The following is a 274463-nucleotide window of genomic DNA, read 5'->3' as shown; positions in this document are numbered from 1 at the left end:
TTCCCTTGTTGTATGTCATGGTAATTATAGGATGAACTTGTGAAGGCTGCCGTCTGGGCAGGAAGTCCTGGGTCCATTTGGGACCGCGAGGCTAAGGCTGCCGTCTGGGCAGGAAGTCCTGGGTCCGTTTGGGACTGCGAGGCTGAGGCTGCCGTCTGGGTAGGAAGTCCTGGGTCCGTTTGGGACCGCGAGGCTAAGGCTGCCGTCTGGGCAGGAAGTCCTGGGTCCGTTTGGGACCGCGAGGCTGAGGCTGCCGTCTGGGCAGGAAGTCCTGGGTCCGTTTGGGACCGCGAGGCTGAGGCTGCCGTCTGGGTAGGAAGTCCTGGGTCCGTTTGGGACCGCGAGGCTAAGGCTGCCGTCTGGGTAGGAAGTCCTGGGTCCGTTTGGGACCGCGAGGCTAAGGCTGCCGTCTGGGCAGGAAGTCCTGGGTCCGTTTGGGACCGCGAGGCTGAGGCTGCCGTCTGGGCAGGAAGTCCTGGGTCCGTTTGGGACCGCGAGGCTGAGGCTGCCGTCTGGGTAGGAAGTCCTGGGTCCGTTTGGGACCGCGAGGCCGCCATTTGTATTATAAGAGGTCTTGGTATATATAGTAGGAATTCCCTGTCCTTAGGTGGTATATATATGTGGTTTTAGGTGTGAATAGGCCCTAGGGAGGGGGGGGTAACGTTCTGGCTGGGTTAGAGAGGCTCTGTTGAGCGGGTTCTATCTGATCCGAAAACCCAAGCAGAACATTTGGCGTCACGAACCGTTTACGAAACCTGTGTGCGTTGTGGTTGTCTTGTGTTTGCTTTCGGCGCGTGCGTGGTTTTGTTTGCATTTTATTTTTGTATACTTGTGTGTATAGTTTTTATTTTTCTTCTTTCTTCTTTTTCTTCTTTTTCTTTTCCACGATGTTTTCTAGAAGATCTAAATCTACTTTTAAGTTGCCCGTTGATATTCCCGGATGGGATTCAACGCCTTATGAAGCCTTGGCCCGTGAGTGGGCTGATTCTACTGGTTTGAGTGAGAATTGGAATTCTTCTTTGGAGCTGGCGGAGCCGGCTAATGTGATTACTTGTTTGCAGAAGGCACCCGTATCGAAGGGTGAAGAGATTCCTATTTTGGGGCGCAGAGGTTGGATTGTTCTGTCTGCGTATCGGATTCTACATGAGAGATTGTTGAAATTACAGATCTCTCTTAAAGATGTGGAAGCGCACTTTGTTGAGATTCAGAATTCTCATACTTTGTTGCGGTGTCAAAATAAGTTGCTTGCTGATAAGCTGGAGACTTACCAAACTATTGCCAAAAGGGCGGCTGTGCGAATTGCTCGTTATAAATACAAGAACAGGCGCGGTCGGGTTTCGACGCGAAAGGTGCGTCTGGTCGTGGCGAAAGCCGGACTGGATTGGAATCCTGATGAATGGGATGGTAATATCTGGAACTCGAGTGATTCTTGTTCCTCGGGTGAGGAGTCTGCCTAGCGCGAGTCTTCTCGTTCCCGTCATGATTGTAAGTCTGCTTCTTGCACCTCTGATGGTGCACCCCATGATTACGCTCGTTCTTCGGGTGGGATCGATACCTCTTACACTAATTATCCCTCTACGAGTACTGATCGGGCTCCTTGTGATGCTCGTCCCGCGGTCTCTGCGCATCCAGTTTTTCGTCGGAAGTTGCAGCAGTCTCCCGCTGCTCCGCAGGGTATTTCTTTAGACTCTTTAGAGGACTTTACTCAACAAGAAATTAGTGATATTTTGCAGCGATTTCGGCAGCGAGCTGGTGAGACCTTGCTCACATGGATGGTGCGCCTTTATGAACTGGGCGCTGCTGGCATTATGTTAGATAATGGCGATTGTTTGAAGTTTTGTTCCTTGAGTTCGGATTCTACTGTACAAGATCATTTTCGTAACTATAATGGTGGTGGTCAAATTTCTTTACTTCAATTGGCGACTGAGGGTTGTAATCAAATGTATCCTACTGAGTCTGATTGGCCTGTGAATGACAAACCGTGGTATACTTTGCGCGACGCTGCACAACGTCTCAAAGAGGAGGTGATGAAAACGGCAATTTTTTTGGGTACTGCTGACAGGTTGCTTGATGGTTTGTTGACATCTTCTGTGCGGAATCGCATTATTCGGTCTTCCCCTGTTGCCTATAAGCAGGTCACGATGACTTTATTGATTAATCAGACTGGTAATGTGTTATCTACGGTACTGGAGTCGGTACGCCAACTCGGTGAGTTGTATGAGTGGTTTAAACCTGAACGTCAGTCCCGGCCTGACACCCGTACTCCTGGTGAAAATAAACTTACTAGGCGTGATATCTTTTCTGGTCTTCTGGCCGATGGTGTGCGTAGGGAGGACATTGACGGTGAGACTACCGCTCGTTTGTGGGAGTTGTTTCGCAAACGTGGCTTGGATCGGAAGGAGGGTGCCCGGCGTGTTCGGACCACTGAGTGTGATCGTGGCGGTTCTGACGGAAGCGGTGATGACGACCGCCGTGGGCGCTCTGTTCGTCGTGATGATCGACGTTATGTACGTGATATGTCCCCCCGTCGAGAGAGAGACAGGGAGAGAGAGGGGGAAAGAGAAAGGGGGAGAAATGATTATGTTTACAGCAGACGTAGAGATGATAGGGATCAATCCCCTGACTTGAGGAGGAGAGAGGATCGTCACAGTTTGGTCGATCGTAACCCGCAGTACAATGCTGAAGACTCGAGTCCGTTCCGTACGGGGAATGGATATGAACAGGAGGTACCGATACCTAAGAAACGTGAGAGCCTTTATCCTGATTTGTCCTGGTACACAGAATGCAGTAAGAATGACTAGGAAATAGGTCAAGCTCCGGTACACAGATGGGCTCACAGAGATAATAGACCCTATGTAGATATTGATATTTATTGGAGACATCGTAATATCCAAAGGGCCCGAGCATTGGTAGATACAGGAGCGGAGGCCACTCTTATTCATGGAAAATCAAAGAAGTTTACAGGTCAGCCTTTTACTATTACCGGATTAGGTGGAAAAGAAACCCCTGCAGTTCAAACTTTGCTTGAAATGAGAATAGGTAGAATCCCTAGAAAAGAATATTCTGTACTAGTGGTGCCAATCTTAGAATTCATAATTGGAATTGATATCTTGAAAGGAATGACGTTGCATCTAGATGATGGGTGTTACCAATTTGGAACCACGCATTATATATCGTCTAGGCCTATACGGGTTGGTCGTTTAAGAATGCCTCCCATACAAGTTCCCCAGGCGACAAAAGTGGTTTGTCAGAAGCAGTATCGTATTCCAGGTGGCCATGAGGAGATTGGTACCACTATTCAGGAGTTGGTGGATGCAGGTGTTATAACCCCGGTTACTTCTGCTTGGAATAATCCTGTTTGGCCTGTACGTAAGAGTGATAATTCTTGGCGCATGACTGTTGATTATCAAGAATTGAACAAACACACGCCCTCTTTGACTGTTGCAGTGCCGGATGTTATTACCCTAATTGAAAGAATCCAAAAGCATCCAGGTACATGGTATGCATCCATTGATATTGCTAATGCTTTCTTTTCTATTCCAATTGCCCCTGAGTGTCAGGAACAGTTCAGTTTTACGTGGAACGGGCGTCAGATGACGTTTAGGAGTCTTCCTCAGGGCTATGTGCATAGTCCTACAATATGTCACCGGCTGGTGGCAGAGCATTTGGCTGAGGTACCGGTTCATTCCCAAATTCAGATATGTCATTATATTGATGATGTTTTGATCCAAGGCGATACACAGGAGGAAGTTCAGACCCAATTGGACAGGATCATTGAGTGCCTGCGTGGGAAAGGTTGGGAAATCAACCCAGATAAATTGCAAGGTCCGTCCCAGTCTGTAAAATTTTTGGGTATTAATTGGCATGAAGGGCACCGTGAAGTGATCCCTCAGGTTAAACAGAAGATTCTTGATTTTGCAGTTCCGAGGAATAGGAAAGAAGCCCAGAGCTTCATTGGCCTGTTTGGTTTTTGGCGCCAGCATATTCCTCATTTGAGTCAAATATTGGCCCCCTTGTACCGGGTCACGCGTAAAAAGAATGCATTTGAATGGGATAAACCACAGCAAGATGCGTTTAGTCTGGCAAAAGAAGCAATTCAACATGCTCTGGATTTATGGCCTGTACGTGATGGTGACGTGGATTTGAATGTGTCTGTACAGGGCCCTTATGCAAATTGGAGTTTGTGGCAGAAACAAGGCAGGAGTAGAGTACCGTTAGGTTTTTGGACCAAAAAGTTACCTGATGCTGGTGAGCGTTATACACCCTTTGAGAAACAGTTACTTGCTTGTTATTGGGCTCTGGTGGATACCGAGCAATTGACTTTGGGACATGATATAGTTTTGCGCCCTGAAATTCCTATCAAGCAGTGGGTTCTGAGTTCGCCGAAAACTCACCGAATTGGACATGCTCAAGAGGCGAGTGTGATTAAATGGAAATGGTATATACAAGATAGGGCACGTGTGGGCCCGAAAGGAGTTGCTTCTTTACATGAGCAGGTGGCGCGAGCGCCGTCGACTGAGACTGAGAGTGAATGTTCCGTACCTTTAGCACAGGAGTCTCCTGTCAAGTGGGGTAAGCCTTTTGATGATTTGTCCGCAGCGGACAGAAACCATGTTTGGTTCACGGATGGTTCAGCGAGGTTTATAGGGATGACACGGCACTGGAAGGCGGTGTCCTATAATCCGGTCACACAGAAATTGCTGAGCACAACTGGTGAAGGTAAAAGCAGCCAATTTGCCGAGCTGTACGCTGTTTATCAAGTTTTGAAACAAGAATTACCTGGTACATGTCATATTTTCACTGATTCTTGGTCTACTGCCAATGGACTGGCTGTTTGGTTGCCGACTTGGCATTCCCATAATTGGAAGTTACATTCCAAAGAATTGTGGGGAAAAGAGTTATGGCAAGAGATTTGGGAGATGCTCCCACAGAGTACTGTTACAATCTTCCATGTGGATGCTCACACCCCGATAGATTCTCTTGACAAATTTTTTCATAACATTGCAGATGAGAAATCTAAAATTGCTGAGGCAGTGGTGGACAGGCAAGATTCTGACATTGCGGGATTGGCGAAATGGGCACACCAGAAGGCAGGACATTTTGGAGAGAAGGCCACTAGCAGGTGGGCTGCTGATCGAGGAATTTATATTCCCCTAGATTTAATTAAAAATGTTATCTTACACTGTCCCGTTTGTCAACATATCAGACAGCGTAAAGTGCCCCAAATTGTTAAAGGTCATTTACATCGCGGAAAACTGCCCGCTCAAATCTGGCAGATTGATTACATTGGTCCACTTCCTATGAGTAGGAATTGTCAATATGTTTGCACTATTGTTGATACATACAGTGGCCTGCTGGTAGCCCTTCCTTGTAAGCAAGCTACCCAATTGAATACCATTAAAACATTAGAATTGATTATGATGTATTATGGTGTGCCATTCCAAATTCAATCTGATAATGCATCCCATTTTCGTGGAAGATTGGTACAGGAATTCTGTGCGGAAAACAATATTGAATGGATATTCCACATACCCTACTATCCACAGGCCTCGGGCCTGGTGGAGAGATTGAATGGCCTGCTAAAGGACCAGCTGCGTAAGTTAACAAATGACAAGTATAAGAATTGGCGAGACTTTTTGCCTCAAGCGTTATTGATTTTGAATAACCGTCCTTTCCTAAATGCTGAATGCCCACTTATGCGTTTGTTTCCTCCGAATGTTGATGCTAAGCCCAATGAAATAAGAGAGACTGTGATGTACTGGGAAATTACTCCTGGAGCTTTGGCTCCATGTAGAGCAATCCCAGGGTCGGCAGGTTTAGACTTGCATGCCATGGATGACACCGTTTTAAAAAGTAAGGAACGGGTCATCATCGTCGCTACTGGTGTTGGTATTCATATACCACCTGGGAATTTCGGATTAATCGCCCCTAGATCGGGGCTGGCTGTAAAAGGCATTCAGGTGCTTGGAGGAATTATTGACAGTGATTATCAGGGAGAGATTAAGGTGCTCCTGCTGAATAGCAGTGAGGTTGACTTACTGATACACCGCACTGACCGAGTGGCTCAATTACTCATTATGCCTGTTTTCAGCGGTACATTAATGAAAGGCACTGCCCCAATTTTGCTAACTGTACGAGGCCAGAAAGGTTTTGGCTCTACGGATAACCCTGGGGCTAGGGTTTGGGTGCAGTCGCCTAAAAATCCCCCTGAACAAGCAGAGGTTATTGCACTGGTCAGGACAATACCATTTTGGTTATGAGACCAGGGAAAGATAGCTGGGAGGCGGTCCCGGCTGACAAATGTTATTTACGAGAATGATTAATGCCTGTATTTGATTCTCTTTCAGATCATTCTTTGGACTGTTGCTGCAGGATGTGTCAGTACTGGACTCCTTTTGGGATGGTACGACGAGAAAGGAGGGATCCCGTCAACCCGGGATGAACTGAGAACCCGAGTGTTGCGTTCCTTCGCTGCGTGGGATTCATCATCGAACTTTTGGACAGCATTGGCCAAGAGGGTGACTGATGCCCCTCACTTCTGTTTGACACCGATGAGATCTGTACACGATATTCTGGCGACCTGTCTGGTTGCTGTCCCTGCCTCGTTGGAAACCCTAATTCACATTTTTAATGTTTCAAAGGCTCATCCCAATGTTCTCCTGGGTGATTTTGCTACCCATGTATATTGCCCTTTATGTACTGAACTGCCGAACGAGCCACCCCCCATCCAGTCCCAAATAGTTACCTATAATATCACACAAGGTGATTTATGCTTCTTTCTTACGTGTAATCCTAGTGCGATCTCTGAATGTCTACGCCTCAAACTAAAAGGCGCCACTTCATTTACCGCTCATGAACGGACTTTGTGCTTTCAAAGGACACCGACCACATGTGTTTCAGTTCAGAACAATATGACTTGCAATAGTTTGGTAGTTACCCCCAGTCATTATCGCACGATGTTACTACCTGCCGGATGGCTTTTCTCATGTGGTAATACTTCCTGGCCATATGTCCCTGCAAACATTTCCGGAGGCCCTTGTGCTATTACGAGACTCAGTTTGTTAATGTTTTCATCACATCCGAATGCCAACTCTCGTGTGATTCGAGATACTGTGATGTTACAGGAGGATTGTGACTCATCTTTGCATTTATATTCCAAGTCTGAATACCTTAGCCTAGCTATTTCAATTATTGGTGTTCCTGCTCTGGCAGTTTATAATGCCAAATCCATTGGGAAAATGGCCTGCTGGATGGTGAAATCCATTAATCATACTTCTACAGTCCTGTCCGACATGTTACTAGATGCCCAGGGTGAACGTAGGGCCATTCTGCAAAACAGAGCGGCCATTGATTATCTTTTGCTTAAACACGGACATGACTGCTCCGATTTCGAAGGTCTCTGTTGTTTTAACTTGTCCGATCATACACAATCCATTCGTGCACACATTGACAAGTTGCGTGATTTAACGGAAGAAGTTAGAAAACACGTTGACCAGGGCTGGTTTGACTGGCTCTTTAATTGGTTGCCTGACGTACACATGCTACGTCAAACATTAGGTGGTATTCTGATTGCTGTTGCTGTTTTGATTTCTATCTGTTGCTTTATTCAGTGTATTCCTTCACTGCTTCAATTCTGTACACTCGGTACTAGACATAGATCAGTTAGCTTTGTTTCATATTATTCTTCCACAGATGTTAGCTCCATTTAATGAATGTATAATAGACTGAAGTCAAGGGTGAAATGTACTGCTCGATTTTCCCGGCTCTCTGGTGATTAAGGGGACTAATGTGACTTCAGTCTCTTTCCATCCAAGTCTAAGGGTTAGAGTAGTGTATAGAGCCTATTTATTAGGCACTTCGACATGATCCTGTGTTCTTCCCCATAGATTAGGGTTTGCACATATATCCTAGAGGATAGATCCGTTAAGTATTAGGGGTAATCTGTTCTATAGTGAGGGTATTTCATGGAGTCGTGCTGAATCCAGGCCTGGTAGGCCTTAAACGGGAGAGACTCCATCTTTCTTTCCTCTCCGGCAGCTTGGAAAGTTTCTAGGTCGAGGGTGATGTTTTAGTTATGAGGTGTTATTCGCTTGGAGAGAACCGGTTCAGGCCGGCCCTTATCGAAGGATTGTATTTTTCTTCATGCCGAAGACACTACATCAGGCCGGCCGGCTGGGAACGTGTCCTTGGTACGGGGAGGTACAAGAATTTGGTGGGCGGCAGGTTATGGGCTGGAATTTTCCATGAGAAAATGCACCTCTATATTAGTGAAAGTCTGAGGCAGATACTGGCACTTGCTTTTTAGTCCGTAGGCGGCACCTGGCCGTTAAGCAGTAAAGCTACTACTTATTCCAGGGAAGACAGATGACAAGCTCGAAGGTGGAGAAAAACCGAGAGATAGATATTCTTCTAACAGAATAGCCAAAGAAAAGAGAGTAGCCAATGAGGAAGAGGTCCCAGTGACTCGGAGAAGGAGAAGGGAATAGATCCGTGACTGCGGAGGTGTGACTTCCAGGCGAAGCCGAGGCACAGACGAGAAGGGAACCTAGATGACCATTGAGTGCAGGCTACATACGACCAAGGTGATGTCAACCCCTTTATTATTAGAGTGTACAACTTAATCTATCGCTTTTCTTTGCAGGTCATATGTAATATGTATTATGTTCTGTGAGTGTGTATGTAGTGACTAAATAAAGTATCCAGTTTGTAGTGAATCAACATGTACTGCGTGTTCTTGTATAAGAGGGTAGCCTATTCTTCTAGTCAGTTGTGACTTGATATGAACAGATGTTAATCCTGATCAGGTAAGTGATAACTGAATAAGGGAGAAAGGAGCCCCTCGAACTGGGGAACAGGTTGTGCTCAACTAGCAGTCTTTGTGTGATCTGATACATAGTAACACTGGTTCCCTTGTTGTATGTCATGGTAATTATAGGATGAACTTGTGAAGGCTGCCGTCTGGGCAGGAAGTCCTGGGTCCATTTGGGACCGCGAGGCTAAGGCTGCCGTCTGGGCAGGAAGTCCTGGGTCCGTTTGGGACCGCGAGGCTGAGGCTGCCGTCTGGGTAGGAAGTCCTGGGTCCGTTTGGGACCGCGAGGCTAAGGCTGCCGTCTGGGCAGGAAGTCCTGGGTCCGTTTGGGACCGCGAGGCTGAGGCTGCCGTCTGGGCAGGAAGTCCTGGGTCCGTTTGGGACCGCGAGGCTGAGGCTGCCGTCTGGGTAGGAAGTCCTGGGTCCGTTTGGGACCGCGAGGCTAAGGCTGCCGTCTGGGTAGGAAGTCCTGGGTCCGTTTGGGACCGCGAGGCTAAGGCTGCCGTCTGGGCAGGAAGTCCTGGGTCCGTTTGGGACCGCGAGGCTGAGGCTGCCGTCTGGGCAGGAAGTCCTGGGTCCGTTTGGGACCACGAGGCTGAGGCTGCCGTCTGGGTAGGAAGTCCTGGGTCCGTTTGGGACCGCGAGGCTGCCATTTGTATTATAAGAGGTCTTGGTATATATAGTAGGAATTCCCTGTCCTTAGGTGGTATATATATGTGGTTTTAGGTGTGAATAGGCCCTAGGGAGGGGGGGGGTAACGTTCTGGCTGGGTTAGAGAGGCTCTGTTGAGCGGGTTCTATCTGATCCGAAAACCCAAGCAGAACAGCCAGGTATTGCAGAGACGAGGTGGGTTCCAAGCATAGGAGAATAAAGGAGAAGTTAATGCTGATTCAAATGCGAAATGCACAGAAGGGAGAGCAGGTACCGGCAACTGGAGGAACAGTACGTTGTAATCAAGGGAATGTTTTAGGAGGAGTTCAAGTTACATCAGTTACAGGACAGACAGGACGAGGAAGATGAAGAGGTGTCCCTATGGACCCTAAAACTGGGATAGACATTGCGACTCTGAAAAGGACCAATGCTTCTCATTTTTGTCACAAGATTGGGCATTGGAATCGTGAGTGCCGCTTAAAGCTAGTGAATCAGGTGCAGGAGGTCAGAATTTGTGCAAGTGGGAGATGTGGTAAATCATTTACCAACAGTGACTAGGCCAATATCTTTAAATGCAGGGGGGAATCAGGACCAGTTAGTGCAAGTGCCACAACCTCCAAGAGTCTCATAGGGCAGTCGATCTTACCATCAGATGCCCCTATTGGAAGCACTGGATGGATTTGATCAGGGCCCGTCCTTATGACAGTGCCTGAGGAAGACTGTACGCTTCACGCAGTCTTAGAGGTAGACTAGAGTGGACCATATGTAGAGGCAGACGTAGATGGTCATCCCATCCCCTTCTTGATTGAGACTGGTGCTACGCATTATACTTTGAGATCTGCAGTAGTCCCAAACCTACTCCTCTCGGGAAAATCAACCCACGTTGTAGGGGTTGATAACAAAAGAATGACAAACCCTATGACAGAAGAGGTGCCGGTTCGTGGTGTGTGATACGAGTCAAGTCTGTTTACTATGGCATGCCCTATTGTGCAAATTGACTTGTACCATCTATTTTACGCCAAAGGGAATTGAATTGCTCACTAATGATGAAGACATTGCATTCAAGTTGGCAAATTAAAATCATTATGTAGCCATTTTTCCTTTACTGACAGTTGAGGACATTCTGCTGGACTTGAGAGACATTGTCTCTCCAGTGGTATGGGACTTCACAGGAGAGGAATTGAGCCAGTCCGCACACAGATTAAGCCTAATGCAGAATTCCTGAGAACTCCTCAAAACAACCTGACCCCGGAAACGGTGGCAGGGATTACAACCGTAATTGAGTTTATGATTGCGCAAGGCATTCTGAAGGAGATCATAGGAAGTCCATGCAATTTGCCCATTATGGGATTGCAGAAACCGAGCAGAAAAAAATCGCACTGTTCAAGACCATAGACAGGTGAATAACATTGTGATTCCATGTTGTCCTTGGGTACCAAATCCATCTGCAATTCAATTTCATATTCCATGTGAGGCTGAATGGTTCACAGTGATTGACCTCTGTTAAGCATTTTTCTCCATCCTCTTGCATGAGGAAAGCCAATTTGTATTTGCTTTCCATCTGGAGAATACATGGTGTCGTATCCCCGAGGGCATACTGAATGTCCATCCATATTCAATCAGGGCTTGAAGAAGAACCTTCAGAGCTTAATTCTGGCCCGAACTCAGTGCTAGTTCAGTACATTGATGACCTCATTATTTCCTCTGAAACACTGGAGGCTTGTAGGGGTCATTCTATTGCCTTACTTAACCACCAGGCTGACCATGGGCATAAGGTGTCTCCAAGCAAACATCAGTACTGTCTGACTGAAGTTCAGTACTTGGGTCATTGAATTGAGAGAGGCAAGAGGAAGGTGTCACCAGAGCGAGTGGAGCCGATCATGAAAATGAATCCGCCTACTACTCAAAAAGAGGTCAGGATGTTTTTGGGAATGGTCGATATAGGAGAGTAGGATCTGCTTCACATGGGTACCCCCACTTTTTGCTGGTGTTTCACAGTTTTTCGACCTTAGTCTGGCTGTGGCCCTGCCAATCAGGACCACAGCCTAGCTGCTTCCTCTCTAAAATGGTTTGCATGAACATTAGGTACATATCTAATTGGATTCTTGAGTGCCTTATAAGCCCCTAGTATATGATATACTATGTACCTAGGGCATAGGTACCTCAGAGGCCTACCAGGGGCTGAAGCATGTATTATGCCACCCCTGAGAAGCACTCCAAAATGGCACCACAGGTCTGCTATTGCAGCCTGGGTAAGGGTGTGCTTGCAACCATTACCGTGGTATAGGCTACCTATATCCACATATTTATACAGACACATATAAACCTATAAGCCACTCCTATGGCAGGCCTTGACAATCCTGAAGGCAGAGTGCTTGGTTTTGTGTGAGAGGGTGCCCAAGCATGAGCTGAGCCCCTCTGCAGCTTTCAGAAATCCTTCCTTATAGCTATTCTGTGATACAGCCATACCATATCCTCTTAAGTGCATTATAACCTCACGGTAAATTCTAACTTTGGAATGGCTGCATCAAAACATGTCATGTTTGGTGTCAAACGCTTTGGAATACTACCCCCCCCGCCAGTTCTGGCGGCGGGGGTAGCATTCCACCCTTCTAGAGGGAGAGACATGTTCACACTGGTCAAACCCGTTAGGACTTTCCTGAGCCCTGGCATCACAAAATGGATGCCTCTGCCACAGACACGGGTCTGGTCTCCTGCTGTTGACCGAAACTCCAGCAGGGGAGGCCTGGACAATAGGTTTCCTGTCGAAGGGAGGTGTAACCACCTCCCCAGACAGGCAGATGTGTATTGGGGCTGGGAGGGAGCACTCTCTGGTCCTTAGAAGTCCTGCACTGGGGGCACATTTGGTGTCCCTGTGCAGCATATATCCTGGACCTTCAACTTTCAATCACGACTAGAAGATGGAAGAAATCTCCCTTGGGGTCAAGGAGTGACTCCCCTGCTTGGCAGGCACCAAAGAAGCAACTGACCGGTCTGCATCGCTGAAGCTCCCGCCGGACGCCAAAGTCTTTGCATCACCAGGGGTGGATTTCCAGACTTCCCTGAGGCTACCCCGAGTCCAGAGCAAAGCTGAGGCCCGTGGCTATCGTGGGTGATGTGGAACCGTGACCCCTGGATACCGTGAACTTCTGCAGCAGCACTATCTTCCTGGACCTCCTCGAAGTTGTGCTTTGGGCTCCGAGTAGCCCCAGCCTTGAGCACCTTCTGCACTGAAGATTGTTGGCCTCCACTCCACGAGTGATCCGTGGGCCAGCTTCAAGTGCGACCGCTCGAGGCTCCTTCGCGATCACTAGCCCGTTGGCTAGCAGGTCCCCACGAAGGCAACTCCTTTTCTAATTGGGCTTTCCTGGTTGCTCCAGACGTGCCCTGACTTACCCTTGCTGGGTGAGTCCCACAGACCTTGCTGGTCTGCACCGCAGTCCTTTCTCTGAATTCCTGTGACTTGCCGCTGCCAAGGCCTGTTTCTGGTCGCCCACACTGTAGTACTCGACAGCCTTCGTGGGACAGCTCGAATCCGGCTCGTGGACTTCGTAGACACCTCCTGGACCTCGTGGCTGAAGAGTCAAAACACCATCAACTCACCTGAAGCACCCGACATCTGTGGGCATTGGTCCATCCTGCCCTTGGTCACTGGCTAGTGACCCAGACTCTGTCCCCTCTGCTTTCAGGTTCCTTCCATCCTAGATCCAGGCTTGGATCTCTTCGGACACTTCTCCTCTTCACGGCAGCAGCAGTTCTTTGCACGTTTCCATTTAATTTGACGACGCAACCCAACACCAAAAGACACCTATGCACCCAGCTTCCCTGGGTGAGGTAACTCGAGTACTCCAGTGCTGCCGTGGGTGCTGGCCCTAGAACTTCTTAAGTCCAAAAGGGTTTGGTCCTGACTTGATCCTAAGTGCCCCTAATCTATAAATTTCCAATCGCGACATTGTCCATAGAAGCTGACGGGAACCCGCGTTTGTGTTTACACACTGAATACAGTCCCCGTGGGTCCCCTGTGTCACTACCTTGGGTGGTTCCTTGGGGTCCCAGTGATTCTACAGGCTCTAGGCCTTGTGTCTATTTCAGTCGTGGTTCTTATACCACTTTTTTGGTATATGGTTTGGTACGCCCCTAGGGCCCAAACGTGTATTTGTGCTATTACTGATAATTGCTAACTTGTAAACAAAGTACTTCAAACTCCAGTCTCATAAAGAGACTAGAGGGGTGTGTTCTATCTTAAATACATATATTTTGAATATATACCTGGTGTGGTTGTCCTTTCATTTGATCATTCAAGAGATTATAGACTGGTAAAACAAGCTGCTTTACATTCCTTCAAGACTTAGCCTGAAGGCTGCTCTCCATTGCTACCACTAGGATAGCTTTCAATAAAGGTTGTCTTTAACCATTCACCATAAGGGGTTGTTTGGACTGATACAAGGTGCCCACTAGAACTAGTGGACAGCATATATAAGGCCACCTTCTCACAGTCGACTACTGCCGACAATGGATCCCGAATTTCCCCCTGCTGGAAAAGCCTTTACAGATGTTGACCCACAAGAATGTATGTGATCCGGTACCTTGGGATAACGACTGTCTGCTTGCCTTCTTGGAGCTGAGAGAGTGCCTGTGTCATGCTCCAGCTTTAGGAATGCCTGATTACAACAATGCGTTTTTGCTTTTGTGCTCTTTTTGCACTTACCCAGCCACATGGAGTTGCCCGTAGACCAGTGGCCTATTTTTAAACTACATTACATCCTGTAGCTTCAGCGTTGCCCTGATGTCTCAAACCTGTTGCTGTAACAGGTGTCAGTATTGAACGATGTGAGAGCATTGTGATACATCATCCACATACTGTGAATGTCCCGCACTCACTAGAGCTTCTGACGACGAGGACCAAAACACAGCATTTGACTAATAACAGGTTGACAAGATATGAACAGGTGTTGCTTGCCTCAGAAAATGTCACTCTGAAGCACTGTTTTGTTCTAAATCCTGATTACCTTGTTACCTGTTCCAAATGCTGATGGGGAAGTTTGTGAATACCATAGCTGTCTAGACGTCATTGAACTTTGTACCAAGCTGAGACCTGACATTGTCAATAAACCATTGCCAGACACCAATCAGGTCCTATTTGTTGATGGTTCATGTCTAAGAGACAATGAAGGTAATCGGAGAGCAGCAATTGCTGTCTGGACCATTTCTGGAGTGGTGGAAGCCGCTTGTTTACAGGCAATACACTCAGCACAAGTAGCCAAAAGGGTTTCTAACATCACCAGGCTCTCCCATTAGGAACAGGGAATATGTGAGACAACTGTTGGAAGAATAGAATTGCTGTTACCAAAGGAAGTGGCTGTTGTTAAGTGGACAGCCCATGGGAAGGGAGACGACTTTGTCACAATGAGAAACCTCAATGCGGATTCAGTTACTTGTTTTTGTGCTACACATGCATGTATTTTCAATGGGGATTATGTTGGCAAGAGTGCCGAGAAGACCGAACTCAGCATGCTGCTTGCTGTCACAGACACATGGAATGAAGTCAGGTATTTGCAGATGGAAGCTACAGATCAGGAACAAGTGGGTTGGACCAGAGCAGGTTGTGAGAAAGGAGAAGATGACATATGGGTTTCAACCAATGGTAAGGTGGTGTCACCTGGTTGTCTGTTAAACCCAATGGCAAGGCAGATTCATTGAGCAGCTCATATAGGAAGGGATGAAATGGTGAACGCCTTAGACATTCATCAGTCTCTTGTAGATAACAACTGGGACCTCATGTTCCTGACTCAGACATGGCTTCGGGAAGATTTGAATCCAGCTATAGCATTAGCTATCCCCCAGGACTATGGCATAGTCTGCGCTAACAGACAAGACAATAGACCAGGTGGAGGGCTAGCGTTTATCCATAAAGACACTTGGTAGATCGCGACTTCCAAATTTGACCGGATAGGCAGTATTGAAGGCCTCCCCTTCTATATTAAATTGTCCACCTCGATCCTCTACTCGGGGTTCCTCCTCTATAGATCCCCGATTTGCTGTCATAGCTCTTCCCTCACCCTAGTGGATCATATTGGCCAGGCTAGCATGCGCTATTCTAATTTCACCATCCTGGGCGATCTTAACCTTCATGTGGACGATCCATCCTGCTCTCATAACAAATTTTATTTCAGCACTCGCAGGCTGCAATTTGATCCAACTAGTCTCCTCCCCTACTCATAAAGCTGGTCATATATTAGACCTTATTTATTCGAATATACCAGACATCTCTGTTCATACCCCTGAGCCGGTCATTTGGTCGGACCATTTCCTGAGCACTTTTCAGGTACACCTGATTGGTGAGCTAAGGGTCACGTCCCGGCCGAATGACGTAAGAAGGAATAGAGTAAGGTCTCCTTAGAGTCCCTTACCCCATTCCTGAAAGATTCTGAGCTTTCCTTATCGAATAATCTCGATAACAGCATCACAAACCTTAACGCTTGGGTCAGTGACGCCCTCGATATAATTGCGCTCCAGAGGCCTGTTACCTCCGCAAGAACCTCCCCTTCCGCTCCCTGGTTCTCAGCGAATATCAGAGCCAAAAAAAGTGAATGTAAAAGACTGGAGAGCAAATGGAGATTATTGTATTCTCAGGAGGACAAAATTGGTTATCAAGCAGCACTTAAAGAGTATCGTAAACTTCTCATCGGAGCAAAAAGAGATTGTTTTACTGAAGCATTGCCAGCGCTAAGAACTCTTCCAGAGAGGTTTTTAAGGTTGTAATGTCCTTCACTAACCCGACAGCACTCATGCACTCTATCACCCCTTCACAGGAGTTTTGTAATAAGATTTCGCATCTTTCCCAGTAGCACACCCTCACCCTGGAGAGGGCACTTTTAGTAGCCCTTGTGACACCCAGTCAGTGTACTCGGAATTTGCAACTATCTCGTTAGAGGCTTCCTTGGGGGAACTCCAGAAATGTAAATTCAGGTCACCTGGCGATCCCTAGCCAGCGAAACAATATCGTGCCTTGACTGAGTTGCTCAACCCCCCCCCCCCCGAACGCCATCTGGAATTCCTCACTTAGACAGGGGATCTTTCCATCGGCCTGGAAACATGCGTTTCTCCTTCCAATTCTAAAGAAAGTCAATACTGACCCTGCAGTCACCTGTAATTATAGGCCCATTTCCCTGTTGACTGCCCCAGCTAAAGTACTAGAGAAGCTAGCTCACCTTCAGCTGGCAGCTTTCATTGAGTCTAATGGCGTACTGCATGAATCCCAGTCCGGCTTCCGCCCTGGCTTCAGTACAGAAACAGCGCTGATTGAGATGGCAGATGCCATTCGATGGGTGGTGAATGGTGGCTCTGCGGTCATGCTGGTGCTTCTCGACCTGTCAGCAGCGTGTGATACGGTGTCCCATTCCATTTTACTGGATCACCTTAAGCGGACTGGCATCCATGGGACAGTGCTTGACTGGATCGCGTCTTACCTACATGGCCGAGAACAACAGGTCTCGATCCAACCTTTCACCTCCCCTGCGAAACCATTAAAGTGGGGAGTACCACAGGGATCGGCCTTGAGCCCGCTACTTTTCAACATCTATCTGACTCCGCTTGCAGAGCTCATCGCTGACACTGGCATCAAGGTGATATCTTACGCCGACGACACTCAACTGATGTTTACCTTCAGTGGAGTGTCGGCATCTTCCTTTGACTCTCTGAAAGTGTGCATAAAAAGTATTTCTGCCTGGATGAGCACTAATTTCCTAAAACGTAATGCTAACAAGACGGAGGTCCTGTTTTTTAATCAAGCTGTAGTACCATCTTCAACATTATGGTGTCCAGCTGATTTAGGATCCCCCCTACACCTAAGGATTCAGTTAAGAATCTAGGAGTCAGGTGGGACAAAGACCTGTCCCTTGCTACCCATGTCCAACAGGTATCCGCGGCCTGCTTTGGCAGGATAAAAATCATTAGAAAAGTTATTGACTTCTTGCCTGAGTCAGCACGCAAAACCGTGGTTCATGCCCTAATCACCTCCCATCTTGATTATGCTAACGGTCTCTACATGGGTCTGCCAATTGGACTGATCAGTAGTCTCCAGATAGTGCAGAATTCAGCAGCCAGACTGGTCTGCAAGGTCCCTCTTTGCAAACGTATTTCCCCTTACCTGAGACAGCTGCATTGGCTACCTGTGGCCAAGCACATCGAATTTAAGGCCCTTACGTTTGCCTTTCGGGCGCATCAAGGTAGGGGGCCCAACTACTTGAGGAAGAGACTTCGTCCTTACCAGCAGAACAGATCTCTTAGGTCTAACCACAAACAATACCTTACCACCCACCGGTTCGCAAAGGCCAGAATGGGGGGAAGGATATTCGAGGTGGGGACCTCTAAATGCTGGAATAACCTACCTTCTCAATTGCACGCATTGCAGTCCAAACAGGAATTTAGAAAGGCCTTGAAAACCTGGCTCTTTAGTCGCAATGACAAAGGGGCATATGTATCAACATCTCCATTTGCGATTCTCAAATAGCGATTTTTTGAGAATCGCTATTTGAGAATTGCAAAACGGGATGTATTTAAAAAATTGCAAAACTCTTGCGATTTCTTAAAATTCCTTAATTGCGATTAGCAAATTGCGAAATCGCAATTAAGGAATACCTTCCCATTCATTCCTATGGGCCAGGAGGCCCATAGCAATGAATGGGAACTCCTTCTCAATTTGCGATTCGCTATTTGCTAATCGCAAATTGAGAATAATTTCAAAGGTGCAAGGGTGTCATGATGACACCCTGATGCACCCCTGACATCAGCATCTGTGCACATATAGCGCACATACATGCCCTAAGGGCATATATGTGCACCACATGGCACTTTGAAATACGCAAAAAAGTGCATATTTAAAAGAAATCGCAATTTACCACCAACTTGAAGTTGGTGGTAATTTGCAATTTCTTAAGCAGAAATCGCACAACTTGGGTGCGTGTTACATTGCATTTAAGAAATCGCAATTTGCGATTTCTTAAATGCTTACGCAAACTTAAGAAATCGCAAATTTAGCGATTCCTTAAGATTGCGAGGCTGAAATGCCTCATACATCTCCTTTTGCGATTTTGTATTCGCAAACGCTGTTTTTTTGCGATTCGCAGCATTTGCGAATACAAAATCGGTTGATACATATGCCCCCAAATGTATACTGACCACTATCGCTACTTCTGTCCGTACAATCGCCGGGACACCCCATCTGGGGTAGCTGTGCGCTATACAAATATCCTTATTATTATTAACCGATTTTAATTATTGTTATCCTTGTGTACAATGCTTTTGCTAATCCATACTATACGCTTTTTGGTAAATATGAATTATTGGAGTGATTGCAATTATTATTTATTTTATCTTATTTTCTCTTCTCTCCTCTTTTCTTTTAATATTCTTTCTTTAAAACTCTTAATACAAAACATAAAATGCAGTATTTAAATGTTACTATTTTTATTGGTCTTTTTTTCTTCGGTTTGCAGTTTTTTTAAAGCAGTTTTTCTTTTTTAACATTTACTTTATTCGTATTGTATTTCTCTGCATTATATTGTTATTAATATCCTCTTTCTCAGTTATCAGACTTGTCTTTCTAAGATGTACCTTTCTGATAAAATTCTTTCAGTAAAGCTTTCTTAAACTTAAATTTTTTGTATCGTTAGCGGCTAAATGGGACAGATGTATGATCACAGCAAAATAGACATAGATTGCAAACCAGGGTGAATAAAGACAAAAGGCTAGACCACTCCATGGTACAAACCAACCTCAATAAATAAACGGAGGCCAGACAGGATGGCAAAGAGCAAGAATAAAACAAAGCCCCTGAAACGTCTAAATAGCAGTCAAAATATCTATGGGTCAGAAGGATTGTAAGCTCGGTTTTGAAAGTTGCAAGACAAGGGCTGGTACGAGATCTAGTGGAAGTGAACTCCAGATTCTGCTGGAGCTGGTAAAGGACTGCGAATTGCATTATTCTTGTTTAAACGTGGGAGACTGGTAGAAGGGATCGCATTATTGATTGATGACACTTCTCATAACCCCTGCTGGCCACCCGAGAGTTTCAATTTCTCTGACAAACAGTGGAAAGGTAGACACTTGATAAGTGGTATAACAATAGCTCCCGTGGTGTGGGTGGTGGGGAGAGCTCCAGTGGGCCCCCTCCGGCACTGTGCACGGGGCCCTGGCCTGAGAGCCCCTGACTGGGTCCATAGCGTGGGGGGGGGGGATTGGGTTAAGTTCCCTCACGTCACTGCACTCGATGAGACAGCCTAGGTGGCTCCAAGCTTCTTACTCGATCCAGGATTTTAAAGCGATGAACTGAAGAGAGAAGACATGAAATAAGAAGGGGAGACTGAGGTGAAAGTGCCAAGCTGAGGGGAAAGTGAGCAAGCCGGGGAGAAGTGTGCAGACTCCGGGAGAGGATAGGCGGGCTGAGGAACAGTTGGCAGATGCAGAAGAGAAGGGACCAACAGCAGGGGAAGAGGCCAGGACTGTGTACGTGATGTGGGTTCTTTGACATTGTGCTCTTGATGCAAGGGGAAGCCAGAGTATTGATGCCAGAACCGCACTGATGTGATCAAATGTTTTGAATCCAGAGAGACAGCGAGCAGCAGCATGTAGCACCACTTTCAAGGGGCTAGATGAATATTTGGTAGGCCACTGAGAAAGTAATAGCTGTAAATCCAGGTAGTCAAGTCTCTGTAAGGTGACTGAAATAAAGTCTTTGAATCCTGGTGAATATTTCCTTTAAGAAGTACCCCAGCTGCCGAATAAACAACAAGCTCTTCACACCATTCAGCCAGATGTGGATACATTCCATGACCAGCATATCTTGAGACAAGCTGGGTGTACCTCTCCTCCTGACCACCTTAGTGAATCCTAGGTTTAAAGCTGATAAACTGAAGGGAGAGAAGAGGAAAGTGAGCAGGCATGAGAAAATAAGGGGCAGCCTGGGGTTAAAGTGGCAGGGTGAGAGGAAAGTGGGGTAGACGAAGGGAAAGTGTGCATATTTCGAGGAGAGAATGGACAGGCCAGGGAAAAGAGGGCACCTAGGATAAGTGGAAACTGGGCAGGCTGGCAGGAGAATGCAGAAGGGGCAGACGGGGCTTGAAGCGTGCTTCTTGAAGAAAAGCTGAGGGGAAAGTGGGCAGACTGGTGAGAGTGGGGAAACGGGGGGGGGGGGGCTTGCAGACTGCAGAAAATCAGGCAGTATGCAAGGAAAATGGACATATTCTTGAACAACATACAGACTGGGGGAACTAGCCAGGCTGAATGAAAAATGAGCAGGCTCACGGTGCAAAGTGAGCAGACTCGAGGGCAGCCTGAGGGGAAAGAGGATAGACTCTTGGGTGAGCAAAATGGGAGAAAAGTCGGCAGACTAGTGTGAATCCAATCTGAGGTCTGAGTTTGTCGTAGGGAATATAAGATAGCCCTGGCCAAACGTAAGGGAGCCCTGAAAGAAGACGCCTGGAAGGAGCTGATTGACTCTAGTACTCTGAGGAATAGCTCACGGTTTTGGAGTGCTGTAAATGGGCCTTTGTTTCTCATGGAAGGGGGGGAGGGCCTTGAGGCTCATATCACAGAGGAAGAGTGGGTGACTCATTTTAAAACCATGTTTGACTGCCCGCTCGAGCCTACTCGTAGTGAACCGCTGAACAGGAAGGAAGCTGTGATATGTTTTGACAGGAGTGAGATCTTGGCAGGGATTCTAGGTTTAACTATCAACAAAGCTCCGGGCCCAGATGGGATCCCCCGGACCTATTTAAGTCAGACCCCGTGTTCTGGGCCCCGATTCTAGAGTCCCTATTTAATGCGGCGGCCAACAAGGGGTGTCCTCAGTACTGGGCTTCGTCAACCATAGTCCCAGTTTTTAAAAAGGGCAATAGGAATAGTACTCACTGCTATAGACCAATCTCGCTTATTGATTCAGTGGTCAAAGTGGTGGGCCGTGTCCTTTTACAGAGATTAACAACTTGGGCAGAATTTTGTCAGAAGTCCAGTATGGCTTTCGGCCGGGGCACTCTACCATTGCGCAGTGTCTTAATTTATTTATGATATTGAATAAATACACTGTTGCACACCCTGGAACCATCCACCTTGCCTTCATGGATCTGTCATCTGCTTTTGACTGTGTAAATAGGGCAAAGCTATGGCAGTCCATGAGGGCTAGGGGGGTGGATAACAGTATTGTTAATTTTCTTGAGGACCTGCACTTATTGACCAAAGCTAACGTCAGGTTCGCGCAGAACCTGCAGGTATCCAGGGACTTTGAGATTAAGAAGGGTGTCCGGCAAGGTTGCATCTTGGCGCCATTTTTATTTAATTTAATGAATTAGACAGTGTGTTGAGGGCAACTGGCGCTGATTTCCCCTATGTAGGACGGCGGGGCATCCCAGTTCTGCTTTACGCGGATGACGCCGTTCTAATATCCAGAACCGAACTGGGCTTACAAACCCTTTTAACTGCATTACCTGGATTCATGACAGATCGGGATTTAGCCATGAATAATTCAAAGTCCTATGTCATGAAAGTAGGGAAAGATACGAAAAAGAGTTTCCAGTTTAGATCTGGCCAGGACAAGATTCCCCGCACAAAGGTATTTTCTTATTTAGGGATCTTATTTGATGATCAACTTGGGTGGCATGCCTTAATCAAAAGAAAAAAAGGGGAACTGGTGCGGGTCAATGGTGCAATTTTTAATTTTGCCTCTAAAGTGGGAAAGAAACCGACAGGAGCTATGCTTCAAGTCTATCAAGCAAAAAGCTTAGCTATAGCAACTTATGGCAGTGAGATCTGGGGCTATACGACAACGGAGCCCCTCCAGGTAGTGGAAAATGGGTTTTTAAAAAGGTTATTATGTGTCCCGAGAGGAACTGCAAACATGGCGGTACATAAGGAATTGGGGGTCTCCTACCCAAGTGATACACTTGCTCTGCATCCCTTGATTGAAGAGCTATTCCTCACTCAATTGATCCTAAGAGAGTGTTTGTCTTTAGATAATATGGCTCGTATCCCCTGGTTTAACTATATTAAAAGAGGAGATTTGAATTGATTGGGCGGGGAGTTTTATTTTTTAAACCAGATGTTATTGTACAAGAGGATGTGGAATTAACCAAGACAGCCTTCTTGAGCAGGAGGCAAGCAGATCGGGATGCAGAAGAGGTACGGAAACCGAGTGTTGTTCGGGCATATTTATTGCTTAAATCGACGCCACTGTCTGAACCATACCTTATGGGGTCCTTGACGTCACATGAAAAATTTATTTTAACCAGGTTCCGGATGAATCTTTTCCATTTCCTGTTAGCAAGACCCAAGGGGGCTTCTAGAGGTCAAGTGCTAGCTCCCTGTGGCTGCGACGGAAAGTCTCCTCAGGATTTGCTGCACTTTATGTTCTTTTGCAAATTGTATGAAGTCCCCAGGAGGCATTTTTTAGTTCCTATTTTAAAGAAATTGAATGTTAAACAGGTTAGACCTGCATTAATGCATCTCCAACTGTTGAAGGATGATTGTATTATTTTTATTGTAGGGTTTTTAAAGGCAATTTTGAAATCTAGGCACTCTATGGACATGTAGAGTCTTTTTATCCAGACTTGTTTTCAGATGAATCCTTGTGTGGCAATGGAGCCTGTTTTTAGAATATGTCATAATTTATTGTTTGTATTGTATCTGAGTAACTTTCATGGTTTTAATAACAAAAACCGAATAAAGTTTATTGACTGACTGAATGCAGAAGGGGCAGACGGGGCTTGAAGCGCGCTTCTTGAAGAAAAGCTGAGGGGAAAGTGGGCAGACTGGTGAGAGTGGGGAAACGGGGGGGGGGACTGCAGAAAATCAGGCAGTCTGAAAGGAAAATGGACTTATTCTTGAACAACACACAGACTGGGGGAACTAGCCAGGCTGAATGAAAAATGAGCAGGCTCATGGTGCAAAGTGAGCAGACTCGAGGGCAGGCTGAGGGGAAAGAGGATAGACTCTTGGGTGAGCAAAATGGGAGAAAAGTCGGCAGACTAGTGTGAAACCAGACAGGCTAATGGAAAGAGTTCAGAAATGGGTGAAGAATACGCAGAGTGATGAAAATTGGCAGACTCGAGAGAAGAACGGAAAGACAAGTGGAAAGAACTGAGCTAAGCTAAGAACAAACTGGGCAGACTTAATGGAGGACCAAGAACCAACATAATGAATTAAAGCAGGCATGCTGAGGGGAAAGGAGGCAGGCTGAGAGGAAAGTGGACACACTTAGTAGAATGCAAATGTAAGCAAAAGGGCAAGCTAAGAGGAAACTAGGCATACTCTGGAGAGAAAGGGCAAACTGGGGTACAGGAGCAGGCTAAAGGGAAAGTGGACAGGCTGGGTGAAAACAGGAGACTCTGGAAAAGCAGGCAGACTCGGGACGCAAGCAGGCTAACGGTAAAGTGGTAAGACTGGGTGAAAACAGGAGACTGGAAAAGCAGGCAGACTCAGGGGAAGCAAAGCAGGCTAAGGGGAAAGTGGTAAGACTGGGTGAAAACAGGAGACTGGGAAAGCAGGCAGACTCAGGGGAAGCAAAGCAGGCTAAGGGGAAAGTGAGAAGACTGGGTTAAAACAGGAGACTGGGAAAGCAGGCAGACTCAGGGGAAGCAAAGCAGGCTAAGGGGAAAGAAGGCAGACTCAGGGGAAGCAAGCAGGCTAAGGGTTAAGTGGGATGACTGGGTGAAAACAGGAGACTCTGGGAAAGCAGGCAGACTCAGGGGAAGCAAAACAGGCTAAGGGGAAAGCAGGCAGATTCAGGGGAAGCAAGCAGGCTAAGGGGAAAGTGGGATGACTGGGTGAAAACAGGAGACTCTGGGAAAGCAGGCAGACTCAGGGGAAGCAAAACAGGCTAAGGGGAAAGCAGGCAGATTCAGGGGAAGCAAGCAGGCTAAGGGGAAAGTGGTCAGGCTTGGTGAAAACAGGAGACTGGAAAAGCAGGCAGACTCAGGGGAAGCAAAGCAGGCTAAGGGGAAAGTGGTAAGACTGGGTGAAAACAGGAGACTGGGAAAGCAGGCAGACTCAGGGGAAGCAAAGCAGGCTAAGGGGAAAGTGAGAAGACTGGGTTAAAACAGGAGACTGGGAAAGCAGGCAGACTCAGGGGAAGCAAAGCAGACTAAGGGGAAAGAAGGCAGACTCAGGGGAAGCAAGCAGGCTAAGGGTTAAGTGGGATGACTGGGTGAAAACAGGAGACTCTGGGAAAGCAGGCAGACTCAGGGGAAGCAAAACAGGCTAAGGGGAAAGCAGGCAGATTCAGGGGAAGCAAGCAGGCTAAGGGGAAAGTGGGATGACTGGGTGAAAACAGGAGACTCTGGGAAAGCAGGCAGACTCAGGGGAAGCAAAACAGGCTAAGGGGAAAGCAGGCAGATTCAGGGGAAGCAAGCAGGCTAAGGGGAAAGTGGTCAGGCTTGGTGAAAACAGGAGACTGGGAAAGTAGTAAGACTCGGGACGCAAGCAGGCTAAGGGGAAAGTGGGCACACTGGGTGAAAACAGGAGACTCTGGGAAAGCAGGCAGACTCAGGGGAAAGCATGCGGGCTAAGGGGGAAGCAGGCTGACTCAGGGGAAGCAAGCAGGCTAAGGGAAAAGCAGGCAGACTCATGGGAAACACGCAGGCTAAGGGGAAAGCAGGCAGACTCGGGGGAAGCACGTAGGCTAAGGGGAAAGCAGGCAGACTCAGGGGGCGGAAGCAGGCTTAGGGGAAAGTAGGCAGACTGGGTGAAAACAGGAGACTGGGAAAAAAGACAGACTCAAGGGAAGCAATAAGGCTAAGGGGAAAGTGGGAAGACTCGGGGAGAAAACCTATGGAGGGCTTGAAAGGAGTCAGCCTGTGAGGAAGTGGACAGATTTGGGAAGAGCACGAAGACAGAAAGGAAAGAGGAGAATAGACAGACTGGGGGAAGCAGGCACTCTGAGAGGAAAAAGGCAGAATCGGGAAGAATGACCAGACTGGGTAAAAATGTGCAGACTGTGGAACAGGTAGGCAGTCAGTAAAAAAACAGCAGACTCAAGAGGAAACAGGTAAACTGGCAGAAAGTGAGCAGGCTCAAGTGAAAGTGGCAGTGTTCCGGAGTAGACTGGGCAGACTGCTGAAAGTTGGCAGGCTCAGGGCCAACAAGTGCATTGAGGGAAAGCAGGAAGCGCTGGAGACGAACAGATGAGGACAGTGGGTAGGCTGGAAGTTTGGCAGCCAGACTCGATGGAAGCTGGGAGACTGGGGGGAAGCAGGCAGGCTCAGGGGAAAGTGGGCAGACTTGGAGAAGTGCTGGTGGACTGTGTGAAAGCTTGCAAACTCTGGGAGAAGGGGCAGATTGGGAAAGAGGGGAGACGGGTGGTAACGGGCAGAGACAAAGCATAAGGGCAAAAGAGGACAGACTGTCGACTGGAGGGGAGAATGGACAGACTTTGGCAAAGTGGACAGAATAGGGGTAAGGATGGGCTGATGGGGGAAAGTAGGCAAATGGAGATAACTAGCAAACTGAAAGGAAAGTGGCCAGACTTGGGCATAGCGGGCAAGCTAGGGGGAAATAGCCAGACTCAAGAAACCAGGAGGCAAAGGACAAAGATGGCAGAAACAAGGAGAATGGGCAGACTAGGGGAGTTTAGGGAGACTCCAGGGGAGAATGGGAAGACTAGGGGAGTTTAGGGAGACACCAGGGAGACATCAGGGAGAATGGGCAGACTAGGGGAGTTTAGGGAGACTCCAAGGGAGAATGGGCAGACTAGGGGAGTTTAGGGAGACTCCAAGGGAGAATGGACAGACTAGGGGAGTTTAGGGAGACACCAGGGGAGAATGGGCAGACTAGGGGAGATTAGGGAGACTCCAGGGGAGAATGAGCAGGCTAGGGGAGTTTAGGGAGCCTCCAGGGGAGAATGGACAGACTAGGGGAGTTTAGGGAGACTCCAGGGGAGACTGGGCAGACTAGGGGAGTTTAGGGAGACTCCAGGGGAGAATCGGCAGACTAGGGGAGTTTGGGGAGACACCAGGGAGACATCAGGGAGACAGGGCAGACTAGGGGAGTTTAGGGAGACTCCAAGGGAGAATGGACAGACTAGGGGAGTTTAGGGAGACTCCAGGGGAGAATGGGCAGACTAGGGGAGTTTAGGGAGACTCCAGGGTAGAATGGGCAGACTAGGGGAGTTTAGGGAGACTCCATGGGAGAATGGGCAGACTAGAGGAGTTTAGGGAAACTCCACGCGAGAATGGGCAGACTAGCGGAGTTTAGGGAGACTACACAGGAGAATGGGAAGACTAGGGGAGTTTAGGGAGACTCCAGGAGAGAATGAGCAGACTATGGGACTTTAGGGAGACACCACGGGAGAATGGGCAGACTGGGGGAGTTTAGGGAGACTCCAGGGGAAAATGAGCAGACTAGGGGAGTTGAGGGGGACTCCAGTGGAGAATGGGCAGACCAGGGTAGTTTAGGGAGATTCCAGGGGAGAATGAGCAGACTGGGGGAGAATGAGCAGACTAGGGTAGTTTAGGGAGACTCCAGGGGAGAATGAGCAGACTAGGGGAGTTTAGGGAAACTCCAGGGGAGAACGAGCAGACTAGGGGAGTTTAGGGAGAATCCAGGGGAGATTGGACAAACTGGGGGGAAGCAGACAGTCTGAGTGGAAATCAGACAAACGGGAGGGGAAATGGGTGGAAGCCATAAGGCACAGAGCAAGGCGGGCAGAATTGGTGGGATTGGGCAGATTGGGGGAGGGGGTTGAACATGCAGACTGAGGGGTAAGCAGGGAGACTGAGGGAAGCATGCAGACCTGGGGACGGAACAGACAGATGGGGAAATGCTTGCAGGCAGAGGGGTAACCAGTCTTACCACAAGGATACCAGACAGACTGCAGGCAGAGCGGGCAGACTCAAGGGATAAAGGATGAAGTAGGGGAAGTGGACAAGCAAAGGGGAAAGCACACAAAATTGGGGAGCAGAGTGGGCAGATGGGGGAAAGCGGGCAGACGCAAGGACAGAATTAATCGACTCCAGAAAGTATGCAGGCTGAGGGTTAAGAGGCTTGAGGAGGATGGACAGATGAGGGAAAGGAGGGCAGATTGACAAGAAAGTGGGCAGATTCAAGGGACAGCAACCAGACCGGAACTTATATGAGCGCACATACACCAACAGGTCTCTTGGCGCTAGTGAATCTAAGCAGAAAAAAGAAGGAACAAAGAAAAAGAGAAACCTAATTAAAAGCTGAAGAGAACAGCCAGGTTTTCAAAACCTTCCTGAACCGCATATAGTCTGTCTCCTGTCTGATGTAGTTAGGCAATGAATTCCAAAACTGCGGGCCCAGATAAGAAAGCCGGGTCGCACCCATTCTTTTCCGTTTAATTCTGGGCATCTCCAAAAGATTAAGATACCTAGGTCGCAAATTGCGCTGAGGCCGATGTTTCCAATACAAGAAGTAATAAACCTAGGACCAATTTCTAGGATAGCTTTGAAAGTTTTGAACAGCATCCGCTGCTCAACTCGAAGCCAATGAAGATCTTTAAGGAGCGGGGTGATATGACATCTCCTATCCTTAAGACAGATGATTCTAGCTGCCTGATTTTGAATCATCTGGAGCCGATGTCTAAGGTATAAAGGGATGTCAAGATAAAGGGCATTTCCATAATCTAACTTGGAAAGGACAAGAGCAATCACGATTTGAATGCAGGCCTCTCTGCTGAAAAAACGTCTAATCTTACACAATTTTCGAAGCTGGCATTCACAGGGGACAGAACTAGCAAACCATGGGAAGATGGGCTACCTTGGGGGCTTTGGGCTTTACTAGAGGGGGTACAGGGTTGGGTTGCAAATCTCAGATAGCTGCAGTGACGCTTTGGTGGCAGATGTGGTCTCGTTGTTCACAGACTGTAATCCATGAGCAGCAAAAGCAGAGGAGCTCTTGCCCTGCAGCTGTATCTGCTCTGCGGAGTGCGACAGTCCTCAGCTTTTCAGCTTCGAACGAACAAATGATAGGACCAGTTTTAGACAAGAGGTGCAGTGCACAGTAGATAAGCGCCTGTCCAAGCAGTGAGTGCGGTGCCTTAGGGCCTCAATTAGATTCAGGTGTGATGGCAGAAAATGGGTACAGAAGGCCAGCAGAGGTTCCTATGGTGACTGAGGGGCTATAAGGGCCAGTGAATGTAGTGCATTGGAATTTAATAATGAGATTCAGCTATGAAGACAGACAGGGGATCTTAAGGCAAGCAAAGGGCTACAGAGATGAGTGAGGGGCTTTGATTGCATGGAGAGTGAGACTGGGGGTAATACAGCAGACCTAACATCTGAGGGATGGGATGAGTTGCAGGACTGCTAAACAGGGTTGGTTGGACTCTTGAGGGCCTAGCTTGGTAGAAGTCATATTCACATATTCAATAGAGGGTTTGGAGGAATGCCCTAGTTAATGCGTTAATGAGACTACAGTTGACCCCTTTTCCACTAAAAATGAAAAAAGAGTACTTTGTGGTCACCCCATGCTGGTTTAGGGCCACTCCTCTGCTTTTTCAGGACCTATTTACTGCAGTTCATGTTTCTTATTAGCATTTCTAAAAGGGAAAATGTCTCTATATAACAGATCTTAGGGGAACACCTGGGCTGCAGTCCCTGCTTCAAAGTCAACTGGTGAACAAACTTAGGTCCCTTCAAAGGCATCTCTGAACAGGGTTGTGAGTGGCATCAAGAAGTCCCTATGTCCTTTAGCTAACTTGAGTTGAAAGGAGGGTTAGGCAGTATAACCAAATGGAAGAAGAAAGGAGAGCAGCATGTAGACCTATTAAAAAAGAAGACCCGATTGAAAACCAGAGAACAGGGAGGGCCACCATGGATGCAAATACCATGATGAGCACCATGATGGTCAGGCCATCCATGAGGGCCATCATCACCAAGAACTGTATGTGGACCAGGAAAACCGTAATTAAGACCACGAGGAGGAATATGAATAAAAGGACCACACAGAAGACCCAGCCAACCAGGTGTAAGAGAATCAGCAAGAGTAGGAGGACCAGGACACTGATCAGGAAGATCAGAATAATGAGGACCGGGAAGAACACCAGGACAGGAACCCGAATGAGAAGGAGGTGGAGGGAGACAGAATCAAGGAGGTGTACACTGCCAAAAAAAACAGGGCATACAGGAAAATAGTGGAGAATCAGGCCCAGCAAGACCAAGAACAGCTGAACAATTAGTATGAAGAACTAGGAAAAGCAAGAGGGGAACCAGGTTGAAGATGCGGTACAGAAAGAGGGGACCAGCAGAAACAACCAGATGACCAGGAGTAGGAGGAACGTTAGGTGCAGTGGGAGGACCAGAAAGACAGTGAGGAGAAGAGGGTCCAGGAGTAACACCAAGACTGGGATTACCTGGCGGAGGAGGAAGATGAGCAGCACCAGGGCCAGGAGGAGCACAACTACCAGGAACTCCAATCTAGACTATAGGAGGATGACAAAGACCAAACCCTGGATTCGCAAGGAGGTCTGGAGCACTGGACTAGGAGTAAGAAGGGGAATATCAGAGGGAGGAGGGACAGAAAAAGGTCAGAAACACAAGAAGATAGGGGCAAGGAGGACCAGGGCAGAGAAAAACCTGAAGGAGAGTCATAAGAAGGACCAGGAACCAGGGTGACTAAGAGGATCAAGAGAAGGACTATGAAGTGAGTGATCATGATGATGAGGACCACCAGGAGGAACAGGGGACCAGAAACAAGAGCACAATGACAATGAGGAACCAGGAGGGGAGGGAGCGAAAGATAAGGGCTAATAAAAGGACTGCGATGAGGAAAACCGAGGTACCTGGATGAGGAGGCCCACATGGATGTCATGATATGATATGAAAAGGGCACCATGGGCAACCAGGACAATCAGGAAGAGCAGGTGCACCAGAAAGAGCAGGAAAACCAGGACCAAGATAATGAGGGTGTGTCTTGGCAAAGATGAAAGAGTCTAATAAAGAGGGGGGCCTTAGGAGGACCAACACATGTATTAGGTCATGCCCTTAGTTAAAGAGACCAAGCCCCTTACAAGCTGTTCTTAATTGATGTGTAATTGGCTATTCTTCCTTTAGAAATGCCTCACCTTTTTCAGGCCATTAAAGCACTGATCTAAGTGAAGACATATAGCATTTGAGGTTCAGTTAAGATGGTTAAGGGTTTCTTTGTGCTACATGGAAGTCTCAGAGTATCAGCAGTTTCTGACATAGTTGACATGGAGCCACTCGGCAACAATGCAAAGGGCCACCAAGGAGGTCCTGAGGGCTAGCACAGATAAGAGATTCGTGCACAGCACAGGAGGTCTGAGGAACAGCAGTGGTTGTCTGAGGTTGGTCAGATGGTCTAAGTTGAGTCTATGCTTGGAGGTACTATCAAATTTGCCACTGATAAGCTGGTGGAGTATGGAGCATTGGTAAAAAGGGTTGCGGTTGTCTGTTTGGCAGAAAGAGCACAGAGTTGCTCTGAGGCCTGATGTTGACAGAGATGGTCAAAGGTCATCTAGAGGACTAAAGGAACCAGTTATAGGGGGGTAAGAACCAAAAGAGAGGACATGATGTCTGAATGGAGAGCTTTGCATGCGTACTTATAGACTTGTTTGCACAAAATGGTTCACACCAATGGTTTTTCCGGTCAGTATCTTCTCCCAGAAATAGGCCCAAGTACAACACCTACCAAATTTCAAGACTTGCTCTGAAATATGAATCCTTTTTTTTGTGATCATGCAGTCTTTATTTAGCTCCATTTGTTCAAGTGTTCTTGTGTTTGTATGTGTGATTGTGATAGTGATAATGACAAAAAAAAATACATATTTTGAAAAGAGTTGGTTACTATTGTTCCAGGTAATCAGTTCCAGATCTGGTAATGTTGTTGGATATAAGCATGTCACCTCAGCTATTCTGTGCAAAGAAACTTCACTGTCCATTCAGCTGTTTGCAAAATAGCAGCGACAATGCACTATTTCTCAGCAGTAAGGTAAATGGAAAGGTTCACTTCTGCCTGACAAATAGCATCAATACCCCAGGTTTAACCATCCACCGCAATAATGACTGCATGTGTATTATTCGCCACAAGTTAAATAGTGACATTTCTCTGCTATTTGCTTGGATGTCGACTTATTAGTACTGAAATTTTGTTGTGTACTTGCTGTTGGCCGGGTAGCACAGAATATCTGCTTTCTACGCAGCTGATGGATGAATAGCTCCAAATGCCTGTGGGCTAGCACAGGCCAACATACAAGTAAAGAGTAGAGATTCTGTACAGTGACTAGAGACTAAAGTCCGCCTTGGCAAAATGTTCAAACCAACCCTGCTCTGCACGAGACTGAGTGGGTTCAGAGGAGCATTGTTGAGCCACTACAGTCCCTTTTGCTCTGAAAGCATCCTGAACCTTCTGAGTAAATGCCAAAGTGGTAGAATTGCCTGTCTAGCCGTGATTCTGTATATTTAGCTTACAGTCAGGTAGTGGTGGCTGCAACTTAATGGGGATGGCAAGGCGCAGATGGGAGGGGTGAGGGTAATGAAAGAAAATACTTCAAAAAAAAAATACCTGCAGGACGGCCGCCATCTCCCGGTCCTCTTCGGCTCTTCGTTTGACTCCAGGAGCAGGAACCAGGAAGCACACAGGCTCTCACACTCCCCTAGCCAATCGCAACCCAGCGTTACAGCAGCATTGTGATTGGTCTGAGCGCAGTGGTTCGGCGCTCAGTGAGTGACTAGCAGGCTGTGCATGTTCTCCACCCAGGACGCGTAAATACAGTGGGTGGAGAACATGCAAAGAGCGAATTACTGTTTGGCCGGCCCAAGATGGCCAGCCAAACAGTCATTCGCACTTAAGAGAGTACTCACCACTCCTCCCCCTGTTCCTGTGACAGCCAGCCCCGTCCCGCACCAGCTGAGCAACGATGGAAAAATAAAAATGATAATAGCGTTACATTATTATCATTTTATTTTTCCTTTTTCAACTGCTCACAGAGCAGTGGAGCGACGCTCCTCCGCCTTAGCGGAGGATCCGCCCCTGCAGGTACCTAACAGAGATGCTGCACTATTACACGGCAACCAGGTATAAAGCAGAAATCATGTATTACCTCGCCAATACCTGGGCTCATAGCAGAGAAATATTATTATTTATCTAGCAACAAAGTAAACAAGATATAAACTGTTTTGTTTACCTGTTAAGAGATAAATATGAGAGAGTTTCTTTGCATGGGCATGAGCCCTGTTATTTCGCCAGTGGCTGTGCTATGTGCATGACCACCAGCTAAAGTGTAAATAATCTCTGATAATTAGCCAGCAGCAACTAAACACTGAAGATTCTTTGCTGTTTGCCCGACCACTGGCCAAAAATTGCCTAATCAATGCTGTTTCGTCTGGAAAAATGTGAAGTTCTTTGCTATTTGCACCCCCCCCAGTCAAACCGTGCATTACCTCTGTTATCTAATCAGTGGATAAGTAAACCATAACATTTCTCTGCTATTTGCATGGTTCCCGACAAAACAATGCATAATATCTCCTTTTTAACCAGTGGCCATCTAAAAGTGATTTTTTTTTTGGTAGTTAATCACAGATAGGCAAATAGTATTTAGCCGGCGGCTGGGTAAATAGCAAAGAAAGTTCACTAGTTACGCACTGGTGGGTAAATAGCAACTACCTTTTTTTAATCCAAAAAACACATTTTAGGGTAAATTAAACAACCAGGTACTCACATCTTTGCATACTTTACAATGTTAGGGACACAATGGATGGTAGCTCTCACAATTTTATCCCAGGGAAGAACTGCTTGAGAAGACTTTCAACGAATAATGAGGCGCAAGGGTGACATTTCAGCAAATGGAAAAAACTCGTGGCTTTTAAACAAACAGAATGAGGACCATGAATGGTAAAATAAATATCAGAAACTACTTTTTAAAAACAGTATTTAATAGACATGAGATTATCCAGAGGAGGTGCAGTCAAGAAATAAAAACCACAAATGAATATTTCACGGTATAATTTTTTGCTGCCAAAGACAACCTGCTCCAAATTTTCATGTGCTCCAAACAGCTGAGAAAATAAAATAAGTTATCCACAGAGGGGGGGAGGGGGGACAGGGGGAGAGCCTTGAAGTTTGGCAGCGTCATCCACCTCCAGGCTTTTAGACTTAAGTTCTCGTTTCATCAATTTGTATTTCTGGCCTGAAAACTATCAGGGGTGGAGAGACGTGACCAATTCCTCATGTACCTTTCCTTACATCCCAACAAGTCTTATGCGCGAATGGGTGGCCAATAACAAGTTTATAATGTCGCACCTTCTGGGCTGTTAAACAAAAATGCATAATCATTACATCTGGAGAAAATATTGCCCATGGTAGACACTTACAGGGCCTGATGAAAGAGATGGCTGAAGAAGGGTCTATCCAATTTAGTAGCAAACTAATTGCTCTACTTTCTTAAAATTATCAGGAGGACAAGAGGGCAATCTTGTTCATTTGTACTGTAATGTACTTTGGCATTTATATAGCTCTTCATACCTCTGATGAGGCCACAAGGCGCTCCTATTAAAACCGGAATTCTGGCACCCATTCTGAGCACATAGTTGGCAGCTTGGCCTATATAAAGGTACTGGCTTAGATGAGTGAGGTTCAAAGACGTGCTTCAAACTGGTAGCTGGACAATGCAAATTATTTTTCAGATGTCTGGCATGAGCCACCCACTCCACTGTCCTCACCATAGTATACTTTTGTTTACTCTCAAATAAGATATTTATAAGAGAAAAGAGCTTTTAGGTTCCTTTCTTAATGTCGAATGCCCTTGTGACAGATAAAGCAGTGGTGTTCTTATTGTTAGGTTGTCAACTGGTTGCTTTAATGTCAACCAGCCAATGGTAGTCAGCCAACAGCATCGGGCATGCTGGGAGTTTTAGGAACATACTTATAACGCAAACGGTGAAACTACAAGCCTCAGCATGCCTGCTGTGGGTGGTTGAAAGACACCTCATGGCATGTGGTCACATAACTTCCAAGTGCTGTAGAGATATCTGAAAACAACACTACCTGCTGATGGGTAAGGCTAACTGTTAATAATATGCTTGTTTCTTGCCAGTTAAGTTGTTTGCTGATGCTATGGCAGGTGACTGATTGTACAAGTGTCTGCTGATGGCTCAGCCACTTACTGATGGTACTGGTGGTTACTCATGTTGCGCCATCTGATGATGCTACAGTTTATCAACAGTGGTAAAGTCTTCTTCTGATGGTTGGGCTAATAGTTAATACAACTGTCTGTAAAGCTACAGGTGCCCAGATGTTGATGCTCTGTACTGCTGTGATTACAGATGGGGGAGCTGTGGCTGAGCCCGGTGATTTATAGTTGGTGGTGCAGTCAATTTTTAATTGGGTCTTGTGGGCAACATTAGGTGGACATCGCCATCTTTCTTGTTCGGTCTATCTGACGGAATCATGGCAAAGTTCCAGTCTTTGGTTTAAACACAAACACCACGGTGCTGGCTCCAGCCTTCAGGAGCTCGGCCTTTTCCTGCTGTGGAAAGCGGTCACTGTCAAGCTGCTGTACCTCGTTGTTCCCTATGAGGAAGAGTCCATAGTCCTCTCTGTCGTGGATTTGGAACTTCTGTCGGCACACTGCACAAACTGATGCTGTGGTAATATCAGTAGGCTCCGTCAGGACCTTCTGATTGTTGAAGGGCTCTCACAAAGAAACGTATAGTCCTGATAGGGAAAAGCAGGAAATAGATGCAAAAAAGAAAATCAGAGGCGAAAAGGTGAGATGTAGTGCTTGCATAATGAAATTACACATGTAGTAAACTGCAATAACATTATTATGAATCTAGTAGACACATAACAGTATATGTCAAGTGCTAGTCAGAGGGAGGACGAGAGGTCATTGGAAGGTCTAGTGGATGATATCAGTGACTACTGGAGCAGACCAAGGGCTGGGTGCTGGCAGTCACTGTGTGGGTTCACTGAGTACATTGTAATATTTTTTTTAGCTCCTCTTGTAAAGGAGTACATAAAATGCTTGTCACAAGATACTGCTAGCCTGTTGGACACTTTTTTGTAACAGGTTATTTACTATATTTCTTTAAAGAAGAACCAATTATATTAATAAAGAAGGCGTAGTTAAAATCCAAGGTTAAAAGTGATCTATAGGTTTGGTTCCACATTACCTTTTTTTAGCCAAGATTACTGAGTCCAGTTACAGCAATTTCAAGAAACAATATGTCTTGTTCTGATTTTCAATCTGGGTTATGAGAGAGGGGTTAGAATAGCAGTTTTGGACATCAGGGAGCAATCACTAGAGTGACCTGACAGTATACATTCGGAAGCTTTGATTTTATTAAACCTGTCCGCTGCGTTTGAAACTGTGAGTCATGGGTGGCTCTGTACACGTTTGGAGCTGGAACTGGGTGTGAGAGGCAGGACACTAAACTGGATCACCACCTTCCTATTGGATTGAGTCCAATATGTTTAACTGTGCTGGTTCAGATGAGCTCCACGCACTCTAAATTGTGGAATTTCCTTTAGTGCTCCCCTCGAATCCCTATTGTAACTTGATTGCCCTTGCTTATATGATCATGATTGCCCTTACCTATGTGATCGTGGCACATGGTCTGCATTTTCAAACGTGTGCAAATGACGCTCTGATCATACTTGGTTAAATGATAAGTCAATCAATGCCATTCCTGCTGGTATATATATATATATATTTTTTTCACTGAAAAAAACATAGGTTTCAGGCCTGATATAGTTAGGAATTTGCATTTAAAAAACTTTTGAAATTCATTGAAAAAAACTTTGGTTTCAGGCCTGATATATTTAGGAATTAGCATTTAAAAAACCTTAGAAATTCACTGAAACAACAATAGGTTTTAGGGGTGTTATAGCTAGCTGGACATTTCACTCGAACAAAACCATTGAAATTCCTCCGATATAGTTAGTTGTACTAACTACATCTCGCGCGCCCGCAATCCACTGCTGATGATGTCACATATTACATCATTCATGACATGGTAAGTGACATCAGTGATGACATCTCAAATGACATCACTGATGACATCACCGATGACATCATCCAGTGAATGTGGTTTGCTTCGTTATTTAAATATGTATTATATATCTAGCAATTTGCATTGAAGAATGAGTGGATATATAAATATAAATATCTGGATGGAGGATTTAGTAGCAGTGTAATTGACTGTTTACTTGACTAATTTATGGTGTCTCACTAAATATATGGATACTGACTAAACTGTGTGAATATCTGTATCACTTTGTCAGTTTTTGTGTAAACTGCTGCACTAGTTGGTTACTAGCTTCGTGAAAGTCTATATTATTTATTGATTCGTTAACTGAGTATTTGTATGGGAGAGTGAATGTGTGTGTAGTTCGGTGGGGGGTGTGTGACTGCCCAAAGATGTGTGAATATTTGATTCAGTAGGTATATGAAGTTAAAACTACATGTTATAACAGTTGTTTGGGTGAGTGAATATCTTTATGGGTGTGGCGATGAGCAAATATATGTCTCAATGGTACATGTCCAACAAACTAGAAAAATAAAAGCCAGTGTATGTGTCAGTTGTTGTATATAAATAAGTATACATAAGACTCAGTGATTGTATGAGTGACTGTATGGATAACTGTATACTTGTAATAGTGTTTTTATAACACACTAAGTATGAGTTATTATCTATATGAATAGATGAAGTGGTGTTTTTATAAGTGTATAGCTAAGCAAAAGTAAGTATGATCCATTGTTTGCATAAGTGAGCAGGATGACTTCATAAGTGATTAGGATGTGTGCTGGTGTGTAATGTCGATGTAGGTGTATTAGTATATTTGATAGTGTTCTATTGATCATTGACAGCATGCATGAGTGAATCTATAGGTAAGTGATTACATGTGTGTATAGATCTAGGAATCACTGAGTGGGTGTTTCGAATTTTGTATTGGTGTGTCAATGGTTTTAAATCTGGCACTCTGTATTTTACAGTGAGTGATGAAAGGTTATACTAGTGTATGATGAGGTGTATCTGATTGTCACGTGGATGATGTCATCAGTGATGTCATCAGTGATGCCATTTGAGATGTCATCAGTGATGTGACTGACCATGTCATGAATGATGTGTAATATGTGACATCATCAGCAGTGGATTGCGGGCGCGCGAGATGTAGTTAGTACAACTAACTATATCGGAGGAATTTCAATGGTTTTGTTCGAGTGAAATGTCCAGCTTGCTATAACACCCCTAAAACCTATTGTTTTTTGAGTAAATTTCTAAGGTTTTTTAAATGCTAATTCCTAACTACATCAGGCCATAAACCTATGGTTTTTTCAGTGAATTTCAAAGGTTTTGTAAATGACAATTTTTAATGTATTAATTGTTATACTGATTATTTTGATACTGATTTACTACATTTTGTAAACTGTTTATTTTTAGATATTTTATTTTTTTAATTATATTATACATTACAATACAAAATATACTTTCTCAGAATGAATTACTTTAGTTTAAATACTTTGCAAATAGGCAATAGACTTTTAAGTACAGTAGTTACAGTTGTTGCAATGGGGAACACAATTTCAAACACAATGCAACATTGAGCTCAATGTGAATTTCTAGTCAAACGCAAATAGTTACTTTATGGATTACTTTTCTAACCAGAGGACTGGATCCTAGATTCAGTCCTTGGACAACTCCTGTAAACAGTTGAGTAAAATCCTTTTGGTTACAGTAGTGATTTTTAAGGAATAGTCTCGTATTTTAAAAGTTGACACTTGGAAACATTTTCACATAGAATCACCAATGTCATCCTATGGCAGAAAATTCACATAGCACGTAAGTAGTGTTATCGTTACTTTTTCTAACTCAGTGGTGGATCCTGGATCCAGCACTGGCTAATCTCCTGTAAACAGTTGAAAGAATGTGTTTAAGTCATACAGACGATTTTTTAGGAATATTTTTAGTTTGTGAAAATAGATACTTAGAAACTTTTCTGGTGAAAACCACACAATGGATTCCTATGGAAGGAAATACAAGTTACTGGTAAGTACGCTTAGAATTACTTTTCAGAGTCAGCGCTGGTCTGAAAGATGCAGCACTGGGTTCTCTCCTGATAACAGGTGAGTAAAGCGGAATTCGTAGTTCAACTGATTTTAGAAGAATATTTGTAAGTTTCAAAATGGACACTTAGAAATTTTTCTGGTGAAAACCACACAATGGATTCCTATGCAAGGAAATACAAGTTACTGATAAGTACGCTTAGAAATACTTTTCAGGGTCAGTGCTGGTCTAAAAGATGCAGCACTGAGTTCTCTCCTGATAACAGGTGAGTAAATTGGAATTCGTAGTTCGGCTGATTTTAGAGGAATATTTGTAAGTTTCAAAAATGGACACTTAGAAACTTTTCTGGTGAAAACCACACAATGGATTCCTATGGAAGGAAATACAAGTTACTAGTAAGTACGCTTACAATTACTTTTGAGGGTCAGTGCTGGGCTAAAGGATGCAGCCCTGGGTTCTCTCCTGATAACAGGTGAGTAAATCAGAATTCGTAGTTCGGCTGATTTTAGAGGAATATTTGTACGTTTCAAAATTGGACACAGAAACCCTTCTGGTGAAAACCACACAATGGATTCCTATGAAAGGAAATACAAGTTACTGGTAAGTATGCTTAGAATTACTTTTCAGGGTCAGTGCTGGGCTAAAAGATGAAGCCCTGGGTTCTCTCCTGATAACAGGTGAGTAAATCGGAATTCGTAGTTCGGCTGATTTTAGAGGAATATTTGTAAGTTTCAAAAATGGACACTTAGAAACTTTTCTGGTGAAAACCACGCAATGGATTCCTATGGGAGGAAATACAAGTTACTGGTAAGTACGCTTGGAATTACTTTTCAGGGTCAGTGCTCGTCTAAAAGATGCAGCCCTGGGTTCTCTCCTGTTAAAAGGTGAGTAAATTGGAATTCGTAGTTCAGCTGATTTTAGAGGAATATTTGTACGTTTCAAAAATGGACACTTAGAAACTTTTCTGGTGAAAACCACACAATGGATTCCTATGGAAGGAAATACAAGTTACTGGTAAATACGCTTAGAATTACTTTTCATGGTCAGCGCTGGGCTAAAAGATGCAGCACTGGGTTCTCTTCTGATAACAGGTGAGTAAATCGGAATTCGTAGTTCGGCTGATTTTAGAGGAATATTTGTACGTTTCAAAATTGGACACAGAAACTTTTCTGGTGAAAACCACACAATGGATTCCTATGGAAGGAAATACAAGATACTGGTAAGTATGCTTGGAATTACTTTTCAGGGTCAGTGCTGGTCTAAAAGATGCAGCCCTGGGTTCTCTCCTGATAAAAGGTGAGTAAATTGGAATTCGTAGTTCGTCTGATTTTAGAGGAATATTTGTACGTTTCAAAAATGGACACTTAGAAACTTTTCTGGTGAAAACCACACAATGGATTCCTATTGAAGGAAAAACAAGTTACTGGTAAGTACGCTTAGAATTACTTTTCAGGGTCAGCGCTGGGCTAAAAGATGCAGCACTGGGTTCTCTCCTGATAACTGGTGAGTAAATCGGAATTCGTAGTTCAACTGATTTTAGAGGAATATTTGTAAGTTTTTAAAATGGACACTTAGAAACTTTTCTGGTGAAAACCACACAATGGATTCCTATGGAAGGAAATACAAGTTACTGGTAAGTACGCTTAGAATTACTTTTCAGGGTCAGTGCTGGGCTAACAGATGCAGGCCTGGGTTCTCTCCTGATAACAGGTGAGTAAATTGGAATTCGTAGTTCGGCTGATTTTAGGGGAATATTTGTACGTTTCAAAAATGGACACTTAGAAACATTTCTGGTGAAAACCACACAATGGATTCCTATGGAAGGAAATACAAGTTACTGGTAAGTACGCTTAGAATTACTTTTCAGAGTCAGTGCTGGTCTAAAAGATGCAGCACTGGGTTCTCTCCTGATAAGAGGTGAGTAAAACGGAATTCGAAGTTCAACTGATTTTAGAGGAATATTTGTAAGTTTCAAAATGGACACTTAGAACCTTTTCTGGTGAAAACCACACAATGGATTCCTATGGAAGGAAATACAAGTTACTGGTAAGTACGCTTAGAAATACTTTTCAGGGTCAGTGCTGGTCTAAAAGATGCAGCACTGGGTTGTCTCCTGAAAACAAGTGAGTAAATTGGAATTCGTAGTTCGGCTGATTTTAGAGCGATATTTGTAAGTTTTTAAAAATGGACACTTAGAAACTTTTCTGGTGAAAACCACACAATGGATTCCTATGGAAGGAAATACAAGTTACTGGTAAGTACGCTTAGAATTACTTTTCAGTGTCAGTGCTGGGCTAAAAGATGCTGCCCTGGGTTCTCTCCTGATAACAGGTGAGTAAATCGGAATTCGTAGTTCGGCTGATTTTAGAGGAATATTTGTACGTTTCAAAATTGGACACAGAAACTTTTCTGGTGAAAACCACACAATGGATTGCTATGGAAGGAAATACAAGTTACTGGTAAGTACGCTTAGAATTACTTTTCAGGGTCAGTGCTGGGCTAAAAGATGCAGCCCTGGGTTCTCTCCTGATAACAGGTGAGTAAATCGGAATTCGTAGTTCGGCTGATTTTAGAGGAATATTTGTACAATGGTAAAGGAAGGGGGCAGGGCCTGAGGTGACGTGTGCAAACACGCCCTGTGGCGCATTTTAAGTTGGGGGATGAATTCCTCTTCAATCCAGAGGTCACCTGGGGGCCAACTAGCCCACCAGGTACCTCCAGTATGCGCCAGGGAGCTGCGTTGCAGAGAGGTGTTCAGAGGCCCGCCCCTTTTTACAACACTCTGCAACACAGCTCCGTGGCGCTTACTGGAGGTACCTGGTGGGCTAGTTGGCCCCTAGGAGACCTCTGGATTGAAGAGGAATTAATTCCCCAACTTAAAACGCGCCACAGGGCGTGTTTGCACACATATCACCTCAGGCCCCGCCCCCTACCTTCACCACTGTGCAAACGCGCCCCGTGGCGTGTTTTAAGTTGGGGGATTAAGTCCCCTTGAATCCTGAGGTCCCCTGGCGGCCAACTAGCCCACTAGGTACCTCCAGTATGCGCCAGGGAGCTGCATTGCAGAGAGGTGTTCAGAGGCCACGCCCCTTTTTACAACACTCTGCAAAGCAGCTCCGTGGCGCTTACTGGAGGTACCTGGTGGGCTAGTTGGCCCCTAGGGGACCTCTGGTTTGAAGAGGGATGAATTCCCCACCTGAAAACGCGCCACAGGGCGTGTTTGCACAGTATCACCTCAGGCCCCGCCCCCTACCTTCACCACTGTGCAAACGCGCCTCGTGGCGCGTTTTAAGTTGGGGAATTAAGTCCCCTTGAATCCTGAGGTCCCCTGGCGGCCAACTAGGCCACCAGGTACCTCCAGTAAGCGCCACGGAGCTGCGTTGGAGAGAGGTAGAAAAAGGGGCGTGGCCTCATTACACCTCTCTGCAACGCAGCCCCCCCTGGCACATACTGGAGGTTCCTGGTGGGCTAGTTGGCCCCCAGGGACCCCCAGTATTAAAGGGGAATTAGTTCCCCCTCTGCAAACGCGCTAGGGGGCGTGTTTGCAGAGTGGTGTAGGAGGGGGCATGGCCTCCGGCCCGATCCCGGTCATTTTTTTTTCTTCTTTGTTTTTAGAAGGGGGGCTGTGTAGCCCCCCTTCTTTTTCCATTTTTTTTGGCCCTGGGGACCCCATCCCCCAGGGCCTGCCTCCAATTTTTGTTTATTAAAAAAAAAAATCGTGAAGGGGGCCGCGTGGCCCCCCTCCCGAGGCCATAATTTGCCCCGGGGACCCCATCCCCCGGGCATGGCCCTTTTTTTTTTTTTTTTTAAATTGTTTATGGAGGGGGGCTGCATAGCCCCCCTCCTCTGGCCACTTTAATGCCCCGGGGACCCCATCCCCCAGGGCCGGCCATTTTTTTTTTTTTAACTTTCGCCAGTAGGTAGTTATAGTTAGAACCTATTTTCCATAGGAAATCCGCAACATTCTATTTGGAATAACGTTGGCGCCGATTGACAAATCTTCGCGAAATTTTCCAAACTTTTGGCCAGCTCCGGTCCGCTCCTATCCTGAAAATTTCACGGTGATTCGTCAAGTGGGGGCCGAGAAAAAGGGGTGTCCCAAAACTCGTTATCCCCATGCAATTTCGCCTAAGGACCTTTTGACGCAGCTACAGCCCGAACTGCTGAACGGAATTACACCAAATTTGGAAAAGAGGTAGTCCTCAGTTCAGACTCGTGCCTTTTGCTTAAATGGTGTAAATCCGTTCAGTAGTTCCTGAGAAAATTACAGTTAAAAAGATAGATATATCTGGGCGGAGCCTAACCACACATCTCGTGAGATCTGATTGGCTGTCAGTACTTCATCCAAGAAGTGTTGGCAGCCATCTTGGGACCAATATACATGATAGCACCTCATTAAAAAGCATTTCAGTTAATAGAAGGTTTTAAGACTTTAGTTACATTATAAATCATTTGTTGATAGTACCATACTCATTTTAGGAATTGTGGTGTGTTCTAAGGTGATTTTACCATTTGAAAAAGCCTTCTGCTGTGATATCATGAATCATGTTTGAGAGAAAACTATTTTCTCATGCTTTTCCCACAGAGGTTTGGAAGGTGATCTATAAGCTAAACTGAGAGCATATTTTCTGTAAATTCACATTATCTTTCTCAGTCATGTGAGAATGAAGTCTGACATTCTCAGTAAAACATGTACATCCAACAAGGGCAGAGACTGTCAGTTGATTCCTTTGTGTTCTACTGCTGCTTCCCAGAGTATTCTAAAGAACAACTAGAGCGCTAACAGTCCTACTTATGACAAACATATTGCACACCTGAAGCCATCTTGATTGGAATAAAGTGGTAACACTTAAAACATTTAATTTACAAAGGAACAAAATGAGGGGGTTCATTTTGCCATAGAAATTATGATTAGTGCTGCAGAAAGAAAAATGAGGGCACATTTTGACTTCTCAAATCCTCTTCTATTTCATAAACAAATTCTGACATGCAGACTGACACATGCACTTTGAATACCAGCAGCAGAATTCCCTGGTGAGCAGTAGCTTTACTACAGTGATCTAATGAGCAACTAGAGGGCTAACATTCAGAATTTATGGCAAATGTGTGACACATCTGAATGTCTTCTTGAGGGAACCAAAATAAAAAACTAAAAGTATTTCCTGCTGAGGAGACTGCAGTAAATGAGGAAATTAGGAAACTTCATAACAAATAAATCTCCCAAGATGGCCACCAGAGACAAAAGGGCCGAAATGCAGCAGAAATATCACCCAGATGTAGCCCACATGTAGCCCAATGACAGAAGTGTGCAAAACACTTATTTTTTGTGTATTTACAGTTTTATATAGTGCAGACTTGTCAGGTATTGGAGTGCTTTACATGAGCATTGGTTACATCACACAAGATCAAATTCATTTTGGTTGTAGACATGGGGAGATTAAGTGATTTGACCAGAATCACAGAATGTTGAGCTGAAGCAGAAACTCCAACCTGGTTCCCCAGTTGCAAAGTCTGCAGCTCTGGAGGTAACACCACAGCCTCTTCCCTAGGTGCAACATTTAATCAAGTGGTCAACTGGATAAAAAAACATAAAGATTACAAATAATTTAAAAGTTCTTTGTCGCTATTTGAAAACTCAGAAAATACGTCCTCATTTTAGTTTTTTAGAGCACTAACCATAATTTTGATGCAAATAAGACCCTCTCATATATGTAATTTCTAAAGGAAATGCTCTAGGTATTACAGTTTTGATTATATCAAGATGACATCAGGCGTTCCACACTTTTGTAATAAATATAGAATGTTAGCAATCTAGTTGTTCATTGGGATACTGTTGAGAGGCAGAGGCCAGGGGCACGGACTCTGGAAATTGAAGGCAGGTAGGAGAGTGCAGAGGCAACAATTTGACCACACTGGGCAGGCAGGAAGGGCAGTGGCAACACAACAGACTATGGAGGGCAGTGGAAAGGGGGGCAGGGGCAACAAACCAACAATACAGGACTGGCAAGAGAGGCTGTGGCAATATAATAGACCATTGTGGGCAGAAGGAAGAGGCAGTGGTAGTACAACCATACATGCCAACAGACCCGTTTCAGCCAGAAAATGCCCAATGTTTTTATGTTCAAATGGGCTTTATTTGATCTGTCTCCTGTCTACAATCTCCTCTTTTTCAATGTAACTCAAAGGGGAAAATCAATACCCCAGTTTTTTTTCAAAATCTCCCTATTACCAAGTTCAAAATGTTCGCAAGTATGGTACATTGGATCATGGTAGGCAGGAGGAATTGGGGTAGGGACATGGACTCGGATAACAGAGGACAGGAGGGACATGGAGAGGTGCACCAAACTGACCCTACAGGGCAGGCATCAGGGTTTGCAGAAGCACAATACACCACACAGGGCATGCGGGTCGGGAGTGCAGCACAACAATCCATAGAAAGCAATAGGGAGGGAACAGGACCATGCACATGGACAACAGAGAACAGAGGGGAAAGAGGCAATGGCAGATAGCTGACCATATTGGACAGACAGGAGAGAAAGCTGCAGCATAACAGACCATAAAGGGCAGGAGGGACGGATCAGGGGCATTACAATGGAACAGACAAGCCAGGAGGGAGGGAATAGGGGTCTGCACATGGAAACAGAGGGCTGGGGGCAAGGGGGTAGGGCAGGAGCAGCAAGATGACCATTGAGGTCAGGCAGGATGGGCACTAGCAACAAGACACACCATGGAGAGCAACAATGAGACTATGATGGCATACACACAGACCATGGAGGGAAGGTGGGAGGGGGTCAGGGGCAGCTAGTTGACCACACAGGGAAAGTGGGAGGGGCCATGGCAGCACAGAAGACCATGCATGGCAAGCAGGAGGGTTAGTGGCAGCACAATGGCTATGATGGGCAAGAAGGAGGTTGCAGGGGCATGCACAAAGGGCCATGGAGGATAGAAGGGAGGGTCAGGACCTGGGCACAGACAAGAGAGTTCAGGGGAAGGGGCCTCACAACAGACCGCGCGGGGCAGGCAGGAGGAGCAGTTGCAGCACAACAGACCAGGGAGGGCAGAAGGGTGTGACAGTAAAATGGACCAAGGAGGAAGGGGATAGGGGCATGGCATGTGGACAGGCAGGGTGGAGGTGGCAGGGACAGGTTACAGTCATCTGACAATGCTAGGCAGGTGGGAGGGGAGTGGCAGCTCAACAGAACACTCAGAGTAGATAGGAGTGGCAGGGCCATGGAACATGGTGGGCAAAAAGGATGGAGCAGGGGCATGCACAAAGACATCGGAGGGCAGGGGGAAGGAGAATAGGGGCAGCAAGCTAAGCACAGAGGCTAAGCAGGAGGTCAATGATGGGCCGAAGAATTGGGCAATGGAGGGCAGGAGGAGTGGACTGGTACATCATGCTAAATGGAGGGCAGTGGCAGCACATCAGACCATGCATGGCAGGAGGGAGGAGGCTAGTCCATGGATTCAGACAACAGAGGATAGGGAGGAGGTGGATGGGGTAGCAAGCTAACTGTTCAGAGAAGGTGGGTATTAGGAACTTTATTGTTTTTAAAATGTGTGTCTGTGCGAACTATTTAAAATATGAACAAGTATGCAGCATAATCTCACTTTTATTCAGGAAGAAGAGGACGTTTGTGACTGTGACTCCGGGCTCACTTGGCAGAAACACCCCCTGACCCTCCACCCCCCACGCAAAATGTAATGCCCGTGAAAAGGGTAGGTGGACGCAGTGTTATATGGAACATAGTCCTGAGAGCACGATTGAAAATGAAAACTAGACATAGTATATGGTATAAACTATGCACCAAAAAGTGTGATATAAGATGAACCGGGGTGTGAAATATAATATGCAATACATTGTGCGCAATGACAGATTCATTGTAGAGCGCGAGATAGCAGAGGCACTAGCGCGTGCTATGCGATATGCGCCTTGGAGTGTAATATGCACAGGGCAGTGTTGTGTAACCTAACTAGTCTCTAAAGTTGTAATATAAAATATGTGCTGGGGAGTGTAACATTGCATATGCACTGTGACAAAGATATGGATCCCAGATTGTAATATGTATGACATAGCGCTGTGCGTTATAACATAGGCATCGAGGAAGGCACGTTAGATGGGGCAATATAACCCGTGCGAAGGCAAGTGTGGCATGACATATTCACGGGGTGGTGTTACAGTGCACATGGGCTAAAGAGTGTCATAGCATACGCACTAGCTGGTGGAATACAACACAGGGGCGTGTGGCACTCGGCGGGCACTGGTGGGTGTAACACAGCATTGGGCTCAGCCAGGAGCACGCTGTGACTCTCAAGTGAGGTTTGTCTCCTTTCCAGAGAGTAAAATAAAAAGTATTACACATCCGGCGGTGGATGTGTGTTTTATTAACCGTGAGGGGGGTTTCTTGCATAGTTTGGTCGAATTTTTGTCGAATGCCCTTTGAATGGCTTGGTGTGCGTGTGTATTAAATGTGCCGTCAATAGCTACCCATGTTTGTATAAATAAACGACAAGGGTGTCTACTTGGAGAGTACCCACCGGCGGGGGTGCCGGGATTAGGCACGGTAGGGCGTCAGACACGTCAGAGCTTCACTAGTGGTGTAAATACATTCCACGTGGATTCATTGTATGCATAGTCGCCTTTTAATGAATATCGCGCAAATCGTCATGGTGATAGGTACATACGGTTTGTCCAGCATGTCCTAGGTGTTTCTATAAATATATATATTTTTTAAATAATACAAAACAAAGGCCGGCCCGATGCCATAAGTGGCCTGAGGAGGGGGGCAACACAGCCCCCCTCCTAAAGAATGAGAAAAAAAAAAAGGCCATGACCCGGGGGTTGGGGTCCCCGGGGCCGATTAAGGCCTTGGGAGGGCCAAATGTATTTTTTTCAACAAAAAAAATTAAGGTGCAGGCCCAGGGGGATGGGGTCCCCAGGGCCAATAAATTAGAAAAAGAAGGGGGGTCACACAGCCCTCCTTCTTAAAAAAATAAAATAAATAAAAGACCGGTATCGCGCCATAGGCCACGCCCCCTCCTTGCAGCACTCTTCAAGCGCGCCCCCTGGCTAGTTGTAAGTTGCGGAATTAATTCCCCTTCAATACTGAGGGTCCCTGAGGGCCAACTAGCCCAACAGGTATCTCCAGTATGCGCCAGGGAGCTGCGTTGCTGACAGGTGTTCTGAGGTCACGCCCCTTTTTACACCTCTATGCAACGCAGCTCTGTGGCTCTTAGGTACCTAGTGGGCTAGTTTGACCCTAGGGATCCTTAGGATTCAAGGGGATTTAATCTCTCAACTTAGAACGGCCACAGGGCGCGTTTACACAGTGGTGAAGGGAGGGGACGGGGCCTGAGGTGACATGTGCAAACACGCCCAGTGGTGCGTTTTAAGTGGGTGAAATAATTCCCTTTCAATCCTGAGGGACCCTGGGGGCCAACTTGCCCACCAGGTGCCTCCAGTAAGCGCCACAGCTCTGCATTGCAGAGAGGTGGTGCAGGCCGTGCCCCTTTTTACACCTCTCTGCAATGGCGCTTACTGGACGTACCTAGTGGGCTATTTTGCCCCTAGGGACCCTCAGGATTCAAGGGGACTTGATCTCCCAACTTAAAAAATGGCCACAGGGTGTGTTTACACAGTGGGGAAGGGAGGGGACGGAGCCTGAGGTGACGTGTGCAAACACGCCCTGTGGCGCGTTTTAAGTTGGGGAAATAATTCCCCTTCAATCCTGAGGGCCCATGGGGGCTAACTAGCCCACCAGGTGCTTCCAGTAAGCGCCACTGAGCTGTGTTGCAGAGAGGTGGTCCAGGCCGTTCCACTTTTTACTCCACTCACATACATCACTCATGACATCACTGATGACAGCTCAAACGACATCACTGATGACATCACTGATGACATCGGATGTATGACGTTACAACGCACACTTTTACAACGCATGCACTTACAACGCATTTTTTACAACGCATAATCCATTACAACGCATGACATTACAACGCATGACACTACAACGCATTTTTAAAAAATACCTTTACAACGCATTACCATTACAACGCATACTACCTTTACAACGCATACCATTACAACGCATAATATTAAATTACATTTAAGGTAAGTATTAGATAGTATAGGGGTAAAAATTACTATTCTAACTCCAGGGGATGCAACAGTAGGGTAAGTGTTGGATAGTGTAGGGGTAAAAATTACTATTCTAACTCCAGGGGGTGCAACAGTAGGGTAAGTGTTGGATAGTGTAGGGGTAAAAATTACTATTCTAACTCCAGGGGGTGCAACAGTAGGGTAAGTGTTGGATAGTATAGGGGTAAAAATTACTATTCTAACTCCAGGGGGTGCAACAGTAGGGTAAGTGTTGGATAGTATAGGGGTAAAAATTACTATTCTAACTCCAGGGGGTGCATCAGTAGGGTAAGTGTTGGATAGTATAGGGGTAAAAATTACTATTCTAACTCCAGGGGGTGCATCAGTAGGGTAAGTGTTGGATAGTATAGGGGTAAAAATTACTATTCTAACTCCAGGGGGTGCATCAGTAGGGTAAGTGTTGGATAGTATAGGGGTAAAAATTACTATTCTAACTCCAGGGGGTGCATCAGTAGGGTAAGTGTTGGATAGTATAGGGGTAAAAATTACTATTCTAACTCCAGGGGGTGCATCAGTAGGGTAAGTGTTGGATAGTATAGGGGTAAAAATTACTATTCTAACTCCAGGGGGTGCATCAGTAGGGTAAGTGTTGGATAGTATAGGGGTAAAAATTACTATTCTAACTCCAGGGGGTGCACAAGTAGGGTAAGTGTTGGATAGTATAGGGGTAACAATTACTATTCTAACTCCAGGGGGTGCATCAGTAGGGTAAGTGTTGGATAGTATAGGGGTAAAAATTACTATTCTAACTCCAGGGGGTGCATCAGTAGGGTAAGTGTTGGATAGTATAGGGGTAAAAATTACTATTCTAACTCCAGGGGGTGCATCAGTAGGGTAAGTGTTGGATAGTATAGTGTAATATTATGCGTTGTAATGGTATGCGTTGTAATGGTAGTATGCGTTGTAATGGAATGCGTTGTAAAGGTAGTTTTTAAAAATGCGTTGTAGTGTCATGCATTGTAATGTCATGCGTTGTAATGGATTATGCGTTGTAAAAAATGCGTTGTAATGGTAGTGCGTTGTAAAAGTTGCGTTGTAAAGGTTGTTCCCCATGACATCATCCTTGTGATAGAGTGGCAGACCTCCTCTCCCCCTAATATAACCTTTGATACACACATTCAAAAATAGAAACAAAAATTTTCAAAACAATGGACATACCAATACCAGTTACAACAACCTATTCAGTAATTCTAAGATCCACATACACATCCACTCATTCACCAACAGTCCTATACAGTCACTCATACATGTACTCACTCATCATATGTACTCATACACCTATACATCCTGTAACACAACGCCACTCATCCATAGTTACTCACACACATAGTCACTCATGCTAATAAAGAATCATACATCCATTTACTTGCATATACAGTTACACACACACCACCACACTTACTTCTACAGAAACTTACACATACTTAGTCTTTTAAACAATCACGTATAGAAACACATACTTATTCATACAGGAACTCTTTCAATCTCTCACTCTCACATTTACTCACTTATATACACCAATAGTCACATATACTAGTTTAAAACATATGTAGTTACTCACAAAGACACTATTGAGGCAGTCATTCACTCACTAACACACCCATGCACACACTCTTCCACCCATACAGTCCTGCACACATGCTGTCTTCAACACATACAAACGGTGAGTCACTCATTCATGCACCTATGCACTACGTAATACCCCGCACCGAACAATACAGACACTCAGACACTCATACTGATACTCAAAAAACCAACTAATAACCTATATAGACACTCATGTAGCTACTCACCAACCCATGCAGCCACTTATACACAAAGTGAGAGACTGATACAGATATTTACATATTTAAACATTACTCACTAAGCCATGTATTTACTAAGATACACTTAGTCAGTTATACAATCAATTTTTCAAAAACAAATCATCCATTTAGACACTTATATACCCATTTATTCTTCCATCGACCTTGAGATATACATATATAAAACATATGTAATGTTCTGAAAAACACACATTCACTGGATGATGTCATCAGTGATGTCATTTGAGATGTCATTAGTGATGTCATGAGTGATGTCACTGACCATGTCATGAGTGATGTAATATGTGACGTCATCAGCAGTGCATTGCGGGCGCACGAGTTATAGTTAGCTGAACTAACTATAACAGGGGAATTTCAATGGTTTTGTACGAGTGAAAAGTCCAGCTAACTATAACGCCCCTGAAACCTATGGTTTTTTCAGTGAATATATACACACATATATATGTGTATATATATATATATATATATATATATATATATATATATATATATATATATATATTCACTGAATATATATACATATATATATATATATATTCACTGAAAAAAATAAATGTTCAGGTATCATTACAGTAAGGTGAAATGTTCAGTAACAACGTAACATTTTAAGCTAAAAAGAACACATAAATTCCCCAGTTATAGTTATCTCAAGTAGCTGTAACTCATGCCCTAAGGTAACTATAGCTCGCACCCCTGCCTTGCACAGTTTTCTCATCAATATCTTAATTGCAAATGTTGCAGCGATATTATCAATGATGTCATAGAAGATGTAATTAGTGATGTGCATTAATTAGCAGTGCTCGGCGAGTGCCAGGGGCCTAGTCATGTGGTTTGTACAAAGGTATGCAGGCATGTTTTATATAGCTCAACAGAACGGCAAACAAATGCAGGCTAGGATTCGGTCTAACAAATTATAATGTTTGATATTTTTAATCTATTTACTCAGATTTTATTTCTCCTTGCTAGTGCTTGGAATATATTGTAGACAACTCTGATTCCTATCTTTATGTAGTGTATGATAAATCTTCATTATTATAATTTCTTGCTGTGAGTGTACGCATCTGGGGGGCCTGTGACAGGGAATGCTCCTCTTATTCGCTGAATATTCTCCGGTAAGTCTGTGGTTATCCAGACACCTTTATTCCACTGAGCATAGGCCAATAGCCAGGTTGTGTGAGATACCTTTCCATTTTCCCTATCTCCTCAGAGTCACTGCTATTCCACATCACTAGGAGTTGGGAAGTCTAACCAGGTGTGGCACCAAGAGTAGGGAGATAGGCAACAAAGTCAAGAGTAACGATCCCATTGGATCTTAGTAATGAAGCAAAGACCTATTTAATTTATGGGAAGTTGATGCAGTTGTGGGCACTGGACTGGCGCTGGCTTAGTTTACCACCCCCCCCCCCCCCCCCATCATGCTGGTTTGCTTCTGCTGCATTTGTACTGGTTATACAATGCAAAGCATGTGATGCTGTGGCAGCTGAATAGGTGATGCTGGTGATGTTTTTGCACTTCCTTGTAGAGTTCTATCTTGTGCAGCCCAGCTTCAGCAGCCTCAGTAGCACAAGTTATCGCTAGTAATAGAGTTTTCTGCTACTGTGTCACTGTGCCCCTCCCATCTTTACATCCAGGGAGTTTTTATTTTGGAGCAAGAAGGATTCCTGTTGCTGCTTGGATCACATGGTCCACATGATTAATGACCAGCTGCTGAACCTTTGGAGTTTGTGTTATCGGTGCTCTGTTTCTCAGTGTTGCCCGTGGATGGGCGGTAACATCTGTGATGGCTGTTTTGCTAGAAGTTCTCTTTCATACTGAGCTACCACTTGAAGATGAAGATCTACTCTGGATCTTAGTCATTAAAACATTGAGATCTCATCTGCTGGAAGAGAAACTTTGAACCATCTGTTGGCTGGCTATAACTGCATGTATCTCAATTTTTCATTTTGAGGATTGGGACATTTGATTGAACCTGTAGCTTTTCATTGTGTCAAGAACATTATTTAATAGGCTTCATATTTTAAAAATCTTAATTTTTTTCTTTCTTGAATCCATTGCTTTTCTGCTGGACGTATTTTCTTTTCTTCCTTCTTTTCTTGTCATTTTCAATTTGTTACATATTTATTGCACTCTCATGAAAAAATTGTAAGCTACTTTATTGTAGGTAATTTAGAAATTTCATAAAATATGTAAAGAATGCACGGTCTATTGTGACATTTTTTGTTTCAGTCTGTTAAGTTGGTTTTGATCTAATTAGGAAGGTTTCCCGGCCATCCCGTCCACTCTTCCAGGGAGCAAATAGATTATGATTACAGCTGTCAAATGACCTTTGTTAATGACAATGAGGATATTTTCATAAATACCCATCAGTACAGATCCTGTTTGTTGCATGGATTGGAAGCTCAAGTGGCCACTGGGCAAAATGTTATGAAGTTCTAGGTATTTTTGTACTCCCATTCAGTGGTCTTGCTTGGGAAAAGTTACATGAATATCACAAAGGAGCTGGACAGGCATTTTCTGTCACAGCAGGGTTTATTTAAGGATAGGGCAACAACTATGTTTCAAAGGGTCTGTGACCCTGCCTTGAGAAAAGGGGGTGCTGAACACTGCACAGAGGTCTGGGGCTTGAATAACTTTAAATTCCTTGATCCAAATAACGAAAGGGTTCAAATGGATGACAGATGTTTTCATTTTAATAGTTTCCTCTGCTCAGGGTGGGCTCCACAGTTTGAAGGCTGAGGTACTGGAATTAAGTATGGCTGATACTGTGGTGAAACAAGGAAGGTGTGGGCGGCAGATCTTGTTTTATCAAATATTTTCAATTTTATTTCCAAAGAATTTCAAGACACCGTAGCAGTGTGGATCTGATAATGATGGCAGATACTTGAGGAACTCTGTCTCTGCTATTCCTCAGCTCTGAAGAGCTCATTTGAGGGTTGCTGACTCTTATTGCACCTGGCTATCCTCCCAGGCAAATCTCACAGCAAGGTTTGACAGTTTTGGAGCTCGATTTTCAATGTAATGGCTGCAATTTCATCCTGCTCTACTCATCTTGGCTTCCGCACATGTATACAATTTCGCGACACCCTTTGCTCACAATGTTTACCTCTTCTCGCCTACTAATGCATGTATGTGCTGGGAAGGTGATATATCTCTATACAGAAATGTCAGGAGCTGATCTGGGGAAGCACAGACCTTTGGAAGTTTAATGTTGAAAGTTATGCACAGGTTATGGATTTCTCTCCCAAAAAGAGGAGCGCACCATAAATTTGACCTGTGCAGCGATTTAATTATGATCTGGCCCGGACAGCGTGTTTTCTAGGTCATGGACATCGTTTGTCAGTCATTGTAGAAACAGAATGTGGAAAAACTGGTTAGGGACACACACTAGACAATGTGGTGCAGTCACAGTAGGGATACTCTGGATGTGATCCCTCTGCAGGCCAATCCATGGGAGGGAAGCATGTTCAATGTGAAGAACAGCCTGGACAGGGTGACTCAAGTACTGTTGGGTAACACTTTGGGTGGAGAGATATTGTCACTGTGGGATAAGCACTCTGGGGCAGGGTTGTACTGGTCACTGACAGAGGTACAGTTCAGGGAGGATGGTATGGTTTGAGGGCACCCTCTCATTAGGATGGTGCTGCTTTTTTGGGCATACTTTTGTAAACGTCACTGTAGGGCACACCAGGAACAGGGAGTGTGGCTAAACCTGCATGGGATTTATAGGGGTCAATGCATGTAAAGAGCCTTCTCATCGCTCTACAAAAATGGCAAGGATTAGGGCAAGGACCTATCAAGCTAAATGTTCCATACCTGGCTTATATGATTTGTTGAATTACCATGGTGGATCGTCCGTCGGCGCTGCCATTGGTGAAGCGACCGCTGAGCATCCAGGCTGATCTGCCTTGTCACTGTAGAGTGTTGAGTGTTACCGATGTGGAATAGAGCCCCAAAGACCGTGGTGAGGTAGTACCCACCTGTAAGACAAAAACGAAACACCCATGATTACACCTCATTTGCCATCTACAAATCTGCCTAATCCCCCCACAAAATGCATTGAGTGCAGCTTACAAGCAGCTTGTTGTAAGCACAATGTAAAGCTCTACCCTGGATCACATCATATTTCTGTGAAACATAAGTGTTCTCTGTGGATTTGCTTTCTTACCTTCTCCCTGCAGCTGGGAAGGATCCAGAAGCTCCATCATGTACTCTACATCCAGCATCAAGAAATTGATATCACATCCAAGCAGCACATAGGTCAGCACAGGCAGGAAATCATCAGCGCCGTAGACCTCTGTGTGAAAAAGAAGTGCTCTCCAGGTTAGGGAAAAAAGGCTACGGCACCTCATTCGTGCGACATAGAGAACTGAAGATTAGATAAGAGATGCCAATTAGAAGCTCCCTTCCTCCAATCACTGATACCCCTAATGGCACCAGCCATTACTAGAGAGAGAATCTTGATAGAAGGGCCGCCAGACACGTCTTTGTTTGTGTTGGACTTCAATACTTCTAACTGAGTGCTGCATTCTTCAGGTCTCACTGCTCCCTCCTATAGAGTAAGGAAACCGCTAAAGAGTGACCCAGACATTTACAGATTATGAACAGAGCTTAGACTATCTAATGAACATCTGGCACCACAAATCATCTATCAAAAAGTTGTAGAATAGCACAACACTCCCCAACCAATACCGTTGAAGTAAACAGTCGTCCAAAATATGCTGAATAAAAACCTTGCATGGCCACATCAGCCATTTTACAATAAAATCAACAAATGAGTGGCCTAGGGAAACCCAATTATGGATCCTTCATGGATATAGTGGAGTACTCAGTTTCTCTGGTGAGGGAACAAGTAAGACGTCCCAATATTCATATTCTGAGAGCGAAAGGCAGGATTACTTATTAAAGGGTCCATAGCATGTATGCATGTTTGTGTTAGGGTGACAGGTGTTGTATTACTTTTTGTGGAAATTGGGCATATTTTGCTGTGAAAGTGGTTTATTCTGTGTGTGTTTTTGTGTGTGTGAAACTGAGTGCATGAGAGTTCAGGAACTTGGATGGAGTTATCATACCTCTTTTGACAGCGAACCTATCAGTGAGTCAAAATGGAGTGATTATGTGTCTCTTTCCTATGTCCTATAACAGCGACCAGTGCATTGCATTACCCCTATGAGACCTGCGACATTGACCAGCATTGGGTATGTTGATCCGCTTTCGCTTCCAGGTGCAATAAGAGATGTTTGTCTTATATTTCAGTCTCTATTATAGCTTATACGAATGATCAGAGTTGATGGTCATATACGTAACTCCCCAATGTGTCTCATGAAATATAACCATCTTGTAGGGTCTCGTACCTTTTTTCCCCGGAACTCGATTCATGGCTTCATAGATGAGTTTGCAAACTTTGAGCAGCTGGATGACCTTCTCCTTCGGGGTGTAGAGTGAGTGCATCAACTGTAGCTTCAGGAGAATTTTTTCCATCACTACCTCATCGGGCACCCCTGCTGTGACTCCCAGCTGTGGCAGGCTCTGCGCCTTCATCTTCTTCTGGTTCTCCCGAAGCTTCTTCAGGCTTCCATCCCTAGTGTGGAACTCCAGGAGCTGGGAGTAGATGGCACCCTTCAGGGGTTTCAAGAGGCACTTGGCTAAAGCATTCTCAATGATGCTGTCTGTAGAAGAGAGGTGATGGGTGGTGAGACACAGGTAACACATCAACACAGGAATTAATTGTTTTTATTCTCTCTGTTAAGGCCAGATAGGGAAGGGCGATCGAAATTTAGGAAACAGATCTGAAATATCTGAATGAAAATCAGTACAACTTTTTATACTTTATATGTAGGTGTTCATTTTGCCATTTCGGGGTACATTTCGTAGCTTAATCATATTTCCTGCAGCTTAATCATACATTTGCAACTAAGTTAGCAAAATGCAAAAGGAAAATTGCCAAAATGTCTAATACTCCTTGAGGGCTTATTTAGCAGACCTGGGCTTCTCCGAGACTGTACATTTGCTCCCTTGCCGCTCAGGCTGTTAGGACCAGCTAGTGCTTCATGATCTCAAAGCAATTAAATAACATTGTGTTCTCCACATCAAAAAACGTTCACATTATTCATCATCTTACAAGGAGTTGGGCTCCAATAACCAGTCTCAGGCATTCTATTGACTGCTTGTTTTCCTGATGTACAGTAGAGTTAAATTCAAGGTGCGACATTGAAAATACTTACCTGATAATTAACACACTACAGCTGGGTTCTCTTCTTAAGAAACACTTCTACAAAATAATTAAAACTGAAAACAAAATCTAAAAGGGGAGGCCAAAAAGAATGTAATTCAAGTTTTTGAACAAAGATTTCTAATTTTCTTGTGAAGTTATAGAACAGGCACTGCTATTGTAACCACTGGTTATGTAATAAGAAGTATGTAGGTTAATTGTATGTACGTGCCATATTTGGATAGGATAAAAGCTGCCTAAGAATAATGTATTCTAGGGCTGCACCTAAAACCCATTCAGCACTGTCCATTTTTTAAATTGTCTTCTGGGCCCATAGCTAGTCTTGGGAGATCAAAAGGCAAATTTGACGCCCTGCCAGAACCCTTTTACGAGCTCCCCATTCTAAGCTTAAACTCCATCTCTATCAGGCAAGTGCAGACTTCACTCAAATTCTTCTCAGTCAAGAGTATTGCACCCCATATGAGCTTTCTTAGCTGTCCCAGGCATGGGTGTACGGACTACTTTATGTCATTTAAAATTGGATTCTTCTAATAAACCAACAATAGTGAAATAAGCCAGAAAAAGGCCCCAAACATGAAGGGTAAACCTATGCAAGTCCTCCATGACAGTCATACAGCAGGCCAATGCACAACCACAAAATCTGTCTCTAGTGAAAATTCTTTGTGTATGAAGATGCTCTCTGGTCCACGCTCTCTCCAAGTGGAAGCAGAGTTGGGCTTTGTATTTTTTTTATCATCATATCACCAAAAAAGCATCTGCAATTCTTATAAGGCCGCCCTTCTGAACCTGTGCACCCCACGGCCACTGCATTAGCTTTGATCTGCAAACCAGTCCAGACCCACATCTTTGGTGGTGCCTTGGTGTAATCATTGGACCATGGGGGGGTATTTGAGTCCCAAGTCTCTACACCCCGATGTAAAGTCCAGCCAGATATTAGAGCAATTCTCCTTCACTCCTCCCAGATCCAATTGGGCCATTTTGGTAGCTGATTTTACCCAATCTTCCAACCTTGGGGGAAGGGGATCTCCCCATATTTACAAATTTCACTCTGGGCTACCAGAACAAGATCTATGTGAGAGCTTCAGCTTCTTGCTGATCGTGCCATCTTCGCCAAATAAAACATGCGCCACATTCAGGGTGACTTCCATGCCAAAAATCCCACAGAGGGCGTTCTCGATTCCACTCCAGTAAACTCTCAGCTTTGGGCATTCATAAAAGATGCGGAGATCGTTGGCTCATATAAAGTCACATCTTGGACACTTGGGGCGGGGGGAATGGGGCAAATTTTGCTATCTTGGCAGGAGTCCATAACAACTGATTGATAGTGAAGAAATTATTCTTTTTCAAATTAGCTGGCTTTACAAATTTATATAGGAGCTTCAACGAGCGTTCACACACCACTTCAGTATCACACTCAACGAGAACCTCATTCCATACTGAGTGTTGCGGCAAACACTCCTTCTCGTCTGCCTCCAAAAGCTTCTCTTACCATTTAGAAATTTCCTTACTCTTGAAATTTACATCTTGAAGAAATTGCTCCAGCTCCCAATCACCACAGGTTTCTTTCTTCTCAGACATAAACCATGATACTAGTTGCATATATTTAAATCTAGAGAGGTCACTTCCAATATTTGCTCTTAAAACTTCCCAGGGAAGGACCCCCCCGATGTTATCAGGTCTGATCATTTTTTAATTCTCCGCCTTTCTGATTGGTATGCTTAGGCTATCTTTAAGGCATAACGGGGTCCCAGGAGATTCCCAAATTGGGGAAAAGTCAGAGTAATAACCTAACCCCCATCTACTCCTCACCCTATACCATAAGCAAAGGGCGGACATCAGTACTTTTAGACGTACTTTTTGGAAGTATCTAGGTGCCCCAAATTTACACAAAAAACCATCTCCACCATCCTGCCTTGTCATTTCACCCAAAAGTCTTCCCCAAGTTGAATCATCTGGCTTCCCAAGCAACATCCGAATGTTCTTGAATTGGAAGGCTGCACAGTACCAATTAATATCAGGGAGGGCCAATCCTCCTTTGACAAGCCTTCGCCTAAGTTTCTTCCAGGTCAACCTTGCACCCTTGTATGCCCAGATAAAACTTACAATCTTCCCCTGAATTTCACTAATGTCCAACTTTGGAAAATCAAGGGGGATAGCATTAAACAGGTAAGTTAATTTGGGGAGTATAACCATTTTGACTAGGTTAACCCTTCCGTAGATTGTTAAAGGGAGGTTTTTTCACCTTGCAAATAATTGATCTATTTCTTTTATAACCCTATTTAGATTAATCTGTGGGATCTTCTCACTGTCTATAACGATTATAATTCCCAAATATTTAAAATCTTGACTTGTTCTACCCTCCCAGTTTTGAATGTTCCAACACATCACCTCGGTTTTAGAGGTGTTGGCTAAATAGCCTAAGAAGGAACCAAACTCTTCTAACAGAGTTTCAACCCTTGGTATTGCCACAGCTGGGTTAGCAGTATATAGCAGCAAATCGTCTGCATTTAAGGCAACCTTGCTGCTATAATGGTGGGAGTTAAAGGGAGTTATTGAGGTGTCTGCTCTTATTGCCTGCGCTAAGGGTTCTATGTAGATATTGAACAACAGGGGCGAGAGGGGGCAGCCCTGTCTCGTGCCTCTCAGTATGTTGAAACCAGATGTTAAAATCCCGTTCAGCAGTATCTTGGCGGAAGCCCCCGATAGCATTTTTCTAAAGACTGAATAAAGATAGAACTGAAGCCCATTATTCTGAACATTTCCCACAGGAATACACAGCACACTCTATCAAACGCCTTGGCAGCATCAAGTGCCACCACAGCCAAGGGTTCGGATCAAGCTATTGCCAGATCTATATTGCCAATGAGTTGCTGTGTCTGTTCTTGGATATACCTCTTAGGGTTAAACCCTTTCTGGTCTGAGATTTTACCTTCCAACGTTTTTAGAGCTCGTGTTTCTTCTCTATTTTTGGTACATATAAGAATATGCAGAAAACCCCTCAAATATGCCTTAAAGGCATCCCAAACATAATCGGGAGCCGTAGATCCGATATTTATAGTAAAATAGTCAAGGGATGCATGTTTGAGCCCTACAACTATCTCTGGATCCACCAACATGAATCTTTTGAGTGTCCATCTTGGTCTTGATATGTACCTACTCCCCGCTAAGGAAAAATGCAACAGGAGAATGGTCTGATATATGACTTGGCTGAACGCTGATTGACGTCATATCATCTATAATAGATCTATCTGTCAGGACATAGTCTATTCTTGAGAAATGTCCATGTTTCTTGCTATGGAAGGTGAAACCCTGTGTGTTACCCTCCATACATCAGAAAGCTCCAGATCGTGCATCATATTATTTAGAGCCTGACGGACCAGTGGCGCCCCTACAAAACAACTCTGATTCGATCTATCCAACAGGGGGTCAAGCAACACATTAAAGTCCCCCCCGATTATTATAGGAATAGCAACTTCCATCAGATACCATTGTAGTTTACATAGATGTGTGGGGTCGTCGATGTTCGGACCATAGAAGGATATGTATGCTAACTCTGTTCCGCCAAAATCTAGTTTAGCTATAATCCATCTCCCGGTTTGGTCTGTCTTAAAAGATTTTATCGCACAATCCGCCCCCTATTTGATCAAATAGCGACCCCTTTACAATGGACAGTCTGCTCTGATGTGCAAAAGTATTTTAACCAGGGATACCGCGGAAAGATGGTGCGGCTCTCTAGGAGATTCAAATGAGTCTCCTGGATAAGACATGTCTGAGCTGAACTCTGCTCTAGGTATGTCATGGCTAGCCTCTGTCTATGCAGACATCTTAGACCATTAACATTCAACGAGATAAATTTTAGATCTCTAGCTCCCATTAGAAAAGATCATCCATCAAAGGGCCCATCTAATTATAGCTATAGCTAACGAAAACGACACAGAGCTGGCTAGCTGATATAAAAAATGTGATTGAGGATTATTGTTTGATTTTCTTCCACTGCTCCTTACCCCGTGTTCCCCCACCACTCCCCCCCTCCTCCCCACCCACGTGCCCCTATAGTCTCCCCAACCCTCCGGGGAGCCCTCCCTACTATACTAGGCTTAAAGCCTAAGGGGCTTCAATCCCCCGGGCAAGGATAACTTGTTTCCTTCAACGTTTTCCTTTCCCTGGACTCTCCAACCTCCCTCGCTCCCACCTCACCCCGCCCCTATACACCCGCTTTCTTCTTAATATCAGTTAGTAAATCATCTACCTCCTCTACTGAATGGTGAACATACATGTGGTTATTCCACATAATGTGAAGTGACGCTGGAAACTTCATTGCCCCAAGCTTGTTCAGCTCCTCCATCCGTTTGCCTATCTCCCATTGTTTCTGAGCAGTAGCATGGCACACTTCTGATCTAATAGAAAAAGTGAAAGAGCCTGACGTTAGGGTGCCTTCCTTAAGTGCCGTTGATAGAATTATCTCTTTTGCAGTGTAGGTGAGAAAATTTATCAGGATTTTCCTGGGCTTCTGTTTTGCAGGGTGTCTTTTGTAGGGGTCCAATGGACCCGTTGTATCTCTGTGGATAAATCTATATTTGGAGAATTTTTTAGGACTGTGTCTTTTAATAACGAGATCACAAACCCCCTGATGTCGGTGCCTTCAAGAGCTTCAGCAACATTGATCAATCTCAGATTATTCCTCCTGGAATGGTTCTCGAGACGCTCAAGATCATCTCTCATTTCTCTGTTTTGTCTCGTTAGTCTAGCCATTTCTACCGCAGATGTATCGAGTGCCTCTTTAATCTTCGGGATCTCCTGCTCCAGAGTATCTGTTCTTAAAGATACTTCCTCCAGTTTCTGGGCTAACACTGCGCAGGAGGCCTGAATTCCCACTTGGTTGGTTTCGGTGACTGTAAATCTATTCCCCATCTCCACCTTGAGAGCTAGAAGAATATCTGCCAGAGAATCTGAGCTTGCCTTGGGGGTATGATGCGGAGACTATGCAAGTTGTGCTATTTCTGGGTGGGCGTCTGGCTGAGCATCTTGTGACTCCAGCACACTGAAGCGATTTGAAACAGAGATTGCGGAATGGACGAGTATTTGAGGGCTACTAGAATCCTCAAGCGGCGTCTCAGACAAGTGAGTAGGGACCGGGTAGGAAGAGAAGGATTGTGAATCTTCCACCGGCATAGTCTGAGGCTGGCTCAACTCCATCTTGCTTGTAGCTGGGAGAGGGCTCCTTCTATAGTAAGAGCTGTAGTTGAAGCTGGAGTGGCGAGAACTTTATAGTAAGACTTTAAGGAGGGTGTGATCTTCACTCTTGATACCGATACTTTTTCCCCCCTACCTCTCCCTCTGGATCTAGGGCTCTTGGCACTTGCAGATAGCTCTATTCTTGCTACTTTTTCCTTCACCTTCTCCTTCTCCTCGCCTCTTCTGTTTTAGTGCCTCGAGTGATCTGAGTCTTTTCCGGCAATTAATGCTGTTTAAAGAGGGAGGGCCTTGAGTAGTAGTATCAGTAAGAGGTAACAATTGTGTGGCCCTTGTACGAAGTGTGTATCTGTCAAATCTTATCTGCTGGCCCTCACTCCTCTCCATAAGATGAAAACCTCCCCCTCCTCCTAACTTTCCCGCGCACAGAATTCCTCCTAAGCCTTTTCCATCAGCCACAGGAGTCACACTCTGCCGAATATGGCCTGGACCAAGCAGGGGAAGGGTCCCGGAGTGCGCAATATTATTAGCCCTACTTTCCTCTTGGGCAGCCTTACCTCCGTTTTGCCATAGCAAAGTCGAGTCTTAGCTCTCGGCTTCCCACCTTGAGGTCTTCCCCACCTTCATGTTCCACAAAGCGTGTCCCGGCACCTCCGTAGCGCAATCACCAGTGCTGACTCTGCGTCTCAGAGCCCAGGCCTGGAAACACATAGCTCGGCTGAGACGCCACTCCCAAGCTGCGCCCTCCCATCGCGGGGCTCAGAGTGTTAAGATAGCTTCCTGGGGCTCTGGGGCCATCCGCCTGTCAATTCCGATTTTCGGAGGTTAGAAGCAGCAGGAACAGAAGCAGGAAAGCGAGGTACGAAGGTATTGCTGGGGGAAAGAGGGGATGGGGGGCCAGGGATACAAAGTAGTCAGCTAGCACATGAGATGCGGGAGGCCCCTTAGAAAGACCAGGGATCACATCGCCCGACTGGGACTGTTGACCAGCAGCCGCTTAGCTGACAGCCGCCATGTTCCCCAGAGTTGGGCTTTGTAAACCTAAATGCCCCTTGCACCTGTTCTGACATGTCAGGTGGCAACATACACTCAATATTACATGTGGTGCTTTGGTATTCTCCAATTACTCTCTGCTGCATTGCACTTTGTTTTTTTACTCACTGTGCCACTACAGACAACGGCCAACAGGGCTTTAGGGGGGCTGGTCTCTTGGGTCTCAGACGCGGTACTAACTAAAAGCTAATATTGAAACAGATCCTTATTGGGCCCTATAAATATGTCCTTATCTTTACAGTCAAAAACACTGCCACATTTCGGGACAATGAACGTAAAACTTGTTAAGGTAATCAAAGTTAACGATTTAGTTCCTGTTTATATTTCACATGTTTTACTTCATCTTTTGCGCCCTAAGTGTGTTTGATGTTTCTTGGATGTAATGTTTCTGTAGGTTTTTTTTAAGCATATTACTCTCCTATAGTACATACTTTGAACTGGGTCGCATCCATGTGTTTATAATGGGCCAAGAGTGGGACTTGGAGCCGGAGGCAATGCAAGTCTTATACAGTAGCTGTCACTGGGACTAAAGGTGTTCAGAATACATGGTCACTCAGACCTGGGCCTACCTGCAGAGCTCAGGGAGCAATGGCCATGTATGTCAGTTGCAACTGTGATTCTATGCACAAGTGTGTGAATGAGATATACCGCTGTCAAAATACTGACTTGTATATAAAAGTAAATGCTTTGCTTAAAGGTGAGAGGGTGCTTTGTGTGTTTGGGGGTGGTGAAGTGATGGAGATGTGAGGATGTACATGTGAGGGTCTAACAGACACTATAGAGGTATGTGATGTGAAGGGAATAACAGGAGTGACAGAGACACTCTGGAGACCACTACCAGTTCCACAGACCTTAGTAATGTCTAATCCACTGCCTGATAATGTTAGAACTGGAACTCACATTCAGTATACAGTGCTGTGGTTCCAAGAGGGAGGTATTTATCCTATAACAGGGATGTTAGCTCAGTTAGTAAAACCATGGACTTTACTGGCATTACCCCCCGTTCCTTGCAAGAAGCAAACAGCTTTGCCTTTACAGTTTAAGACCCTGTTAGATATATGGTAATAGGCAACTAAAAGAGATGGGGATGAGTTAATTTTTATGTAGCAGCTGATTGCCTGGCGCTCTGGGATTAGCCCAACGATACCATACTTTTTGTGGTTCAAAATATTTTATTGAATTTATGATAAAACATAGACCACACAAAAAAAGAGCACTGATAGGGTACATAGCAATTTACAATATTTCATAAATATAATGCATTGTACCTATATATCGATAACTACAATGTAATCGAAATTAAAATTAAAAATAAAAGGTGGGGGGGCAACAGCTAGTTTTATCAAGTATATTATAACAGAGCTACATAATAAAATCTAAGAAACTTTACTTATTATATAATGTAAAATATTAATGATATGGCGCTATATAATTGTCAATTGGTTTCCAAAACAACTAATAAGATGTGTTGTGAACTTGTGAACAACACCCAACATATTCAAATCAGCTCCTTTTCTGGTGATATGATATGATATGACCACCACATATGAAGTGACAATAATGAAGCGTTTTCCCAATTGGCAGTAACTGATTTTAGAGCAGCAGATAGAAAGAGCTTGTTGTTAGAATATGACAGTTTAGTGGAAAGTAAAATCGATTTACAAATCAACATATTATATGAGAGTTTACCCGATAAATGAAATTGTTTTATAGTAACATCCCAAACCTCATTCCAAAACACAGTATTACATTCGAAAAGCATAACCTGGAACCAATTTACAGTGCCAACAATGAGGTGAATTTAATAGTTTTGCATTATACATTTTTAACGGAGTCCATAAACAAATAAACGACTTGAGAAATTCCATAAAGAAGAAATAAAATTAATGTTATTTTTGACAAAATTATTAAATTTTTTATAATACAATGAAACAGCATGAGAGGAAGTAGCTATTGTTTGAATATACTTCTCTAAATCCGATACGTTTTCCATTGGAAAATTGCTGAGAAATTAATCAAGAATAGAATTACATAAAAATTTGTATTTAGAAATATCCGATTGAGGTAAGATACATTTTTGTTGCAGTTCTTCAAAAGATTAAAAAAAAAGTATTATTACGATATATATCTTTTAAATAAAAAATACCTGCTTTTAGGCAAGATTGCCAATATTTCGATTAAGTTTAATAACAGGACTATAGCATAAGGATATATTTAGGGTATAAGAAATAGGTGTTTGAAAAATACAATCTAAATCTTGCAATATTAATTTTGTAGATTTTAGTATTGCAGATCTTCGTATTAAAAAGTTAGATGAGGACATGGTTATTAAAATAGACAACGATACGATAAATACTTTGTTTATTTAGACCTTGGTCTTTAAACAGTGATGACCAGTTAAAATGACAGTTAAAAATGACAATTCAACAGTACAGATTTATACCTTCTCAACGTTAAAAGTTAATAAAATTTTCAGAGTGGAGTACAAAAGTAATTTTTCTATACAAATCAACTGCAGCATTTATGGACATTATACATAATTTAAAAAAAACTCAATTTAAAATAGTACGCAATTCATCCATTTTTAAGAAGGTTTATATTAACCTTGTTTAAAATTTAAGACAGTTTAAAATTTCTGGAAATTACAGCTAATTCTCTTTTAGATAACTTTTAATTCCCTTCATATAGTTGCCTAATGCAATCGCGATTTCGAGGTTAGGCATTTCTGTAATTAACTCCACCGCCTGTGTCCGTAACTTTATGCCATATTTTAGAAACATTGGACGGAGACATAATTTACGCTGCTCTAATAAAGTTGCACAATCTAACACAATATGTAATATATCGCCTTTTGTTCCCAAAGTACATTTACAATGACCTTCATGACCTAACATTTTTCTTTTTGATTCTTCATTTATCAACCAGGGATTTATACCGGTTCTCAGTCTTAAGATTTCCTGTCTATACCAATGATTTGGTAATAAATCCAAGTAAGGGAACCAATTTTTATTTAACCATGAATCTCTCATAAATTGCACAGATTTTTTCTTTGCCAGATACTCCATATCTGCACTTCTAGAGACTTCTTGTCCGTACTTACTAAGATCACTTTTAGTGAATTCTACATCCAAGGAATCTTGACCAATTTTCACCTTTAAATTCTTACAGGCTAATCGTATTTTCTTCCTATTCTCTTTAGCCCATTTTAGATTACTGTTTTGAATTTCTTTTCTACACCATTGGGATACTTTCTGGCCTCTCTCTATATCCAGGCGTTTCCAGAATCTGATTAAGGCCGTTTGTGCCTGTACCCTCCAAGCAATTGTACCTAACTCAATTCTTATTGCTTGGATCATCGCCGAATGTGGTAATGACATTAATGTTTTTAGGCATTTCCCTTCCTCTAGATCCCAATCACATTTGCCACTCAAGTGGAGAACTTCCGCTCCATAGAGTACTTGTGGGGGTATCATTGCGCTGAAGGCCTTTAACAGCGGTCTGTGCGACATGTTTCCATAATCTCAATTAAATTTTTCAGGCCACAGATCGATGTAAAGGCCTTCGCCTTCTGGGCCTCTATATGGGTGTACCACTTCAGAGACCTGTCAAACCACATCCCAAGGTAGCGATATTCATTCACTGTTTCTAGTTTCAGGTCTCCTAAAAACCAATTAAATCGAATTTCTTTTTTCCCAAAGCTTCAAATTTTTGTCTTTTCCATATTTACTGTTAAAAATTTCCTTTTACAGTATTCATTAAAGGCACTTAACTTTCTTTGAAGACCTATTTCAGTCTGGTCTAATATTACCAGATCATCTGCATATAGTAGACAGGACACTTTATTTCTATTCATTCTCGGGCTTGCGCTTCCTTCGACCTCTAGGGTTGCTGGTAAATCTGCTAGAAATATGGAAAATAGCAAAGGGGCCAACACACAGCCCTGTCTAAGGCCATTCTCAATTGCTATTTTTTGTGTCAATGCCCCTTCTATGTCTCTAATTACTTGTGCCCAGTTTCCACTATGCAGCTCTTTTATTATCACAAGTAAACTTTTAGGGATCTTTTTGTTTACAAGGGTTTCCCAGAGGCATTCTCTGTCAACTGAGTCAAATGCTGCTCGAAAATCAACAAAACAGCAGCACAGCTTACCATTTTGTTCTATTGACTTGCGTGCTACTGCCCACAGTGCAAAGCAGTGATCAACCGTAGAGTGGCCTTCTTTGAAGCCACCCTGTTCAACTGGTACAATTGAAAACTCCTCTACCCAGTCCTTTAGTCTATTTAAAATTATTTTTGAAAAGACTTTTTCTCCTATATCTAGCAGGTTGATCAGCCTATAGTTTTGTGGTGCATTCATATTGCCTTTTTTATGGACTGGCCTTATTACCGCTCCCTTCCAATTCTTTGGTATTTTCCCTACCGTTAAAATTTCCAGAAATATACGAGAAAAGAATCTCGCCCACCACTTCATCTGTGACTTTATTATTATTGCTGGAAGGTTGTCTGGACCTGCTGCTCTTGTTAATTTTAATTTCATTATTGTATTTTCTACATTCTGTTCTGTAAAATCTGTTTTTAATTCTTCCATTATGTTGTGCCATAACTGGGGCACTTCCGCTTCTAGGCCTCTGCGAGGGCCATACAATTCTTTCAGGTACTTCTCCCATACAGCCTCGGCTATCAAGCAGTTCATTGCCCCCACTGGGTGATCGGCAGCTGCCTTCACCAGCTTCCAAAATTGTCTTATATTTTTCGATTCAATAGATTCCAGTAAATGTTCCCAACATTTATCTTTATACACCCTTTTTGCATTTGTCATTAGCTTTTTATATTCACTTTTTAATGTGTTGACATGACTTTGTCTCTTCCGGTCATACTTTTTCCTAAGGCTTCTTTTTACTTTCCTTATCTCTCTTTTTTTCTTTAGGCAATCTGCAGTAAACCATTTTGGTTGTCTAACAGGGATTTGCTGCTGATTTATTTTAACTTTTGCTAATTCAGTTCGAAGGCATTGCACCACTTGATCTATTTTTCCCTCATACCAATCCAAATTTTGACCCCCTATATCTCCCAAGATTACCTTTTGTTGAAATGATCTTAATTTTTCTATATACTCTTCCGTTAATCTAGTTGTTACTCTCTTGGGATATTCAACTTGTTGTGAGATTACTTTATCTCGAACTTTCGGGGCTCCTCCTTGGATCTTCATCTGCAGGGGATTGTGATCGCTGCCTTCTTTCTGTAATATCTTAAATTCCCTTATAAGAGAGAAGTTCCAAGCAAACATAAAGACATAGTCTATTGGGCAATTTCGTGAGCCTATTTTGAATGTTTTCTCTGCTGGGCAATCTGATTCAAATCGGCCATTCAGGCAGAAAAGGCCCTTCGCCCCAAAATAATTTCCCAGCTCTTTATCCTGTCTTAATATTTCACAGGTTGGAAAGGTTGCTTGTTTTACTTCATATGCGTCCAGTATATCCCTATGCCAGAGGTCTGCCTCCTTTGGGTACAATTTATGGTTAAAATCCCCCAAAATAAAAAATATGTCAGAGTCATACTTTTCACATAAAGAATCTATATCATCTTTAAAATATACCAACTCAGTAGCATTCTTCCATTGCATATACACATTTATAATAATTATATTTTCATATTTTATGTCTACAGTCAACAGAGATAATCTACAGGCCAGGAGCCATTTACATTTTGCTTTTAGCGGGGTCACGTTATTTGTTACTTTTGTAGACAATAGGGTCATGATCCCCCCTGCAGGACGGCCGAATCTTTTTTACTTTGCCGGTCGATGGAGTTGGAGGAAACCATCGAAGGTTGGGGTTTCGTCGCATAGCCAAGTTTCTTGCAGGCAAACAATTTCCACTTTATTTGTTAGCTTAGTTATATGTTCCTGTTTTATTATATCTCCAAGGCCATTTATGTTCCATGATACGATATTAAGGCTATGCGACCCCCCTTCATCCTATTCCACCTCACTTAACCCTCCATCTTCATCCATTATATCCTTATATCTCCGAGACGGTCCTGCAGGGCTACATCTTTGGCTCCAAATATCCCAGGAGTTATCATTTACTGAATTATTAACTACTACATTCAGAGTACATCCCCCGGCCTCATTTCCCTCTAGTAACCTCACCTGTCGCTTTCCTAGACCTGCATGACAGTTTAGAAAGCTACTTCCTAGTTGGCCATTTCCCTTTAGTTCCTTCTCTGGGATTAGCCGTGTACCTTCCTGGTTTATCTCACTCGCCGCTTTCCAAATTGCCATTTTTACTAGGTCGGAGTAGACCAGTACTCTTGTAATCTCTTTTCCACTTATGTTTTCTATAAAACCCACCTGTCTCAAATCTTGTGTTCCTATTCCCCTCAGGCTAGGGCATTTAGAGAATGAGAATAGGATTGGAGACCTATTTAGAGGTTTATTCTTCCTAATTTTCTTTCCCTTGTTTTGATTTTGCTCAGGTTCAAAGTACAACCATTTGTCGCTTCCCCCCTCTGCTCCTAACTTTGGAGCTTCTATACCTACCTGCTCAATGTTTTCCCCCATTTTACCTTTTGCTTCTAATTTACCTCGTTGTGGGACAACTTTCTCTTGATTTTGATTCTTCTGATAGTTTATATTATGTCCCACATTGTTTGGATTTACTATGGGTTTTATTTTTATGGGATTAGTTTTTAGTTGAACATTTCTAAGGCTTTTACTACTCTGTTTCTTTACATGATTACTGTGACCCTTCCTCTTACTCTCCACCTTTGGGGTCATGGCAGTTATCACTTCCAGTGTGGGTATATTTGATTTTACCTCTTTCACTTTTTCCTTTATTTTTCCCATTATTGCGACATTTGTTTCTCTCTTTCTACGTAGCTTTCTTTTATAATGACCCCTAAAGTTCGTGCAGCGGTGTCTTGGGATTTCCCATCTTCTTTTTATCAGCATCGGGCGCTTAGATATATATACGTTGTTTGGTGTTCCTACTGTTTCTATGCCTTCTTTCTGTTCTTTAGGCTGGGCATCTACTACTGGTCTCATCATATGTGGCATTTGACCTCTAATTACTTGCAGCTCCTCCTCAACCTTTTCAAATAAAGCTTTTGCGTTTTCAGAACTCCATTATTCAACATTGTAACTTCCAACAGCCCCTGCATGGTTTTTTGAAGCATCAGTAGTAAGTCCATCATTGAAGAGGGAGGGGTCGTGGAAATGTCTAGGTCTTGTAGGCTAGTTCTCTCGGGATCAATTGTTCTTTCAGTTCTCGGTGTTTCTTGCTGAATTTGGTTTCTTAACTCCTTTGATTGTGAGTCAAGCAGACCGCTTATGAACTTTGTCATTAATATGGTTAAGAATATATTCACAATTCAATGTAATCGATTGTTTTATAGTATGAGAGAATAAAATACCACGATATTTAAGTTTGTCCTTTTGCCATATTCTATCATTATTGGGGAGCACATGATGGGTACAAAACACATTTTGGGGAAAAAATTCAGTCTTGTTAGTATTTAGAGTATAACCGGAAATTTGGGAATAAGTTTGAATTAGATTTAATAGGGGAAGAATGGAAGAATCAGGATTACTAATATATAATGATACATCATCGGCGTAAACTGAGGTTTTTACAGTAACATCAATGATAGTAAAATCTTTTATTTCTATGCAATATCTGACGGCAATGAGTAAAGGATCAATCGCAATGAGAAAGAGTTAAGGTCACAAGGGACAACCTTGACGAGTGCCTCTAAAAAGGAAAACCTTTTTAGACGGTTGACCATTAATGAAAAGTTTAGCAGATGGACCAGAATAAAGAGCAGAAATCATACAAATAAAGGGATGGCCAAAATTAAATGCAAATAAAGTATGAAAAAGATACTGAAAATGTACTTTGTCAAAAGCTTTTTCAGCATCTAATGCAAGGACATCAGCGGGAAGATGCAAAGATGACATCTTCAATAAAATGAAATAATAATCTACTGTTATTTACAGAATGTCTATATTTCATGAAACTGGTTTTTATCAATGTGAATAATAGTATCAAGCACAGAAGCCAATCTGATTGCAAGAATGTTTGCATAAAGCTTACAATCTTGTTTATTAAAGAAATAGGGTGGTAATTTGAAACAACAGAGGGGTCTTTATTAGGTTTTGGAAGTACCACAATCAAAGCAGCAGTAAAGGATCCTGAAGTAGATCCTGAATTACTAAAGTGAGAAAATAATTTAAGTGAATGAGGTAGTAGGTAAGGAGAACATTCTTTATACAATTCAGCTTCATATATACTCAAGAAATACAAAATAACGGCCCACACAAGTGTAATAAAACTGCTGTGTATCACCCTTAAACATCAACAACATTATATTCTATTTCTTGCATGATTTACTAGTCTCACAAAACATCAGCAAGAGCTTTAAGTACCATTATGCTCTCAGCTGCCATTTTTTGGACTGGGAATATATACAAGAATCGCCGCATCAGCAGTGGTGAGTGGTGACCTTCAAAACTGGAGGGTGGTTGAGAGGACTGAGAGCCGAACCAAGGGGGGGCAAAAAGATTTTTTTTTTATTTACAAATTTACTTACCTGTGTTTTGCTCTCCTATGTCTTTTTCTTCTTTCTTCTTGGATGCCATCAGTGCGACTGAACATCTTGGAGCCTCAGGAAACCCGCTTCTGCAAATCCCAACGATGCTTTCATGCTGTAGATGAGCAGCATGAGAGCAATGCCAGGATTGGCTGTAGCAGACTGCCTCGATGCTCGAGAAGGCACAGGAGGCTGGTGCCTGCTCCCCACCTGCTGTCTGAGACAGCTAAAGGAAGAGGTTCACACTGCACATGTCAGGCTGGTCAATCGTAAGACAGACGGCCAAAGTGACATGCGCAGTGTAAATTGGTGGAGTGAGCACCACTCCCCTGATGTCAATCAGCAGCAGTTGTCACAACCCCACTCACCTGAACACCAAGAACCGCAGGAACAGAGAGCCTCCCCACTCACCTCCAGACCAATCTTCCACACAGATTATTACAGTATGGGCAATTGGTCCAAAGGGGAAAGGGGAGATATACACACCACCCTGGTGGTAAGGGAAGGAATGAAGGTACTGGACGTGAAGTCAAATCGGGGTGTGATCAGGTGGAAGGGACACAGACAGCATCAGTAGGGTGGTCTCAGACAAGGTAAGGACAGTCCTAGGTCTGCAAGACAGAAGAGATAGATGGACTTTAAATGGGGAAAACAAAGTTGTGGGACATACACTCGAATCACGAGTACTATAACAAAAGGACGAAGAAGAGGAACACACTCACCATGGGTGTCATAAGAATGCCGCGTAGAACACAATGCAGGGGGACAGAGAGGAAGTCGGTCCAGAGGACTTAAGCGTTCTGGATAGAAACTGCGTAGAAGGGATGGGGGTGTAGTTGGGAAGGAAAAAGTACTCCAATTCACACAGTGATGCGGAACAAAGTAATGGCAACTCCTTGAGGTGCTCTTTCCGACCCACGGGAATAAAACACATAAGAACATCCCGAATTTGCATTGGAGGCGGTGCTGCCGGCTCCTGCCGTGCGCCTCAGTGAACATGGGAGTTGATCGTCGAAAGTCTTTACTGTTGCGGTAAAAGAAAACAAATTGTGGCTCCTACCGAGTTAACTAAAAGTTTTAGACGGCTCCTGGAAACTGATTATCGTCTCTGCCGCGTTAAGGAATAGTTCGAGCGGCTCCTGCCGCTGAAAGAATAGTCAAGTGGCTCCTGCCGCTTTCTAACAAAGATACTGGCGACCTCGGTCATTTTAGGGAAATGTTTTGGCAGCTCCTGCCACGATCGTTATTGAATTGCGGCTTCTATCGCGTTCAGGAAAATATAATTGCGGCTCTGGCCGTGTTTTGAAACAACACTTGCGGTACCTGCCGCGACAATGCTCGCGGCTCCTGCTGCGATAGAGAATACTCGTGGTTCCAGCCACGCTGAGGAAGGCTTGCGGCTCCTGCAGCGCTGGGGAATGCTCGCGGCACCAGCCGTGCTGGGGAAGGCTCGCGGCTCCTGCAGCGCTGGGAATGCTCGCGGCCCCAGCCGCGCTGGGGAAGGTTTGCGCCTCCTGCCGCGCTTGGGGAATGCTCGCGGTTCCAGCCACGCTGGGGAAGGCTCGCTGCTTAGATAGAGGGGCAATCTCCAGCGCCCTCTACGGAAAGAAATGCTGGGAACTCGGGAAAGAGAGGCACTCACCTGCGCCCTCTCGGGGAATGACGAGCTGGATCAGTAAAGCCAAGCACCTTTGACCGGTAGGGGAGGCTCTATTATAGCCACCCCCCCACCGTATGACATGCTGTGTCCAATACTGGTGGACAGGAAAGGAAGAAAGTTAAAAAGATAATAGATAGCCAAAAGAGTCGTACATGAGAAAACGGAGAAGTGGTAACAGCAATGCACTGCCCCCAAACACTGCTCAGGCTGGGAGCGGTGAAAAAAAAACTATTACTATTTATTTTTCACTTTTGCTATACTGGCAGCAGGGAGGGACTCTCCTCTGCCCTAATTGGGGGGGGGGGGCTGCCGCTGCACATCAGGTCAATTGAAGGACAATGCTGTGACCTGAGGAAAGGCCAGGACGCTTTCTGAATCACAACAACCTTTCAAATGGACAGAGTCCAACATTAGACAGGAAACCTTTCTTCAAAGAATAAGGCTAAAAACTGGTATTGTTTTAAACATACAATAGGCATATGTTTATTGACAAATCATAGTTTGTGCAAGTCTATGTACTAAAAATTGTAACCATACAAATGTTATCTTTAGGGAAAAAAACAAGAACTATTTGAGCAAAAAACTGCAATCTTTCTTTGTGCCAATCAATATTACCTTTCCATCCCTACTTCCCATGGACGTAATATTAATTTTCACTTGCAACTGTAAAGTCACTGTACTTATGGTAGGAATTTTAATGCTGTACTACACCTGTGGGATACATAGGCCTTTGACAAAAATGGCTTGTCTTTATGATAATTACCAGTTCCACTGATTTAGGCAGGAGTAGAGGCTGGTATCAGGGCAGAGTAAGGGGCGGGCAGGGGCGGACAAGAAAATACAAAAAAAAATAATAATAACTTGCCTGCAGCCCGCCGCTTCACAGCTCTTCTGCTCCTCTCTGGCTCTACTGCAGCACAGGCTCCAAGACTCCCTTGTGACTAATCCAAATGCTGTTCTCATGCTGCTGGCAGCATAAGAACAGCATCAGAATTAGCCTGAGCACCCTGGATTTTAATTCCCAGGGAGACTGGGAGCCTGTACCTGCTGTCTCCAACCTACAAAGCAAATCGGGTTGGAGACATCTCAGTTTGCATGTCGGTTTGGCCGTCTTAAGACGGACAGCCAAACCCACATGCACACTGACATCAGGGCCCACCACTTCCCCTCTGTGACTGACCCCACGAAGACCCCGCTACCAAGACTTGGCCCTTAGAACTTGAAAAATTAACCAATAATAAACCTGTTTTATTATCTTTTTATTTTTCTTGTTTTGAGGCTGCAGGCAGGGGGGTGCGAAGCTCCTCTATCATAGGAGAGCAGCAGCTGCTGTATATAGGCAGGAATCTGCTGCAGTCCTGGCAACACAACAGACAATTAATTAATGTTAGCACATGGTCCTGCTTTTGGAGAAGTTGCAGATAGAACCTGTTAAGATGTCAAATCCACTGGCCTGAGCAGGAAGAGAATAGCCAATAAGCAACTGACAGTTGAGCAGTGTTATGAAATGTGTGCCTTCCAGGTGCTGCTGTAGTTATTGTTGATACAGGAGTGTCCCTTGTATGGTTTTGCAAGCGTGCACACTGCCATGACCAGTTGCTCTACTGACAGAAATTAATTAATACATCTACGAATTAATTATTCATTGAGTGCAACAGATGCCCTAAAAATAGGGCATTCTGGGGTTAACGCCCACAGAGGCCGAGGTAATACGCTAGCTGTTTGAATGGAAAAAGTCAGGTTTTCAGTCGAAGCACTTCGAATGTAAAATCGGAGAGGAGAGAATTCCAGAGTTTGGCTTTCAAGAAAGAGTAGAGTCTTCTTCCAGTTCTTATTTGATTGCTAGGTGAACCTCTCAGCAGGAGCGCGTTTTTAGGTCTTGCCTGAGCCAGCACATGCGCTGCTCTGCGAGACATTTAGTAAGTGGATTTTCAAAGTGCTACCCACAAGCTTTTTCTGGCCTCAAGCGTGCGGTTACGCGTGCGTGAACGTGCACAGCTGCCATCTGGCTTTCTGTAATGGCTCTTTAAGCCTTACAGCATATGAATCATGCACCTCTGCTCGCACTACCCTCTCCCTTCTCCCCCTCCCTCCTCATCAGCTTCATTTGTCTCTTCTATTACTGTGACTCATGCTCCTCTGCTCGCACTACCCCTCCCTTCTCCCCCTCCCTCCTCGTCAGCTTCATTTGTCTCTTCTATCACTGTGAATCATGCTCCTCTGCTCGCACTACCCCCTCCCTTCTCCCCCTCCCTCCTCGTCAGCTTCATTTGCCTCTTCTATCACTGTGTTGCAGTGCCATGACGTACTCATTTCATAATTATTACTCCCTTCTCCCCCTCCCTCCTCGTCAGCTTCATTTGCCTCTTCTATCGTGGTGTTGCAGTGCCATGACGTACTCGTTTCATAATTATTAATGTTTTGTGCTTAAACATTTCCGTTTTGTTAGTATTAAAGAAATAGACTGCGCGCATTTTGAATTTTGAAAATATGTGCTATTTCTCTGTGCGATTACTCTCACTTTTGCCGCTGCTGCGCACGCACCACTCGCGTGTATTTTTTTTATTTCCCGTGCTTCCTTGCAAGTACAAGCATATTCATATTTGATAGCCCCCTTCCTGCTGGTAAATCTAATGTTATAGTTCCGGATGTGTTCCTGAGAATGCATGTTTCTAGTCTCCTATTCCCTATATGCGGGGGTGTTATTGTATGCCTGTGTTGTATGTGGTCATATATACACTTGATGTTCACACCCGTTTGTAAGCTGTATTCTTCTGAGGATAACAAAACGATGCAGTTGTTGGAAAGCAGAAGCGGCCTGGTCCATGACATTAACCACAGACAGGTAGCTGTGTATAAACCCTTTTCATATGTAAAATGGCTGCCCGACTCATAATCGTGGGCGGGGCTTGCATCGCTGTGAATTATTCAAGCCACCGATATGAAATACGAATTTCTGGCGTGACCTAGATTTTCCTGCCATCCTTTTGCACAGGGTGCACAATCACTCACATTTACATCAGCGATTGCTGATAAAACAGTACCACGACTCCTGTTTTTTCCTCGAGTGGTGCATGTGTAAGTTCCGGTGGGAGGCAATTGGTTTGATGCATTTGCAAAGACAGCTTGGACATTTTCCTTATGTCACTGATACCATGGAGCAAACACAACTCGTGGTCACTAGGCATACACAGAGCTTTGGCCTCCAGCCATCATTTACGATTTATTCGAAAGTGGGCACACAGGGCATTACAATAGCAGAGCTTGACGATGTACGCGTTGTATTTCAGGACAGAGCCAATACGGGGAGGTGAAACACACAGCCGCACTACGACTACCTGGCTGCTGATTTCTTTCATATCAGAAAGGAAGGAAGGAGGCGCCCCTTGCACCTCATTTCTAACAGCATTCAATATATGCAGCTCTACTGACAGAGAGGATGAGCACACGTGCCGAAAGGCAGGCCTGATCTCAACCCAAGTAATCAAAACATCCCATAAAAGCCGTCCCTGGGCATTCAATGTGAGATCCGTGTGCTTTCACAGTCATGCTATGCCTGACTAAAACAATGTGAATGCTGTTGATACTGCTACATGGCATACGTGGCAGTCACTCTCTGCAATGTCAACATGGATGGCCCCCTTCACTCTCTCTGATAAGGTTCGACCCAACCCATTTGGAGCGTTAGTATGGAGTGCAAGATATGCTTACAGCAAACACAAGTCGACAATATAATTCAAATATGTTCATTACACCTAGAATGCATGTGCAAGTCCACTTAGGCGTTTGTGCCTTTAAATGCCAAGAACATGGCAACCATTTTGTGAAACGCCATGACATGGCCAGTTAACGCAATGCTAACGTTTGCTCCTAATAGGCCGATAATGCATCGCCCAACCATATGTAGATACAGCCACGTGTTCCCTCAAGCGGAGTCACCCTCCCCACCTCCATATCGGTTCTAAGCAATTCCAGGGCCACCACTCTAGGGCCCCCAATGGTCAGTTGTGGTCGGCATCAGGGCCAATTCTTTATACAGGGTCGCTGCAACCATGCACCCTGTGTGTTCTACAGTACTGCAAGCAATAATCTGTGGTGCCAGTATAATAAAAAACACATACACTTGTGTTAATTTACATATTAGTCAATACAGCTGGGAACCGCCACTTTTATACTAAGGAACATGGACTCCTGGTAGGTGGCTCTGCCTCTACCATTATTGTATATCTTAAAGTTCAGGTAGTGTGGTTTGCTATAAAACTGGCTCCTGTGTTGCGAATGCCAAAAAGGATGTAATTGTATTTATATACCGCTTACTACCCCCGACGTGACGTTGAAAGTACACAGCAACAAACATTTTTGTCTAGCAATCACTTTCACTTTTTTCACTCGCGTCCTTTTTTCTTTTTTTAGGTCTCGGCTAGCGAAGGCTGCGCTTGCGCAGTCTCGCTCGCGAGATTTAATGACTTGGAGAAGAGGGGCTTGAACCCGCCCCTCTTCTTCCCTGTTCTCCATTGGCTGGCCTCCTGAATGCTGGCCAGCCATTGGAGAGGAGGTCAGTCATTACGATCAGGCCCCGTCCTTTTCGGATCGGGGGCGTGTTTTTTGCAAGAAGTCTAATTATCTCCTCCAGCCAATGGCTGGAGGAGAGAAAAGACAAACACGCCCCCGAATCCGAAAATGCCGCTGCCTTTCTCCGAGGCATTTCTCCTTCGCCTCGGAGAAAGGCAGTGGTGTGCTCCTCCTCTCCCCTGCTCTCGGGCAATCCATGTGCTGCCACACGTAAATCCAGTATAGGACACGAAAAAAAACACCGAGCTATCTGGGAAACCGAGGTCAGCAAGCACGGAGCCGGTGTTTAGGTGGGGTGCTACTGCTGTGTTCACAATCTGACGTGTGTTCACAATCTGACGTGCATGATGAGACCTCGGCAGTTCTGGCCTCGGTGTCGAAGCTGTTGCGTGCGTCAGATTCCGCAGTCCGTTCCCAGGACAGTCTTCACGGTTCGCCGAATGTCGAGCGCTGTAGCCCTGTTCATGTGCTGCGATGCGGGCAGGCAGGGTGCCTGCCGTGGGGTGCCACTGCTCTGTTCATCAGCTCTGTTGCTCGGGGCAGCCTGAGCAGGACTGCTGCTTCGTTCATCAGCTGCCACACATCCTGCCCCGGGCGCTTTCGGAAGGACCCCGTCATTTGGTGCTACAGAGCTGTTCACAAGTTTATTTTCGTATGGGGGGGTGTCTCCCCTCAGATAATGCTCTCCCATCATGCTGGAAGCTGTACCTGGTCGGGGGTTGCAGCAAAATCAGCAACCCTCTCCAAATTATCTGTCGACCCCTTTCTGTCTAGCCTCCCCAGGCATCGCCCCTCCCCCAGTGGAGAGCATCTTTAGTGTGAGGGCTTTCCCCGGTGGGTTTCCATCCCGAGGTAAAGGCCAGGTTCCGCCCTCTCGCCAGGTGTGGCCCCCGCCCCTCACCAGGTATGGTGCTCCCCAGTGATTCCCGGTCCCGAGCTCCTTTTGCAGGACCCCCTCCTTGCCAAGGTCTCGTCTGTTGATGCCATCTGAGGTGTATGTGAGCCCCGCGTGTGCATCCTTTCAGCCCGAGTGTGCATATTTTAAGCCCCGTCGGTGTGCATTGTTGCAGTCCCTGTCTATGTGTTTCATTTCAGCACCTGTCTTGGTGCGTATAATTTCAGCCCCTTTGTGTGTATATTGTCAGCACCTTTGTGTATATCCTTTCAGCCTCTCTGCGCGCATCATTTCAGACCCGGTTTGCTTTATCCTTTTAGTCCTAGAGTGTTTAACCTTTCAGCCCCCGTGTCTGTTTTTACCTCCAGTCACCGAGTGTGCAGCCTTTCAGCCCTTGTGTGTATCCTTTCTTCTGGGAGCCCCCGTGTGTATCCTTTCAGCTCCTGTCCGTGTATCCTTTTAGACCCTGTGAGTGTATTCTCCCAGCCCTTGTGTGTGTATTCTTTCTACCATTATTCCCGAGTGTGTATCTTTTCGGACCCGTGTGTTCTTTCAGCTCCAGTCTCTATCCTGTCAGCCCATCACCGTGTATCCTGACGCCCCCTGTGAGAGTATATTTTTAGCCCTTGTGTGTTTATCCTTCCAACCCCTGTGTGTTTCTAATTTCAGCCCCTGCGTGTATTCCTTTAAGTCGCCATGTGTGTCTCCTCACAGTGCTTCTATGTGTCTTTTTAGGTCTCGGCTAGCTTGCGCAGTCTCGCTCGCGAGATTTAACAAGCATTTACAATGCAATGGTCTCGGCATTGGTAAAGTTAGAGCTATTGGCATTGCTCATGACATTATTTTTGTTTATGATTTTGTTTTTAAAACATTTAAAGAAACGGCATTGTCATGAGCAATGCCAATAGCTCTAACTTTAACAATGCCGAGACCGTTGCATTGTAAATGATTGTTTTCTTTTAGCGCGCGCGCGCACACACAACTCGAGCTTGTTGGCACTGGCAGTGGTTACCAAGTTGATCTGTACACTCTTGTTTCTTTTAATGACGGAGGCAAGTCTTGTTGCATCACACATACTTCACTGACTAACCAGGACAGTGGAAATTCCATCTACCACTTACAAACGATTTTTATTACATCGAGTTGGCTTTTAAAAGCATTTCATTTGTGTCAATGGAAAACTGGAAAAAGTGCAGCGTAGAACCCTATACAGCTTCGCCTCGGAAGTAAAATCCCGCAAAGTATGAAACTCCGTCAGTCATCTCTAAGCTCTCTTCAGGTAAGTCTCTGGTGTCAAAGCGCTAGAACCCTTGGGCGACTGCCACGTGCACTTCCCTCAGTCCCTCTCTCAATTGAGCTGTGTGTATTTTAAATAAGGTGCTTTATTTACGTTTCGATTCTTCAAGGTTGGGAGTCTCACATGCGTACAGTATATTCTAGCTTGATCAACAATTCAATAACTGGTCTACTGTAAATCCTGTGTTTCTCTTATTAACATTTCCTTCTGAAATTATCCAGATTAATTGCCGTATTATTTTCTGATTTTATTGCTTACTTTTTAAAACACTACCGCAACGTAGTGTGCTGCTATTTTTGTAATCGTAGGGTGTGATGTTCTTTATTTAGACCCCCACTAATCAAATTCTTACATGTGATCAGCATTTCCTTTAACTCCCGAGCGTGGCGCAGTAAGATTTCATTTAATACTATGTGCACTTATTAATGTATTGCTTTCAGATGTCATTTCATTGGACACAACCGTAATCAATAAGTCCGTAGGGAGTTAGATATTCTTCTTCGTGGCAGCGATATGCATCGGTGCTTTGTACTTCGATTTCACAATTTCCTCTCGCTTTTCAGCAGACGTTCAATGTTTTTGGTTATTGTCTCGTGAGGTAACTTCTAACTCGTTCCCTTTCGTGTAATACCGTCCTGTGGGACGTGTGTTCTGCATCGCGACTCCCCTCTCTCGCCTCCTGAGTGCAGCTGGGTGTTCCCCAAGAGTCTGCGTGTTCCTGGAGACCATAGCCCCGTTGGTTTGTACGTCAAGCAGGCTTTTCGCGATTTTGAGACTGGCAAGCTTCCCGGGAAATCTAAAGAAGCACGCAACGAGCGTTATATATTTTTTTTTACTCACCTGTGAAGAGAAGCAGCCCCCCTCTCGCCTCTTCTTCAGGCTGCAGTGCTTGTAAGCGAGGCCTCCTGTGTGTCTCTAAGAGTCTGGACTCCAGGCCTGTCCTATGTGTCCAGCATATGAGCTGTTCAGCTAAAACAAACATCCTTTGCTCCGATTTTATGCCACAAATTAATGTCAAAGTATTAACCTTTGATGTGAAATGGAGGAATACCCTTCTAGTTGGTGAATTGCATAAATAAACCGGAACATTTGGGATCAATCCCTGCTTCCCACTCTTGACAAAATTGTGTGATCCTAGGCAAATATTTATTTTAAGCAAGCTCCATTTACTTCATTACTACAAATGACCGCGAGTTTAAATGCATGAGCACGGGATGTGCTCTGCACAAAAACCTCTTGTAATAGACGACGTACTTTTCATAGGTAATAATGTTGCTCCATATTTTAAAATAATCTAGGTCATGTGCAGGGTACATATGACCACTAACTTGTCTCTTAGTTCACGCGTGGCATTGTCACCAGGATGGGAAAGTGGGGACAAGGATGTCAAGCATTGGCATAGCCAATAGGGCTCGCCTTTGGGACCTTATAAGTGTTCAGCCATGCAACATTTGATGTTGTTGCACCAAGGATATTGTGCAGCATAACTAAATACTTATAAGGTCCCAAAAGCGAGACATATTTACTATGCTAATGCTTGTTGATCTAAGTGCCCTGGTGGAGTGTATCAGTGATCCAGCTTCTGGAGACACATGGGGATAGACTTGGTTAGGGCCCGACAGACGAGCTAAAGATATTTTTTCTGCTGTAGACAGGGCACCCGTGAGGAGATTTAGAATGTGAAAAGAGTGATAGATGTCTAGGAAGTTTAAGGACGAGTCTAGAGGCAGCATTTTGAACTATCTGTAGTTAGGCTGCTGTGTATCTGGGACGGTCCAAGTTGAAGGCGTTCCAATAGTCTAATTGAGATGTGATAAGGGAGTGCACACTCGTCTTTTTTACACTAAAGGGAAGGAAGTTCAGGACTTAATTCAGAGATTTAAGAAGTCCCCGGACCGTGAAAATCTGAGATTTGAAAGACAGATCCTGAGTGAGTTTTATGCAGGGGTGGCTCCTCCACTGAGGCGGAGGAGCGTCGCCCCAATGAGCAGGTCAAAAAGGAAAAAATAAAATGACAATAACTCATTGTCATTAACATTTGATTTTTTCATTGTTGCTCAGCGGGGTAGGGGCGTGGCGGGGATGGCTCTGACAGAGGAGCTGGAGGAGGAGTGGTTTGCACTCTCTTAAGTGCACATGATTTTTTTTTTCTTTTGGTTGCATATTTATATAGCGCGAACTCGACCCGAAGGTATTGGAGCGCTTTACATTAGCACCGTATTTACATTACACATTCAGACACAGGGAGATTAAGTGATTTGCCCAGAATCACAGGATGAGGACGCAACCTCGAGGCTCGAACTCTGGTTCCCAGCACCAAAGTCGGCAGTTTAAGCCGACGGACCACATCCTCTTCCCTGGCCTTGGCTGGCCGTCTTGTGCCGATCAAACCATCATGAGCACTTTGCATGTTCTCCACCCAGGCTGCATTACAGCCTGGGTGGAGAACATGCCCAGGCTCCCACTACCTGTCTGAGTGCCAAACCACGGCAGTCAGACCAATCACAGAGCAGCATTGCAGCCATGTAATTGGCTATGGGGAGCCCGGGTGATTCATGTTCCTGCCCTGAAAGCGGGCTTAGATGACCAAGAGGCGGCAGCACACAAGTAAGTGTTTAATTTTCTTTCATTCACTGCGACCCAACCCCACCAACCACTTAGATAGCAGCCACCACTGGTTTCATACCTAGTTCTTGACTGCCAGATTCAGAAGTCTGCTAAGATGACTTTGATAAATATAATAGTTTCGTTTTGTCATAATTAATTTTTAAGCAGCTGTCATGCATCCACAAAGCAACTGCTAACAGGCAGGCGTTGAAGAGTTTTTTATGGTTCAAGTATTTTTATTAGGTTTTATATAAAGATAAACCAGCTTATACATAATCTCAAGTGCGCAGTAGACAGTACAAAGTTTATAAACATTAACAACATGAGATATATGCAACTCATCCTTGAAGAACATTTGTGGAAAACGACAGAGAAAAAGAGGTGAGAGAAACCTAAACAATACTACGGATGCAAAGCTACCTGGATATATTAAGTGTCAGTGCACTTGCAATGACAGATGTATACAGAACATATGCTTATGGAATGACTTTACATGGTCCCGTGGATCATCTACCCCCCCCCCCGCCAATAAGGGGCAAGCAGGGCGGCAATCCTATAGGAAACAGAGAGAGATGCCAACGGTAATTGGTTGACAGAATCACACATTCATTGGTCTGCAATTGAACATGGGTCCCATACTAAACATATTAATCGCTTCTTCAGGGGTCGACTGTCGTCCTTCGCGACCATGGACAGGAACAAACCCCAGCTTGTACTGCAAGACATTATGCTCCCCTCTCTCTGCAGGTCAGTTAACACTGGTGCTTCTGCACCCATCCATTTCCCTAGGTCTGGCCACCACCCGGCTAATGCTGGGCCTCCCCCTCCTTTCCACTGCATTGCAATCTGTCAGCCAGTATTAGCGCCAGGTCCAAAAATCTGGTTGCATCACTGTTTTTCTTAGATCGTGGCATTATACCAAGCGGACAAGTTTCAGGAGTGCTTGGTACATGGAACTCAAATATTCAACTGATTTGTTGGAAAACACAGCACCACTAAGCGTCAGGGTCAGGCATACCCAGAACATGTGCAGGAAGCCTGCACCAGTGGTGTGCGTCTCCGTGGGGAATATTCTATGAAGCTTACTCAGTGTAAGATAAGACAGATGCAGTTGTGGAATTTAATTTTTTGGGACAAGGTCATTTCTGGATGCCGCCTACGGAAAACACACCGCCCACTTCCACTCACTATCAGGAATGTCACAATACACACCAAGTTCACAGAACACCCTAAGCGTGTTTAAAGGTGCCTTTGTTTGTACTGTTTGCTAAAAAGGTAGGTTTTGAAGTTAATCTGGGTGGTGGCAAAACCACTGCCAATTGTGATAATGAGTTGAGTGTCATCAGCATAGGAAAGAATAGGGAATGCATAGGGGAGCACCATTTGAGCAGTGTGGCCCAACGGACATTTAACAATGAGGGGATAATAGAAGGGCTAATTTCAAGCCACCAAATTTAAGCCAATAGATGGCAAAGAGAAGAACCGATTGGATTCTGTCTTCAAGAAAAAAGGCTAGCCAGTTTAGGGCTAAAATAAGGCAGTCTGGGTTGTGGAGGTGATGAAGTAAGATGAAATGGCAGATTGTATCAAAGGCCGCCGAAAGGTCAAGTAGGATAAGACAACCCACCCCTCTGTGTCCAGTGTGGCCAAATGTGCCATGCGTTCTCTAGAAATGCTGATTGTGTGTCATACCGAGGTCTGAAATCTGACAGGAACTGGCTTGTAGAAAGTTAGGAATTCACCAATCTTTCCAGAGCTTCAGCTGCAAGTGGCAGGAGTGCATGAGAGAGCAAGGCCCTTTTCTGAAGAAGGGGATAACCTTGGTGTGCTTCTATTTGGTGGGGAACTAAGCTGGGGTATGAAACAGGTTGAACAATTCACATAAATGCGGGGCCATGCTATTATTACCCAGCCCAAGGATGTAGGGAGGGCAGGAATCATCGGGGAATCCAGAGTGACAGGCGACAAGGGCAGATGAAATCATTGCAATTGTGATCAAAGACAACTGGGAGAGTGTAGGTTTTAGAAATTGGACAGTGGAGAAACTGTGAGGTTAAAAGGGATCTGCCAAAGGTTGCTGCAGGAAGTTGGAGTAGATACCCCCTACTTTGTTGTGAACATTTTTTGTGAGACTGTCACAGAAATTTAGGGAGACTCATGGGTATCCAGGTAAAAGACAGAAAGATCACGAGACAAGCAAGAAGCTGGATAGGAAGTATATCAAGGGACCAGACTAGTCCTTTGTTTTGGCACAACTTGGTGCATGACTAGACCATATTTGCCAAACCACTAAACAATATCTTGGATTTTACAAAGAACCACTGAAGGAATCGTCATGATCTAGAAATGTGGTGAAATTTAGAGACATCTAAGATAACTCTAGCTGCAGCATCCTCGTTCTTCTGTTCTCTTCCAACCAGATTTGTTATGGTGACATTAAACAGACTAATATGATAATCAATAATATAGACTATACATGACCCAGCAAATGCATAAGAACACTTTGGTCATATTTCAAGGAATGGGCAGAATTTCCTCATGTGATAAATCTAATACCAACAGTTCTCAAAATATTTATTTGCTCCCCTAAAGTAGATGTCCAACTTTAAACCCAAGGTGTTCTCCGTATTTACCAGAAGAACAGAACCATCTCTAATTTACGGTCAACAAGCAGTTCCAATCTATTTTTGGTTTTGCCTACAGCGCGCATGCGCTGTCAGCAAAAGCTGTTGTAAAACAAAATGCTTAAAAACGGACTGAGAGCCCTCCCATTATTTACCGATACTTACCATTGGTTGGCTTCCACTTCCCTCTGGTTTCCATGATTCTTACTGGTCACACCTCCTGCTTCCTGCTGGCTGCTGGCTGCTCACCTCCTCCTGCAGTCTTGTCTGGGCTTCTGTCCATAATGTGGAGCTTGGACCCAGCACAACGTCCTGTCCGCGGACAGTGTCCTTCCATGTACTTTTTAACAAAAAACCTTTGTCCATGCACTCTTATAGAGTGCATGGCACTATCCGATGTCACCCTACCACCCTGCCGGCTGTTTACCCACCACCACCCCAGCTGTCTGTTTCTGGCTCGCCATCTTTTCCCCCGTTCCTGTCTGTTTAATCTCACCAACCCATCAGTTTTGCCACACCCCCTCTGCTGTCTATTTTGCCCCCACCTGCCCCTGCTGTCCATTTTGTCCTCCACTTTTCTCCCTCATATTGCTTAAACCCCGCCTGACACCCGCTCAGAGCTTTCGTTACACAGATTGCAGAGGAGAATGAGGTCCTGTTTAACATGACTTAAATGGGGGAAAAAATCCTTTGACAAGGTCAACATTGGCCACGTCATAACTTCTTTTTTTTTTACTTTAGGTCATTTGCACAGCAGCTCACACTGCTGTGCAAATTGTATAAAAAACATTGACAAAACCAATAGATCTCCTGTGATTCCGCAAACATCAATGGTGTTTTTGAAGTATTAATGGTTAACCAATTATTTTGAATCCAATTCTGGATAATGTCTGTCGAGCAAGTGAGTTCCCTGTAGTCCTTCCCAACTTTGCCAGTAAAGTGAAAAAACAAATGGTCATTATCTACATATATGTGGAATTCACCCCATTCTCACTGGGCAGCTAGCAAAGTAATTAAAGGTTGTACTTAGACATTGAGAATGACTGAGGATAATGGAGAGCGCTGGGAAACACCACAGACGATCAGGAAACATGGAGCCAAAAACTTCCCACAAATCTAGATCCATGTCTTAACACCTTTCTCTAGATCTGCATATTTTGCCTAATGCTTCATAAAATTACTTGGTAAGGATGTTACTCAACACAGTACAGACATTCTTCGTCAAACCACTAGTTATTTTTCCCCTTAGTGAGAAGCATGTGTCACAGTATTGCTTTCAGGTCAGTTTCCTGTATGATTTGCTCACCGAAATTTATACCAAGAACATATTTCCTAATACGTACGCTTCTCCATCGAAGCCTCAGTTGAGCAAGTCTTCCTTATTCTTAAGAATTGCCCTTCCTAAAGAACCCGGCAGAGTTCATCTGAGCTTTTAAGGAGGAATTAGAAGCTTTACAGAGTGTTAGGGTTTAGAATCAATTACAACCAACCCAGAATGGGAAACAATATTTGCAAAATGAAGGCTTCACAGAGACAGAAGGGCCCTTGCACGACTTAGGAGGCTGGATACTGGAAAATTGAAATGCCCTGTACATTAGCAATGTGCCGGTTTTGTTAAACATCCTTTTGAAGGTGCTCTATCATGGGATTCATTGGATCTGTCCTGGAGAAGCTGAATTACTAGTATCAAGATGAAATTCCGCATACCCCTTAAATTCCCTAGACAATTATTTAAGGAGATATAGACTTGTTTGCTGCATTTCGTATGACAGGGTAAATATCCTTGAATCTTGAAGGCAACTCTCACTAGGAGACAGACAAAAGGGGTCCTTGGCCTTACAGACACGATATATAAAAGCAGGCCAGATATTGCTGAATTTGAAAAAAAACGGGCTAGCGAGACAGGACCCTGTTGTGAAAACTAAAGATCGCAAGGGAGGATATCAATTGCAATACTCCTGATAAAGTGAGGAAAACTATAAAGGCTCCCCTCAGAATTATACTTTAAAGAAAGAAGAAATGAATACGTTTTCACTACATTATTGATAAATGAGGTGGACAAAGCAAGATATTAGATGTAATATAATCCACATGAGGAATGAATGGAGTCTAAAATACGAAATACGAAAAGAGTGGTCAAATAAAGAAAATCTGTAATCATATAAAGGAATAAATAAAGAAAAAAACAGAAGGAGAAAACCCTTTCCCCCAATTGATAGATAAATCTGTGTTTTTATCATAATTGTTTGTCTTGAAGAAGGTGGATAAAACAAATAAAACTACAGAAACGCCTGGTCGACAACTTTAGTTATAGTCTCATTTTCATGAGATTTGCCTTTGAATATTTGAGGTTTTTTAATTTGTTTTTTATTATCTGTGAATGTCTAATGTTGCTGCTTAGATTTATTATAAGAAGTTATTTGATTGAAATGAAATTGGTGTATTCTGATATTTAGATACAGGGATTTTAATACGTATATAATAATAATTTCTTTTTAACTCAGTAGGATTCATTATTGTATATGTTATATTATAATTTAAAATATAAATGAACGTGTAATAAATTCGACTTTTTTACATAATACGGGACCTAGTTATAGTATTTACAGCTTAATTGGAAAAAATTGGTTTAATCCTTCTATCAGAAGCTATATTGAATGTATGGTATGTGACAATGAATGTGTGTTTAAAAAAAGGGAGTTTTGTTTATTAGTGAATTCAGTTTAGAATCAATTACATCCAACCCAGAATGGGAGACAATATTTGCAAAATAAAGGCTTCACAGATACAGAAGGGCCCTTGCGCTACTTGGAAGGCTGGATACTGGAAAACTGAAATGCCCTGCACGCTAGCAACGTGCCAGTTTTGTTAAACATCCTTTTCAAGGAGCTCTATCATGGAGTAGATTGGATCTGTACTAGAGCAGCTGAATTGAGAGTATCAAGAAGATTTTCTCCATAGCTTAAGTAACACAAGCTCTACCCCTTAAATTCCCTGGACAATTACTGAAGGAGATATAGACTTGTTTGCTGCATTTCGTATGATCGGGTAAATATCCTAGGGTCTCGAAGGCAACTCTGTCTAGGAGTCAGATAGAAGGGGTCCTTGTGCCTTTAAGACATTCCACGATACATAGAAGTAGACCAGATATTGCAGGCACTCAAATGGATGAGACCAGACAGGCTGACACCCTGGGTAATGGTAAAAGAAACACTTCTATTACCCCACTACAACATCGTCTATGGCTCCTTAGTCATTACAGGCCCCCAAAAAATACACTCCTGCACTCTGTAAACACATTATTAGATAACTGATTGTTTCTGATCAGTTGCAAAAAAAATCACAACTTCCCCGTCCCTTCTATCCCCCCAACATGTAATCTAAAATTTCTACCTTGGAAGAATGACTCATATTTCCTAGAAGTGGGTGGGTTGGTCGGGTCCACAAAGACTTAAAAACAATGTGATAATGAAAACTTAAAAACTAAAGAAGAAATGGAGTGTGTGACTAGCATCCAAGCATGACAGCTACCTGAGCCAAGGGCTACGCACCTGATCCACTCACATCACCAGTCCAACAGGACCAAAATGAGCGAGAAGGAGGCTTCTGGGGTCTGAGTGCCTGGAAAATCTCAAATAGCATTCCCACTGCCAGTCAGCGCTTCATCGAGTCAGTGAATCTGGTGGATTATTCTTGCTCACCTCTACCAGGCTGACCCAAGATGACAGCCACTATCGAAGCCCCTGTGTGGGAGTAACTTATCAGGCAAGGAGGGCCCACCGGGCTGACCGAGTGACTACCTAAGTAGGTTTGCAGGTCTAGTGGGAGATCATCGGCACTGCAATGGAGGTACCCACACCGTGCAATTAGTTATCGGAGAGCGGCCACAGCAGCGTGGATAGCTGATCGAGCTGCTCTCTCTTTGCTGACTCTCAGCATTCCAACCTGCAGAACAGCACACAAAGGCCTCAGACGCCCGACGGACACGCTTTTGGTATCCAGTAGAGCATGGAGGCTGCACGTCTTTAGCGATCCTTTCCAAGTTGAACTCTTGATACACTGTAAGTTCCAAGAGCACTACGCCATATCAACCTTATCTGCGTCTTTGTAAAGAGCTTATGCAAGCTTGTCACTGTCAAGAGAAACTCCATAGCCTGATATTACCCTAGTACTGCTGGGACCCTATCAACAGACCTTTGCTCCTCCCTGCATAGTACGCCAGAGAGCTGAACAGACTGTGCGCCCATTGTAGACTCACATTATAACTAAAACCTTCTCTCACTGACAATTGCGATGCCCTACAAGCAAAGAGAAGCAAAGAGACCAAGGGCACTAAAGAAATCAAATCTAGCTTGAAAAGCACCAAGGTGGGGCTGCCATTACCAGACTCCCCGGTCAAATCTAAATCAAAGACAGCATTGAATATAGATATCATTATGCGACTGGATGCACTCCACAACCTGGCTCAAGAAACTAAAGTCAATACCAACGCTATGCACCACAACTTTCAAGCCCTCCACAATTATTTCAAGGGGCTAGAGGCGGAGTCCAGAATTAGGGGTCTATTGCGATGGCAACGGCTAAAGGGACCGCCTGTCATAGATGCGGCGGTCCTGCCATCGGCATTAGGATGCACCCGCCACACTGGTGGGCGCATCCCGTATTTTTTACATTGCGGCAGGCGGTGCTGCAAGCAGAACCCGCCACAGGGAAAAAAATGCATGTTGTGCATTTGCATGCACAACATGACAGGCACCGTGTGGTGCCTGCCACCATGTGCATGCAAGTGTTGGGGGGTACCATAGGTACCCCTCATGTGCACCCCCCAACACCCTGGGGGCCCGCAACGGGCCCCCAAATGCAGGATCCTCAAGAATTTCCATGGTGGCGTTGCCGCCATGGAAAGGCTGATCTCTGCAGTCATAGTAATATGGGTGGCGGTGTCTTGTAGACACCGCCAACATATTAAACACTTTTTCTGCCTGGTGGACGAGTCGACCGGGGGAAAACCGGTGGGCGGTCTTTCCATCCGCCGGGGTCCTCCCCGCCATTGTAATGTGGTGGGGGGAAATGGGAGGCGGGCGGTGAATGATGGCGATCCGCCCGCCAACATAATCTACCCCTTAGTTCTCTGGAGGACTAAAACATGTGTGGGAAAATACAAACAGACATGACAGTCCATAGAATGAAGGTGCAAGTGAGTGAGCTCTTGGAGCTTCAAGACTGCAACAACAGAGGTAACCTGCAAATCTTTGGCCTACCTGAGAATGCGGCACGTGATGCAAACTCCAGTGCTGACTTTCGAGAATCTTGGATACCACGGGCTCAAGGGCTCAAAATAGAGAAAGCGCACACAATCTCTGTGAGTAATCTCCTGGCTACTTCTAATAACTCCTCGACATTCCTGACATGATCTTCAGGCCACTGCACAATAGGCACGGTGAGCTGATCCTGTCACATATGAGGAAAATTCAGAACATACAGTGGAACAGAGCCAAGATAACTATTGCAAAGGATTATTCTAAAGAAACAGTCTCCACACAGAAAGGTTTCCTCCTTGGGGATAGAGTTTTCAGGGCAAAAGTTATCTAAACAATTCCTATACCCATTACTTGGCTATATATTCTACTGAATTGGAGGATCCTGTGGTTGTCTGTTCGCCAACTCGTGGCTTACCCCATCCCAATATAAAGAAGGGTGGGGAAATTCCAACCAAATCATGGGTGGGTTATGCTCTTGGGGATATTTTTTTCTCATTTATTCTATTTTTATGTTGGTACTCCTCCCTCTATTTGCTCTCCCCGTCCTAATCATCTTTTTGCCTGTCTCCCAATATCATGTTCATGGCTGGTCTGCCTTACCCCACAACCCCTATATACTGTTCTCTGCACTTTGCAGTTGCGATTTAGTTCCACTGCGATTACTTGGACACCTTGCACCACTCCGGTCACCCACTGTACACATAATGCACATTCATTTACATTTTTACAGGCTCACACAGGTGCGACTGGTGGGTACAGCATACACACTCTTTTTCTGTTCCTGGCTGACTATAGAGCACACTAACTCCAATGTCCAAATAACATGATGACCTCATCAATTCGGATTCTCTCAATGAACACCAGAGACCTAAAAGATCCTGTCAAACATAAAACGATTGCAGACTACTGCAATAGCTTAAGAAAGGATTTCATCATGCTGTAAAAAACACGTCTTAAGTCCCTCAAAGACGCTAAATTTACTGCTATTGGATTACGGAGATCATACTATCCCCAGCAACACACAAGTAAACTAGGGTAATTACTATCATATCGAAAAAATCTGAAATTAATGTGTTATCATTCAACCATGACTATCAAGGTAGATGGCTTATAACTGGAGCTAAGAAAAAGGAAAGAGCATTTTTAATCGTGAATATGCTCTGACTGAAAACTTGGTGGAATTTTAGAAAGACCTTGACAAGCCACTATGAGAATTGCCCAACAATTATGTGATTTTAGTAGGTGATTTCAATCTCCCGATGGATGGCGCCTTAGACAGAATATCAAAAAATAAATTTTTGGGTAGCAGACCATATTCCCAAATAAAAATATGTTGCAAGAATAATAACCTGGTTGATGTTTGGAGATAATAAAAACTGTCAGGTAGCGATACATCACTCTAGAATTTTCTATATTATTGTTAGTAAACCACTACTCTCTATGTCCCTCAGTCCTACAATAGAACCAATAGCAATTTCGGACAATGCCTGCGTGTCTTTAGACCTTGCCTTAGGCAACCCTTCCCCGCGCCCTAAGCAACTGTCCCTTACAGATGGTATACTTGAAAACAATGCCATTAGAGATAAAATGACAGTAGCGATTAGCCAGTTTAAGAAAACAAAACGCAGTTGAGGACACCTCTGCTATAATTAGATGGGACATGCTGAAAGCCACAATTAGGGGGCTCCTGATAAACTTAATGTCTATCAAAAATAAGACATTTTCCAAACAATTAACATGCTTAGAATCTGAAATTAAATTTTTAGGCAAAAAACACTAGACATACAAAGGGCTCGGAAGATCTAACAAAATTATGTGACTTGCAATATGGGTACAACAAAATACTCAGTAAAAGGGCCCAAGTGGTTCGATGTCTCTTTAGCAGGGAAAATGTTTACCAAGAACAGAGCTGGGAAATTGCATGCAAATTACTTGAAAAACACTAAAAATAAACCCTTCATAGCCACCATCCGGAAAGCCACGGGGGACATTGTCACTTCGACCCAGATCATTCTAGACGCCTTTAGAGTCTTCTACTCTACAATTCTAATAAACCAGTCTCCTCAATAGTATGTACTGAATAGATTAATGTGTTTTCCCGCACATAAGTCATGAAGACCAAATAAGTTTTAATGCACCCATCGAAAAGAGGAAATTCTGAAAGCCATTCACAGCCTTAGGTTTGGAAGCGCCCCAGGAACTGAGGATTACTCAAGTAAATTCTACAAATCCTTTGCAAATCTAGTAGTAGACCCCACTGAAGGCTGTCTTTCATCAATATGCAGACTCCGGGTCTATCTCAGGCTCAGCTTCTAAAGCCACAACAGTGATCATTTCAAAGAAGGGGAAGGACCACCTAGATGTAAAGAACTTTAGACCCATATCCCTAATTCAATCAATCAATCAATCACAAAATTTGTAAAGCGCACTACATACCCGAGAGGGATTCAAGGCGCTGTGGGGAGGGGTGGGGGTGCTGCTGCTATTGGTCGAAGAGCCAGGTCTTGAGTTGTCTCCTGAAGGTCAGCAGGTCTTCGGTCTGTTGCAGGTAGAGGGTTAGGGTGTTCCAGGTCTTGGCCGTGCGATGGGAGAAGGATCTGCCTCTGGAAGTAGTTCTCCGGATGCGAGGGATCGTGGCCAGGGCGTGGTCGGCGGAGCGGAGTTTCCTGTTGGGTACGTAGAAGGAGAGTCGACTGTTGAGATAGGCTGGGCCGGTGTTGAGGAGAGCTTTGTGTGCGTGGGTCAGGAGCTTGAAGGAGATTCTTTTGTCGACGGAGAGCCAGTGCAGGTTCCTTAGTTGGGGGGTGATGTGGTCGCGGCGCGGGACGTCGAGGATCAGGCGTGCAGAGGCATTCTGGATCCTCTGTAGTCTGCTGATGAGCTTGGACGAGGCTCCGACGTAGAGGGCGTTTCCGTAGTCGAGTCTGCTGCTGACTAGGGCCAGGGTGACTGTTTTCCTCATGTTTGTCGGGATCCATCTGTAGATCTTGCAGAGCATGCGGAGGGTGTTGAAACAGGTGGAGGAGACTGCGTTGACTTGTTTGGTCATGGAGAGTTTCGAGTCGAGGATGACTCCCAGGTTGCGTGCGTGGTCGGTGGGGGTCGGGGTGGGGACCCCAGTGACGTGGGCCACCAAGAGTCGTCCCATGCGGAGGGGTTGGACCCGAGGATGAGGATTTCAGTCTTGTCTGTGTTCAGTTTGAGGCGGCTGTCCTCCATCCAGTCGGCGACGGCCTTCATTCCCTGGTGGAGGTTGGATTTGGCGGTGAGGGGGTCCTTGGTGAGGGAGAGGATCAGCTGAGTGTCGTCGGCATAGGAGATTATGTTGAGGTCGTGCTGTTGGGCGATGCGTGCTAGTGGTGCCATGTAGACGTTGAACAGTGTCGGGTTGAGGGAGGATCCTTGAGGGACGCCGCAGTGATCTCGGAGGCATCGGATCGGAACGGAGGGAGGCAGACTCTCTGAGTTCTGCCGGAGAGGAAGGAGGTGGTCCAGTCCAGGGCCTTGTCTCGGATCCCTGCGTCATGGAGGCGCGTGCGTAGTGTGCGGTGGCAGACGGTGTCGAAGGCGGCGGAGAGGTCCAAGAGGATGAGGGCCGCCATCTCGCCGTTGTCCAGCAGGATCCTGATGTCGTCTGTGGCGGCGATGAGGGCGGTCTCGGTGCTATGGTTGCTGCGGAATCCTGACTGGGACGGATCCAGGATGTTGTTGTCATCGAGGTGCCAGGTGAGCTGGGTGTTTACTATCTTTTCGATGACCTTTGCTGGGAACGGAAGCAAAGAGATGGGGCGGAAGTTCTTGAGGTCGCTCGGGTCGCTTTGGGTTTCTTCAGCAGGGCGTTGATCTCTGCGTGCTTCCAGTTCTCAGGGAAGGTGGCGGTGTCGAAGGAGAGGTTGATGATTTTGTGCAGGTGGGGTGCGATGGAATTGCCGGCTTTGTTGAAGATGTGGTGTGGGAGAGGGTCAGATGGGGAACCGGAGTGGATTGTTCCCATGGTCTTGATTGTGTCCTCGATGCTCACGTTGGTCCAGGTTGTCAGCGTGTCGTGGGCGGTGGGGTGCGGTGGGTTTCGGTGCGGTGTGGTCGGCAGGGGTAATCTGGGGCCTGAAGCTGTCATGGATGTCAGTGATTTTCCGGTGGAAGAAGGTGGCGAGGGAGTCGCACAGGGCTTGCGATGGTGGGATGTCGTTGGCGTTAGAGCTGGGGTTGGAGAGTTCCTTCACGATGGTGAAGAGCTCCTTGCTGTTGTGTGCGTTGTTGTCAAGGCGGTCTGTGAAGGAGGTTCTTTTGGCAGTCCTGATGAGGTGGTGGTAGTTGCAGATGGCGTCTTTGTGGGCAGTGCGGCTGTCTGGCGTCTTATCGCTGTGCCATATGTTTTCCAGTTTCCGGCAGGTGCGTTTGGAGTCGAGGAGTTCCGGGGTGAACCAGCTTACTCATCTGCTGGTGTCTCTGCTGGCGGGGTTTTTCAGCGGGGCGACGGTGTTGGCGCAGTTGTTCATCCAGCGTTTGAGGGCGAGTGCACCTTCATCTGGGTTGGTGGGGTTCATCGGAGGGTTGAGTGCGAGGCTTGTCTGTAGTTGTTCTTCAGTGACTTTGCCCCAGCAGCGGCGGGGGGTCTGTAGGGTGCGGTGGTGTGTGAGGGGTTTTCGGAAGGAGAAGTGGATGTAGTGGTGGTCTGTCCAGGTGAGTTCGGAGGCGTGGCTGAAGGTGACGTGTGGGCTGGAGGAGAAGATGGTGTCTAGCGTGTGGCCGGCGATGTGGGTCAGCATCGTGACGAGCTGTTTTAGTCCGAGGTTGGCGAGATTGTCGACCAGGGTGGAGGAGTTGCTATCGTTGTTGTTCTCCAGGTGATAGTTCAGGTCTCCGAGGAGGATGTAGTCGGTGGAGGTCAGCGCGTTTGTGCTGATGAGGTCGGCGATGGACTCGCAGAATTGAGGCCGGGGTGCTGGCGGTCTGTAGACAAGGGGGCCTCTTAGGGTGGTCTTTGGGTCCGTGTGGATCTGGAAGTGCATGTGTTCGGCGGTGCTGAGGGTGTCGCTGGTGTTTGTTGAGATCCTGATGGTGTTTTTGTGGACGATGGCGATTCCGCCTCCGGCCCTGTTGGTGCGGTCTCTGCGGGTGATCTTGTACCCGTCTGGGATGGCTATGGCGATGTCTGGCGCGGAGGCTTCGTTCATCCAGGTCTCGGTCAGGAAGGCGATGTACGGTGATGTGGTGTTGAGTAGGTCCCAGAGTTCGACGGCGTGTTTGTGTGCGGAGAGGGTGTTTATCAGGATGCATCTAAGCTGGTTGGCTTCCGTTGTGGTGGGTGCTTTGGCGCTTTCGTGGCAGGAGAAGCTGCAGTTCCGGCAGGTGAAAGGGCCGTGGGTGCGCCTCGGGGCGGCCTTGCAGCAGATGTGGATCCTTCCTGGGTTGAGAGCGATAAGGGTTTTGGCGTCGTAGCGGAGGCGGTCCTCGTGGCTGTTGCGGGGGCCAGGGGTTCTGGCGCTGGGCGTGGTCCAGGCGCGGACGGGAACAAACGGGCTTGCCTTAGGCGCGCCAGCGGCACGCCAGCTGCGCGGCCGCGCACTGACTACAAAATACATGCTAACATTATGGCATTCAGACTGGAGAAAGTTACACAAAAACATAATCCACCCTCCCAGACTGCATTCCTAAAGGATAGACTGACTGAAGATAACATCAGACTTTTCTGCCATATACTTGACAAGGCTATACTATCCAGTTCCCTACAGCTGCATTGACCCTCGATGTGGCAAAGGTCTTTAATAATGTGTTCTAGACCTTTCTACACTCAGAATTGCACAAATACCAATCGGGGGAGGACTTTATATGAATGGTTATGGTGCTCTACTCAAGGACAATAGCTATGGTGTTAATGGTGATTCGCCAGTTTTCCAGTGATAGCTTCTGCAAAAAACACCGCCACGGATGAGAGTGACAACTAACGCTAATGATATGCAGAGTAGGCGTTCCCATACAAAATCACACGAAAACACCACTTCGCGATAGTCTCAACGATCAGCCAGATCTGCGAAGCGATCCAAAAACAGTCAATAAGGTGTATTAGCAGCAGGGAATGAACACCTGCCTTTTACCTGTGTTAAGCAGAACAACAACCTGCAGTATAAAAGGGAGCTGAGCCCAGAGCCACATCTGCAGACCAACACATGTCATGGAGCTACTGATCATGCAGCTCAGAGACCCAAGAGCCCCACAATACCCACCGCCACCACCCCCAGGTCTCCCCCCGGACTACCGCCGAGGCAGTGCAGAATAAGACAGCAGTCCTTCCGAAAACACACCAGCCTCACAGACTTAATGCCAGAGGAAGTCATTGCCCACTACAGTCTCAAAAGGACAACCATTCTCCGCATCCTGACCCACATTGCCCACAGGCTGACGGTACCAACACAGCAGACAACCAACATCCCTCCGCAGACAAAGCTGCTGGCTGTGCTGCACCTGTTGGCCTCTGGTACCTTCCAACCAACAACCACCAGAGTCGGAGGAGTCTCACAGCCAGCCCTATCAAGGTTCATCACAACTGTCTTGGATGCCATCATCAGCTTGGTACCCCAGCACCTTCACTTCCCCCACACTGCGCAGGAACAGCTGGAGACCAAGCAAGGCTTCTACGCCATAGCTGGCTTCATGCACGTGTTGGGGGCAATTGACTGCACAAATGTCCTACTTGTGCCCCCTGCCGACACTGCACACAATGACCGCAACAGAAAGAACACGCATTCCATCAATGTGCAGGCAATAGTGGACCACCGGGGACACTTCACCAACGTGGTAGCCAACTACACAGGCAGTGTGCATGATCCCTACATCTTCCGACAGTCCATCATCAAACAGCGCTGTGAGGATGGCACCTACAGAAATGCACTGCTCGTTGGTAAGTACCAAATTAACACACCACACACCTCAACTCCACAACCATGCAACTCACAACTGTAGGAATGCACACGTTACAACATCACAAACAACATACCAAACAACATGCCCACCTGCCAGTCACGACAACACAAGGAACTGTGGTAACAGGGGCCAGCCATGTAGACAAACCATCCACGTCATGGCACCTCTGCCACACAATAGCAGGATGTGGTGAGAGGTAGGATCCAAGTATGTGCGAAGGAGGCAAGTGACCCATGAATCAGAATTAACACAATGCCAAGTGAGGCGGTGATGTGCTGGACAGACTCAAGTATGCAGAGCACAGACATGTCCACGTGGACATATACTGCTGGTGTAAGTAGTGTCGTAGACAGTGGAGGCAACCATGATACCTCAGGCAGTGGGGTAGACCTTGGACATGTAGCTATGTAGTCGCCCCCTGTAAGCGTAAGCGGAGTGGGCTGGGCCAGCGTAGGAGTGGAAATTAATAGCCCGGGGCTCAGGGCGTGGTTCACTTCCGGGATGGCCACCAGAGCAACTACTGAGTGTGTCTCTGTGCCCACCATATCCTCACCATAGGCCTACACACACGTGGCCGATGGCCTTCAATGGCCAATATCACAGTGTCATTGTCAGGCCTGTGGACATGCGCAGACATTCATGACAATGGTGTGTCTTAGGAGTGCAAGTGATGCAACCGCGCAGCGCACACAAGTAAATAGGCTCAGTGAGGTGCAGCTGTGAGGCAGCGTAATACACATGGATGCCGCTCATTTGCCACATGCAAGACATGTCAAACATGAATCCCAAAGTCCCATACATCACACACCACTATACTAATAAGCCTGCCAACACAGAATGCAGAACCACCGATTGACACATCTCTCTCCCCTGTCACAGGTGATCAAGGATATGCACTCTGCCCGTGGATGATGACACCCCTCCGAGCCCCAAACACCCAGTCCCAGAGGCAGTACAATGAAGCCCAAAAACGCACCAGGGGCATTGTGAAGCGCTCATTTGGCGGGTTGAAGTCACGTTTCAGATGCCTGGACATCACAGGAGGAAGACTCCTGTACAGCCCGCAAATAGTGTGCAAGATGATCATTGCATGTTGTGTGTTGCACAACATATGTGTATGCCCCAATACCCCATGGATTTGTGTGCCAGATGCACTGGACGATAAAGATGAGGATGAGGCAGATGGACCACACCCCAGTGCAGCAGCAGCAGGAATAGCCCGAAGGGACACTATCATAAACAATTTCTTCACATGAGCACGTCACATTGGGACTGTCCTTAGCAATCATGGAACAGGAAAAAATGACCACAGGCATAGCATGTGCAAATTAATTCATTCCCTGTGTGCATGTCACTCCTCTGCATTAGCACATCACTCTGACAAGTGTAAGTGCAACATTTAGTGCTGACAATTTCACCAATGGCAATTAGATGGTGGCAGTGTCACCTCCGTTGTCGGGATCCTGTTTTCCTGCGGACTGAACCGCGTCTTCCTCTTCTTCTTCTCCTTGCCCTTCCCTGATCCCGGGGTCCCAGGCTGGTCCTCCGTGGGGTTTGTGGGGTTCTGGTTGTCCTCTGTACTTGCTCCGGCTACCTCCATGGTGCTTCGCAGTTGTTTGTGTTCGGTTTGTGTTTTTTTTTGCCGCTTTTATACTGATTTTTGCAGCCTGACTTGTGGGACTTGCAGGCCTGGCACTGCTTATCGCTGACCTTTTTAACGCAGTTTGGCCCAACGCCACTATTTTCGCGTTCGGGTTTGGATTTGTATCGCCGTCCCGGTAATGTTATCGCGGACATTTGACGCGTTATGGGGACACTATCCCATGTTACTGCCGTGTTGAGAATGTGACGTTGACACGGAGTTATTTTCCAGCGATATGTGAAATTGCGTTAACCTATTTTGGCAATGATTATCGCACGTTCTTGAGAATATACCCCATAGAATTCTATAACTTTCTGAAATTGAAAAGTGTAATTAGGAATCTGGCCCATTCCTATACTCCTGATCTTCCAGGGCTGCTTGGTAACTTCAGGAAGATTGGCCTTTTGGCGTCACAAAAAAATATTTAGTGAAAGGTCTGAAAAAGAAATGGTCCATATACACCTAATTTACACATACTACTTCCTTTAAGGATGCAACATAGGGAAATATATGGCAGTCACCTTTTATGGTTTTACCACAAACCAGGTTCTAGTCCAACCTTTTTGGAGCAGAATACAGTCATTGATCCAAGTTGTTTTTGAAAAACCTTTCAAGACTGACTTTTTGACAATTGCCCTGGAAATCTCCGCAAATCCAAGCTCAATGTCCCAATCTACGCTAGACTCAATACTTCCGGACCTTCTTCTAAACAGTTGGTGCCAAAGTGTTTTTGATGGAGTGGAAATCAACTTTCACGATCTCCTTCAAAAAGTGGTGGAACATACTTTGTACCCCTAGAAGTGCGGACAATATAATGTACACAAAGTTACACACTGCTTCCAGAGTCAGACAGTTATGGGACTCATTTGAGGCGTAATTACAGGAATTCGAACCACCATAGGTGATGCTATGCTACACACGCTGTAAGTCTATGGTGGCTGCTTTTTGTTTAAAACCACTAAATCGCGTTCACTATTTGACCGATAAGGGAACGTGTAGAAATCGCCCAGCCATAGGATTCTGACTGACTTGTTCATCATCACATAATCTAATCACCTCCCTTTTCCTCGCTTCCCTTACTCTTACGCTTGTTTTTAATTGCTCTTCTTGCTTTTTCTTGGTGTTTTGCATTTATGTTTGAGATATCAGGTTAGTATACTCATTGGGGAGGAACACTCTTGCTTTCTATCGGATATGTAATGTACTGTGCTGCACCTTATTATCTTTAAACAATCTGCATCTCAATACTGTACTATATACTTATATGGATGAGGAATTCAGTATGACGAGACTATAGTTGTTTACCCCAAACATCATAATCCTCATGGCTTGTTTTCCTTTCAGAAATGTATTGTACATTTCTTTTTTGACATAAAGCTCAATCAAACTAGTTGAAATACAAAACAAATAGAGAAGAAATTCAGAGATTTACACTAGATCCATCCTGGGAATAGGCTTCAGGTATTACAGGCATTACACTGGTCTGGATCAGGGAATAAATGGGTCCAAAGTGTAGAGGCCTTCTGGTTAAGAGCAGCGAACGCCTCTTTTTGTACAAAATACTACAAGAACATGTATAAGGTACTACCAGCTAGCACCTGACTCCTACCAGACTCAAGGTGATGTCTGGAGGCTGTGATGCATGTTGGAGGTACTGTCATGTTAGGGGCATGATGGCACAAGTCTGCTGGTCTTGTCCTCTGATTCGGCCACATTGTATGTCTTTATTAAGCTTGAAAAGGATATAACAGGGATTGATATACCATTTGATCCAGTCGTAATATTGCTGGGCCATCCAGGAGAGGGCCAGATATACCCCCATTCATGCACATATGGGGAAATTAATCAAACAAGTACTGTTAGTTGATCGAATGACCCTGGCCCATTATTGGAAGCTAAATACCCCACCCCCATTAGGTATAGGGTGGGCAAATATTTGGCATATTTACTCAGTGGAGAAATTGATGGAGATACTAGCTAATACCATAATTAGAATTCGAAGAACTTGGAAACCGTTTAAGACATATATTAAAAACCAGATGGTGGTTTGAAGAATACCAAGACATGTCCCGATCTGATGAGGAAGGGTTGGCTCCACAGAATGTCCAAATCTTCCGAAGATAATGATTCAGAAACGGAATTGGCCTGGGGATTTGGAGGGGATGGTAAGGGTCACAATCCATGTTCCCTGTCCCAAAATTGAACATATGGAACAACTGTTTAAGTGAATGATCGAATACAACTGTTGTCTCCCCCCTTTGATAAAGGAAACTCTGTGCCCCTTTTGCTTTCTCTCTCTCTTTCTTTCTTCATCTCTCTTCTTCTAATAACTTTCCCCTGAATATCCGAGCCTCAAGGGTTGGTAAACATGCAAAGCCTTGACTGATTTACTTTTGCTTGGTTCTCTTCTGTGACGGTGCAGCCATGGCAATGGTAAAGATTTGGAAACTCTAGAAACTGTGATCCACCAGGCACAGGAAACATCATCACAAAATACGCCCAACTTCAGATGACAAAGATCTATGCTAGGAACCCAATCGGGATACACCCAAATATGCATAAATGTTTGAAAAGACACCTTCACCCCTAAAGTCTGTAGGACAATAGTGCTGATCAGGAAAGAAGATACCTTGTCCCTTTACTGGAAATTGGCAGTCTAAGAAAGGACCAAGCTATGTTGTTATGCTATGTTATGTCAAGTAAATTTGTAATGCATGCTAATCACCTGTGAGGGTATGCTGAGAAGTTGGTAAGCGACTGTCCCCTTGGTGGGATTAATGGAAGATCAACACAACCAAACCAGGATTCTAAGGTGCTTTTTATTAACCTTCCAACTTTCATCAACGTGTGTGAATTACTGCCATTTGCTCAGTTGTACTACTCTAGTTTATATATTTTTATAGTAGTCACACTCCGTGTAGTCGCCTTTTTTATTAAAAAAAAATAATAATTTTTTACAGAAGGCAGTCCTCCAATAACAGGGTTTCTTCAAACTAGCCTGATGTAAACCACGCAATCACAAACTGTGAGAAATAATACAAAAAATGTGGAAAGACAAAATGTGGAAAGACAAAATGACCCCTCACGTGCGCACCACCAATGGCATAGCTGGTTGGTACTCACCAGTTGTGCCCACTTTTATCATCATTGGCGGTCATTTTGTTAAAAAGGAAACGAAAAAGTGTCCAAACAAAAGATTATAAAAATCAAGTGCAGTGAAGTGAAATAGGTCACATCTCTCGATGTAACCAAGTGTGATATTAAAATTGAGAAAACACTCACAAAGCAGTCCTTTATTATTTACTGAGTGTTTTTATCAAATTAAAATGAATAGGTTGCCATTCATGCATACCTTTTCAAATGCCAACATGTTTCTTTGCCGCAATAATTTAGGCAAATTCATCAGGGCCAAAAGCACTTCGTCAAAGCACCCGTATTGGACACAGCGTTATGGAAGACTGTCAAATACAAAAAAAGAGAAACACACAATAAAATACTACGTCATTAACCCCTCAACCAGCCCGGAAATATTTCAACCTGTGTGCCTGGCAATATTTACCCTCAGATAGCCAACGTTTTGTATACCAGCTTCACTTTTAAGGTTACCTACAGAACTCCTTTTATGAGTCCTCCTTGCGAAATGACCATATAGTTATTATGTCAATCTAAAGTAAAATCAGGAAAGAAGTTTAAAAAGCCTTATTTAGCCACATAAGGGACAAAGAACAAAAACAAAACAGAGGGCATGCAATCTGAAGGACAAATTAGTCCACACCCGTCTACCACTGACACTAAAAAACATTGAAACCACGATTCCAAATGGTCATTATCCCTGTGGGTCCTGTACGGTGTGTCCAATACGGGTGCTTTGACGAAGTGCTTTTGGCCCTGATGAATTTGCCTAAATTATTGCGGCAAAGACACATTTTGGCATTTGAAAAGGTATGCATGAATGGCAACCTATTCCTTTTAATTTGATAAAAACACTCAGTAAATAATAAAGGACTGCTTTGTGGATGCTCCTCAATCGCAATAATATACACCGGGGCCACCATCAATATTATGTCACAGGATGTGTATGAAAAGATGCCATCCTCACCGCCATTGGTCCTCGCAAAAATCAAAGTTTTTAGGTATGGTCAGACAAAACCTTTGGCCATCAGAGGCAAGTTTAAGACCACCATTGCATATGACCACCAGGAGGTTGAAGCATTGGTGTACGTGACAAAGGAGGGGCATGGAATGCTACTCAGATGTAAGTCGGACGAAAAACTGGGAATGGTTACATTCGACTTCCAGATACATCGAGAAGGAATAAGTCAGATACGGATGAGTTTCCGAAGGTGTTCACCGGCATTGGATGCCTAAAAGACAAGCAAATACATCTGCACACTGATCCATCTGTGCAACCAGTCGCCCTTCGTCACAGGCGAGTCTCTTTTCATCTGAGACCACTGGTAGAAAAGGACCTGACCAAGCTACAAGAGGCAGGAATTATCGAAAAGGTGCAAAGTCCAACCCCCTGGGCATTATAGATAGTTGTTGCAAGAAAATCTAAGCAGCCCAGGGAGGTAAGAATCTGTGTCGACATGAGACTCCCCAATACTGCGATCAAGAGGGAAAGACTTCTAACCCCGACCATTGACGACCTGATTGGCGAATTAAGTGGAGCCAGATGGTTCTCGAAGCTCGATCTTCGGGCTGGGTACCATCAACTGGTCCTAGACGAACCATCCCGGTACATCGCGAAATTCTCTATGCATGTTGGATTGATAAGGTACCAGAGGCTGAGCTTCGGAATATCCAGCGCCGCTGAGGTGTTCCAGAACACCATTAAGGTGCTCCTCGCTGACCTCCCAGGGGTGGTCAACGTCAGTGACAATATTCTTGTCCATGCAAAGTCTATCCCGGAAGCACAACACGAGGCTGATACAAGTGCTACAAAGGATACAGGAGTCAGGGCTCACGTTACATAGGGACATAGGGACAAAAGCAGATCATTGACTGCCACAGAGCAGAGGTACTCACAAATAAAAAAGGAGGCAATCGCAGTGCACTGGGGGCGTCACAATTTTCACTTGTATGTATATGGGAAACCATTTCTGGTCTCCATTGTCCACAAACCCCTGATTCCGCTTTTCACAGGAACAACGTCGAAACCTCCACCTCGCATTGAAAAATGGATGCTGCAGTTGGAAGAGTACAACGGTACAATTAAATATCAACCTGGAACGAGTAATCCGGCAGACTACCTGTCCCGCCATCCCCGGGCTCCTACGCTCAGTGAGGTGAAAGATGCAGAGGAGACCGAGGAATATGTTCGGTACATGGCCGACAGATCTCGCCCATTACCCATCTCTCTGGGAGAGCTGTGACATGCAACAAGCCAAGACGAATACTTGCAGAAAACAATCGAAGCAGGAAAAAACAACAAGTGGCACCTCCTCTGGAACCAAGGGGTGATTCTTACTCCCAAAGCCCGGACAGTGATTGAGAGCCTGTTCCAAGTGAGACAGGAGCTAAGCACTGATCCCCATGGCTGTCTTCTTCGAGGGCATCGGCTGGTCATCCCAAAAACTATGGTGGATTGCATGGTCCAGTTAGTGCATGCAGGGCATCAGGGCATGGTAAACACCAAGAGTCATCTCAGGACAAAAGACTGGTTCCCCTGATGGACGAGAAAGTTGAGGAGGCAGTGATATTGTGTCCTTGGTGTTAGGTGACGGGAGAAGAGAGTCATCCTGCACTGAAATAACAGAACAGCGACCTAACGGCCCTTGGGAAAGCGTTAGCATGGACTTCTGGAGTCTCCCAGATGAGAGACACTCTTCAGTAGTGATAGATGACTACTCCAAATACCCTGAGGTAGAAGTGCTATCCTCCCTGAGCGTAAGGGAAGTAATCCCAAAGTTGGAGAAGGTAATGGCTACTCATGAGCTCATCAAGGAACTCAGGACAGACAATGGTCCCCCTTCCAGGGGCAAGAATTTGCATCATATCTGGCATCATTGGGAATTGATCACAAAAAAGTCACGCCTAAATGGCCCCAAGTTATTGGGGAAGCTGAACGCTTTATGAGAACTCTGAACAAGGTTCTAAGGCTAGCCATGGCTACTGGAGACTCTGTAGAACAGTCTATTTATTAGTTTCTATGGGACTATCGACAAACTCCTCATGTCACCACTGGTCATGCCCCTATTTATCTGTCAATGGGATGGGTGGTGAGTGACTCAATTCCCAATCATCCACGATGGGCTCCGGAAAGTGTGAATGAACTTGCTGTGGACAGCAGGAGAAAGGAGTTGAATGACCGAGTCAGCCGGCAACGCCGAGCGTAAAAGTCACATCTCAAAGTAGGAGACGTAGTTCTGGTTCAAGACAGGCACCCCGGCAGTAAATTCAGGTTGCCTTTCGAAAAAGATCCGTGACGCATCACTCATATCTGTGGCACAAAGGTCATGGCGTGGAAAGACCTGGAGTTGGTCACGAGAAATATATCGGCTTTTGAAAAAGTTCTATCCTTGCCTTGGACTTCCTCAGGACAGCGCTGGCAGCGACAATACCTTGAGAGATCGTGAAGACTGTTTCAAAGAGGATTTTGAAACTGATAGTGCAACTGTCTCGCCCCAAAGTCAGGAGATCGGTATATGTTCCAGCACGTCGCCTACGAGCTCTAGTGAGGAATGCCCAGGAAGCAGGGAAAGTCAAACCCAGTATGCACTGCACTCAGGAAGAACCCAGAGCCATCCAGTCGACTGAGGGACTATCATTGCAAGATAAGTAAATGCATGTACTGAAGCCCGGTAGGCAGTTTGGGTACTAGGTGCCTATTACGGACATGATTGTTGTATTACTGTGTCATATGATTCTGTTTACCATTTTGGTTTGTTGTTTTCTTTATTTATTTTGGGGAGGAATGTTTTATCGATCATCGCAATACTTGTTGCGAGTCGGTCGCATTGTTTGTTCAGTGCCAGGGGTGTCGAGAGGCTCACTCTGGCAATGTGTTAACTCAGTAGTTGAGCCCACGCCAGGTGGGTGGTGGCAAATAAATAGACGTGGCCGCGAGGCGAGAGTTAGTTCCCAGCCGGACGAGTGTGCACCAACAAGGTTCCATGTGTACGTGTCTGTTATTTGTGGCCTACACCACGTGGCATTCCTGAACACATATGCAGCAGTTACTGGTGGCAGCATCTCATGTCGGGACACTGTCTGGCAATCGTCCCGACATAAGACCCCCTGCCCCCCACTCTCTCACCGCTGCGGGCGGCAAAGGCTGGGACCGCCACAAGCGGCATAAGGCCAAGCTACGCCACTGAGGTACACAATGGGAGATGAGATGCTTCTGAAGACTGCGAATAGCTGCCGCTAGATTGGATTTGACATGTTATAAAATTATGCAACTGATTTGAATAAGTCTCACAGGGCGATTTCCTGGTTGTATGCCCTTCTTATCTAAGATTTAAGTCTGGCCGGTGTCTGAGTAAGCTGAACGCTAGCTGTTGACATCTGCTGTGACGTTCCAGTCACTAGCGCAGATGCTGTCAGGGTCGATAAAGATAAAATGTATAACTGAGCACCGTAAATATGGTAATAGTAACACCTGTTACTTTCAGCCCCTAAATCTGTCTTAAGTCTGTCCTAAGTCTGTCCTAAGTCTGTCCTAAGTCTGTCCTAAGTCTGTCTTAAGTCTGTCTTAAGTCTGTCTTACTACTTTTGGTATTCACAGAAGGCATTTAGTAGTAGTAAAGTTAGGATTTTGTCTTAAGTTTGACTTAAGACAGACTTAAGACAATCTTAAGACAAACTTAAGAGAAACTTAGGACAGACTTAAGACAGACTTAAGACAGATTTAAAACAAACTTAGGACAGACTTAAGACAGACTTAAGACAGATTTAAGACAGACTTAAGACAGATTAAGACAACATCCTAACTGTACTACTACTAAATGCCTTCTGTGAACACCAAAAGTAGTAAGTTTAGGATTTTGTCTTAAGTTAGTTCTGTGAATCGGGCCCTGGGACTCTCGTAGGATGCCATGTGGGTGAGAATTTGGGGCTAATTTTCTTTGCTCATCTAATTCATCAATTGCATACTGAAGCCATTTTGGCGGACTTTCCAGAGATGTTTAATGAACTCTGATGTTTGAAAGAAGTAAAAGTTAAGCTGCAGATCGACAAAGCCATAAGTCCGGTGACATTATGATACAGACGAGTCCCCTTTCATTTGCGACAACAAATTGAGGAGGAATTGGAAAAGCTTGAACAGTTGGGGGTCATTGAAAGAGTTTCAGGATCCACCCCATGGGTGTCCCTGCTCGTGATGGCCCCAAAGCTAAAACAACCTGGGACTATAAGGCTATGTGTTGACATGAGATTACCTATTAATGCACTTCACTGGGAAAGATATATCACACTCACTCTATGTGCATGAAATAATAGAAGATTTTAATGGTGCTCAATGGTTCTCAAAGATGGACTTAAATACCGTATATCATCAGCTGCTGCTCGAAGAGGCGAGTAGATACATCACAACATTTTCTACCCATGTGGGATTGAGACAATAACACAGGGTCAGCTTTGGGATCTCTTCAGCTGCAGAGATGTTCCAAGAAGGTCTACGAGAAACCCTATTAGGCCTAGTAGGGGTGATCAATGTAAGTGACAACATTTTGATCTTCTCCAAGACTTTGGGAGAGCACTATGTGAAGTTGAGAGCAGCACTACAGCGCCTGGCAGAAAGTGGTTTGACACTTCATCGTCACAAGTGCTTGTTTTATACAAACTCAGGGGAATATTTGGGATATCACTTTTCACACAAGGGCATTTAAGTTGATTCCCAGAAAGTGGAAGTTATCAAATAAGCTGAGTTACCCCAAAATGTAACAGAGGTTTGAGGTTTCTTGGGGATGGCTAACTTTTACAGACAATTCATTCTGAAGTTGGAGACTTTATCTGAAACCGCTAAGGGCTCTAACCAAGCATGACAGACAGTGGGAGTGGACTGGAGAAGCCATGCAGTCGTTCAAGGCCGTGAAGGAGGCACTCTTGCATGACGCTACCACGGTGTATTTCAGTCCTCCATTGAAGGCAGAACTGATGGTCGATATTCGTCCCGTGGGCCTGGAGCCCGTTACTACAGGAGAGAAGGGAAAGCTGATGGGTGCCCACTGCATATGCCAGCCGGGCACTCGCGGTAGTGGAAATGCGTTATGCCTAAATCGAAAGGGAGACTCTGGCATTACAATGGGCATGCCGGCATTTTCCTCTCTACTTATGTGGACAGAAATTCGTAGTAATGACTGGTCACAAGTCGTTAGTTCCTCTGTTCACTGGCACTACTCGTAATGGACCCCAAGGATTGAGCACTGAGCAGTTCAGGTTCAACAGTATGCATTTGATATGGTTTACAGGCCAGGCATGAACAATCCTGCTGATTACTTGTCCCGTCACCCACAGGGGTCGAATACCACTCATGATAAAGAAGCGGATGAAGGCACGGAGGCGTTTGTAAAGATGATTGCAGAAGTGGCGCGACTGGTAGAGCTATTGATAACAGAGATCCTTGAAGCAACGGCCGAAGATGGATGTATAAAGAAAGTAATGGAGACCCTATCAGTGGCGGAGAAACTTTCTGGACGGCATCAAGGTGCTGACAGTGAAAGATCAATTGTTCATGACCCAGAAGTGGAAAGTACATGACGAGCTGAGTGTGAATGCTGAAGGTTTGCTGCTGAGGGGCCAGCAAATTTAGCACACCAGGGCCATCAAGGGCTTGGTAAACCAAGTCTCAACTACTCCACAAGGTGTGGTTTCCAGAAATGGATATGATGGTCGATGACAAAGTAAGAGGTTGACACTCTTGTGTCATCACAAGTGGAGATCCTCTGGTAGCGCCAGTGATCATGGAGGAAGGGGTTATGCACCCTTGGTCATCTGTCAGCATGGAGTTCAGAAGCTTTCCGGATGGAAAGCTAATTGCAGTGATCATTGAAAGTCCTTCAAAGTATTCTGTGGTGGAGTTGGTGAGGTCCACGTCATTTGCTAATGTCAGGCCAGCCTTAGAGAAGATTTTTGCGACCTAGGGCTTCCCTGATTAAATAAAAACAGATAACGGACCCAAGTTTAATTGTCAGGAATTTCAGAATTATTTGCATGCATTGAATTTAAAGCACCGAAAGATAACTCCCCAGTGGCCACAAGCAAACTGTGAAGTTGAGTGCTTTATGAGGACAAAAAATAGAGCGGTCCGGAATAGGGTGGACCAGGGTGAAGATATTGAGTGTTGCTTATACCAGTTCCTTAAAGCATATCAGCAGACTCCTCACAATACATCTGGTTGTGCTCCCAAAGATCTGATTATGAGACGGAGCACAAAGGATGTGCTGCCAACAAGCCTGTGTCGGGAACCCAATGTCATCAATAAACAAGCAGCTCAGGACAAACAGAAAGCAACACATGAGAGGGCCAGTAAAGATCAAGGTACAGCGGTACAAGATTTGAGAGTGGGTGACAAGGTAATCATAAAAGATCATCATTCAAGCTGGAAGTATCGAACACCCTTTGAGAAGGAAATATGGGAAATTGTGGATGTGAAAGGAACCATGATAACAGTGAAGAAAGGAGAAGTGACTGTGTCAAGGAACATTTCATGGTTCAAGAAAATCAGATCACAGGCGCCTGATCAAGAGACAAGTACTTAGCATGAAATAGACGATGAGCAAGAAGAAAATTATGAACTTTAGTGGTCAGGGATTAACTCACCTGGTGAAACTTCAATAAATAGTCCTGCTGGGGCTATGAGTCCGGATTCGACAAAATTGGGGTCTGAGAACAGCATGGACATTAACTCTGTCCATGTTGTTAAGCTTCACTAGGTAACCCCCTAACTCAAACTAGACTGCAGTTTGCTTAACAATTATACCCATCAGAAAATGCAATCAACATAAGTCCTCACAAGAAGGCAACCAATTGACTATTTTAAAACACTTCATTGTATTTAGTGTGCAAATCGCTGAATTTAATTTCCACATATTATTTCCTATTTAATGGAAGAAAATTGTGAGGCATGCAAAACTCTGACATTATGACACCTCTCCCCTTGCATTTAAGGAGGCTTTGGATTGTATCCTTTGTGTACAGAGCTGTAACATGTTTTTGTTCCCAGTTACTGGGTCCATCAGTTCCATCGGGCAAAAAGGTTTTAGTACTATGGTGAAATTGAGAAAACAGAGTGTGGCTCTCTGCTAAACATAGATAGCACTATTTTGCTCACAAACCATTTTACTGGCCAGGGTTTGGTTTTATTGCCAGCAATGGCCAACCCTTGTCCTCCCTACAAGAGAGATACAAAACCCCAGGATCACCACCTACATCCTTGCCTTAGACTTGAGCCCAATGGAGTCCCTGCAGTGACTGAAATATTTGCGAAAAAAGGTCTGGGGATCAGCCTTTCATTCTTTCGCTAGTGATACAAGTGGTGCACTGAGCTGGTTCATTTTGGTTATTTATGGCACTAAAAGAGAGTGTGTCTGATAACAGCTGTACCTTTGTTAACAATCTATTATTAGTATTAACGTTCACCGGCTCCTTCATTAACACAGAGCACGCTGATTCCTCTCCTAACTTCCAACACTGTCTTTCGGCTGTCTTTGAATGGATGAACACCAACCACTTAAAATGTAATAGCCAAAAGACGGAGATTTTGTTGTTGGGAAAATGTAATTTTTTCTCACCCAAAATGTGGTGGCCAACTGATGCAGCTCCACCCCCTAATACTGAGGAGCCTGCAAAAAATCTCGGCGTACACTTTGATACCTCTCTCTCCTTTCATCAGCAGGCCATGTCGGTTGCAGGAACTTGTTTTTATTGGATTAAAAACTCTGAAAAAAGTCTTTGAATTCCTACCTACCACGTCCCACGAGTCCGTGGCAGTGGCCACAATCCTTTCATGACTGGATTATTGCAACAGTCTCTATGCAGGCATAAAGAAAAGTACTCTAAAAAGGCTGCAGACTGTGAAAAATGCAGCGGCTCGAATGGTATTGAATTTACCTAAAGGGTCCTCAGCATCTGAGGCTCTTCAAACCCTCCACTGGTTACCCATACACAAGAGAATTCTCTTTAAAATCCTTGTGATTACCTTTAGAGCTGTAAAACAAAGTGGCCCCAAGTACCTCAGGCCTAGATTAAACGTTCATGTACCTGTTCGTAATCTAAGATCTTCTAAAGAAAATCGGCTAGTACCCCCACATTTCCGTTGGAAGTCCAGAGGATGAAAGTCCTTGGCTGCTCTAGGAACTTAAGCCTGGAACTATTTACCCACTTACCTGAGACTTATACATACAGAATCTATTTTTAAGAAAAAATAGAAAACTTGGATATTTACATTTCCAGATAGTTTGGCCCTTTCTCTTATCTAATCCATCCAACACAGTGACACTAGTGACTACTTTCCTCTGACACCAGCCCTCAGCGCCAAGATGCTCCATTGGAGTGAAAGCCTGCGCCTTATAAATGTCATCATTCATTCATTCATTCATTCAACATTAATTGAATATGAACTCTCTCATTTTATATAAAAACAGCATTAAAAGTAATTCCCTTTCCTCAAAACACAGAAGCGGATTTTACAGGAAGCGTGTGGAGAGCATTTTTACCCTGCAAGCCTAAGAAGCGCTCTGAATCTATGCGCAATATCTTTTAGGTTTGTTCTTGCTGTCTCTGTGAGTCAGACAGCAGATACTGCTATCTGCCCAGCAGATCTTGTCTTCATGGGCCTAAGTGACAAATTTCACATCTTCCCCTCAAGAAGATCAAGGGGAATCTTCCATCGGGTCTGCAGTTGTGCAGATTATTCCTGTCTCCAGGCAAACTGTCTGTCTGCTCCGAACTGTACCCCCCACCCCCGCCTCCATATGTCCTCTCTCACAGGAGGTAAGAAAGGCCAACTAGATACCAAGAGACCAAAGTAAACAGAAATAAAACAAGAAAAAAAACAAGCATTCACTAAGCCAATAGGTTTTGCCAATGCAAGATCTATGGGCTTTGTCAATATTTTTAGGTCGGAGCCTACCAGACAGCAGAGCTGCCTGATTTTCTAAAGACATCTTGGGGACATTCGGGAAGCTGACCAAGGAATGCATTCTGCCCATTGCTTACCATTGGTTGTGTGGTGTGCTTGCTTTCTGTTTGCTGGCTTTATTTGTTTTAGGCTGTCCAACATGTCTTTGTGCCTCCCGTAGAGTATAGCTAGTTCTACCCTCATATTACTCCTAACAGAACCGTTTCTGTCACCACCAAACCTTTACTCAATATTCCATCTTATTTTCATCCTCCAACACCCTCCTCCGCCGTTTACCCAAAAAACGCAACCACACAACCCTTACACTCCACTTCCCACACATATTACCTCTTCCACCAATCAAACCAAACAAAAACACTCCTAACTCTTGCCCATCTCCTCTCACACACCACACACACTCTTTTCCACAACACATCACCACCCCCTTTAGCTTGCAGCTTCCACTTGTCAACAATACTTTACATACAGATACCTCTCAGAAAACAAACACCTCATCATCTCCTCTCACTACTACTCAGAAACAACACAACCCACACACCACCACAACAAAATCTCACACACACACTATTCCATAATACTTTCAGTCACAAATAAGAAATATACACCCACTCGGACCCTGCTAACTTCACAAACAATACACACCCTAAACCAACTCTACTGACAAGCCTTCGCTCTAACCCACACCTAACACATATACAACACAGCAACTCTCTTTTAACTACCTCTCATCCATTGGACAATTTAAAACCTTACAACATGACCCAGATGCTGCACCACCACCCCAGCTCATTCACCTTCCACCCTAAACAGACTCAAACAAAATAAATAGCATCCCACTCTTCACAACTTCGCATCTCCATGTCTACTGCACAACAAAGCTCCTCTACAAAAACAACACAGCTCACCAACTCACTTTAATTGTCACTCTATGCTCACGTTGAATGATCCTCAGCTGCTTCCGGGCTTTATGGTTGAAATGTGTGCAGATTCTTCTGCAGGTGGTCAGTAAGCTGCTGACTCTGTCTTCTTTTTTCAGAAAGTCTTGAACAATAATGTTAATGAAGTGCGCCAAACACAGGACCCTGAAATAGCCACCATCGTACATGGACTCGAAACTATCAATGAATGCCCAAGTGCACAAACTAGCAAGATCCAGCTTCGTTACTATAAAAACTCTGCAAAGCATTTTCCCTCACTTGGGATTTCCACACAAGGTCCAGGCTACAATCTCTCTTGTTCTGTCAAGAATCGATTACGCCAAAAGCCTCAACCATGGATCATCTGTAACAAGCACGAAAACTAAAACTACAACTGACTCAAAACTCTGCTGCCAGACTACTCTTACATATAAAGCCACAAGCCTACATCAAACCCAGCCTTGAAAGCCCTACATTGGTTACTGGTTGCCAGAAGATCCGCATTCAAGATGCTTTGCATCACCCACAACACATGGAACAGGGCAAAATCCCCAAATACATTCAACAAAGGAGCCTCCGCTCTAGATTGGCACTGCACCTCAAAATCCCACCATACAAGAAAAAAAACATAGGTAGCACATCTTTCTCTGTTCAAACAGCCTAACTATGGAACTCTTTACCCCCAACATAGGATCCACGGACAACTACCTTAACTCCAGAAGACTACTCAAGAGTTGGGTCTTCCCCACATAGCCACTATATTCAAACATAAATATACAGCATATACCTGTGTATATAAGTAGTTATTTGGATTAAATATGTGTACCTAGATATGTGTATTCCTTTGTATAAATTTGTATAATAATCTGGTTTATAAATATATAGATTTTCCTTTTTTCTGCTTACGAAATGTACATATTACACATGGTCATGTATATAGGTCAATGCATAAATTAGTGCATTTCTATAACTATTTATCTACAATTGTTTTACTATTGTGGGGTATTATATGTGTGTGTGTGTGTGTATGTATGTATATGTCACTACCCTTGATTCATACATTAAAGGCGCTGGTGAATTTTTTAAACATCTAGAAAATATAAATTGGCAGCAGGGCCTATTACTGGTAACCATTGACGTGGTTTCATTATACACCTCCATAAGCCACGAAGTAGGACTCAATGCTTTGAAGTACTTCCTTGCACAACGGAATATCCGATACCTTGAACAATCAGAAGTAATATTGGAAATGACGGAATTATGACTACGAAACAACATCTTCTTATTTGACAAACAGTTGCATCTCCGAACATGCGGAACCGCAATGGGAGTTTCCTTCTCTCCAAGCTATGCGAATCTCACCATGGGGTGGTGGGAAAAGACAATAGCTTGGGGAGAGGACAACTGGAAATACCTTGACAAAATTAATCTATGGTTACGTTTCATCGATGATTTGTTTATAATCTGGGATGGAACATTAAGTGAATTTCAGGAATATTTCTTAACGCTCAACCAAAACAAAATTGGATTATCATTTCCCCATAAGATTGATGATAAAGAGGTACAGTTTCTGGATCTAACTGTGTATATCAAAGATTATCAAATAAAAACAACTACCTATACAAAACCAACGTCAACAAACAGCATTTTACCTGGATCAAGTTTTCACCCACAAGCATTTAAAAAAAGTATACCATATGGGGAACTACTCAGAATGAGGAGAAACTGTACAGATGATGATATCTTTAAAGAAAAATCAGAAGAAACGGTAATAAAATTCCAACTAAGAGGGTACAAAAGAATTGACATCGAAAAAGGGAGAAAAGGAACAGAAAACTTAACACAACAGGAAACATTAACCAAAAAACAGACAAATAAAGTGAAAATGGAATTAGACAAAAAAATAAGATTCCTAATGACATACAACAGAGAACATAATTCAATCAGAAGAATTATGAATAAATATTGGAATGTCATAAAGAGAGATACAGATATTGCAAGTGAACTTAGTGATAACATTGACATCTCCTTCAGGAAATCACCCTCATTAAAAGATAGACTAACTCTGAGTCATTTTGTGAGAGCGCACAATGAATCATGGCTTACCACTCGCCAAAAAGGGTTTATAAAATGTGATAAGTGCAAAGCTTGCAAAACAGGTGAAAACATCAAAAGCCTGACAGATTTTAAAAAAAAAAACAATTTACCATCAAACACAGAATCACATGGTGAGACTAACTACGTAGTTTATATGATTACCTGTGACTGTGGTAAGAGATACATAGGCAGCACCATTTGTCAAGAGAGAAAAAGAATTCTGGAGCATATACGAGCAATAACTAATGGAGATACTAACTATGCCTTAATGAAGCACTTTGAAACCCATGAAAGTGACACCTGGAATAATATTAAGTATAGTGGGATTTCACTTGTATCAGCCCATGAAAGAGGAGGAGACAGGACACTGAAATTGAGACAACTTGAGTCCAAACTGATTATTAGATTCAGACAAAACAACCCATGGCACTGAATGCGGAAGAGGATCTCTTTGTCCATTTATGATCAAAGTAATAATCTGTAAGAAGGAAGCAAGCACATATAATTGAACAATTTTTCATCATGAAGTTAGAATTCAGTCACTTAGAAATGACCAACTTGATAATAACGGTATAAAAGATAAATAATATTGAAACAAAGGATCCCAGATTTAACTGTGAAGAATAACTATGTACAATAGATCAATACAAAACCAAGGACAGAGTATACGGATACATGACTTTGGTCATCCAGTATGTGATTAGTCACTCAGACGAGATATGTAAAGAGAAACTGGGACATTACTTCATAATTCATAACTGTGAAAGTATAACCAATTATAACATGAATCAAACTAACTAATGATGATATAGAAACACTGTAGTAAACAATTGGAATATGAACATTGTAAATATGTGTACATATTGCATATATAGCTGTTTATATGATTAAAATGAACTACATATCCCAGTATGCCTCATTGAGGGCACATGGGAGCAGTAGTATATAATGGAAAGTGTTAACAGACTTCCCTAACCGTGAACAAGCCTTGATAGTGAAACACGTTGGTGGCAGTGAGAAATAAAATACCTCTAAATGCAACAAGACTGGAGTGCGACATCCCTTTGTTTAATTATAATTCATGGGATTGGATTCTACCCCTTGATGTCAACAACGGATGGCTGAGCGCGCTGTGGTAAAATAATCATTTTGTTTGATATTTATATAGTTATATATATAAACACACAGACACAAACACAAATTAGCTCAAAGTACAGCAACACTTGAAAGTCGGGTTTATTTAGTACAACTTAAATCTAGATATATTACCTTACTTATACATACATACCTTCCATGTACTTGTGTATCTTTATTTATTTTATTGTTTCGTAGTTTTATATAGCGCAAACTTGACCCGAAGGTGTCAGGTATCAGAGCGCTTTACACAAGCACCACAGGACACATTCATTTTTGTGAGGCGCAGGGAGATTAAGTGATTTTCCCTGAATCACAGGATGTTGAGCGTCATTGCCGAGACTCGAACCCGGTTCTCCAGATTTGAGACTGCCCTAGCTGTTAGGCTACATCTTCTCCCCATAGTTATTTATTTTTATTACTTTACTCCTAATTCATCATCTCCAATGCACTACCCTATTTCTCAACCTATACTTCTCCCAATGTATCCTCTACCTCCACTCTCTGACTACTATGATCCCCAAAATAACCCTTTGTAGACTCTTCCTTACTATGATCCCCAAAATAACCCTTTCTAGACTCTTCCCTCCTCTACCCCTCCCTTGCATCATCTCACACCTCTTTTACTATTCAGAACTCCCAAACAAGCCTTTCAAAACCCTTCCCTCTGACTCCTCCCTCCCCTTCTACGCATCCCAAACCTGCTCCTACTCCAAATAAACTCTTTCTAGACCCTTCCCTCTTGTATCCCTCCACTATCCTTTTCATCCAACTAACAGACTCACATGTCCACCGCTCACATTAATTTCTTATTTCCCTATACTAATTCACCACTAATCCTATTTGGGTTCTGGAGTAGCGTGCTACTCCTCGAAAAACGATTTTGATCAGGGGTACCAAGCACCATATAAATGCAAACACCTTCTTCTTTCCTTCCACTATCCTTTTCAACCCAAATAACAGACCCACATCTCCAGCGCTCACATTAATTTCATATTTCCCTACACTAATTCACCTCAATTCCTTTTTGGGGGTCCGGAGTGGCATGCTGATTGCCGAAAAGCGTTTCAACGCCTCGTCAGGGGTAGTAAGCGCTATATAAATGCAATTACAATAAGTCAAAGGGACATACGAGGCAGTGGTAGGTATGGACTGTGTCCCAACCTAGCCCACAATCAACGAGTAGGAGATTGTGTATGTGGTATCACAAGTGGCTGAAAAGACAAAGGACTTGCATCTGAAAGTCATCGGTAATTTTTGTTTGCTATTTTAATTTGTTGTTTTACATCAGTAAAGGTTGGAAGGGATGTAGAGCGCCACCCGGCCTTTACTATACAATGTATTGCACATTCCCCAGGAGGCCTTCCCCCAGGAGGCCTGCTCGACTGAATGGTATTAATAAAGGGCAGAGAATCGCTTGTGGTTTTTCAGGGGCCCAGTACTATTTGTCGGTGTGCAGTGTTGTGAAGAGTGGTGGACTTTGAGCCCATTTTAAGATTTTCTTTTTTATTTACAAATGATTTCGCAAGCAAAGGGCCAATGCTGTGCAGGTGAAACCTAAAAAAAATGTGATACTGTAACAAACCAAATTTCAGACGAATTTTCAAATTTGAGCACGCTTGTGACAAAGGAAAGAAGGATTTTAAATACAAGCTGATGATTTTGTCTAGTCATTAAGCAGTCTTATCTAAAAACACTAACAGTACATATATAGTAGAAGGGCTAGATTTGTTATTTAAATATTTTAATTAACTGAGCCACTGTGGGGATAATTTAACATATTTTTGTAAATGCCTATGTTATGTAGATTTTGTTTGGATAACGTTTATAGGAACCTTATTACTTGCTATAAGGTCTAGTCTTAGCCCCAATACATTACAAGATACTACACATTGTAGATTACAACCTCCTAATTGCTATACAATTCTTTACCAAAAAACATTTTAGTTTTACTTATATTCACCAGTAAGTTATTTATCTTATTAGATTGTTCAGGATTATCAAAGAGTGTTGGAGACTCATTGTAGTTTAATTTACCATGATAGAGTCACCTGCACACTGTAGGGAATGTACAAGTAGATCGCCAAGCTTAGCTTTGGAGGACAAACACACAGCATTTACAGTCTGACCCCTAAAAAAACTGCTGTATGCAAAAATAACTGAATAAGGGCCACTACACAGTCTATTTCTATCAACCTAGAACTGCCTTCAACTTTCAATTAGATCCCAGGTATTTTGGTAAAGTGGCTAATCACTGATCTTCAGGTGCTGAATTTATTCAATTGTAATCTTAAAAGCTCTTAATTAAAACAGCCAAAGATCGCACAATAATCTAAGAAACAAGTGTAAAAATGTATTTTCTGCGTAACTCCAGGCATAAGCCTAAAATGTTAATAGCAAAAATATTGTCTAACATTTCAAAATCTTTCAAAAATCTGTTGGTGAAACTGCAGTAACAGCTGTCTTTCTACTGACCCTCCCGATTTTGCTAAAACATTTTTGCATTCAGCTTGATTTCCAATTCAAGAGAGGCAATAACTCTATAGTTCTTAGCACATGCAAGACTGCATGGCATATTAAGAGGATGTAATATCAATTAGCCAGTAAAAAAAAACCCAAAAAAACACGATGATCCAAGATTAATAGCCATCTACCATCCCATCTCCAGCCAGCATATAGTCAGCGAAATCTTGGGAACTAGAAGCACACAACTGCTATGCAAATATGAGGAGTCCTACATATTCAGCAATCGTCTGTCCTGATTCAGAGAAGGAAGAGGCACTGAATCCACACAGACCAATATAAGGAAAGATCTACCAGCTTCATAGGATGCTGGCCGATCTGAAGTGCTCATTCTCCTAGATCTGTAAGCAGCGTATGATAGATGACATCACAAAGTACTCCTACAGAGTACTAGAGGAATGGATTTCGTCACTAGGCCTGTATTTCTTTGGATTAACTACTTCTTAAATTAATGCACCCTCTGCTTTAAAATAGGCAACTGGTATTCTACTACTGAAGCAATCACAAGTGGCATCCCCAGGGATCTTCCATCTCCTCACTTCTATTCAACATCTATATGTGCCTTCTAGCAGAAGGGATCTCCCAACAAGGCCTAACATTCCAAATATAAGCGGATTACATGCAACTTGACATATGCCAAAAAATACCTAAACTTGGAACCAAGTTTGCTCAAGGACTGAGACACAGCTACAACTGGATTAAGGAGATTGCTTAACGAAACCAAAAACTAAATCATAAATGTGGAAGCAACGATATCCAGGATATTCCCTTTAAATGACCTACTGAGCTGAACACTAATTCAATACCAGCAAATAAAGTTAAGTATCTGCGAGGATTGTTCAATCAAAATCTGGCCTTTTATCTCCAAATATTCACTGTAGCGATGACCAGCTATCTCCCCTTGATAAGTATTAGAAATATGTTCCCATTGCTTCTACCATAAAACAGACATGAGCACGAATCCTAACATGACTGGGTTTGACAACACAGTGTATGTGGATGCTGCAGAGAGAAAAATCCAATAACTCCTAAGGAGTCAAAGCCGAGCAGCCCCAATGTGCTTGAAATTAAAAAGAAAGGAGAAAATCACTCCAGCATTATGACCATTACACCAGCTCCTTGTAAAACAAAGAATCAACTTCAAAGAACTTTGTACAATATACATACATACAGCAGTGAGACTCCTATCTGCCTTCAGAAAGTATCATCTTGCTATGTTTCTAACTACTGAGGAATCTCACTATGGACTCCTTCTGACCCTCAAATTCAAACTCTGCCAAACTTAACCGCCTCAAAGAGAGCATTGAGAGTACTGAAAACAAAACTCTTCAAGGAAACCTTTGATCCTTAAGTACCTGCCTTGATGATGCTCCCACTTTGCCTTCTCTATTCGTTGCGTTACTATGATGTGGCCTTGAGGACATGTTGGTGCACTAGAAATCAATAGACACTGGTAAGATATCTGGAAGAGAAGGTAACTACAACAATGGGGCAACAGTTTGGTCTCTAAAGAAACTTACCAATTCATCAACATAAACTGTATTTATGGTATCTGATTCTTAACAGAAAGTGTATCGCGAGCAATATTGCAAAATCTTCATCTATGCCTTTCTTTTAAGGCTTCTTTTTGTTCGTTCCAACATTCATTGCAAAGCTCAACTCTAGTTGCTCAAATTATTTTCTTCTATTGTTTCCTCAGCAGTTTAAATATTACCCAACCATCCGTGTCTTCCTTCGTTTCTTAAACCTTTTTTAGTCCCATTGCTAGTTCATTTTGATAATACTATAAATCTGAATAAGCTCCTTAGGGGAAAATTCCAGCTTGATTTTTTTTATTTTTGCTGTGTATTTAATGGGTACTTTTTATTAGAAGAGCATTCAGCAATCTACTAATAATCTGTGCGCACAAGACACCGATCCTCCATTCTATAAACATTTTTATGAGGATCTAGTTCATCACCAATAACTTCTTTGCTTTTCAATTCATTAAATGTGAGATTACCACAGTTCCACCTTATTCTTTTTACTTCCTCCTGGTCCCGAAGATGATTTAATTCCCTCTGTAATAGGAGGCTATTTAGTTTTAATGTAAAAACTGTAACTTGCGGCAAATTATTACTTTCTGATCAATTTCCATTGCAAAGCATTTTTTTAAAATAAATATTTACCTATATATAATCACGTGGCGCTGAATAACAACGACTTCTAGAACTGGTATTCCCATTTCGTATGTGCAGAAATACCTCACCAGAACAGGATGCCTTCAAATATACACTTTGTTGGTGCTTTTGAAACATAACATTTTGACCTAAAACCCACACAGAACATGTCTGCACCAAGCATGAAACTTATTGAGTCAACTTGCCAAATGAGAAAATTAGAGCGGACTCTTAGTAGTCGTCTTTCTGGCGTCCCAGGAAGATATTCTGCCAGTTTTTCAGCTCTAAGTTTGAAATCTAACCCTCTGTGCTAAAATTACTTAATTCAACTTCTGTGTAGACTTGTTCAAAGGCTAGGCTTGTGACCACGGAATTATACCTCTTCCTGCCAAGCACTGGCAACATCGCCTCTTCTCAGGCACAGATGAAGCCCTCACAAACTCACGAAAACCACAGAAGCAGTCAGAGAATTCTCAGAGATGACACCATTTTCCGAACTTACTGTGCCATGAAGGGTTAACTTCCACTAGACATTGTCTCTACTTTGAATTAAATTTAGAACTGACTTCCTTCTGCTCAGCAGACACACCTGCCAATATTACAAAGTTCATAAAAATGACATTTCTTGACAACATTAGACTGCATTGATTTAATTGTTAGTTCCAGTTTAATAACAAGCACTGTTCCTGCTAAAGAGACACAGTCTTCTAAAGTAGGAGTGGCGCATTGCCAGAAGATCCACATTCAAGCTACTTTGTATCACCCACAAAGGATACATGGAACAGGACTACTCTTCATCAGGAATAAAATCACCTAATACATTCAAGAAAGGAATCTCCGCTTCAGATTGACACCTCATCTCAAAATCGCACCATACAAGAAAAAAAACCATAGGTAGCACATCCATCTCTGTTCAAACAGCCAAACTATGGAACTCTTTACCCCCAACCATAAGATCCACAGATAACTACCTTATCTTTAGAAGACTACTCAAGAGTTGGCTCTTCCCCACATAACTACCATACTCAAACATAACTATACTGCATATCCCTGTGAATTTAAGCATTTATTTGGACTATATCTGTGTACCTTCATATGTGTATTGCTTTGTATAATATTATGTTTATAAATATGTAATATTTGTTAGTTCTGCTTAACAAATGTACATATTACTTTTTTTTTATTTATATTTTATTATTATCCACAGTATCAGACAAAGAAAGAAGAGGACATCACTGAATACAAACACTTTGGGATTCAAAAAAATTAAAATTAAAAAAACGAGAAACAAAACAAAAATAAAAATATGGCAATTAAACATACATAAATATCCCAACATCACATTCACATATTCATGTGGTCAGAAATCGCCCCCCAAACATGCAAACCCAATTTACGTTTCCTAGTTCCCTTAAGTGAATACAGACTAAACTCCAAATTAAATATACCATAAAACCGGGCATGCCACATTTCGAAAGATGGTGCTTCAGGCTGCAGCCATGAAGAAGCTACGCATAGCCGGGCTACAGCTGTAGCCATAAAGAGTAAATGTCGATACTTAAACATAGGGCTCCCTTGCTCTAGATCTTCACCAATCCCAAGTAGCATCATAGAGGCCGAGATTTTAATTGCCACACTTAAGACCTCTGTCAAGAACTTCTCGATATGATCTATATATGGAGCCATTTTAGTATAAGAATAAAATATATGGACACTATCGAATTATCCACACCACACCGAAAACATTTACCGGTATTCCTAAACCCCCATTTCAACATCTTTGCTGGGGTGTGGTAAAGATTGAATATGGTTTTATAGTGTTGAGTCTTCAGATTTGCAGATAGAAAAGCTTCACCCGCCATGGCTATCGCCTTCTCCAAAGAAACAGTCTGTTCTCCCAAGCAATTGGGCCACTTAAAATTATATTTCTCCAGATCGTCAGTCCTAGATGTTACAATAATTTTATATAGAACCCCAATTTTTTCCTGACACCTGACAGCCTCTATAAATATGTGTGGTGTCAGTACAGTGGTCTGTTTGCCAAGGAAATCCAGAATCTGTAAAAATTTAAAAAATGGAGTCTTTGGTATATGGTATTTAGTCGCTAGATGCGAGAAGGAAGAATATAACCTCCCACCTCATAAAAGTCACCAATGTATAAAATGCATTTAGTACTCCAGATGGCTGCCATGTAATCTGAGAAAATTGATGGAAGTATTCCTGCGGCGTTGGTAGGTGTGTAAAAAGTTAACACCTCTATTTGCAAAATTTTGCGAATAGCTTTCCATACCTTAAACGCAGCCCCTAGGATTTTAAAACACGTTCTTTTGTAATAGCTACCATCTAGCTTTTTAAACAAACAGTTCTTAACCTCTGCGACCAGTACCATTTGCTATATTGAGGGGGCTTCTGCAACATTGCTCAGCTCTTCTCCTGTTAACAATATCCGCATATTAGATAGTAGACAGGCATAATATTAAAATGTAAAATCGGGGACCGACCACCCACCCCTCTCTCTTGGGAGGGTCATCAATCAATCAATCAATCACAACATTTGTAAGCGCACTACTCATCCGTGAGGGTCTCAAGGCGCTGAGGGGAGGATGGGGGAGGGGTGTTGCTACTGCTCGAATAGCCAGGTCTTGAGTAGCCTCCTGAAGGTTAGTAGGTCCTGGGTCTGCTGTAGGAGGATGGGGAGGGTATTCCAGGTTTTGGCAGTGAGTTGGGAGAATGATCTGCAGCCGGTGGTGGCTCGTCGGATGCGGGGAACGGTGGTGAGGGTGAGGTTGGGGGAGCAGAGCTGGCGGTTCGGGGCGTGGAAGGTGAGTCGTCTGTTGAGGTATGCCCGTCCAGTGTTGTGGAGTGACTTGTGTGCGTGGGTGAGGAGCTTGAAGGTGATCCTCTTGTTGACGGGAAGCCAGTGTAGGTCTCTCAGGTGGGGTGTGATGTGGCTGTGGTGAGGGATGTCGAGGATCAAGTGTGCTGAGGCGTTCTGTATGCGTTGTAGTCGTTTCAGGAGTTTGGCCGAGGCACCTGCGTAGAGAGCGTTTCCGTAGTCCAGCCTGCTGCTGACGAGGGCCTGGGTGACCGTTCTTCTTGTTTTGGTGGGGATCCACCTGTAGATCTTGCAGAGCATGCAGAGGGTGTTGAAGCAGGAGGACGAGACGGCGTTGACTTGCTTGGTCATGGAGAGTGTTAAGTTGAGGATGAACCCCAGGTTGCGTGCGTGGTCTGTGGGTGTCGGAGCTGCTCCCAGTGCGGTCGGCCACCAGGAGTCGTCCCAGGCCGAGGGGGTGGAGCCGAGGATGAGGACTTCCGTCTTGTCCGAGTTTAACGTCAGACAGCTGTTCTTCATCCACTCGGCGATGGCTTTCATTCCTTTGAGGAGGTTGGCTTTGGCGGTGAGGGGGTCTTTGGTGAGGGAGAGGATCAGCTGGGTGTTGTCGGCGTACAAGATGATGTTGAGGTCGTGCCCTCGGGCAATGTGAGCGAGCTGTGCCATGTAGACGTTGAACAATGTCGGGCTGAGGGATGATCCTTGGGGTACGCCGCAGATGATCTCGGTGGCTTCGGATCGGAAAGGGGGAGGCAGATGCTCTGGGTTCTGCCGGAGAGGAAGGAGGTGGTCCATTCCAGAGCCTTGTCTCGGATCCCTGCGTCGTGGAGGTGTGAGCATAGGGTGCTGTGACAGACAGTGTCGAAGGCGGCTGATAGGTCCAGGATGAGGGCCGCGGTCTCGCCATTGTCAAGCAGAGCCCTGATGTTGTCGGTGGTGGCTATGAGGGAAGTTTCGGTGCTGTGGTTGCTGCAGAACCCGGACTGGAATGGGTCCAGGATGCTGTTCTCTTCGAGGTAGCGGGTCAGTTGTCTGTTGACGGTCTTCTCGATGACCTTCGCCGGGAATGGGAGCAGGGAGATGGGTCGGAAGTTCTTGAGGTCCTTCGGATCAGCCTTGGGTTTTTTGAGTAAGGTGTTGATCTTGGTGTGCTTCCAGCTCTCTGGGTAGGTCGCGATCTCGAAGGAGATGTTGATGGCCTTGCGGAGATGGGGTGCGATGGTGGCGCTGGCTTTTTTGAAGATGTGGTGTGGGCATGGGTCTGACGGAGAGCCGGAGTGGATGGAGTTCATGATTTTGATGGTATCGTCGTCGTTTACGTTGGTCCCGGTGAGCATGGGATCGATGTGGGTGGTGGCCGTGAGGTCCGAGGGCTCGGTGGCTATCGGGCGGTCAGGTTGTTGAAGCTGCCGTGGATGTCTGCGATCTTGCGATGGAAGAAGGTGGCCAGGAAGTCACACAGGTCTTACGATGGTGGGATGTCGTTGGTGTTGGAACTGGGGTTGGAGAGTTCCTTCACGATGTTGAAGAGCTCTTTGCTGTTGTGCGTGTTGTTGTCTAGGCGGTCTTTGAAGGAGGCCCTTTTGGTGGATCTGATGAGGTGGTGGTGTCTGCGGATGGCGTTCTTGTGGTCTACGTGGCTGTCCGGTGTCTGTTCGCGGTGTCATTTCTTCTCTAGTTTCCGGCAGATTTGCTTGGAGGCCTGGAGGTCCGCGGTGAACCAGCTTGCTTTCTTGTTGGTGTGTCTGTTGGAGGGTTTCTTGATCGGAGCGAAACTGTTGGCGCCGTCGTCAATCCACTGTCTGAGGTTGCAGGCGTCGGTGTCGGCGTCGGTAGGGTTGGCAGGAGAGCTTTGGGCGAGGGTGGTGTTAGCTGGTCTTCGGTGACTCTGCTCCAGCAGCGGCGGGGGATCTGTTGAGTGCGGAGGTGCGTGGAGGGTTTCCGGGAGGTGAAGTGGATGCAGCGATGGTCGGTCCAGTGGAGTTCAGTGGTGTGGCTGAAGGAGATGTGGGAGCTTGCGGAGAAGATGGGGTCAAGCGTGTGGCCGGCGGAGTGGGTGGGTGTTGTGACGAGCTGTCTGAGTCCGAGGTTGGCGAGATTGTCAATCAGGGTGGTGGAGTAGGTGTTGTTGTTGTTCTTGAGGTGGATGTTCAGGTCCCTAAGGAGGAGGATGTAGACTGTGGAGGCAAGGGCGTGCATACTGACAAAGTCGGCGATGGAGTCGCTAAACTGTGGCCGTGGTCCAGGTGGTCTGTAGATGAGGGTTCCTCTGAGGGTGGTGTTGGGATTAGTGTGGATCTGGAAGTACTGGTGCTGAGGGTGTCGTTGGTGCTGGTCGAGACTCTGAGGGTGTTCCTGTGGACTATGGCGATTCCTCCTCTTGTTCCGTTGGTGCGGTCCCTGCGGGTAATCTTGTAGCCATCAGGGATGGCTATGGCGATGTCGGGTGCCGAGGAGGGGTTCATCCAGGTCTCCGTCAGGAAGGCGACATCTGGGGAGGTGGAGTCGCGTTCAATGGAGTGTTTGAGGGTGGAGCGGGTGTTGAGTAAAATGCATCTGAGGTGGTTGCGTCCTTTCTCGGTGGATGATTTGGTGGCTCAGAGGCTGGTGAAGCTGCAGCTCCGGCAGGAGAAGGGTCCTTGGGTGCGCTTCGGGGCGGCCAGGAAGCAGGTGTGTGATCGTCTGTTGTTAAGTGCATGGAGGGTGCTGGCATCGTAGCGGAGACGGGCATCGTGGCATTCACGGGGGCCAGGTGTTCTGGCGCTAGGCGCGGTCCAGGCGCGGCCACCATAAGAAGGGGAGGTGGGAGGGAGGAGCAGCTGGGAGGGAGGAGCGAACGAATGGGCGGGCGGGGCCGCAGCGGCAGGAAAAAAATGGGTGAAGGGTACAGAAGGCAAAAGGGAGCATAGCAAAATTGGGGAAGGAGAAATAAGCAACACAACCAGAGAACCAATACAATACAAAATAAGGCAACAAATAACAGAACCAGAGAAACAATACAATAAGACACCTACGAAGGAGGGCCTCGAACTCCTGACAGCAGCGGCAGCTGGGGCTCAAGGACAGGGACACACAGGTGGTGCTGTGCGGCGTAGGGAGCGACCTGCCTGGAAGGGTCATGGGTCATAAATCGTGAAGCTCTCCGAGGTTTCCCCGGAGCCCAGAAAAATTTAGCACACAATGCCTGTAAGTGTTGTAGTTGGCCGCGAGATACTTCCAGAGGGACTGATCTAAATAAATACAACACCTTGGGGAGTATATTCATTTTAAGAATGTTAGCTCTACCAACCAACTTGAGAGACAAGCACTCCCATCTTTCTAGAGATTGTTTTACATAACCTATATTAGCTCCCCAGTTGACCGCGACCAAGTCTGTTAGGCATGCACGGATCTTAATCCCTAAATACGTAGCATCCCTAACCACTCTGGAGTCGTTAGCCACAATATTATTTGTACACAGGATCTGAGTTTTCAAAATATTCAGCTTATACCCCGAGATACCTCCAAACTCATGAGCCAGACGTTCCACTTCGGGCATAGCTGTGACAGGGTCTGATGTAACAATGGCTATGTCATCAGCATATGCGAGGACAGAATAGTGATCTCCCTGCACACTGAATGGCTTGATCAAGGTACTCTTTTCCAGCATATTCACAAAAGGGTTAATATACAGGGCAAACAACAAGGGGGAACAGGGACGCCCCTGTCGTGTACCTCTAGATATTTTTATAGGCTCCGACACTAACCCCATAGAACAAATCCTAGCCAGAGGAGATCGATATAATACCTGTATAGCCTGGATAAACCCCTGGCCAAACCCCATCCAATACAATATTGCCCAAAGAAAGTCCCAAGCGACACGATCTAACGCCTTTTCGGCGTCGAGTAAAATCAACCCCAAATGTACATATTACTTATGGTTATATTATTCTATGTTTAATATGTATATAGGTCACTGTATAAATAAGTAAATCTTCATCCTCACCATTTACCTACAATTGCTTCACTACTGAATTACAATATTTTTATAAAAACAAATACATTAACTTAAAGTACAGCAACACTTGAAAGTCTGAGCTTATTAAACACAACTTAAATCTACATATATATCATTCCTTACACATATATACCTTCCATGTACTTATGTATCTTTATATGTATTACTTTAATTATCATACAGCATATCCAATGCACTACCCTATATCTCAACCTATACCTCTCTCAATATATCCTCTACCTCCACTCTCTGACTCATTCCAAACCTCATTCTACTACTCTCTCCAATGAACTACCCTAGGTCTCACCCTATGCCTCACAATATTTTCTTTACCTATACTCTCTGACTCATCCCAAGCCCCATTCTACTACTATGATCTCCAAAATAACCCTTTCTAGACTCTTCCCTCATTACCCCATTTCATACCTCTTTTACTATTCAGATCTCCCAAACAAGCCTTTCAAAATACTTTCCTCTGACTCTTCCCCCCACTGCCCCTTTACTCATCCCAAACCTCCCCTTCCTGCTATGAGCTCCAGAAAAACAATTTCTAGATCCTTCCCTCTACTATCTCTCCACTATCCTTTTCAATCCATCTAAGAGACTAACCTGTCCACCGCTCAAATTAATATTCACTAATCCTGTTTGGGTTCCGCAGCAGCGTGCTACCTGTCAAAAAGCACGTATACACCTCATCAGGAGTGGCAAGCGCTATATATATGCAAACCCTTCCCTCTTTTATCCCATGTCAATCCAAATTACAAACTCACAGGTCCACCGCTCAAATTAATTTTGTATCTCATTATACTAATCAACACTAATCCTCTTTGGGTTCCGCAGTAGCGTGCTACTCGCCGAAAAAAGTTTTGACCCCTCGTCTGGAGTAGTAAGCGCCTTATAAATGCAATTACAATTACTACTAAACTCCAGCGGTTTGCCCATGAAAGGGAAGAGAGACTTTCATATTTTAAAAAACAGCAGAAAACTAAATACGATTTGAAATATGCACCCTGTCAAACGACCCCAGCCTTTACTTGGTCGACCTCTTCCCCAACAGCGTCTGAGGAGGCACAAAAATCGATGCGATCTGTGAATTCAATCCCCGCCCCTGCTAAGCACCGCATCACCCACGTGCCTTCTCCTTGTGTTCGGCAAATAGTTCTTTGTGCCACTAAAAGGCAGCTAAAACTTCACCTGATGGTTATTACAATCTGCACAAATAACTAAACATGTAGCTCTCTGGCTAACATCCGTACCAGTGGGCACTGTTTCCTATTTTAGAAGAATTGTGCTGCCTTGATGTGAAACCAATACTTGAATTAAACACTTGATTTGAGAGAGCATTTTCATCAAACAGTGACAAAGCCAATAGATCAGGCTTTATTACAATGAAAAGCTTCAGTGAGATGCGTGCAAAGATGTGGGTTGAAAGAAGTTTTATACGGCTTAGATCTGAAGAGGGTACTTTAATTTGCTGGTAGTCTTAAGAGAGGCGATAAAAGATAGAGTAGCCATCGGGTCTGAGAATGTAAAGTGCACACTGGTAGGGGTGTGATGAGTTACCTACTCTTCTCAGGAGGCTGCTGAACTTTTACTGTGACACTTACTACAAAGAAAACACAAAAATATACTTTTAGCTAGTGGCATAGCTAGACATTTTGCCGCCCGTGGCGGTCCCTGCGGTGGCCATCCCTCGGTGGGCGTATGTAAGTGGCGGGGGTGCTGGCGATTCCTGTGTCGGCAGCCCAGCGATGGCTGCAGCTGAGAGGGGCAGGTGGGTGTTTCCTGTGGCGGCCGTCCCGGGACACCTGCAGCAAAAAGGGGGGGGGGGGCTTGTTGTGCCACTGCTTTTAGCGGTACAGAACCGACACTTGTATGTATGCATGAATTGGTATTTATATAAACTCAACCTAGCTTACATAGGGTGTAGGAAGTCTATCTATAATATCATATAGGTCAAGTGGGAATTACACAAATGTATTTCACATTCTATGCCATAGTTCAATGAATTCTTTGCAACATTAACTATTGAACTATGACCGCTCAATACGCATGAACTTCCACCAACCAACCAGAAATCTCTGCTCCGCGCACCTCGCCTTAGCACAGACACCACGTATCTGCCTTTGCCCATCCAGAGGACGCTCCTTCTCCCACCTCGCAGCCAGAGCCTGGATCACCGTCCCCCTCCACCTCCGCACTGCACCCTCGCTGACCCACTTCAGAAAGGAACTCAAGACCTGGCTCTTGAACTGATCCCTGCAGCACAGCGGCTGGATGCACTCCAGGGTGATTCGCTTTGCTCTACAAGTACGAAATAGTTGATTGATTGAATACTAATATTCAATACAATTCCAACATCTTTTGGGATCTAGGAATGAATGGGTAGAGGACCAAATACACAGTTGGGATCCTTGAGCCTGAAAGTCAGTGCATTAACTATGTTGTTATGATACCATCTTGTAACATAGTTTGCCAATAGGCTAGCTCTACTTTTCCTATGCTGGTGGAGAGAGATTGACTTGAGTCATGGTATTTAAATTATTTTGTCCAAGACTGTGCACATATTATTAAAGACCAAAAAGAATCAGACTTAAGGCAAAGATATTCCATTGAAAGTTAGTGTACTCAATGAAAACATGCCATGCAGCCAAGTGGGGAAAATGAAAATAATGATGTGGTGAGTGTTAGATGAGGAGCACTGGCAGAGCTGATTGTGCTTTCCAGCACTGGTATAGAAGGGAGTGTTGATGTTCAGTGGCGACAATGTACACATTATACAATACATGAATTGAGTGGATTTTTCAAAGCAGTAAGGAGATGCATTGGTAAAACGATGTGTTGGTCCTAATACTTAATCAGCGCAGATTACTGCAAGTAAGCAAAAAAATAGAGTGAGAGATAAGTGTGTGGTCCCAATCCTATCAAGCATTGGCAAAGCCAGTGGGTCTCACCTTTGGGACCTATTGGCTTTACCAATGGATTTTAGCCATGCTGAACAGGGATGCTGTGCAGTATCACTAAAGAATTGGTTTTAAAACCAAACTTTGTCTTACGCAGGAGGTTGCGTTATTTAGCAGGTAAGCGCACCCCGCATGCTCATGTCTACAAAATGACACACAGGCACTTTTTTTAAATGATTATATCTAGTTACTGATCCGAGTACATCGGGAGACAGAGCAACACTGAGACGGGGGCACAGAAGCACATGCCAAGATTGATTAACAGTGGCGGGGGGAACAACTCCCAGCAAGACAGAGCAACAGACGGGTGGGAGAAGAAGACAAGAATAAAATGAAAAAAGTAGCACCAAAAAAATCGAGAAGTGCAAGAAATAGTAATGCTTTCATACACCAGTTGAACACATGCGCTGTCTTAGGCGAGCCCTCAATGCGGAATGCTGCTCTTTCCAGCACTTAGTTAAATTAGTCTAAATGCCAAGCCAGTTCCAATTGCAGGGGGGCTGGAAGCTATGATCGAGAAAAATTGGAGTTCTGCGCGAGTCCAAGCACTGTGATCTCGGGAGGTACTATAAACCTTAGTAGTGGGGCATTGACATAGCCTGACATGGGTTCCATTATTGGAGTTGTGGGAGAAGGAAAGTGAGACAGATCAGGATTGCCACATACAGGTAGAAATGTTTCTGTGTTTCAGGAGGTATTCTAGCATTTGTATAACAGTGTTACATTGTTGATGCAGAGAAAGAATTCAGACAAAATCCATACATAATTGTTAGCATAGACGCTTAAAGTGGGTATTTAACTAGAGACAAAGCATTAGGTTTTAAAGGAATTGAACATACCTAGATCGAAGTCTGATTGGCCTCCGTTTTCCAGAGCTGAATGTAACTCCGAGCTCTCGCAAAGATAGGTTTTGAGGTTTGTCATTGTTTGTCGAATTTCCTGTAGCATTTCAGTGCTGTTGAGATGCTGGCTGGGTCCCTTCAACATGTGGGAGAGGAAGCTCTGCAACATTTTCCCAAAGGATGATGATGGGTCATGGGACAAATCTATAACCCTGTTGGTGATCCTCTTATGCAGGGGGAGTAGGTTCGCAAAGGCACTGCTCACAACCATTAAACTGTGACGCACTTTGTCAGTGATGGTGGCAGAATGGCGCTTCTTGCGGGGTGATGGTAGTGCATTTTGGCTGTCCCCTTCATCCTCGACACTGCTGCAAGATAGGGAGTCCAGCTCAGGTATTGGTGGGAGGAGGAAGCTATCACCAGAAATAAGGGATGATTCAGACCGTGATTTCATCAGTTTCCAGTTGACAAGGTGACCCTCTTCAATCCACGTGGCCCTATGACGAGACAGGAAGGAGCCTTTCTCTGGCTCGCCATCCTCAGAGTCTTGTTTTGGAAACCATGCCCCCCTGGCCAATTCTCCCTGTCCTGTGACCTCAGAATCCATCTGCATAGACTCACACTGAGCAAGGTGGTGCTGAAGATTCTTCCTTCTCAAATTGTCTGAAACTGGACTCTGTCTGTCTTCTGCTCCTGTTTGGGGTGAAGTATGATATATGAAAAAGAAGAAATGTGTCAAAAGGAGACATTCACCATGCAGTAACCAGTTACACCTTCTCAAACTCTTGAATGAAGATCCCCTACAATTCTTACCCGACATGACCTTGACAACTGATGTTACCCTATTAATCTGCCCTTGCTACTCAACTTTACTGATGCCTGTCACCAAACCAAACTTCAAACTGAATTGTCAACTCATGTCTTCATGCAAATGTGATCCTAATCATCTTTATAAACTAAGGTAGGGTCCCTCACCTGACAGACCTCACCTTACAATGTGATGCCCTTCTTTAAATTGTACTTTATCTAATTGTCTTAAATAATACTCTTAGTGAAGATTGAAGCTCATTTTATAAATTGCATGTTTTCTGCCAACCTGACATTACCCTGCTTTTCAACCTCACAAATTTCCCAAATGTATCCCTTAACTCTTTTAAAAAGTGAGCAGTGGCAACCAAAACTCTTCTTCCAAGTGTTGGACCCCACCATAACTTGCACCCTCAATTTATGTTTAACTTCACCTCTAAATTGACTCCTCAAATTAGAATTAGTTCTTGCCTTAACTCTTATTTTCAACAAATCCCCAACTCTTGTGTTAACTTATCTTCTCAACCTCACACCATCTTCCATCTTACTTTTCATCTCTGCTGAGCCGAAGTTTCATTCCAAACTCTTCTTCTCAATTTGGAACCAAGCCAAGTTCATACTCAGTTTCTGACTTAGGGCAAATCCCATTTATACATGACCACATCTTGGGAGTAATGTCCATCCTATCTCTTCTTCTCAACTATCCATTTAAACTGATACTCAGACTAGCTCACCTCCTGGATTTAAGACCAACTCTAATTCTAACTCACCATCTCAATGTACAGCCAACTCCAACTTCAATTCAAATCCTCTTGTCACAATAATACCCCATCCAGTTCACCTCATCAAATGCCGCCCAGCCCCAGTTTTAACTCATCTCTGTGACTTAGGTTCAAGGTACTTACATATTGACAGCTTCAGCAATATAGGATAACTTCCCATTCTAAGCCAGCTTCCTTACCATAGCACCTGCTACGTCTTTGCATGGCTATGAAGGCTAAGTCACACTCCACCAGCTTAACATTGTCTGGGGTTTTCCTGTGTTTTCTATCAAAGGGCAATACCTGAGTAAACTAGTTAAACTTCATGATTTCTGCTAATTTTCAAATGCAGTGTCTAGGCTGTGATTGCTAGTGGCTGTGCATAAATTGTCCTTTTATTATCTGTACCAGGAAAGGGGTAGTCAACTGACCCATCCCTGTAATGTTTGTGCAATTCACCCATGACTGGTGTCTGTACTTTCTCCTGGTACTTTACTTGTAAACTGTTTACTGACAGGACCCTCCTCAGAAGGCCACTGCAGCTTCCTGGACAGTTCCTGACCCCCTAGCCTTTACATCACTGATGACATATGTGTCTTTCTGTAAAATAAATATTTGTAATATATGTATAGCTAAAGATTAATGGAAGAATAAATGGGTAAATAAGTGTCTAAATACAGTGATGTAATATCTGACGTCATCAGCAGTCGATTGCGGTCGCGTGAGTTATAGTTGACTGCACTAACTATAACGGGGCAATTTCATTGGTTTTGTACGAGTGAAATGTCCAGCTAACTATAACATGTGTGAAACCTATGGTTTTTTAAGTGAATTTGCAAGGTTTTTTAAATGCTAATTCCTAACTATAACGTGTGTGAAACCTATGGTTTTTTCAGTGAATATATATATATATATATATATTCACCGCCAGCCAGTAGATAGTTATAGTTAGAACCGTGTTTCCATAGGAAATCCGCAACATTCTATTTGGAATAACTTTGGCGCCGATTGACGAATCCTCGCAAAATTTTCAAAATAGGTGGGGCGCTCTGCACCGCTCCTTCCCTGAAAGTCTCGGAGGGGATTCGTCAAGCGGGGGCTGAGAAAAAGGGGGGGTCCCAAAACGCATTTTCCCCATGCATTTTTCCATAGGACCTTTAGGCCAAGCTACAGCCTGAACGGCTGAACAGAATTACTTGAAATTTGGCAGAGAGGTAGTCCTCAGGTCAGGGATGTGCCTTTTGCAGGTCTGGTGTAAATCTGTTCAGTATTTCCTGAGAAAATAGCATTTAAATCAATATATATATCTATAGGCATGCTCCGTGCGCGTACGGTAAAACTTACCGTACACGCACGCTGCCGTGCGCGAGCGCGATTCTCACTGGTTGTTAGATCTTAGTAAACATTCGAATCGGTCGAAACCAGGAAGTGTCGGCCGCCATTTTGTCTCTCGCAGTCTGAGGGGGTGAAAAACAAAGGTGGAGAACGTGAAAAGGGGGCAGGGTGGACAGTTCCTGACCCCCTAGCCTTTGTCAGGGGGTCCCAGAAGGACCCCCAAGGGCCAAAATATCTTTTAATATTTTTACGAAAAATCGCGGAGTACGCGTAGCGTGCGCGTACGGTAGAAACGGAAAAATTCCGCTAACTGCGTAACGTGGGCGCGCGGGGCGCGAAGCGCACCGCGTGCCCACAGCGCGCGCACAGTGCGCGAAGCGCGCGGTGCGCGTACGGTGCGCGCACGGTGAAAAACTTTTTTAAAAAAATAAATACATAACTTAGCATTTAAAAAAACCGTACAAATTCACTGAAAAAACCATAGGTTTCACACATGTTATAGTTAGGAATTAGCATTTAAAAAACCTTGCAAATTCACTTAAAAAACCATAGGTTTCACACATGTTATAGTTAGCTGGACATTTCATTCGTGAAAAACCATTGAAATTCCCCCGTTATAGTTAGTGCAGGCAACTATAACTCACGTGACCGCAATCCTCTGCTGATGACGTCAGATATTACATCACTGATGACATATGTGTCTTTCTGAAAAAAAAAAAATTGTAATATATGTATAGCTAAAAATTAATGGAAGAAGACATGGGTAAATAAGTGTCTAAATACAGTGATGTAATATCTGACGTCATCAGCAGAGGATTGCGGTTGCGTGAGTTATATATATATATTATCTACTGGCGGTCGCCAGTAGATAGTTATAGTTACAACCTAGTTTCCATAGGAAATCTCAAAATTCTATTTTGAATAACTTTGGCGCCGGTTGACGAATCCTCGCGAAATTTTCAAAACAAATGGGGCGCTCCGTTCAGCTCCTACCCTGAAAGTCTCGGGGTGATTCGTCAAGCGGGGGCCGAGAAAAAGGGGGGGTCCCAAAACGCGTTTTCCCCATGCATTTTTCCATAGGACCTTTAGTCGAAGGTACAGCCCGAACGGCTGAACAGAATTACGTGGAATTTGGCAAAGAGGTAGTCCTCAGGTCAGGCATGTGCCTTTTGCATATATGGTGTAAATCCGTTCAGTAGTTCCTGTGAAAATCAAAAGTAAAATCATATACATATCTGGGCGGAGCCTAACCACACATCTCATTGTGAGATCTGATTGGCTGTCAGCACTTCATCCAAGAAGTGTTGGCAGCCATCTTGGGAGCAATATACATGATAACACCTCATTAAAAAGCATTGCAGTTAATAGAAGGTTTTAAGACTTTAGTTACATTATAAATCATTTATTGATGGTACCATACTCATTTTAGGAATTGTGGTCTGTTCTAAGGTGATTTTACCATGTGAAAAAGCCTTCTGCTGGGATATCATGAATCATGTTTGAGAGAAAACTATTTTCACATGCTTTTCCCACAGAGGTTTGGAAGGTGATCTATAAGCTAAACTGAGAGCATATTTTCTGTAAATTCACATTATCTTTCTCAGTCATGTGAGAATGAAGTCTGACATTCTCAGTAAAACATGTACATCCAACAAGGGCAGAGACTGTCAGTTGATTCCTTTGTGTTCTACTGCAGCTTCCCAGAGTGTTCCAAAGAACAACTAGAGCGCTAACAGTCTTACTTATGACAAAGGTATGGCACATCTGAAGCCATCTTGATTGGAATAAAGTGGTAACATTTAAAACATTTAATTTAAAAAGGAACAAAATGAGAGGGTTCATTTTGCCATAGAATGTATGATTAGTGCTGCAGAAAGAAAGATTAGGGCACATTTTGAGTGACTTCTCAAATCCTCTTCTATTTAATTAAAGAATTCTGACATGCAGACTGAAACATGCACTTTCAATACCAGCAGCAGACTTCCCTGGTGAGCAGTAGCTTTACTACAGTGATCTAATGAGCGACTAGAGTGCTAACATTCTGAATTTATGGCAAATGTGTGACACATCTGAATGCCTTCTTCATTGAATCAAAGTAAAAAACTGACTGTATGCCTACTGAGGAGACTGCAGTAAATGAGGAAATTAGGAATCTTCATAACAAGGTTCCCAAGATGGCCACCAGAGACAAAAGAGCCCAAATGTAGCACAAATATCACCGAGATGTAGCCCAAGTATAGCCCAATGACAGAAATCCCAGAGTGTTTTAAAGAACAACTAGAGCGCTAACAGTCTTACTTATGACAAAGGTATGGCACACCTGAAGCCATCTTGATTGAAATCAAATAGGTAACATTTAAAACATTTAATTTGCAAAGGAACAAAATGAGGGGGTTCATTTTGCCATAGAAATTATGATTAGTGCTGCAGAAAGAAAACTTAGGGCACATTTTGACTTCTCAAATCCTCTTCTATTTCATTAAAAAGTTCTGACATGCAGACTGAAACATGCACTTTGAATACCAGCAGCAGACTTCCATGGTGAGCAGTAGCTTTGCTACAGTGATCTAATGAGTAACTAGAGTGCTACCATTCAGAATGTATGGCAAATGTGTCACATCTGAATGCCTTCTTGATGGAACCAAAGTAAACAAGCATTGAAAATGCAATAGGTCTCGCCCTCGTTTAAGTTAAAGCAATTCTGTTTATAATTAGGTGGCTTTTTAGCTTTGCTTTTATTAGTGTTTTTCAAAATTTCATATACATACCATGCATATGTATGCATATATGTATATGTATATGTTTGCATGAATTTATATTTATATAGATATGCAGATTCTATGTTTATATATGTATATATATACACATACATATATAAATTCATATGCATATATATGCATATATATATGTGCATATGTGTGCATGTACAGAGAGGTAGAGAGGTAGAGGTGTATAGGTAGAGGTGTAGAGGTAGAGAGGTAGAGGTAGAGAGGTAGAGAGTAGTAGAGAGAGAGGTAGAGAGTAGAGAGCGAGTAATAGAGTAGAGAGTGAGTAGTAGATAGTAGTAGAGAGTAGTAGAGAAAGTATCAGAGAGTGAGTAGTAGAGAGTAGTAGAGTGAGTAGTAGAGAGTGAGTATTAGAGAGAGAGTAGTAGAGAGTGAGTAGTAGAGTGAGTAGTAGAAAGTAGTAGAGAGTAGTAGAGAGTGAGTAGTAGAGAGTAGTAGAGAGTGAGTAGTAGAGAGTGAGTAGTAGAGCGTAGTAGAGAGTGAGTAGAAGAGTGAGTAGTAGAGAGTAGTAGAGAGAGAGTAGTAGAGAGTGAGTAGTAGAGAGTGAGTAGTAGAGAGTGGTAGAGAGTGAGTAGCAGAGTGAGTAGTTGAGAGTAGTAGAGAGAGTAGTAGAGAGTGAGTAGTAGAGAGTAGTAGAGAGTGAGTAGTAGAGAGTGGTAGAGAGAGTAGTAGAGAGTGAGTAGTAGAGAGTAGTAGAGAGTGAGTAGTAGAGAGAGAGTAGTAGATAGTAGTAGAGTAGTAGAGCGTGAGTAGTAGAGAGTGAGTAGTAGAGAGTAGTGGAGTAGTAGAGAGTGAGTAGTAGAGAGTAGTAGAGAGTGAGTATTAGAGTGAGTACTAGAGAGTAGTAGAGAGCGAGTAGCAGAGAGCAAGTAGTAGAGAGTGTGTAGTAGAGAGAGTAGTAGAGAGTGAGAAGTAGAGAGAGTAGTAGAGAGTGAGTAGTAGAGTGAGTAGTAGAGAGTAGTTGAGAGTGAGTAGTAGAGAATCAGTAGTGGAGAGTGAGCAGTAGAGAGTAGTAGAGAGTGAGTAGTAGAGAGTGAGTAGTACAGAGTGAGTAGTAGAGAGTAGTACAGAGTGAGTAGTAGAGAGTAGTAGAGAGTGAGTAGTAGAGAGTGAGTAGTAGAGAGAGAGTAGTAGAGAGTGAGTAGTAGAGTAGTAGAGAGTGAGTGGTAGGGAGTAGGATAAAGTAGTAGAGTGAGTAGTAGAGAATAGTAGAGAGTGAGTAGTAGAGCGAGTAGTAGAGAGTAGTAGAGTAGTAGAGAGTGAGTAGTAGAGCGAGTAGTAGAGAGTAGTAGAGTAGTAGAGAGTGAGTAGTAGACAGTGAGTAGCAGAGAGAGTAGTAGAGAGTAGTAGAGAGTGAGTAGTAGAGAGTGAGTAGTAGAGAGTAGTAGAGAACGAGTAGTAGAGAGTGAGTAGTGGAGAGTGAGTAGTACAGAGCGAGTAGTACAGAGCGAGTAGTAGAGAGTGAATAGTAGAGAGTGAGTAGTAGAGAGAGAGTAGTAGAGAGTGAGTAGTAGAGCGTAGTAGAGTGAGTAGTAGAGAGTGAGTAGTAGAGAGTAGTAGAGAGTAGTAGAGAGTGAGTAGTAGAGAGAGAGTAGTAGAGAGTGAGTGCTAGAGAGCAGCAGAGAGTAGTAGAGTGAGTAGTAGAGAGTAGTAGAGAGTGAATAGTAGAGAGTAGTAGTAGAGAGTAGTAGAGAGTGAGTAGTAGAGAGTGAGTAGTAGAGAGTAGTAGCGAGTGAGTAGTAGAGAGTGAGTAGTAGAGTAGTAGAGAGTGAGTAGTTGAGAGTGAGTAGTAGAGAGTGAGTAGTATAGAGTAGTAGAGAGTGAGTAGTAGAGAGTAGTAGAGAGTGAGTAGTAGAGAGTGAGTAGTAGAGAGAGAGTAGTAGAGAGTAGTAGAGAGTCAGTAGTAGAGTAGCAGAGAGTAGGCAGTCAGTGTCAGTCAATGTCAATCAATGTCAGTCAGTCAGTGTCAGTCAGTCTGTCAGTGTCAGTCAATCAGTGTCAGTCAGTCAATCAGTGTCAGTCAGTCAGTGTCAGCTAGAGCAGCTCTGCTGACCTGGTTCTCTGGCTCTAAAGCAGCTCTGCTGACCTGGTTCTCTCTCTCTAAAGCAGCTCTGCTGGCCTGGTTTCTCTGGCTCTACAGCAGGTCTGCTTACCTGGTTCTCTGGCTCTAGAGCAGCTCTACTGACCTAGTTCTTATGCTACAGAGCAGCTCTGCTGATCTAGTTCTCTGGCTCTACAACAGCTCTGCAGACCTGGTTCTCTGGCTCTAAAGCAGCTCCGTTGACCCAGTTCTATGGCTCTGAAGCAGTTCTGCTGACATGGTTCTCTGGCTCTATAGAAGCTCTGCTGACCTGGTTCTCTCCCTCTAAAGCAGCTCTACTGACCTGTTTTCTCTGGCTCTGCAGCAGCTCTGCTGACCTGGTTCTCTGGCTCTAAAGCAGCTCTGCTGACCTGGTTCTATGGCGGCTCTAAAGCAGCTCTGCTGATTTGGTTCTCTGGCTCTTGAGTAGCTCTGCTGACCTGGTTCTCTGGCTCTAAAGCAGCTCTGCTAACCTGGTTCTCTGGCTCTAAAGCAGCTCTGCTGGCCTGGTTCTCTGGCTCTAAAGCAGCTCTGCTGACCTGGTTCTCTCCCTCTAAAGCAGCTCTGCTGACCTGGTTTCTCTGGCTCTACAGCAGCACTGCTGACCTGGTTCTCTGACTCTAGAGCAGCTCTGCTGACCTAGTTCTTAGGCTCTAGAGCAGCTCTGCTGACCTGGTCCTCTGGCTCTACAGCAGCTCTGCTGACCTGGTTTTCTGCACTCACGACGCACGCACCCGACTTCGCGAAAATATATTTAAAAATAATATAAGTTTCTTATAAGTACAAATATATTATTTTGATGAATATCTTACCTAATCTCTTGCCTTAATATGTATATTAAAGACACATACATTCCATTTTGGAACATAATTTTTTTTGCGGGAGTCACGCACCCAGCGCGCCCCAGCACGTATATGATGTCACGCGGGACCCGCAAGCGCGCAAACATCTTGTACCGTAATGCGCATGTGTCGTGAATGCGTGGGAGCAGGAGTCGCAGACTGGTCGCATACCAATCGCGCATATCACGTGATATTAAATGTATATGATGTAACTAAACAACACGCAGCCGTCGCACACCATACGCGGATCCTTCATGACTTTTCTAAATTGGCGGCTAGAATGCGCGCACCCACCGTGATGTGTACACTTTGAGTGCGCGACTGCGAATTTTTTTTTATTTTTTTTAAAGAAAATGATATAAATATATTAAAATAAAAAATGAAAACAAGAAAATTAATCAATATTTCAGTTTTAATTAAAAAATGTTTTTTGCAATTTTCAGAAAAATATATGTTATTTAATGAATAAAATATTTATAAATAAACAGTTAAAAAACTGTAGAAAATCAGTACAAAAAAATAGATATAACTACTATCACACTTAAAAGTTAGCATTTAAAAAACCTTTGAAATTCACTGAAAAAAACATAGGTTTCAGAGACATTATAGTTAGAAATTAGCATTTAAAAAACCTTAGAAATTCACAGAAAAAACCATAGGTTTCAGGGGTGTTATAGTTAGCTGCCCATTTCACTCGTGCAAAACCATAGAAATTCCTCCGTTATAGTTAGTTCTGCTAACTATAACTCACGCACCCACAATGCACTGCTGATGATGTCACATATTGCATCATTCATGACATGGTCAGTGACATCACTGATGACATCACTGATGACATCTCAAATGACATCACTGATGACATCATCCACTTGACAATCCGATACACCACATCATACATTATTATAACCTTTCATCACTCACTGTAAAATACAGAGTACCATATTTGAAACCATTGACACACCAATACCAGTTACTACATAGCCACTCACTGATTCCTAAGTCTACACACACAACTACCCATTCAACAACAGAATCATCTATACATGCAGTCATTAATTAATAGAACACTATCAAATGCACTTATACACATATATAGACATTGACACATCAGCAGTCATCTTAGTCGGTTATGCAGTCATCCTACTCACTCATGAAAAAAATGTATCGCACTTAAATTTACTCACTTACACAATTATCCAATGACACCTCATTTATTCAAACACATAGTAACTCATCGTTGATATGTTAAAAAAGCACCATTACAATTATACACTCATTCATATATTTACTCTCACAATCACTGACTCTTACACAAACTTATTTATATACACCAACTCTCACATACAATGCCTTTTATTTTTTTACTTTGTTGAAGATGTACAACTAAACATATATTCGCTCACCAACACACAAATAACTCAGTCATCCAAACAACTGTTTCCACATGCACTCTTAAACCCATACACCTAGTCAATCAACCATTCACACATCTATGCATAGAGTTACACACACCCCATCCAACCACACACAAACTCAGTGTCCCATACAAATACTCACCCAACTAATCAATAACTAATATACACACTCATGTAGTTAGTGACCAACTGAGGCAGCATGTTATACAACAACAGAGACAGTGCTGCACACATTCACATAGTTTCGTTACTAATCCATGTATTAAGTGAGACACTTTTAATTACTCACTTAAAAAGACAGTCAGACAGCTACTAAATCCTCCATCCAGACAGTTATATATCCACTCAATCTTCAATACAGATTGGTATATATATAATACATATTTAAATTTCAAACTAAACCACATTCAGTGGATGATGTCATCAGTGATGTCATCAGTGATGTCATTTGAGATGTCATCAGTGATGTCATCAGTGATGTCACGGACCATGTCATGAATGATGCAATATGTGACATCATCAGCAGTGCATTGCCGGCGCGTGAGTTATAGTTAGCAGAACTAACTATAACGGAGGAATTTCTATGGTTTTGTACGAGTGAAATGGGCAGCTAACTATAACACCCCTGAAACCTATGGTTTTTTCTGTGAATATATATATATATATGTATATGTATATATATATGTATATGTTGTACTCCTTCACAGTGAAATATCCAATTCATTCACGATGTCGAGGTAAAGGAGTGCCCTGGATCATTATTTCCGTGTACGAACATTACCACGTGTTCCACAGGCGGAATTCTGCCACCGGCGAATCAGTGGAAGTGACCAGCAACTTGTGGACAGCTGAAGGATTTCACTCTGCATTCCCACTGATGATTCAGGTACCCCATGACAACCTTGTTGTCCGTCTCGACCTGCACATGATGATTTGACAAATGTGGGCCAAAAGCCAAGAGATCCAAATGAACAGCTTTCAGCTCCTGGTAGTTGGAAGAATAAGCTGACTGAACTTTTGACTACTTCCCCTGTGTGGAAAGATCCCCCAGGGTCACACCCCAGCCTAGCATGCTGGCATCTGTGGTCACTATCCTGGTAGGCTCCACATGAAAACAATGTCCCTGGGACAGATTCACAATGTTCAACCACCAGCTCAAAATGTCCTGGACCTGTGGGGAGTACACAGGATTCCCCTGTTGGTAATCCTGGCCACTCGGCAGCCAATGGAACAACACATGGTTGATCCCTGGGTGCATATGTAAATGAGCCCAAGGTAGCACCATCAGAGATGCGGACATAAGCCCCTAAAGCCTCAACCATTGACTCACATCCCTGAGACAGCAACCCCTGAATGTCCTTTACCGGAGTCAGTTTCCTGTCCAGAGGCAGGAACACCTTCCCCACCAAAGTCATGAACTGGGCCCCAATGTAAGTCAGATCCTGTGTTGGGGTGAGAAATTATTTGCTGAGATTCACCAAAAAACACGATCCTGCAACCCCTTGCAGACTTTCGTGACATGCTGTTCCGCCTTAGAAAAAGAAGAGTCAGAAATCAGTAAATCATCTAAACATGGGAAAATCAGAATCCCCATTCAATGCAAAACGCCAATCAGGGGAACTAAAACCTTAGTAAACAACCTAAGTGAAAAACACAGACCAAAAGAAAATTCCTTGAATTGGTAATGGTGACCCAGAACACCAAATCCCAAAAACCGATGTGACGTCAGATGGACCGGCACATGCAGATATGCATCCTGTAGGTCCAGAGACACCAGGAAGCCACCCTGATTGATGAAGGGCATAATAAGTTGAAGAGACATCATCTTGAACTTCACTTTGGGAATGAACTGGTTCAGCTAATTCAAATCCAGGACAGATCTGAGATCGCCCGTATGTTTTTCCACCAGAAAGAGAGTAGAATAAAATCCCTACCCTGCCTGCAAATGAGGCACTGGAATGATGGCACTTTTCTTTAAGAGGATGTAAACTGCGTCCTTGAGGGCATGATGCTCCCCCCCCATTGCATGACTCAAAAAATCTCGAGAAGGGAGATTCCATAAATCCACTTATGAATCCCTCCGCCACCAACTGAAGCCCCCAATGGTCTTTAACTAGCTGCTGCCAGACCTAGGAAAACCGAGAGATGGGGCACCCCCCTGAACGCCTAGCACTGCCATATAGTCAGGGTTTAGACACAGTTGGGGAAGAGGAAGGTGGCTGCTGGAACTGGGGTTTATCTTAGGAAGGGGCACCACGGCCACTCCCCCTACCAAGAAAGGGATGGTTAGATGTACCCTGGCGGTCTGGATCAAAAGTCCTCTGGTTACCAAACAAATTAGGATGGCCAGCCTTTTCAAGAGCAAGCAGCTTGTGACCCGCAGCCGATTTGTTCACCATGTTCACCAAAGGAGTTCCTAACAAATTCACCCCAGAAAAAGGAATTTTCATCAGTAACCCTTTCTGGGCAGCAATAGCCTTCCATCACCTTAACCACATCTGGCTCCTAGCAGCTATGGACGACCCCGCAGTAGATGCAGCCGCACCCAGGGAGTCAAAAGAAATGTCTGACAAAAGTCTGACCTGTTTTTCCATCATAGGCAAAGTAGAAGAGACGTCCTCCCCCTGGTCCATCAACTCTGCCAGAGATTGTAAGTCTTTGAGGAAGAATTCAATTATATAGGGAGATTAGGCAGCAGCTCTGATCGTAAAATTAGAAGCAGCAAATGTGGGTTTAACAGCAGAGCCAACCCTCTTATCTACTGAGCCTGATGGAGAGACATCTTCAGGTATGATCGTATCCTGGGAGGCCAACCCTGCCAACACGGAATTCACCTTAACGGATGTCTGGAATATGTCTGCAAAGTTCTGCAAAAGACACATTTGGCCAAAAAACGTGGAAAACCATGTTAGGCCACATTCTTCCATTCATTATGTAACACCTTTTGTACAGAAGAAGGATCTGTAAAGATTAAGGTTCCGGACGTTGATATTGGAAGAAAAAAATCACCATTTAACTAAGGAATACCAAATTCTGGCAGATACGCAGAAGAAACTCCTTCAACTTGATCATGCCATGAGTGATGTAATTTGTGGGGTAATTAGCAGAGCATGGCAAGGGAGCAAGTTATAGTACTACTCTCCTTGATTCATATGTCTGGAAATTATGCAATTATTTGTCTGGGATGTATGCGATTATTCCTCTTGTGTATTCTTACTTGTTGTCAATACTGGATTTATGTCCTTCCTTCTTTCCTTTGTAAAGCGCTCTGATATCCTTCGGGATCTTGTTCACGCTATATAAAACTTTATAAATAAAATAAATAAAAAATAGTTACCTTAAAGCACGAGTTATAGCTACTTGACATAGCTATAACTGGTGTATTTATGTGATTTTGTTTGCTTAAATCGGCATGTTTTAACTGACATTTTCACCAAACTATAATGTCCCTTTAACCTTTTGTTTCAGTGAATTTCGAGTTTTTATTTTATTTTAAGTAACATTTCATTACTATATGTAAAGCCAACCCCCCACAGGGTCTTTGGCTGTGCACAGCAGAAGGGTGGCCACAAGGCCTAGGTGGCACACCCCCCACAGGCAATCCTGCGGGGTTAGCAACAAGGCCTGACCTGCGACAAATCTTTGTGGCCAACCCGCCCAGAGGCAACCAACCCCGCCCCTACACATGTAGGCAACCCCCACAGTGGGCGCAGCATGGGATTGGTCCCAAGCCACGCCCTGCCTCCAACTGCACACACGCAGCCACCTGAAGGCAGCCAACCCCAACATCGCTCAGGGCCTTATGTCGTGCGTGGCATGGGGTTAGCTGAAGGACCTGTCTTGCAGCCAAGCCCTGCGAACAACTCCTGCATGCAGTCAACCCCACACTGCACACAGCCTTTGGCCGTGCACAGTGGGGTGTTGGCCACAGGGCTTGGTCTGCTGCCAGGCCCTGTGGCCAAACCCCAAGCAGACTGATCACCACACACAACACACAGCCTTTATCGTTGGGTTGACATTCGGGCCCTGGGGACTTCATCCCCTAAGGCAAACATGTATATTAAGGGGATGGGGTGTGCAGCCCTTTCCCGACCCTTACTTTAACCCTTGAATCCTATTGCCAGGGCCAGTTTCGAAAAAAAGGGGAGGGGTTCCATGTGGTCTCCATCCACAAGCCTTAAAAGGATCCCGGGACCGAATCCCTTGGTGCCAAATATAATAAACGGGGGGGGGGGGGGGGGTCCACGTGGCCCGAGCCTTATTAGGCCTCAGAAATACATCCCTAGGGCCGTTCCTTGTTTTAAAAGGGGAAGAGTGCCACACAACCCCTCTCCCAGAGCCTTCTCTGGCCCCAGTGACCCCATCCACTGGGCCTTTTTTTAATTTTTATTGGGAGGAAGGCAACATGCCTCCTCTCCCCGAGCCTCATTAGGCCCTGGGTACTACATCCCTAATGCTGTATATATTTTAAAGGAAAAGGGGGAACATGGCCCCCTCCCTGAGCCTGTTATGGCCCAGGGGACCCCATCCCCTGGGCCTCATTTTAATATAGGTGGGTCCAACACATTGTGGGTTGCAGGAGAGCCCCAGGGCCACTGCGGCTCAGCCAGCTCTCTGCATGCTTGCTCCCATCCATATGTAAAGCCAACCTCTGCACATGGCCATCAGCCTGTGGCCATGCCCTACAGCTAAACACAAGCTAGCAGCCAACCCCATGCCACACACGGCCAGAGGGTTAGCCTTTGGGCTCAGGGGACCCCATCTCCCGGGCATTTTTTTTTAATAGGTGAGGGGCATGGTCCCTTTCCCCCCAGCCACTTCGGGCCCCAGGGACTCCATCTCTGGACCCACGCGATACTTGTAAAGTGGAGAGGGGCATGTGGCCATACCTTCCAAGCCAGAAGGGACCATGGGGCCTTTAAGGGGAGGGGTGCACAACACCCCATCCCAAGCCAATAGTGGCCCAGGGAACCGCAGCAAAAACATAAGTATCGAGGAGCGGGGGGGACGCAGCCCGTTTCCTGTGCCTTAATAGGCCCCAGGGACTGCATCCCCCCAGCCAGATTTCAATAATATGGAGAGGGAGCCACAAGGCCCCCCTCCCCGAGCCTTCATAGGCCCTGGAGGCCGTATCCCGAAACTTAATAGGTCCCAGTGAGCCCCTTTTCCTGGGGCTGATTGTCATTATAATGGTGAGGGGGCCACGCAGACCCCTCCCTGAGCCTATTGTGGTCCTTGGGACCCCATCCCAGCCAACTGGAGCAGATGTCTATTGCTTGCTTGCTGGGCCAGAGGCAGCGTGCCTTTTTTTATAACCTACAACCGAGCTCCACAGAGTACATAGGTAGAGGGGTACTATAGGGAACAGAGTGGCACTGCAGGCCATTAAAGGCAGAGAGACACAAAAAAAGAAGGGTAACGGTGGACTTTGCCTGTTAGCGCCGAGACACTCCGTGGAGTAGCTGTGTGCCTAACAAGTCCCTTGCATTCATTCATTTGTTTGTTCATTCAATGAAAGCAGACATGTCATTCCTGCCTGCGCTACTGCAGGCAGGGAAAGCATGTTTGCTACCAACCTGCGGGATATTTAAAAATGCTCTCACAGGTGTCCTGGAGGTGAGGTTCCTGGGACACTGTCTGTGAACTGACCCAGGGGGATGGGGTCCCTGGGGCCTTATTAGGCTTAGGGAGGGCCCTGAGACCCTCCCTTTAAAGTTGCGTTTGGCCTTGAGTAATGGGGTCCCCAGGACCTTTTAAAGCTCAGAGAGGGGAGCATGAACGGCCTCCTCCCCTTTTATATGACACACAGCCCATAGAGATTGGGTATCTGGGGCCTATTAAAGGTCGGGGAGAGGAGCATGCGGTCCTCCTCCCCTTTAAATGATACACAGCCACAGGGGTGGGGTTCTTGGGGCCTATTCATGTTCAGGGAGGGGGCCACGTGGCCCCACTCCCCTTTTTAACGACACACAGCCGTGGGGATGGGGTGCCCAGGACCTAATAAGGCATCAGTGTTGATGTGGTGGCATCCAATCAGATCTGAGCATGAGATCTGTCAGATCCACACAGCCCTGCAACATGAAATATACTATTTATTTAGCATTAATTGCTAAAAAACTAGTGAACGGATTTACACCAAACCACAAAAGGCACTTTGTCTGGACCAAGTTCTAGCTTTCTGCCAAATTTGGTGAAAATCTTGGGCTGTAGCTATGTCTAAAGTTCCTAAGGCAAAATGAATGGACAAAATGCGTTTTGGGACCCCTGTTTTTCTTGTCCCCGCTTGACGGATCACCCCCAAAACTTTCCAGGAAAGAGTTGACGTATTTTTATTTTCAAGTTTTGTGAAGATTTTTCAAACAGCGCCAATGATATAAGCACACTAAAAAATGCATTTCCTATGTTAACACAATACTAACTATAGCTACCCGGTGGTGACGACCACCGGGTTACGTATGTATAATATAACACCTCCCCAGGGCTGTGTAAAAAAATGCGTGGGGGGGTCCCAATCTGACCCACACTGCCCCGGGGACCGCCACCTCCCCGGGGCTTTAAGAAACAACAGCGGGGGCCATGTGGCCCCCCGCAGTCCCGGGGACCGTCACCCCCTGGGGCTGTGAAAAAAAAGTGTGGGGGGGTCCCAATCACCCCCATGCTGCCCCAGGGACCGCCACCTCCCCAGGGCTCTTTTATAAATTAAAACGTGTGAGGGGGCTTGAGCCTCACCACATGCCCCGGGGACCACCACCTCCCTGGGGCACTCTAAATATAAAATCGGGGGGTCCGTTACGGACACCCAGGCCCCAGGGACCACCACCTCCCCGGGGCTTTTAAAATGAAGAGAGGGGGGCCGCGCGGTCCCCCTCCAGGAGCCCTCGGTGGCCCTGTGGACCGCCATCCTCAAGGGCCGGCTCCTGCAGTGTCCTGGGGTGCCCACCCCGGGGACACTGCTGTTTGCAACGACAGGCTGCTCTCGCTTCAATGAAGCAAAGCAGAATTGCTTTTTCACAAGGGGAGCTGCAGACGGGGAGCTGCATGTCAGCAGCTCCCCTTGTGGAAAAGCAATGCCGGCTACCGCAGGAGGCGGGCAGCCGGCGGGACCGTGGGTGCATTGGGGCTCCCCCCACGGTCCCCAACGCTGAGGGCCGGCCCCGGGGGATGGGGTCCCCGGAGCTAGATGTGGCCCGGGAGAGGTGCCACGTGGCCCCCCTCCCCTGAGAAAAATAAAAAAAATTTAAAAGGCTGGCCCCAGGGGATGGTGTCCCCGGGCCTAGAAGTGGCCTGGGAGGGGGGCCAAGTGGCCCCCCTCCAAATAATTTTTAAAAAAAGAACATTCTGGCCATGCCCCGGGGGATGGGGTCCCCGGGGCAATAATTGGCCTCTGGAGGGGGGCAGCGCAGACCCCTCCCGTTTTTTTCTTTTTAAAAAGGGGTCAGGCCTCAGGGTCCCAAAAATAGTAAAAGAAGGGGGGCCACACAGCCCCCCTTCTAAAAAACAACAAACAAAAAAAGCCGGCATTGCGCCGGAGGCCCTGCCCCCTCCCTGCAGCACTCTGCAAACGCACCCCCTGGCACGTTGTAAGTTGGGGAATTAATTCCCCTTGAATAATGAGGGTCCCTGGGGGCCAACTAGCCCACTAAGTACCTCCAGTATGCGCCAGTGAGCTGCGTTGCAGAGAGGTGGTCATCAGTGATGTCACTGACCATGTCATGAATGATGTAATATGTGATGGCATCCGAACTGCACTGCAGGTAGCTGAACTAACTATAACGGGGGAATTTCTATGGTTTTGTATGAGAGAAATGTCCAACTAACTATAACGTCCCTGAAACCTATGGTTTTTTCAGTGAATTTCTAAGGTTTTTTAAATGCTAATTTCTAACTATAACGTGCGTGCCTGAACCTATGTTTTTTTCAGTGAATATATCTATACATATATATATATATATTCACTGAAAAAACCATAGGTTTCACACATGTTATAGTTAGCTGGACATTTTACTGATAAAAAAACCAATGAAATTCCCCCGTTATAGTTAATGCAGGCAACTATAACTCACGCAACCACAATCCTCTGCTGATGCTAATACTGTATTTAGACACGTATTTGCCCATGTCTTCTTCCATTAAATTTTAGCTATACATATATTGCAAATATTTTTTTTTCATAAAGACACATATGTCATCAGCAGAGGATTGCGGTTGCGTGAGTTATAGTTGCCTGCATTAACTATAACGGGGGAATTTCAGTAAAATGTCCAGCTAACTATAACATGTGTGAAACCTATGGTTTTTTCAGTGAATTTGCAAGGTTTTTTAAATGCTAATTCCTAACTATAACGTGTGTGAAAACCTATGGTTTTTTCAGTGAATTTGTACGGTTTTTTAAATGCTAAGTTACTTTACGCCATTCGTGGCGTGCGCGCCCACTTAACGCAGTTCGTTCCGTGCGCGCACGGTGCGCTTCGCGCACCGTGCGCGCACAGTGAGCACGCGGTGCGCATCGCGCACCGCGCGCCCACTTTACGCAGTTAGTGCCGTGCACGCAGGGTGGGCACGCGGTGCGCTACGCGCACCGCGTGCCCACGTTACGCTGGATGGGCCATGTACGCACGATGCGCTTCGCGCACCGTGCGCACATGGAGGACATATTATGCGCTTCGCTGTGAAAGGTAAGCTTTTATATTTTTTATAAGTCGTATATGCCATGCACAAATGTTGCACTTCGGGCACCATTTGTAGACGGGGTGGGGAGAGTGTGGATAATTTTTTTTTTTTTTTTTTAGATTTTTTACCGTACGCGTACGGTAAGCGTAATCGGCGATTTTTCGTAAAAAAATAAAAATGAATTTTTGCCCATGGGGGAAGTGTGGGGACACATTAATCAAGGCTAGGTGGTAATGAGCTGTCTAAACAGTCCCATTACATGTTTTTGGCCTTTGTTTTTCCTCACCCCTTAGGAGTGCGAGAGAGAAAATGGCGGCCGCCGCTTCCTGGTTTCGAACGATTCGAATGTTTACTAAGATCTAACAGCCAATCAGAATCGGGCTCGCGCACGTCACCGTACGCGTACGGTAAGCGCACCGTAAGCGCACCGTAAGCTGGCTCAGATATATATATTGATTTAAAGGCTATTTTCTCAGAATCTACTGAACAGATTTACACCAAACCTACAAAAGGCACTTCCTTGACCTGTAGACTACCTCTCTGCCAAATTTCAAGGAACTCTGTTCAGCCGTTCGGGCTGTAGCTGTGTCTAAAGGTCCTATGGAAAAATGCATGGGAAAAACGTGTTTTGGGACCCCCCTTTTATCTCAGCCCCCGCTTGACGAATCCCCCCGAGACTTTCAGGGTAGGAGCGGAGCATAGCGCCCCACCTATTTTAAAAATTTCACGAGAATTCGTCGACCGGCGCCAAAGTTATTCAAAATAGAATGTTGCGGTTTTCCTATGGAAACAGGGTCCTAACTATAACTACCTACTGGCGACCGCCAGTAGGTAATATATATATATATATATATCCAAACGAAGAGTGACATATATATATATATATTATCTACTGGCGGTCGCCAGTAGATAGTTATAGTTACAACCTATTTTCCATAGGAAATCTGAAAATTCTATTTGGAATAACTTTGGCGCCGATTGACGAATCCTCACGAAATTCTCAAAATAGGTGGGGCGCTCCGCTCCGCTCGAACCCTGAAAGTCTCGGGGTGATTCGTCAAGCAGGGGCCGAGAAAAAGGGGGGTCCCAAAACACGTTTTCCCCATGCATTTTTCCATAGGACCTTTAGTCGCAGCTACAGCCCGAACGGCTGAACAGAATTACGTGCAATTTGGCGGAGAGGTAGCCATAAGGTCAAGGAAGTGCCTTTTGAAGGTCTCGTGTAAATGTGTTCAGTATTTCCTGAGAAAATAGCATTTAAAACCATATCAATATCTATACGCGCGCACCGTGCGCGCACTGTGCGCGCACCCTGCCGTGCGCGAGCGCAATTCTGATTGGTTGTTAGATGTCGGTAAACATTCGAATCGGTCGAAACCAGGAAGTTTCGGCCACCATTTTGTCTCTCGCAGTCTGAGGGGGTGAAAAACAAAGGTGGAGAACGTGAAAAGGGGGCAGGGTGGACAGTTCCTCACCCCCTAGCCTTTGTCAGGGGGTCCCAGAAGGACCCCCAAGGGCCAAAAAATGTTTTTATTTTTTTTCGAAAAATCGCGGAGTGCGCGCACCCTGCGGGCACGGTAGAAACGGAAAAAATACGCGAAGTTTGAAAAATTCAACACGGTGCGCGCAAGCTGAAAATTCCATTAAAAAAAAACATACATAAATTAGCATTTAAAAAACCATTGAAATTCACTGAAAAAACCATAGATTTCACACACATTATAGTTACGAATTAGTATTTAAAAAACCTTGCAAATTCACTTAAAAAACCATAGGTTTCACACATGGTATAGTTAGCTGGACATTTCACTCGTAAAAAAACAATGAAATTCCCCCGTTATAGTGAGTGCTGGCAACTATAACTCACGCGACCGCAATCCTCTGCTGATGACGTCAGATATTACATCACTGATGACATATGTGTCTTTCTGAAAAATAAATATTTGTAATATATGTATAGCTAAAGATTAATGGAAGAAGACATGGGTAAATAAGTGTCTAAATACAGTGATGTAATATCTGACGTCATCAGCAGAGGATTGCGGTCGCGTGAGTTATAGTTGCCAGCACTAACTATAACGGGGGAATTTCATTGGTTTTTTACGAGTGAAATGTCCAGCTAACTATAACATGTGTGAAACCTATGGTTTTTTAAGTGAATATATATATATATATATATATTATCTACTGGCGGTCGCCAGTAGATAGTTATAGTTAGGATCGTGTTTCCATAGGAAATCTGAAAATTCTATTTTGAATAACTTTGGCGCCGGTTGACGAATCCTTGCAAAATTTTCAAAACTAATGGGGCGCTGCGCTCAGCTCCTACCCTGAAAGTCTCGGGGTGATTCGTCAAGCGGGGGCCGAGAAAAAAGGGGGGTCCTAAAACACGTTTTCCCCATGTATTTTCCCATAGGACCTTTAGTCGAAGGTACAGCCCGAACGGCTGAACAGAATTACTTGAAATTTGGCAAAGAGGTAGTCCTTAGGTCAAGGAAGTGCCTTTTGCATATATGGAGTCAATCTGTTTAGTATTTCCTGAGAAAATAGCATTTAAAAGCATATAAATATCTATAAGCGCGCACCGTGCGCGCGCCGTGCGCGAGCGTAATTCTGAGTGGTTGTTACTTGTCAGTCAACGTTCGAATCGGTCAAAATCAGGAAGTGTCGGCCGCCATTTTGTTTGTTTTGGGTGCGAGAGTGAAAAAGAGAGGTGGCGAACGTGAAAAGGGGGCAGGGTAGAGAGTTCCTGACCCCCTAGCCTTTGTCATGGGGTCCCTAAAGGACCCCGAAGGGTGAAAAAACATTTTAATTTTTTTTTTTAAATATCGCGAGGTGCGCGCACGGTGAAAAAAATTTAAAAATAAATAAATAATACATACATGACTTAGCATTTAAAAAACCGTACAAATTCACTTACAAACCATAGGCTTCACACACGTTATAGTTAGGAATTAGCATTTAAAAAACCTTGCAAATTCACTTAAAAAACCATAGGTTTCACACATGTTATAGTTAGGTGGACATTTCACTCATAAAAAACCAATGAAATTCCACCGTTATAGTTAGTTCAGATAACTATAACTCGCGCGACCGCAACTCTATCACAAGGATGATGTCATCAGTGATGTCATGAGTGATGCCACTGACCATGTCATGAGTGATGTAATATGTGATGTCATGAGCAGTGGATTGCGGGCACGCGAGTTATAGTTATCTGAACTAACTATAACGGTGGAATTTCATTGGTTTTTTATGAGAGAAATGTCCACCTAACTATAACATGTGTGAAACCTATGGTTTTTTTAAGTGAATATATATATATATATATCTATCCTTCAATTCCGTTTCACCGAAGGTTCCTCACAAGAACGGATACGGACCACGGTATTTGTGCCTCAGTTTTTATTCAATGCACAGTCGCCATAAAGCGTTTCAGATCGTGATATATATAGATATATTATCTACTGGCGGTCGCCAGTAGATAGTTATAGTTAGGATCGTGTTTCCATAGGAAATCTCAAAATTCTATTTTGAATAACTTTGGCGCCGGTTGACGAATCCTCGCGAAATTTTCAAAACTAATGGGGCGCTCCGTTCAGCTCCTACCCTGAAAGTCTCGGGGTGATTCGTCAAGCGGGGGCCGAGAAAAAAGGGGGGTCCCAAAACACGTTTTCCCCATGCATTTTTCCGTAGGACCTTTAGTCGAAGGTACAGCCCGAACGGCTGAACAGAATTACTTGAAATTTGGCAGAGAGGTAGTCCTCAGGTCAAGGATGTGCCTTTTGCAGGTCTGGTGTAAATCTGTTCAGTATTTCCAGAGAAAATAGCATTTAAAAGCATAGAAATATCTATACGTGCGCACGGTGCGCGCACGGTGACGTGCGCGAGCGCAATTCTGATTGGTTGTTAGATGTCAGTAAACATTCGAATCGGTCGAAATCAGGAAGTGTCGGCTGCCATTTTGTCTCTCGCCGTCTGAGGCAGTGAAAAACAAAGGTGGAGAAAGTGAAAAGGGGGCAGGGTGGACAGTTCCTGACCCCCTAGCCTTTGTCAGGGGGTCACAGAAGGACCCCCAAGGGTGAAAAAAACATTTTATTTTTTTTTCAAAAAATCGCGGGTTGCGCGCACCGTGCGCACAGTAAAAAAACATTTTAAAAAAAATAAAACATATAAGAACGTGAGACGGGGGCAGGGTAGAGAGTTTCTGACCCCCTAGCCTTTGTCAGAGGGTCCCTCAAGGACCCCGAAGGGTGAGAAAAAATCGCAAAGGTGCGCGCACAGTCCGCGCATGGTGCGCGCAAGCTGAAAATGCCATAAAAAAAAAAGATAAATAAATTAGTATTTAAAAAACCTTTGAAATTCACTGAAAAAACCATAGGTTTCACACACGTTATAGTTAGGAATTAGCATTTAAAAAACCTTGCAAATTCACTTAAAAAAACCATAGGTTTCACAAATGTTATAGTTAGCTGGACATTTCACTCGAAAAAAACCAATGAAATTCCCCCGTTATAGTTAGTTCAGACAACTATAACTCACACGACCGCAATCCACTGCTGATGACGTCAGATATTACATCACTGATGACATATGTGTCTTTCTGTAAAATAAATATTTGTAATATATGTATAGCTAAAGATTAATGGAAGAATAATTCGGTAAATAAGTGTCTAAATACAGTGATGTAATATCTGACGTCATCAGCAGTGGATTGCGGTCGCGTGAGTTATAGTTGCCTAAACTAACTATAACGGGGGAATTTCATCTGTTTTTTTCGAGTGAAATGTCCAGCTAACTATAACATTTGTGAAACCTATGGTTTTTTAAGTGAATATATATATATATATATATATATGTATATATAGAATTTCTATGGAGTGAACCAAGACAAAAGGCAGTGATCAAGGTACGTGAATATAGAATCATGAATAGTAAATCTATACTTACTTTTATGCACTTACCTTCTTGCCATTTTGGGCCTGAATATTTTGCCCCTGATATTTACGATGTTTCTGTGCTCTGTATTTCAAAATGCAATCGCCCTTGTTAAATTTGGGGGTGGGAGTTTGCGTCACTGTATTTTTGGAGTATTTTTATTACATACCCAGCCACATGGGCTCAAGCTCACACAGAGTTATGTAGCCTTGAACCCAGAGCTACCGAGTAAGAAGGACAATGGCTAGGTATTACTGCCAATTGCATGCATTGCAGGATTGAACCTGGCACCAATGCAACATTAACTGAAGGAAAAAAATAACCACTGTAATCTGAGAGTTTGTGAAGACTAACAAGAACACCCAAACCTATAGAGTAGCATTAGACACAGGCACAGTCTTATTTGATTTGCAGGTGTTACTGCCTAAGAACTATACTTGTGATTATCTTCAGTTTTAGGCTCGATAAATTGCCAAGCCTTGCATTTTTTAATTGATCTACAGTTTAAATGCCTTCATTTTCTATGGGTAAATAAAGTATCCATTATTTTTCACACTCATAGCCATGACTGGGTAGATAGTTTATTGAGTATCATTACTTGTGTTACACAGAATCTGGCATCTAAGGTGTCTACCACTTTCTGGAAAAAGCAATTTCCCATTACTGCTCACACTTGTAGCCCTTAGAAAATCAAGTGCAAAAGGGGAGTAACTCAGTTATGCAAATGGAGTGTAAAAGCACCAGAGGACCAGAGACAACAGTGGTAAAGGGTAATTTCCACTGACTGCCCCAGGGCCCTGAGAAAAGGTCTCACACCTCCTCCTTGACTAACTCCCTTCATTGCACTAGTAGGTCCTGGATCACCTCATCTACTTAGGACCAGCACCAGTTGTAACTAATTGTTTTTACTTTTTCAAACCCTCATTCCTAAGTCATCTGTGCGATGAAGGGCATCTCATGTTCTAACCCTTCTTCTAGATATAAGGCCAAATCTAGAACTAACTTACATCAATTGAAAACAAATGCGACCCGTAACTCACCTATTGAAACTATGAGATTCTGCTACCCTGATTCTGACTCCTCTTGTTAACCACCTGCGGGCACACCTCAACAGAGTACTCCTGTCATGAGATTACGTATTATCCTTGCATTTTATCAGAGACACCTTCTTCAAAAAGACTATTCTCACAGGAAGACCTTACCTGGGAATGGTCCTTTCATCTCATTTTCCTCTGGTCGAGCTGCCTCAGGAGCATTCTCATCCCCCTGAGTTGACGGCACAGAAGCAACGGAAATCTTCTTTGCTTTTACCCTGGCACTGACCCGGTTCCTCTGGTTGTTCAGTCTGATGGTGGACCTAGTCCGGCTCCCTCTGGGCGCTGGCAGGTCCCGGGAGAGCCAGCCATCACCATGCTCATCCAAAAAGAGTGGGTTGATGATGCAGAGAGCTCCCTTCTCAGTGGTGATCTGGATTCTGCACAGCGGCTGCTTCTGGGAGTCCTCAGCAGGTCCAGGGTTCAACATCACCTCCCCTTCTGCGGAACCCATCATGCTTGAGAACTCTTTGCTGGGAGCAGGAGATGCTGTCCAAAACTCTGATAGAGAATCCAGATAACAGGACACATCAACATTAGGATAGCCTAAAAAAACAGACAAATGAATGACATAAAAAGAAAAGGCACACAGAGTCACTGTTACAGTCAAAATTATCAGTAGGGGCTGTGGAATTGGGGCACACATGGGTGTCAAAGAATAAGTGTGTAACCAGTGAACAGGGTGAAAATCACTACAAGTAAGTTAAATGCCTATATAAAACAGAGAAGGTCACCGCTGTCACACCTCCTGTACTGGGTGGGGGGGGGTAGCCCCCCCCCCCCCCATAGACAGAGCCATGTAGAGGCAAGGAATAATCCATACTGTTAGGGCAGCAGGTGGAGGGTAATTCCCTCGAGAGTAACAACAAGCTGAGGAACATACTGACATGAGGTAACTTCAGACCATCTACAGGACAAGGTAAAGCCTCATATTCAGAGAATCCCATTCGACAAGCAGTGATCCCACAATAAGAACAGCAGTGGAGAGGCACAAAGTGATCTCCTGAGAGAGAGCAACAAAGGAGTCAAGAAAGGACCCCCTCAATCTATGCACCCTTGGGGGCAAGGACAGATCTCATCAGCAAGAAGACCCAGTGGGAGAAGTAAGGACCCTGTGATCTGAGCACCCTGTGGGACAACTTCCGATCCATTCCAGGCGCTATAGGAACACTAGTTGATCATGAGCTGTGGGTCGATGGACAAAGAAGTAACAAGTCCAGGCTCCTTCACAAACCTCACGGGGATCCGTGAACCAGCGGTGCAGCTCAAGGAGCTATTGACGCCAAGGATGGCAGGATTGGTGCGAAAGATTTTGTTGCCCAAAGTAAAGTGTCATCTTGATGCCACGGTTGCATTTCAGAATATCGAGGCAACAAACATGGCCCTACAAACATCTCAACTACCACTGGTCAAAACAACGAATAGCTAAGGACGGACACCGACATGTACTTGCCTTGAACATATATAACGATAGACATTATTCTGCAGTCAATATATTTGTAGGTCGTGGGAAAAACTATATATTCTGGAAGAACGTCACCCTGGGTGACTGCACAGGCATTCCTAGAAGTGACCGGGAGCATTCACTAAGATTCGTGCAGCAGGCGCAGTGGCAGCAGGGCCCAGGGGTGTGAACGGCCAATTAGACCTCAATTAGGAATATCTTTTGGCGTTTAATTGGAATGCAGGCCTGTAGGGGCCTTTCACTAGCTGGTGGTAGAGCCCAAGGCACCCTTGCTCCGCCACAGATGGTCAGGAGACGCAATACAATCCGAACAGGGTCCGAGTTTGTCATCATGTCCAAAGCAATGACCACGACCAGGTTATCATCGAAGGGCGCGTCGCTGCCACGTTTCCCAGGTCCATGGGTGACAAGCTGCTCCGGAACAGTTTTTGGCTGTTTTCTTTTTAAATGTTGGAGATTTGTAGTTGGTCATTCATTATAAAACCGGGATAACAAATCCCAGAATCCAAAGAAGAAAAAAAACGGCCTGGGCCAACTTGGTCCTCGAGTAGGGTGACCAGAATTTTAAAGCCAAAAACTGGGACATGTCCCCGAAACAGAAGAAGGACTAGAATTTTACTTCAACCCAGCACACTGCATGGACCTGGTAAAACTTGGCAGCATCACGGTCCGTGAGTGCCACCCCTCCCCGTGCAACAACGCTGTAGAAAAAACAGCACACACAAGCGATAAAAACCCTCTCTTCGCCACACTGTCTGTGCTGCGGAGGTTCAGCGTGACACTCACTCAGTCCGAGCGCGGCCATGGCCTGCAGAGGGGCTCTGCTCCGGGCGCGGAGGAAGGAAGGCGGCGGGCGCAGGACGCTGGGCAGCACATCTCTGAAAAGCAGAAGAGTTGGGTGTGTTTCGCCGTTAGTGCTGTGTCTCAACCAGTTCCTGCGTTTCTGTCACAGAAGAGTCTGTCCTCCGCACTGACCCCTCCCCCGCCTCCACCACCACCACCACTCCACTTCCCCCTAGTTACGTTACTTCTCACTCCACTGTGTTCTCACCTCCTGACTTCCATACACAGACCCCACCTCCCCCCCCAGAGTGCACTGTGCCCCCCCTGCAAAGCCCTCAGACTGCACTGTGCCCCCCCTTCCCCCCGCAACAACGCCCCTTTCTTACAGGACAGTCATACCGGATTCGGGTTTGACACACGCATGCTGGATTGCACACTACCAGCAGCATCGCTTCTTATATCCTGTATATACTCCTCTAATGGTAGCAACGCTCTGACATCACCAGAGCGCTGCCGTCGAAGTTATGACATCAGAGCATTACTGTTAATGACATGATTTTTTTTCCGCAGGCACCTTCCTCCCTTACCATGTTCCCTCCCCCCGCCCCCCCCCCACCCCCTGTATTTTTTGGCATCTGGCAGTATTAACGTGTATTACAGATGGTATTCATACTTGAAAATGACAGGGCAGGCCCAATGCACCCACACCCAGATATATACGCACCAGATTACCTCACACAAGGTCAAATTCATTCTCGTTTTAAAAAAATCAGAATTACAGGATGTTAAACCGACGCCGGGTTTCGAACCTCGTTCCCCCAAGTCCAAAAGGCAGCTCTGGCCATTAGGCCACTTCTTGTCCCGAGCACTCACCCCCATGCTGTGGCAGACCAACACTCCAGCACTAGGTGAGTAATATGTTTACTGAGCTGTGAACCACGTATGGTCAGCTAGGACTCAATAATGACAATTCCTAGGGCAACTCAACATATATTTAAAATGGATTCCACTATTCTCTCTGGGCCGGGTCCAAAAACAGCCCCATTTCAAACATTCAAACAGTATTTGGCACCACAGACAGACTGTATGACACAGCCTGAGTATGGTGACAGTGGCCCATATCTACTAAAGCATTTTCCCATAGACACTGAATGAGAAAACCCCTTTGATACACCCAGCCCAGTGGAAGGAAATTGCCCTGGAGTCAAAAACAGAACAGACCATTATCTCAACCTGGCTGATGCTGGATGGGCCAGGCGACATTATGTACTTTTGGGCTGCTCCCTTGATGGCTCAAGAATGCACCACCCTAGGTTCCCATATTCATCCTTGTTTGCATGTGTACAGGTAAAAATGTCTTTCAAAAGCTTGAAGCATCCTGGGCCATTTAAGGCTTTCGACCAAGATGTTCAGCAACCCTATCGGGAAGCCTGGGGTTCCTAGTCCACCGACCCAACTGTAGCTCTATCTAACACCTTCTGCCAGCGCTAGAATCCAATAGCGGCTGGTCCAGTAGCGCACATGAGGTGGAGCTCCCCGCTTTGCACAAGACTCACTTCTCCTAAATAAACTGATGGCCACACCATAATTTAGTCCCGCCTCTTGCTTACAAGAACTTACACGCACAGTACACATGTGCTGACCCGGGAGCGTGCAAGATTTGACCACCTGGAGGTTTTATGTCACAGAGAATTACACATCTATGTAACTTCCCATTTCACAGCCTGCTGTTTTCCCATCTTGCCCCTTCCAAGTAGACAGTAGAGTAATGCGAAATGATGGCCCCCCTGCAGAATGGTATGATGGGCCCCTGAGTCTTCCATACTTCACAGATAATCATTGACTTTGGACTGAATGGGGGGCCCTTAAAGGGTACAGCCCCACTGAAGGGTTGGGGGTCCCGTGCCACGCCCCTGCAAGTAGATTCTCATCCTATCAGATGACTCAGAAGATGCTGAGAATGGAGATGATAAGGAAACGAAAGGAAGTGGGGCAAGAATGAGGGTGCCTGCACCATTCCTACTCTAAGCAATATGTCTAAACTAGGGAACATGAAGTAGGTGCACGTGGATCAATGACGTAAGAGTGGGAGGGTCAGGAGGCGCTGCCGCCAAAACGGAGTAGAACACAATCAGCTGGCTGACACCAAAGAACCCCAGACGGGACCTGTCCAGAGAAACAACTGCAAAAGACAAAAACAAAGGACTAGTTTTTCCAAAGCTGAGTGGGTGACATCAGAGCTGCTTCAATTGTTCCGGTGGTTGCAGGTGCTGGGCATTGTAACTAGACATAATATCGAAAAAATTATATCGACTGGACTAATATCGAAGTAAAAATATAGAATGGACAAAATATCGAATGGACATTATATAGTGGTTAAAAATATCGAATTGAAGGTAAGTAATATTGATTGTTAAAATATCGAAGTATAAAATATAGGCATTAAACTATATCGAATTTTTAATAATATCGAATTTTTTTAAGTGTTTTGTATGTTACTATATGTGTGAAAAGTGTATGTTATTTTTGTAATGTATGTTTAACTTTTTTTAAGTAATGAATTTTATGTAATTTAATATTTGTGTAATTTACTTCCGTAGCGGGTTGTGGTTTTATAGGGGAATAGGGTGGGAAGTAATTTAATTATAGTAAATTAAATATGAATTTTTAGGAATTATTAATTATTTTTAATTTAATTTTGTGTTTTAGTTGTATAGAGGGTTGTGGGTTTATAGGGGAATAGGGTGGGAAGTAATTTAATTGTAATAATGTATTTTTATTTATTTATTGGTATTGATTTCTAATTTATTGTTAATTAATTTTTAATTGTTAATTATTTTTTATTAATTGGTAATTCAATTTTATCAACTGATTAATTGATAATTATGTTAATTTTATTAATTTATTTTCCGTAGTGGGTTGAGTGTTTATAGGGGAATAGGGTGGGAAGTAATTTAATTGTAATTAATTACATATTAACATTATTTTTGTGTCTTGATAATTAATTTACTGTTAATTAATTATTAATTGGTATATATTTGTATTACTAATTAATTTTTGTTATTGAAAATTAATTTGTTGTTAATTAATTATGAATAAGTAATTAATTTTTACTACTTGATATTTAATTGTATTTAAAATTGATTAATTATAAAATAATATGTAATTGAAAATTAATTTTAATTCATATTTTATTGGTATTGATATTTAATTTATTTTTATTAATATATTAAATCATTACTTTCCCTACTGTTGCACTCACTGGAGTGGGAATAGTAATTTTTACCCTCCCGCTATCCAACGCTTTCCCTACTGTTGCACTCGCTGGAGTGGGAATAGTAATTTTTACCCCTACGCTATCCAACGCTTTCACTACTGTTGCACTCAGTGGAGTGTGAATAGTAATTTTTACCCCTACGCTATCCAACGTTTTCCTTACTGTTGCACTCACTGGAGTGGGAATAGTAATTGTTACCCCTACGCTATCCAACGCTTTCCCCACTGTTGCACTCTCTGGAGTGGGAATAGTAATTTTTACCCCTACGCTATCCAACGCTTTCCCTACTGTTGCACTCAGTGGAGTGGGAATAGTAATTTTTACCCCTACGCTATCCAACGTTTTCCCTACTGTTGCACTCACTGGAGTGGGAATAGTAATTTTTACCCCTACGCTATCCAACGCTTTCCCTACTGTTGCACTCTCTGTAGTGGGAATAGTAATTGTTACCCCTACGCTATCCAACGCGTTCCCTACTGTTGCACTCTCTGGAGTGGGAATAGTAATTTTTACCCCTACGCTATTCAACGCTTTCCCTACTGTTGCACTCTCTGTAGTGGGAATAGTAATTGTTACCCCTACGCAATCCAACGCGTTCCCTACTATTGCACTCCCTGGAGTGGGAATAGTATTTTTTACTCTCCCGCTATCCAACGCTTTCCCTACTGTTGCACTCTCTGGAGTGGGAATAGTAATTGTTACTCCTACGCTATCCAGCGCTTTCCCTACTGTTGCACTCGCTGGAGTGGGAATAGTAATTTTTACCACTATGCTATCCAACGCTTTCACTACTGTTGCACTCTCTGGAGTGGGAATAGTCATTTTTACCCTCCTGCTATCCAACGCTTTCCCTACTGTTGCACTCTCTGAAGTGGGAATAGTAATTGTTACCCCTACGCTATCCAACGCTTTCCCTACTGTTGCACTCTCTTGAGTGGGAATAGTAATTTCTACCCCTATGCTATCCGACGCTTTCCCTACTGTTGCACTCTCTGGAGTGGGAATAGTAATTGTTACCCCTACGCTATCCAACGCTTTCCCGACTATTGCACTCTATGGAGTGGGAATAGTAATTGTTACCCCTACGCTATCCAACGCTTTCCCTACTGTTGCACTCTCTGGAGTGGTAACAGTAAATTTTACCCTCCCGCTATCCTACAGTAAACATATTGAATATTTTTTCTTAATGTTACGTTAATATATATGTATTAAAAAATGTAAATGTATGTTTATTTTTTTTACTTACATTAAATATTTATTAATTTTAAAGTTATTTAAGTATTTTTAAGTATGTTTTAGTTAATTATATTTATTAATTTATTAATTTTAAAGTACTTTTAAGACATTTAAAAAAATTAGATATTTTGACTAACTATATTTTTTACAACAATATTTTTGATTCAATATTTTGTACTTACCTGTTTGAAGATAGGAATTCGATATTTTTGTATTCGATATTTTGACCTCGATATTTTGTCAGGTCGATATTTTCAGCATCAATATTCTGTCAGTGATCTGCTGGGCACAGAGACTCATTTTTCTTTATCAGATTTTGACCCAAAGCAAAAGAGAGGACCAGACGTGGGGGAGATGGTACAGATGAGAGAACTGCTACTGATGGAAGAGGACCACAGATGGGAAGGATAGCACAGATGAGAGAGAGGCTACTGCTGGAAGAGGACCAGAGATGGGAGGGATGGCACAGATGAAATAGCGGCTACTGCTGGAAGAGGACCAGAGATGGGAGGGATAGCACAGATGAGAGAGAGGCTACTGCTGGAAGAGGACCAGAGATGGGAGGAATGGCACAGATGAGAGAGCTAGTAATACAAACAGAGAACCAGAGATAGGAGAACTGTCACAGGTGAAAGTGTAGCTAGTGCTTGAGTCGAACCAGAGATGGGTGAGAAAGCACAGATGGGAAGGCTGCTGCTGCTGGAAGACGACCAGAGCTAGGAGAGGTGGCACAGATGGATCAACAGCTAGTGCTACAAGGAATGGAAGAGAAAGCAGAGATGGAGATGCTGCTACACTTGGAAGAGGACCAAGATGGAAAACCTGGCAGACATGGGACAACAGCTAGTGGTAGAAGGGATGCGAGAGAACGTACAGATGGAGATGCTGGTATTGCGAGAAGAGAACCAGAGATGGGAGAGATGGAACAGATGGAGGCGCTGCTACCGCTGGAAGAAGACTAGATCTAGAAGAGATGGCACAGATGAGAGAGCCACTAATTCTGGAAGAGGACCAGAGATGGGAGGGATGGCACAGACGAGAGAGCGGCTACTGCTGGAAGAGGACCAGAGATGGAGGAGATGGCACAGATGAGAGAGTGGCTACTGTTGGAAGAGGACCAGGCATGAGGAAGATGGCACAGATGAGAGAGCCGCTAATTCTGGAAGAGCACCAGAGATGGGAGAACTGGCACAGGTGAAAGTGTAGCTAGTGATAGAGTCGGACCAGAGATGGGTGAGAAGGCACAGATGAGAATGCTGCTGGAAGACGACCAGAGCTAGAAGAGGTGACACACATGGGACAACAGCTAGTGCTACAAGGAATGGAAGAGAAAGCACAGATGGAGATGCTGCTACACTTGGAAGAGGACCAAGATGGGAAACCTGGCAGACATGGGATGGGAGAGAACGCACAGATGGAGATGCTGCTTTTGCAAGAAGAGGACCAGAGATGGAACAGATGGAAGTGCTGCTACCGCCGGAAGAAGACTAGAGATAGGAGAGCTGGCATAGATGGGGATGCTGCTACTGCTGGACCACGACCAGAGATAGGAGAGATGGCACAGATGGGTCTGTGGCCAAGCATTTAGAAGAGCAAGGCCATGTTTTTAAAAGGGATAGATCATGAATTTAGAGGACTGAATATTCACATTTAGAGGTGTAGGGTAAAGCATTTAAAAGAGGGATGCTCTACATTTACAGAAGCGAGGCCTTGTGTTTAGTTAGTGTACACAGGTCATTCATTTACTAATTACTGTTCTCTGGTGGGTAGATGCATATATACCAGATTTCTTCTGTTTGATGAGAAACTCTTTGATTTTGCCACTTTCGCCTGTCCGGCGGGTGCACACTTCCATCACCAGTATCATCTCTGATTCTGCTCCAATCACCAGAAAGCTCTGTAACCAAACAAAACAAAGCTTTCAGATTCTGTTCATTGGTGCTCTTCGCCAGAGCTGTAGTTTACATTGAAGTCAGCTAGGTAGAAGGGAAACCACTTTTCTAAGTAGATTGTATTCGTTTTTAATAGATAAAACTATCAAGCAGAAGTCCACAGATAAAGTCCTACACATGAAAACATCTACCATGGGATTGGTATTTAAACATATGCCACCCCAATAAAGAGTACACCAATCCGGAAAGGGTTTAGCTTTTTACTACTCTTACTTAACAGAACTAAATGCCAAACAACAAACAAACATAAAGCCAGTAGAAGATACAAAAGAGGAACCCTGGGAAGTCAAAACATCTAGAAGAGAAGGTTAAGCATAAATCCCACAACAAATCACCACACATATCATCAAATCACTCCTTTTAACTATTACATCTTCATATGTGGAAAATTAAAATGGATTCTGTCCAATGGCCAACCAGTGGGGTTCTTCTCAACTTCCAAAGCTGCAGTATTCATTTCTTCACAACCATATAACCTCTAAACAGCCACTGTATGACCAACAGCTCCAACAAAGGAGGAACTACATGAAATACAATCAAAAGTGGAGACCATGACATTGACATGCCAGCAATTAAGTGAATTTTTTCTTTAACCTCAATCCAATCTGTAAGAGGTTATCACGTTCTGTGTCATATAGCCCGGCCTACTGGAATTATGCTATTCTGTAACTTTTATCTTATACGCATAACTATGAATGTGCCACACTGTCCATCATCTATTGCATAATTTGCAGATTTCAACAAAAAGATAGTTTCTATCTCAAAGGGATCAAAAGTTACTAAAATGTGCCATGTGTGGTGCTGCACAGTGCAATGGTTAATGGTTCACCTTTCAGTTGTTGCTTGCTGTATGCAGTTGTTAAACTGATACTAGTGGGGTAAATACGAGTTAAAATTACACAGTAGTAATGTCCTGGAATTGCATTGCAAGTTTAAACAGATACAAATAGAGAAAGCTAGACTTTAAAATGTGAAATTGTTAATTGAAAGTACTTATTGAAATGTTAAGGGCACCTGGCAATATAGGGCTTTAGTGGGGATGAGCGGCAGTGAGTGCAATTAGAGCCAGTACTTCTGGTAAGGTGAGGGGCCAGTAGCATGTAGAGAGGGCTAGTACCAAAGGGGGGTGAAGGGAATGTGGTGGGGAGGTGGGAATTGTGTTTGGAGTAGGACTGTGCAGCCAGGGAAGAGCTTTAGGTGAGGTGGGCCCTACCAGTGCTCAGCGCTTGTGCATGTTCTTAGTTTTTTGCCCAGAGCTGTGCCCTCAGGACATAACTTTCTGAAATTTAAAATTACTACTTTTCAACCCTTCCTAAAAATACTTTGGGTATCAATACTTTCCCCAAAATAGTCCAGGACTGGAGTTAAAATAGTAAATACGCCTCCTGAAATATTTGGGGAAAGTTTCCCTCTCCCCAAATATTGTGGGACTGGAGTTAGAATAGGAAATTTACCTCCCAGTGTCTGCTATGCCCACTGCTGCCCTGAGTCCACAGTTTATTGAAAAGGGTCTCCGCCGGCCGTATATTCATGTCTTAAACTTTACATGCAAATATCGATGCAAGCGAAGAGCAATATGAGGGTGATGGTGGGGAAGCAACATGGAAGGCAGGGTTAGGTGAAGAAAAAACAATCAGGGTAGTAACGTAGAGCAGGCGGGGAAAAGCACACAGAGAAGAAAGCAACATGGGAGGGAACAAGTGTGAGCACAACATGGATGGGGTTGGGGTGAAGCCCAAGGGCGACAGTGAGCAACACCGTATGCAGGTGAAGTGAAGTACATGAGCGAGACAGCTGGAAAACACATGTACTTTTGTGGACTGCTTACCCATAACAAATCAAATAGAAAAAAGCAGTGCTTGAAAAGCAAGCAGTGGAAATTTAGAAGCCAGTCAATCAAAAAAAAATGGTAAATAGGCTATGCTCAATGGGAGGGAGAAACACAAAATTGAAAAGCTGAAACACAAATAAGCAGCAATCAAATGAGAGTGACAGGAAATCCAATCGGTGGTAAGCAATGGGAGGGCTCCAGCCCGTGCATGTTTTTGGTAAGCCCACATATGTTTTTTGCAACCAGACAGCTCTGCATTCTGGTAGGGTCTACCTAAGGACATCACTTCTGTCACTGAGAGGCCTGCTCCTGTACCTCAGCTGGACCCTGAAAGAGATGCACTATATATGTTTACCAGGTACTCTTCCTCTGTATGGTGCCAAACTTTCCCTCTGTATCACCTTGCACCAAAAGAGACTAACGTTCACAGTGACTATGTGTTTTTTAAATGTATAGTTAGTGCTCCGAAAGACTCTTTTGGTGCCCGGCATGACATGCACGTTCCCACAGTGACTTTGGGGCTATGAGGAAAACAGCGACACATACAGCTTACAGGCAACAAAGGGAAGGATACAGACTGACACATTAATTCTGTGAATTCCTGGTAAATTCGCTCTTTGGTATAACCAAGTATGAACCACTGCTATATAGTCCATTATCCAGCTACAGCTTTGCGTGCTCACTCTGAAGCCTTTCTTGCAGTGGCGTAGCAAGAGGGGGCTCAAGTTTTGTGGATGGCGGCTCCCCGCTCTTACCTGCAGCCGCCGCAGGAAACTGCAGCATCACCCCCTCCCGCACGCTTACATGCGGCCGCAAACGCACGGACCGCCACGTGCGGCCCCAGGTCTAGCTATGCCGCTGCTTTCTTGATCGTTTTATCTCCTGTCATCTCCTGACTGGCCTCAACGTTTGACCACTTACAGTCTTGAATGACAATGCCCACATGAATTTTAACCCTCAACTACAAGTAAGTATCAGTAGATTTGCAGACCTTGCACTGGTGCTGGCCAACAGGAGGGTGACCATTGGCTGCTGAAAATCCCAACATACACAAATAATAGAAATATGGGAATCCGAACTAATCAAATGGGCATCAACAGAAACAACATTCCTACACACAGTACATTGAAAAGCAAGAAAAGTCTTTGGAAGTGAGATAGATTGCCATGGACAAATCCAGCCACAAACCAGACGCCACACCCACTTTACATGTTGTGAGCTGAACAATGTCAAATAGAATACTTAAGTCCACAGGACGGAACAAGATTAAACAACAGCTAAGCACCACACTTGAGATGCCTGTTGTTACGATCTGCAACGCAATGTTCACATCCGGCACCTACCCTTCAGTATGGAAGGAAGCCATTATCAAGCCGCTACTCAAAAAACCCAGTCTAGACCCGTCTCTCCCATCCAGCTACAGGCCTATTGCATGCCTTCCTTTTCCGGCCAAAATCTTTGAAAAGATCATGAACCAGCAACTGGCAACATACATCCACAACAACAACTTACTGGATGACACCCAGTTCGGGTTCCGTCAGGGACATGGCACAGAGACAGCTCTCCTGAAGGCGGCGGACGAGATTCGATCCATTATGGACAATGGAGGAGCTGCAATCCTCATACTTTTAGATCTGTCCGCAGCCTTCGACACGGTCGATCATGCCACTCTGATCGACCGTGTCGCGGCCATAGGAGTAAGGGACAAGGCTAAGGAGCTTCTGGCCTCATTCTTGTCAAACCGCCCACAAACGGTGAAGCTGGGACAATACACTTCCCAGACCTTCTCCCTGCCTTGCGGTGTACCACAGGGATCCTCGCTAAGCCCGACACTGTTCAATATATATGTGTCTGACTTAGCGAGGGTCATCAAGTCCCACGGTATCTCTCTCACTACATACGCAGACGACACACAACTGGTGTTGTCCGTATTCAATGATGGCCAAACAGTAGCGTCAAACTTCCAATCTGGCATGGAAGCAATAAGCTCCTGGATGTCATCAAACTGCCTCAAGCTAAATTCTGATAAAACAGAAGTGATGACATTCGGGAGACTACAACCAACCTGGTCTCCTCAATGGTGGCCCCAACAAATGGGAAAACCTCCAGTACCAGTGGTCAAGGTACGAAACTTGGGGGTCATCTTCGACAACAAACTGTCCTTCCAGCAGCACGCAAACTCAGTGGTCTCATCTGCCTTCCACACCTTAAAAAAAATAAAAAAACTCATTCCGTACCTACCATCTTCCTCAGGCAAAACTTTAGTCAGCACGCTAGTCTTTTCCAAGACCGACTATTGTAATGCCTTACTCCTAAATGCACAACGAAAGGTCCTTAATAAATTACAGACTGTACAGAATGCAGCAGCCAGGACCCTGCTACGCATTCCTAAATTTGCATCTGTCTCCCCCTACATCCAACAGCTGCATTGGCTGCCGGTAGGGAGCCGCATCAAATTTAAAGCCTTGTGCATAGCGTACAAAGCCATTCATAACCATGGCCCCGTATTTCTAAAACAAGCCTTTCGCCCACCCGAACAGCAAAGAACATTGCGTTCATCTTCTGCCCATCTGCTAACAGTCCCCCGCACAAGAAGGGCTAACTGGGGAGACAAACGTTTCACCGTTGCCACAGCTAGACTGTGGAACACTCTCCCTCTCCACCTTAAGTGTGCACCTACCCTGCTTAAGTTCAGAAAAAATCTGAAAACATGGCTATTCCATGCCTAGTTTCCTTTCCTACGGAGAGCTCTGTGACACAGCGCCGAGACACCCTCGGGTATTTGCGCGCTCTAAAAATCGCCAAAAATAAATAAATAAATAAATAAACTAATTCATACGTTCTATTGCCACATTCACTAGATCTGATATTGTAATACTACAAAGTGTTATACTGATTGCCTTTATCCTTTTTCACTCTTTGTTATCCTACTAAAAAACATTTTACCTACAAAATGTAATTATGAAGTTGAGGTTATGTGATGTTGTTATGCGATAAGGGATAACTTTAAATAAAATATGTGTAAAAATCATTTAACACTCAAAAGATTGAACTTTTACTTAATGTGCCCCAGCCTTCCTCTGCCCTAGTGGAAGAAATGACTAGACTCCACAAATATATTAGATAAATTAGCATTATTCTGAACAATAGACTTAATCTTCACTAATATATCAATACCTTGGCAAGAAATGTGAACCGTCATTGTAGACTAATCAGGGATCAAACCTTTCTTACCCAAACAAGACCTAAAGGAAGTTGTGCAAGCTTTCGTTTTATCGAGATTAGGTTATGGGAATGCTATTCTGTGAGTAAATAATATTTGTTAAGCATGAGAATTGCCCACGGGTGTCCCGGCGCTAAGGATCGCACTACAAAGATAGTAGAAAAGCCACGTTTTTAAACCTTTTCAAAACATAAGGTAATTGTTTTCCATGTGGTATTCCTAAAATTCACCCTCAATTCCCAAAATTCACTTGGCCCCTTTTACAGCCTCTTTGCAAACAGCAGTCTGTCTGATTTCAGAGGCTAACCGCTTCACTCATACCACCCTCATTTTGCAACCCTTGAACTGGCTTTAAATCAATGTTAGATCCACTTTCTAACCTGCTTGCCTAGTTTGTAAACTCATCCACTCTTACCACCCACATACCTGCAAAGAAACTCAAGATCCCCGTGGGTCCCCACTAACTATTCATCTCTGACTCACAATTACTAGAAATCCCCGCTTTTAATAGAAAACATATTCTAAACAATCCGTCTCTGGGTGCGCATCCCCAAGGTCTGGAATTCCAACCCTGCCATTCCAATAGTCCACCCTATAACTTCATTACCTCCTCGTCCCTCCCTCGCTTCCATTACTTACGCATTGAGGCATCCCTGCCTCACCAGACACCCATACCACGTGATTTATCACGCGGGGACTATAAGTAGCCCCCACCCCCCTCAAACCTCCTGTTTTTTCTTTGTCTCACCTGTTGAGACGCGCGCACCACGCGCTGGCCATTTGCGGTGCTGCAGTATTCTCTTGAGGACCTCTTTGCGTGTGTGGGCGATGCCAAGGTGGCCCGGTTTGTCTCCCGCAGTCGGGAGTGGTCGGCCTGGGCGGTGGATACTCTCTCCTGCCCTTGGCCTCGTGGGCTTCTGTATGCTTTCCCTCCTTTCCCCCTTCTTCTCCGCTTCCTGCTGCGGGTCCGATCCTTGGGGGCTTCGGTGGTTCTGGTGGCTCTGGCTTGGCCTCGTGCCTCCTGGTTTCCTCTCCTGGTGGAGATGAGGTCAGAGGTGGAGTGGGTGCTGCCTCTGTCTCCGTCCCCTTTGGTGTTCCCGGTGTTGCAGCAGGATGTTCTGGCCAGGATGCACTTGGCGGCCTGGAGGTTGAACGCTAAGGTCTGCTGCGTAAGGGGGTTCCGGCTGGCATGGCCTCTACTCTGCAGGCGGCTAGGTGCCCGTCGACCAACAAGTCTTACCTGAGGCACTGGCGTTCTTTCAGTCGGTGGTGTCGTGACAAGGGTTTGGACCCTGCTTCCTCTTCTTTGTTTGAGGTGATGATGTTTCTCCAAGATGGTGCTGCCTTGGGCTTGAAGGTTTCTTCCCTTCGTTTGCAGTGGGCTGCGATTAAGGCGTTTCGGAGCTCTTGGGGCAATCTTTTGGATCCTGATGGGTTGGCTGGTCGCCTTTTTAAGGGATTGGGTAATGTTCTTCCTACCCCTCGGTGGCATTTTCCCACCTGGGATCTTTCTCTTGTCTTGGACGCTTTGATGTCTCCTCCCTTTGAGCCCTTGCTTTCTGTGGACCTGCGCCTTTTGTCCTTCAAGACCTTCTTTTTGGTGGCCATTTCTTCTGCTCGCCGCCTTGGTGAGCTGGGTGCTCTATCTTCCAAACACCCTTTTTGTTGGGTTTTTGAGGACAGGATCATTTTGAAACCGGTTCTTTCCTTTTGTCCTAAAGTGAATTCTCAGTTTCACAGGGACCAGGAGTTGGTCCTTCCTTCCTTTTTTGATTCCCCGTCCTCGGAGTCTGAGGTGCGGCTGCTCTCTTTGGATGTTCGGAGGGCTCTCCTGGTCTATTTGGAGCGGGTCGCTCCTTTCCGTCTCTCTGATTCGCTTTTTGTTAATTTTGGGCCTGTGAATCGGGGTTTGTGTCCTTTTACTCCTTCTTTGAGTCGTTGGGTTCGGTCTCTGATTTGTTCAGCGTACAAGGAGGCGGGGTACCTTTCTCCTTTGGGGGTTCAGGGTTGTTCCACTCGGTCCATGGCGGCGTCCTGTGCGGAGGTCTAAGGGGCTTCCATTTCTGAAGTTTGCCGGGCTGCCACCTGGGCTTCGCCGTTGACCTTTGCCTCTCATTACAGGATTGGCTGGGAGGTTGACCGTGCTGATGTTTTTGGGTACAAGGTTCTTTCCACTATGGTTCCTGAATAGTGATTTTTCCTTGTTGTCTGTGTTTTTTAATAAACCTGTTTTTGCATACCTTCTTTGGTTGTCCTGATTGGCTTTTTACATCTCAATGCGTAAGGAATGGAAGCGAGGGAGGGACGAGGAGGTAATGCCTCAATTACTTACCGGTAATTGCATTACTCTGAGTCCTACTCCCTCGCTTCCATTACTTACAACCCTCCCTCCCTCCCTCCCTCCCTGGTAGTCCAGGCAAACCTTTTGGTATGGTTTCGGTCTATGTGGTATTACAGGGGGTTTGAGGGGGGTGGGGGCTACTTATAGTCCCCGTGTGATAAATCACGTGGGTATGGGTGTCTGGTGAGGCAGGGATGCCTCAATGCGTAAGTAATGGAAGCGAGGGAGTAGGACTCCGAGTAATGCAATTACCGGAAAGGAATTGAGGCATTACCAGCTTTGTCTTATTTGATAAAAGAACAAGTCACATTAAAGTAAAAAACCAAGAGCTCATTCTTAAATGAACACAAAATTGTGACAATCAGACAACTCCTAGAACCATTGTCACATTCGACTTTTTCCACAGGCATAGAAGAAACAGAAACCTAAAAGATGTATAGTAAAGTTGAAAGCATTTAGTAAAGATGGACAGCCCAATAATGAAACAAAGCTGAGAAACCAATTTGAGGTATCTATTGGATTCAGATTCATTTGCTGACGTGTTTACCTTTCCAAGTAGCATTCGTGTGGCATCACACAGGCACTTGTTTGGACATTGTGGGCCACATTGGAACGAAGGGTAGTGTTTGCTTCGTTTTAATGAAAGCATTTACATACATTTTACATGTCATCTAGTGAGCTATTTCTGACATTGCACCTTGAGTTGCAATATGACATATCCATCAATGTCAATGTTTAGGGATTGGGCAACCATGAATGAATGAATGAATATAATTCTATTGCATAATTACTTAAAATCATTGCAAATTACGCAGCAGTAACATAAAATAACAGTTAAAAACCGGCCTCACACCTTTTGTAAACAATGACTGTGCAAAAATAAAAATGTGATTTAAAATAACAGTTAAAAACAGCCCTCGCACCTTTTATAAACAATGACTTTGAGCAAAAATAGAACGTGATACATGCCCCTATTCCGGCCTTCATTGTAAATTGCGAAGCAGTGACGTAAAATAACAGTTAAAAATGGACCTCGCGTCTTTTGTGAACAATGACTTTATGCAAAAATGCAACATGCTACATGCCCCTATTCTGGCCTTCAAACGTGTCCTTGGCCCCACATATCCCAGCTCTTGAGGGAAGAGTCTACTGTTGAAACCCCACTTATAGCACGGACGTTCCTGACTTGGGGAAAACTGTTATACCTGCTGCTCAGCCAGTGTGACTGTGGTGTGGAATGTTGGTGTGGGAGGTGGCTGTGGAATCTTGGATGAGTGAGGATGTCAGTTGGAGGATAGGCTGAGCAGCGGGAAGGCTGCTCCTGGTGGGGCTCTCTTTAACATCTTATCCTACATAAATCTACATGAAGAAACTGCCTGGACTGGACCATCTTTTATTCACTGCATTTTGCCGACGATTTTGAAAAGAACCTGCGTATGACATCTGTATGATGGAAGCTTTGACAATTGGAAACATTTTCCACTGAAATTTGAAGCCTGAAGAAACTGCAAGGTAAATTAACTTCTTTTGAAACTTGTGGTAAATAATTTTCCTTTACCGGGACTGAATTTGATACAGAAACATAATTAAATAGCTCAGTAAAATGAGAGGCAGAATCCGTGGTATTAGAGGTTCGGAACGGGCTTTATTCCAGAGAACGATTATAATCGGTTGCTCCAAGTTCCATCACCACGGAGGTTCAGGAAGTGAAGTACCTACATTATTGACATAAAATGACTTTTATAGATCATACATTACAATGAGGCGAATACAGTAGGCGTAACAATTGATAAGGAAAATGACGAATATCATGCGTAACCGAAAATGGGTGTAATAAGGAGTAAAAAGGAACGTAATTGGTTATGATGTCATATATAGGTGGATCTATAAGATAATACTTGGCATAGATGCGCGCGCAGCAGTATGACGTGTGATTGACGTGTAACTAGGGGGTGAAGGGGACTTGACATTTAGCTCCATATGTGGAGACGAAAAGTCTGGAGGGTCAAGTCAACCTAATCCCAAATCATATCTAACATCCTATGTTTAAAGAACTATGTTATCCATAAAGAAGGACTCTCGAACAGAATCTATTCTATACTGACTGTGCGTGCGTGTACAAGCGTCTAAGTGTCTACACTAAATGCGAGGGCAGGAATCTTCCATAGTAACAGGACTATGAATTACTTGCATAAGGGCAGAGAAGCCGGGCTTTTTTTGCTCGGTGGCCGGGAGAATGTTTATTTAAACTACTAGGCAGGAATGCATCGGCTGAGGGGGAAGCAGATAACTCGAAGGTGAAATACAGTTCTTGGCAGAGAATAGGCTGATGTCAGGCTTCGTGAGCCGCGCAGAGAATGAGACAAAGTTCATGGTCACAGATGCAGGCTCAGACTGGAGCTTTTAGAGGCAGAAGGCAAAAAGAGTTTGACGACAGAATCAGGGCCTACTTGCCTGGACTGTAAAATGGCATAAGTGAACCATATAAAGGCGGTGGCCTTTCGTACTTAGGAATGGAATATCCGGCCTATTCATGGCGGATCTGACAGAGGACATGTTGACGGTGGACGCACATGTATTTGCGTCTTCATAACTGGAACTGGAGGGAACATACATGTACTTGTAACATGCACATAGAACCGTTGGGGTCCAAGATAGGGGACATAACTGACCAGAAAAATCCATATTTCCACATTCCCTCCTTGTCCCCTACTTGCCCGTCAAGAGATATCAATCTTCATTAATCCATTGATCTGTTCATATAGCATCATTTGTTCTTCTTTCTTCTTCCGTGACGAATGAAATCTTGGTGGTGGAATGCACGAGGTGGTACACAGACCAAAGATCGCTGGTCCACATTGTAGACATAGACAGCAGCTGAATAGTATGAGAAGGCCAATCCCTAGGAAAGATAGAACTGTCCATCCCCAGGCTGATATCATACTCCAAAACCAACTGGACCAAGTCCAAGTGCCTGGGTTCTGGTGTATCTGATTTACAATCTCATGAAGGCGAGTTATGGCTTTATATACTGATGGCGAATTTTCTGGTATGAACACGCAGCAGCTTGATCCGATGACCCTACAAGCTCCGCCCCTATCAGCCAGGATGACGTCAAGGACAAGACGATTTTGAAGCACAACAATCCGCATAGCAGACTGCTCTTCCGTTAAATTGCCTAAGGCGGAAATAGTCTCATTCACTACTGCTTCAAGGGTTCTAGTTAATCTACGTATCAGTTTACTATTAGTAACAGTACCTATATAAGGAAAGATGCCTTTATTGAAATCTGTGTATTTTTCCCATGCTGTTTCAGTGTAATCGACAATAGGGAGATCTCTCCGCTCTCTGTTGTGTACTAAATGAATATTTCTGTAATAATCAGGAGGAGCAAGGAAAACAGGTGGCAAAAGGAATGCAATGTAGCAGGTACCATCCCAATCTGGAGGTAGACGCATATATGCAGTCTGACCACATATAAAGTAGGAGTGGCGATAAGCTCTGAACGAGGATTTGCCTTGATCACTGAATTCTACTGTAGTAGTGCATTTACTATGGCCCATATGTATGGAACCAACCTTTCTTACACACAATTCACCCTTCGCTGGGAATACTGACATGGTGGGTAAGACTAGTTCAACTTCGGATACGACATTTAGAATCATGAGATTAGGTGTAAAATTACCTAATCCATATACTTCATTTTCTAGATCAGTTCCTGTTCGTTTGGGGCGACCCTCCTTGTCAGGGTAGCAGATCTTGAGTAAAACTAGGTTCAGGTTTCCCCATACCCACTGATCTTGGTAAACTGCTGTGTCTGAGTCTATGGAATTGATTAAACTAAACCATGCTCCACAGGAGCCATTATGTGTAAATGGGTGCGGAAAGAATGGCAAGACTCCTTCATAATTCTGATAGGGAGGGAGCCGGCCACACACCCAACAATTAGTGGCATTACTAGTCTGATGGGAATGATGTAACATACTAATGAAAGTGTTATTGCGCAGCGCAAGTCTATAAGACAATTCATGTGGAGGTAAGTCACTAAAAGAATGTTCAGCAGCAATATTATAAACATGTCTAGAAATAGGGTAATATATGTGCAACAACATACTTGTAACAATTATTAAAAGACTTAATAAAAACAGAATTAATAATGTCACTATGCAGTGGCTACGCAGTGATTTACAATACGCCTGTCGTTTCAACATTTTCCGGGTATTTTCTCTACTCAGGTCCAAGGGATACATGTCAGAGACAATTCAACCGCTTCACCTTGGAGAGGACTTAAACAATCAAATTGCTCGACTTGTTGGGCCTAAGCTTTAGTTTGTAAAGTTCGGTTTCAGTCTTTTCAACCAAAGGAAGTTTTGAATCAGTCTGTGAGGGAGTGCAGGGCACAATGTCTATATCCGAGGATAGTCCATGAAATTTCTTGATATGACTTGAATGAATCCAGCCCTTGCGGCCCTCGATCTTCACGGCTGTTCTTGTGGTCAGCAGAACCAACTTGGGTGTCTTCCACCTGGGCTCCAGCTGAGTCTTTCGGTCGAAATTTTTCACAAACACGAAATCCCCCGGGACTATGTCATGGGGTTTCACCTCAGTGTTGTCGGGAAATGCTGCAGCAACCTGTGAACGACAAGATTGTAGTGCAGACATCAAGGAAGCCAAGTAATCTGTCAGCATATTACAGTCAATATCAGTTATTTTGCGTGGTATAGGCGTCCCCCACATATTTGGTGGTCTGCCGAAGATCACCTCATACGGGGATAGCCCTGTTCGAGAGTGTGCTACCATTCTTATGTAAAAGAGTGCAACTGGTAATGCTACTATCCAGTCGACACCTTTCTCTCTGCATATTTTGGACAGTCTGATTTTCAGTATCTGATTATGTCTTTCTACGAGACCTGCTGCCTCGGGGTGTCGAACACAGTGGAATTTCCACTGATATCCTAGCAGAAGTGAAACATGTTTCATTAATTCGGATGAGAACGGCTGGCCGTTATCTGAGTAGACAACACGTGGTAAACCGTATCGTGGGAAGAATTCTCGAACCAACTGTTTGGCAGTAGTCGGGGCAGTGTAATCTGAAACCGGGTATGCCTCCGTCCAACGGGACAGAGCGCAGACAACTACGAGAACATATTTGAATCCTCGACATCGTTCCATCTGGATATAATCCATCTGGAGGACTTCAAAAGGGTGATCAGGAGGATGAAATCCACCCTGTTCTACGGGAACACTTTTTCCTGGGTTGAACTGGCAACAGATCATACAGGTACGGACTTTTTGTTTGGCTGCTGCTCGTAAATGTTTATTGAACCAAATGTGTTGAATGCTGTCTAGCATAGCTTTTTCTCCTAGATGTGCTGGACTATGTATAGTGTTAACTATAACTTGGACCATTGAATCAGGAAGGAACCATACAGACCTTTCCTTCATCATCCATCCTTGGTCCGTTTGGATCCCTCCTAATTCAATCCATTTCTTTATTTCGTCTGGTGTAGCATGTGTCTGTATGTCAATTACGTCAAGAGTAGGATCTTTAACTGTCATACAATGTGTCGGCATCGGGACTATTGTCTTTGTCATGTCGGGGGTTTGAGTTTGAGCAGTCTGTTTAGCTGTTCTGTCGGCTAAATCATTGCCTTGAGAAATGATATCAGTAACCTTCGTATGAGCCTTACATTTCATAATTGATATTGCAGTAGGTAGATGTATTGCATCTAATAAGGCATGAATGAGGGGTCCGTGCTGAATGTGGGCACCGTGGGAAGTTAAATAACCTCTCTCTCGCCACAGCACGCCGAAGTCATGTACAACTCCGAATGCATAACGTGAATCAGTGTATATGTTGACTTTTTTACTTGTGGCTTGAATACAGGCTTGTGTCAGAGCGATGAGCTCTGCGGCTTGAGCTGACAAAGTATTAATACGATTTGTTTCAATGACTTCTGTATCTGTTGTGACTGCGTAAGCAGCCACTAACTCTCCTGTACTTGTTCTCATACATGAACCATCTACATACAACGTCAGGTCTGGATCTGACAATGGGACATCTGTCAAGTCTTGTCTGGGTTTTGTCGTTATAGTAATAACTTCAATACAGTCATGAGCTAGTGGGTCTGTTCCGGTTACTGGCAAAAGTGTGGCAGGATTCAATGTGTTACAGCGTCTGATTTCTATATGTGGCTGAAACAATGTAAGTTCATACCCTGTAAGTCGCGCTATAGTCAAGTGTTGTGTTTGCGTTCTATTTACAAGGACTTCTACTGTGTGTGGTACTTGAACTGTCAATGGATGTCCTAACACTATGGCATCGCTTTGTCTGATTGCTAAAGCTGTCGCTGCTACTGATTTCAGGCACGCAGGCAAAGCCTGAGCTACGGGATCCAATGTACTAGAAAAATAAGCACATGGTTTGTGTGCTCCTGCTTGTTCCTGTGTGAGTACTGACAAAGCAGTACCTTCGCGTTCTGTAACAAAGAGTGTAAACTGTTTTCTGTAACATGGCGTTGCTAAAACAGGTGCTTGACATAAAGCTTTCTTTAGGCTTTCAAAAGCTTGTGTATGTTCCTGAGTCCAAGGGAGAACAGTCGATGTGGCTGCCTCCTGGGTTGTCAACTGAATGAGTGGTTTTGCTAGAAATGCATATTGCGGGATCCACTGTCTACAATATGAAGTGAGGCCTATGAAAGCCCGCACCTCCTTTTGTGTCTTGGGTATTGGCATGTTAGCTATTAACTGAATGCGGTCTGGTGTAAGCTGCCTTCCCTCCTTGGACAGCGAGTGTCCAAGATAAATAACTCGCTGGACACAGAATTGCAGCTTAGAAGGGGACACCTTGTGCCCCTTTTCGGCTAGAAATTGTAAAACTGTCAGTGATGCTTTTTCACATTCGGGTTCGCTTCGGGCGGTGATCAGCAGATCATCGACGTATTGAAGCAGAGCAGTGTTAACTGGCATGTGGATACTGTCAAGTTCTCGTTTCAGTGCTTGGCTATAGATGCTGGGGCTTTCTGTAAATCCTTGAGGTGCGCGTGAGAATTTAAAGCTACGTCCATTTAAACTAAATCCGAATAAATATTGGCTTTCCGGATCTATTGGGACGCTGAAAAAGGCATTCTTGAGATCGATTACAGTAAAGAATGTCGCTTCGGAATCAATAGCTGTCAGTAATGACGAGATATCTGGGACCACAGGGAATTGTGGCACAATGCATTTGTTTAACTCGCGCAGATCAATAACCAATCGATAGACTGGCGGTGCCTTCGGATCTGTTCGTTTGAGAATCGGAATTATTGGTGAATTACATACATTGGAGTCTGTTTCTACAACTACTCCCTGGGTAATGAGCTCGTCAATGATTTGTAGTAAAGCCACTACAGCATCTGGTGGTAACTTGTATTGTCGCATTCGTGGTAGCACCACTCCTGCCTTTAATGTAACTCGATATGGTGTAATATTCATGCAACCAACATCAGTAGGGCCTTGTGCCCATAGACGTGTAGGTAAAGTCTGCAGTCGGGGATCCATGTCTCTAGATACATAGTGACCTTTAAAATCACGTAAAAACAATCTTACTCCTTCCGGAGAACAACATATTATAGCTCCTAGAGCTTTTAATGTTTTTATTCCTAACAGGTTTTCTGGACATGATTTAGTAAGCAATAAATCTGTAGTTCGGGTCAGAGGTCCTATCGTAAGTGGCAGAGGTTGTGACACTTCATTAACAATAGGTTTTCCTGAAAAACCAAGGGAAATATTTTGTGAGCCTGAGAGGGGTGCCCCTGGAACTTCACTACGTTTTATAGTTGTTCGACTTGCCCCTGTATCGAGTAAAAATTTTCTATCTTGACCTAATAATTCACTGTGTACATAAGGTCCTTCTTGATCTACAGGTATCTCGATAAGGGGTAAGTCAACTTCCCTCTCTAGGCTAGTTCATGCGTAACGCTGATACTCAGGATATTCATACTGTGCGGTCTGATACATTTGTCGTGTTGTTGTCTGTGAAGCAGCAGCAGGCAACGGTGGTGCAGCTGGCACAAACTGTATTGGCTGTTGTGCGGCTGGCATGGCCTGGGCATGCTGCAGAGCTCCTTGTTCATTCTGATCTTGTCTAAGTGGCCGTGATCTTTCTTGTGTTTTACCTATGGCGATATTATGTTTTAAAACTGGACAATCGTGTACGTAATGACCTGGCTTTTTACAATAATTGGATGTCCCTTTTACAGGTCCTGCTGAATCGGAATGTGTCATACCCTTTTTATGTCCTTCAGCTGGAACTGTCTGGGAAACTAACATTTTCATTTTCGTGTCTTTCATGCGTCTGTGTTCATGTTCTTGTTCCTCTCTAATTCTATTGTGATGGTACTGTAACATTTGTAACATTTGTGATGGAGTGTTACCTTGCCAGGTACTCTCGAATTTTAATACTCTATTCTTTACTGGTGGCAGGGCATTTTCTACTAATTTTGTTACAAACAGATGTGGGTATGATTCGCTACTTGCTTTTATGCCACTATTTATACCAAAACATTTTTCAAATCGGGCATAGTAATCACTAGTGTCTTCATCTTGCTTCTGTTTACAGGCTGAAATTGTACCCCAATCTTCCTTTTTCGTAGTTAATAAACGTGGCAGTACCTGTACTAATAAACCTGGTAATGCCTTAGTTTTATCCCCAAGTCCTGCTCCTGCAGTTCGGGCCTTTTCTTCCGCTTCTAACACTGACCATTCTATCTTTTGGTCTCCTACCTCCCACTCTTTTTCCTTGAGTTTCTCATAAATGCCAGCAGGCATCAATACCTTTAATATTGTCATAATGTCGGGATAGGTATACTCTCCCATGAGTAACATGTCTTTAATTTCTCGGTGAAAACCCGCTGGGTCTTTGTCATGACTGGGTACCACTTTCTTCATTTGTAACAATTCTATTTTCGATATGGGCGTATATACAAATACGCGTTTAAACTCATTGTCCTCGCCCTTTATTGGGTGCACTTCTCGTAAGGGATTCTGTCTATCCATGTGATACGTGGTTCTTTCCTTGACGGGCAATGAAACATGTTCTGAACATACAAAAAGAATATACTGTTTTCTTGATTCTAGAATTTCTTTAATTAATTTAGTACCTGCACCTCTCCATTTATTCATAAGCAATTCAGTCAATATGTCAGGTAAGGGACCAGGGTCCGAACGCTGACTCCGATATAGTATAATGAGTTGTTGAATCATATAAGTCCCAGCTAACCTCTGTTCATCTGGGGTAAGATTCAAGAATGTGCGTACTACTGTATCATCACTATATTTTCCGGGACTGTCCACCCAATGGACAGCTGCCCTGGCTAAATCTTGTTCATCCATAGAATCGAGGAAATGATAACCCCTTCGTTCTCGGAGTAATTTGTCAGCTGTTTGGAACGAATGCTCGTTAGACCTTATATGGACTATGGATGTTGGGAAACCCCTGTTATTGTCTGGACATATCGGGCGTATCGGGTCAATAAGACATCTATTACTATTACAAGATCTTCTTTTACCTACATAGGCTATAGTTTCTGACTGTCCTGTGGGCGGTCCTGACCCTTCTTCCTCGTTTTGTTCGAACTCGTCTATCTCTAATCTCTCTTCGTGTAGGCGTTCTATTTCTTTACGGATCTTTCGGCACATGGCTATTATACAATTTTGTTTATCATGCCTCCCTTCTGATATATTCTGGCTCCATCTTGTAAGAATTTGCATTGCTTCCGGGTCTACCCCCGGTCGGTCTTGATTTCTGATCACACAGTTTATGAGGAAACGTAACAGTTCCCCCTGTATCTCTACTTTCTGGTATTCCATAGCTCTGTTAACACATTCTGGATCTCGCCCTGTTTGGACAAAATGGTATATATTATCTAGATGCGCAGTCATTCCTGGTAACTTCCCTAAATACACTGCGGCTCGTCTGATACGCAATGACGCCAGGGTCATTTCGTCCTCTTTACCGGGCACAGGGTCATATCTGCAATCTATAAGAAGTTCCTTCAACGTACGGGCACTTATGAGTTTGGGTGTACGTGAATGTGCTGACTCTTGAAAAGTAAGTTTATTTATTCTGGGTGGCGTAGAAAAGATATTGGTAGCACCTCCCGTGGCCCCATCTGGGGTGTCGGGTGTGAAAGGATTCGTCGGACGTGACACAGCAACTACAGGTGTGGACACAGCTATAGAAGTAGCTGTAGGAGCGGATGCAGAAACAGATGTGCTTGCCAGAACTTGTGACTCGATTTGTTGCTGTAGGGATACGGGTGCCGGATCTTGGCGTTGGACCTCCCTGGTATGCGGTCTATGCGGGGCGGAATTAGCATATTCGGGAGCTGCGTCATCTAAATATGAGGAAAGAAAAACGTCTTCTGCGGTTCTAGGATGCCCCTTAGGATGTACCTTTATTGGGAACAATGGGGGTGGCAAGTTTTTTGGTATTTCCGGGGTAGCCTTAGGTAATCCTTCGGCCAGAAGGGGATACATACCATTCATAAGGGCATTTCTTTGTCTGTCTACTTGTTCTGTTTTCACTCGGATACCTTCCTCAATTAATAGATTTTCTCGAACTTTATTGGAATTCTCTTTACTCTTCTCTTCCTGTCTACGTGCTTTTTCTGTTCGTCTATGTGATTCTTTACGCCATAATTCAATGGCATCTTTCTGTGACTGTCTGACTTTCCTTTTCCATAACTCTTCTTCTACTTTCATGATGCACTCTGCATCCCAGGTTCCCGCTGTGGGCCACCTCTGACTTTCTGGTAATTCCTTGGTGTAGTCTACCCATAAATCAAGAAATAATATGGCGTCTAGGCCGTGTTTATGATACATGAAGTACCCTGGAGTGTCCCTAGGAGGAATGGGAACGGCTTCTTCGAGTACCCCTTTTCTTGTAGTGATCTGTCTTAGTTTCGAAAAGAACGGCATATTGAGAACTGATCTTATACTTGATTTTGACCAACTGACCTGATACTTGATTTTTGAACAGACTTAATACAATAAACACAATAATGAACAGTCATTCATACCACAATATACAGAACGTACTTAAACACATTTAACATTAAACATTAAACCTTTAACTGAAACAACAATGATGATCGTCTGCATAACTAATCACCAAGCTTAATTCTTTGAAAATAACTAGATACTTCGGAATACTTGATATACTGCTAAACAGTACAGATACACTGCTGAAACAGTGCAGACCGGATTTGTGTACCCAAACCCGTCTTGACCGGCACAACCTATGTGCACGTCAGAAATGCCTCCCCAGCAATGGTACTCACCGGGTAGCTTCGGAAACGGAAGGCCTCGGTAACTTGAACTTGAACTGGACTCGACTCGACTCGACTCGTCGGACACTGGGCTTGACTTCGGACTGGTGGGTCTCTGTATACCTCGGATCTTGCTCTCTCAGCTAGGCTCTGGTCGGGATACTTCGCACTTCTCACCGCCTCGTCTGGGTGTTGATCGCAGTCTCAGTCGCCCCCGCTTGACCGGAGGGAGATACAGGAAATCCTGCTGGTACGCGTTATTGTCCGTCCAGCTGTGGCAGGAGACCGGGCCTGTAATGCACCGCCGGCGCGTGAGATGAGAAAGTGTCCCTATTCGGGCGCCATTCATGTGGTAAATAATTTTCCTTTACCGGGACTGAATTTGATACAGAAACATAATTAAATAGCTCAGTAAAATGAGAGGCAGAATCCGTGGTATTAGAGGTTCGGAACGGGCTTTATTCCAGAGAACGATTATAATCGGTTGCTCCAAGTTCCATCACCACGGAGGTTCAGGAAGTGAAGTACCTACATTATTGACATAAAATGACTTTTATAGATCATACATTACAATGAGGCGAATACAGTAGGCGTAACAATTGATAAGGAAAATGACGAATATCATGCGTAACCGAAAATGGGTGTAATAAGGAGTAAAAAGGAACGTAATTGGTTATGATGTCATATATAGGTGGATCTATAAGATAATACTTGGCATAGATGCGCGCGCAGCAGTATGACGTGTGATTGACGTGTAACTAGGGGGTGAAGGGGACTTGACATTTAGCTCCATATGTGGAGACGAAAAGTCTGGAGGGTCAAGTCAACCTAATCCCAAATCATATCTAACATCCTATGTTTAAAGAACTATGTTATCCATAAAGAAGGACTCTCGAACAGAATCTATTCTATACTGACTGTGCGTGCGTGTACAAGCGTCTAAGTGTCTACACTAAATGCGAGGGCAGGAATCTTCCATAGTAACAGGACTATGAATTACTTGCATAAGGGCAGAGAAGCCGGGCTTTTTTTGCTCGGTGGCCGGGAGAATGTTTATTTAAACTACTAGGCAGGAATGCATCGGCTGAGGGGGAAGCAGATAACTCGAAGGTGAAATACAGTTCTTGGCAGAGAATAGGCTGATGTCAGGCTTCGTGAGCCGCGCAGAGAATGAGACAAAGTTCATGGTCACAGATGCAGGCTCAGACTGGAGCTTTCAGAGGCAGAAGGCAAAAAGAGTTTGACGACAGAATCAGGGCCTACTTGCCTGGACTGTAAAATGGCATAAGTGAACCATATAAAGGCGGTGGCCTTTCGTACTTAGGAATGGAATATCCGGCCTATTCATGGCGGATCTGACAGAGGACATGTTGACGGTGGACGCACATGTATTTGCGTCTTCATAACTGGAACTGGAGGGAACATACATGTACTTGTAACATGCACATAGAACCGTTGGGGTCCAAGATAGGGGACATAACTGACCAGAAAAATCCATATTTCCACAAACTAACAGCTGCGTATTTAAAGCAAACTGGCACCCCTGAGCCCCACCAGTGACCTTGAGATCGGCCGCCCCAACCCAAGTGTGCCAGTTCCTACTGTGGTGCCGATTCCGATCCTGGAAAAACCGGGTACGAACCGTCGGTCGGAGCGCTTTCTCCGTCCGACTCGTACCCGGTAAAAAAACCCTACGAACTTGCAAGTACGATTCGTACGGAAACACCATTTCCGTACGAATCGGAAAAAAGACCGACCGACTGTAAAAATACATACCAATGTGATCCGGGACAGCGCCGACGTGACGTCGGGACGCATTCAGGCAGCGTTTCACGAACCAGGAAGTACGATTCGTACCAACAGCAGTCCGGACGGCAATATTTTTACGGCACCCAAAAAGTGCCGGAAAAGCGAAGTACGTCGCGATGCAAGCGGAATTGGGGGCCCGATACGTGCCGTACCCCCCCCAAGCCCCCGTAAGCACACGCCGTACCCCCCCAGCCCCCGTAAGTACGCGCCGTACCCCCCCCAGCCCCCGTAAGTACGCGCCGTACCCCCCCAGCCCCTGTAAGCACGCGCCGTACCCCCCCAGCCCCCGTAAGTACGTGCCGTACCCCCCCAGGCCCCCGTAAGCACGTGCCGTACCCCCAGCCGCCCCACGGATGGACGCGCCGTACCCCCACCCGTGTATGTACGGTGCGTACCCCCAGCCCACCTGTGTATGTATGGAGCGTACCCCCACCCGTATATGTACGGAGCGTACCCCCCACCCATGTATGTACGGTGCGTACCCCCACCCCACCTGTGTACCCCCCCAAGCCCCCGTAAGCACGTGCCATACCCCCAGCCGCCCCGCGGATGGACGCGCCGTACCCCCACCCGTGTATGTACGGTGCGTACCCCCACCCCACCCGTGTATGTACGGAGCGTACCCCCACCCATGTATGTATGGTGCGTACCCCCACCCCACCCGTGTATGTACGGAGCGTACTCCCACCCGTGTATGTACAGTGCGTACCCCCACCCCACCCATGTATGTACGGTGCGTACCCCCACCCCACCCGTCTATGTACGGAGCGTACCCCCACCTGTGTATGTACGGTGCGGACCCCCAGCGCTACGAGCTGGGGGTCCGCACCGTACACACACAGGTGGGGGTACGCTCCGTACATACACGGGTGGGGGTACGCTCCGTACATACATGGGTGGGGGTACGCTCCGTACATAAACGGGTGGAGGTACGCTCCGTACATACACGGGTGGGGTGGGGGTCCGCACCGTACATACACGGGTGGGGGTACGCTCCGTACATACACGGGTGGGGTGGGGGTACGCACCGTACATACACGGGTGGGGTAGGGGTACGCTCCGTACATACACGGGTGGGGGTACGCTCCGTACATACACGGGTGGGGGTACGCTCCGTACATACACGGGTGGGGGTACGCTCCGTACATACACGGGTGGGGGTACGCTCCGTACATAAACGGGTGGGGGTACGCTCCGTACATACACGGGTGGGGTGGGGGTCCGCACCGTACATACACGGGTGGGGGTACGCTCCGTACATACACGGGTGGGGTGGGGGTACGCACCGTACATACACGGGTGGGGTAGGGGTACGCTCCGTACATACACGGGTGGGGGTACGCTCCGTACATACACGGGTGGGGTGGGGGTACAGCGCATACTTACGGGGGCTGGGGGGGTACGGCACGTGCTTATGGGGGCTGGGGGGGTATGGCGAGTACTTACGGGGGCTTTGGGGGGGTACGGCGCGTACTTATGGGGGCTGAGGGGGTACGGCGCGTGCTTACGGGGGCTTGGGGGGGTACGGCGCGTACTTACGGGGGCTGGGGGGGGTACGGCGCGTACTTACGGGGGCTGGGGGGGTTCGGCGCGTATGCGGGCACATGTCTCCATGGTTGCTATAGCAGTTCGGTCCGTATGGTGTTTTTTCCATACGGTTGTAAATTCGGAAGGACGGGACGGATCGTACTTGCGCGGTCGGACTTCATTTTTCCGATTCGTACGGTAAATCGTCCGGGGATGTGTCGGACACATTTTCCGACCCGAGGACGTGTGGGGAAATTTTCCCAATGTGATTCGTATGGACTTTTTCCCATACGAATCGTACTTGGCAGTTTGTACGCTACTTGGACGATTCGTACGGAAAAAATTCCGGATACGATTCGTACGGGGAAAATTTTTCCAGGATCGGAATCGGCCCCTGTGTCTTTCTGCTCTCCTTTGAGATGGAGCTGTGCTCTCCATGGTCCTTTTACAGGTCTGCTACAGTCACTCTGGTGTGAGTTTTGCCATCTGCTGCAAGATTCAGAGGTACAACTGGCAAGGGAAACCCAAACTCTGTCACATGAACAGCGTTGCATAAGTAGAGTTCCCAGAGTTTTTATTCTCTCTTTTAGTTAATGTGGAAAAGAAGAGAATTGTGCTGAAGAGCTATGTGACAGCTGCAATGAGGAGGAAGTATTGTAAATCGATACAGTGGTTTGGGTTTCTTTATTCATCACGTTTTATGTGTGACAAACCCTGACTGAACCTTCTTCTGTTACACCCGTGTTTTTTTGTCTAATCAGCCTTTTGCTGTGGGACCGCTTAGTCTCAAAGGGTCGTGGATCTAAACACTGATAGCATTCAGGTGACATTTATTTTATTCAAAGCATGAAGGCAGCGGCTGCTTTGGTAATTAGTTTGCTGATTGTTCGTGAAATCGCATCTTATTTTTTAAAAGGTTTGGCACTCACCTCAACGGATTCTGACCGTGCTTACGGATCTTTGTATCAGTGCAAGCTCTGTCTTCTCACTGCATGTTCTGCAGCGTTCACGCAGTCCCGCAAAGTTTTGCCTGGAGCCACCCGGCTCTATGTTGTTCTGCGTGCCACCATTTTGTGTTAGCTATCATTGTGCTGTGTGTAGTGGTGGTGTATTCTTTGAGTTGTGTTCCCTGGGATGTGAAATTTGGCAGGTGTATGGATAAAAGTGATGGCTAGAATTTTGCCTTTTTATTGGTGTTTGGAGTTTGTCAGTGCACTTTTACAAGTTCCGTGTGGAGTCCTTTTCCACACGTACTACCCTTGCTTCGGGTTTGGGTGAAGGGCTGAGTTGAAGCCAGATTGTTGAAGAGTGAGCATTTTTTCATATTGATTGTTTTTTTTCTTACTACTGCATTAAGTGTAGTGTTGTTCATGTTCTGTGTGAAGTGTTTTCCACACATTCCACCCCAACTTCGGGTTTGGGTGAAGGGCTGAGTTCAAGCTGTATTTTTCAAGAATGAGTGTTTTTCCCTTGGGATTGCTATATTTCTTATATTTTGATTGGGTGTTGAGTGTGTACTTTTCATGTTCCGTGTGAAATGCCTTCTCACACGTATCACCCTAACTTCGGGTTTTGGGTGTAGGGCAATTATTTTATGCCGTAGGTTGTGTGTGGAGTTGTGTTCCACACGTACCACCCTTACTACGGGTAAGGGTGGAGGGCAATTTTTATGCCGATAGTTCTCTGTGGAACGATCTTCCACAGCTTCGAAGTTCTTGTTAGAATTGTTTCCTACCACGCCTTTCAGTCGGTACTCTTTCTAACTCTTTCCTGTTGGCCTGGCCAGTCAGCTTGTTTTGGTACTGGGGTTTAGTTTGTGTTTTGTGGTGTGGTAGTGTGTGTGTTTTCTTGGTTTGGTCAAAAAGGGAGCGTGTAATTTGTTATTTTGCATGGTGGAAAGGGAGAAGTGGTGAGTGTAGTACTGCTTATGTGTTACAGAATTTCGGGATTGCATGGTGTGTTTACTTCTTCCAAAAATGTATCCATTGTTATCTTTCATACATGTATTTTTGCCATCAGTACATGTACGACATTGCCTTTGTTCTGATGCCCCTGTGTTGCATGTAATAATTATATTGTCATCTTTTGCATGCATCATTTATATTGTGATTCTTTTGGCGTTTCATTGTCATTTGAATAAAGATGTGTTATACCTGCTGCTCAGCCAGTGTGATTGAGTTGATGGAATGTCGGTGTGAGAGGTGGCAGTGGAATGCTGGATGAGTGAGGACATCAGTTGGAGGATGGGCTGAGCAGCAGGAGGGCTGCTCCTGGTGGGGCTCTGTTTAACATCTTATCCTAAATAAATCTACATGAAGAAACTACCTGAACTGGACCATCTTTTATTCACTACAGTAACCTGTCAAAATCAATGGTATTTAAAATATGACATATTGTAGAAAACACAAACCCTTAAAAAGCTTTGCATGGTGTGAACCCAGAGTCCTTTAGTCCTGAAGCTGATGTGTTGTGGGACATAAAGCAGGTTCTGAGTACCTCAATGCTAATTTAGACTGTACAATTCGTCTATTTGAATATGGAGCACCTTGGATTAGCTTTCTAGTGTGCTGTTGTCAAATGTGATTGGGAAACCAGACGTTTACACTTTTGAAAAAACAGCAAGGCATAGGTGTTAAACCAAACACATCCAGTTGTCAACTGACCTTTTGATGCACCCATCTTCAAATACAGATTAATACAGCCTACAAAAATATCACAAAGAACCTTGGGTCGGCCAAAATAAGTTGTACATTGCCTATCCATTTACCAGTTGTGGGACACGTATTGTTTTAATCCTGAGTGAAGGGATAGACAGTACTTTTAAAATCTGAATGAAGAACTAATTGTTTTGTAGCAAATGGCGTGGTAATGTCTCCAGTGATGACTTATGCCCAGCTTGCAAAATCTGTTCAGAATACACTGTGCACCTATTATAATCTTTGAGGGGAAAGTGGATTATCCCATTGTGTAGTTTGGTTGGCCCTAGACACTACCTTGAGGTGATGAGAACTTTGTTTACTGATAAATGCAGGGTACTAGTCTTCGGCTTGGCCAAATATTGGTATGCACTATGGATCCAGCGATTTAAATGTATTGTATGAATTGTCTATCTCTGTTTTTAATTTTTATATTGTATTGTTCAGCAGCCGTGTGCTCTTTTAGAATGGTTTTTAAAACTTTTATTCTTATATTGTCCTAATTTAGTTTCGTGCTGAGTACTTTTTAAGATCCTTGTGATCGAAATAAAGTTATACATGATGATGATGATGATGGGGAAATCAGACGTTTATACTTTTGAAAAAACAGCAAAGCATAGGTGTAAAACCAAACACATCCAGTTGTCAACTGACAAATTAAACAGTTAACGCAACTTTTAATGCAACCATCTTCAAATACAGATTAATTCAGCCTACGAAAATATCACGAAGAACCTTGGGTCGGCCAAAATAAGTTGTACATTGCCTATCCATTTACCAGCTGTGGGACACGTATCCTTTTAATCTTGAGTGAAGGGATAGACTGTACTTTTAACATCTGAATGAAGCAGGTACACTGCCAGATTGACCTTATCAGGAACCAGTAATACTTGCCAGTCGCTGCCAGGGGGAGGGATGGGACAGGGGTGGGGGAATATTGTTCTGCTCATCTCTAAATTAGAAGTGTGATGATGACAATTAAGCGCCGGTGCCTAGCACAGAAACCAATTAAGTGCCATTTGCCAAGCACCGGACATCAGCTGCTCATATTAAGCACTGCCTCCACCAATCCTATTTGTCACCCTCTCGCATATGGAAGGATGGTCTTCGTAATTCCCCCGCCTGCCTCAGATGTTAAGACCCAAAGGGTGACTTCTATCATATGGTTTATAAATGTCTAGTGATTCACACCTTCTGGGATACTGTCCTCGGTACCCTCTCTGCAGTTGTGGAGGCACCCATCAAATCGACTGCACACATTACACTATTGAGAATTCTTGAGGATGTTGGGGGTCCTATGCGGGATCGTTCTCAGGTTGGTTTTGGCACACTCATAGCTATACGTTGCATAGCCTGCCGCTGGACATCCTCCGCAGCCCCAGCTGTGAAGGCATGGACATGAGGCTTGGACTGGTGTGGCAAAGTGGAGAGGGTGACGTATGAGGGGAGAGGCTGCCCCCAGAACTATACTAAGATATGGAGGAAATGGTGGGATTATCAAGGCCTGGACGGTTAGTATAATGGCTATATGATCCAATGTTTCTTCGGGGGCTTGTGGAGTCCAATGGCAATGGGAAAATTATACTGTACTGGATCTTAGTATATCTCTATGTAAATTAGACAGGGTCAATGTTTGTGCTAACTTGTTGTGGAAAACAAATAAAAAATATTATCCCAAAAAATAGATATAAATCATACAAGTAGGCGAACTGCCTGTTTTCACTCCCGAAATGGTAGGTATTGGACTTAAAAGTGTGCAAAGTTGGACAACATCACTTTCACCAACATTGTGAACTTTGGCGAATTCGAGCAAAAAAAGTTTTTAAAGGAACCTGCACGGAGCCCTTCCAACTGTAAAGAGGGACTAGGCAAGGGTGAACATTGCATCCAATAATCTTTGCTCTGGCAATTGAACCTTTGGCTTATTGGCTCTGTACGGGTTCCTAGGCATGGGGGCATTTCACTGTACGCAGGTGACATACTGCTCTACTTGGTGGAACAGGATCTGACCACTGACCTCCTGTCACAGGTATTCAAACAGCTTGTCAGGTTCTCTGGTTTTGGTATAAACTGAAAAAATAAGTATTTTAGCCACTGTTGGCGAAGTCAACAATAAGGAAATTACGATGGCCCATTTACGTTGATAGGGTCGACTTTACATATCTTGGCACTTACATTACGCAGAATTAGGCAGAGTTCCTGCACAGAAATCTGTACATAGTCCTTTGCAAATTCTGAAAAGATGTCAGGCACTGAGGAGTTTGCTGTTGTCTCTTCTCTGCAGGACAGCAGTGTTTAAAATGATTGTACTGCCTAGATTCAGATATGGCCACCAAAACACACTGCATTGGGTTCTGACAAAATTTGTTTAAAAAGTAGAGCCTGAAGTAAGGTTTCTGCTGTGAGATAGGAAACTGTCCAGAACACCAGTTGTAAAATGCGGGGGTGGGAGGAGTTTATTGCCCTCACGGTTATACAAGTATACTACCAAGCTACTCAATTCATCACAGTTAATGAATGGACCTTCGCCCACTTGGATGCACCCTCCCTGTGGAATGCAAGGCACACAATAGAGCCACATGGCTACCCAGCTGCTCTATAGAGATTCAGAAGTAGAAAACTAATTTATTAGTAATCAACAGGCGGGATAGTGCCACAGAACACTTGATAGGGAGGCTGATGAGGGAAACTCCTCTGTAGGAAAGCAACCTGTTGTGGGACGTGTTCTGCCTACAGGGCTTCCAAAATGGGGAATAATAAGTATTAACAAACTAGTGCATCTTTAGGGGAGGGATGGCTCAAGCCACTGGAGGTTCTCAAAGATGAATATAAATTGGTAGATTCAAAAACATTCAAACATTCAAATATGTGCAATTGTGACATGCTCTTGTGGGGCATGTACCGTGGGCAACAATCATTGAGGAAGCCTCTCCACTGAAGGACAGAATATTATCTACGGCTGTGCAAAAGAAAGCCATATCCCAAATTTATAGGAAAATAATCACCAATACACCAGACATTTTACAGGGTTTTGGGGGGAAATGGGAGGAAGATTTAGGCCTTTTCCAAGAAGGGAAATGGGAAGAGGTGCTTGATGCTGCTCGAGAGGTTTCTATTAGGACTGGTTTCCGATTGGGACAACTAAAAGTGCTACTTAGAGCATACCTCAACAGAACACTCCTTGCCAAAATTGGCAGTGAGATGACTGATCGATGCCTATGAAGAGGAGTAAAAATATCATGAGTACTGATGCAAAAAAAAATGACAATCAATGCCATGAAGGCTCTTAATGCAGAGTTATACAGAGAATGCAAAAATCTGATTTTTTTACAAACGGGCAGCAAATTGGGAAATAAACCGACATCATCTATAGTAGAACAGGAAAGTCTTCTTTCTCAAAATCTCCCACTCACCCCCAAAAATGCAGGGTTTTTTATGCATTATTTTTGCCTGTGAAATTTTTACAATCTCTGTAGGCTCACTGTCTTGTGATCAAATGCACGATTTCATCAGCAGATTAGGGTACATGAAAAAGAAACTTCATATTCCCTTAACACCAACTACATGAATATTTATTCAGCCCTCTCTAAGCTAATGTCATTCGGAGATGCTAGAACAAAACTAGATACAAGAAAAATAACGGGGTATTTGAATGAACAGCCACAGGGAAACAAAGGAAGAACATTGGAAATGTTTTGAATTGTGACTGACAGCTCATTGAGAGCAGAATAACAGTAGAAAGAAACAAGTACATCACAGCTTGACTGTGTGCTGCAAAGTTTGAGAGGAGAGGAGGGCAGGGAGGAAAGTACATGAATGACAGGGGTGACTGACTTCTTGAACAACAAGGCGTTTCCATCTAAAATGTCACCTGGTTAACATATAACAGTAAAACACCCTTCTACACATCATAGAACATTTGTTTCAAAAGCAACAATATTATATCGGTATGTACATTTGAAATTTGAGTGTGAAAATACATTCTACACATTGTTAATGATGTCCAAAATGCAAACAGATAATAAACTTTCCCACAGAGATCTCTCTTTCATGCTCTCATAATCATTCCAATGAACATCACTTATTTGGGTAATTATTATCTTACTATTTAGGTACCAAGAGACGGTTTCATGATATGTGCGAGGCGAAAGATTTATACCAATGTGTTTAATGGAATTAAGATAATCTATAGCCTTAGATTCAGAAAAAGTGTGTTGGCCTAATAAAACCCTTCCCACTGAAAACTGAAAGGTACTTAAATGCCTCTTCATAAAAGATAAAAGAAGCCCTGCCTTTGCAATGAAATGCAAAAAAGGAATTATTGGAATCCAATTTAATAACATTTTGAGAATGCCCACCAGTCACAGTATCAGTAGTTTCGATCATTATGCTTCTTCGTCAGGGAGAATCAACCACAATGCAGTGTCAAAACTCGCTCACACGTCAGCAAGGAAGCCAACAAAAAAACTCAGAAGAGAAGACTAATGTGATGGGTCATTGCACATCAATTCAAAGAAATGTGCAGCTGCACAGAATACTTTCTTGTAATCGGAAATGCCAACCACAAGTGAACACCACGGCAGACAGTGCCCTAGTGACCACAAAATGGCCGCCAACAGTATCTGATATGAGTCAAGGTGGAAACCCAAAAGGGTAGAAACCTGCTATAAAGCAACAATGGAAGCACTGGATCCACAAGGCTTTCCAACTCTTCTGCACACAGTCCAGCAAGGATGTATGCATGGGGTCTACCAGGGACTAAGATAGACACCCAAGGTCTTGAAGCAGAGCTGATCGCAGCAGTGGATTAAAGAGCCTAATGCCACAAGCCTCATCCCATATAGCTTCCTTCCTCTCTCCTCTCTCCTCTCTGTCCTAGGCTCCTGTTAGAGGTTCAATCTCCCCCGCCTCACAGCCACCTCCTGACAATAGCTCCTGAACACAAGTGGGAGCAGGGAAATTGTCTTCCTGAGCTTTCCCCTTTTCTCTCCTCTGAAACTAGTTTCAAGCACGATAACCAATCTATCTGAACACCTACTTCTGTGTAATGCACCACATTCCGGTGTGCTCTCAGATTATCAGACCGTGTGGCGCATTAGAAAACATGGATAGACTTGGTTTCACCACAGTGCTTGCCCTGAAATCCAGCTAGCCCCACCCACTCCTGATTTAATCCAAAGTTTTATGCCTCCATTCACACCCTAGCTGATGCTCAAACTGCAGAGCCTAGTCTGGAAAGGTAGACACCACATACAGACCGTGCATTCATCTCATTTTCTAACGCTACAGATATACAGGGCTAGGAATTCACCGACTCGGAAAATCTAGCGATATACAGAGCCTGTAATTCACTCTTGCTGTGAAGTTAGAGGTAAAACAAGACTGTAATTCACTGATTCTGGTTGTGAGAGACACACAACGCTATCAATCCATACACTCTTGGAAACTATCGATATAGGGACACTAAATGCCTGTAGTTTACATATTGTGGGAAGCTTGACAAATACACAGCCTGTATCTTATTTGTCAGCTACAGCCAGAGCCACTGGAATTATGTGATTGGGCGGTGTTTTTCACAAAGTTAGGGATTTGCCGCATTTGCCACATAATACATCATCTGCTGCATAATCTGCAGATTTTAACCCAAAAAATTGTTTGTAGCTCAAACGGATCAAAAGTTACTAAAACGCAGCAACGTGTTGCGACGTAGTGACAGGCTCTTCGGAAAGGTTCACTGGTCACCATTCTGCTATATGTAGGTGTTGAACAGGTACCAATACAGTGCAACCTATTCCCAGACAGTGTTAGCAAGTATAAAAAACAACAAAACAATGAAATACTATCACAAAATGTGTCATGTTATGCCGCATAATTTGCCTTTTCTTGTTGCACAACTTGGTCAACTCTGCTGCATAATTTGACCCTCCCATGCAGCATAATTCCAGCGGCCGTGGCTACAGCTATATGGATCCACTCTGGGGGAGTTGAGGATATTGATTTCAGATAAATCACTTACCCCAGGGTGATGCCTCCTGAGGAGTTCTTTTGCTTCTTTGCAGCCGAGGTTGGGTGGCTGCCAGAGAGACTGAGTGAGTATCAACCGGTCAAAGAGGCTGAGCTGGGATGGAGAAGGTGAACCCGAGATGTCTTCCTCTGGATCCACTTCACCCCCATTCTGGGGCAAAGATGGACTAGGCAAGAAGAGAGAGAAATTAAACAGCAGCACAGGAGGTCATCAACCACCACAGAGCCCGCTCTGGTTATAGTCAGCAGCAATAGCTCAGTACTGCCAGAAGGATGTACGTCTGAGGGCCTCCGTCAATTCAATTCAATTCATGAAGCTTTATTCGGTGCATAAAAAATGACCAGAAAAGCACAACAAAAGAATGAAACATACATTTAAAAGTCATATACGACAAATTAACAAACCAAGCCTAAATAATACAGATAAAATGGGTTAGAAACACATACTTTTCCTAACCTTAATAGAATGAATGAAAAACGTAGCAGTAAAAAAACAGATATCGGCGTGTTGTAGGTTAAAAATTAAGCTCATAGCCTGATTAACTGTGCGTACACCATATTTAAGAAACATAGGTTTTAAATAGGCAATACGAAAATTCGTGTACAGTTTGCAAATTAAGAGAAAGTGCTTAGTGCTCTGTTTGGAGATGCCATCACACATACAAGGCCCCTGCCGATATTTCTTAATTACTGGCAGTGCCACTAAATAATGAGCTATACCAAACCTCAATCTGGTCAGCACAAACTTGTGGGATGGCCTTGTCACCCATACCAGATAAATCGGTAAACCTTCAACATTGTTATATTTATTATAAAACTTAACTGTAGATAGAGAGCCGTTAGCAATATCCCGTTTCCTTGCAGCAAATGCCAGGAAATTAATTTTCAACTCTTGTTTCGATATTAAAGATGCTGCGTTAGGGTCCACCAAGATGTTAAAATTAAAGATCTCTGAAAAACATCTTACAACGTAATTTAACCAGGGTATATGTAAGAATTTATCCAGCGAGAGACAATCCTCAATGACCAATCTATTAAAAGATTTATCTTCCTGAAGCCAGATAGAACGCCAGATCATGAGTGGCCTCAAAGAAAGTAGGTCAGTAAGGAAGTTAACATCCAACTCTCGATGGATAAGCTCAGTACTAGCAGTAGATGGTAGTGACAGGAGTTTTTAAAAAAAGGCATTTTCCTCGGTCTGCAAAGTATGAGCATGACAGTGTCCCCAAACACCCGCCCCATACAGAGCAGTACTAACACACCTAGCTTGATAGATCTTAAGCATATCCCTGGTGCGACGGTCCCCAATCTTCGCAGCAAATCTAAAAACACCATGGGCATTTTTTGCCATTTTAATACGAATATTTTTAAATTCATTATGCCACTTTCTATCATTAGAGAAGGTTATACCAAGATAACAAAAAGTGTCTACTTGAAGCACCTTGTCTTTATCTATAAAAAAGGAATTTAAAACTTTACTTTTCTTTTTGCAACTAGCCCCACATGTCATGATATACGTTTTCTTCTTGTTGATAGTCAATTTCCTATCCTTTATAAAGGTAGAAAATCTATCAATCAGGCGCTGCAATCCTAATGGAGTTCTGGAGATCAAAACAGCGTCATCAGCATATAATAACACTGGCACAGGAGAGCCATTGATCTGTGGGGCATCAGCTTTAATTGTTTTTAAAATTACGTCGATTCCATTAATAAATGAAATAAAAAGAAGGGGGGCCAATACGCAGCCCTGTCTAATACCTCTTTTAACACAAAATTTTGGGGTACATTCTCCTTTGGTCCCAAAACGCACACAAGTTTTTAAATTCCCATACAATCTAGCAAGGAAATAGATAATACCTTCTGGAGCACCTAACTGTAACAGGGTTGGCCATAAAATCGAATGGTCTACCATGTCAAAGGCACTACTAAGGTCTGCAAAACAGAGGTAAAGTGAGCCTAGCTTAGCTTCGGTGTATTTCCCGATCAATAAATCAAGATTTAAACACTGATCGAGTGTGCCCCTGCCCTTTCTAAAACCATACTGACTGTCAGCTAAAATACCCTCTTGGTCGGCCCGTTCCTCTAACCTCACTAACAAAATTCTGCTCATGATTTTGACAGATGAGTCAAGGAGAGAAATGGGTCTATAGTTTTTAACATCAGACCTGCTGCCTTTCTTATGTATTGGTATAATGATAGATTCCCCCCAAGTTTCGGGGGACTCTGTACATATAGCAGCATTAAAAACTATAGCCAACAGCGGGCTCCACATCTCAGGGGCTGTTTTATACACATCTATGGGCACCCCGTCCGGGCCCTGGGCTTTCCCCCCCTTACTGGCACGAATGCCAGATTCAACCTCACTAACTGTGATGTTCAAGGGTAGGACAGGCCAACTATTCTGGCACGCGCCCATACAGCTATTAGAATCAAAAATGTTTGAAAAATGGGCAATCCAGCCCTCACTCGGTACGTTAGAGGTTAACATTGGAGTATTCTCAACTTTGAGAAAGGGAGAGTTAACAGTAGCCCAGAACAAGGTACCATTAGATAATTCAGCTGCTTGGTTCAAAGAGTCCCATGCCAACTGCTGTAACTCACTCTTCCTCCGCTTTAGAGCAAGCTTGTATTCTTTCCTTAATTTAATTACAGAATTAGTATCCCTAGGCCTTTTACCAAGAGCAAGTTTTAAATCAGTTAGTGAACGGGTACACAGATGATCGAACCATCTTGGTACATTATTACGCTGACCACCCCTTAATTTAGTGAATCTAACCTCAATAGTTTTATTAATATCCTTAAAAGCATTTAAAACCTGTGGTTCATCAGTACTATTATCAAAAAAAACCTGATATTTAGCAGACAATCCCTCACAATTAAGCCAATTAAATCACTAGCTTTGTCCCCTGCCCATCTCAAACGGACCCCATTTGATCTACACGGTTCTATATTGGAAACCGAGGCACCTGTTATAACACGGCTATCACCCCAGAAAGTTGTTTCCAGAATGATACAATTATGATCGCTCAAAGCGGTAACTTCAATCCTGGGGGGAGCACAGCAGGAAATAATATTAGAAGAGACAATCACATGATCAATAACTGAGTAAGAATGATGGCCCTTAAAAGTAGGGATAATGTGACCAGATTCCTCTTTAGGGAGACCTAAAATCTCTAAGTCATAACAACCCATAAGAAAATTTAATACATCTCCATAGTTGTTGTGACAGAAATGCAGGTCATCTACTCCCGTGTCGTTGGTAAATCCACAAACTTTTTCAGTTGACAGTTCACATAATGGGATGTTAAAGTCCCCAACCCAAATAAAATCAAAAGAAACATTGACTTCTAGATGTAAATTTCCGATGGCGTTAGCCAGGTCATGGACGACTACATCCCTAGATCTGTCAAAAATATTATTATAATAGTTTAACAATAAAATGTTATGGGTTTGTTCCTCTACCAACCAAAGAATCTGGACATATTCACCTACTGTTAAATACCTTTTTACTATAATTGGGCGATGGATTGAAACTAATGTCAACAAACCCCCTTTGGCTCTGCCTAACCCAGTGCCCTTTGCCACCAAGTTATATGAGGCGAACCCCTCGTAATTAATTTCTTCCCTACACCAGGTCTCCTGAAGACAGACAATATCAAAGGAGTTAATAAAAGTTTGACATCCCGTGTCCTTCCCCTTGGATTTCAATCCTGCAACGTTCCAGCTGGCTAAAATTATTCCTTTACCCCCTATGTTAGTCCTAACTGGGGTAATAATTATGCCAGAATTATATTCGTCCCTTTGATTTCCACTGAATGGCCCCCTATAATCATTATCAGGAGGATCCTCCACCCTAGTTAACTCCGGAACCAAGGTAACAATAGTGGTTTCAATAACCCGATTGTTAATAGTCTTACCCAAAGGTTTAGGGCTCTCCGGGCTAAGTCAGTCGTTAGAATCCAGACTGTTTAGGGCATGGAAACGATTGTACAGTGGGATAGCTAAACCCCGCCGCAAGATCGGCGGAGGGGGCTGTAGATGGTCATCATCATTAGGGGGCAAATTAACAAGATGGCTATAAAAATAGCTGAGCGGTCGTGCACATACACCATTGTCAGTAGACGGTAGGGAGGCTGCTCTCAGCAGAACTGTAGCGACATGTTGAGGATGTCTAAAATTAATAATAATACAATCACCCCTACAATTCTTTCTAGAATTACCAATCCAATTGACCCTTCTAGTAGTTAGTATATCATTGGAAAGGACCGATGGAAACCCGCATTGCTTATGCAGCCAAAAAACAGTTTTATTTTTCAAAGAATCATGTGATTCATACCGGGGCTGGGCCATGAGTGAGTCAGCCCGTGGTACGTTAGTTAGAACCACCACATAGGGAGCACAATCTGGCGGCAGATTAATAAAACCCTTTCTCTTCACCTCGGTCCAACCCGCATTACTTTCAGCTGCTATAGTAGCCTGATTCTCTTTGCTCACAATGTGCCGTTGGGCTGGTATAACTATTTGATTAACCTTAATCCCCTCATCTGGTGGAATTACCACATCTTTTCTTACAGTGTTACCTAAATCCATAGCCATAGGGGGGCTAGGTTGGGTGATGTGGGTATCCAAAAGGTGACCTAATCTAGTAACTTCTTTCGAGATCTGGTCTAATTTAGCCATCAACGGTAGGATAATCTTATCAAATTTAGCATCAATGATGCTAACCAACAGATTGAATTGCTCGGAATTCAAGTGGGCTGGGCTGTCCTTTACATGGCCCTCCTCCCCCCCAACTAAACAATTGGGGGATATTTGAATTCGCTTGGCTTTTTTGGTGCCCCCTCGCTTCATAGGTATTTTCCGACAAGCCCTAACAGCTCTACATACTGGGGTGTGCTCTCCAGGGTTATCAGGAATATCATTAGGCACGGCCTTATTAATGGTCAAAAGCGCTAGGTCATCACTATTAGTTAGCACCTGTAAGCCATGGTCAAAGCTAGCATCCAGGTCTGGTACACCTAGGGCAGTAGACAGAATAGGCGAAGAAGCGGGGGGACTACCCCTGCTTAAGGAGAGTCGACGTTCGGTATTGATTTTATTAACAACTTTGACTAAGTAATTGTCTAACGTGGCTGGAGCTACAAAGGATTTAGACGCTTTTTGTTTGGACATAGTTAAAACCACAGACACAACCTGCTACACGATATTTAAACAGAAACGCCCAAGCTATCATGAATATCACAAACACATAAGTTAAAAATATAATATCTTAGATACTAAGCAGGAAACCTTAACTGCAAACGCCAAAGACCGTGGCCCTGCCCTGCCAAGTCCTGCCCCGGATGGCCACAGACGGCCCGCCCTTTGCCCGGGAGCCGCGTTAGCTTTTAAGCGCCTCCGTGCGTGGTGCTGCTGACGTCGGGCGCAACAGGGCCAAAGCGTTGTGGGAGTAGTAGTCCCTCTGGTCCCACTGGCAGGCAAACAGCAGTAGTCCCAAACAGTAGCGGTTCTCAGTCACAAACTGCTAGAGACCCCTCCTCGTTCATAAGCAGCAACTGTCCCATATACAGTAAACCAGGGGTCTATAAACTGGGGGGTGGGCTTCCCTGGGGGGGGGGGGCTCAAGTTATCCTAGGGAGGGCGTCAGGCACTTGCCAAAAGAAGTATTATGCTGATAACAGTGCTTTGTTTTAAGCTGCTAAAAAATGAGCGACAGTGAGCTGCTCTGTAATGGGCCATCACTAACATATTTTGTTGTTTATATCCTGGCTGGGAGTATGTGTCAAAAAAGGGAAGGGACTCCTAATATTCTTCAAAACCCCCACTCCCATTTATAATAATCATACTGTGGGTACTTTGACTTGAAGAGTATGTTTGGCAATCATGTATTATATTTCATTTTAAAAATAGTTACAGAACTTAACTGCAATGTTTAAATATGTCTAGATATATTTAAACATTGTCAATTAAATAGAAAATCTGTGGGAAATTCTGAGCGGGACCCGATGAGTTTTTTTTTTTACCTGGGTGGGGGGGGGGGGGTAATAAAAGGTTTCAAGACCATTACACTAGACCAAGTTGCAACTTACTTGAAAAATTCGGACAGAATACTCTCTCGACACCTCATCACTCTCTCTTCTGCATGTCTCACATTCTCCTTTTCCCATTCACATCATTAGTTCCTGATACGCAGTCGTGGTCCATTCCGCTGTACCCATTCACCCCAACCCACTTCATGCATCACCCCTTCAATGCCCTTTACCACGAATCACTCTATTTACTTTATATACCTTCATTACCCCCCAGTTTCCGTTGAAAGCGTCATTATAATAGGCTTAAAGCTAACACCCCTGGACCGCGCGGGCAGTGTCTACAGAAAGAGCAATCATTTCATAAGCATGTGTCACCCGACTGATCCCCCGTGCCGGCCCACTGATGGGCAGGGTGTGATGCAGGAACTGCCAATGACTTCACTTCCAGGATGTTCAGCCTGGCATTTTGTTATCACTACGAGGAACCCGTTATTAGCTCTCTGCTAGTTCTGACAGGCAAAGGAAGGAGGTGTTTCAAAATACTTGACACCATGCCTCCACGAAAGCTGTGTAAACAAGCTTACAACAGAAGCAAGCAATCCCACACCACTGGGAATAGCCACACCCTCCCGCTCCATTATTCCATCAAGACAAAAAGAGAACTAAAATGTTCCATTTAAAACACTGAGAATGCAACAAAACCGCATGTGAGGTACACACGAAAAGTGTTTTCCTAGAATAAATACAAAATACCCCCACCAGATAGAACATGGTGCCTCCAAAACATTCAACCCCCCCCCCCCCCCAGCCAGCAACTAAACCCCCCCCCCCCCGTATTCTTCGAAGAAATCTACCAAGCAATGCTCAAAATGCAGCAAACAAAGTTAACCATAACTGTTATCTTTGTTCTGAAAAACCCTGGCCAGTGGCCAAGGGCCTGGACCACGTGTGGCAACTTCTCTCGCAACCTACTGAGCCTTGTGACTCAAGATTGCGCGTAGACCGTGCCCTAACCACATCACTGTGATAAATGTACAACATGAAGAAGGAACAGCCAGAGAACCGATCGCTGGTCTTTGCTGGATGGGAGATACTGGCTCCCACCCCCTCTGTCAGTTTCCAGATCGAGCAGGGGCAGTCATTTTATCCTGTGCACACTGGGATGGCCTAGGCTGGTGGGGACAGCTCTGAAGTGGGCCTTTCGTGCCCAATGAGAAACTACGCGCAGAAAAGGTAGCAGCATGGACAGGTTATGACAGGGTACCCCAACTCTTTGTCGTGTGTCCTGTGCTTTCATTACCTTCTTAACCAAGCACATCTCCAACAAACCTGAGCGAATTTCTTGTATAAAGGGTTAAATCACTTATGGTGGCAATATTGAACTGTTGCCTTTTTGCTGTTCCCGATGAACCGGTAAGTATAACGTTTCTTTGAGTCAGCTGGCATGTGGGGCATGACTGTGGGGCAGATATAAGGTGTGTGAGATGGGTGCCGCTGGCTCCATATTCCCTACGTTTGAAGGTCCATGGGTGGTTCAGGAGTCCTGTATACCTCAGCACGTATCTCGGTTAGTCCCCTGCAAACTGGGGTGAGCACCTGCATTCAAGTCACTACAGAAACTGTTTCCGGTACTGGACTTTTGTGTGATAGCATAATGCATCAACACACCTGAAGTCAATGATCTGCAGGAGATAGGTCAGGGCTGGAACCAGCCAGGGCTAGTCACAAAGGGAAGTTACACTTGTGAGCAAGTTAAACGTGTAAGCTTGCTCTTCAACTTTGTAGTACATTTAGTAGTACTGGAATGGTAGTATTCAAGTACTGCAAAATGCTATTCACAAACCTGTGAGTGTAAATCTCCACCTCCACCTCTCCTACCTACTCTATATGGAGATCCTCACAGTGTAAGATTACTATTTAGTAGTAAATGCGGAAAGGACCGGGGGAAGTGGCTGGAAATAGAGGCATACTTACTTCTAAATTGAAGAGGTTTTAGTAGAAGCAAGTAGTGGTTTAGGAGGCTTAGGGAGGGGTCTAGGGAGGAGCATGTAGGGGTGTAAGAGGGTTATGAAGATGTTTAGGAAAGGAGCTGCATCCGCCAAAAAAAGATAAAGCCTGATGCTAATCACAAACTCTATTTCTAAAGTTACTACAGCCAAAAAGGAACCCAAAGCAGTAGCAAATGAGTCCAGCTCAGGGTGGACCTATTTTGGGCTGATTAACAGGGATTGCAGTGTTGGATGTATTTTGTGATATTGATATCTTCCTTATGACTGGACAGATGTATGCCGATGGGCAGTTGGGAAAATATTTGACATTTTGCTATGCAAATTCAAAAAAAAAATTTGTTATGAAAAAAGCTAATCCAGCTCAGAGCTACAGTAAGTCCAGCACCACACGTGGCCAAATACTGGTACTGCAACACTCTCCCTTAAAAAATGATGAGAGACTAACTTAAATGAAACTATTTAAAATAGTTAAACATATAAATAAATATAATTTAATGTTAACAAATCTAAAAATAAAACATTTAACTATTAAATATTTTATCCTGTTTTATATAGATTCATGAAAACATTTATTCTTATTAAAACATGATTAAATTACTTTTAACACTACACATCACTTCGAATAATTAAAAATGCATATTAAAAATATATTCTTTTAATGTTAGGTGGCAATTTGTTTTTTAATTGAAACTTCGGAAAAATTATCTTTATTTAACTTAATTTATCTGAAATAATCAAAGATTTAATTCAAAATTAACTTATTAGTGCTATAGCATATTTACTTAGTTCTACATTTAAAATAAAAATACAACATAAATGTACATTAATATTTACCATAAAAATATTTTTACTATTTTTTGTTTGTTAAAGAAACTTTTTTTCCGTATACTTTACCATAGGCTGCTTTGCATCACCCACAAAGCGATACATGGAACGGGATTGCTCTTCTTCAGGAATAAAATCACCAAACACATTCAACAAAGGAGCCACCGCTCTAGAGTGGCATCTCGCCTCAAAAACTCAAAATACAATAAAAAACCCATGGGTGGCACATTCTTCTCTGTTCAATCAGCCAAACTATGGAACTCTTTACCCCCCCCCCCATAAGATCCACAGATATCCACCTTATCTTCAGAAAACTACTTGAGAATTGACTAGTCCCCACATAACCACCATACGCAAACAGAAAAATACAGCATATACCTCTGTATATAAGCATTTATTTGCACTATAGATATGTGCCTATATATATGTATTGCTTTGTATAAACGTGCAGAATAATTATATTTTTAAAAATATAGATATTCATTAGTTGTGCCTAACAAATGTACATATTACTGATAGTTAATTTAGTCTATGTGTTTAACATGTATGTAAGTGACTGCATAAATAAGTAAAACTTTTATCATAACTATTTATCTACAATTGCTTCACTTTTGAATTACAATTATTTTTTAAAGTACAACAACACTTGAAAGCTGGAGTTTATTAAATGCATCTTTAATATACATATACTACCTTCCTTATGCATATATATATTCACTTAAAAAACCATAGGTTTCACACATGTTATAGTTAGGTGGATATTTCACTCGTAAAAAACCAATGAAATTCCCCCGTTATAGTTAGTTGAGATAACTATAACTCGCGCGACCGCCACTCTATCACAAGGATGATGTCATCAGTGATGTCATGAGTGATGCCACTGACCATGTCATGAGTGATGTAATATGTGACGTCATGAGCAGAGGATTGCGGGCGCGCGAGTTATAGTTATCTCAACGAACTATAACGGGGGAATTTCATTGGTTTTTTACGAGTGAAATATCCACCTAACTATAACATGTGTGAAACCTATGGTTTTTTAAGTGAATATATATATATATATATATATATATATATATATACATACTCACACACACACACACATAGATTTATAAACATACACATATACTTATAAGTTTTGACACTTAAAATAGAATTGTAATTTAAAAGTAATATATATGTGTATGCATATATATATATATTCACTGAAAAAACCATAGGTTTCAGGGGTGTTATAGTTAGCTGGACTTTTCACTTGTACAAAACCATTGAAATTCCCCCGTTATAGTTAGTTCAGCTAACTATAACTCGCGCGCCCGCAATGCACTGCTGATGACGTCACATATTACATCACTCATGACATGGTCAGTGACATCACTCATGACATCACTGATGACATCTCAAATGACATCACTGATGACATCACTGATGACATCATCCAGTGAATGTGTGTTTTTCTGAAAATTAAATATGTTTTATATATGTATATCTCAAGGTCGATGGAAGAATAAATGAGTATATAAGTGTCTAAATGGATGATTTGTTTTTGAAAAATTGATTGTGTAACTGACTGATTAAGTGTATCATAGTGAATACATGGCTTAGTGAGTAATGTTTAAATATGTAAATATCTGTATCAGTCTCTCACTTTGTGTATAAGTGGCTGCATGGGTTGGTGAGTAGCTACATGGGTGTCTATATAGGTTATTAGTTGGTTTTTTGAGTATCAGTCTGAGTGTCTGCATGGTTCGGTGGGGGGTATTACGTAGTGCATAGGTGCATAAATGAGTGACTCACTGTTTGTATGTGTTGAACACAGCATGTGTGCAGGACTGTATGGGTGGATGAGTGTGTGTATGGGTGTGTTAGTGAGTGAATGACTGTCTCAATAGTGTCTTTATGAGTAACTACATATGTTTTAAACTAGTATATGTGACTATTGGTGTATATATGTGAGTATATGTGAGAGTGAGAGATTGAAAGAGTTCCTGTATGAATAAGTATGTGTTTCTATAAGTGATTGTTTAAAAGACTAAGTATGTGTAAGTTTCCGTAGAAGTAAGTGTGGTGGTGTGTGTATAACTGTATATGCAAGTAAATGTATGTTTGATTCTTTATTAGCATGAGTGACTATGTGTGTGAGTAACTCTATGGATGAGTGGCATTGTGTAACAGGATGTATAGGTGCATGAGTACATATGATGAGTGAGTACATGTATGAGTGACTGTATAGGACTGTTGGTGAATGAGTGGATGTGTATGTGGATCTTAGAATTACTGAAGAGGTTGTTGTAACTGGTATTGGTATGTCCATTGTTTTGAAAATTTTAGTCTCTATTTTTGAATGTGTGTATCAAAGGTTATATTAGGGTGAGAGGAGGTCTGCCACTCTATCACAAGGATGATGTCATCAGTGATGTCATCAGTGATGTCATTTGAGATGTCATCAGTGATGTCATGAGTGATGTCACTGACCATGTCATGAGTGATGTAATATGTGACGTCATCAGCAGTGCATTGCGGGCGCGCGAGTTATAGTTAGCTGAACTAACTATAACGGGGGAATTTCAATGGTTTTGTACAAGTGAAAAGTCCAGCTAACTATAACACCCCTGAAACCTATGGTTTTTTCAGTGAATTTCTGAGGTTTTTTAAATGCTAATTCCTAACTATAACGTGCCTGAAACCTATGGTTTTTTCTGTGAATTTCAAAGGTTTTTTAAATGCTAATTTCTAACTATGCCTACAGAGATAGGACATGTGAAGAAAGAAGAAAAAATGCACAGAAAGAAACAAAAGAAAAAATGCACAGAAAGAAACAAAAGAAGTGCAGAAAGAAGCAACCGAAGTCCTCAAATACGAAGATAAGTGCAGGAAGAAGGATAACGTGCAGAAAGAACAAAAAGAAGAGCAGAAAGAAGCCTTGTTGCAAAATCATCCCGTACCCTCAACTTTTTCAGACGGATACTGGTGGTAACTGAGTCTGACTAGCCAGTCCTAGAGCCAGTGCTATGTTAAAAGACACTTAGAATACAGTGAAAACACCTACATACACTAGGGAACATTATGCGTTGGGGTCCCCCTGTGATTAGCATGACCTCCTCTGTAAGCCCCTAGTATATAATAGGGCATGGGGATTAAAACTACCTCTTAAAACAGGCCACAGGGTGTTTTTGCACACGTTAACTCAGGCCCCGTCCCCTCCCTTCACCACTGTGTAAACACGCCCTGTGTCCATTTTTAGTTGGGAGATTAAGTTCATTTGAATCCTGAGGGTCCCTAGGGTCCAACTAGCCCACTAGGTACCTCCAGTAAATGCCACAGAGCTGTGTTGCAGAGAGGTGTAAAAAGTGGCACGGCCTGGACCACCTCCTTGCAATGCAGCTCAGTGGCGCTTACTGGAAGCAGTTGGTGGGCTAGTTAGCCCCCAGGGGCCCTCAGTAATGAAGGGAAATTATATCCCCAATTTAAAACGTGCCATAGTGCGTGTTTGCACACGTCACCTCAGGCCCCGTCCCCTCCCTTCACCACTGTGTAAACGCGCCCTGTGGCTGTTCTAAGTTGAGAGATTAAGTCCCCTTGAATCCTAAGGGTCCCTAGGGTCAAACTAGACCACTAGGTACCTCCAGTAAGCGCCACAGAGCTGCGTTGCAGAGAGGTGTAAAAAGGGGCTTGGCCTCAGAACACCTGTCTGCAGCGCAGCTCCCTGGCGCATACTGGAGATGCCTGTTGGGGGTGCGTTTGCAGAGTGCTGCACGGAGGGGGCATGGCCTCCGGCACGATGCCAGTCTTTTATTTATTTTAATTTTTTAAGAAGGGGGGCTGTGTGGTTCCCCTTCTTATTCTAATTTATTGGCCCTGATGACCCCATCCCCCAGGGCCTGTCTCCTAATTATATTTTTTTGACCCCAATCCCTAGGGCCGGCCACTGTTTTTTATTATTTTAAAAAAATATTTATTTATAGACACACCTAGGACATGCTGGACAAATCGTACGTACCTATCACCATGACGATTTGCGGGATATTCATTAAAAGGCGACTATGCATGCAATGAATCCACGTGGAATGTATTTACACTACTAGTGAAGCTCTGACATGTCTGATGCCCTACCGTGCCTAATCCCGGTAGACACCCTTGTCGTTTATTAATACAAACATGGGTAGCTATTGACGGGCACATTTAATACACATGCACACCAAGCCATTCAAAGGGGATTCGACAAAAATTCGACCAAAACTATGCAAGAAACCCCCCTCACGGTTAATAAAACACACATCCACTGCCGGATGTGTAATACTTTTTATTTTACTCTCTGGAAAGGGGACGAACATCACTTGAGAGTCACAGCGCGCTCCTGACAGAGCCCAATGCTGTGTTACACCCACCATTGCCTGCCGAGTGCCACACACCTCTGTGTTGTATTCCACTAGCTAGTGCATATGCTATGACACTCTCTAGCCCATGTGCACTGTAACACCACCCCGTGAATATGTCATGCCACACTTGTCTTCGCACGGGTTATATTGCCCCATCTAACGTGCCTTCCTCGATGCCTATGTTATAACGCACAGTGCTATGCCATACATATTACAATCTGCGATCCATATCTGTGTCACAGTGCATATGCAACGTTACACTCCCCAGCACATATTTTATATTACAACTTTAGAGACTAGTTAGGTTACACAACACTGCCCTGTGCATATTACACTCCAAGGCGCATATCGCATAGCACGCGCTAGTGCCTGTGCTATCTTGCGCTCTCCAATGAATCTGTCATTGCGCACAATGTATTGCATATTATATTTCACGCCCGGTTCATCTTATATCACACTTTTTGGTGCATAGTTTATACCATACACTATATCTAGTTTTCATTTTCAATCGTGCTCTCAGGACTATGTTCTATATAACACTGTGTTCACCTACCCTTTTCACGGGCATTACATTTTGCGATAGGGGTGGAGGGTCAGGGGGTGTTTCTGCCAAGTGAGCCCGGAGTCACAGTCACAAACGTCCTCTTCTTCCTGAATAAAAGTGAGATTATGCTGCATACTTGTTCATATTTTAAGTAGTTCGCACAGACTCAATGTTTTAAAAACAATAAAGTTCCTAATACCCGCCTTCTCTGAACAGTTAGCTTGCTGCCCCATCCCCCTCCTCCCTATCCTCTGTTGTGTGAATCCATGGAATAGCCTCCTCCCTCCTGCCATGCATGGTCTGATGTGCTGCCACTGCCCTCAATTTAGTATGATGTACCAGTCCACTCCTCCTGCCCTCCATTGCCCAATTCTATGCCCCATCATTGACCTCCTGCTTAAACTCTGTGCTTAGCTTGCTGCCCCTATTCTCCTTCCCCCTGCCCTCCGATGTCTTTGTGCATGCCCCTGCTCCATCCTTTTTGCCCACCATGTCCCATGGACCTGCCACTCCTATCTACTCTGAGTGTTCTGTTGAGCTGCCACTCCCCTCCCACCTGCCTAGCATTGTCAGATGACTGTAACCTGTCCCTGCCACCTCCACCCTGCCTGTCCACATGCCATGCCCCTATCCTCTTCCTCCTGTCCTACATGGTCCATTGTACTGCCACACCCTTCTGCCCTCCCTGGTCTGTTGTGCTGCAACTGCTCCTCCTGCCTGCCCCGTGTGGTCTGTTGTGAGGTCCCTTCCCCTGAACTTTCTTGTCTGTGCACAGGTCCTGACCCTCCCTTCTATCCTCCATCGTCCTTTGTGCATGCCCCTGCACCCTCCTTCTTGCCCATCATAGCCATTAGTCTTCTGTGCTGCCATGGCCCCTCCCACCTTCCCTGTGTGGTCAGTTAGCTGCCCCTGACCCCCTCCCACCTTCCCTCCATGGTCTGTGTGTATGCCATCACAGTCTCACTGTTGCTCTTCATGGTGTGTCTTGCTTCTAGTGCCCATCCTGCCTGACCTCCATGGCTATCTTGCTGCTCCTGCCCTGCCCCCTTGCCCCCAGCCCTCTGTTTACATGTGAAGACCCCTACTCCCTCCCTCCTGGCTTGTCTGTTCCATTGTAATGCCCCTGATCCGTCCCTCCTGCCCTTTATGGTCTGTAATGCTGCAGCTTTCTCTCCTGTCTGTCCATTATGGTCAGCTAGCTACCATTGCCTCTTGCCCCTCTGTTCTCTGTTGTCCATGTGCATGGTCCTGTCCCCTCCCTCTTGCTTTCTATGGATTGTTGTGCTGCACTCCCGTCCTGCATGCCCTGTGTGGTGTATTGTGCTGCTGCAAACCCTGATGCCTGCCCTGCAGGGTCAGTTGGGTGCACCTCTCCATGTCCCTCTTGTCCTCTGTTATCCAAGTCCATGTCCCTATCCCATTTCCTTCCATGATCCAATGTACCATACTTGCGAACATTTTGAACTTGGTAAGAGGGAGATTTTGAAAAAAACTGGGGTATTGATTTTCCCCTTTGAGTTACATTGAAAAGGAGGATATTGTAGACAGGAGACAGATCAAATAAAGCCCATTTGAGCTTAAAAACATTGGACGTTTCCTGGCTGAATCGGGTCTGTTGGCATGTATGGTTGTACTACCATTGCCTCTTCCTTCTGCCCACAATGGTCTATTACATTGCCACAGCCTTGAAGGAGGGTAGATTTTGTATCACAGGGGGGCCCTGGCCCGTTCTGTCCACACCTGAAGTATGAGACCCTTGTCCTTGCCCTGCCAGCCGCATTTGTAGGCCGTATTAAATTGACCAGCGGGTCCTGTGTTGCTATATAATTATCCTGAGACATCCTTACCACTCAGCCAGCATAAAACCCCTGTGTAGGCCCTTCTGTTCAATATGTAGGCCTCTTTGTTAAATTGACCATAGCTCTGCAATTTTAGTGTATAGCAGTCTGAAGGCAGGTCTGCGAGGCCTTCTGCTCCAAACTAGTAGCCCCCACCCTACCCGAGTGCTCCGTGCTCGGTATCAAAGTTCAACATCCCACTGAAGCTGTCGACATACAGTAGGCTGCATCCTGGACTGGTACTTGCTTCCTGGGCAGGTTTCCCGCTTTTAAGGAAGTGGCAACCGCAGAGCGTCAAGTTAGGAGAACTGAGGAGATTTTGTACATGAATATATTGAATTCCCGTACAATACCCATTATTTTCTGCTTGCTCTATGGAACTTACGATAAGCGATTGGAATGTGCGGAACTCGCGTTAATGGAAAACTTCTTTGAATTCGAGAAAGTCATCTACCACCAGATCTCTGGGACTTCAATGGGGAGCACTTTTGCCCCTAGTATGGCTTGTCTGTACGTACAACAGTTTGAGGACGACTTCATATATAATCCACATAATCCATTCCTACAGAACCTCAGACTTTGGAAGCGCTACATAGATGATGTGCTGATAATATGGAATGGATCAGAGGAAGAAGCGATGAACTTCGTCCAGTGGGTGAACACCAAAGATGTACACCTTAGGTTCACCCACACTATCAGTAAGAACCACGCTATCTTCCTCGATCTAGACATCACTATGGACAATGATGGTTTCTCAACAAAGGTGCACAACAAGCCCACGGATAGGAATAGCCTTCTACTGTACGAAAGCTACCACCCCAAGGCCCTCCGACAGAATCTCCCAGTTGGACAGTTCCTTCGGGTTAGGAGGAATTGCTCTGATACCCCAACCTTTGAGGAACAAGCATCCCACCTCGAAGAAAAACTTGCTGCTCGCCATTACCCCAGAAAAATGATACGCAAGGCTAGGAAACGAGCAAGGAACAACCCGAGAGAAGCACTTTTGGAGGATGTAACAAAGGAGAACACCAAAAGAACAGTATGTGTTACAACATTTACCCCTGCCTCTAATGCCGTACAAAAAATAATTAAGAAAAGATGGAATATTCTAAACAGTGCGGGAAAGCAGTGGGATCCTCCACTTTTTGCCTTCAAACGGAACAAAAATTTGCGAGATCAACTCGTTCACGCCACTATGCCAAACACAGAGGGCACGGAACAACAGAGGCTATGGGATCAACCACGAGTAGTGGGACACTTCACGTGCGGTGGGTGCGTTTCCTGCAAACTCACTTCTAACACCAAAGAAGTCGACATTGGCACAGATAGACCATGGCAACTCCGCAAGTTTAGCAACTGCAATACTGAGAATGTGGTTTACCTACTAACATGCCCCTGCCGACTCCAGTACGTTGGCATGACAACCAGAAAGGTCAGGGTACGTATCAACGAACATTGCAGCACCATAAGATGCAAGAAAACAAACACTAAGCTCACACGCCATTTCTTGGAACAAAACCACAAAGACACCGATCTCCGATGGACAGTCCTTGAGGTCATGAACAAAAGCAGAGCTGATCTCTCCAGAGCTCTCCATATCAGAGAACAACGCTGGGTGTTCCGCCTGCGGTCCCACAAAAAGGGACTTAACGATGATATACCGTGGCTCCATCTAACTAGATGATCTCTCCACCTACCTATGAATACCTGGACATCCCTCCTATCGTGTGCCATTTGCCCTAACACATCAAACACCTCCTGTCCCTCGATCTGCCAACCCTTTGGGTTTTGTAATCTTCATCGCAGGGATGTCCAACACATGATCCTAGCGACAGGGGTGCTTAGGCAATACACTGTACTCTCCGTATTCTTTCTATGACCCCCTGGCCCTTTCTGGAGCTGACTGATTCTCCTTATGCCCTGGGATACTAGCCAATCCAGCCGAGAGTGACACAGAGGGCATGTTGTTGACTCTTATTGTTGCCTTCCGCAATCGCCACACCCCCTCACAAACTCTCTTAACCAACGCACAAAACGAACGTTGCATGAATGACCTCTCACCTTTTTTCAGGGTCTTTGCGGCATACGGCGATAATATCTCCCCGTTCATGCCCCTTACGATTTGGGACGCGCACACGTGACTCTGGACTTCCACAAACACACCCCCCCGGGGCACCTTAGCACGTGTTACATCCATCCTCAGGTTAAACACCGAATGCGTGCCCCGCGTTCCCCGGACAACCTCGGACGCGCACGCCCACATGGGACCGCCTTCCTTGGGCGGATCCCCTGATTCGTTCCCTTATTTGGGCACAAGACTCAGCCTGGACGCTCCGATAGGCCCGCACCATCGGCCATTGCACAACCAGGCACTGCACTGCATGCGCCGCTGCCACGCTAACTCCGGACCCCGGATGCACCGCACCAGGAACTGCCGCACAGCCGTGATCACTCCAGGCTGTTTCTAATTTTACCATTAAGCACGCTATTTAAACCCGCCCCGCGGTCTCACTCCCACATTCGGGCGGACGAGGAGCAACACCTTAGGCTGAAAACGGGACACTCTGCCTCAGATAGTAGGAGTATGAATGGTGGTTTCGCGCTGTTTTAACCCCTTCGTGGGTTTTACTGGGGAATGATTGCGGTTCCGTCCTGATTTCAGGTTTGCAAGGGTCCACGTTCTGGGCATTTTCAGTTTGTTGACTATCACTTTATTCTTCTTCTCTCCCTGTAGACTGAACAGAAGTGTCTCCTTCCTTATCCCCCCATGTGGCAAGTAGTTTGTCTGACTAGGGTAAGCCTCATGAGAGCACTTTTGACTCTCAACATGTTTGTGTACTCACATAGAGTGGCACATGTCACGTGATTAGTCATTCACTTTAAGGTAATTACGCATGCGTTTATCTTGAAACTTTTGTAATTTACGTTTTCACTTTTGACCTTTCTTCTACAGTTGTGTATATAGATACATTTGTTTGTTTGATTTTTCCTACAGGCTTTACAGTTGGAAGCCATCTAGGTAGTGGAGTGTGGCCTACGCCACACCCGCGCAGTGGTATTCTCTTGCTACCAGTTGGTAAGAACGGAGCCCTCTTTTTGTAAATCTAGGTCCTGATGAATGCCCTGGACCCGCTCGGGCCAAGAAGGCAGAAACATGTCGACCTTACACTAGACGGCTAGGGGACACCTAAATTCCCCACCTGCCGCAATTTTGTTTTTAGCATCATATAGTTACTGATCACATTAAAAATATCTTGGTAACTATAATGATTTTTAACTTCACGTTCTACCCCATGGGCCCCCACTCTTTAGTTTAGAAGTGCATCCCTGTCTCCAGGTGTATGCCCGCCCTCCATCAAACGAAGGTTTTGGAGGGCGAGGACTGGCCGATGATGAAGCATGACACCAGGTGGTGTGTGAGGCCAGTCCGTCACTTTTTGTGAGATGTCCACACTCAACTCACAACTGTAGTAAGGTCACATCACTCTAGGAGCAGCTTCTTGTGGTCAATAGTAGCAATGGAGGCCGCTAGCTCCTAGCACCCCGTGCCTCCCGTTCCCCCCTCCACACTCTGTGGAGTTCTTCTAGTGATTGCGGTTCTGTTGAGCTGCCACTCCCCTCCCACCTGCCTAGCATTGTCAGATGACTGTAACCTGTCCCTGCCACCTCCACCCTGCCTGTCCACATGCCATGCCCCTATCCTCTTCCTCCTGTCCTACATGGTCCATTGTACTGCCACACCCTTCTGCCCTCCCTGGTCTGTTGTGCTGCAACTGCTCCTCCTGCCTGCCCCGTGTGGTCTGTTGTGAGGTCCCTTCCCCTGAACTTTCTTGTCTGTGCACAGGTCCTGACCCTCCCTTCTATCCTCCATCGTCCTTTGTGCATGCCCCTGCACCCTCCTTCTTGCCCATCATAGCCATTGGTCTTCTGTGCTGCCATGGCCCCTCCCACCTTCCCTGTGTGGTCAGTTAGCTGCCCCTGACCCCCTCCCACCTTCCCTCCATGGTCTGTGTGTATGCCATCACAGTCTCACTGTTGCTCTTCATGGTGTGTCTTGCTTCTAGTGCCCATCCTGCCTGACCTCCATGGCTATCTTGCTGCTCCTGCCCTGCCCCCTTGCCCCCAGCCCTCTGTTTACATGTGAAGACCCCTACTCCCTCCCTCCTGGCTTGTCTGTTCCATTGTAATGCCCCTGATCCGTCCCTCCTGCCCTTTATGGTCTGTAATGCTGCAGCTTTCTCTCCTGTCTGTCCATTATGGTCAGCTAGCTACCATTGCCTCTTGCCCCTCTGTTCTCTGTTGTCCATGTGCATGGTCCTGTCCCCTCCCTCTTGCTTTCTATGGATTGTTGTGCTGCACTCCCGTCCTGCATGCCCTGTGTGGTGTATTGTGCTGCTGCAAACCCTGATGCCTGCCCTGCAGGGTCAGTTTGGTGCACCTCTCCATGTCCCTCTTGTCCTCTGTTATCCAAGTCCATGTCCCTATCCCATTTCCTTCCATGATCCAATGTACCATACTTGCGAACATTTTGAACTTGGTAAGAGGGAGATTTTGAAAAAAACTGGGGTATTGATTTTCCCCTTTGAGTTACATTGAAAAAGAGGATATTGTAGACAGGAGACAGATCAAATAAAGCCCATTTGAGCTTAAAAACATTGGACGTTTCCTGGCTGAATCGGGTCTGTTGGCATGTATGGTTGTACTACCATTGCCTCTTCCTTCTGCCCACAATGGTCTATTACATTGCCACAGCCTTGAAGGAGGGTAGATTTTGTATCACAGGGGGCCCCTGGCCCGTTCTGTCCACACCTGAAGTATGAGACCCTTGTCCTTGCCCTGCCAGCCGCATTTGTAGGCCGTATTAAATTGACCAGCGGGTCCTGTGTTGCTATATAATTATCCTGAGACATCCTTACCACTCAGCCAGCATAAAACCCCTGTGTAGGCCCTTCTGTTCAATATGTAGGCCTCTTTGTTAAATTGACCATAGCTCTGCAATTTTAGTGTATAGCAGTCTGAAGGCAGGTCTGCGAGGCCTTCTGCTCCAAACTAGTAGCCCCCACCCTACCCGAGTGCTCCGTGCTCGGTATCAAAGTTCAACATCCCACTGAAGCTGTCGACATACAGTAGGCTGCATCCTGGACTGGTACTTGCTTCCTGGGCAGGTTTCCCGCTTTTAAGGAAGTGGCAACCGCAGAGCGTCAAGTTAGGAGAACTGAGGAGATTTTGTACATGAATATATTGAATTCCCGTACAATACCCATTATTTTCTGCTTGCTCTATGGAACTTACGATAAGCGATTGGCCTGAGAGACTGACCTTTTCACCCAGTCCATTGTCAGCATTAAGTGGGTAAATGACGAAATGTCTGGTAAAATCTGCAGACGAAGCTTTTAGGTAGCATACGTAGGTAGATGTAGCGTGCAAAGGAGCCCACAAAATGATATAAAAAGGGAGCACCCACAGATATCGACGGACTACCTCGCCGTCTGTATGTAGGTTAACAGGCTGTGCAGGTTTTCCCCAAGAGCTGGGAGCTCTTGTCTTCCTTTGCTTAAAATGTCTTGCTCTGCTTTGCTTGAAGTATCTTATTCTATTTTACCTATATGAAATGTCATGTTATGTTTAACCATTGTTCTCTTTACTTTTGCATTTAAAAGATTTTGTATTGTAATTGCAGGAATGCTTGCTCTAAGAGTAAACGTGAGTGTTCCTAGGTAACATTTTCCTTGGTGTAACTTGTTTCTCATGATGCATTTATAGATGTGTTTTCTCTCTCTCTCTGTCAGTACATTAATTGAGATACAGAGAATATCATGACAGCTGTATGATTATCTGGATTCTGTATTTTGTACTTTATGTCTCTATTCTGCGGTTTCTTTGAAGTTGTATCTTCTCATTAAACTGCCATTGTATTCTGCCACCAATTCCATGTCTCATATGTCTGTTTTCTTCATTTTTGGAGCAAGCGTTCCTAGGCACCCCGGCTCAAATTAAGGTGCCCCTTTTGTCCCTGACTCACTCTCCTGCTCAGTTCTGTGGTGGCTCCCGGGGCTCTGGGGACCGCCTCTAGCTTCCTTGACCCGTAATAGATCTTCCCTCCAACAGCCTCTCTTGCAAGTCCTGTATTGTTGGTTTGTTGCCCCTGCCCTCCTTTCCACTGCCCTCCATAGTCTGTTGTGCTTCCACGGCCCTTCCTGCCTGCTCAGTGTGGTTAAATTGTTGCCTTTGCACTCTCCTACCTGCCTTCAATTTTCAGAGTCCGTGCCCCTGGCCTTTGCCTCTCAACAGTATCCCAATGAACAACTAGATTGCTAACATTCTATATTTATTACAAAAGTGTGGAACGCCTGACATCATCTTGATGTAATCAAAACTGTAATACCTAGAGCATTTCCTTTAGAAATTACATATATGAGAGGGTCTTATTGGCATCAAAATTATGGTTAGTGCTCTAAAAGACTAAAATAAGGACATTTTGTCTGAGTTTTCAAATAGCGACAAAGCACTTTTAAATTATTTGATATCTTTATGTTTTTTTATCCAGTTGACCACTTGATTAAATGTTGCACTTAGGGGAGAGGATGTGGTGTTACTTCCAGAACTGCAGACTTTGCAACTGGGGAACCAGGTTGAAGTTTCTGCTTCAGCTCGACATTCTGTGATTCTGGTCAAATCACTTAGTCTCCCCATGTCTACAACCAAAATGAATTTGTGCTTGTGTGATGTAACCAATGCTCATGTAAAGCACTCCAATACCTGACAAGTCTGCACTATATAACACTGCAAAAACACTAAATAATAAGTGTTTTGCACACTTCTGTCATTGGGCAATATTTGGGCTACATCTGGGTGATTTTGGGCTACATTTGGGCTCTTTTGTCTCCGGTGGCCATCTTGGGAGATTTATTTGTTATGAAGTTTCCTAATTTCCTCATGTACTGCAGTCTCCTCAGTAGGAAATGCTTTCAGTTTTTTACGTTGATTCCATCATGAAGGTATTCCGATATGTCACACATTTGCCATAAATTCTGAATGTTAGCACTCTAGTTGCTCATTAGATCACTGTAGTAAAACTACTGTTCACCATGGAAGTCTGCTCCTGGTATTAAAAGTGCATGTTTCAGTCTGCATGTCAGAATTTTTTAATGAAATAGAAGAGGATTTGAGAAGTCACTCAAAATGTGCCCTCATTTTCTTTCTTCAGCATTAATCATAATTTCTATGGCAAAATGAACCCCCTCATTGTGTTCCTTTTTAAATTAAATGTTTTAAGTGTTACCAGTTTATTCCAATCAAGATGGCTTCAGGTGTGCCATACTTTTGTCATAATGAAGACAGTAAGCGCTCTAGTTGTTTTTAAGAACATTCTGGGACATTCTGTCATTGGGCTATACTTGGGCTACATCTGGGTGATATTTGGGCTACATTTGGGCTCTTTTGTCTCTGGTGGCCATCTTGGGAGACTTATTTGTTATGAAGTTTCCTAATTTCCTCATTTACTGCAGTCTCCTCAGTAGGAAATACTTTCAGTTTTTTACTTTGATTCCATCAAGAAGGCATTCAGATGTGTCACACATTTGCCATAAATTCAGAATGTTAGCACTCTTTTTGCTCATTAGATCACTGTAGTAAAGCTACTGCTCACCAGGGAAAACTGCTGCTGGTATTGAAAGTGCATGTTTCAGTCTGCATGTCAGAATTTTTTAATGAAATAGAAGAGGATTTGAGAAGTCACTCAAAATGTGCCCTAATTTTTCTTTCTGCAGCACTAATCATACTTTTTATGGAAAAATGAACCCCCTCATTTTGTTCCTTTTGAAATTAAATGTTTTAAGAGTTACCACTTTATTCCAAGCAAGATGGCTTCAGGTGTGCCATACGTTTATCATAGGTAGGACTGTTAGCGCTCTAGTAGTTCTTTGGAACACTCTGGGAAGCTGCAGTAGAACACAAAGGAATCAACTGACAGTCTCTGCCCTTGTTGGATGTACATGTTTTACTGAGAATGTCAGACTTCATTCTCACATGACTGAGAAAGATAATGTGAATTTACAGAAAATAAGCTCTCAGTTTAGCTTATAGATCACCTTCCAAACCTCTGTGGTAAAAGCATGAGAAAATATTTTTCTCTCAATCATGATATCCCAGCAGAAGGCTTTTTCACATGGTGAAATCACCTTAGAACATACCACAATTCCTAAAATGAGTATGGTACCATCAACACATGATTTATAATGTAACTAAAGTCTTAAAACCTTCTATTAACTACAATGCTTTTTAATGAGGTGCTATCATGTATATTGGTCCCAAGATGGCTGCCAACACTTCTTGGATGAAGTGCTGACAGCCAATCAGATCTCAGGATGAGATTTGTGGTTAGGCTCCGCCCACATATATATATGCTTTTAAATGCTATTTTCTCAGGAAATACTGAACAGATTTACACCAGACCTGCAAAAGGCACTTCCTTGACCTTATGGCTACCTCTCTGCCAAATTTCAAGTAATTCTGTTCAGCCGTTCGGGCTGTAGCTGTGTCTAAAGGTCCTATGGAAAAATGCATGGGAAAAACGCGTTTTGGGACCCCCTTTTATCTCAGCCCCTGCTTGACGAATCCCCCCGAGACTTTCAGGGTAGGAGCGGAGCGTAGCGCCCCACCTATTTTGAAAAATTCGCGAGGATTCGTCGACCGGCGCCAAAGTTATTCAAAATAGAATGTTGCGGATTTCCTATGGAAACGTGGTCCTAACTATAACTACCTACTGGCGACCGCCAGTAGGTAATATATATATATATATATATATATATATAGATATATTACCTACTGGCGGTTGCCAGTAGGTAGTTATAGTTAGGACCCTGTTTCCATAGGAAATCCGCAACATTCTATTTTGAATAACTTTGGCGCTGGTCGACGAATCCTCGCGAATATTTCAAAATAGGTGGGGCGCTACGCTCCGCTCCTACCCTGAAAGTCTCGGGGGGATTCGTCAAGCGGGGGCTGAGATAAAAGGGGGGTCCCAAAACGCGTTTTTCCCATGCATTTTTCCATAGGACCTTTAGACACAGCTACAGCCCGAACGGCTGAACAGAGTTCCTTGAAATTTGGCAGAGAGGTAGTCTACAGGTCAAGGAAGTGCCTTTTGTAGGTTTGGTGTAAATCTGTTCAGTAGATTCTGAGAAAATAGCCTTTAAATCAATATATATATCTGAGCCAGCTTACGGTGCGCTTACGGTGCGCTTACCGTACGCGTACGGTGACGTGCGCGAGCGCGATTCTGATTGGCTGTTAGATCTTAGTAAACATTCGAATCGGTCGAAACCAGGAAGCGGCGGCCGCCATTTTCTCTCTCGCACTCAGAGTGTGGATTAAAAAACAAAGGACAAAAACATGTAAAGGGGCTGTTTAGACAGCTCCAAAGCACCTAGCCATGTTGAGGGAGTCCCCAAAGATCCCCCAAGGCTAAAAACGGAATTTTAAATTTTTCGATAATTTCGCTGATTACGCTTACCGTACGCGTACGGTAAAAAATATTTTACAAAACATGATTATCCACACTCTCCCCACCCCATGTGCAAAAGTTGCCCGAAGGGCACCATTTGTGCATGGCATTTAATATATATGAAAAATTAAAATATTACCTTTCACAACGAAGCGCATCATATGTCCTCCATGTGCGCACGGTGCGCGAAGCGCATCGTGCGTACATGGCCCATCTAGCGTAACGTGGGCACGCGGTGCGCATAGCGCACCGCGTGCCCACCGTGCGTGCACGGCACTAACTGCGTAAAGTGGAGCGCGCGGTGCGCGAAGCGCACCGCGTGCTCACTGTGCGCGCACGGTGTGCGAAGCGCTCCGTGCGCGCACGGAACGAACTGCGTTAAGTGGGCGCGCACGCCACGAATGGCGTAAAGTAACTTAGCATTTAAAAAAACGTACAAATTCACTGAAAAAACCATAGGTTTCACACACGTTATAGTTAGGAATTAGCATTTAAAAAACCTTGCAAATTCACTGAAAAAACCATAGGTTTCACACATGTTATAGTTAGCGGAAATTTTACTGATAAAAAACCAATGAAATTTCCCCGTTATAGTTAGTGCATGGCAACTATAACTCACGCAACCGCAATCTTCTGCTGATGACATATGTGTCTTTATGAAAAAAAAATATTTGTAATATATGTATAGCTAAAAATTTATGGAAGAAGACATGGGCAAATAAGTGTCTAAATACAGTATTAGCATCAGCAGAGGATTGCGGTCGCGTGAGTTATAGTTGCCTGCACTAACTATAACGGGGGAATTTCATTGGTTTTTTATCAGTAAAATTTCCGCTAACTATAACATGTGTGAAACCTATGGTTTTTTCAGTGAATATATATATAGATATATATATAGATATATGTGTATGAATAACTTTATTCGATATAAAATATCATAAAAGTATGCACATGGCAAAACATCATTCACAATACAGCATAAAAAGTTAAAAGGACAATAAAAACCAAATATATACAAGGTAAAAGGCCCTAGAGACACGTCTTCATGACATAAAACAAATACATCTAGATCTCAGGGGCCAGACTCTGAATTTTTGATCAGTTTAATGCGTATCAGCCAGGCACACCCCATAAATTTGGCTACCCCAGAAACCATTGCCCAGGAGGAAGTGTTGGATAAAAAGGAGCGGAGCGCCACCCTGAAGTTTGCAAAGCTCATATTCCTACAGATAGGACTGAGCCACTTCCTCCTAGCCGCCCTGTAAGCCGGGCAAGCAAAGAGGAAATGAGGGACAGATTCAGTTGGGGCGGAACAGCCCGGGCATTTATCCGAAGTAGAAAACTGGCGGTTCCAGCTTGCCAGCATTGTATTTAACGGGAGGGACCCAAACCTAAGCTTCATGTGTATATATATATATATATATATATATATACCCTCCATATACTAATTAAGCATATTTAATGCCCTACCCTATTTCTCACCCTATACCGCTCTCATTATATCATCTATACCTCAACCCTCTGACTCATCTCAGACCTCTTTCTACTACTCTTTCCGATGCACTACCCTATTTCTCACCCTATGCCTCTATCAATATATCCTCTACCTCCACTCCCTCATTAATCCCAAACCCCATACCACTACTATGATCCCCCCAAAAAACCTTTCTCGACTCTTCCCTACTCTACCCCTACTTGCATCATCTCATACCTCTTTACTATTCAGATCTCCCAAACAAGCCGTTCTAAGCCCTTCCCTCCGATTCTTTCACCTCCACCTCCCTTTTACTCATCCCAAGCCTCCTCCTACTGCTATGAGCTTCAAAAAAAGGGGAAAAAAATCTAAATACTTCTCTCTTCTATCCCTCCACTACGCTTCTCAATCCAAATAACTGACTAACATATCCACCACTCATATTACTTTCATATTTCACTATACTAATTCACCACTAATCCTTAATGGGTTCCGGAGTAGTGTACTACTCGCCAAAAAAGCGCTTCAACACCCCATCAGGGGTAGCAAGTGCAATATAAATGCAAACCTTTTTTCCCTCTTCTATACCTCCACTATCCTTCTTAATCCAAATAACTGATTAAGACATCCACCACTCAAATTACTTTCATATTTCACTATACTAATTCACCACTAATCCTTTATGAGTCCCGGAGTAGCATGCTACTCGCCGAAAAAGCGCTTCGAAGCCTCGTCAGGGGTAGTAAGGGCTATATAAATGCAATTACAATACAATGCAAAACAATAGGGAGACTCCACAGTCAGAGTGGAAATTGCCCTAGGGTAAAGTATAGGGACATTTAAAAAAAAGTTTATTCAATTTTATAACAGTAAAAATAATACAGAATAAATTAAAAGTAGTTTAATTATATTTCAATTAACAATAGTGTTACATTGATGTATACATTCAAAAAGGTTGTTGAAATATTGTATATTGAAATAATAAATATTTTATTTTCATATTTTTTGGAATAAAATTATATTTTTATTTTTAACTATTTTAAGTAATTTAATTTATTTTAACATTATTTTCTATGGGGGTTTATTTGAAGTACCTGTTTCCATTACTTTCTATTGGAGGGTGCTGCAGTATCAGTGTTTGGTCATGTGTGGTGCTAGACGTAGTACTGTTTCTTTTTGGCAGTAGTAACTTACAATCTTAAATTTGGATCCATCCCCTTTTCAGGGGATGGAGACATGCAAGTCAGCACTTTTGATTAACTTTACACTTGGATTTTGTGAATAGCCAAAAGCAGCAAAGTTACTCAAAATTGTAGGAGGAAACTTGTACATGTAAATTACTCATGTCTAAGTTACCTTTGTGTATAGCCCTGTAAAATTACTCGAAAGTATAGACTTACAAGTTTCTACACCTGAAACACATGGTGAAGTCAAATTTACGGGTGTATGGTACTACTGCTGGAAACCCTTTGGAGGGGAAACAATTGTTAAGTGTCTTTTAAATGGTTGATACACCATATTATGCAGGGTTCACAAAGGACTGCCAAGGAATAGCATTTCTAGCCAAGACCATCTCACCTTTTCAGGAGTGAAAATGGGTACACCCTGAGGGTTACTACGTAGCGGTGAAGGGAAAGTGGAATAGGAGAAGGACCCTCATTATTAACATATATGCACACCGGGAGTCTCCAGAAGGGGTTAATGGACAAGCTGTGCCCCATTTTCATAGACTCCGTTGGAGATCTCCACATTTTGGGGACTTTAATGAAGTAATGAACTGAGAATTGGGTAGATATTCACCCTATACGATGCACTCAAGCGCACTCTCGGAGATGAGGCATTTCTCTCATGCGATGGGTATTACTGATGTATGGAGAACACTGCACCCACGGTATAGATCATATTCATTCATGAAGGGGACCCAAGGCCCCCTGTTGCGCTTTAACTATGTATTTGTGCCGGTGACTGAGGTCGCGTGGGTGAGAGAAACATAATTTATATTCTGAGGTATATCAGACCACTCACCCCTGCTTATTAAGCTGTGTGCCCAAGAGCATGCCAGGGTACACACCAGGAAACTAGAAGCATGGTCCCTAAAAGATCTTGGTACTGCAAAGTCCCTATGGGTTGATTCCCAGATATACTTTGAGGATACTGAGGGGGCGGTAGCCTCCCTGGTCACGCTTTGGGAGGCATATAAGACAGTGTTCAGTAATAGAGCCCACACCATAATAGCCATCAAAAAAACATAGGGAATGAAAGACAAAACAGATGGAATAACACCTCCTCCAGTTTGAGAAGACATAGGCGAGCACTGGGAACCCAACAATATACATGACACGTGGGGCGACCAGAGAACAATACAGTAACCACACACTACAAGCAGCCTGTCAACACTACTTTGGGGTACAGAAGAAATTCTATGAAACAGTCGATAAGGCAGGCAATCTCCTTGCATAACGAGGTAAGATGGAGGAAGAGGCATGCTGGGTGGCTGAGGTGCTGACTGAGACAGGGGAAGTGGTCCACTCCAACAGGGAGATATTGCAGACATTTATGAAGTACTACAGAACACTCTATGTCACTCAGAGAGACTGCACTTAGCAATAAATTGAGGCATTCCTGGCGAGGTGGCAGTCCTCATCTTGGACAAAGCTGATGGTGACGTTCTAGGAGTAGACTTGTTGATAGACAAGATAGGAGAGGCACTGACGAGTAAGCAGTCAGGAAAGGCATCAGGTGCCAATGGTCTCCCTGGATAATTGTATAAAAGGCTGACCTCACCCCTTAAATCCCACTTGCTGAATTGCAGCCAGGGATAAAGGAGACCTGCTGCCAGACCATAACCATCCAATCTTTGTAGTCATCCCCAGGATGGTAAACCAAGTAACGGCTGTTACTCATTCAGGCTCATCTCACTAGTGAATACAGAGAGTAAGATCCTAGCCAAGTTCCTGGCAAACAGAATGGCCAGGGTGATGTCCTATGTGGTCCATGCTGACCAAAAGGATTTTATGCCGAGACGGGCAACACAATTGAATCTCAGACAGCTGCATCTATGGCTAGATAGACTTAGCTGACTAAGACCCCAGAGCTATAATGTCACTAGACAATGAAAAAAGCATTCAATTTTATCGACTGGGACCTTGTGATAGTTTTGATTTTGACCCAAGTTATGCGCATTGGTGCCCACACGGCGTAAGGGTAAATAGAGAGGCTTTTGCTTTGGGAAGGAAAATGAGGCAGGGGTGTCCACTGTCACCCCTCTTATTTGCACTGTGTCTGGAACCACTGGCATGCTGGCTGTAAAGCTGACACATTGAGCTTCTCTGGGTCATTGGAGGACCCAGAAAAGATATTGCTATACGCTGACGATGCTCTGGTGTACCTTACATACCCAGAAATGTCAATCCCAAAGGTGCTGTTGGTGTTCTGTAGCTTTGAAACCTACTCAATATCTACTGGGAGAAATCTGGTATTTACCAGATGAGAAACTGAGAGGGCCTGGATTGAGTGGAGAGTAACTTAAGAGTAATGCGATTGGGTTTTAAATACCTAGTAATCAAGAGAATGATGGACAGGCAACATTTCCTGCACTCGAACCTAGCCAGGGTTTTGGGTGTCTTCTTTGAGGATACAGAAATGTGGCACAAACTCCCATTGACAATTATGGACAGGGACGCTCTCTTCAAGAGAGCGGGTGGAGAGTCCTGTTGTAGAAGCACAGAAGCCTCTGTGTCCTTATGGGATGGTCATGTGTGCATTGGAGAGTGCCAAAGCTCCTCCCTAAAGTCCTCCCATTTCTTAGTAAGTATGCTCCTTTTTCAGTCACCCCCCCCTAGTCCCTCCAACACTTACTATCAAGTAGTAAACTTACGTGTGCTAGGATCGCCTAACAGAAAAGATAAGAACAGTTGAGTTGGAGATTTACACTTGTAGGTTTGTGAAATGCATTTTGCAGTATGCCAGCAGTTTACAGAAGTACTACTTTGTGTACTCTCTTGCAGTTTGTGAATCAAGGCTCCCTTCCATAATCACCTGGAGTGAGATGGTCACCCTACTCAAAACTCCCCAAAAGTGGCACATTCTTCTCTAAACCCATCTTCATCCTGTCTATTGCTTCTTCATGAGCCAGCATCTTCATCAGCCGTGAGACAGAATCATTCAGACATTGTGCTAAAATAGGAAGCTTTAACATTGAATAGGCAATTTGTACAAGATTTGTAAGTAGGTCAGTTATCCTACACAGCTTTTGATGCTGAGTCCTATACTGTCTCTTTGTGACATTCACAGATATATGAAGGATAAAAGAGTGCTAAAAATTGGGAAATATACCAATTTCTGTTTGTGGTCAAATCCCCTTTATATTATCCTCTGGCCCCTGCTTTTCTCACAATGCCCCATGCTGTAGTCTGTCAATAGCCATATTTGCTCTTACGTGGTCCCCAACCCTTTTTTAAATTCTTTAAATCTAGTCACTGGACTCTGGCATCTATTATTGTGACTACTTAGATTTATGCCTATTACTGCCTCAGCTCTAAGATGGCCCATTTCACCTTTCTATCCATTTTAGTTTCATTTCTTCGAGTGAATAATCTATGATCTTCTTCGGCTATGTTCTCTTGGGACTCAATCCACAGGCTATACATGTCCATGACAATATCCCTCTTAAAAAAACACAAAATCTCATCTGGCAAAACTTTACTTGTGTTTTTCCTGTTCATCCATTTACCTCATGTTTCCTGGTGAGGTCTCCAAGATACCTCCTCCTACTTGGTGGCTCGTATTCAACATCCTTCAAGAAGAAACTAAACCATCATGAAAGACACCAGTCTCTGATTCTGACCCATGATCTGCCAAGTTGCTGCTTTCCAGCTCATGTTTAAAGAACCTCTGGGAAGAGAAGATTAATGTAGCTAAATGAGGGAACTTCTGCACTTTAATGAGGTGTGCACACAAGTAAGGTTTACAGTGTAGTCACGTCTTTATAGAAATGTTTATGAGAAAATGATCAACTTTATTTTTTTTTACATCAATAAATTTTCAGCAGGAAAGAGGACACACACTTAGGGGCCGATTCCGATCTCGCTGGAAGAAGGCTCTGTCTGACTCGGATCCGGAAGGCTTTCCGACCAACTCACGATGCGTACAAGCGCTGACGGACACGGGTCGCTCGGAGCGATGCGAACAAGCGCTGACGGACACGGGTCGCTCGGAGCCCCATTGAAGTCAATGGGAGCCTGTTGTACGACGTGTACATAGGCTCCCATCGATGAAAAAGGTACGTTGCGCACAAAGGCGCCCCCTGTAGTGGGAACGCGTCTGTACCACCCGCACCGTACATGCATGTCTAGATCAACTCGTAAGGCTACGGGTAAAGGGGGGTCCGGCGCAAACCCCCGAAGTCCGCTTCCCGGACCGTTTGCATGTTGGATGCTCCGACTCGATCCGGCTGTACAAATCGTGCGTTGTACTGGCTCGGTCGTAAATCGCCTCCATTGCACAGCACAGTTTGCTTACGGACGAGACGTACGGAGCGGTTCGGACCCGGAAACGATTCGGTTGTTGATATTGCGTTTCTCGCATCATACTTGCTCGCTCGTACAGCTGTACGAGTCGGACGGAAAACATGCGTACGGCTCGTACTTTTTCAGCCGGATCGCATTCGGAGCCCTTCCGAGCGAGATCGGAATCGGCTCCTTAGTATGCAAAATTTAAAGTGAATTATTAAGCAACAACAATTTTGTTCCAACATATGAGAATACAGCACAACACTCTATACCTGATTTGAAATCTTCGACATCAAAAATGCCACATTTTATTTGCATCTTCTTTAACCTCCTCTACTTTACAAAATCTTTAAGAAAATTAAAAACTATCCTGTTGCTTTAATAGGCCATAACGGCTATTGATTAGCTTTCTATATCCTATAACGATTTCACAATCCCAGTTTGAGTGTTTTTGATGCCATATGGATCAGATCCGATAGGATTGTATTGTTTCAGTTACTTAAAACCATATACAATATATGAAACATTCATTAAAAAAAAAAGAAGAATCCCGCCCAAATTAAAAAATGTTAAAAAAGCGAAATGATTAATTCCATTTTATTCTAATTGTATCCATATTTAAGTCATCAAAGGTTTATACTTCCAACTCATAATTGCTAAAGTTAAAATTGTAGTTACCTGCCGCACTTGTTTTGGCAAGATGCCCCTGAAACAGGATAAAATCGCCTCGCGTATTTTTCTATTCCCTTCCATTTAAAAGGCTGTTTCAGTATATTCTTACGAATGCCCAATGATTCGGGACATAAAAAAATACTGTGTTCCATTGTTTTCCTCTCCAGGTTGCAAAGACGGCGTGTGATCTTTGTTCTGGAGTGGTTTTTCCATCAATTAATCAATCAATCACATAATTTGTAAAGCGCACTACATACCCGGTAGGGTTTCAAGGCATTGAGGGGGGGGGGCGGGTAGGGGGTGCTGTTACTGGTCGAAGAGCCAGGTCTTGAGTTGTCTCCTGAAAGTCAGCAGGTCTTCGGTTTGTCGCAGGTCGAGGGGGAGGGTGTTCCAGGTCTTGTCGGCGCGATGGGAGAAGGATCTGCCTCTGGAAGTGGTTCTCCGGATGCGTGGGACCGTGGCCAGGGCGTGGTCAGCGGAGCGGAGTTAACTGTTGGGTACGTAGAAGGAGAGTCGACTGTTGAGATAGGCTGGGCCGGTTTTGTAGAGTGCCTTGTGTGCATGGATCAGGAGCTTGAAGGAGATTCTTTTGTCAACGGGGAGCCAGTGCAGGTTCCTCAGGTGGGGGGTGATGTGGTCGCGGCACGGGACGTCGAGGATCAGGCGTGCGGAGGCATTCTGGATTCTCTGTAGTCTGCTGATGAGCTTGGACGGGGCTCCAGCGTAGAGGGCGTTTCCGTAGTCGAGTCTGCTGCTGACTAGGGCCTGTGTGACTATTTTCCTTGTGTTAGTCGGGATCCATCTGTAGATCTTGCGGAGCATGCGGAGGGTGTTGAAACAGGTGGAGGAGACTGCGTTGACTTGTTTGGTCATGGAGAGTTTCGAGTCGAGGATGACTCCCAGGTTGCGTGCGTGGTCGGTGGGGGCCGGGGGGGACCCCAGTGATGTGGGCCACCAAGAGTCGTCCCATGCGGAGGGGTTGGATCTGAGAATGAGGATTTCCGTCTTGTCTGTGTTCAGTTTGAGGCGGCTGTCCTCCATCCAGTCGGCGACGGCCTTCATTCCCTGGTGGAGGTTGGATTTGGCGGTGAGGGAGAGGATCAGCTGAGTGTCGTCGGCGTAGGAGATTATGTTGAGGTCGTGCTGTCGGGCGATGCGTGCTAGTGGTGCCATGTAGACGTTGAACAGTGTCGGGCTGAGGGAGGATCCTTGAGGGATGCCACAGATGATTTTGGAGGCCTCGGATCGGAATGGGGGAGGCAGACTCTCTGAGTTCTGCCGGAGAGGAAGGCGGTGGTCCAGTCCAGGGCCTTGATTCGGATCCCTGCGTCGTGGAGGCGCGTGCATAGTGTGCGGTGGCAGACGGTGTCGAAGGCGGCGGAGAGGCCCAGGAGGATGAGGGCCACCGTCTCGCCATTGTCTAGCAGGATCCTGATGTCGTCTGTGGCGGTGTTGAGGGCGGTCTCGATGCTGTGGTTGCTGTGGAATCCTGATTGGGACGGGTCTAGGATGTTGTTGTCTTCAAGGTGCCGGGTGAGCTGGGTGTTTACTATCTTCTCAATGACCTTTGCTGGGAATGGAAGCAAGGAGATGGGCCGAAGTTCTTGAGGTCGCTCAGGTCCGCCTTCGGTTTCTTCAGTAGATCTCTGCGTGCTTCCAGTTCTCAGGGAAGGTGGCGGTCTCGAAGGAGAGGTTGATGATTTTGTGCAGGTGGGGTGTGATGGACTTGCTGGCTTTGTTGAAGATGTGATGCGGGAGGGGGTTGGATGGGGAACCGGAGTGGATTGTTCCCATGGTCTTGATTGTGTCCTCGATGCTCACGTCTACCCAGGTTGTCAGGGTGTCGTGGGCGGTGGGGTGCGGTGGGTTTGGTGCGGTCGGCAAGGGTCGTCCGGGGTCTGAAGCTGTCATGGATGTCGTGATTTTCTGGTGGAAGAAGGTGGCGAGGGAGTCGCACAGGGCTTGCGATGGTGGGATGTTGTTGGCGTTGGAGCTGGGGTTGGAGAGTTCCTTCACGATGGTGAAGAGCTCCTTGCTGTTGTGTGTGTTGTTGTCAAGGCGGTCTGTGAAGGAGGTTCTTTTGGCGGTCCTGATGAGGTGGTGGTGGTTGCGGATGGCGTCTTTGTGGGCAGTGCGGCTGCCTGGCGTCTTGTCGCTGTGCCATATGATTTCCAGTTTCCGGCAGGTACGTTTAGAGTTGAGGAGTTCTGGGGTGAACCAGCTGACTCTTCTGCTGGTGTCTCTGTTGGTGGGGTTTTTCAGCGGAGCGACGGTGTTGGAGCAGTCGTTCATCCAGCGTTTGAGGGCGAGTGCACCTTCATCCGGGTTGGTTGGGGTTGTCGGAGGGTTGAGTGCGAGGTTTGTCTGTAGTTGTTCTTCAGTGATTTTGCTCCAGCGGCGGATGGGGGTCTGTAGGGTGCGGTGGTGTGTAGTGTCTGTCCAGGTGAGTTCGGAGGCATGGCTGAAGGTGACGTGGGGGCTTGAGGAGAAGATGACATCTAGCGTGTGGCCGGCACTGTGGGTCGGCGTTGTGACGAGCTGTTTCAGTCCGAGGTTGGCGAGATTGTCGATCAGGGGGGAGGAGTTGCTGTCGTTGTAGTTCTCCAGGTGAAAGTTCAGGTCTCCGAGGAGGATGTAGTCGGTGGAAGTCAGCGCGTGTGTGTTGATGAGGTCGGCGATGGAGTCACAGAATTGAGGCCGGGGTCCTGGAGGTCTGTAGACGAGGGTGCCTCTTAGGGTAGTCTTTGGGTCCGTGTGGATCTGGAAGTGCATGTGTTCGGCGGTGCTGAGGGTGTCGTTGGTGTTTGTTGAGATTTTGATGGTGTTTTTGTGGACGATGGCGATTCCTTCTCCGGGCCTGTTGGTGCGGTCTCTGCGGGTGATCTTGTACCCGTCTGGGATGGCTATGGCGATGTCTGGTGAGGAGGTTTCGTTCATCCAGGTCTCGGTCAGGAAGGCGACGTCCGGTGATGTGGTGTTGAGTATGTCCCAGAGTTCGACGGCGTGTTTGTGTGCGGAGCGGGTGTTGATCAGAATGCATCTAAGCTGGTTGGCTTCCGTTGTGGTCGGTGTCTTGGCGCTTTCGTGGCAGGAGAAGCAGCAGTTCCGGCAGGTGAAGGGGCCGTGGGTGCGCCTCGGGACGGCCTTGCAGCAGGTGTGAGTTCATCCTGGGTTGAGAGCGATGAGGGTCTTGGCGTCGTAGCGGAGCTGGTCTTACTGGCTGGTGCGGGGGCCAGGGGTTCTGGTGCTGGGCGCGGTCCAGGCGCGGACGGGCGCAGACGGGCTTGCCTGAGGCACACCTTTGGCGTGCCAGCGGCGCGACCGCGCAGCGGCTGCCATATATGGGGAGGTGGGGAGGGAGGAGCAGCTGGGAGGCGGGAGGCGCGGGATGGGTGTGACGAATGGGCGCAGAGGGGGCGGGGCCGCAGGGGAGGCAGCGGCGGGGACGGAGGACGGGAGACCGGCGCAGGGCACAGAGGAGCGAAAGGGGTACAAAATAAAAAGGGGCACAGGGCACGAATCAGCACAGGGTGCGTCAAACTGATAAAAAGGTAGATGGAGGAATCTGAAGCATAAGAAAGAAGTTATTGCCTTGGCGTTTAAGTTGAAATTCAAGTATGGTTGTCACAGTGTTGCATCAGAAATGTATTTCGAGTTTTGTATTGTGTTTTACCAAGAACTTCCCAGTGGCTTTGGTTATATTGTCTATAAATCATTATATAAAATATATATAATATTAGTTTTGGTGATAGAGGTAGCAAATTTTTCTTGATTTTGGATAACTGTATTTTCTATTCAAGAGGATCTTGGTAAAAGACCTTTTAAATAGTCATGGGCAAAATGTAAATTAGCCCAGCTTAGTTCATCTAATTTTGTGAATTCGCATAATTATGTGCCACAAAGGCACAAGAACAACCGAACACCAGCGGCTGTTGTTCATGGTGCCTTTGTTTAAATGTGTCCTTGGCAAAAATTGATCTGAACATGCATTTCGTGCAAAAATATAGTGCAAAATAGTGGGCCAGCATTTTGCGTAATTTTGACCTAGTTACATGAATGCAAATTAGGCAAATTAACACACCCCAACTTTTAGCAAAACAGGACTAATGAATGCCTTGATGTGAAATTAACAAGAAAACACACAAAGAAAGAAATTAAGGACCCAGTATTATATCCAAGATCCAGATTAAATATGTATACAAAAATGCACAAAAATTATTTTATAAAAAGAAATTGAAAGGTGGGTAAAACATGAAAGGAATCTAAAAGTTGCTGAAGTTGCGGTAGTCTGTTTTCTACTTCGTCTGTGAGCCAAAAAAGTAAGCAGCAACAGAATGGTGGAATGGATGAAGGACAGACAAAGGAGAGGGCAGAAGAGGAAAGGAGAAATGGAAAACAGGGAAAACAGGGCAGAAGAAAAAGGAGGTGTAAAAGAGTTACCAGCAAAGAAGAAAATCTAAAAGCATTAAGGACTGACGATTGGTCAAGGAGTCAGAGGGGTTGGAGGTGAAGAACAGAAGCTTATAAGAAGATCATCAGTAGCTCACTGTGTCAAGACTATTGCTTTTTTATTTTACTGCAGCAAACTCCTGCTTTAGAAGGTATTTGAGTTAAAACAAAAATGTATGATGAAAAACAGGGCCAAAAATAACCTGATGTGTGAATTAATGGAAAACAAAAACTGAGAAACCACATTGAAGGAAACCAGATCATGCAAAACCAATTTTAAGGAAAGACAAAATAAAATCGAGAATGAAAGGAATCATTTTAAAAGAAAGGTAATTGTAAGGAAAAATACAAAATGTCTTTAAACTTTGGAGGAGTTTAGGACTACTGTGGGGTTTTGGGGTTCATGGATGGGTAATTATTTAGGCGATGACGTGTTTTTTAAGGGTCAGGAATAATTGTGGTTCAGGCATAAAAAGGGGGCTTTAGGGTTAAGAGATAAGTGGAGTGTAGGGGTGGTGAGGTATTTTTAGGGTTCGCAGATCAGTGGTGTTTAGGTGTGTGAGGTTTTTTTAGGTTTCACGGATGGGTGGAGTGTAAGGGTGTTGAGGGGTTTTAGGGTACATCGATGAGCAGAGTTTACGGCTGGTGAGGGTATTTAGGTATCAAATATAGGTATTGGCTGAGGGGGTGAAGAGCTTTTAGGGTTCAGGATAGGGTGGAATTTAGGGTTGTGAGAGGTTTTCAGGATTCAGGGTTGGGTGGAGTTTATATGTAGAAAGAAGCTTTTTGGGTTCAGGGATGAGTAGTTTAGGGTGATGAGGCGTTGTTATGGGTCATGGATGGCTGGTGTTTAAGGGCAGTGAGGGTTTTTAAGGGTTCAGAAATGGGTGGAATTTGGGTGTGCTGAGGTGTGTTAAGGGGTATGGGATGGGTATGGTTTAGGCATAGAAAGGGGTTGTTAGAGTTCATGACTGGGTGTTGTTAAGTTATCGGGATTTATTAGCGCATGTACACCAACTGGTTTCTTGGCGCTGGCGTAAGGTAGAGCTGATCACAGAGCTACTGAATGAGGCACTAATCATATACCTGTCTGAATAACCACGTTTTTAGGAATTGTCTACATTTCCTGTAACTTGGGGCAGTTCTGATCTCAAGAGGGAAGGAATTCCAGATGTGGGGAGCAATAAAGCCGCCTGTTCTCTTCTTTTTTTTTACTTAGGTGCCGTCAGATAGTTCATGAGAAAGGACCGCAGTGTTTGTTTGGGGAAGTATTTCTGGATTTGAGATGTGATGAAGGCAGGGCATTTACCATTAAGAGTCTTAAAAACAATGCAATCTGTTTTGAAGATAGTCCTCTCATCCGAAAGCAGCAAGTGGAGAGCTTTAATCAGGGGGGTAATATGGCACTGTCTAGGTTGTGGGATTATTGCTGCTTGGTTTTGAACAATTTGAAGCCTGTGAATGAGGCATTTAGGGAGGCCCTCATAGAAAGAGTTGGCTAAATCTATTGTAGAGTGAACTAGGGTGAGAACATCTTGAATGAGGGCCTCTGAAGAAAGGAATTTAGCAATTTCCCTTATTCTGCAAAACTGTAGGAAGCAGGAGGAGATCACTGCCTTGAGTTGGAACTCTATATATTGTTCATCATCAATAAGAACCCCAAGAATTTTTACTTATTTCTTGGGGGATGGGGACTCCCATCTCTGGAGGCCAGAATGATACATTTCAGTAATCAAACTTGCTCTTAGTGATGCCAATTTCTGTGTTGTCTGCATTTGATTTGAGATGGTTACTGTTCATTCAGTCCCAGATGAAGAGCATTGTGATTTCGAACATTTCCTTAGACTCAGGAGAATTGTCAATACTAAAGAGTAGTTGCATATCAGCTGCATAGTTGTAGATCGTACAGTTCATATTTTTGAAGGTGTGAACTAGGGATGTATGTGTAAGGCGAAGAGATGTGTTGAGAGGGAGGAACCTTTTGGTACTCCACAGTCTGGTTGGACTTTGTGTGAATTAAAAGGGGTCAAACGAAGTTAGGGGTAGTGAGTGATATTATTGTTCAGGAATGGTTGATTTTTGGGGTAGAAAGGGCTGTTAGGTTTCAGGGATGAATGTAGTTTAGGTGTGGTGAGGGGCTTTAGGTGGCAGAGACTGATGGTGTTTAGAGGTTGTGAGGGGTCAGAGCAAAATGCTGGTTATGGGTGGGGATGGGTCAGCAAATTAAAAGCATCCAAAGTAATTGTTTGACAATATAAATATGTAAATATGAAACAATATCCCCTGAAGTAGAGCAGTTAAAAAGATATCTCAGACAAAATTGTTTCTGAAAGAAAGACCAGCAACCATTGCATTTACACTTAAAAAATAAGAATTCAAAAGCCAATTTCGACGAAAAGACATTCTATGAATATTTCTATGAAAAGGTAAATGCCATTCATTCTGAAAATTTACATTAAACAGTTTAGATAAAATGGCTTCTCAGTAATGGTATTCCACGAAATCATTTTTCTTTGAGATCACATACAAACAAAAAAAAACATGACTTCCACTCGGCATACTGCTCTGCCTACAACCATCTGCTGCACTCGTGCATGCACTGTAGGCAATGAGATCCAGAGCAGGCAGTGATTTTAAAATATGGAGGACAATCCCTCAAGAAGGTAGAGGCCAGATTGAGCAGAGTGCAAGGGTCTTCACTAAGCCATAAATTGTTATAGGTCCTGGGCTTCAAAGGACGTTGGATCTGTTGGCGGTAGTGTCATTTTCAGATGTCATCATTTTGGGTAGCTTTAAAAACAATAGCGTAGAAACCAGAATCTTTTAGTTCTACAGGCTTTAGAAGTTTATGTGGTTCAGTTATTTATTTAAGAGTGTTACATAGCACAACTTATCCCAACATGGTTACTACAGAGTGCTGGAATAATAATTTATCTTCATGGGTTAGTCGGAGTCCAACCATGAGGCATGGCCCTCCCCCCATTCGCTATTCCATGCTACTGACATCTTATTCCCTATCAATGAACGTGGCTCCATTCTGGTGTATAAATAAAACACAATAACAAGATGGTAAAGTGCCACACTCACTTTTATTTTCAGTATGACCTTTTGCAACAAGCTGAATAATGTACAATACACTCACAGCTTTCAAGAAAAGACAGGTTCATATGCTTTTACAGGGTACAAATATTCAATCACAATGTCCTAATTCCCATGCGTTCTAATAGGCAGACACGCTTTGTGAGGTAATTATTCTCCCACCACTCCATCTGGGCTAGGAGCACTTTACCACTGCCTGTGAAACTGTATCCACAAGAAGTGTACTCCACCTACCCTGGGCACTGAAGGGTAAACATTGACAAACAACCTGTAACACAAGCCGGTCTTTCTAGGGTTTTTACTACGTCCCTCTTGGGTCCAGCTAAACACTGCAGAAGTGCCAATGATATCTGCCTGAGAAAATTAAATGGTGAGGCCAGGGCGGTAACCACGTCTGTGTGGGAAAGAACCCTCATCTGTAGGTTTGTGCTGGTCCCCTTAGTTTCTAGTAACTCACCCTTGGGGTTGGTAGCCTTTTGTGACAACTCACTTTATGCCCAGCAGTTAGGACATTCAAGGAACCGTGGGTCTGCATCCATGAAGATGGAAATATTGGAACGGGTGGCCTTGTGAAATCTATTCCTATGAAGCTTGATGTTGCCTGTGCCAGGCCATCTAGCTCAGAGATCCTGATAGAGATCAGGGTGTGTACAATATTCCCACTACCACGGATAGAGTAATCTCACAGTTACACGTACATGCATACATCATACGCTAGGGCCCATTTCACTAACATTCGCTCAAATACTCTACCACCAATAAACCTGTGGAAGGAAACACTCCTAAACACCCTGCATCTATACCGAGGTCGATAAGACCTGGTTTTTGTGACTGTCCCTAAGCATAATCTATACAAAATATACAACAATAATCAATAACGTAAACCCAATAATTGACAAGAAAGAATATCCAACACCATGTTTAAAATTATATTGCTTTATCTAAAATTAGTCAAAGGAAATCAATCAGAGTAAATCATTTCTCATAGTTACCTATTCTAGCTAAATGTCAGAACGGGTCAGGACAAGTCTCTCGGTAAATGTCTCTCAAGACGAAGTCCCTTCAGCATCAATCCTGAGCAACGCAGATTCGATACGCGGCAAAGGCAAAATGGCAAGTGGCAAGTGACCCTCTCTAGAGTAACATCTTATAGTTTCTAAACAATAGAAAGATACATTGGGAACATAGAAAAAAACTATAATGTCCGCCGGACTTGCTGAGCAGAGCGAGAAGGAAAGGATGTAACATTGCTACATTTGAGAATCTCCGCTCAGGAAAAGTACACATAACGAAAACTACGGAACAGGAACCAAGAAAATAAAACATGTATCACAATAATCCTGCTTCTCCTCGGCCATCGAGCCACAGTTCAGAGCTTCTCTCTAAGGCTCCTTTGTTTCCCAAGGCTGCCAAGGACACTTTCACTTCTCTTGGAGACTTCCCAAAAACTGCTGCTGTCCTCATGGAAAGTTTTTCAACAAGGACCATGGTCAGTTAGCTTCAGGACCATTTCCAGCAGGGGTCTCCCTCGTCACAGTTTTCATATTATAAATCACAGCCAGGCTCACTATTCGGCCATCTTTTCTTAGGCCAACATAGGCCTTAATAGACCATCTTAATTAAAAAAGACAAAAACAACATTACTACAGCATAGTGATTAAACAGTGTTAACCCCACTAATACCCTTATGTGTATGCATTTATCTAGCACTTGCAACATGGAAAAGCATTAATTCGGAAAGCGTTTTGTGCTCAAAAATAAACAGCACATAGCAACGTTTAAACATGAAAACACGCACGTTATTTTTTTAAAACAGCACATTTATGCACACTCACGTGTAACTCTCTCTTGTTAGAACAAACGGATTGATTAATATAAACGCACTTGCACAAGACAAATAATTAATTATTAATTATTAATAAATTAATACAACGAATAGACATGCCAGAGCTTCAAATGCCCCAGAATTTTCAAACTGAAAACTCTGCTCCAGCAATCCCCCCTTTGGTGATTTTATCACCAAATAAACCCAAAAAAAAAAAAATTAGTGAAAATTTAGTCCCATTTTAGGAGAAATCGGAAATGTCTTTTCCCCTTTACACAACATTAAACACCAGTCACTCTTTCATCATCCCTTTTTGTCTTTAAGTAAACATTCTCCCTCAATTCTTCTAGTTCAATTTCTTGAGGTTCTCTTTTCAACCTCTTGTTTTTCTTTTCTTTATTCAATTTCTTCCTCCCTCCCCTGTTTTTACAACACACACACACCAATCTTATTATTAATAAAGCAACAATTATACAAGTTAAGGGAAACAGTATTCTACCTATAATAGTACTACCTATTTTTGCAATAAAATCCTTAACAGCTATCATTTTATTAGCTATTTTAGTCCATAAACTCTCAGCTTCAAGTGGTACTAATTCTTCATGCAAATCAGTAATATTTTTGATATAGACCTTCAGGTCTCTACTTTCGTCTGGAATGTAAGTGCAACAATGTTGAACTTTCAGCATTCCACAGACTCCACCCTCCTTGGCCAATAGAATATCAAGGGCAAGTCGATTTTGCATAGACATGGCACGTACGGCACTTAATTCCGTATTCACCAAAAGAAACCCTCCAGCGGTATTTGTCGATAAGCGATCAACCACTGTGGACAGTTTCCGAATTCCATAAGCATTCAAAGAAATTCCCACTGCTGGAATCAAAACCCCAAAAATATCACCCACTATTTCAGACCAAGTTTCTCTCTTAAAACGCATTAGTAAATTAATATGCTCTACATCTGTTATTTTATCTATATGAAAAATCTTTGGAAAAACTAGGCCCACATAACACGTGCCATACCAATGGTCAGGCAACTTGTAATAAGCCTTATTCCCACAAACATAATATACTCCTGGAAAAATTGTATCTTCTCCACCTCTGAAACCCCAACCTGTTGCAATGAAGTATGTATCATGGCACTCACTAGTCCCGACAAAATATGTATCATATTGGGATTTCCTTCTTGTAATACAAAGTTTACCCTTCTGTGGTGCATCTAGAGCTAAAGTTGGACTAGCCCCATTCTTCAACTCTTTTCCCATCTCAATGTCCCAAATTGTCTCACTCACTTTATATTTCCCTGCTTTTTCATGCATGTTCAATCTCTTTTCTTCTACCATATCCAGGAAAGCTTTCTCCTCTCCTTTCAAACTGCAAGTTAAATTATTCTTAAAAATGTAATCTAATGTTAATCCTTTTTCTTCAATAAAAATCTCACCAAAAGTGTTAGCTTCTTTAGCTGGATTCAGCTCTTTGTTCATTGGCAAATGCCCAAAAATACTATCTCTGTTAGACATCTTATAATCTACTTTCCCTAACAAATAAAAAACACTACTTAAGATACTACAGGAAATACCATATGTAGCTGGTAAATGATGATAAGTAACACCCTCTGAAACGGATGCAGGTAATTGCATACAGACGTAGCAATCCCTTACTTCCATTGTCTTCACATATTCATATAACAGTTTCGAAAAAACATTACTAGAAAAGTTATTAATTGACCTATCTTTATGTATGTAAGTATTACTAATTCTAATTGGAACTACTTTTTGTGAATTCTTCTCTATATTTGTCACATTCTCTGTATGCATCTCAAACTCTACTTTAAAAGTCAATAATAAAACTAAAACACCCCATAGAAGCATTAATAATCCAGTACAGCAGCAGCACATCCTACACCACCTTTTAAAGAAGGCACATCTATTTCTATTATCCTCTATGTTAGCCATTTTAGTTTAGCCTCTACTACTCCACTACTGTTTGAACTTTTTCAATTTCAATTCTCCAGCAATTCTTCAGCTTTCAGTTTATCCAAATGATCTCTTTGTTCACTTAATCCAAGTGAATCCTTCTTTTACTCAGTTTGGATACTTGTCATTCTTCACTTCAATTTCTTCAACATCAAATTGTATTAGATCTCCAACATCAAAATCTTCAGTACTCGACTCTTCTCCAATGTCAGTCAAGAGTACTTTCAGAATTTCACCAGTATCTTCCTCAACCACTTCTCTCAAGATCTCTTCCGGATTATCTCGAGTCACTGCTTCTTCCTTTCCTCCTTCAGACAGTGCCACATAAGACCATTCCGGTGATCTGTACTTCTGGTTGGGTTTTCTTACTCTTTTTATTTCTACTGGTTCGTTTGACTCCTTTGATTCTTCTCCTTCAGCTTTTGAACTTTGACTCGAAACTTCATTCACTTGTTCAGCTTTCGATGTATTTGCTCTTATTATTTTATATCTCAGCCTCTTAACTCTGTTGTTAGGCCAACGGTCTCCTCTTAACACCTTTTTCGGCTTTATTTCTTTATTACTTCTTTCTCCAATCCAAGTTCTCTTTCTCAGAACTCGACCCTCTGTTTGTTCATCCTCATCATCTGTTTCAAGTGCCTCTTGTTTCCGTTTTCCAGCAGCTCTCTTCTTTTCCACAGATTTTTTCACCACTGTTTGAGACTTCCCTACTCCTGTCCCTCCTCGGGTCTCCGACACGCAATCTTCTTGCTGTCCACTTGTCCCTTCACCTGGCTCATCAAGAATGTTCCCTACACCTCCTCGGGGGTCTTCCGCAATCTGTCCCTCTCTATCTTCTTCTGACCCTACTTCTTCAAGTATAATCTCAAGTGGTTCTTCAATCTCCTCCTCTTCTGATTCAGGAGTAGTCTCTGTATGATTTCTCTTTTCTTTTCTTTTTCCTTCGCTGCTGTTTGAAACTTCAGGCTCTTTTACAGAATTTGATCTCTTCTCTGATACTCGCAGTGGTTCATTCGAAGCTCTTCCTACTTCTTTCCCCACTGATTCTGTATCTTCATCATCGCTGGAATCTGACTCTTCAAAATACTCTTTACCAGTCCCTTCTTTCGGGTTTGGAACTCTCAGAGTATGACTTGCATGTACCCAGTGCTTCACTCCAGCACACTTTACTGCAGTCGTCGTAGTCAGAATAACTTGCCTCGGCCTTCCCCACCTTGGAATCAAGCAATTTCTTCTCCTTTGAACTTTTATTCTCACCCAGTCTCCTGGACTCAGATCATGGGCTTGCTTCTTCTCAAGTGTGGTAGCTTCTTCTCCAACCTGGTGAAACACAGAATGAACTGCGTCAGCCAGGCCTTTACAGTAATCCAAAATCATGTCATCAGTTATTGTCACCAATTTATTGACAGGCACGAATGCATGGCGCATAGCACGTCCCATGATTATCTCGTGCGGACTCAAACCAGTAGTCCTATCTGGAGTAGATCTCATAGTCATCAGAACTAGAGGCAAAACATCTGGCCATTTCATGCCAGTGGCTAAGCACATTTTTCCAATCCTATTCTTGATTGTGCCATTAATCTGCTCAACCACACCAGAAGCCTCTGGTCGGTATGCACAATGTAGCTTCTGCTGTATTTTCAATGCTTCACAAATCAAAGCCATGAGCTCATTTTGAAAATGTCCACCTCTATCAGACTCAACTGTTACTGGAAACCCGTACCTAGGAATCAACTCCCTTAACAGTAACTTTGCCACTGTTAATCCATCATTTCTTCTAGTCGGGTAAGCTTCCACCCACCTTGAAAACAAACAGACTACCACTAGAACATACCTCAGTCTGTTTACTTGGGGCATTTCAATGAAATCAATCTGCATTCTTGTAAAAGGACCTCCTTCTCTGCCTATTGTTCCCAGACTCACCACTGTCTTTTTCCCAGTGTTAAATTGCTGACAAACTAAACACCTCTGACAGATGCTTTCTGCAATTGTCCTGAACTTTGCATTGTACCAGGTCTGCTTGAACGACCTAAACATCGCGTCCCTCCCCAAATGTCCCTGGCCATGATACATCCTTGCCATTGACGACAAGATGGAGTTGGGCATCACTGGTCTGCCATCTCTGTAGACCCAAACATGGTCTGTTTCTCTTGGAGCACATCCTGCCTTAATCCAATTTTTTTTTCTCTTCCTCTCCTGTCTCATCTTGCAACTGTTTCACTTCATCCCAGGTCTCTAAGACATTAGTAAACATCACAGAGAGTAAAGACATTTCCCCTTCTCTGTCCCTGTTGATGGACTGATTTGTTTTTGCACAATACTGTGCAACATCGTTAGCATAACGGTTTCCGACCGTTATAAAATCCTCCCCTAGTCCATGGGCAGCACATTTTACAACTGCTAACTCCTTAGGCAGCTGTATCGCCTCAAGCAATTTACCAATCATTTCAGCATTCTTTATTGGAGTTCCACTCGATGTCAAGAAACCTCTTTGTAGCCAAAGTTGGCCAAAATCATGCACCACTCCAAATCCATACTGACTATCAGTCAACACAGTCGTCCTCAAATCTTTCCCAATTTCGCAAGCTTTTGTCAATGCTATCAATTCAGCAACTTGCGCAGATTTCACCCCTTTCAATGGTGATGCTTCCATGACCTCCGAAACTTTGCATACCGCATATGCTGCACATAGCACACCATCATCATTTCTCAGGCATGATCCATCCACAAACAACACATGATCACTCTCATTCAAGGGTAGATCTCTTATGTCTGGTCTTGGTTTTGTACAGTACTCAAGCACATCCAAACAGTCATGATCATCTTCCATTTTCACACCCACATTTTCAATGTCTGGCAAAAGCGTCGCTGGATTCACATTCACACATCTCTCAAGAGTCACATTTGATGCTCCCAGAATCACTTTTTCATATTTAGTCAATCGACTATGTGACATGTACTGAGTTCTGCTTCTTGTCAAAAGAATTGCCACATTGTGAGGTACGAATACCCTTACAGGATATCCCATTATGATTCCCTCACTCTGTTCCAGGCTCCTGCATGTTGCAGCCACAGATTTCAGACAACCTGGTAAACCCACAGCTACAGGGTCAAGTGTCGATGAGAAGTACGCAATAGGCCTTCTCAGTAATCCATGTTTCTGAATTAACACTGAAAGTGCACACCCATTTCTTTCACTGCAGTACAGCTCAAATTCTTTCTCATAGTCAGGCATACCCAAAGCTGGAGCCTCACACATTTTACTCTTGAGCTCTTCAAATGCTGCCATTTGTTCTGCATCTAGATCCAATGGATCTGTCATCTCACTTTTTGTCAGTTTAATCAGTGGCTTTGCTATCAAGGAAAAATTAATTATCCACTGACGACAATAAATGTAAATGTAAATGTAGTTGAGCTTATATAGCGCACAGCTACCCGCTGTGGGTTTCCCGGCGCTTGCTTAGGGAACCCGTCCTGGTATTCCCCTGTGAGATAGCAGGGTATCCACAAGGTGAAAGTCAGGCATCCCGCCGCGAGGGGCCGTTGTGGAGATTAAGCAAGCTATTGCCCAGAGTCGCAGAGTGTGAACCCGTGAGTCGAGGAGGCACCGGGGCGAGAATTATCAAGTCCGTGGAATTTTTAGCCCAAGACCCGCCGAGGCGGGGAATTGAACCCTGGTCCAGGACCGATCTCAGCTTCCGGGTCTGCCGCCTCTAACCCCTGAGCCACACTTCTCCACAAAGTAGATACCACCATACCCACCATACCCAGGAACATTCTCACTTCTCTCTGGGTCTTTGGAACTTTCATTTCTCTGATTATTCTGATCCTGTCAGTAGTCACTTTTCTCAGACCCTTTTCAATATTGTGTCCAAGATAATGCACCTCTTTCTTGCAAAACTGTAATTTGGCTGGAGATACCTTTAACCCTCCATCTGCCAGATGATTCAGTAAAGCTATGGTATCTACTTCACAAGCTTCACGTGTTTTTGATGCCACCAGTAGGTCATCAATGTACTGCACTAGCACTGAACTCTCAGGCATGATCAAACTTTCCAACGATTTCTTCAATAACTGATTGAATATCGAAGGACTCTCCGTATACCCCTGTGGGATTCGACACCATGCTAAGATACGCTGGCGAAACCTAAATGCAAAAATCGGCTGGCTATCATGATGCAATGGAATTGAAAAGAACGCATGACACAAATCAATCACTGTATACCACTCAGCATCGTGTGGAATTTGATACAGGATCACTGATGGATTTGGCACAATAGGACAACATGCCACCACAATTTGATTAACTTTTCTCAAATCCTGTACGATCCTAAATTTCCCATTGGGCTTTTTTAGTCCCATTATCGGTGAATTACACGGACTACTCAGAAGTTCTCTCAGGACTCCTTGCTGAATCATTTTCTCAATTATAGGAGTTATCCCTTCAATTATTTCTGGTGTCATTTTGTATTGAGGAATGTTAGGATATGTGATTCCCTCTTTTACTGCAATTTTCACTGGATCTACATTATTCATCAATCCCACATCCTCTCCAGTAAAATCCCAAACTGTCCTTTTCACTGTGTCTCTCAGCTCTTGAGGCAAATCCTCCGGATTAAACACAGCAAATGCACCAATTAACTCACTTTCTCTATTTTCTAGAGTCACTCGGTACAAAGCATCTTCATCTGGTGTCTCAAAGGCTATTCCATCCGGTGTACAAAAAATTGTGCAGTTCATCTTGCACAACAGTCCCTACCCAATAGGTTCACTGGACTCGTGTCACAGACAATGAATCTGTGCATGTCTGAAAATTTCCCTATCTGTACTCTTACAGGTTCAGTAAGACGTGTTTTGATTTGTGTATTGGCCACACCAACTACTTGGATTGCTTCATCCGAGAGAGGAAGATTTCTAACATCTGTTGACCTGACAGTTGATCTTGTCGCACCTGTGTCTACCAAAAAAGTAACATTCTCCTCATTTATTTTCCCATCCACAAATGGTCCTGCCTGGTCTATTTCTAGAGTTGCACCAAGTATGCACTCTTCTTCCTCTCCTCGGCACCGTCAATAATCACCCTCAGACTCACTCCCTTCACTCTTTAACAAGTACTGCTGTACTTTGTTAGAACGTCTTGGTTTGTTTACCTGCTCATCATTGTAGAATCCTGAATCCTGATTATACTTTTGTAACCCTCTATTCTGCGGCAAGGGCGGTTTTGGCTCTTGACTCTGCTGTCTCACAACTTTCTGTTGTTGCTGCTGTTGATTATTTTCTTCGTTCTGCACCTGTTGATTTAAATTTTTATTTTCATTACTCACTAATGGTGGATTAGGACACTCCGATCTCCAATGCCCCAATTGGCCACAGTTGTGACAAGGGAACTTTTTCTTCGCTTCCTCAAGACTTCCTTTTCCTTTTCCTGCATATCTGGGTCTATTTCCTGCATTGTTTCCTGGATTATTTGCTTGTTCCACTAACTGTGCTTCCTGTCTCTCTGCAACTTTCACTTGTGCCCACATTGCTTTTTCTTTCAGCTTTCTTTGTTTTGCTTCAATTTCATCACTGAAGTATTTTGCATGTCTCAGGATCTCATCTACTTTCTTACTCTGCCAATCCACTGTGTGCTCACGAATTCTCTCACCAATTTCAGGTCTAAGGCCATATACAAATCTGTATACAAAATGACTCAAATCTTTGTCACCCAGGTGTTCATCTCCACTGAATTGTTTAAATGCCAGTATCAGCCTCTCATAAAAAGCATGAACTGATTCTTTCGCTTCCTGTTGTGTTCGATCTATCTTTACCCAGTCTGTCTCTTTTGCAGGTACTTTACTCTTCAGGTATACCATCACCTGATCATAGTTCCTCATTACCTCTGGATCTGGTGCCCCTGTTCTTGGGTCTCTTGGATATTCCTCAGTAGGCCAACTCACAACTATTTTACACTCAGTCCACAAGTCTGCTGGAACAATTATATCAAACAGACTATTCAGGTCAACCCACAGCACTTTTGACAATTTCACAAACCTATCTACCTGCCTATACCACTCGACGGGCTTTTCTCTCAATCGAGGGAAATCATTCGTAAATGATAAAATATCCTGTCTGGTCCATGGAACATGTACATATCCTCCTCCAGGTATTTCTCTCATAGGATAATTATCCACTGGTTTCTCCTTTTCTCTCACTGGAAATGCTGAATAAGTTGTTCTATCTTCAGTCTCATCTCTTTTCTTGTACCACCTATCCTTCCACTTTTCAACATCACCCCATCTTCGCAATAATGCTACCATTTCCTTAATCTGTCCTGTTCTACCAGTAGCATTCAAATTTTCAATGTCCTTCTCTGTAAAATCCATCCTATAAGTTCTTTGTAAAGCTTTCACTTTATCAATGTCGACTCCCTGTTCATTTGCTATTGCTCTTAGCCTGTCATGTGTATTCCTTGCTCTCCAGGTAACACTTTTACACATAAACATTAGTTCACCATCATGATGACTCTTCAGAATCTCCGTTGGAACTGTTCCTGTGACAAGCTCTTCTAGTTCTACACGTAACTTAGCTACATCAATTACTTGTGAATCTTTATCTTTTTTCTGTAGAACCTTCATCCAATCATTCAAATCATCAACTGTTATTTCAGCAGTTTTTCAAATGTAGAGGAACCACTCTCTTTTGCGGTTCTAAAATTGGCATCCCTGAACAACTAGCTTCACTAGCATCCAATGTTTCACTACATGTGTCATGTCTTGATTGTCTCAGGTCATTTCTTTCTGCTCTTTTACCTGAATCTCCTGAAGGACCAACTGAATTTGTCAGATTATTCCCAACATATGGAATCACCAGTCCATTCTCACCTGTCCTCTGTTTGTCAAACACAGGCATAACTGGACCTATTGTTACAGGCACCGTAACAGCTTCTAGATTCTTCGTTAACTCCCTAATCTTCTCAGTCAACTCTGTTGTAGTTCTGGCTAATTGTCTGGCATTCTCATCAAGGTAATGATCACTTCTCACCTCATGTGTTTCATTTTCCGTCTCACTAACACAAACTGTATCTCTTATCGGAGAAACAACTGGTGTACTTTTGTCCGGTTCTGGTCTATATGGAGGTGGTCTTTTGTAAATCATGTCATTTAAGACCTCATCCTCATACTCATTAACTCCATATTTTCTTATTTCTGACTCAGGAACCCTTTCTGCTCCTCCTTCAACTGTTCTCATCGGATATAATCCCTCTGACATACTAACATCTCGCCACCTTTTCATTCGATCATGATGAGTCTCACGATCATGTCTCCTCCCAAACATATACCTATAATACCCTCCAGATCTTTGTTTCTCTCTCTCATGTACTTCCTCTTCCCATTCCACTAAAGCCTCGAACTGTGTAGGTCTCGGTTTCGGGTCAAGACATAACATCTTTTCCCGTAAATTTCTCAACACGGCCAGATTAAATGAACCATGTTCTGGAAATGCTAGAACACCATCTTCTTTAGTATACCTAACCCAATTCTCCAACCATATACAGGTATGAAACCCATGTCTTGCAGCCATGAAGGATGCAGGTGTTTTCGGTGGAGGTAACAATTCGCCCTCTCTTGTTTTAACATCTTTATCCTTGCTAAACCACTTTTTAACTTTACCAAAAAATGTTTTCTTCTTTTTCTCTTCTTGGTAATACATTTTAGCGTTTACAAAGAACTCTCTACTCTTTCCGTATTATAAATATACAATACGAATTTTCAACCAATTGTAACGCGACTCACACTAACGCACCAATCCTGGAACGTCTACGTCACTAATTAGCTCTTCCAATCCTTGCGCGGCTCACACTAACGCACCAATTCTAGCGCGAGCACTATTCTGATCTACCATCCAATCAGAGCGCGGTCTTTCTGACGTCAACAGTCGCTGCAGTTTGTCTCTTGTCTTCTGTCACTCGTCTACCCCTCCTTTACAAAATCTTTTCAGTAGACTTCGTGTCAAAATTTCTACAAAATCTATTAGTTACAACATAAAAACATCTCCATTGTCTGCTTCGCTAACCACAGAATAGTAAAAGAGAGTCTATTTCATAAGAGATCTTTCATTGACACAGTAGCACTTCTTCTACTCTGCCCTACTAACATACATTCATTAACTGTTTCCTCTAGGACTTGTCCAAAGAGTCTTACAATCAACTAAATGTACAAACATTCACGCACATTCATACAAAGGAAATATAGTACATACGCACAGAATCCTGCTTCCCGAGAACAGACAATCTGCTCCACTACAGAATTATAACATACACCAACTAAGCAAGCTTTCTTTGCCCAGTTCTTCAAATAAGCTCAGAGAATACCTATTACTCCTCCCGCGATAAGCTTTAACGGAAATCCTTACGGATCCCTGGGACTTAAGACCAGAGTTTCACAGATAACTTTCACTATCATACACACTCCTTATATACCAGAAATATCTAATAGTAACATACGACGATGTCACTGATTCCGAACCCAGACAATGTGACGCGCAACTTCAATTGTCACACGTTATTCCTTACAATTCCGTCTTTCCCGAGAGCAGCATTTACTTCCCTCTGCCCTACTACGGAACTGCTACAGCTTCCAAGTTCCAGAAGCACTACATATAACTCAACATTACGACTCCAACATATAGTATTAGTACATATACCAACATGAACCAATAATCAATAATCAATAAAAACAATCTTATCTAATCAAGACAATCATCAAAAACCATCAATCTCTGCTACCAGGAAATTGATAGAGATCAGGGTGTGTACAATATTCCCACTACCACGGATAGAGTAATCTCACAGTTACACGCACATGCATACATCATACGCTAGGGCCCATTTCACTAACATTCGCTCAAATACTCTACCACCAATAAACCTGTGGAAGGAAACACTCTTAAACACCCTGCATCTATACCGAGGTCGATAAGACCTGGTTTTTGTGACTGTCCCTAAGCATAATCTATACAAAATATACAACAATAACCAATAACGTAAACCCAATAATTGACAAGAAAGAATATCCAACACCATGTTTAAAATTATATTGCTTTATCTAAAATTAGTCAAAGGAAATCAATCAGAGTAAATCATTTCTCATAGTTACCTATTCTAGCTAAATGTCAGAACGGGTCAGGACAAGTCTCTCGGTAAATGTCTCTCAAGACGAAGTCCCTTCAGCATCAATCCTCAGCAACGCAGATTCGATACGCGGCAAAGGCAAAATGGCAAGTGGCAAGTGACCCTCTCTAGACTAACATCTTATAGTTTCTAAACAATAGAAAGATACATTGGGAACATAGAAAAAAACTATAATGTCCGCCGGACTTGCTGAGCAGAGTGAGAAGGAAAGGATGTAACATTGCTACATTTGAGAATCTCCGCTCAGGAAAAGTACACATAACGAAAACTACGGAACAGGAACCAAGAAAATAAAACATGTATCACAATAATCCTGCTTCTCCTCGGCCATCGAGCCACAGTTCAGAGCTTCTCTCTAAGGCTCCTTTGTTTCCCAAGGCTGCCAAGGACACTTTCACTTCTCTTGGAGACTTCCCAAAAACTGCTGCTGTCCTCATGGAAAGTTTTTCAACAAGGACCATGGTCAGTTAGCTTCAGGACCATTTCCAGCAGGGGTCTCCCTCGTCACAGTTTTCATATTATAAATCACAGCCAGGCTCACTATTCGGCCATCTTTTCTTAGGCCAACATAGGCCTTAATAGACCATCTTAATTAAAAAAGACAAAAACAACATTACTACAGCATAGTGATTAAACAGTGTTAACCCCACTAATACCCTTATGTGTATGCATTTATCTAGCACTTGCAACATGGAAAAGCATTAATTCGGAAAGCGTTTTGTGCTCAAAAATAAACAGCACATAGCAACGTTTAAACATGAAAACACGCACGTTATTTTTTAAAAACAGCACATTTATGCACACTCACGTGTAACTCTCTCTTGTTAGAACAAACGGATTGATTAATATAAACGCACTTGCACAAGACAAATAATTAATTATTAATTATTAATAAATTAATACAACGAATAGACATGCCAGAGCTTCAAAAGCCCCAGAATTTTCAAACTGAAAACTCTGCTCCAGCAATCCCACAAAATGTCAGTTCCTTTCTGTCAGGCCTCTGCCTGCATATTTGCAGGATCCACTGTTCACTATCCTGGGGCAATGTCAGATCCGTCTCATACTTACCAAGCGTTGCAGGGTAGAACTCCTAAGAGCACTGCCCATTAGCATCACTCTGATCTCTTCAGAGACCATTGGCTCTTGATTCTAAACTCCTCAAAAGTTAAATACATGCACATATAGCAAGCCACTAAGATCACAGTACAATCCCCATGCACACAAAAATCTATTACCTAACCGGTTATAAACACCAGTCCTCCTTAGCGGAGATAATTTGTTTGCTTTGTACCAAGGCTCCTAGCACGTGTCTTGTCAAGTGTTCTTTCAGCAAGGCACCTGATTCAGCCTTAATGTAATAACACCCAGAAACCAGCAAAGAAGATGAGGGCAGCATAGAGAAGATGCAGAGAACAGGGAACAATAATGGATTGTGAAGCAGGGCATTACAGAACGCTTTTCTTAAGATGCCTGTACCAAATGCACCTGTTGCCGAATACTAAGGCTGTCTTGTCTTGATACCACCTCATACTTCCAGGATTTAGAATTCTGAAACCTTTTGTTGACACACCTAGCCTTTGTAACTTCAAATACCCTAAACCAATAAGGGCCTTACTTTTGGTGCCCAAAGCTACCCTGCTTTGATGCTAAGACTATACCATAAGCAGTGGTTCGCAAATTTGGCCGGGAGATCATGGCTAATACAAACAGCAGCTAATTCTTGAACATTTTGTCATGTTGCAGCTTCTAATAAAGGGTACATATGCACGTAGCACAAGGCCTTAAAAAGGGAGTGTCAGAGAGGGCTTAGGCCCCAGTGCTTTCTCAGAGCCAAGAACATAGCTGCAAGCTGTCAGATTGCTTATATGCGTCATTTTCATGGTTTCAGTGTACTTATGAGTGGCATTCTATTACCAAATATGTAACACTTATAGTGACATTTCTGTCACTGCAACTTTGACAGCTCTTGAGTTTTTTAAAGCTGCCTATTTTTTATTAGTAATACTGAAAACAAAATGGTCCTATCGGAAAAAGCGAAACAAAGGATAAACAGATTTAATCAGCATATCCTGATCCTATGTATGTAATCAATATCCTCCTATCCTAAGGGTAGGGGTAAATATCATTACTTAGAGGTGGAAGAGTACACACAATTAATATCACACAAAGAAACACCCTTGAATGCAAAAAATTCAAATTGTATTGAAAGTCAATAATATATATACATTAATTACATTTGATTGTTTCTCCATGATGTGCACAAAAGTGCTCAGAAGAAGTGCTTGTGCATACATGGTAGAAAAGAAAAGACAAATAGTTCAATTTACAGTCAGCAATGGTCACAAAACATTACAAAGCAGCCTGTCTGCTAAGATATCCAATAACTTAGAGCTTTATTATGACAGTGGGTGGTCGGACAGCCGCCCGTTATCAGGGCAGGCAGGAGGGGGGGACGTGGCCTGCAGGGGTGGCATGGCGGACGCATATTAACCCCTTCGCTGCGGGGCGAATTCCGCCGCAGCGCTGGGGGGGGGTTGGGGGGGTTGACGGCGCCGCTGTGCTCATGACGGAACCACGCCGTCATGAGTCACAGGTGAGCTGTGCTCATGACGGCGTGGTTCCGTCATGACTCCACCCACTGCGCTAAACGCCCGCACAGGCGGGGAATTAGCGCCGCGTGGGAGGAGCGGCCGCCAACGGCCGCAGCATGACGGAACCACTCCGTCATGAGCACAGTGCACCCGTGGCTCATGACGGAGTGGTTCCGTCATGAGCGGGGAAGGGGTTAACATCGCACCACCATCCAGCTCCTTATTCCGACTCTTTTATCCAGCATCGCTACGCTCTGTTGACACAGCACGATATACCTAATGCTCCTGTGACACCCCCGGGGGCCGGTGGAGATCAAAATTTGGCCCAGGCAGCATGTTTCACCGTATTGTACCGGAGCGCTGAGGAGCAGCCGAGAGGTCACGGCCGGGATTGACTTGGTGAGGCGCCTGCGGCTAGGCCCTGGATCCCGGGATCTGACTCCTGCGAGAGCCGTTCCGGCGGAGCTGCAGTCCGCGGACCGAGGGTGAGGGGAGCAGGGTGTCTCCCCCTCCCCCCTAGAGGTGCCGACGGAGGTGGAGGGCACCGACCCTAAGGCCCTGGTGAGCGCTGTGGGTGTTAGTGATGCCTGAGACAGGCCCAGCCCCACAGCGCGAGGAACACCGACAGCCGGAGGCGGTGAGATTTGGGGAACATTGCGCAGGAGTGCGTTGGTGAAGTGGTGCAACACCCTGGAGGGATGAAGCAAAGGCCTGGAAGTACAGCCTGGTGAGGAGCACGCCAGTGGTGAGCAAGGGGGCCTGGATAGCAGTGTGGCGGCCCCTCAAAATCAGAATTGACTAACATTCGCCCAGCGGACAGCAGGGGGAATACGCTATATAATTGGCGAAGTGTGGACGTTACGAGGTCAGCTTTGCGAGGCTGGGCCACACCAGATGAATGCTGAGGTGCTCAGTCGACATACAGTGCTGCATATTGAGAGGGGGAGTTGGCGTCGAGAGCAGGGCACTAGCCACGCCACTGTAGACTTGTGACACGACGACGGCGAGGTTGGCCGCTTCACAAGCCAATGTCTGCCTAAACGCTTGTGGTGTTGCACCGACCAGCTTTTTTCGCAGATTTGAAGCCCGGGAGGCCCTCTGGGTGAAACTGGGTGTGAGGAGAAGAATGGGGCGCACCAGGGGCGCCGGATCGAGGGCCTCCTCGCAAGCTGTAGGCACTAGCGAAGTGGACCTTCTGCAGCAGACGGTGGAGCAGAGGGCCCCGGATGATCGTTTGGATGCTATCCTGAATGCCATCGAATGCTCCCATGAGTCACTGGAAGCTAAGTTAGATAAAGTGGCGCTAGACCTTAACTTGCTATACGCCGACCAACGGAACCCGAAAGACTGGGTCACTACAATAGAGCAGGAGGTAGCTGAATTAAAGCCGGTCACGGAATTCCAAGAAAAACTGCAGAATGCCCATGAAGCCCGGATCAGATATCTGGAGGAGCGGGTGGAGGATGCGGAGGGCCGCTCTTGGCGGAACAATGTCCGGCTGATTGAGCTACCGGATGGAGCGGAAGGAAAAGACGCGGTCACCTTCCTAGAACAGTGGCTTAAGACCATTTTACCTAACACGGAATTCTCTCTGCGTCCCGGGCAGGAAACTGGCCCCGGGAGATCCAGCAAGACCGCTCATTTTCAAAATGTTACATTTCAGAGATCGAGATGTGACTCTTCGTGAGAAGAGGAAGCTTGACGAAGTCCAGTTTGAGAACGCCAAGGTGTTGTTTTTTTCCCAGATTATACAATGAAATTCGAACACCAGCAAGGGTCCTTCCTGCCTGTCAAGCGTCAACTCCGGCAGTTAAACATCTCTTATTAGCTACTCTTCCCTGCTAGACTCTAAGTAGTCTTTGATTGAAAGTCAAGGTTTTTCGATCCTTCTCAGGACGCTTGGGACTGGTTGGAGATGTCGGGACAATACACTGGTCCGCGGCCAACGGATACTGCTAGGCCATGGTGTGAGGCAGCAGGAGGAAAGGGGTCTCGGAGACGGGGCTGGGGTGACGATTCCCTGGGCTGTCGGCCGCTCCTGGCCCAGACCAGATCTGAAGGGTGCAACAGGCAGTGGCCGCATTGCGGAACAGATGGCGGAAACAGCAGTCCCAGAGGACAGGGTTGATGTCTCTGTCCACTCTTCGGGGGAAAGGGGTTCCTCGCTAGTGGACTCGTCCGACAAAACTTCGCTAAGAATGCCGGACGTTGCACCTCAGACAGCGGATGGTATCATATGAAATGTGGTTGAACTGGACATTTATTAATTAATATTACTATTTAAACTGTTGTGGGTGATATCACTAAAGATAGTTAATTGCATGAGATTAGGTTAAGAACAGGTTAATGTGTTGGATGTACCTCTGAGTCCCTGGGGGGGGGCAGTTTTATGATATACCTTATAGTGATGTGTCATTAGACGATTCTGGTGGATGGAGGGCGGGTTACTCTGCATGGTTACACAACCCCCTATTTTTCCTTTCTGCTGGGGACCAGTAGGACACTTTTGTGCTGCTGTATTTCATGTTTGGGCGACACCTCAAGGTTGTGAGGGTTGCTCCTATAAAGGTTTTTTCTTCCCTCTGTTGACTTAACCCACTTTTCCCCTTGATTGCAGGAATCTCTCGGGGGTATTGGAGATGTTGTCATGCATGCCCGACTGCTATTTAATGGGGTCCGGATGGCTTGGGACGCTATCATTCTTTTCTGTTTACTTACCCTAGCTTTAGGTTGGGTCACTTGATACTTACTTGGAATGCGAGGGGTCTCCGAACGCCTTCCTGCAGGTATGCTGTATGTATACTCCTATCTTAAACGCCATAATGTGCGCATAGCATTTTTACAGGAGACACACTTAAATGCGGTGGAGATTGCCAAGTTACAACATAGATGGAGGGGGAAAATATATACCACAAACTACTCCCTGCTTGCTGGGGGGGTCCTTATTTGGATACGTCCTGGGACGCCTTTTGCAATGGATGAGGTCCTTGTAGATGGGGAGGGCAGATATGTACTTATAAAAGGTAGGCTTGATGGACGGCACATATTGTTGGGAAATGTATATGCCCGGAATGTGGAACAGGGTCAATTCTTCAGTCAGTTGTCCATGGTAATGAGGAAATGGTGTGAGATCCCATGGTTGCTGGGCGGGGATTTCAACAGCGTACTGGACAAAGGGATGGATAGATCCTTCCCCCCACTTTGAGGTACAGTCGCCACGACTAACTCCGTGGTACTGAACGGGTGAGCTCATGGATGGGGCTCAGCGGATGTCTGGAGAAATCATAACCCCGGGGAGAGGGTGTATTCTTTTTTTTCAGTACCCCATAATCTGCATGTCCGACTTGATTGATTCTTCGGATCCCCCTCCCTGCTTCCATACGTCTGAGATTCGGAGTACTGGTGACGTATGCACTATGACCACAACCCTCACTATATGACACTGACCTGGGAGGATTGCATTCCCTGGGTTATTACCTGGAGGCTGCAACCAGCGATGTTGGAGGACTCTATGATACGGGAGGCGGTTGGGGAGGCTATAGAGGAGTACTTTGAGCTCAATGTGGGGACAGCTTCCTCCTCGGCAGTCGAATGGGCAGCCATGAAGGCTACTTTACGAGGGAAGTGTCTGAGACTGGGCTGTGGGCTGCGTAGGCAGGTGACATGTGACTTGCACGATATAGAAAAACATCTGTTGCCATTGGAGTCCAAAGCGGTTGAAAACGATGAAGAAATGTCCTTCCTAGTAGAAACGCGTAAGAAGCATGCAGAGCTGTTAAAGCGACAGCGCTGCCTTAATTTTGCGGCACAGTCAGCATCCGCACATGCCAAGGCAGACCGGTTGGGGCCTCTCCTCGCCGGGTTAATCAAACAGGAACAGTCGGGTGGGCCTATCACAGCGCTCCGATCCTCAGATGGGAGATTCAAATACATGCAGTTAGAAATACATGGTGAGCTATCCACCGATTTTACACGACTTTATAGATCTACTACGAAGGCCCTGGAGGGGGCGATACAGGAGTTTCTAGACAAATTATCCTTTCCAGCCCTGTCCTTGGACCAACAAACGTAGTTGGATGCCCCTCTTGCACTTGAGGAAGTTAGAGGTACAATGAGGGCTCTGCCATCCAGGAAGGTTCCAGGCCCAGATGGATTTCCTCATGAATTCTACAAGTCAAATGCTGACCCCTTAAGTCCGCAATTACTTAAAGTATACACAGGAGTGCTTGATAATTTCTATCTTCCGAACTCAATTACCGATGCTACTTTGATTACACTTCCCAAGCCAGGTAGGGACACTACTTCTGCAAGTGCCTACCATCCTTTGGCGCCAGTGAATGGTGGCTATAAGATCCTAGTGGGTATCTTGGCAAACAGATTAGCACTGGTGATTCCGCAACTGGTCCACCATGACCAGAATAGATTTGTACCGGCCCACAATACCTCACTTCACATACGACGGTTGTTTTGGGTCATGCACTGCGCTGCAGCGCACTGGCCCACAGCCGGTTTTGTTGTGTTGGACCTGGAGAAGGCATTTGACACAGTTGAGCAGCCCTTCCTGTTCGCGGTACTTCATCGTTTTGGTTTTGGGTCAAAGTCTTATTAAATTACTATATGGGCTCCAACGGTCCGGGTGTGGAGGGGAACCCTCTTCTCTGACCCTATATCGATAGAAAGAGGAACTCGCCAAGGGTGCCCCCTCTCTCCATTGATATTTGTTCTGGTGATAGAACTACTGGCAATTGCACTGTGGAGTTCAATACTGGAGTAGGGGATACAGCTCAGAGATGGCTTCCATGCAGTTTCGCTGTATGTAGACGATATCCTACTATACGTCAAAGTTCTCCAGGTGATCCCTCAAGCCATTCCTGATACGCTGAGGACCCACGCATCCTTGTCTGGGTTGGGTGTGTACTGGGGTAAATCTTGTTTGTTTCCCCTTACCCCTGGTATGGGGGATCCCTGTAGGGAGGTGGACGGGACAGCAGTGTATTGGCAACCGGTAACGTTTAGATACCTGGGAATACGCATCTATCATAATGATCGGGACCTTATGGATGGCAACATTACCAGGGCAGTTACAGCGCTCAAATCCCAAGTTGAATTCTGGAAGACGTTCAATCTTTCAGTCATAGGCGGGGTGGAGTTAATAAAAATGGTCATGCTGCCTCGTCTTCTTTATTATTTCTCTAACCTCCCACTTTATCTACCCGCGTCCTTCTTTCGCTCTTTGGGAGGTGTTATCAGAGACTTCATTTGGAACAACACGCGGTGTAGGGTAGCCCTGGTGAAGTTATACCTACCTCGGTCGCAGGGAGGACTGGCCCTACCCAACATTGTACACTACTTCCTGGCGTCCCAAATACTGTGGGTATCAAAATGGGTGGTGGAGCTACATCTGCCTGTCTCTGCAGACCTTGGCCCTCCATATTCCCGGGACATGATCCTCTCCTTATTCCATCCTTGTAATAAATCTCACAAAATGCTCCCCTTATTGATACAGATTGCAGGGAAATGATTCCGCACGGCATTATGTCTTACTAGACACATTAAACCGTACGCACCCGTTATGCCCTTGCTGGATATGCCGACAGCGAGCGGCCGAGTCCAGAGTATGGACCTTACTGATTGGACGGGAGCAGGCTTAACCACCCTGGGGGATTAATATGTAGAGGGCACATTACGCCGTTCCTTACCATCACAGAAAAGGACGGGATTACCCCGGGCCAATTCCTGAATCATGCCTCCTGGACGGCCATGATGCGAACCTGATGGGGGGACATTACACAGGAACCTCCAACACATCTCCTTCTGGAATATGTACACGTAATGGGCATGCATTACGGGAGTATTCCCAAGAAGCAAAAAGCTTAAGGCGTCCTCTAGATTTTTGGATTTGGGCCTTGTTGTGGCCAAACGGCTTTTTACCCGCAGGTGGAAGGCTGAAGAACCCCCTCCGTTGAAGGCATGGTTCCACTCAATGTTGAACTGGGTTAAGGCAGAGGCAGTCTCCTTGGTATGAGAAGATGCTCTGGGTCTTCGCAAATTCCCCATCTCTTCTGCATGGAATGCAATGTTTTGTACGCTACAGGAGCTGCTGGAGTCGGATGAACCTCCGGACATTCCTATCACTGATTTATTACTATATAACATATGTGCTGAATTATGGCCCGAGCTATAGGCTGACTGTACTGATCGTTCCATATACCCCGAGTTTCCATGTATATTCTCCAGGTAGTTGGGATATACTATTACATGATTGTTGGTACGGTATCTTCTCATTCTGAAGGAGATTTATATTCTTACCTACATCCGTCAGGCTCCTGCTTCCCCCCTTGTCCTCCTCCCATTTTCTTTTGATTGTATTATATCTGTTAGATGTTATTAAATAAGATTGTTTGATTGAATATGCAGATTAATGTGATATGGCGGAGTGAAGCCATACATGAGGTATAAATGCCATTAATATGTACATGCATAGTGGAGCCATACTATATAATAGCATGGTTAGATAGCCACAATGCAGGAGGTTAAAGTCAACTGTTGGACGGGGTATGCTTTTATTACTGATCAGGTACGATTAATGACTAAGATGTTTTTTGTATGGTTAGATCGCTGAATTATTTCTTTTGTCTAGCAGATTACCTACTGGTTCCTTAAGTTAAGCTATATGACTGTCAAGTGTTTTACTTTCTATACAAAATATCTCAATAAACAGATCAAACAAAAAAAAAAAATCAGGGCAGGCAGGAGACCACCGGACAAGCAGGCAGCGGTCTGACCGCCCAATTACAATGTGACCACTGGGCTGGTGGTCACAAAGTGCTCATTTCCACGGTGGATTGTGCTGCAGGCCAGGAAAAGGGCCGCAGCACAAGCCGCCATGAACATGAGCAATTCCTGACAAACATGGACCGCTCCATGTGCTGCATGGCACACTGACTATGGATGTGAGAGGGGGCACCACATGTGCCCCCAGGGCCACTTTACAGTGGCCCACAAGGGACGGGCCCTGTTTGGGGCCCCCAAAGTCCATTTCTGTCAGCCTATACATGGCGGTGTTCCCACCATGAATAGGCAGTTTGAAAGGGATATCGTAATCCCGATGGTGGTGCCTCTCTCTGCACCGCCTCCATACGGGACTACGATTTCTACCGCCGCCCCGTCTGGATCTGAGATCCTGTTGGAGGCGGCAGTCTGTCCCCCGACAGAATAGGATCAACTGCCAGCATTGTAATGTGGCAGTCGGACCAAAGGGTTGTCCTGTCAGTGGGAAGCCCACCGCCTTCGTAATGAGGACCTTAGTTTACATCTATAACATAGAGGCAATTGGTTGAGTCATAGAAGAAGGGGGAGCAACCTTGAGTACTGCACAATATTGTCAAACGTATGACCTATAATTCAAGATACCGGCGAAGGTCCACCGCTCTTCATCTGTTAGGATAGCACCTTCCTGCCACTTAAGTTGCTGCAGGTGAGGGAGATGTGGCTTTAAGATATAAATCCAAAAGTGGGTGGCACCTAAAAGCAGAATTAATCTGCATAAATGTGGGTGGGGGTGCCCCTTCTATTTTATTCGGCAATCTAGCTCTTTTGCGGTACATAGTCACACTGCCTCCCTCTCGGCTGCTCCTTCTTCTTTGGGTTATCTCTGTCCTGATGAAAACGCACCTCTAAGTTTTTAATTGGCCTTTCCCCAATTTTGGGTCAAAACGTTGACAATCACCTCAGCCTGGTTTGTTGTGTTTTTTTACTATCGCGAGAGGCAAATAGTGACTAAACCAATTGCCTCTATGTTATGGATATAAATTAAGTCATTGGATATCTTAGCAGGCAGGCTGCTTTGTAAAGTTTTGTGACCATTGCTGACCGTAAATTGAACTGCTAACGTCTTTTCTTTTCTATCACGTATACACAAGCACCTCTGAGCACTTTTTGCACATAATGGAGCAACAAACATGTAACTAATGTGTATATACTATTGGCTTTCAATACAATTGTGTTTTTGTGTGTGATAGTAATTGTGTGCACTCTTCCTCCTCTAAGTAATGATATTTACCCCTACTTTAGGATAGAAGGATATTGATTACATGTGTAGGATCAAAATATGCTGATTAAATCTGTTTATCCTTTGTTTCGCACTATCTGATAGGACTGTGTTGTTGTCTGTATCGCATTGTACCCAGGTCCTTCGGCTGTGTTGGTTACCCCATTGTTTTGTAATGGTATTTTTATTAGTAAACACAAAATCTTAATTGGCAGACTTAGCACGAACAGGGGACTAGCAAAGGGATATGGATATGTAGATGACCTTGATCCACTGAATGACTATGGTTTGGTTCACAGGTCCAAATGGGGATGAGGAAACAATAAGTGCAGGGGTGTAGCTTGGTCGGTATGCTTGGTGGGGAGGCGAGCTTCAGATTTTCCAACAATCACGCAGGCATATAAAGTTAAAATACCATTACACAACAAGAAGGGTGCATGAGAGGGGCCTTCGCGGCAGTGGAAAGGGAGTGGAATGCGGGTTGGTAAGAGTACTAAGTGACAGAAGACACAATATTTTGTAAAATACCAAACATTTTCAAGGAGTTTCAAAACAGAGAGTTAGTGAGAGTGTGAATTTTTGTCTGTGTGTATTGCAAAAATTCCTGGTGAAATCTGACAACAGACACCTCACCATACCGGACTGAAAGCACCTGTACTCAACTATTTATCAGAAAATACATTTATTAGGGGGGTGCAACACCCCAAATATCCCCCCTTTGAAGCTATGCCCCTGAACAAGTGACTGGTACTGGTGGTAAACAGGCAACTCTAAACAACCACAAACACAGTCCGTCAGTGGGTCGAGTATGCAGGGCACCAATATAATCTTTCAGGGATAATCATCAGTAAAGAGACACATAATCGAAACAGATAAAAATCACAACTAAACTGAGGAAAATTCCATGAATATTAGCAATGCAGCGACAGAAACAATGTCGAGCGCTAAAACCCATCAAAGCAGTTCACACAATGTTCGCACAATAAATCACCAACCACCACTTACTTGTTAGCAAAAAAGGCCACTTTATTAAGACAGGTGCCAAATCATAATTTTCTGCAATGCAATAGCTTTCAAAGTTTGTCTTCAAATCTCCCCAAAACCTACCCCCAATGTAAAAAACCCCACTCCTAACCAGAACACTGACCCCTGTGTGCATTTTCCCCTACTTCCCATTTCCGGTTCACGTGACTGCTCCCCCCCTCCCACGTTGGAGGATGGGCTAACCCGCTCAAGGCTGCCCACCCCCCCATCAAAACCCCGCCTACCCAGGACACTATCAGGCCTGAAAATACAAGAAAAACCTGTCTTAGCGTGGCAAAAGAAAATAATAGCGGCTTAACGCCAATCAAAAGAAAAAAGGGGGAATAAAACAATGGTTATGAAAAAGAGGGTGGGTGGGTGGGACAAAACTACAACCAGCCCCTCCTCCCCGCTCCCGAGGGCACAGTGATTTTCCCGCCCTTGCCTCCCCCTACTTATGACCTCCGTCGCGCCGCGCGCCCTCCTGGTTAAATCCCCTGCCCTACACCTGGGTGGCCGCTCCATTGTGCGAAGCCACCCAGGGGGAGACCTGGCTCGCGCCCTGCACCCCCTGGGTCCCCCCTTGTGCCCCTGCATTTCTGATTATACAGCGAAGATTCCCTCATTCTTTTGACCTCCACCAATTCTAGCACTTTCAATTTATTCTTCATTGGATATTATGATGCTGACACTACCCCCTGCCAGAAGCCCCTCAGAGAACATCTGTGACCCTCTTGCAAAGTTCGCTACTGAGACATCGGACTCGCTCGTGTCCCTGTCGTTGCAAGCGTCGCCTCAAAGTGTTGTGACTGGTGCCAGACTGGCAGCGTGCTCTGGTCAGGCTGAGTGTCATGGGGCTGCAGTGCGGTTTATTATTGCACGCAACGGAGTATGAGACTGCGGAAGCCTGCTGGTGACCCCCCTTGAATGATGCAGCAATCCTTCAGCTCGGCTCGGCGCCAGGCTGCTTGCTTCTCTGTTGCAACCCCCCAGCCGTGCTCGTCGCGAGACTGCTTGCTTCTCTGTTGCAACCCCCCAGCCGTGCTCGGCGCGAGACTGCTTGCTTCTCTGTTGCTGGCTGCTGGGCACGCGCTGGCAGGGCAGGCTAGCCCGAGGTTTGAGAGGAGTCCTTGCTGAGGCTGGGGGGGGCCGCTGGCTCTTCTAACACTGCTGGTAGCATTAGCCGGACTGGATGGTGACCCCTGCCCCGGTGTACACGTATGTCAAGAGACTAGGTGGGTTCTAAATAGCATGGGGGCATATTATCAAGCACGGCATTAAAATTATCGCCGCTTTAGCGGCAGTTTTCTGCCGCTAAAGCGGCGATAATTTTAACGCCGTTTCTCGATAATATACCCCATGGGGACTCAGTTTGAGCCAACAACAGCAATGTTCTAGATCGGACCGAGGTTTGTCAGGGCCAGAGGAGATGAGCCTGATAATTTTGCTCCCCGACGGACATTCGACTGCCACAACACGTCATTCCGGCAGCCACGCGGCAGCGGCACCACCACCTGCAGGGGCACAGCAGCAGGAAAGTTACTCAGAGAGCTGGAAAACCCACAACTGTGGGCCCGAAAAAAATAGAAGGCCCAGGATCCACCTGGCCTGGAGGCCAAGCCCGGCCTGGTTAACAGTGCGCCATACATAATGGAAATAAAAAAGCATTAGCAAAGTTAAGTATTTATTCACCACCCCTGCTATTGACAGTTACTTTCTTGAGGTAGATGTTAATGTCTTCAGACAAAATTATGGCCACTCGGCGCTCGCAGTGCAAGGCAGCCAACTAGTAGTGTATGAAGTGGCCTCACCTACTACGCTGCATTTGGAGAAAGCAAAATGTGAATGCCTATTAACTTACCAGCAATGAGTTCACCTCTTAGCCTAGAATAGATCAATACTGCCTGCAGTGCTTATTTTGAGCCGGTGGTTTCGGGTGCTCGGCACCAGCACTTAATTGTCAGCACCGGTGCTTGTGACAGCTTGCCACAAGGTGGCGCTGTCTAGCTAATTTAGAGTTGAGCACAACAACAGTTAATCATGAATGCTATATTCATTAAAAATGACTATTACCTGCCACCCAAGCCATTCTTATAGGTTTTGGTGCCTGAAATAGTCCCAATTGTCACAAGTGTAGGAGTGGGATGGTTAGTAGTTTTGTCATTACGGTCATTGGCAGCATAGCAGGGCAATGTGCGGTGGACGCTGTAGTAGCCTCCTGACAAGAACCCTGGCACTTATTTTTTTCACAAATTAAGCACTGATTGCCTGCTTTTTGAGTTATCGCAAACAGGTGCCTGCTGAGCCTTTTCACACTGCTAGAAGCTTAGCTATGGGAGACTAAAACATTTTATTGCGGTGATGTGGACACCAACACTAAAATGTGTTAGTCTAACCCCTAATGCGTGGTACTAAGGAGGGCTGCAGGTAATCGTACTGAAATCATTATTTATATATTTCAAATTAAATCCGCACTGCTTAATATTGACGAGGCAGCGTTTACCACAAGATGGCACGAGATACTGTATCAGTCATGCCCTCTTTTCCTGCAGGGTATGCTTTATCAAACTTAGAAATAGGGCTCGACTCTATGCATGACTCCCTGGTGTTGTTTACCATGGCCCCACAAAAACGTCTGACATGACTAGGGTAGCTTTCGATATTTGTATTCCAATCTGGAATCCAACACTGTTTGATATGTACTTAAAGTAATTTTCAGTTTTTGTAAGGTCATTCAAAACTTTTTTAATTTATTCTTCATCACTCTGTGTTTTACGTCTCTATTTTGATAGGTGACCAACTATTATAGTGTCCAATCCATTCAAGAGGATGATCTGCCTTAATGAGGGAACTCCTTTGTTTGGTCACAGAACTTCATTTGAACTTAATCAGTTACAACTTACACTAATGTTTTTCCAAATTTACCAGAAATAATCAAGACCCATTTTTGATCAAAAATAAGCTTACTTTCAAAATAGTGAGTACGTTTCTGTTACTCCTGTGTTTCCTATAAAAATCACTGCAAATTACCTTTCCTATTTTGTAACATGTTCATTTGTTGAGAACAATGTGCAGTGTTCTCAATGTTATATTTTCTTTACCTTCCTTTCAACGAATTACCACCTTCATTGACATTCTTCTTTCCAAGTCTGGATGCCCTTATCAATCTCTTCCTTCCTTCATGCATCTTCCATGCCCCAGAATCAAAACAACACTTTGGTAGAACCCCATCAGTCGCTTTGTCAAGCTCATCCTCTATTGACTAGGTACCTGAACCGAAGCCCACATTACTGAGAGGGTACATTGTCACACCCGGCGCCATGGAGAATCCTTAACTGAATGCACGTGGCACAGACAGAGACAATGCGCCCTATTACAGTGAGTGCGCTGTTCAGAGTGCAGGAGCACACTCACATCTATACCATGAACAGGACATTGATAAAGGCAGACAGTCTGTTTGAAGCAATCTGCCTTTCATTGCCTTCGGACACCCTGACTCATTTTCAATGTAGGGTAGAGACATCCCTCCTCCACAGATAGGTGAGGGCACCCTCAGGGGACACACTGACTGTGCACAACCTTATATGTGGAGCAAAATCAGTGTCATGACAATGTAATATGTGAGGTCATAAGCAGTGCATTGCGGGGGCATACATTATAGTTAGATCAGGCAAGTATAACTCCTGAATTTCTATGGCTTTGTACAAATGGAATCTGAGCCTAATTATAACGCCTGTGTAGCCTTTGTTTTTTTCAGTGAATTTCTACGTTTTTTAAAATTCTGTTTCCTAACTATAAATTCTCTGTAACCTTTGATTTTTTTAAGTTAGCTTCTTAGGTTTTTTACATTTTATTTTCTAACTGTAACCAGTAACAGTTGACAGTGAATGTGTGAGTTAGTGCATTAGTGTCTCTGTAGATCTGTGAGTGGGTGTGAGAGTGTCTTAGCTGGTCTGTCAGTGGGTGTGTGAGTGTGTTAGTGGATCAGGGAAGGGCTGCATAAGTGTCTCACTGGATGTGTGAGTCTCTGAGTGGGTCTGTGAGTGGGTGATTGAGTCTCTGACTGGATCTGTGTGTGGGTGCATGACTGTCTGGGTGGCTCTGTGAGTGGGCGCTTGACTCTCTCAGTGAGTCAGTGAGCGGACGCATGAGTCTCTGAATGGGTCTGTGAGTGAGTGTATGAGTATCTCAGCGGATCTGTGAGTGGGAGAGTGATTCTCTGAGTGGGTGTGTGATTGTCTGAGTGCTCTCTGTTTTGCCCTCTGTTTTGCCTTTTCTGCTTGTTTTCTGCCCTCTGTTTTACCTTTCTTGCCCATTTTTCTGCCTGTTTTGCCTTTCCTGCATGATTTTCTGCCCTCTGATTTGCCCTCTTCTGCTCTGTTTTGCCTTTTGTGCTTATTTTTCTGCCCACTATTTTGTCTTTTCTGCTTATTTTTCTATTCCCTGTTTTGCCTTTTCTGCTCTTTTTTCTGCCTTTTGTTTTGCCCTTTCTCCTTTTTTAATTGCCCTCCCTTTTGCCTTTTCTGCAATTTTTTTACCCTACTCTGCACAGGGAAGGGGGCTCATGGGGCCCCCCTCCCTGGGCTGATTTCGGCCCCGGGACCTCCAAACCCTTGGGCTGACGTTAATTGAATGGGGGAGGGGGGCCACATGGCCATCTCCCCAGTCTGATTCAGCCCTGGGTACCCCATTCCCAGGGTCCAGGCTTCTGAATAGGGGAGGGGGCTGTGTGGCCATGCTCCTTGGGCCGATTATGGTGCTATGGACCCCATTCCCCGGGGCCCGGCCATGTCTCGTGGGTGTCTTGGAGCTCAACCAGTGTGCAGCATGGGGAACGCAGGGAAGCCTCAAGGCCCCGTTGTCCCAGCCAGCTCTCCGATTCCTGTGGGAGCTGGTATTGCTGCTGCACGCAGACAACTGATAGAAATGCAGCTCCCTCCATGTAGACAGGGAAAGAGATTAAACATCCGCTTCCAGCGAGTGGGAGCACTTTGAAATGCTCCTGCCTGCTGGAACCAGAGTGTTTGCTTTTGCTTGGTGGGAGCTGTCAGCTCTCCCCAGCAAGAGCAAACAGCGGTGTTCCGGGGTGGGTACCCTAGGACATAGCAGGAGCCGGCCCTCGGGGGTGGCAGTCCCCAGGGAATTGTATGGCTCCAGGAGGAGGACTGCAAGGCTCCTCTCCTCTCTTGTTCATTGGCCATCTGGGGACGTGGTGGTCCCCAGGGCCCTATGTGGCCTGGGACGGGGGGGCAACACAACTTCTCTTCTTTTCTTTAAAACAATATATATCCTGGGAAGGTGGGGGTCCACAAGATCCGACCGTTAGCTGTTTTTAGCCCTGGGGAGGTGGTGGTCCCCAGGGCATATGGAGCCTAAGGAGGAGGCCCCATGCGGCCCCCTCCTTTTTTATAAAAGAATCCCTGGGGAGTGGGTGTCCCTGTGGCTACATGAGCCTTAGGAGGGGGGTCCCATGCGCCCCCTCCTTTTAAAATAAATGCCACCAGGACCTTGCCAACCCGGGGGCTCAATTCAAAACAAGCACGGGAGCCCGCGCTAGTATTTTTAAAAAACTTTAGCTGTGGATTCGGAGCTCAGTCGCATTTCTGTGGCAAAAAAACACAAAACAATGCCTTTTTTGCCCTGGCGCTGTCCCTCCGGTACTCGTCTATTTTGGTAATTAGCTTGTGATTTTGTATTTTTTTGTCTGTATTAGGTATTTGGGTATAAGTGATAAGAATAGTTATAGGCTATGCTCTTGACTTTGTTTATCAATCACAACATAGCGTCGCTCGTCTGATTATGACAAGTCTTTTTACGCTGTCAGTTAAATATCACACAAGTACCTTTCTTGTTGTTTGAGGCGATATGCAATATACTTACTCAAGATGGCGCCCGTAGTAGTATAGGTGGGTAGTCCGTCGTCCCTGTCTGTGATATTAACAGGTGATGTTGCTTTGGCAATCTTGTATGCGTTGCAATGGAGACTGGAACATGCGATATGCAATATACTCACTCAAGATGGCGGCCCAGCAGCAGTATAGGTGGGTAGTCCGTTGTCTCTGTCTGTGAAATTAACAGGTGATGCTGCTTTGGCAATCGTGTATGCGTTGCAATGGAGACCGGAACAGTATAAATAGAGACATTTCTTTGCGGTACGTCTCACCGACCTACAGGAAGGAGACCCGACGACTTCGATATGTGAATGGAGGATTGATACGTAAATTAAAAAAGGTGAGTTAGGAGCGAATAGGCTGGGTTTATTGTATTGGTAAAGTTTTAGACTTTTACCAATTGCAGAGTCCTTTTTTCAGCCTCCGCTTGTAAATGGATATTGGGGCTGTTAGCTTGAATTACTAAGAGATTGCCGTCTTGGAGTCCTCTTGTTTAGGGGATGTGGGTACAAGTCTATGTTGAGTAGCTTAGATTATTTAGTGTCTGCCGTTTGGGATTTTTTTTCTACCCAGGGGATGTAGGTATTATATTGTGTCGAATCCGAATACGTGACTTATATTGTTGAGGCTCCGTTCTTTTTATCTTCTTTTTTGATTTCGTAGTAAAATACATTACTACATTCATGTCCTTTCTTGTGATAGGGACATTACGAAGAATTATAAAAACGCTGCTGTGTATCCGGATATTGATGAAATGGAAATCTCATTGTGACTCCAATAAGAGACACGATACAAAGGTATTATAGTCTTTCTATTTTTCATCTTGGAGAGAGAGTATGATGGGGATGCCATTTATAGTGTAATATGGGAGGTAATGCTAAAAATGAAAACTCTCTCATACAGGTATACAGAGCATATATTTAGACAAATATTGTATGGATCGGGGCATTTTCCAAAAATAAGAAGAAATAGAAGGTGTTATTTGCTGGTAAGTAAGCACTGTGTCTGGATACAAGAAAGGCCCATAAAGATTGGAGTAGAGTATAGTAAAATGAGAGCCAGTACATAATCACAACTACCCTTTTGTTTTCTTTTTGTTTTGACTTTGTCAGGGTATCGATACACAGGGCATATCTGTGGTTGCCGTTTGTTGTAACATCAGGAAGTTTTGTACCCCAGTATCAGATTCGTATATAGTAAGTATCTATTTATAAAATTATGGCAGGACTAGACTAGAATATTCAAGCTGTATTTTAGAAATATTTTTTCTCATGTCATATAGCCTCACCTGGATAAGTTCCTTTTAGACTTACTAGATTACTTCCCTCTATTTGTTTCTCTATAGGGGATGTAAGGTATCATTAAGCGTATTGTCACATGTGTTTGGGTTACCAATATTTGTACCTCTGTACGAGACAATACGATACCTGTGCACTGTAATATTTGGTACATATTGTAAATGTTGGTTATCTGGTCCAATCAGTGTCTTTTAAATTTTAGATCGTTTTGGGCTAGTAATTGATTTCATTTTATATATTTCTTTAGGAAACCCCAGGGTTTGAGAACCTGTGATGTGAGAAGTAGCGGGTCCTGATGAAGGTGGCTTCTACGTTTCCTTATGCCACCGAAACGCGTTGACCAAGTACTTTTCAAATCCTAGTAATGTTTTAGTAGTCCCCTTTTAGGGTCATAGAGACTGTAATCAACCTACAAGCGCCAACTGGGATAGCTATTTAGACTTACATATGGGATGTGTATGGTATGTGGATGTATGAATGAGTAGTATGAGTGATATGTGTTCTCTACCTGGGTTCGGTTTGGAATAATAATTTTGTATTAGGGAATTGATGTAAATAATGGAAATGTATAACTGTGATAATGTTATAAATGAATATTGATTTATATAAAAAAAAGGATAATCTAAAAACAAAATAAATAAGAGTAAAGAAGTAAACTAGAGTGGCAAATTGATTTGTTTGCTCAAACGCCCATGTTTCTTTATATCTTTTAATAACAGTTTGATAAATACAAGAAATTATACATAGGTCGTGAGGGAGCCTTATTTGTTAGGGTGTCCCTCCGGTACCCCATGACCAGAACTAAGGGGTCAAGGTATACCCTACCGTGCCCCCTTTTCTTTTTAAATTTTTTTTTTTGTGGTACTGAAGCTTAGTCCTGAAGGAAGTGACCCGAATCGGGTCACCCAGGTCACTCGCGACCACCTCTCAGCCTTCCAAACAGATGAAGAGTCGGTCAAATAGTGGAGAATACAGACCAAAAATATTTATTAGTCGTACACTCGAGCGTAGTCCAGTCTGACCAGCCTCCTTGGATTGCTACAGAGGAACTGACCCCAGCCAAAATGGTAATACGTAATATACATTTCCAATACCCCTAAAGTCACGCCCAGACTGGAATTTTCCAGTTAGTAGCTGGTGAACAAAGGAGACACAGAAGGATGAGCTACAATCCTGAGACCGGGTACATGCTATCTCAGTTTCAATGTTACTCTGCTCGTGCCCGCCACTGTAAGGGCGAGAGCAGGCCTATTCTAACAAGAAAGGTATGTAATGACAAAACAGTCTATTCATTAGTGCAGCGAAGCTCAACCTTGGAGAAATAAAAGAAACACATCGAGGCTGCTTTCTGCTGAAGCAAATAGAATGAGACAGAAGCTTAGTTTCGGTCATAGTACAAAATGGTGGCTGAATACAAAATGGTGCCACAAATACTAACTTAAATCGTACAATGCAAGGGGAAATGTCCCAAAACATTTTCTATTCCAACAGACCCTCCTTTTAGCATTTGCTAACATTTTGCTATTATCTAAGAAAAGATTACTTACTACATAACAGAAAGGCTGCTAATACAAGCCAATATGTTTATTATCAGTATTCAAAAATGCCCTCATCTATTGACATTAAGTATTGTACATTCTGCATCATCATAGCCATTGTCTTGGTGTCAGGTACTGAACTTTTGGTGTGGGCGTTAGAGTCTTTACACAATGAGCACAAGCAGGGAGACAATGTATACACAGGCAATAGGTGAAAATTATACCAGCAGCTACAGCTAGGAAAATAAGAATCTTCCAACCCCGGGATGCGAACAGGCCCCAGAACCACCCAGAGTCCAAGTGCCATTCTCTTAATGGATGTCAGATGCAAGCCGGTGCAATTTCTGTATGGCAAAGTATACATAAGGGGCGTGATCTGGGATGTATACACAACTACTGCCAATGGCATGACAGGCCCCTCCCCGATCAGCAAGGATGATGTCTAACACCATCCTGTTTTTTAACCCCTTCGGTGCTCATGACGGAACGGTTCCGTCATGAGCCACGGTTGAGCTGTGCTCATGACGGAACCGTTCCGTCATGACCACGCCCGCGCAAGATTCCGTCAGCACAGCGGCGGAATCTGCGCAGCATGGAAGGGGTTAAAGCACCAAGCCTCATTGCCTGGAGCTTGGCTGTAATATTTGTCAATATTCCAGCAGCGGTATTAATGACCCCTTCTCCCAGCAGCGGTATTAATGACTCCTTCTCCAACTCTTGTGAGCCGAAAAATGTTAAGGCTATTGGACATAGGGCCCCAAAAGGGTATAACACCCTTCATGGCATCGGTAAACTGTTGCAGAGTGGTGTCTACTTGATCTATATCTTCTGTGTTGATAACCCTCCTGACTCGGGACAGGTATGTGCTCCTGCATTGCAATCAATGGTTGTTATGGTAATTGGACGGTTCTATGTACACTGGGGGAAGAAGGAAAGAGAGATAACAGGTGCCTGACCATCCCCTAGGAAGCCAAACATATGCTTGGGACCCCACAAACAAAGTAGACATTATGCAGTGGGAGCAAAGGCGGACTACTAATCGTACTCAGCGTATATGTGCAATTGCAATTACTCTCTCCCACTTTTACCTTCCCCTATTCCCTGGACACAAAACCCAGCTGTGGTGTTAACTACTGACACCGGCATCGCCTCATCCTTAGTGATATTGCTTACCTGAAAGGATCAAAAATATTCAGTGGCATTGAACACATGGAAATCTAACATTTCATTTTGAAGCCATGTTTTGTTCTTTACCTTCTCATATATATTCATACAAGCTGATGGGGACAATGAATCCGGGGTCTCTTGTCCTCCTTACCGCGTAGAATTAAACCCTTGGTGGAAGCGTATACATGCTACCACTGTGCGAGAGTCCGCAGATGTCATATTCATAGCAAAGGAATGAACGTGATAATACACCATAGTAAACAGTTCAAACCACCCCTCACAGCTCCCCAGATAGGATAATGGCATCAACAGCAGAATATCACTCTTAAGTGTAACTGAAGGGAGTAGACCACATATCCAACAATTAGTAACATTAGAAATATCATGGGCTTGATGGAGCCTTTGCAAAAATACATTGTCTATATATGTTTTGAGATGTTCTCCTTTATGGGGGGGGCCAAAGTAACAAACATGTGTTTAGGGGGAACAGGTGTTGTACCAATCAGCGAATGTACTGGGTATCTCTCCTCCAGGAACCATGCTACCCCAAGTACTGTTATGAAGAAAATCACAATGACCACTACAAAAACTATTTTACTCTTTGTGGACCAAGTAGACCAACTACATCCATCCCACTCTGAACGCGGTTCCGCAAATGGCTGCTCCTCCTCCTCGACGGGGCGGCCAAACGGATACATTATGGAACCAAGGGGGGAATGAAAGCCAGGAAACTAAGGGAAAAAGGCAAATGTTCCCAGGGTCGATTAGAGCCTCGCTGGCAGACTCCTATTGTTCATCAACGTTGGCGCTGTTAAGCACAGGCGGTGGAGCTGGTGAACCAGCTCTTGAAGAAAACCCACGTCGCTCAGGATAAGGTACCCCCCCTCCAGGGGAGCATGTTCTGTCAATCCTGTCCAGTGTCCAAACAATGCACCAATCTCGTCTCTCCCTATGCTACTGTTACCTGACCTATCGAGTCCATCCCTGTTAATCTGCCTTTTCCTTTGGTGCACTGTTCCTCCGTCAGGGGATACCTAACTGCTCCAGGCACAGAGGGGTTGAGAAAAAGGGACTCAGAGGGCTCAGACACAGAGGGGCCAATGGACTGGGACTCGAGCACAGATGAGCCAGTAGAACGGGGCTCCTGAATGGCCCTGACCTCAGGGGGCACTGCCGCATTCAACATTGCATTATTCTCATCCTCCGATTGGGTCCACGTTAGCTGGGCATCCGAAAAGGGGAAAAAGCAGGGCACCTGCTCCCACTCCGAGTCCTCATTACCATCAAGGACCCACTGGTCGTAAGGCAGAGTAAGAGGTACTTTGCAACAGTGCTGGCAGTGTATCCAATTCTTTCGGCCAGCAACCTTAACTACGGTGCGGGTGGCAAGGAGTACTTGGAATGGCCCCTTCCACCTCGGCTCCAAAGCCTTCTTCCTCTGGAAGTTACGCCTCAAGATGTAGTCCCCAGGCGGAATGTTTTGCCCGGGCCCCTCAGGTGCTGGCAGAAGTGTGTCCTGAATCTGTTGGTGAATGGAACACAAACGTTTAGTAAACTCATACAAATAATCCACTAACAGAGGATATTCAATCTCAGAATATTTCCGAGGACGCAGGACACCCCAGACATTTGCCAGGTGCCCGAACACGACCTCGTAAGGTGACAACCCTGTTCTGGAGTGAGCAGTTGTTCTTGTAGACAAGAGGGCTAATGGTAAAGCATCTGACCACTGCAACCCTGTGCTCTCCTAAATCTTTGCCAATTTCAGTTTGACAGTACCATTGTACTTCTCAACTAGGCCTGCTGCCTGGGGGTGATACGAAGCATGAAACTTCTGTTTGATGTGGAGTCCTTCAAAAACCAACTGTATGACTTTTGAATTAAAGTGGTGTCCATTGTCTCTCCAAATCAAATGGGGCAAGCTGAAGTCAGGGAAGAACTCTTTCATGAGTACCTTTGCAGTCGCTATGGCTGTATTTTCTTTAGTGAGATAAGCCTCAACCCATTTGCTGAACGCACAAAAAAACCACTAACACATATTTCAAATTGTTGACTAGATCCATCTCTATGTAATCTAATTGGAGGACCTCAAAAGGGAAAGTAGGGGGTGCACAGTTGCCAGGTGGTGTAGGTGTACCCTTCCCAGGATTATGCGTCATACACACCATACAATATTTGACCAAATGGGCGGCCGTATTTGGGATATTTTTCATTGTGCCATACAGAATCTAACAATTTACAGATACCTTTTGCACCAATATGGGCTGGCCCGTGTGCCATAGTGACTACAGGGAGCAAATATGCATCTGGTAACATCCATCTTTGTTTCCCTGACTTGTCCGTCCGACACCCTTCCTCGTCCAAACGTGCTGTGCTTTCCTGCCATACTGCTAACTCCTTGACCGTTGCCTCACTCTGAATCTCCTTGACATTTGCCAACGTATCCTCAAACATAGTAACCTCGGGCACCCACCTAGCTGGACCTGCTACAAACATCCTTTTCATCTTCATTTGAGCCGTCTCCTTAGCTGTCTGATATGCAAATGCATTCCCTCTACCCACATCATCAGTTATTGCCTTATGGGCAACACACTTCACTATCGCTAATTTCTTAGGGAGTGTAGACCCGACAAAAGCCAACGTATAAGAGGGCCATGCTGTATTCTCATCCATGAGAAGTGAGAAACCCTCTCTCTGGCCAGAGTCGCCCAAAATTATGGGCCACTCCAAATGCGTACTGGCTGTTAGTATAAATATTGACAGCCAGTCCCTCGCTCAACTCACAGGCTCGTATAAGGGCAACAAGTTCCGCTGCTTGGGCCAACTGATAGGGAAGTCGTGACGTCTCAACTACCGTGTGAAGTGGTGTGATTGCGTATGCAGCAGTTGTAGTGCCATCTGGTAACTTAAAACAAGAGACGTCAACACATAGTACCCCTTGGGAGTTAGATAAGGGAACATCAGTCAGGTACCAAGCACAGGTGCAGAGTAAAGAGCAACTTTTAATTGCTCAAAAGACTGCTGACATTCAGGTGCCCAAGGTAGTTGTTCATGCACATCTTTAGTGGTTAGGGCGAGCAGGGATTTTGTTAGTAACGAATAATTAGCGATCCAATGTTGACAGTAGGAAGTGATGCCAATAAAATCGTGCACATCCCTCTGAGTTTTAGGGATAGGCATTTTAACAATGGTGCTGATGCGCTCAGGGGTCAATCTCCTACCCTCCTTCGACAGTAGGTGACTTAAATAGGTGACCTCCTGTTGACAATATTGAAATTTAGAAAGGGACACTTTATGTCCGTGGTGAGCCAAATGCAGCAACAACTTAACTGTACTGTCTTTGCATCCCTTTTCAGTGTCAGACGCAATAAGGAGATAATCCACATATTGAAGCAATATTTACCTGAGGGAAGCGTGAGGGAGTCCAATTGGGCTTTCAAGGCTTGGCTATATATGCTAGGGCTCTCAGTATAGACCTGAGGAGCTCGACAGAATATAAAAGCTTTTGCCAGCTAGGGTAGAACCTAACAAGTGCCTGCTGTCAGGATGGATTGGGATACTAAAGAATGCATTCTTCAAATCAATGACAGAAAAGTATTTAGCAGAGGAAAGAATCATCGTCAGAAGGGAAGTAATGTCAGGGACCACTGGGAACTGAGCAACCACTATTTTATTAACTGCCCGCAAGTCAATCACAAAACGATAAACATCTGGGTGGTCATCAGAGGAGCCTGAAGGTGCCCTCTTAAGAATGGAAAGAATAGGGCTATTACATACATTCGCGGTCATCTCTGCAACAACTCCTGACTGGATCAG

The 274463-nt window shown here is 44.4% G+C and overlaps 2 protein-coding genes across 3 annotated transcripts; both read right to left on the bottom strand.

Moving 5' to 3' along the window:
• Positions 1-33339: 33339 nt before the first annotated feature.
• On the bottom strand, positions 33340-158706 carry RINL (Ras and Rab interactor like). Of its 2 annotated transcripts, none has more exons than XM_085625001.1 (7): positions 158556-158706; positions 156413-156850; positions 131574-132269; positions 55830-56144; positions 54644-54772; positions 54292-54455; positions 33340-35140 (listed from the first exon to the last, which is right to left on the bottom strand). In XM_085625001.1, exons 1-7 carry the CDS (start codon positions 158572-158574, stop codon positions 35093-35095), a joined length of 1809 nt encoding a protein of 602 aa, XP_085481127.1. In that variant the 5' UTR covers positions 158575-158706; the 3' UTR covers positions 33340-35092. The 2 variants fall into 2 exon arrangements, with proteins under 2 accessions (XP_085481127.1, XP_085481128.1); XM_085625002.1 differs by having other exon boundaries at positions 156413-156805; positions 158556-158670.
• A 6097-nt stretch (positions 158707-164803) lies between these two features.
• Positions 164804-227225, bottom strand: LOC146797816 (uncharacterized). Its single transcript, XM_085627661.1, has 3 exons — positions 227116-227225; positions 195770-195944; positions 164804-164962 (listed from the first exon to the last, which is right to left on the bottom strand). Exons 1-3 carry the CDS (start codon positions 227175-227177, stop codon positions 164804-164806), a joined length of 396 nt encoding a protein of 131 aa, XP_085483787.1. The 5' UTR covers positions 227178-227225.
• Positions 227226-274463: the final 47238 nt, after the last annotated feature.

This window comes from Triturus cristatus, chromosome 9 (genome assembly GCF_964204655.1).
Source record: "Triturus cristatus chromosome 9, aTriCri1.1, whole genome shotgun sequence".
NCBI lineage: Eukaryota > Metazoa > Chordata > Amphibia > Caudata > Salamandridae > Triturus > Triturus cristatus.
The sequence above is the reverse complement of the archived record's forward strand: the minus strand, read 5'-3'. Positions and strand labels throughout refer to the sequence as shown.

Excerpts from the sequence above, each read along its gene's own strand:
- LOC146797816 (XM_085627661.1), bottom strand. The coding sequence starts at position 227,177 with ATGTTGAATACGAGCCACCAAGTAGGAGGAGGTATCTTGGAGACCTCA. Across the intron at positions 195,945-227,115 it reads ACCTCACCAGGAAACATGAG|TCCATCTTTGCCCCAGAATG; the intron begins GTAAATGGATGA and ends CTTCTTGCCTAG. Across the intron at positions 164,963-195,769 it reads TCAGGAGGCATCACCCTGGG|AGCTTTCTGGTGATTGGAGC; the intron begins GTAAGTGATTTA and ends GTTTGGTTACAG.
- RINL (XM_085625001.1), bottom strand. Across the intron at positions 54,456-54,643 it reads TTCCCAGCTGCAGGGAGAAG|GTGGGTACTACCTCACCACG; the intron begins GTAAGAAAGCAA and ends TTTGTCTTACAG. Across the intron at positions 35,141-54,291 it reads CAACAAATCATATAAGCCAG|GACTATACGTTTCTTTGTGA; the intron begins GTATGGAACATT and ends TTTCCCTATCAG.